At 36.7% G+C, this 226,747-nt stretch overlaps 6 protein-coding genes, 1 long non-coding RNA gene and 2 other non-coding genes across 11 annotated transcripts; 6 read left to right on the top strand and 3 right to left on the bottom strand.

Annotated features, from left to right (window-relative positions):
* The first annotated feature begins 102,576 nt into the window (after positions 1-102,576).
* Positions 102,577-104,583, top strand: LOC122140805. The gene is made up of 3 exons (XR_006157383.1): positions 102,577-102,699; positions 103,438-103,538; positions 104,351-104,583. It is a non-coding gene; the product is annotated as an uncharacterized LOC122140805 (long non-coding RNA).
* On the top strand, positions 103,215-103,347 carry LOC122140894. Its single transcript, XR_006157435.1, has one exon. It is a non-coding gene; the product is annotated as a small nucleolar RNA SNORA9 (small nucleolar RNA).
* Positions 104,136-104,268, top strand: LOC122140895. The gene has a single exon (XR_006157436.1). It is a non-coding gene; the product is annotated as a small nucleolar RNA SNORA9 (small nucleolar RNA).
* A 1,953-nt stretch (positions 104,584-106,536) lies between the features above and the next one.
* On the top strand, positions 106,537-111,760 carry LOC109104513. The gene is made up of 5 exons (XM_042745434.1): positions 106,537-106,675; positions 108,816-108,951; positions 109,258-109,445; positions 109,563-109,648; positions 110,438-111,760. Exons 2-5 carry the CDS (start codon positions 108,944-108,946, stop codon positions 111,758-111,760), a joined length of 1,605 nt encoding a protein of 534 aa, XP_042601368.1. The 5' UTR covers positions 106,537-106,675; positions 108,816-108,943.
* Positions 111,761-117,325: 5,565 nt separating this feature from the next.
* Positions 117,326-164,815, top strand: myo1g (myosin IG). The gene is made up of 22 exons (XM_042744764.1): positions 117,326-117,578; positions 119,004-119,212; positions 120,278-120,371; positions 121,195-121,360; positions 122,538-122,591; positions 122,727-122,825; positions 123,026-123,142; positions 123,296-123,502; positions 123,969-124,114; positions 124,241-124,355; positions 124,437-124,607; positions 124,902-124,972; positions 130,735-130,809; positions 132,033-132,165; positions 134,686-134,852; positions 135,746-135,953; positions 137,878-138,101; positions 138,184-138,328; positions 139,852-139,956; positions 141,473-141,586; positions 148,163-148,320; positions 163,998-164,815. The coding sequence occupies exons 1-22, from the start codon at positions 117,484-117,486 to the stop codon at positions 164,158-164,160; spliced, it is 3,036 nt and encodes a 1,011-aa protein (XP_042600698.1). The 5' UTR covers positions 117,326-117,483; the 3' UTR covers positions 164,161-164,815.
* Positions 164,816-178,317: 13,502 nt separating this feature from the next.
* Positions 178,318-184,830, bottom strand: LOC109071998 (cyclin-dependent kinase 5 activator 1-like). Its single transcript, XM_019088290.2, has 2 exons — positions 184,380-184,830; positions 178,318-182,766 (listed from the first exon to the last, which is right to left on the bottom strand). Exon 2 carries the CDS (start codon positions 182,638-182,640, stop codon positions 181,684-181,686), a length of 957 nt encoding a protein of 318 aa, XP_018943835.1. The 5' UTR covers positions 182,641-182,766; positions 184,380-184,830; the 3' UTR covers positions 178,318-181,683.
* A 2,881-nt stretch (positions 184,831-187,711) lies between these two features.
* Positions 187,712-201,153, bottom strand: thbs3b (thrombospondin 3b). Of its 3 annotated transcripts, none has more exons than XM_042745290.1 (23): positions 200,794-201,153; positions 198,504-198,710; positions 198,133-198,386; positions 195,500-195,602; positions 194,734-194,757; positions 194,541-194,623; positions 194,244-194,295; positions 193,979-194,127; positions 193,189-193,326; positions 193,028-193,102; positions 192,751-192,903; positions 192,409-192,519; positions 191,973-192,080; positions 191,647-191,806; positions 191,443-191,561; positions 190,731-190,783; positions 190,323-190,516; positions 189,804-189,982; positions 189,617-189,665; positions 189,271-189,467; positions 188,446-188,618; positions 188,184-188,323; positions 187,712-188,070 (listed from the first exon to the last, which is right to left on the bottom strand). In XM_042745290.1, the coding sequence occupies exons 1-23, from the start codon at positions 200,867-200,869 to the stop codon at positions 188,015-188,017; spliced, it is 2,853 nt and encodes a 950-aa protein (XP_042601224.1). In that variant the 5' UTR covers positions 200,870-201,153; the 3' UTR covers positions 187,712-188,014. The 3 variants fall into 3 exon arrangements, with proteins under 3 accessions (XP_042601224.1, XP_042601223.1, XP_042601226.1); XM_042745289.1 differs by having other exon boundaries at positions 194,734-194,760; positions 200,794-201,152; XM_042745292.1 differs by lacking the exon at positions 194,734-194,757.
* A 2,811-nt stretch (positions 201,154-203,964) lies between these two features.
* Positions 203,965-215,258, bottom strand: mtx1b (metaxin 1b). The gene is made up of 8 exons (XM_042745515.1): positions 215,110-215,258; positions 211,440-211,509; positions 211,057-211,136; positions 210,191-210,283; positions 207,663-207,845; positions 206,106-206,182; positions 205,844-206,001; positions 203,965-204,550 (listed from the first exon to the last, which is right to left on the bottom strand). The coding sequence occupies exons 1-8, from the start codon at positions 215,188-215,190 to the stop codon at positions 204,339-204,341; spliced, it is 954 nt and encodes a 317-aa protein (XP_042601449.1). The 5' UTR covers positions 215,191-215,258; the 3' UTR covers positions 203,965-204,338.
* Positions 215,259-218,554: 3,296 nt separating this feature from the next.
* LOC109068636 (thioredoxin-interacting protein-like) lies at positions 218,555-222,044 on the top strand. The gene is made up of 6 exons (XM_019085400.2): positions 218,555-219,033; positions 219,356-219,431; positions 219,519-219,666; positions 219,939-220,298; positions 220,390-220,704; positions 220,792-222,044. The coding sequence occupies exons 1-6, from the start codon at positions 218,778-218,780 to the stop codon at positions 220,837-220,839; spliced, it is 1,203 nt and encodes a 400-aa protein (XP_018940945.2). The 5' UTR covers positions 218,555-218,777; the 3' UTR covers positions 220,840-222,044.
* Positions 222,045-226,747: the final 4,703 nt, after the last annotated feature.

Raw genomic sequence — 226,747 nt, 5'->3', positions numbered from 1 at the left:
AACAGGTCCCACAGACTCGAACACCATACAAGGGTTAAAAAGAGTTCAATGATTCTTCCCTTATTTTATATAAATTTTTGTTACTGTATTATGTGCATCATCTAATGTTTCATAAGAGAAATGTATGTCATGGAGAGCACAATGCTTGATGTCTACTATTAGCAACATCACATGGATGCTCATCATATTAAAACTCATAAGTCAAAAAAAAAAAAAAAAAAAAAAAACTTTTTTTTGTTACTTGAAATAACAGAAATTTTAACTGAATTCAAGTAAAATATATTAATATTCATAATATGATAAATATACCAATTTAATCATATATACTATAATCAAATAATATAAAAAATCTTGTTCTTTGTTGCCAATGTAGCATTTCTTAATTTCTAACTTTCATTCATTGAAAAAAAAATAAAAATAAATGAATAAACTTTAACTAACATTTAAATGAAAACTCACAATATCAGTTGACCAATTCAAACTATTCATATAGAAGTCATAAGAGTATCTCAATGTTACTAAAATAAAAAGGATTTTTTATATTATAATGTATTATAACTTTGCTAACAATTATTTCCAGTAGTAGAGTGTTTTGATTTGGCAGACAGGTTTGCAAGACCATTTTCTCTGTGTCTCTTAAGCTTTGACCTTTAAAAATCCTGCTGATGTACTGTGTGATCCTGACATGATGGAAACTTCTTTTTAGAGATGAGCATGTCTCTGAGAAGAGATGACAGCTTAGCACTATGCCATTCAGATTAATGCTTTCATTTACTGTGTGTCGGAAGAAGAGCGCTGGGTTTAGCGCTGATCACAATGTAAAGATGACCTGACATTAAAACAGCCCGTGCCCACATGTTACTCATGCATCAGAAGTTCTCAGAAATCCAATAAATTCACTTCTCATTAATAAAGCATAACATTATCATTACATCATGGTTTTCAGATGGTCCACTCTGCAGAGGGGCTGCTGCTTTATACCCCATGAAAAATCCAAAATATCTTCTTAGTATTAAGTATTTCTTAGTACCATCCTGAATAGGCTCTGGGGTGAGTGGGGAGGGTCTAATGTAAAGCATTATGCAGTGTAATGGTCTTGAGGTTATACAACAGTCCTCCAGCTATGTGCTCATGCAGTGAATGGGATTATGGGTTTAAAGAGGGTAAGTGAGTGAGAGAGCTGTGTCATACTGATGCTAATGTCAGAACACAGCCGCTCCTCGTCAGATTTGCATGCAGTTACTGAAACGGGTGTGCTGGCGACAGTTCAGATTACAAACAAATCACTTGGTGTTATATCACACACTCTCAAAAATAAAGGTACAAAAGCTGTCAACTGGGGTGGTACCTTTTCCTAATCTAAAGTGTTACCAAAATTACATTAAAAATTATGTGAAATCATGAAACATGAGATATTATTATATATAATAAATTAAAAAAATTATATATTTCAAAAAATAATGTAAACGATCAATTAATAATATATATTATGGATGTATATGATGGTTTATGCAATAAACGGTTTTGCAATCTTATGCAATATTTTGATGTGATGTGCTGAGGTAAATATTGATTAAACATGTCTTTCTGTTGACCATTTTTCACAATGTTGTCACCTTGAGCAGCTTGCTTTCTTTGGCAGCAACACAAATGCTCCATTGAGCAGAAGCAGAAGGACATACTAAATCAAGCGTATCAGTGAGGGAGGAGATATTTAATGATTCCAATTACAGTCTGTAGCTCTACAGTCTGCCTCAATGCACTCTGGGGAAATGAGCCATCTCTCTTATGTGGCAAGCGGCAGGTTGGTGAATTACGTTGAGAAAACCTGGCACACATCCCCAGTCTGTTTTGACTTTACACTCTGCTCTTGCATAAGTTCCCATCAATGATGAACTAAAGAAAGAAAAGGTTGTGACCCCTGCATGTGCTGTGTGGACAGGGAAGACTCTATTTTGAAGATCCTTCATACATTCCACCCCTCAAATCAACTGTGAACATGTGGAATCTGACAGAGGGAGAGAAAACATTAACAACATAATCCGGTGTGCTCGCTCTGGTAGTTGAGGGGATCTAGTTTTGACAGGCTGGGGTCTGGTTCCAACCCACCGGAACTAGTCATGTGCAAACAAAGCATGCTGTTACCACAGTCCCAAGACTGAATATAAACACTATTACAAAATTGGTGGCAAAACTTCAGTTTAAAGGGGTCACTTGTGAGATGCAGTCTTCCGAAGGGCATAGTTGGTTGCAACTTAATCATTTAAAATGTGTAATCTATATTATATATATATTACAATTTAAATACACTAAAGTATTCATTAAAAATGCATGACAACAAATACAATAATACAAAAGAAAAAAATTCTGTCATCATTTACTCACCCTCAATTTGTTTCAGACATAAACAAACAACTTACTTCAGCCAAATACAAAAGAAGATATTTTGAAGAATGCTGGTAACCAAACAATTGATGGTAGCCATTAACTTTAGCCACAGTATTTTTACTATGGAAGTCAATGGCTTCCGTCCACTGTTTTGTTACTAACATTCTTCAGAATATCTTCAATAGAATATCTTCAGTAGACGCTAATTAAGTCCTACTTGAGTCAGTCAAAAAACACTAAAGTTCAGCTAATTGCGATTAATATACACTTATACTATAATACATTTTTATTCAAATGCAATTAACATGCACTTAATTGTTTGATAACATCACATTTGGTTTGCACATGAGTATATTCTTTTAAAATATTTTATTTCCATAATATGTACTAAGAAAGTGCTCAAGTGTGCTTCTTTTGTTGAATAGTTCCAATTATATGTTTGTGATATGTGATATGTTTTATATGTTTTATAGCAAATTATATGTTTGTTTTTTTTTTGCTCCTGAATAAAACATCATACAAAAACTTAACTACAAAAAAAAAAAAAAAATTTTTTTTTTGCTCCTGAATAAAACATCATACAAATACTGAACTTTGGGAAACAAAAAGACAGGGGCTGTTCTGGAACTTTCTGACAAAGAAAAGTGGAGAGCACCTCTTCATTATTCACGAAGGGAACACTGCATTGCGATACCTGAGCCGGTAGAGCGATATCTCCAGGGGTATAACTGTTTCTGCTCCTCCCTTGGCCTCCTCATGTCTTCTCACAAATAATTGCTATCGTAGTGAGGTCGTGTTTCACATTCATGTGAAATATGCAGTTGGAGTGTCCCAGCGGAGGAAGAATGTACACGTCACAAACTGACGTCACATGTACACACATATAAACATCACATGGTGACAACCCTGGGGGTTTGAAAGGAAACACAAGTGTACAGACGGGTCGTCACATGCACACCATCTGAAATGGGGCTTTCATGCGTTTATGAAAACATCTTTAATTTAAACGCCAGAACTTGACGTCACAGTGCTTGAGGTTCTGTGGATGTATCAGCTGAGCTAAACAGTATGGATACATGTCGTCACACAGTGAGTGGAGACTAAATGGAGACATCAGTGAATGGAAAGAAACCATTTGGGACATTCAGGACTTTAAGACACTTGTTTCTACACTTTCATTGAGATCCTTTCCAAAGTTTTCTCAGGAGTCACAACCACATTTAAATTTGGTAATAAATCAGAGGTCCCCAACCACAGAGTGGCAACCGAGTACTGGGCCTTGGAAGAGTTGCTTCCAGGTCGCAAGAACATTGTGTGAAAAATGTGTTTTTATATAACACTGTTATTTATTGTGCGTTAATTTTTGCTTGTTGTATGTGATTGCTATGCAGTTACAATCAGTTTCAAGTAAATTAAATACATACACTATATATACGTTCAGCATGCATGTGATTCACATATTAATTTGCCAGTTTACACATTCAAGCAATTTTAAACTTGTCAAGCGAAAGAAGAAATTTGAGAACTCAGTTTGTGCTGATTTCTGTGCACACAGCAGCCACACAAACCCAAAGCGCACACACTTACAATGTGTTTCAGACAGCACGTGAAATACCAACTTGATTCCTCTTACATCTCCTTGCGTTTGAAATACAGTATATAAACAAAATTGTCAAAATACCCATCTCAGCATTTTCATTTTCTGTACTGTAAGTATTAAATAGAAAGCAAGTTGGTATATATATATATATATATATATATAATATATATATATATATATATATATATATATAGCATACATAAATTTATACAACATTCTATGGCCAAATAAACACTGCAGTTAAAAACTCAAATCAATTAGAGTTAAAAAGCCAAAAATAAACCAATGTCAAATTGTCACTTCACCTTTAGAGGTCAATCCTGTCCTGTTGCCAGATCTTGCTAACTCAAATCCAAATGAGTTAAATTAGTGGAAATAAGCCACATTCCAAACTATGTTGAAGTGAACCTTCTACTTTATTAACTTCATAAACTGGATCATTTTATGAACTGAGCCCAAACAAGAAACCCAAAGATGCTTATTATAATAAGTGGACATGGCAACCCTCCAAGAGCGCTGCTAAGTAGCCTTATAACATAAACAAAACACAACTGCTGTTTTGACACTGGTATAGTTAAAATCTCAGAACTTAATGAGTCTTTGGTCGCTGTAAAATTGCTTTGATCAAAAACAGTGGATACCAAAGGGCAAAATGTTGCCATGGTTGCCAGGGTGTCAATAATCGCAGTTTCAAGAACGAGTTCTGTTCCGTACACACACGAGACTGCAATTTAGGGGATTTTACAGTGTGTACATGGCCATAAGCACACTAGCATATATGAACATATCCAACATTTTAAATCCCTAAAGTAGAGCATCAAAACGGTCGATTTTACTGGAGATGCCTGCAAACATGGCAAAGCATTAGTTACATTCCTCACTTCCCCTCACAGTCTTGGCTGGCACAAAAAAAGAATAACAATGTTACTGAATTGTGTGATGAATATGAAGACCTGACACCCAGCGTGCTGATAAATCATGCTTCAGTGTTGCAGGAACAAAGAGCTAGAAAATCTGCGCTGTGACATAACACTGTTTTATGTCTATTCTCTCAAATATTCAACATACCAGCTGGATTTTCTGGTTGTTTTGGGTTGTTGATATAGCATTACTATGTGGTTGATAGGGTGTTCCAAGTAATCCCTAGGATATTGCAATAAAATGACAATGATAATTGATAATAAAACTGTTATCGAAAAAACATGTGTCCTATTCTGTTGGAGATGCAGTTGCTAAGGTGTTTTGGGTTGTTGATATGGCATTAATATGTGGGGCTATGGTGTTCTAAGTAATCACTAGGGTATTGATAGACGGTAGCTAAGGTGCTTCCGGTGGTTGCTAGGCTGTTGCTAATGTGTTTTTTGGTTGTTATGGAGCTGCAGTTGCTACGGTATTTTGGGTTGTTGATATGCCGTTAACATGTGGTGCTAGACTGTTTCAAGTAATCTCTAGGATATTGATGGATGGTGGCTAAGGTGCTTTGGGTGGTTGCAAAGTTGTTTTTGTTGTTGCGAAGACAAGTTTTTATGGCTGCTAAGGTGTTTGAGATGGTTGCTAGGGCTATATTGGTTGCTTTACCATTTCTATGCAGCTTCTGAGTTGTTCTGAGTGACCATTAGGGTTGATAGATGGTAACTAGGTCACTAACATGCATTTATGTTAGGCCTTCCTTGGATGCTGTGGAGTATCTCATACAGTTGCTAAGAAGTTTGAGATGGATGTATCTTGTTATGGATGTATCTGTTATATGTATCTTATTGCCCAACACTGATCATATCATTCCCATTTCCCACATCTGTCCAGCTGTATTACAATGTGACTGTGGCTGTTTCTCTCTCGGACCCATCACATCATTCACTCACAGACAACAGCAGCTCTAAATGAAAGCTTATGTAAATTCTCAGTCCCGATTATCCCTTCCAGTAAGTTTTCATTTGAACAGATTGTCCAGCCTGCTGCTTTAGCTGGGAGAAAAGCACATTTTCCAAAACGTATTTCATTACGTTATGGTATGATGTCATCATATGTGAGGGATTACAGCTAATGCAGACTATATAGCATTCAGCAATCAGCAAAAATCAGTTTTTGCACTCTGCATGAATTCATGTGGTGTGAGTGCTGTGATTATGAGCTGTCAGTGGACAGTTGAATGTGAATGGGATATCTTTGGGTGACCTAGTCAAGGCGAAGTTTTATCGTGCACTGGCACTACAGAAATTGGGTCTCTGAGGTTTCTATTAGACTCTTAAGAGACACTCAATGTCCCCATTTATTGCTACATAATTATCTGTGGCTGTTTTTGTATAATAGTTTCAAATCTGTTTTTATTTAGTCAACTAAGTATCTTGATTATAGTTAACTTGTTAACTTAATAATTATCTCCCCATACCACTGATGTCAGTTTTCACTCTTACATAAACGTATGGCCTGGGACCGTAAGTCATTTTAACCACTGCTTTTTGCAATGCATTTTCTTCAGAATCAGCTATGTTGCCTTGAGGTCTCAGCAGCACGGTTCAGTGACTCTGTTGTTCTCTGCGTCTTCTTTTTCATTCCTGCTGTCTTCATGTCCTTCTGTCTCTGGTTGTATCCGCTCTCACTCTGGGGCCTCAGGTTAAGTTGAGTTAAACTCAGTGGTAGCGTAAGCAGGACGTGAGAGACATTGCTGTCAGTTTGCCCTAAGCTTTTTTTTTTTTTTTGGCTGTATGATGGAGACATTAGAACATCAGATCCAGTTGAGCTGATTGTGAAATCAATTATCAATAAACCCTGATGTATTGTACAGTATAAAAGCCATTAAAAAAAAAAAAAAAAATAAATAAATAAATAAATAAAAAAAAAAAAATATATATATATATATATATATAATATATATATATATATATATATATCAAGATTAATCGCATTCAAAAAAAAAGTTTTTGTGTTATATATATTATAAATATGTAAATGCAAAACACATGCATGTATATATTTAAGAAAAATATGTACGTTTATATATTAAATATATTTATATATAATATCTATAATATATATAATAATAAATATAAATACTAATATATTTTCCAAATATATACAGTATGTGTGGGTATTTATATATAAATAATAACTATACACAGTGCACACACATATATTATGTAAACAAAAAGTTTTATTTTGGATGCAATTAATCGTGATTAATCATTTGACAGCACTAATATATATATACAATTTGAATTTATTATTTAACTTAATTTTTACTTAATTTATAATGGACTTGTGATACTTCATCAAATCTGGGGATTTTGTGAGAAATATTATCCATGATAATCTGAATTGGTTATATTACATTAGATATTAGTGGATGGTTGTGAGGAAGTTCACACTTTTCCACTCATATTTCTTAACTGGTGCATATCTTTTTGTTTTGCAACTATTCAAATACTTGCTTTTGCTAGTCAAATCTTGTTTCCATTTTAAAATAAGCTGATTTTGTCCCGCATTTCTTTTTATAGGCAGAAGGAATTCCAGAAGGAATTTGACCTATTTTTGTACATTAGCTTTTTGAATCACTTTTTAGTCTTCAAGTGCGATCATAGCTTAAAGAGCTTGTGATGTAAGACGACTCTTTGCGTAACACACAAAGTTTAATGTAGGACTCATGAGGTCACTTCATCTTTCGGTGGGTGTTATCTAATAACCAACATGTCACTATTTTCTGCTTGAACTATATAGAGCATGATATGCCTTCAGGAAGAAAGCAAGAGCGAATGGGACTGTCCATTTTGATTTTTAGCAATGGAAGGTTTTTGATTGATTATATCAATGATCCAGAATATAAATACCTCTTCACCCAGAGGGCAACTTTATCCTCATGCCTCTCTGGTAATGGGAATGGTACACTTACAGTTCAGCTGTTTTGAATAGGAACTTTTGATGATTTTCGTCATGGCAAATTAGTAGATGTGTATTGATTGCTGTTAGTCACGCAGTCATGCTTCCCACTCAACATGATGTTCACATGCAGCATCAATCAATGGGGAATTGTGTGCAAATGTGCCGTACAACCGCACACACACACACACACACACACACACACACACACACACACACACACACACACACACACACACACACACCCCCACTCACCATGAACGGAGCTTTTATTTATAGGCCTCCAGACTGGGGCGATGGTGTGGCTATGGAGATGGCATCACAGCGCTCCAGCAGCCCTGCCACACGGGACCGTTCTCATGGGGTGATGAGGATATGAACCATCTGATCTCAATGCCATGGCAAAGAAGCACATGACCTTAATCGTGGAAAATCACAGCTGAATTACCCAGAATCCCACTGAGACAGCGACCAACAGAGAGATAGGGCCTATAAACAGAGAATAGAGACAACCTAAATGGTAAAAGGCACAGCTGGGTTTATGAGGGAGCTCAGCTGGGGCTGAATATTATAAATGACAATGTTCCTGCAGCACCACTCGGCTTTATTTTATTACAGTGAAAAGTGAAAAATTCAATAACAATAACAACAATAACATTAGATGGATAGGCCAATGTGTTTTCTTTCTACTTCCAGTAGCATTAACAAACACTGTTTGGATGGGATTGTTTTCAAGGGAAACACTAGAAAAAAGCGAACAATATCATTTTTAATACACTTATGTTCAAAATTTTGGGGTCAGTACTTTTTAAAAGTATTTAATACTTAAATTTAGCAAGTAAACAACACCATTTCGATAAAAAACCGATAGTAATGACTGTCAAAATTCTGTTTCAAACATTCTGTCCTTTTAAATTATCTATAAATTAGAGAATTCTGAAAAAAAGTATCAAGGTTTCTACAAAAACAAGAAGCAGCACAACTGTTATCAACATTGATAATTATAATAAATGTTTCTTGAGCATCAAATCGGCATATTAGAATAATTTCTTTAGGATCATGTAACTCTGAAGACTGGAGTAATGATTATGAAAATGTAGCTTTGATCACAGGAATAAATTACATTTTACCAAATGGAAAACAGTAATTGTAAATTGTAATAATATTTAAGAATATTTACTGTATTTTTGCTGACATAAATGCAGCCTGGGTCAGCATAACATAAAAAAGTAAAAATCCTACCGAATGGCAGTGTATAATAAATTAGCTATATTCTTCTTTTTCTTTAAGTTTATTGAGAAGTTAAAAAATATATATATTCTTGCAGTGTTTGGAGTGTTTTTTTTTTCTTTCCTACAGGCTATGCAGTGTGGTTTCTTACTGGCCCACATGGAAAATCATATCTGTATTACAAATTTATTACTGTAATGGTTTGTGTATATAAATGTATGGTGATGTTAGGCTGACCGAGCACTATTAATGACACAGAAGTTGTATGTTTGTAGTAATAGTGTTGGTATTAGCAAAAGAGATCTCATGATTTTTCACTCCAGTGCCCAAACTCCACACAAAGCCTTCAAGCCGAAAAGAGGCCACAGTAAACCTCTTCAACCAGGAGCTTAAATGAGCAATTTCTCCTCTGAGCTCAGTCTCTGAGCTTATATATGTTATATCACCAAAGGCTCTTATTCAGCAAATTTTTCCCCCTGTGCCATTTATTGTAGAAAAACTTCCTTTAAAATGAAAGAGCCAGATTAGTGTAATGCTAATATGTCTTCGCTGTAATGTTCTCATAGCATGTCCTCACGTGTGAATTTGTCTGATTTATCATTGGCTTGGAATTAGATTGCAACTAAGATGATGTCATCATTTAGCTGTCCATATGAAAGATGTGTTTGAGAATGGAAAGAGGATGGCATGCTTTTCATCAATGTTGCTATAATATTAGATTAAAGGAATAGTTCACCCAAAAGAAAACTCACCCTCAGGCCATCCAAGATGTAGATGAATTTGTTTCTTCATCAAAACAGATCTGGAGAAATGTTTAAATACATATATATATCATTAAGAGATTTTTAACTTTAAACAGACTTCTCTCTATATTATACAGCTGATAAAAAAAACATCACAGTAATCCACAAGTAATCCACTCCAGTCAATAAATTAACATCTTGTGAAGTGAAAAAAAACTGTTTGTAAAAAATATATATATATATATATATATATATTTCTCTCTATAAAAATATATATATATATCATTAAGAGATTTTTAACTTTAAACAGACTTCTCTCTATATTATTTATTTCTCCAGTGAAAAACTTGTCCAGTCCAAAACAGTTCCTATCAAACATATTGGTAGATTTTGATGTTACAGAATAACAGGAGATGGAGGAAGTGTTTTCATGGATTATAGACTAATATTTTGGCCAGAAGAGACGGTTTAAAACGCCCAAATGATGAATTATGACTATAGCAGAACACTGTATATCAACCTTGCACACCTTCTTATTCACATTTAATTAACAATTTATATTTGCATTATAATCAGAAAGAGAACAAAGAACATTTGAAAGTCAGTCTAAGTTAATTAATAACATAGAAATAAGAAAGAAAAAATAAATTAAAACAACTGAAGGGAAAGATGTATAAAAGGATAAAAAATAGTGCAGAGTGCAGTGTATTCAGTAAAATGCAGCTGGACTTTATAGAGGAAGAATGCACAGGTAAACAGATGTGTTTTCAGTCTGGATCTGAATGCTCCTGCGCACATCTAACGTCATCTGGAAGCTGCTTTCAGCTGTGGACTGTATATTAACTAAATGCTTTTATTATGTTTGGAATGACACTAGGTATTTCTTTTTCTTTCTTTTTTAAAAAATTAATTATTTGCTTGTTTGTTTCAGGGTCCTTGTATAAAAAATCTAAATAATAATCCAACATATTTCTCAGTCATTAATATCTTCAATCCTTTCTGGAAATAAAGCATGGGCATTCATCTTTATTGCCAAATGCATTGCATGCTATTTTTAAAGAGAGTGATAGAATGTTTAGTTGTCAATTTTATCATCAGTGCAAATGCATGACAACACTTTTCATGCAATCATGCATGTCACATTTACTTCAAACAAACAAAGAAACAAACATACATAAATGCATATATTTTCCAAGGTATTTCATGCTTTTATGGAGGTGATATTATTACACTCACAAGTCCTTCATGACAGATTAGCTGTACGTGAGAGAGACGCTACTGCTAGAACAGTTTGTCCCAACTCTGTCCAGTTCATTTGGGTTTCATGCCAGACCATCAGACCTCTATCAGTTTCATATTACAGTGATGCACAGATTTATAAGCACATGCTGTCAAGTATCCTGGCATCACTCTCATGAAATGAGTTATTAAGTGAGTGCACTTTATCTACAGCCATGTGTAGTGTATTCATTGCAAACACTAAGGGATAGTTTGTGCAAAAATTTAAATTCTAGATCCTCTTTCATCACTACTCACCCACATTTCATTACAACCTTTAGACTTTCCTTCAGACATTTAGGATAATATTCAAGTAATAATATTCAATATTCAAGTCATCATGCTCCAAAAGGGACAGAAAAGTAATCTTTACAAATTTTGTACCTTATTCCAAGTTGGCTGAAAAGTTAAGCTGTTATTAACTGATGTGACTGTAATTTAATTACAAATATCACTGTACAGAAAAGAGCAGTATCAACATTCTGCTAAACTTTATTTGTGTGTGCGTGTGTGTGTGTTCCCCAGAAGAAATGACATCAAGAAAGTAATCTTTTTTTAGTATAATTTTAATATATATATATATATATATATATATATATATATATATATATATATATATATATATATATATATATAATATATATATATATATATATTTTTTTTTTTTTTTTTCTTTTTTTTTTTTTTTGAGTGACCTACTCCTTTCTGTCCCATAGAAGAAATATGATCAGGGAAACTCCTCAGTTCCTGGGTGAGTCCTACTTGATACTAAACCTGCACCTAAGCCATGTGTTTGTCTGTCAGACGCCTAGTCAAGACCGGAATGAAGGGGAATTAAAGTTTGCGCAATCCCTACAGTAACTACAGAAAGAGGGCATTATAAGCCCCCCTCACCCACACATCCCTGTTTTTAGAAGCACAAACAAGTTTTCAGACGAGGGGAGAACTCTGCCTCCAGCCAGTGGGAACATTACAGGCATGTGTGAAATGTCTCCTCTGTGTAAGCAAGCAGACTGTAGGATTTGCAGACTCTGAGGTTTTGACCCCTTCGCTTGGACCTGATCTTTTCCCTATCAGGCTCGGCCAGCATGTGCAGGTGTGTTTAAACTCCCCACGAGACTGTGAGGTTAATGTTTTGTGCCAGAGAGATGTTGGAATTATGTTTTACGTGTCATTGCTGCTCTAAACGCTGTATGATTGCTGAACATTACGTCACCTTCAGCTTCAGGAGTATCTGTTAACACTCTGTCCTGAATGATTACAGGATACAGGATTACCAGAAATGCTTGTCATTTGACAATACACTTATCTAATTTTAAACAATAATTTCAAAGACAATAAATTATGAAATTACATAAAAGAGGTGTTCTTAATTTCTCCTTCCCTCAGTTGAAAAATACTCTTAAGTTCAAAAAATTACATTTAATATTAAACTATAATACTTTTTTATTAAATAAAAAATGGCATTTAATGCAAGACACCCCATGAGTAAAATAATAATAATAATAATAATAATAAAGTTAATATATATCACCATACTTACCCGGTTGATTGATTATGTTAAGAATTACCAACATTACAAAGAATTACCAAGAATTACATATTTTCTGAAATGTATAATTATGCAAATGAGCTGTTATCTAATTAAATATGCACTAATCTGCATACATTTCTAGAACAAGAATCTTAACATTGGATGAAGCCAGGTTCAAAATTATTGTTACATTTTGTTGACATATTAGTGTCAAATGATTTTTTACAGAGGGGATTTTATATCTCTTTCATCTTTCAGATGCAAATACATAAAGTGCCATAAAAGAAACACTTTAAACTGCATTTTGAATGTTTTCTTTCTACTAGGCTGCAAAAAAAAATATTTATGAAAAACCAGAAAACCCAGAATCTCAAAACTGACAAGGACATGAAAAAAAAAAAAAAAAAAAAAAAAAAAAAAAAAAAAAAGACAAAAAAAAAGAAAGAAAAACAAAAAAAAAAAAAAAAAAAAAAAAAAAAAACAAGGGCATGAAAAAAAAAAAAATGTTTTTGCCTGTAGTGTCTCACATCCAACACAAAAAAAAAAAAAAAAATGTTTTTGCCTGTAGTGTCTCACATCCAACATACAAGTGTTGCAAACATTGCATTTAGTTCACCCTGAAGTGCATTCTTTTGAAGTACTTTTTCTGTAGAAAGTACTTTTTTAAAAAGTATGCTAAAGTGTACTTCGTTTTCCACGAGAGTATATTCAATATCTTCTCTTTACTCTCTGTGACTGAGTTACCCGAGGCACTATACAGAATGTTAGTAGCATGCAAGTTGTATTTAATCTCCATTGTATGTTTCCCATAAGCACTGTTTTATATAAGTAGCATATTAAAAACTTTTGTAAATTAGTGAGAGCACTCCAAAGTCCACTCATAAATCCACTGCATGAATCTTTCATTTTTATAAGATAAATAGACACTTTGTAGATTATAACAATGTGTTTCAATAACTGCATAGCCATTATCACAAATCACAATTTTAAAATGTCATCAGTAATCAAAATTACATAAAAGATAGAGTTGGTTTTGAAGTTCAGAAGATAAATGTGAGAAAGAGAGCACTAGACAGGAGGCGGGGGAATAATGATGTGGCTCAGATTCAGTGTAGGCTGTTGGTGATGTTCTGTAGAGGCCGACATTAAAGACAACTGTTCCACCTCCAAAACACAGACCCCATCCTCCTCTCTATCTCCCCCTTCACTCATCCACCTCATCTGTTCATCACACCTCTCCCTGAATCATCTGTCACATCACTCCTCCACACCCTATGGCCTCTCAGAGCTGCTAAAACATTCACTGCTGTGTGAAGAACCGTCCTCATCTCTTTAACATTGATCTGCATCATTTTTGTCAGGGAACTTCAAAAAATCAACAGTTATTATTATTATTATTATTATTATTATTATTATTATTATTAATAATAATAATAATAATAATAATAATAATAATAATATTATTATTATAAAATAATAATAATAATATTTTGTTTTCAGGTCAGAAACATTATATAATATGACTGAATCATCTTTATTACATTAATATACACTAACAAAACTTTCAAGGGTCAAAATAGCTTGAATGTCTTCTTAAAGGGATAGATCACCCCAAACTAAAGCCTTTTACTTACACTTAAAGGTATAGTTCACCCAAAAATTAAAATTCTGTCATTTATTACTCACCCTCATATTGTTCCAAACCTGTAAGACCTTCTTTCATCTTTGTAACACAAGTGAAGATATTTGAATGAAATCTGAGAGCTTTCTGACCCTCCCATAGACAGCAATGCAATGCAATTGGCATGTTCGAGGACCAGAAAGGTAGTAAGACGTTGTTAAAATAGTCAATGTCACATCAGTGGTATAACAGTAATTGTATGAAGCTATAAGAATAATTTTCATGCGCAAATAAAACAAATATTATGACTTCAGGTTTAACTGTCAAAAAGAGAGACAGAAGATGTGAGTAGCTAAACATTTAATATCTGACAACTGTGTTACTGTCACGATCTCTAGCTGGAGTGGCTGTGAGCTTCGCTAGAGGGCACTCCATTCCAGACTCTTGCCACTTTACACCGGACTTCATTTCCCATAATCCTTTGCCCGGACTCATCATCAATTGCAATCACCTGTCTCTCAAAACATAATCTGCAACACAAAACAATAACATCACACACACGCTCACATCACTGGTGATTGAATGTTTAGCCTCCAGTCGTCTTGCGTTCTGTGTTTCCTGGTTTCCTTGATATTGTGTTTGATTATTGGACGTTACCTTGCTTTTGATTAATTGTTGCATGCCCTGACCATCGCCTGTCTTGTGGATTACTCTTTTGCTTATGCCTAGGATGTTTTTGTTTGCTGGTGTTTGACCCTGCCTTTATGTGACTATGCTCTATGAAATAAAGTCTTGCTTTTGGAGCTCCAACTTCGTCATCACAACTCCCTACATCAGTTCCGATACAAATGTTAAGCAACTTATGGTAATATCTAGGGATCTAGGGATGTAATCCAGCACTTTTAGAAAACTACAGACCGGTATACCTTCTTCCATTCATTTCAAAGACACTTGAGCGAGTTGTGTTCAACCAACTCTCTATGTTTCTTGCACAGAACAGCCTCCTGAACAGCAACCAATCTGGCTTCAAAAGCGGCCACTCAACTGAGACTGCCCTGCTCTCGGTTACTGAAGCCCTTATATAGATTTGCCTTATACAGCATTTGGAAGATCAGACCCTTCCTGTCAGAGCAAGCAACGCAACTTCTTGTCCAAGCTCTTGTTCTCTCCAGACTGGACTATTGTAATGCTCTCTTGGCGGGCTTTCCTGCATGTACTACCAAGCCTCTGCAACTGATCCAGAATACAGCAGCGAGAGTGGTCTTCAATGAGCCAAAAAAAAAGCTCACGTTACTCCTCTCCTCATCAGGTTAAACTGGCTACCAGTAGCCGCTCACATCAAATTCAAGGTACTGATGCTTGCCTACAAGACGACCGCTGGCGCGGCACCAATATACCTAAACTCACTAGTTTAAACTAATGTGCCCTCCAGAAGCTTGCATTCTTCAAGTGAATGGAGCCTTGTGGCGCCATCCCAAAGAGGTTCAAAAATCACTCTCACTGACCATTTCCTGGACTGTGCCCAGCTGGTGGAATGACCTTCCAATCTCAATTCGAACAGCTGAGTCTTTACTCATCTTCAAAAAACATCTAAAGACACATCTTTTTCGCCAGCACTTGACCAACTAATATTAGCACTTACCTTTTCTTTTCTATTCTATTATTAAAAAAAAAAAAAAAAAAACAGTTACGTAGTCTGTGCTAGACTAACTGAGACTTGTCATGGCAATTGTATACTCACATATGTAAACAACTCAACTGGAGCCATTTTCAGCATATTTGGCATAAACTAAAGAATGAATGTGTGCATATTCTGAATGAATTTAATCAACTTGGTTACGCTTTTCTGATAGCCTTTAAGTAAATTCACTTATCATTCTCTTTTGTGTGCACTAGAACAAGGTAAAACATGTGGCGTTGGTCAGGACAGTCAATTAGTCTATTCAAATAAAAATATTTGCAAATAGATCAAATGCATTATTTTACAATAAATTCTAGTTCTCTTTTTCTTTATTTGTCAACTTCTTTATTTATTTTAATTGTCTCTTTCTGACAGTAAAACAATTTTTATTGTGACAACTCTTGCAGGGATTGGCTTGGTAATGTACATGACAATATGTTAATGTATTTGGTCTTGGCGTAATAGATCTGCACCTGTAGATCTGAAGTACCGAGACTTGCTACTGCCAATACAGCCACGACATGCTGCTGGGAGCATGTAAGAAATATTGCTGCTGCACATATAACATGAATAACCCCCATATAGCATACATGAATCACCCCGTAGCAGATCTATACAGGTGGAGCTGGGGAAGGTGGAGGCTTTCTGAACCACTCTGCAAATGCTACAGCAATCACTAGCCAAGTATTTGAATGTTGAGCAGCAAGCTCATTGGCTACTGATACAAAAATAACCAATTAGCTGTGCCATGTGATAATGTCATGTCAGATTTTCACATCAGACCATCTAGAGTTTCATGACAGAACTTTGGATTTATCTTCAACCTTTGTCCATGGCTGATCTGTGCTCAAAATTTAAAGGGGTAGTTCACATAAAAAATTTAAATTCTGTTATCATTCTATTGGAATACTGTACTCATGGCCATTTGCAGGGTATTAGGACAGGGTATTAAGAACAGACAGAACATCCTGCAAACTGTCTTCTTTTCTGTTCCTGTTTTTTTTTTTTTTTTTATTTTTACCTGTGTATTTTAGAAAATGTAAAAAGCAATCACTTGTCATCACAACTTTTAAACTTGAAATTTGTCTATTTATCCATTATCAAAACCCTCTGTAGGTTTGCGGGGATAACTATCCCACTAAGTAAACTATAACAAATTTATTAATAAGACATTTGCATAATGACCATTACTTGTACTGTTTTTCTGTCTGCTGATTACTCAAATAATACACATTAATTTTGCTGTTAATAATATTTCTACTGAAATGCATATGTCGTTACTCACTGAAAAATTTTGTATGTTCAAATATGGCTTATCAAGGCCTTTTTTTTTGGTAATTTTAAGGATGTCGTAGCCTCTTAAATGTAATCCAATCAGGGTTGTTATTCACTGGACAGTTTATAAAGAGCTACAGCAGTCTGTAAACATTTCACTCTGCCCAATACTTCTAATAACAGCATAGAGACGAGTTCACTTCAGGTTCACCAGAATATCTTTTGGTTTATGTTATATAACACTGGAGGGCCATGTCAGTAATCACATTATCCTATGAAGACCAATAACAGATGCATCTTCCTGTTTACTTGTCCCAGAGCCAGTAGCAGCTCCTGACTGTGAATTTAGGTGGGGCAGATTCTGGGTCGTAGCACTAATATATGAAAAACATTTTGTAAACTTTATATTCTAATTTCTGAACATGCATAAAATGCTGTATTATAATTGCTTTAATGTAGCATTTATCACCTTCAAATGTTGGTTTAGAATGTTTCAAGTTGTGGAGCGATTCGGGTGAGGAAAGATGATCATATGTCTATTCTCAGTTCAGTTCAATTTTATTTATATAGCACATTTAAAAACAACTATGGTTGACCAAAGTGCTTAACAATGTCCGGAAAAATGCACACACAAACAAGACAAATACAGTAAAAATATCACAATGTCTCAACTCAGCTCAAAATAAAAGCCAAAGAATACAGGTGTGTCTTAAGAAATTACTTAAAAATTCTGCCCAAATAGATGAGCCGCGCCTGCCCAGAGCTTCCCATGGGCACACCGAAATACGTTATCCTGACTTTGCTGCAAAAATAGTAATTAGTTATGTGATTTTGGTCCCATTTCTTAACGTAATGTTATAAGAGAGAAACAAGTAAAGCAGTTTGTTTGTTTGTTTATTTCTTAAATGGTTAGTTCACCCAGGAATGAAAATTAGCTCATAAATTACTCACCCTCAATTCCTCCTAGGTGTATATGACTATGTCTTTGATCATTCAAGCTGTTTAATGGCACTCGGCGGGTGTTGCAGTGCATCAGTCCAAAAAAGTGGGAAAAAAAAGCGCCCATTCATTTTAAAAAGCTCCAGGGGTTGAACATAGTCCTCCTGTAGCGAATTGATGTGCTTTTGTAAGAAAAATAACCATATTTAAAATGTAATAATCAATTTAATCTAGCTTGCGCTCACTGTTGTACACAGAAGCAGTTCCGGGCGGATGACGTATCAGACCACATACGTCCACCCGCATCTCATAAGTCACAAACCCGAAAACACAGCATAAACACCAAAACAAAACAACGGTCTTTGGGTGGAAACCGGAGCACCTGGCATGAACCCGGCAGACACAGGGAGAACATGTAAACTCAACACAGAAAGGCCTCCTGTCCTTGCTGCGGCTCGAACCAGGGACCTTCTTGCTGTGAGACAACAGTGCTAACCACCCTCTCATCATACAGTAAACTACCATAGAAAATAATGATTTAAGTTGAATCTACACCATCCAGTTGATTTACATTTAATATAAAATTAATAATACAGTTCTTATTAATATGCAATAAATAGTCAAGAAACCATTATATTCAGTTCACACTTAAATATATTCTTTTAAAGAACTTTGAAAGTGTGATCAAGTATAATTTTTTCAGAAGGTTTGTTTCTTTTACAAGATTTTTAACTTGTTTGAAGTGGTGAAAGTGATAACGCTTAGTTAATGAAGTTAATTGTTATGACGCAGGTGTTGTTGACACCTCTGTTTTTGTTCTGCTTGTGATTTCTTCCACTGTCATCATTGTTCTTTTTGTTTGTTTACTATCTAACCCCATTTATCTTCTCTGCCCTCTCATTCTGAAATGTCCTTTTTTTTTCCAGACACCTACTCTTTTGCCACCGCCTAAAGATTCCTCAAATATACTAAAAACATGGAGGTTTTATTATACTCACATTAAATTATGTGTTTTTTTTATAAAATACTTATTTTACAAAATAATTACTAAAAAAAATTATTGGGCAAACTGATTTCTCAACACAAACATTAGTAGAGATGTAGGTCATTTAAAGTTAAAATTAAATCAGCTTGACCCTATTTATTGTCTGCAGTTTTGGCTTTACTGTGCACAGATCATTGGTGCATATTATTCCCTCTTCATAATTTTTCATCAAATGAATTACATCCCTTGTGAAAGAGAAGTACCCATCAGCATAGTACTTCTAAAAAGTACTTATTATGGAAATAATATATTTTAAAACAATATACGTAAGTGTGAAATGAGTGCAATGTTTTCCAACACATCAATGTTAATTGCAATTAAATAAAAATGGTTATAGATTACTTTTATATTTAATTAAATTTGTTGAACTTTAGAGTGCTTTTTTGACCAACTTGTGAAAACTTATCTTTATATGTAATTTCATTATTACCTCTATTGTCTTTGAAATATGGTTGAAGTTCACTGCTGAATGTACTGACAAGCATGATAAATGAAAATATACTTTAAAGTCATTTCTGTTGAAACTTGCACTTCATGCATTTAAATGTATTTGTAATGAAGTTTTCACATTAAACATTAAATAAATGTTTCACTTTAGTACATTTAAATGGTAAACGTTCAATCAAATGTAAAATCAAATAACAAAGTACAGTTAAAATTATAATTAAGTACTTAGCATGCTTTAATATATTCGTCAACACATCAAAATAAGCATACTTCTTTAAAGCACAACCTTAAATAAAGCATAATGATGTAGCATGTACGTTAAAGTAAAACTTTTGCCATTTTTAATTTGCCATTTAATACAATAATGTGCACTTTTTAAAAGTGTTAAGACAAAGCAAAAACTCAAACAAGGACATTTTTGCCCAATATCTTGAATTTTAGGGACATTCTAATTATGTTCTCTAGGCTCCATCACGCAGTGAATGGTTGCCCTGCCTCATATTTGTCATCAAGCTACCATATGAAATGTCAGATTACTCATGTAGGTCTGGGCCGGATCAAGTGCGTTAAATGTGTTAATAATTTTAATTGGTGTAATTAATATTTGTGTGTGTGTGTGTGTGTGTGTGTGTGTGTGTGTGTGTATACTTTTGGAGTCTCGTGGCACACACACACATATAGCCCCCAACTATATATAATATATATAATAAGATATATATATATATATATATATATATATTATATATATAATTATATATATATATATATATATATATTTAGTTATAAGACAATAACTCCAAACTGAATGGGGAAGTCTTGGCCACAATAGTGGTTAGTGAGTTTGACTCCTAGGTTGTGTTGTTGATGATAGAGGTCTCGGGCCGGCAATACAACTTTGACCAATAAACCACTCGTTACAACCGAGGTATTGCCGAACCCCCAACTGCTCCCCGGGCGCCGCAGCATAAATGGCTGCCCACTGATCCGGGTGTGTGTTCATTCAGATGGGTGTGTGGATCCATGTGTTCACTGCTACGTGTATGCACTTTGGATGGGTTTTTAATTGCAGAGCACGACCATTCTGAGTATGGGTCCTGGATGTGCATCCCACAACTTGGCTGTATGTCATGTTTTTTTATATATATATACTGTGTATACCACCCTTTTTTTCCAAGTTTTTACATACTTCTGTTTTACACAGAAATATGTAACATTCCTGACCTAAACTGGTTGGTGAATGACGCTTCATTTAAAACATGTTGTTTGATGCGTCACTATTCTCTCCCCACAGCCAAAGTGCATGTCTCTGCATAAAAGGCCCCTGGCAGGTAATGTTGCTTTAATGCTTTTCAAAGGCAGGTAAAATCGGTTTCACACACAATACCAGTTTCAAAGATAAAAATACCTTGAGGATGTTTAAAATACCACTTATTTTTACAGCTCACATTCCACTCAGCAAATTACAGTGGTGAACATTCAAACCCTTTTTAAAAATAGCCTGTTGACATTTAACTGACGTAACAGACAACTTTCACTCTCTCGGCCCAGCTGTCATTAATACCAGGGCTTTAGATGATAAAAGACCACATTTGTAAAAGGGAGTGTTTGTTTTCATGCTTCACGCTACAGCATCTCATCTTAAAGCCTCTATGTTATATAAAGACAATGTTGTTAGCACAGATACATTTTCTCAAGTGCATAGACATTGTTTTGGCCCATTCTTGCTAAATGCAATGTCTTATTTTCCCAGGACTTCAACAATAAGTGGATTCCTGTGGTGCAAAGCACAATAAAACCCTCTTCGATGTTGTTGAAACTGAATCTGCTTTCCAGGCAGAGCCAAACCAGAAACAAGCTCCGACATTGCAACCGAAGAGAGACCCCCCCTCCTGTTTCCAACAGTCTCACATGACAAGAGGAAAAAGAGGCTTGATCATTTTCGCAAGCATGTTGAACAAAGTATTTGTGTAACAGCATGCTGTTCAGACACAGCTGATATGGCCAGCCAGGCCTCTGTCGGAAAACCTCAGACCCTTTGAAGGATGTGGGACTGTCATTTAAAAAGTGTTACAGTCAGCATGAGTCTCGCTGTCTCTTCTGGCTTTGATGATCTGAGGTATATTTAGACACTTACAATATAGGTAACCTAGTCTCACCCAACCCCTGCAGCTTCACAAGATTGTCAGGTTATTGGGAGTAAGTCAATTTAGTGTTCTGGTTTACTGGTTAAAGGCCTTTACATTTACTTGCAACACAAGTAACGTCTTTGGTATGTGTTAAATAAAAAAATCAAGTTTAAAACTAGTATAACTTGTTGCATTCCAGAGAAATGTGTCATTGAATGCTTTAAAGCCTATGAAGTGCTGTATAGAATGTATTGATGAATCATACACAACAAGGCCTGCATGTTTTAAGAAAGTCAACATAAAAAAAGATGTTTTAAAGAATGTTGGTAACCAGACAGTTTTGGTTCCCATTGACTTCCATTGGATCCAAAAGTGTTTAGTTACCAACATTCTGTCACACTTTATTTTAAGTCAAGTCAAGTTAAGTCAAGTCTGCTTTATTGTCAATTCTTCCACATGTACAGTACATACATACAGAGAATCGAAATTGCGTTACTCTCAGACCCCCGGTGCATACAGATAACACTAACAGTAGAGCCTTAAAAAACTAGATCAAATATAAAATATAAGATACAACTATACAATAAGGGAATGTAAAAAAGACATATAATAAAAAATAAAAATAAAGTTAAATAAAGCAGCGCAAGGCACATGGCAGATAGAGTGCAAACCAGTGAACAAACAGTGCAGATAAAAAGATTTTTAGTGCAAAAAAAGCTTATTCAGTCTGATTAAAGTAAGGTCTGATTCTCGCCATTAACAAACTGTTAACTATGACTTTTGCCACAATAAACTCCTAATTTGCTGCTTATTAATAGTTAGTAAGGTAGTTGTTAAGTTTAGGTAGGATTAGGGATGTAGAATATGGTCATGCAGAATATGTGCATTATATAAGAATTCATAAACAGCCAATATGTAAACAATAGACATGCTAATAAGCAACTAGTTAATAGTGAGAATTGTTTCCTATACTAAAGTGTTACCCAACATGTGTGTGTGTGTGTGTGTGTGTGTGTGTGTGTGTGTGTGTGTGTGTGTGTGTGTGTGTGTGTGTGTGTGTGTGTGTGTGTGTGTACTTATGAGTAAAAGTCATTTTTAATAATCCAAATGCATCTCTGTTACACCTCTGGAACAGTCAGCAGACAGATGTCCAGTTGATGGATGGGTGAAATCCTGCCCTATGTCCATGGGTCCCGCTTCCTGAATCCTGCAAACACTATCACCTTTCACAGGCACAATTTTAGAGTCTGCACTGAAACAGAACTCAGTAAGATATGAGATGACCTCGAAGGTCACTGTCAAAAACAACTTGATACTGAAATGACATACAGTATATACCAAATTATATGAAAATAAATAATATTATTTTAAGGAATATATATTCTTGAGCAGCGAATAAGCATACTAGAATGATTTCTGAAAGATCATGTGACACTGACGACTGCAGTAATGATGCTGAAAATTGAGCTTTGATCACAGGAATAAATTACATTTTAAAACATATTTAATTAGAATTTTTTTTTTTATTGTAATAATATTTAATGTTTTTAGAGTTTATATATATATATATATATATATATATATATATAATATATATATATATATATATAAATCAAATATATGCATAAAAGCAAATAAACATTATTCTAGCCTTACATATATACAGTTTACTTCTAGATATATTTACATTATTATATATATATATACATATATTATACAGTTTATGCATATATATATATATATATATATATATATTTTTTTTTTTTTTTTTTACATGAATCATTATTGCTATATAATTATACACCAATAACCTCATTCCATGGACACATTAAACACATGAGAATAAGCATTTTACGAGCACTACATTTTCTGTGCTCACAGTCATGTGAGCTTCTTCTCAGCACATTCCTTGTGCTATTAATTATACCGACTTTAAAGAGTCACATGAGCTCTTATCCTGGTACTCACAGGAAGGGCCTTACATAATCACACAGAATAGTGCATGACTCGAGTGTACTTCAGACTGGAGTTTTCTGAACACGTGGGACCCTGTGCACAGTCATATGTCACAGGAATGTATGCATCTGTCATGTTGCATGGTTCTTTTATGTGCATATACTGTAGTTTGCGCAAATGGTTCATTTAGTGTAAATAGGAAAACGTATGTATCTTTAACCAGAGGAGTCCAAAAATGTAAGTGGTAACTAGTAAAAATACTTTTTTTCTTTAAATTCTTTAGAACAGAATATATATTTTTTTATATATATACTTCTTACTTGAGTTGCATGAACAAAAACCTGATGATCATACTGATGCATGATTTAAGAATGAGCATTTTGTGCTTCAGTCAGAACCAGAACATCTGACCATCAAGGGAGTTCACACGCTCAATGTCACAAATGAATTTGCTTAGTGACCCAGAATAGTAAAAAATAAAAGACCAGTTTCTGCATCAAGAGCATTCAGTGAACTGCAAAGGATTACAGTTTTCAATCTTACAGATTAGCTTGAGTTGCTTATGACCTGTTCTGGGTGTGTTTGTTGAACCTTAATAAGCAATAATGTTTACCAGCATGCAGTGTAGAGGTTTACATTACGGAAAGCTGTGCAGTGGCATTTGCTGTGCCAGTCAGTGGTGTCTGTGTGATATTTAAACCAGGCTACAGTAAGTGTGTTTGTGAGATGCAGCGCTGGCAGCTGGCCATGACTGTATTCCTCTACAGCAGCAGGAGATTTTCCAGCAGATTTCAGAGTGCTCTCACGCTCACACAAACACACACATTTGTGGTCAGATGATTCAGAACACACACAGCATAGAAATAATCATATGGTTAGTTATGACAATAGTTATGACAATAGTCATAATTAAAATGTCATTGCATTGTATCACACAAGAAGCTTTGATATATTGCTTGAAGGAATGGTACATCCAAATTTTGCTGAAAATGCCTCAAAGATAGACAAGTTTGTTTCTTCATGGGAAAAGATTTGGAGAAATGTAAAATGCCGTCAGAATGAAAGTCCAAGATTCATTCTCTGACACATTATAGGAAATGTTATCGGTACTGTACATTAAACACATCTCAACATAATTTTGTCCATCATTATTCAATAATTTTGGAACCAGTTTATGAATTCAACAAATGCTGGATTCTTATTCTGACCTAGTATTATAATTCTTTAAACAATCCTTTATTACACTTTAAACACCTATAATTTTTTATCCTTATAGTGAAAACTTTGCATGCTTGAAGAGTGAGTCAACTACTGCATTTTATGTAATGTAAGAATGGATGGAATATATGGTTGCCTAGCAACTAGAGGTTAAATTTGCAATATTCAAAACATCAGCTCTGCCACCTCATTTGAGCTAGACACTTAAATTTCACATGAGAGAGCCTCTCCTCATGGAGAACACATTTGAAGTCCTTGAGGACCTATATTTTGACGTTCATTTCAACATGACATGTTTGACATTTTGGGTAAAAGCATGGATGTGGATTTTATAGGGTCACAGAACACTTTTTTTTTTTCCTAAAGTCAAAGTTCTTTTTCTTCCTAAAGGTTATTTATTGGCATCTATGGTTCCATGAAGAACCTTTAACATCTTTCTATTGTACAAAAGGTTCTTTATTAGTGTAAAATCTTTAGAATATTACAATGTTTTACACACTACGAAAAAGGGCTCTTTGAAGAATTGTTACTGAAATGTTCTTTTTAGCAGCCCAAAATGGTTCTTCTGTGGAACCTCTGCAAAAACACCCTTTTGGAGTGATTATTATTAAGAGTGTATACTTGCTGCATTCTTCTATTTGCTGCTTAACTAATTTTAGTATAAAAAGGCAAAGGTCAAAAATATAATGTCATTTAGCAAAAATAATACAACAGATTTTGCTATTATGACACTCTGTGTTAGTATTTACTTTGTTAAAATAGATATCTCACTGGGGGAGCCTTTTGCGGACGTGCATTAGAAGAACCAGCCTGTTGATTCGTTTTCATTCTCTTCTACATTTAATACTAATAATAGCTTTGACACCCATGGAGGGGTCTTTAGACAGCTGGTGTTGTGAATGCTCCTCACTGCTTGTTTTTAATGGCATGTGTTGTTTCCAAAGTTCATTCTTGACACAACAGGTCAGTCTTTTCCCTTGGTGGTTTTGTGAGAACCTGTCAGTTGGAGAGCCCTTGTTCAATCCTGCTGAAACCTGAAATCAGCACTATCATGAGCTGGAGGAGTGAGGTTCACAGGTGTTCACAGTCAGCTACATCCTTCTGTCATCTCTATGACCACTTCCATCTTTAGTTCATTCACTGATTCTGAATGAGATCCGATAGTCTTACAAAGCCAGACTTCTCACCCTATAAATTTACTAATTTATTACATTATTATTAGATTAAGTATAGTCCATGTAGCTTAATCTAGCCAAGAACTGCCAGCAAGACTTTAGTACAGGGACCAATTTTCACTACACTAGTTGCCTATTAGCATGCCTATTAATAACATACTGATTTGTGAAGTGTGTTAAAATGAAGTGTGACCGAACTGCCCAGATTGGAAGGAAGTGACTCTCAGCTTCAGATGTCAATCCAATGGGTCTTCCACAGTCGATTCACTGACCGTCTGGTGCATATTGCACATGAAATAGGTAATCACATTTACGAACTGAAAGTCGCAAGCTATAATCACACTAACAGCTACGCAACTTCTTACAATGGTTTTTAACCACCTTGACTCATTGAAAAAATTTACCTTTGGCTACATTTCCGCAAAATTATATTACATCGCTTCTTGAACATTTTGCAACGTTTCCAAATTTAAATGTCCAGTGAGTGGTGCTAAAAGCTGGTTCAGTTTTATACAAAACAGATTAACATGAATCTGCCTATGTTTATTGCATTGGGTGTTATAAGTGTTGCAGTACTAAACCTAACTAACAGTGTTAACAAAAGAAAACCTATAATATAATAAAAATGCAATTGTGGAAACAAACATCGTTTCTACCTGTTTGTGAGCTCTTTTATTGTGACTTGAGTTTCACAGGACTTGAGCAATATGCATTGCAAGTGCAATGCTTTTCCAGGTGAGCTGCCAAGCAAGTTTACTATACCAGAAATAGATATGTCTCTAATTATGTGATGTACATGACAAAATGTATTAATTTACAAATCTTGCACTTTAACTATTTTCAGGTCATAACATAGTATATATATACTAAATATTTGAAGTTTATCAAAACCTTTCATCAAAGTTGGTGTAGAAGCAGGTGTTGATCTTCTTCTGTGGAGGCGCGTTCAGAGGCAGATTCTACAACCTGTCGATTTGGCAGATTGGCTTCAATATAAGCTGATTTTAGACTAATGAGAAAACTTTTTAAACTTACAGGGTGGATATACTGTATATATATATCACCCTGTGGCCCAAGATTGGTTGCCCACTAAAGCTAAGCAGGGTTGAGCCTGGTCAGTACCTGCTGCTGGAAGAGGTGTTAGTGAGGCCAGCGGGGGTGCTCACCCTGTGGGTCCTAATGCCCCAGTATAGTGATGGGGACACAATACTGTCAAAAGGCACCGTCTTTTGGATGAGATGTTAAACTGAGGTCCTGACTCTCTGTGGTCATTAAAAATCCCAGGAGATCCTTCGAAAAAGGGCTCATATGCCATAGTCCTCCTTTGTAATTAACTTTTGATAAAAAATGTCATGTTAAATGCTGCAGGTAAATGTCAAAATTAATGATTCCTGACCTTGAAAATGCATTTATCGGATCTGTTTCTCATATTACACTTTTCATGGCCTGAATATGTGCTGCCCTATACTGACAAGCTTGTATTGTTCATAAATGTCCATCTGTATACCAGGTTGGTTATAATCCATCAGGTCCAGACAATGACCCCTGCTGAATGTGCTGTAGATGTGTCTATGTATGAATGGTTTGGGCGACTGGGACTTGCAGGCAAATGGAAAGTCCCCTATTCTGGTTACCATGGTTACCAGTGGCTCACCTGCTGTCTGAAGTGGAAGGTTCCAGCAAATGGATTTAGCGTCTGTGTCTCGATCCTCACTTAACCTGAATCTCCTTTGTGCTCTTGCACAGAGGGGCAAAAGTCAACGGTGTCTCTGGACTCATTCAAACTGACAACTAAGAAGCCTTTCAGTTTGTATTCATTCAAAAACAGTCTTGGGATGCATTTTTAGAAGTAAAAATGAATCATAAAAATTGGCACTCATGGCGTGAGATTATGTGTCGCAAAGGTCAAAGACGTCCAAGGAAAAAGAAATTAGTTTACCTAGATATGGGTCATTTACTCATCCTCATCTGGAACACAAAATAAGATATATTGAGAAGGTTACCATTGACTTTCATTGAATGGAAAAAAAGAGACATTTCCTAAAATATCTTCTTTTATGTTCCACATAATAAAAGAAACTTACATACTGTAGGTTTGAAATGACATGAGGGTGAGTAATTGATGACACAATTTTCATTTTTGGCTCAACTATTATTTTGTAATACAAACCAGACCAGATATCAGCCCTGAAAGCGCTGCAAAAGAAATGCTAAGAATATTTAGCACATGCAACTGAACGCAGAGTTAGGAGCGCCGATATAATGAGATCAAATCAGATTAGTCTGTAGGGTAACTCTGATATCTGACATGCCCCTCAGTGAAAGTGACTTTGTCTGGTAGATCATGTCTAGCCATCTCAAATGTGCTGTGCGAAGTGTTTTTAATGTTAAATGCTAGTCATGTGTCTGAACCAGAAAACAGACAACAGGTTGTGTGCACTGTGTAGGGTTATTAAACTATAATTAAAACTAAAACCATGAAAAAAATTCAATACTTGAAATAAAAATGTTTTCATGTTTTTAAAAATAAAAAATAAGCCTACATTTATTTGATCAATACTACATTAAAACAGTAATACTTCTACATATTATTGCAATTAAAATATGTTTTATCTTTTTTTTAATATGTGTTACAATGTAATTTATTCATGTGATGCATGAATTTTCAGCAGCCATTACTCCAGTCTTTAGAAATTTTCTTAGCATTAGCAATGTTGAAAACTTGCATTTGAAGCAGAAATAAATTGTTTTTAACTTTGATAATAATATGAACCATTAATAATAATTAAGCACCAATAATAACCATGTGACACTAAAGACTGGAGTAATGGCTGCTGAAAATTCTGCTTTGCTTTTAAAATTACATTTTAAAAGATATTCAAATTAAAAATTTGCTAATTTGCCCTGGAGAGATAGATAGATTTAAGTACTGAGTAATATTAATTAACTACATGTATTTAGTATATGTTTAGGGTTAGGATTAGGTTTTGTTTTAGGGTTACTTGCATATAATTATGCATCATTTATTGTTACTATAGTAGTAAGTACATGTAACAAGAACACCTTAAAATAATGTGTTACATAAATCTTTTTTTTTTTTTAGCTAGTTATCTAAACATATCCTCCTTATTTTTATTTATCTTACATTTTTATATTAAAATAAATCAAACTTAAACTTAATTTAAAAACAAACAAACAAACAAACAAACAAAAAATCTGGACACGTGTAACTGGTGTTAAGATGCCACACACTGGAATTTCTCTCATCGGCTCTTTGAAGTGAGGAGTTTTGTGGGAAACAGAGCATAACGTGCCTGCAAGACTTCTGCCAAAACCCCTGTCAGAGTCACAAGCTCATGTAATGCACTCCTGGTGTTTGTCTGCACACAGGCTGCCTGACAAAAAGCAGTTGTAACTGGACTGTGCTTCAATTTCTCTGCTAAATTATAGCTTCATCCACTGTGCAGTAATTGTGATGCAGATGTGAGGAGACAGACTGGCAGGAGACTTGATACAGGTTGTACTGAACAGATACAGTCAGACAGCCACAGAAGAGACCATCTGACTGGAATTAAAACTCATGGGCTCTAAATAGACAGAAAATCAGAAGCTAAACAAGCACTTTCTTGATCCCCTCTAAATATTATATATTGTAGAATGTAATCTGAAGTATAAAGTTTACTACAAAATTAAACTCATTAAATAAAAACAAAACCCTCTCACACTCAAAAATAATTGAAACTAAAAGTGCTAATTGCATTTTTTCAAATGAGATGACACAAAACATATCTTATTTTAGTGTGTGGGTGAAAATAGGCCTGTTTTCTAACTACTCTGACTTCTACATATTGATAAAGAGCTTTAAACTAAACTAGGAAACATATCAATTTAAAAACACAACCTCCTACTATGTTTATCTAGAACAAGTTTTTGGATCATGCAGCAAATCATAAGAAGCATGAGGTGAATATTAAGAGCAAGTATAATTAGTCATATTCACTTATCAAAGCAGGGCAGAGGATTCCTGTAATGAGTGAATGTTCATCACTGATAACATGCTGACAGTCATACTTCATTAACTCTGAAAACATTCTGTCCCGAGGAGAAATACTGCAATGGCAGAATGTTCTGGAGTCAGTAGCGATTGCAACAACATCTAATGGACAGAACATTCTGATCTGTAGAAACATAGATGCTTCCATGTGAAAAAGAAGTGTGCTTAATTGAATTGTATTGAATGTGCACTACTAATGTACTTCAACACTTAAAGAATTAGTTCACTTCCAGAATGGAAATTTCCTGATAATTTACTCACCCCCATGTCATCCAAGATGACAAAAGTTAAGTTTTTTGCGGAAAACATTCCAGGATTTTTTCCTATATATTGGACTTCAACAGGGATCAGTGGGTTAAAGGCTCTGTTTCAGTGCAGCTTTAAAGGGTTCTGAATGATCCCAGCCGAGGAATAAGGGTCTTATCTAGTGAAACAATTGGTCATTTTCTAAAAAAAGACATTTTAAATATAAATTTTAACCACAAATGCTCGTCTTGCAATAGCTCTGTGATACACATGCGCATCTTCACGCACTGCGTAATCACATTGAAAATGTCATGCGTGGTTAGTTCCTCGTCTGTGTACTATAGTTAAAAAATGTAGGGTAGGGTGAGAAAATCAAAATCGTTTGACATTGTTGTTTACTATTTTTATAAAGGGCATTTGACTTTCTTTGGACGTTCTTTAACCTACGTCATGTGTGACCTTTCCAATGTGACTACGTAATGCATAGAGTCAAGCTAGTCAAATGAGCATTTGTGATTAAAAAGTACATAAATTTGTTTTTGTTTTGTTTTTTTTAGAAAATGGCCAATCATTTAGCTAGATAAGACCATTATTCCTCGGCTGGGAATGGGATCGTGTAGAGCCCTTTGTAGCTGCACTGAAACTGCAACCCATTGGCTGCCATAGAAGTCCACTATATGGAGAAAAATCCTGGAATGTTTTCCTTAAAATCCTAATTTCTATTCAACTGAAGAAAGAAAGACATGAACATCTTTGATGACATGGGGGTGAGGAAAGTACCAGGAAATTTTCATTCTTGTCATCCAAGATGTTCATGTCTTTGTCTTTAGCAACCCTCATCCAAGATGTAGATATCTTTTTTCCTCAGTAGAACAGTAAAGAAGACTTTTATCTAAACCCATAGTCCTTGGTGATTCATAAACAGCAAATCAATGGCTACCGTCACTTTGAGAGTCAAAAAAGCATATACAGCAATACAAAATTAATACCCGTCACTCCTGACAATATATTGAAGTCTTATGAAGCAAAACATTATTTACAACATTATTACCTGTAATCCAGGTAATAATATTGCCTCAGGCAAACAGAGGAGTTCTTTTCTTTCTGAAATTTTGTTTCTGATTCAAATAACTGATTCACCAGTTTGTATTTTCTATTAAACTAGTTAAATGTGCAGAACCAGAAAAAAAAAAAAAAAAAAAAAAACACCCTCTAATTAAGCTATTTCAAGGTCGCTTCCTTTCCAAAATAAATAATTAAATAAATAAATCTGACCGCCTCGACTCAGAGATATTGCCTCAACCAATGTCATAACTTTGGGGTGGGACTATCTAAAAATAAATAAAAAAAAGTGACGTGACATACAGCTAAGTATGGTGACCCATACTCAGAATTTGTGCTCGTGCTCCCATACAAAGTGCACACACAAACACACACACCGTGAACACACACCCAGAGCAGTGGGCAGCCATTTATGCTGCGGCGCCCGGGGAGCAGTTGGGTGTTCGGTGCCTTGTTCAAGCGCACTTCAGTCGTGGTATTGCCGGCCCGAGACTCGAACCCTCAACACTAGGGTTAGGAGTCAAACTCTCTAACCATTAGGCCACAACTTCCCTGCAAGATGGTGAATGTTTTAAATATTACATACTTTGAAATGCATTAAAAAAAATTGCCTCACAGTATGCTTAACTAATATTGTATTAAGACTTTAATGTTCTTGAATGATCAAAGAATGACCTATCACTGTCCATTTAACCCCATGTCATGTCTGAGAAGCCCAGACGGTCAGTTCACCTGGTTCACCACAAATAGCCTGGATTTATCCAGTCAGCTGACCTACAGACAGGGAGGAGACTAAAGGGAAGATAATAAGCCTGGGAAAGAGATGGATGAAGGAATGGAACGATAGTGCTAAGGAGCGGAAATAAGCTGGCTTGAAAAAGATGGAAGGCAGGAAGGATTAGGCCAGTGACACTGTCACACTTGAGCAGAACATCCAGCAGCCGGATGCAGTATATGAGACCTGAGTCATCAGGCTACTAGCAGGAGGAACAGAGAAGGTATTACTGTGTGACTAACAGGCTGGGGAGATGACACTGCAAATACATCTCCTCCATGACGTGCAGTCATGCAGTCCAGTGATCACCTTTAGTATATTATATTAGGCAAACCAAACATTGTTCATGCATTAACTGCACAGTACAGCTCAGCATAGCCTGATGGAAAATGTATTGCTCAGACTATGTGCTTTTTATAATTCAGGTAACTAAATTAAGTTCTAAGCTATATTTCATTGAAGAGCCCAGATTTTTATTTTAAAATTCCCCAGAGAACACAAAAAGACACAATTGTTATAGTAAGAGTATAGAGTTTTAAAAACAGCTCAGATAATATGAAAAATGTTGAATGAATTGCAGACTTTTGTGTCTTGGCAAATCTGAGCGTACAATGCATTGAATTATAATTTAGTTTACCATAAATGTATTCAGAAGTAGGCCCACACTTTACCTATAAAGACAACAGTGTCTATAAAGACAACAGTGTCTATAAAGACAACAGAAGTAATTATGAAATGACATATAAAGATGTACTTAAGTCCTGTACGTTAAGGCCCAGTTTCATAGACAGGACTTAGACAGGATTATAGTTCAAATAGGACATTTAAGTAAGTCCTCATTCCCCCCTGCTCTGCACATTTTGTATGTTTCTCTTATCGCTTCAGATGTTTGTTCTATTCGAAATTAAGAGCCTGGTTCAAAGTGCATTGAAGTTTTCGAAGAGGTATATGATATCACACTTGTACGTGTGTGAAGACATTGTGTAGCGCAAATCCGTGAATGAATGTTCCGAAGTGAGGCAAACTTCAACAGATTTCCCCTGCTCAGGGAATAGGGAGCTATGAACACTGTGTAGGGACCATGTCAATGGGAACACAGTTCATGCACGGAGGTCAATTCTAACGAGCTGATTATCTGAATCAGGTGTGTTAACAAAGAGAAACTTGTAAAATATGCAGAGCTGGGGGACGCAAGGATTGGAATTGAGAATCGCTAAAGCAAAAGCACTGATATATTTTCAGATCAGTCAGTGCAAGTTTATTTCAGTTAAAACAGCTCAGACTTTCATTTTAGTATGGGACTAGGCTTAAGCTACTTAATGTCCTACTTAAGTGGGTAAAACAACATCAACAATAACAACAACAAAGAAACACTCTAAAGTACATACAATTAACATGAATACAATTTAAAAAATAAATTTTTATTTAATTTCAACTGACATATACAGTTAAGTTTCTTCAGTTTACATAAGTATAATCTTTTAAAATATATTATTTCTTTAATAATGACTCTTTAAAGTATTCTAAAGTGTACTTCTTTTTCACAAGAGTGAAAAGAAATGAAAATTCTGTCATTTACTCACCCTTATGTCAATCCAAACCTGTATGAAATAGATATAAAAATAAATATTTTAGAAAATGTCTGTTTTTTTGTCTATACACTAAAAATCAGTCAGTTGAATAGACAAGAGCAGTTCAAAAACAGTTCAAAATATCATCTCTGTGTTCCAAGAAATTAAGTCATAAAGGTTTGGAATGACATGAGTGTGAGTAAATGATGACAGAATATTCATTTTTGTGTGAACACGGCAAACAGAACACAACACCACTGTATATCTGAAGCTGTAAAAGACAACAGTTATTATCAGCTAACAACCAGCAGGAAAGAGAAAGAGTGTGAAACTCTACTAGGGCAGGGATGAACTTGACTCAAGTTTCTCTTGTGTGTGTGGCCTGCTATGACACCAAGCTATGAGACCTGTGTTGTTGTTTTTGCCTCTTTTAATCTAATATACCAATAAGGTCAGCTGACTGGAATTTTATGAACCCTGATTATACGTAAATAAGACCTTAAACCATTGACCTGAGTGTTTCAAAATCTTCCCAATGTTCTCTTGTTACACAGGCAGCTGCACACACAACCATCACTCGATCACCTCCCTGTGCTGGAGTCTGTGCTCTCCCGGGGTATTCAGTGGAAAATTTGCATCGAGGTCAACGTATCCCAAGGTGCTATATTGAAACATTGCACTAGCCTATTTAAACAAAGTTGTGGACTCGTGCCACAGATGTATCACTATGTATTTAATGCTACTCTGTACTGTCTTGTTTTATATCATTGCTGCAGTATTTTTGTACAGAACACACTGTAAGTCAACAAAAGTCCTTTAATGAATCACTTTCCCCTAAATGAGTGTGTGAATATCCTCTTGCCCTTCATCTTCAGTAGATGAGAGTTTGCAACCCTCACACAAAGGCATCATCCAATGCTCTGCTTATGTAACACCACGCTAAAGCAACTGCATTTATTCTCAGAGGTAAATACAATTTCATGAATCTCAGTGTAGATGAGTGTAAGTTGTGCATCATATAACCTGCAGAATTAAAGCAGCATCTGTTTGGTTCTTGGAAAGTGACATCTGACCTCAAGGCCAGTGCAGGGGTCAGCAGCGTAAGTCCTACTGTTTGTGATGTGCGTCACTGCATTACAGCATTGTTAAACTGTGCAGTTTACCCAGAATTCCTTTCGGTGGATTACTGCTCTTAATGGCTGGCAGAGGGAGAGGAGACAGCTGGCCAGCCAGATCTTATCCAAGAACTATTTCAGTGCATCATCTTTTTTTGTCTACTACTGGGTCATTAGAGAAATATGTGGAGGTCTGTTAGGGCAGTGCTTCTCAACTGAAAACAATGATAAACACAACTACGCTGAAAAAAATAAAAAATAAAAAAGTGAAATGTTTAAAGTGGATTTTTATATTGGTCTAATTGAAAATCATCTTAAAACTTTTTTTAAATAAAAATATATCACAAAAACATTAAGGTTTTTCAAATTCAAAACATTAAGGTTTTTCAATTTATTTAACTTAAACAGTGACTAACAAAATGTATCTTAGTTGAAAATTCTACTTTCATATTATATTATTTTCACACTTTTTATATCATATACTTTATGTGAAATTGAGTTGTAATATTTATATATATATATATATATATATATGTGTGTGTGTGTGTGTGTGTGTGTGTGTGTGTATACATATATATATATGTGTGTGTGTGTGTGTGTATATATATATATATATATATATATATACACAGCGGGTAAAATAAGTATTGAACACGTCACCATTTTTCTCAGTAAAGATATATTTCTAAAGGTGTTGTTGACATGAAATTTTCACCAGATGTTGGTAACAACCCAAGTAATCCATAAATAAAACAAAACAAATAAGTTCAGAAATTAAGTAATGTGTAATAAAATGGAATGTCACAAGGAAAAAGTATTAAACTACTGAAATTTATTTAATACTTCGTACAAAAGCCTTTGTTGGTAATGACAGCTTCCAGACCCCTCCTGTATGGAGAAACTAGTCGCATGTATTGCTCAGGTGTGATCTGGTCCATTCTTCCAGACAGTCTTCGAATCTTGATGGTTCTGTGGGCCTCTTATAAGAACTCTGATCTTTAGTTCTTATTTTCTATTGGATTCAAGTCAGGTTATTGGCTGGGCCATTCTAGCAGTTTTATTTTCTTTCTATGAATCAAATTGAGAGTTTCCTTGGCCATGTTTGGGATCATTATCTTGCTTAAATGTCCGCCCTTGTTTCAGCTTCATCATCCTGGTACTGTAGGTGTTGGGACTGAACCAGCTAATATTAATTTCTACTGACAAGGGGAGGATTGTTTTCTAATTACAGATAGATTTCTTGGCTTTCCATGCCTTTTTGCACCTCCCTTTCTTCATGTGTTCAATACTTTTTCCATGTGTCATTCCATTTTATTACACATTTGTGGCAGGGGGGGCGTGGTTTAGCGAAGTCTGCAGCGGGAGAGAGAATCAGGAGACGATCGGTAAGTGAGTGGTTTGGGCAGAGACGAGCAACACCTGTCTCTTGTTTCAGTAATTGGCGTGGAGAGAGTATACAAACGCCAGGAGAGACAGAAGCGAGACAGAGAGAGACGGACTGCTGACGTGACCCCAAAACCGGAAGAAGTCACCCGGAAGTGTTATGTGATCGTGTCGTTGTTGATGCTAGAGTAAAAGTCACCGTTGGTGCAAAGTTTATTTGTGTTATAATAAAATATACGTCAGCAGTCCAGCCGACCCCTTTGTCCTCTTCCTTTCCTCCCACGAACTTACTACACTGGTGCCGAAACCCGGGACCCGGATCATCGTCCCCACCTCCATCACTGGACACCTGTCCACAAAATGCTCCGGGTCCCCACAACGCCAACAGGCCAGCCCAGACCTCCCCGCCGCCCCAGTGGCAGGGAGTGGATTGGAGAATTGGCGTGGAGAGAGGGGGAAACAGAAGCGCTGTCCCCTCCGGCAGCCATCAGCCCCGCCCCCCTGGGCGGGGCCCTTGGATTCCCATAATGTCCTTGAGACACCCCGCCCCGCCCCCGGGGCGGGACACGAGGAGGGCCGGGTGGACGGGACCTAGGGAGAGGGACAGGTCGAGTTTGCCGACGTCTTCTCGCCCCTACCGGGCCATACTAACCTGATTCAGCACCATATCGAGACCGAGCCGGGCGTGGTAGTTCGCAGCCGGCCGTATCGCTTACCTGAGCACAAGAAAAAGGTAGTTCAGGCTGAATTAGGTGCAATGCTTGACATGGGAGTAATAGAAGAATCCAATAGTAATTGGGCGAGCCCGATAGTTTTACTTCCGAAAACGGACGGCTCAGTCCGGTTCTGTGTGGATTACCGCAAGGTGAATGCTGTGTCGAAGTTCGACGCGTATCCAACGCCGCGGGTTGACGAGTTGCTTGATCGGCTAGGCACGGCTCGTTTTTATTCGACATTGGACTTAACAAAGGGTTATTGGCAGATCCCCTTGTCTCCATTATCCAAAGAAAAGACAGCTTTCACAACGCCGTTTGGATTACACCAGTTTGTCACCCTTCCTTTTGGGTTGTTCGGGGCGCCGGCTACCTTTCAGCGCCTCATGGATAAGATTCTGCGGCCCCAAGCTACATATGCAGCTGCCTACCTGGATGATATCATTATATTTAGTAATGATTGGCAGCGGCATATGCAGCATTTGAGGGCTGTCCTGAGATCGCTGAGGGGAGAGGGGGACTCACGGCCAACCCAAAGAAGTGTGCGATTGGGCGGGTGGAAGTAAGGTATCTGGGCTTCCACTTGGGGCATGGGCAAGTGCGTCCCCAAATTGACAAGACAGCTGCTATTGCGACCTGCCCACGTCCCAAGACCAAAAAGGAGGTAAGGCAGTTCTTGGGGCTGGCGGGATATTATAGAAGGTTTATTCCTAATTATTCGGACCTCACCAGCCCTTTGACTGACCTTACTAAAAAGGAGGTGCCAGATACGGTCCAGTGGACGGAGCCGTGTCAGCAGGCCTTTACCCAGGTAAAGGCTGCCCTGTGTGGCGGGCCGTTGTTACACTCTCCTGATTTTTCTCTCCCTTTTCTGTTGCAGACGGACGCGTCGGACAGGGGGCTGGGTGCAGTCCTGTCCCAGGAGATGGAGGGGGAGGAACGGCCGGTGCTGTACATTAGCCGGAAGCTCTCAAAGAGAGAGGCTAAGTACAGCACCATAGAGAAAGAGTGCCTTGCCATCAGATGGGCCGTCCTCACCCTCCGCTACTATCTCCTGGGACGGGAGTTCACCCTCTGTTCGGACCACGCTCCGCTGCAGTGGCTCCACCGCATGAAGGATACCAACGCGCGGATCACTTGTTGGTATCTGGCTCTACAGCCTTTTAAGTTCAAGGTGATCCACAGGCCGGGTGGTCAGATGGCGGTGGCCGACTTCCTCTCCAGGAATGGGGGGGGGGGGGGGCTTGCTGCAGGCCGGGTGGCTCCCCGGCCTGAGTCGGGCGGTGGGGGTATGTGGCAGGGGCAGGGGGGGCGTGGTTTAGCGAAGTCTGCAGCGGGAGAGAGAATCAGGAGACGATCCGTAAGTGAGTGGTTTGGGCAGAGACGAGCAACACCTGTCTCTTGTTTCAGTAATTGGCGTGGAGAGAGTATAAAATGCCAGGAGAGACAGAAGCAAGACAGAGAGAGACGGACTGCTGACGTGACCCCAAACCGGAAGAAGTCACCCGGAAGTGTTATGTGATCGTGTCGTTGTTGATGCTAGAGTAAAAGTCACCGTTGGTGCAAAGTTTATTTGTGTTATAATAAAAGAAACACCAACAAACAAAACGACCCCCATTCCCCATTACTTCCCCACAACCAACTAACTCTAACATTTATTACACAACTTAATTTCTGAACTTATTTGTTTTGTTGTCTTTTTATGTATGCATTACTTGGGTTGTTACCAACATCTGGTGAAAATTTCATGTCAACAGCACCTTTCGAAATACTTATACTTATTTTACCCACTGTATATTGTCACAAGTTAAAATTATGTGCACTGAACAAAATTATAAATGCCACACTTTTGTTTTTGCCCCCATTTTTCATGAGCTGAAGTCAAAGATCTAAGACTTTTTCTATGTACACAAAAGGCCTATTTATCTAAAATATTGTTCACAAATCTGTCTAAATCTGTGTTAGTGAGCACTTCTCCTTTGCCAAGATAATCCATCTACCTCAAGATGCTGATTAGACACCATGATTATTGTACAAGTGTGCCTTATGCTGGCCACAATAAAAGGCCACTCTAAAATGGGCAGTTTTACTGTATTGGGGGGTCCGAAAACCAGCCAGTATCTGGTGTGACCACCATTTGTCTCACACAGTGCAACACATCTCCTTGGCATAGAGTTGATCAGGTTGTTGATTGTGGCCTGTGGAATGTTAGTCCACTCCTCTTCAATGGCTGTGCGAAGTTGCTGGATATTGGCAGGAACTGGAACACACTGTTGTATACGCCAAGCCAGAGCATCCCAAACATGCTCAATGGGTGACATGTCCGGTGAGTATACTGGCCATGCAAGAACTGGGATGTTTTCAGCTTCCAGGAAATATGTACAGATCCTTGCAACAGGCGGCCGTGTATTATCATGATGCAACATGAGGTGATGGTCGTGGATGAATGGCACAACAATGCGCCTCAGGATCTCGTCACGGTATCTCTGTGCATTCAAAATGTCATCAATAAAATCCACTTGTGTTCGTTGTCCATAACATACGCCTGCCCATACCATAACCCCACCGCAACCATGGGCCACTCGGTCCACAACGTTGACATCAGCAAACCGCTCACCCACACGATGCCATACACGCTGTCTGCCATCTGCCCTGTACAGTGAAAACCGGGATTCATCCGTGAAGAGAGCACCTCTCCAAAGTGCCAGACACCATCGAATGTGAGCATTTGCCCACTCAAATCAGTTACGATGACGAACTGCAGTCCGGTAGAGATTCTGATTAGGACGACGAGCATGCAGATGAGCTTCCCTGAGACGGTTTCTGACAGTTTGTGCAGAAATTCTTTGGTTATGCAAACCGATTGTAGCAGCAGCTGTTCGGGTGGCTGGTCTCAGACGATCTTGGAGGTGAAGATGCTGGATGTGGAGGTCCTGGGCTGGTGTGGTTACACGTGGTCTGCGGTTGTGAGGCCGGTTGGATGTACTGCCAAATTCTCTGAAACGCCTTTGGAGACGGCTTATGGTTGAGAAATGAACATTCAATTCACAGACAACAGCTCTGGTGGACATTCCTGCAGTCAGCATGCCAACTGCACGCTCCCTTAAAACTTGCGACATCTGTGGCATTGTGTTGTGTGATAAAACTGCACATTTTAGAGTGGCCTTTTATTGTGGCCAGCCTAAGGCACACCTGTGCAATAATCATGCTGTCTAATCAGCATCTTGATATGCCACACCTGTGAGGTGGATGGATTATCTCGGCAAAGGAGAAGTGCTCACTAACACAGATTTAGACAGATTTGTGTACAATATTTGAGAGAAATAGGCCTTTTGTGTACGTAGAAAAAAGTCTAAGATCTTTGAGTTCAGTTCATGAAAAATGGGGGCAAAAACAAAAGTGTTGCGTTTATAGCTTTGTTCACTGTATGTATGTATGTATGTATGTATGTATGTATGTATGTATGTTTGTATTTATTTATTTAAAATTTGGAGTCATGTGTCCAGTCAAAGCAAAATAAATAAGTTAGAATATATTAAATACATGTTCACTTGCTGACCAGTAGGCTGGTTTATCACTCATCTGATGTTATGTATTTAAAATGGTCAATTTAAAAAAAAAAAAAAGGTCAATGATATTCAACTTACTGTATGTTATGTTTGTATAGTTTACATATATGCAAAAGTAAATCACTTTTGATATTAAAGGCACATTTGTTTACTTTGGTTGCAATTTAATGTCCAATATATGGATCTGGATCCTGAAGCAAAAGCAGTTGAGAACTATGTTAGACAAATTTGGACAAAGACTGGACTTCATATTGGACCAATACATCAACCAAAATGTTGTGACAAAGACAAATGAAACAGACCAAATTTCCCAAACATTAATTTAGAATGAGACTTTACTTCTATTCTCCTAAATAATGCCAAGCAGACCTGGCATTTTCTAACAGAAGAGTGATTAAATAAGGACTTAAAAAGTGAAAGTCTTTAAGCAGCACAGAGGAGTTAGTTGGTCCATCTGACCACAAGAGACTTATTTCATGACACAACACTAATGTCTGTTTGTTGGCTCAGTGTCGTCCCGTTTTAGCTGTGTTGGCACAGAGCTGTGTGCTCTCTTATTGCTGTGTCTGATTAAAGCCTCAGTGTCAAACTGAAACTCTTACTCATGTTTTAGATGCAAAAACACTAGACCATTGTGCTGCTGTCATTGATACACACTATTGAAGGGTACATTTGCATTACTATTTGTAGAATAAGTGAACAAACAGTGACAGTCAGTGTGTACAGAGACAGAAGGCACAGATTTCTCCAGGCCACCTTCTCTATAGGCAATACTGTGGCTGACCAGCATGAGTAAACCAAACGAATGGCTTTTAGGTGATTTACAAATTATTTTAGGTATTTATTGCTCACCCCCTTGTGTTAACTGTCTCAAAAATAAAGTCATAATGCTAAATAAATAAATAAATAAATAAATAAATAAATCTTCATGCAATAGTTAAATGTTACCTGGACAAATCACCCAAATATGTGAGACAGAGATATAATATACAGTATACTGTATTAATATAACCTTTGGGATCTTTGGCAAGGCATTAAACTCTAAGTCTCTCCCACTAGGACAACTTATAGTCCAGTTAGACTGTAAGATTTTGTATAAAAAAATGTAAATGTTAAATTACAGATTACTTCCATGCAGTGACTGAAATTTTTCTCTCATTTAACAAGTAAAGTTTGGTTTAATGTTTTATGAGATATCAGCATGATTAACAGTACTATTCTGCTCTCTAGTGGAAGACTGCATTACACCTGACCTATTGTTTTGCTCCACACATGCATAGTGTCCTCTTCAATTGGGAATAATTTGTAAGGGCATACAGCTCTCTTATCTGAAAATATTGAACAAATTCTATATTTTCTGGGATGAGCTAACCATTAGTATGTTTTTCTAAACATTTTTTTAGATTATAATTAGATTATAATATTATAAAATTATTATAAGATTTTAATAATAATAATAATAATAATATAATATTTAATAATATATATTAATAATAATAATAATATTATAATAATAATATTTCCTTACATTTATAAAGCACTTTTCTTATCACTCAAAGCGCTTAGACATTGTGAGGAAGATCTCCTCATCCACCACCACATGTGCAACATAGATGTGTCATGGTTTCTGCACCATCACAATCACCATAGTCACCAGCCCCAACACACACCAGATCCCAGTCACCTGATTACTGATCACCCACAACCGCACTCCACTCAGACACTCATCATCTGGTCTACAGTTCACTTACCAGACTCTCTCAAGCTACTAAACTGTATGTACCATTCCTCAGAAGCTCCAGTGCTCTTTCCATCTGGTTCCCCTTGACTCCTGCATGAATCCTGAATACCCTATCCCAGACTCAACACCCCAGTACCTCAGATAAGAACCTAGAAGCATTCCACTAGTCATTAATCATCATTTAAGTCTTTACTACCTGCAAATCATTCAATAAACCAACCTGTTATTGCACTAGCCCCTTGTCTCCGGTCTATGTTGTGACAAGATGATGCGACAGCAGCCATAGTGCGCCAGAACGCCCACCACACACCAGTTTTATTGGTGGAGAGGAGACAGTGATAAAGCCAATCAGTAGATATAGGTATTGTTAGGAGGCCATGATGGTCAGAGGCCGATGGGTAAATTTGGCCAGGATGCCGGGGTTACACCCCTACTCTTTTTCGAAAGACATCTTGGTATTTTTAATGACCACAGAGAGTCAGGACCTCGGTTTAACATCTCATCCAAAAGATGGTGCTTTTTTTGATAGTATCATCATCTGCAGTCACTCGAAATAAGTATGACTGTCCTCTCTTTTGGGTCTACTTGTAGGACGAGAGAGTGGTAATCATTGATAATGGTTGAGCCTTTTTATCTTTCTCCAAATGCTCAAAGTAAAAAAATTATTATTATTATTATTTATTTATTTTTTTTTTTCAGAATGGCCTTGATGTTGTCCTATTAACGTTTCTTTTGTCCACCTGTTGCTTGACTACCTTCCTTCAGCTGAGAGTACAGGATCTGTTTGGGGAGATGTATGACATGGCCTGTCCATTGAAGTTGGTGCTGGATTATACTAGTGGTGATGCTGGTCATGTTGGCTTCCTCCAAGATGCTGATGTTGGTGCATCTGCCCTCCCAGCTGATTCTCAGAATCTTTTGTAAGGATCTTTGATGGTATTGTTCCATGGCTCTCAGGTGCCTGCTGTAGGTGGTCCATGACTCGACTCCAAACAGCAGGGTGGGGAGGACAATAGCTCTGTAGACCAGGAGTTTTATTTGGGCTGATAAGTCTTAATCTTCAAAGACTCTTTTCCTGAGCCTGGCGTAGACTCCACTGGCACAACTCACGCGATGGTTAACCTCAGAGTCTATGTCAGCTTTTGAGGAAAGAAGGCTGCCGAGGTAAGGGAAGTGGTCCACATTTTCAAGAGTGGTGTTGTCACTTATGTTTGGCTGGATAGCTGGCTGGTTAGGTGGAGATTGATATAGGACCTGGGTCTTCTTGATGTTTAATTTTATGCTCATGTTTAATTGTGGTGCAGTTGACTTTACTCTTGGCCTTAAACCTTTTTACAGGATGTAAAATAAGTCTCTGATGTCCCCAGAGTGTGTGTGTGTGAAGTTTTAGCTCAAAATACCTTACAGATAATTTTAATAGCTTGTTAAAATTGGCACTTTTAGGGTATGGGCCAAAACGTGCCATTTTTGTAATTTCCATTAAATTCAAATGAGCTTGTGTTCGTGGAAAAGAGGGCAGAGCTTCAAGAGCTCAAGCTCTGCAGCAGACTCTATTGCAAGCTTCGGCAATACCGGTGCTAGCCTTTGCAAATAAACACTCCACTATTAGTACAAGCCTGTTATCTTTACAGAAACTTATACAAACTTTATAAGCCCCACTATGAGCTTGACTAATTCCAGCGATCGACTTCACATTGCTTTCATACGCAATTTTAACTACCACATTCCTATTCACAATCATTCTGGTAGCATGTGAAGGCAGCATCAGTGAAAACAGAGAGACAATGGTAGCTTTAGCAACATTAACCTAGCCTGCCAAGAAGCTTTTTCAGAAAGGCAATTTGGAAAACTAACACATAATACTTACTTCTACTGGAGGTGGAGGTGGAGCTGGATCACGAACAGTTGGCACTGCTCCATCCTTCAGGAGAAACTTTTGTGCAAAACCTGCTTTATACTGACCCTAATTCACAAAGCAGTCAGGTGTAAAATTATTAGTGCAGACATAAACAAAATTCGGTAGAGTTGAGGGAGCATTTTCTTAGAAAAAAAAAAAAATCCACCTTGTCTTCAGTGGTTCAGATTTTGGGAGTAAGGAGAGAGCTATGTGGATTCATACGTCCAGCTACAGAACACCTAAAACACCTGGGAGACATTCTCGTCAGTGTAGCAATGGTGGACTGTTTATAACTCACTGTGAACTCGCTCAGGGCAGTTCTATGTTATAACGGCAGTGTCTGTCAACATTCATGGGTGGGGCTTGTGGCTAATGTGACGTCACATTAGCACCAGGTCAGGAAACAGGTAGTTGGGAGCAGTGTTGGGCAGAAACACGTTACTTAGTAACGCGTTACAGTAATTTGATTACTTTTTTAGTAACGGAGTAATCTAACGAGTTATAATTTTCAAAATAGTAATTAGAGTATAATTACAAGCCGAGGTCTCTATACATTACTGCCGTGTTACATTGCTGACAGAATGCAGTGTTTTATAATCTAGAGATTTTAAAATGGATGTAGCACATGCTCTGTCAAATCAAGTGCCAGTGGTTTGGAGACCTGCTCCCGCGAGACCCGACGCAACAGACGTGGGACAAGATGGCGGTGCAAGCAGATAGACATGTGTGTGCGGGATGCGGGAGAATAAAATGGTCACGGGACTCTCGCAAAATAGATATATCTAAATATAAAATATCTAAAACAAATAAATTGTTATTCATCTATTGCACAAACGCAACATGAACTAATATAAAATATAAATGATTAACAGGTGCAAGCATATGCAGAGTTTCTAATTTTAGGCTATAACACGTGTTTGCAGCATTGAGCAATGCAGTGCTGAAATTTGCGTGCTCACGAATCCTCTCATTATAACACACGAATTGTAGACATTATGAAAGATTCATTATGCGTATATTTATTGGGTTGTAGGCTAACAGAGATTTGTGAGATTGCGATGAACTGAGATGTCTTTTAGAGATTATAAATGCAGCGCTCTTTGCTGGCATTCTGCCATGCCTAACCATGCATGCAGCAGCCGCTTGCTTTAGTTAAAAATAATGTGAATGTTGATGGTTTAATAATTTAAGAATTTATAAGGAGAGTGTATGCTGGGATTTCATAAATTTAATGGAGAAAAAAGTAACGTAACTAGTAATGTAACTAATTACTAATTACTTTTGAAATAAAGTAATCAGAACAGTAACGTTATTACTTTTAAAAGGAGTTATCAGTAATTAGTAATTTGATTACATTTTCAGAGTAACTTGCCCAACACTAGTTGGGAGACACTGCTTATGATCTATGGGGATTAAAAAAAAAAGGAGTGGGTGGATTTTTTATGAATTTTGCATAATAGGTCCCCTTTAAGGTTGAACAGTCTGCCATCAGTTCTTTACATGATTGGAATCCGCTGTGGCAGCTTTTCGCCAATGAGGTGGAGTATGGCTGCAATGAAGATGGCAAATAGGGTGGGTGCAATGATGCATCCCTGTTTGACCCCTATTTCCACTGTAAAAGGCTCAGACTTGGTGCCGCCATTACTGAGCACTGTAACTGGCATAACATCATGTAGGACCCTCAGTATTCTAATATACTTTTCATGACAGCCGTACCATGATAGTATGCTCCACATGGCCTTGCGGTCTATCATGTCAAAAGCCTTTGTCAGGTCTATAAAGGCCACGTACAAAGGCTTCCTTTAGTATCTCATCTGGGATCCCATCCGGACCGGCAGCCTTGTTGTTCTTAAGGCCTGATGGCATCTTGAACTATATTGTAGCTGGAGGTTCTCCCATGTCTTCTCTGATGGGACTCTGGGGGATATGTTTGGTAATGTCAATTTCAGATAAGCTGTCACTGCTGAGAAGTTCTTGGAAATACTCTTTCCATCAGGCATTAATGGACTCATTGTCCTTCAGCAGCTCTTGACCGTCCTTTGAGCCCAGGGAGTTTAGACCATGATAGCTTGGACCATAGAAGGTCCTTGGTAGCACTGAAAATACCCCTGGTATCAGTCTACCAGTCTCTGGATTTCAAGAGCCCTTTCTGTCCACTAAGAGTGTTTTAGCTCCCATACCCATCTCTGGAATGAGCAAGCCTTTTGGCCTTGCACATTACATTTTGCCAGGCACAGAAGGCTTTCCTTTTCTTGGAGATAAGTTGTTCTATCTGCGTCATTTTCATCAAACCAGTCCTGGTGCTTTCTTGAATGGTTTTGCAGGTACACTGTAGCAAGAATTGTAGACTTTAACAGGGTAACAGGGTCAGTCTTAGTCGGAGCTGCTTTTTTTTTTTTTAATTATCCTCTTCCTTATGAGTTTGATTGACATTGTGGAGTGGATGAGGCGATGATCTGTCCAGCAGTCATCTGCACTGACCATGGCCCTTGTGACGTTAACGTCATGGAGCTCCCTGGCTCATACAATGACATGGTCAATGAGACCCCACTGTTTGGAGCGGGGATGTCTTCTAGATGCCTTAAATTTGTATTTCTGACTAAAGAGAGTATTCGTGATGATGAGATCATGCTTAACACAATTGCTGAGAAGCATAACTCCACTAATGTTGATGTTTCCAATACCTTCCTTTCCTATAGTGCCCTTCCACAGGTGTTGATCCCTGCCAACCCGGGCATTGAAGTCTCCAAGGAAAATAATCTTATCTTTCTTGGGGATACTCGACAGTATCTTGTCTAAGCAGGCATAGAAGGTCTCTGTTGCTATCTGGTTGTTTAATATTGTCCTAATATTGTCACAATCTGTATTGTTAAAAGCACTACATAAATAAAGGACACTTGACTTGACTTGTTGGCAAACACCAGATGGATGGTCATGAGATGTTCACTAATCCCCAAAGGAAATTCATAGAGGTGGCTGATAAGCTTGTTCCTAAGGGCAGTTCCAACACCATGTATCCTGGGCTCATCAGCAGCTTTTCCTTTCCAGAAATGTGTGTAGCCACCCTTCTCCTCTTTCAGTTGTCCTTAGTCTGCTAGCCGGGTTTCTGAGAGGGCGGTTAGGTCAATCCGATATCTTCTCAGTTCTCCAGCAATGATTGTGGTTCTTCTCTCTGGTCTATCACTGGTTGCACTATCCATCAATGTGCACACATTCCAGGCTCCAAAGTTTATAGTTTTGTGTTTCTGACCGCAAATGGGGATCCCTCTGGACTCTGTAATCCAGTCAGGAGGTTTGAGACAGGCTATTTTTAGGGGACCTTTTCTGGCCCCTTCCCCTCATAGGGTGAGCAGAGTGGATCCTAAAGGACTCTTTCTGCCTTGTTCCAAGAGCCCAGCGACTTGGTCTATCACTCACTGCCTAATGTGCCAGTTTATGACTGGGGCTTCCAGATCTCACAATCCTGTCCCCGTGACCAATTTCTGGTCGCTATAGGATTTTAACAAGGATGTTAAGCTGGTTTCCAAAGAAGGACGCCTGTGCGTGAATTTGTTTACAGTTTTTTTTTAACTCTTTCCCTGCCATTGATGAGTTATCTCATCTTTTAGAAGACAACGCTTCCCCGCCAAAGACGAGTTTTTACGGCTTTTTGTGGCTTTCACTGTTATACACTCGGGGGCGCTATTACACATCTTCTGAACAAGTACAAAACCTCCCGAACAAAAACACATGTAAACAGGATGGAGAAACCAGCGATCTCTTATGTAAACAGATGCATATTAAAAATAATGTGATCATCAGCAATAGACAGCATATAAATGAAAACTGCATAATGTTATGGAGTAAAATGCTGATCCAGGAAGTGGTATATGTCTGTGCAAGCTTTGGAAGTGTTGATGGAAGCGATTTACTGGATTTATGCTTTGATAATCGTATAGAATATTATCCAGATGAAGTTTTTGATAAAAATGTGATTTTCTCACCTTTTTGCTCAAAACTATAGATTTTTATGAAACCTTCCTATATTCAAGTGTTGATAAAAAATGCTTTAAGCTAGAATAAAACAGTTTGTTGTTGTTTAAAAGTAGAGGTTCATATCTTTATTTTGGTGTATTGCATATTCAAATATTTATTCAGCAAAATATACTGGAGGCCATCAAATTTTAGTGATTTCAATTTAGTATTTTGAACAATCATTTCATTTAATAGCAATCAATGCAAGATTCATGTTTCAAATCACCTTTGTTGCTGACATAATTACAGTAATACAGGCAATAACTCTCATGATAGAAAATCTATACTCTAGCTGAACTTTTCAGATGAAGGGTGAGTTATAGTAATGTGCAGTCTTTACCATGGTTAATGCATCTACATTATATACAGTATGACATGGCATAATCTCCCTTCTTCTGATACATCTCTGATCAATCTCTGATCAGTTCCTCTCCCTTGTGTCCTGCTGTATGTTCAAAATTAGCAAAGCACATGGTTTTACAAATGAGGACGCCATCAATGGAAGGTTTTAGGTGAATTTGTGAAGTTATGTAAACATTTTTTTTTTCTTTTCACTTTGGTTCTATTTTGTAAAATAAGGTTTATATTTACCACTAGTCATTCTTTCAAAATCTGATCTCATGCTTTCATTAGTTACACATATTTTCATCCACTCAACCATTGTTTAAAAACATAAGATTATTGTAATATATATTGAGAACATTTAATTTAATTACTGAAACACAACATTGTTTGTCAATTTAGTACTTTTAACAATCAGTTCATTTAAGAGCAAACAATGCAAGATCCATTTCAAATCACCTTTGTTGCTGAAATAATTACAGAAATACAGGCAATAATTGTCAAGTTAGAAAACACACTTACATTACCTAACTTGCATAACTCACATAAAATCCATAATGCTTGTAAAAGTATTTATACAGTGTGTATTACTGTATCAAAAGGTACGATGATGAAAGCATGACATGGCCATAAAGTTTTGTGCTAGAACAGAGATTACTGTCAATGCAGTATGACATATGACTGAATCTATACTGTAAGTGAACTTTTCAGATTAAAAAAAGTGAGTTGTATTAATGTGCAGTCTCTACCATGGTAAAGACTATACAATATCACATGGCATAATGTAATGTAAAATGATGTATTTGATGCCATCTGTCTCCCTTTTTCTGATACATCTCTGATCATTTTCTCTCCCTTGTATCCTGCTGCATGTTCACAAATTGCAAAACAATTCAACAAATGAGGACACCCTAATCCTATTCCTAAACCTACCCTTACGAAAAAACCTACCCTTTTTTTTTCATAGAAAACAAATTTCTGCCACAAGGACAAGGATTTCAGATATTGCCATCTAACAGTATGTGGGGACATTTAGTTCCTGTAACATAGGTTTTACCTTAACCACACATGCACACACACACACACACACACACACACACACACACATACACAATCATCTAAGATAAATCACTTATAGTGCAAAACATAATTTATTACATTTGGTTGTCCCTGAAATGCAAACAAGCTCTTTAGAAACTATATATATTGAATCTATATATATATAGACATCTATAGATGCACCAAATAATTCACTGAATAACCATTAAGATGAGATAGATTAAATAAATTATAGACAAATGTATTAAACTGAATGAGAAGACATGCAAATGAAATGTTTGATAGTAAGAGCTTTATAAAGGTAGTAACTGTGAATGAAACATTTATATAGATGAAACACTTATTTTGTGCATTGAAAAAGACAATAGAAAATATGCTCAAATGTTTGAAAAAAGTGCACTTTTGATGATTTGTTGTGAGATTGATACTAAGAGTTTTGAAAATGTAACACTTGTTTTATAAAAATTGTACCAAAAAAAAAAAAACTGTAACGTGGGGAGACTGGTGCATAGACAGTCACCACATGGTCCTTGAAAGAAATGGGTCAGAATCCAGTGCATGGAGTCCAAGACAACTGGGGGCCCATTTCTGCTGCAGCCTTCATCCACCTTCCCAGTCATTGTGACGCTCCCGTAAGGCCATTCATCATCCTCTGCCTGCACCGCCGTTGAGGTCTTGGTTGGATTGCTCTTTGTCAGGTAACCTTCCCCTTGACCTTGGGTGACCCTACCAGGAGCATAGTTCCGGACGGCATCGCTCTTGGGATCACAGCACCACGCAAGCTGGCAATCCCTGGAGAAGTATGTATAGGTGTCTGAATTTTCTCTGTCCAGTCTGAATTTAGGTGTCTGAATTTTCCCTGTCCAGTGTCCCACAAGAACATGGTCAAATATAATACTTTATATTTCATCAGGAACAAATTTCCTTTAAAAAACTGTAATATATTGACAGTATAGTGTCCCCGTCACTATACTGAGGCGCTAGGACCCACACAGACCACAGGGTGAGCACCCCCGGCTGGCCTAACTGGCCCCTCTTATTATAAAAATTATAATAATTTTTGTTCTTCAGCAACCATAAAGGGTATCTTTTTAATATTTGGATGCAAGTAAATTGGTAGTGTTACAGTCAGTGGAGAATACAGGTATTGATTGCAAGTGACATCACTGGCAGAGGAAGTATAGGTGACAAGCACTGAAAATTTAGACACCAAAATCTCAGAATAATTCAGATATAAGTACATTTAATGTTAACGTCTTATATTCAGTATACTGATGGTAACAAGGTGCTTGATCAGTCCAAAACACTGTTACAAAAACCTTTTTTTGCAAGTTATTGTCAATACAATAAAATTAAACAAAAAAAAAAAAGAATAGTTTATTTTAATAACATTACTCTAAAAAAGATCTAGCAGTAGATAATATACACACACACACACATATATATATATTAAATAAATAATTAATATATATAAATTAAATTAATTATTTAAAAAATGCTAGAAAAAAAAGTTCAAATAAAAGGACTGAATATGAACTTAGTATGAAACACAATACAGTACATTTTTAATTATAGTAAAAAATAAATAAAGTCAGCATCCTCTGTTATATTGCATTACAATATTGGTAATAACCATATTTGCCATATAGTTGTTTTAATTGTTCCTGACAAAAGTCTACAAAAATAGTTCATGCAAGAAGTGCTTAGCTACAAATCAATTTGACAATTATGGGTTTGAGGGTATACAGCATATGCTACAGTATTTACTGTACACAAAAAAGTGACGGTTCTCTCATCTAAAGTACTGCATACTGTAATTATACTGTATGTGTAAGCAGTATAAAAACCATGTAGATGACCCTGTAAGAAACCCTGTCCAGTGTCCCACAAGAACATGGTCAAATATAGCGCTTTATATTTCATCAGGAACAAATTTCCTTTAAAAAAGGAATTTCCTTTAAAAAACTGTAATTGTATGCCTAACATGTTGGAAATTGTCACTTTAATGTTGTCTCTTCACATTCTATTATGAAATGCATTACATTAAATAATTAAAACAAATGATATATTTTCAATTCAAATTGCAATATTTGACAGTGATTTGCACAACTAGCTATTCACTGTAAAATGTCAAATATTAAATGTTAACTACATACTAACGGAGTGCCATTCTGAATTTCCTGAAAAACTTACATTTTCAATCCTATACTTATGAAAACTGGCACAGAGCATCTTCAGACTATGCTTGCAAAAAGATTTTAAAACTTTTTGATAAACTAAACATCAATGAATTTGACAGCAAACATGGCGAAGTGTACATGAGACTCTATCTCTGCATTGCTTTTGCAAGAAACTTGGCAAGAATCATCTCCAGACACTCATGATAAAAAGTTACAAAAAAGAAAGGGGGAAAAAAAGGATTCATTAAAAGTTTTGCAAAGACACTTATGCAATGCCCATTTTTACAAACTGACCTATATCTGCTGAATGTAATGCTCAAGTTTACCAGGACTTTAATACAGATCGGCAAATGGACATTCTGTACATAGTGTGCATTTCAACTAAAAAACAACTACAACAACTCTGCAAATATGTAATTAATTAAGTTGAAAGTAAGTAGGCTATGCATCTTCTTTGCTGGACGTCCTAAAATATCTTCCAATATTACTCAGATACTTCAAAAAAAAAAAAAAACCTTGGCCAAATTTCAGCAGCTAATAACTTCAAATCTAAATGGACAATAAACGTAACAATTATGGATATATTCATGCACTGTGAAAATTAATAAGTGTAACAAATTTTGTGAAAACTGACCACAATGTGGCGCTATAGTAAGCAATTTAGGTTAATTCCTTAAATCCTTGTGTTAAGTCCGGTCTGGCATTTTGATATGAAACTTCATATGCGTCTTTATAATCCTGAATGTCATCACAGGAATGATATGTTTAATCTGCATTTTTCAGTTTAGTGTGCTTGGCCCTGATCATTTTTGCTACATAATATGTTAGGGGTGTGATGAGACCATAGACTGTTAAAAAATATGGACGTAGTGTCCGTGACGTCACCCATAGACTCCTCAAGAGTGGTTTTGAAGCTCAAAGTGTGCAGAGCGGGCCGTTGCCATCTTGGCAGCGCGTCACCGCGCGACTCTCCCGGATAATCGAAAATGGGCAAAAATGCGGGAGCTGGTTGCTGAAGCCACGCCCACCTAGCGCGACGGCATTGTCAGCAGCCGCAATCCACCTGTCACTCAAGTGGCCACGCCCTTAATTATGCAGAACTTTAAGGCTTAATATAATTTAAACGGATGAGTTATAAAAAAATTCACCCCCCTCACAGTTGTCATGAAGGGCAAAATTAGCAATATAGACCAAAATCATTTTTTGCACCAGGCTGTAAACATGTTTTTTTCTGCTGTAAAGTTGGGCATTTTAACATGGGGAGTCTATGGAACTGACTACCTTTTGCAGCCAGCCTCAAGCGGCCAGTCGATGAATTACAGTTTTAGTCACTTCCTTATTGGCTTCGAGCCCAAGCGTGTACGTCTGCAGTCTGCAAGACAGGGGCGTAACTTGAAAGAGGCGTAACTTGAAGTAGGAGGCGTAACTTGAAATTGTCCAAATCACACAGAACCACGTGAGATGTTAAAACGAGATTTTGTCGGGGTGCGTTCGAAACCGCATACCCTTTAAGTAGGCACTTAATTTCAATAAGTACTAACAAGTTGTTTGTTGGCAATATGGCCGCTTTAAATAGGGCACAGAGTAGAATATTGATTACTGCATTTGTTCAGCTAGTGTATATTCATGTATAGCTATGTCACGACAGAATGTACATTTAGCTTCTTTTACTAAAATGTAATTTTAAGAAAAAAAATGTATATAATAATTGGTTGGCATTTATCGTTATTATTGCATGCAAGTGTTGGGGTGGGCAAAAGATGCAATTTATTATGGGGTAATGTTAATTTTCGAGTAGAAATACTTAAATTTTTAGACAATAAAATCAACAGTCTTCTCCAAAGGTTAGGTCTTCGAGCAGCTGATCGACGTACCCTTTGTGCAGACACTGCAGAGTCCATGAGGGAAACTGTACTGGATTGTTGAGTTAGTGATGCTGTGAGGTGTTAGTGCACCTGTCCCTCTTTTTTAGTATAATTGGCAAACTTATAATTGCATAAAAGGTCAGGGTAAGACGGTTATATCTAACAATGAACAATCATAATGCCATAAAACGGTAAATAAATGATTGAAGGATAAAACTTGATCACATTAGTTAAAGATATAAAAACTTAAATTAACAGTATTGACTATACTACAATCACAAAATAAAAAGGCAGCCGTTTCTTCAACATTCAACAAGACCACAACATTGGCAAGTTTTATCATTATCAAGAGACTTACAATTACATTAATTAAACCTGTCACTCATATCTTTTAAGTTTTTGCGCTTGTTTTAACTTCGTAGGTCACATGATCAACATAGCGGATGATGATATCCAAATCGCATTCATGCTTCATACATACATACGCTTTTAGGCTGAAGAGTACTTACTCTTTTAGCTCTCATTAAATTAGTACTTATTGAAATTAAGTGCCTACTTAAAGGGTATGCGGTTTCGAACGCACCCCGACAAAATCTCGTTTTGACATCTCGCGTGGTTCTGTGTGATTTGGACAACTTCAAGGTACGCCTCTTGCGTCAAGTTACGCCTCTTTCAAGTTACGCCCCTGTCTTGCAGTCTGCAGACAGACCCTTCTCTTCACGAGAGAGAGCGCGAGGTTGCTGCTCGGATGAGACACTTATCCCACGAGACTAGACGAGACACAAGACTAGTGTAACGGGTATATTATTTTGAAAGGAGTTTATTTTTGGGATACTTTTATTTTGGCGAGTGGTCCGTTTTTTGCGCATGTGGTAAGTGCAGCAGGATAAAACTAATAAAAGCAAAGCGTATGAGTGTGTCGCACACAGAAGTAAGTGCAGTGTTGTGATCGAGAAGCTCGTTCGATAAAGTTGCTTCAACGTAAGATTATCGAGGCTTAAGTCGAATAAAAGACAACAGCACTAAGTGAAGGTGTGGACAGTGACCCGCAGTTCCTAGAAAAAAATAGTTTTTTTTCAAGTTTTTCTCGTGATGTGTGTTGGCTGTAAGAGTGACGCAGTTACATATTGTGAAGGCCACGGAAATTGTGAGTACACTTAGAGTGAAACTTTCCTTGATTTTTGTCATCAAGAGACTTGTATGTGTTTTTGCAGCATTTTGCACTTTTCGTGTTTTGATTGAAATACAGCGCCAAGAGCTAACATTTCAACGAGATTGTGCACGTGTAATTAAGTTTCCCACACGTGTCAGTGCACGTGAGACCGAGATCGCTGTATAATGCATTTAATGCAGATACGTAACTTTTCCGCTTATCCGAGTTTGAAGATTGTGTTGCTACCCTGCCATCCAAGGGACATCTCCGTTTGATTCATCTCAGTTTGATCCTTTTTTGATACCGTTTTATCTTTGGGATATTTTTTACAAGACTGAGTGAATTTTGAACTTAAACTGTGATCTTCAGTTTATTTCAACACACCCTACGTCCAGACAACGCACTCTCATTCATCGTTCTACGAACTGGTATTTTTCTCTTTTTTTTTCCTTTTTACTCAGTGACTGAACTGATAAACAGGGAACTGTGATAATTCAAGTGGACTATGGAAATTAAGTTACTGTGAGTAAACCTTTGAAAGGACATTTCATATAAGTGCTCATTCTAAAGTGAGATTTAATTGTGTATTGGTTTATTTTTATTTTGTTGTTTTCAAATGTGGATTGTTTGAAGGTGATCATTTGAAAAAGGGTGAGATTTTGTGGGCTTACCAATTGAAAAAATTGCATGTGATCTCATTTTGAATTTCAAAAGAGATTTGTTAATCCACAAGTGAAAGGTTTTTTTTCTTCATTGATGTGTTGAAGGTGATTGTGTGCATTTGTAAAGACAGCACAATTACTGTAAACTCTTTGTATTATTTTCAGTTAATTGATTTCTTAAATAGAAAAAATAATTCATAAGAGAAAGAAATCTGAAAGAATAAATAGTTTAATTCCCTTTTTACACTTATCTACAGTGTATCTTTCTGTTGAGAGCTGTCAGGGAGTGGGGGAGTCTCACTTATTTTATTAGATCTGGGGGAGGGAGGAGCATACGACACTGTACTCTCATGTATGCAATTTCACTTCAGGAAGCCACCGTGTAACATTAACATACCCGAAGCCTACCCTTGTCAATCAGTAGTGTTCCGTCACAATAAAGTAAGAAACAACATACACGCGTTAGTGTGTAACGAGACTAAAAAGGTTGGGGAACGGGGACCAAGATCCTTTCGTTGTCCAAACTTCCAGGGCAGCCGTAATCCATTTCCCCTACACGACGGGCTTAATACCCCCCTTACAAAAGTGGCGTCACGAACAGGATCAAATTAGGCACATTTAAGTAGTCACACGTCTACAGGCTCACAAGTTGTTTGTTGTCAAGTAAGAAGATGTCTGAGCTGGAAGAACTAAAAAGAGAGATGGCAGAGATGCAGAGGAGGTTTGCTGAGCAGGCAGGGGCACTTGACCAAGCCAGGGCAGAGCAGAGAGAAGCCCTATCCTTAGCAAAGGTGGTAATTGAGTGCCAGGCCTCTGCGCAAACGACCCCAGCTGCCATTTATATCCCTAGGGACCGGAAGCTCCCTGATTTCACTGGTAGCGTGTCAAAACCCAGAGCCCTGAGTATTGAAGAATGGGTGGCATCAATGAAGTCTGCATTTCAAGTCATGAGGGTGCCCACTGAGGACCGTGTTGAGCTGGTGAAACAGCACCTAAAAGATGAGGCCAAAGCCACAGTAAAGTTCATGATGGACGGAAAAGAGGAGTCTGTTGACAACATCTTCACTGTTCTCCTTGACACTTATGGAGATAAAGTTCCCATTGGTACAAGGCTGAAGGACTTCTATGATCGTGCTCAGAATACAGGAGAAATAATACGCTCCTATGCATATGACCTCCAGGAAAGACTTAAATCGTGTTCAGCGCCGAGAGCCAGCTAGAGTGGCAGATGCAGAAAAGGTTTTGAAAGGAGAGCAACTGGTGCTAGGCCTAAAAGATGACTCCCTGCGTCGAGAGATGAAACACAGAAGTAATGCCTGAGCCAGATTTTGAGTTTCTTGGAGTTGATGCAAGCAGCAATTAACCTGGTCAGAATAGGAAGAAGCACAGCCTTCTACGTAATGTCAGGCCCAGTACCCGTGCCAGAGGGTTAGTGAATGCTGCTGCACAGCACAGGATGCTCCATCCACTCTGTCTTTAGGAAAAAGTTGCATAAAACGACCTGGCAGGGTTTTGGAAAGGTGGTTATCATGTAAGAATTTTTTTTTTTTTAATAGAGTTTTTTTTCATCAGAGGGACTCCAACCTGGAAAACTGGAGCAAAAGGGGGTTCTCAAACTTGGGTTTTTTTTTTTTTTTGGGTCCCCCTGTGACCCTATTGTTTTTTTTGGGCAATTGCTAGTTTTAGCTGGGGGTGAAGATTTTGTATGATGACAACCAGCATTCCAGCGGCCCAAGGCCCCGATATTCCGCTTGGTTTTTTACAGGGAGTAATGTCTGGAAAAAGGTTCCTAGTAAGGATTTTCGCTACACCAAGTCCCGGTTAAGAAAGAAAAATTTCTGGATCACGGTTGAAAATATCAATAAGTGCAGTCTTTTTTTCCGGGGAGGGGGGAAAAGGGGCAAGATAGTCCGCGGTTTCTCAAATGGAGGGGGCTTCTAGGTTTGGGGGAAGAGGAAATTTTCTGAGGAAGTTTTTAAATTTTTGGGGGAACAAGTGCCTTTCTCCCCCGGGGAAGGGTTTTAGGGGGGCTTGAGTGGCACCTGGGGAAGATTAGTGGGGCCGCATTGGGTGTTTTCCAAAAAAAATTTTGGTCTGTTTTTTGCAAAAAAGTGGAAGGCCCCCCTGCTTGCAACGTGGAAAAGGGGTTCTTCACCCCCAAAGTGGCCATTTTTAAGGGAAAAAAGGGTCCCCAAAAGTTTTTGAATTTAGGAAGGAAATGTCCTTAAGATTTAAGAAAAAGGGTTTGGTGAAAAATTATATTTACCCCACCTTGAAGGTTTTAAGGGTTTCCAAAAGCCCTTGGGGAAAACCCGGGTTTTGTTTTCAAAAAACGGTGCTTTTTTCTGGGAAGCCAAATTTCCCCCGTTGGGGAGTTCCCCCCGGGAACCCCCCAAAAAAAAGCTTCCGAAGTCCCCCCGAATTTCAAAGTAAAAGACCCCCCAAACCGGTTCCCAGGGGAAAAAAAAGCATTGCCCCTTGGACACCCCCCTTATGGAAAAAGGAAAAAAAAGGCAGGGGCTTTTGGGTGCATTTTGAAAACTATTTCCCAAGGAGCTTTCCCGTTCCAGGGTTGAAGAAATTTGGGGGAAAGTTGGGGACCCTTTTCCCCCTTTTTATTTTTTGGGGGTGGGGGTAAAACCCCCGGGGGCTGTTGGGTGGGAAAGGCGCTGTTTCCCCCCCATTTGGGGTGTTTATGGCCAGAGGGTTTTTGGGGGGTTTAATTTCCGCCCCCCAGGCCCAGGGGGCGGGGGAAAAAAGGCCGAGGGTTTTTCTAACTGGAGAGTTTTTTCTTCCAGAAAATTTTAAAATAGGAAAGGTTAAACTTTTTAACCGGGAAACCCCACTGAAAAAGCCCGCAGCTTTTTTAAGGCCCAATAAAAATTTTTGGGGCCCAATCCCTCAGAAAAATTTTTAAAAAATCGGGAAAAGAAGCGACCCCGGCATTCCCCCGGGGAAAAAGCGGCCCAATGCTGTTTTAAAATTTTTCCAAATTTCCCCAAGTTCGTCAAAAGGCCCCCTACATGTGGAATGAGGGGGGAGCGCCTCAGAAACAGGGGAAAGACTGGGTGCAGGAGAAAAGGGTTTTTGAATTTAAAAACCTGCTTATGAGCCCTTTATTTTAAGTGGGACAGAAAAGGGGGTCCTAAAACAAAATATTGCTTGGGCAACGCAACCCCCCGGGCTAAAGGGGTTTTGGAAAAATTACAAAAATTTGGGGGCATTCATTTGAGGTTCTTAATGGGCCACAAAAAATTGAAACCCTTTGTCAAAAACCTTGGAGAACCAAAGGGGAAGGAAATTCTTGGCTAATTTGGGCCCGTTGGAGGCGGGAGACGGGGAATGATTTAATTGCCCAAAAACCCCGACCCCAAAACCCAAAATTTTTTCCCCCCAACCCCCCAAAAACCAGGAGAAAAATTTTTATGGTGGGGGCGGGGGGGAACTGCGGGGACAAAAAACCAAAAACCTGAAGGGGTTTTCGTTGCTAAAAAGAGGGAAAAAAAAGGGGGAAAAAGGGGCCAAAAGAAGGAACGTCTGACGCCCCATTTATAAAAAGGGTTCAGAACAAAGGACCTAAAAAGAAAATTGATGGGCCAAAAAAAAAAAACTGAAAAGTTTGGGGCAAATGGCCCGGAGTTTTAGAAATCCTCCCCGGGGGGGGAAAAATCTGGCATTTTGTTCCCGATTCCAGGGGGGTTTGGAGCAAATGAAACCTTTTGGAAAAGAATCATTAAAATCGAATAGACCCGTTATTTTGGGCCTACCATGGGGGCCAAAAGGGTTCCCTCTGGAAAAGGGATAAAATGTAAATAAACCCTTTTTCCCCCCGCCACTCCTTTACAAAGTTTTAAGCCCAAAGGCCTCCCTGGATTTTTAAAGGGGCCGTCCCTGGATTAAGGCCGGGTTTTAGAATGTTTTAGATTAAGGTTTTGTAAAAAGGGGGAAAAAAACCCAAAAAAACCCAAAGGGTAACCGGGTTTTTTTTCTTCCCCTCCCGAGAAGGAGATTTTCGAGGGAATGGGGTTAAAGAGCCTTTAAACTATGGTTTGAAAACTCAAATAACCCCAAAGGGGAAAAATTCAATGGAGGTTTTTTAAACCCCCCAGAGGGTTAAAACTTGTGAAAAAGAAGAAAAATTGGGAAACCCCTTAAGGGAAAAGGGTTAAAGGCCTTCATTTTGGAAAATTTTTTTAAATTTTTTGGAAAGGGGCCTTTACCTGGGGTTTTTGGAAAGGATCAAAACAGGGGGATTTTTAAACCGGATTGGGGAAACCCCCCCGAAATTAGACCTGGGTTTTTAAAAACAAACCCCAAAAGGGTTTCCCAAAAAAGAAAGAGGTTTTTTCCGCAAAAATTTGGGGCTTTTCCAAACGGGGACTGGGGCCCACAAAGGAGAAAAAAACGAACGGGAAACAACCCCAATTGTCTCCAAAACCCCAACAACCTTGGACCTCAAAAAAAAAGGGGGTTAAAAGATACACCGGAACATTTTGACGGGGGGTTTTTATACCCCAAAAGCTACACCGGAAAGGGTAGGCAACAAAAAGAAAGCTTCACTTTTTTTTCCCTTTTAGAAACCCCCCGGGCCCCCCAAAAAAGAAAAGGGGGTCAGAGGTTTTGAGGGTTTTAAAGGGGGACACTAGAGAAAAATGTAAAGAATAGAGTTTTAGGGGCGAACCGTGATTGGTTTTCAAACGAAAAAAGTATTTTTGATACCCCAGCAAAAAAGGGGCTTTTTCCGGTCAGAAAAATATTTTTAAATTTTCCCCATGTTTTTTTGGGAAAACAAATTACATGTAAGGCGGGGGTTTTGACACGAATAAAACTGTTTGATCAGAGCTGTTGTTTGCTTTCAAGGAAATTTCGGTTTGATAAAAACAACCCCTAAAATTTACAGGCCCCCCGGCCCGAAAAATGTTTTTTTAAGTTTTTTTTTGGAGGTTTTTTTTTGTTTTAATGAATTATAATCAATAATAAACAACAATAAACAAAAAAATGCAAAGGATGTAGGTGCATTTTATACATCAACTTGTACTTTATGAAATTAAACCTCTGTTTTAATGAATTATATGCAGTAATAAACAACATGTAAGCTAGACCTGCACGATTCTGGATAAATTGAGAATCACAATTTTTTTGTTGTTGTTGTTGTTGGAGAGAGAAAAAAAAAGGTTAGAAAACTAAACAAAATAACGGAATTTACTAGAGGTTCTGACAAAATTTTCATTGCTTAAATCTTTTAAAAAATATATTAATTTGAAAAAAAAAAAAAATCAATGAAGAAGTCAGTGTCTCAATTCATAAAGGCTTGTTTCACTATTGTAGCGGTTCTCAATTGCAGTCCTCGCACCCCCCTGCTCTGCACATTTTGTATATTTCTCTTATGGCTTCAGACGTTTGTTCTACTTGAACATAAGTGCCCTGTGAAGTGGACATCACAAGATATTCCTCCATAATTCCAGTTCGAAGCGAACGTATATGTTCCATTCAAAGTGCATTGTGCATTCAAAGTGTGCGAGATGTAAAATTAAATTGTATTTATTTACAGAGGTATATTATGTCACACTTGTACGTGTGTGAAGACATTATGCAGTGCAAATCCATGAATGAATGTTCCGAAGTGAGGTAAACTTCAACAGATTTCCCCTGCTGAGGGAGTAGGGAGCAATGAGCACTGTGTAGGGACCATGTCAATGGGGACACAGTTTATGCACGGAGATCACGTCTAATGAGCTGATTATCTGAATCACAACAACAAACAAAAAAAACCGCTCAAAATATGCAGAGCTGGGGGGCGCGGGGACTGGAATTGAGAACCGCTGCTTATTGGAATCTCCTGAATGAATGGTTCAATGACAAATACTTTTTTTTTAATGGCAGTTGTCGCCACCTCCTGGCGGAAGAGGATAAACGTTACAATAAATACAAGCAGGGCCTAAAACTAACTTTTTGCCACACATGCCAATGGCCAGTGACATGATAAAATTTACGGCCAAACATTTTTTTTTTTTTTTTGCTGGCCATGAAATTCTTTTTGCAAAAACAGACAGTTATTACTATTACAATAGCAAAACATATTTACAAAGTTTTTAATTTGTCCTTCTGGTGCATTTACCCTCAATTTTACCTATTAATTATAGCCATTAAACATTACAGTATAATTGAAAGCCATTATAATTATTATTATTATTTTTTTTTTTTTACATTTAATAGGCTGTGAAATATATAACAACTTTAATTTAAAGGGATTTTAAAACAATCTTCACATATTTAATATGCATAAACTATACATATTAATCTTTATTCAAACTAAAAAAAATTCTCAGTGACTAGAACAGTCCAAGAATTTCTGTTTTTTTCTTTCTTTTTTTTTTGTTCTTTGATTTACATCAATGACAGACTTCAGCAGGTTTCACTTTAAAATCACTGCTGTCTCTTTAAAACCTGATGCATATGATGTGGATCTGACACATATCCAATTTTCTCCCAACTCTTTATGGTCATTTAAGACTTTATGACTCATTTAAAACTACGCGTACAAGGTAACTTGTCTAAACCACGCATTTTGACATAATTGTGTGTGTTTTCATCTGTTGAAGTGCTACTGGTGAGTTGTCTGAAGCGGCTCAGAATACAGCCGAATGCACACCCTTTCAAACATAAGTTATGTCCATAACTGATTGACATCATTCCTCCGCCTATCCTCAAGACCTAATAACAACAATGTCAGGTGACTGACCTTAGGGGTTGGCTTCTATATAACATCCGGATGGACCCACCACTTCCTCCTGCCTGGAACACCAGTTACAAGAGATGGTGACGGTCATCATTCGGTCTCATAGATCCATAGTTGTGGACATAACTTATGATCTATTTTGACCTCACTCAGACCGTCGACACAGTCTTATCCTGGATGACTAATACCAACAGAGTCACGAGGAACCAGTATCATTTCCCTTCTCTGGTAACTTAACAGCAGATAAAACAGCAGACCCCAGAGAATTTGGATTTGTAACATTAATCCTATAAAACCTTGTTAACATGCACGGGGTGCTCCAAGAGGCTGTGGCACATATGTCTGAAAGCGCTACCCCCTTAAGTGCCGCCCAAGGAGAAAAGCATTAACCCTCTGAGGTCTAAGGGGGTTTTGGGTGCCTGGAGAAATTTTGACATACCCTGACTTTTGTGCTTTTTTCAGTTGCTTATAAACATATACTGTACATGGCTAAAGTCTGAAAACACTGTATTCAGTACAAAATGGCCTACAATAATATGTAAATAGCATGTGTGTACATGATTGTGTTTTTGAGAAAACAACTTTTATGCGTGGTTAGTGAAAAACAAAAATTTTGAAGTCACTGAAATAAGGTCATAAAACACATACAGAACATTTGTTCACAAGACAAACCTGGATATGTGCTTCATTCTATTTTCTGAGGAAATCCAAAACTCAAATCCTGAGGTAATCCTCAGTGCATCTTCTTGGGGTGAATCATGTCTTACTCCTCTCAGCGCGAAGCAAACAGTAAAATTAAAAACAACAAAAAAAAAACTTTAAGAACAATCTCGCCGCTTTATTTGCTGTCTGGGTGTTTACACGCCGTGAGCTTCACGTTGAACATTTTAATGTCAATAGCGCGCTCGGTGCATGCGCGTGGTCGCATTAGATATAATGAAGGGAGACGTGAAAGACGGACATCGCGTTTTTTTAATGACACGTTTCTAAATGAAGATCTCTGCAGACCAAGGCTGCAGACAGCACACCTTGTTTGTTTTCTTTTTATTTTGTAAATGCACAAAGTTTTGTTGTTATTATGTGTGTATACAAATAAAAGTAGACCCTTTACAGATTCAGTTGATGTATTGCTCTTATCTGTATGATCAAAACTGAAAGTGTAATTTAAATTATTTTCGGGGTTATCAGGAGAAGATGCCTCAACACGCGTATATACGTGTGAATCGACTCCAGAGGGTTAAGCTCAATCACATGATTTATATTATCAGGCCGAAGGACCTTGGGTAGGAATGATGGATTTGGCCAAAGATAAACCCCTGCATTTACTGCGTTCCATTTCAAACAGTCCTCACTGACTAATAAAGAGCGCAATTCACCAACCCTCTTGGCTGAACATATTGCCAGGAGGAAGACTATTTTCCATGTCAGAGACTTTAGATTGGCTTGATGCAAGGTTTCAAAAGGTGCTTTGACCAATGAACGCAAAACAATAGTAAGATCCCAAGCGGGTGACCTCATAACCTTCCCTGGGCACAAACAGTGTGCACCCTTCAGGAACTGAGACAACAAAGAGTGTTTACCAACACTTACACCATCCACTAACGAATGGAAGTGTGAGATGGCTGCAATATAAACCTTTATTGTATTAACCAATTTCCCCGAATCCAACAATGACTGAAGAAACCGGAGAACAAAACTAGTGTGGCAATTAGTAGCATCTAGATCAGTGGTTCCCAAACCTGTCCTGGAGGACCCCCTGCCCAGCACATTTTGTATGTCTCCCTAATTAGACACACCCATTATAGTTTTTGCAGTCTCTACTAATGGGCTGATGAGTGGAATCAGGTGTGTTAGATAAGGGAGACATACAAAAGGTGCAGGGCAGGGGGTCCTCCATGACAGGTTTGGGAAGCACTGATCTAGATGATGGTCTTGACACCATCCTGAGAATATTCGACACTTGCTAGAATAGTTATTCCAAGTAGAGAGGGCCTTAGAACTATTTATTGTTCTCAGTACAGCTTCATCTAGCACTCTCCTTGGTAGCTGCAAAGGATGACCTTGAACCAAACATACAAGTGTCGGAAACCAGTGTTTCTTCAGCCATCTTGGGGCCACAAGCAAAATTTTGTGACGACCCAATGCTACCCTCCTGAGCACCAAGGGAAACAAAGGTAGAAGAGGAAAAGCATACAACAACTCTTCTAGCCATTCTTGAGATGCATCTATCCCCAGGGGTTCTCCCAGGTTGTTCAGGGAATACCATTGATTGCAATAAGCTGTCTCTGCCGTTGCAAACAGATTGATCTTCTCTATACTGATATGTCCCCATATAAGTCTTACCACTTCGGGATCGAGACACCACTGTCCCGGAAGAGGTCCAGTTCGAGACAGCAGGTCTGCTGCTTTGTTTGCAACTCCCGGTATGTATACTGCCCTGAGAGACAGGAATTTCTGAGACGATCACGAAAGTAGTTTCTTTGTCACCTGGATACATCATGCTGATCTGGTGTCACTCATTGTTCATTATTGACTTTCCGTTCTTATCAAAACATGTTTGTTTTGCAATAATGGGAGAAAAGTCCTCAGAGAGATGAAAAGTGCCCTGAGTTCCAGCACACTGATGTGCTCTAAGGTCCAAGGAGGTTCCCAGTAACCTCTGACACACCTGTCTTCCCAAACTGCTCCCCATCCCGTCAGAGAGGCATCTGTTGTTATCACAGACCACTTCACTGGAATGTTACCTGAAAAGAACCCCTTGTGACAGTAAATTCTTGTTCTTCCAAGGGTGTAACATTGGGATACACCTCCATGTAACCCGCATCCTTACATGTTTGTCTAATTTGGGATGTAATTTGAAGCTGTTCACCCATCTTTGTAGTGGGCGGGCTCTGAGAAGACCAAGGGGAATCCCAATCACTGCCGCTGCAATCATACCCAGCAACTACTGGAACTGAATTAGTGTCATCCTCCTGTTTAAATGAAATGGTTGGGCCAGACTGGACAATCTTATCAACCTCTGAGGAGATAAAGATGCCATCATTGGGAATCCAGCGAAATACCAACAAACAGTGTCTGTTGTCGAGGATTTAGATTGCTCTTGTCCCAGTTTACTTTGAGACTGAGAGCTTAGACATGTTGAATTACCATTTTCGTGTCCTTCATGACTTGACTGCGAAAAGGAGCACAGATTAACCAGTCATCCAGGTATGCTAGAATTTTTATTCCTGTACACTGAAGAGGAAGAAGTGCTGCTGACACAACCCTGGTGAAGACCTCTGGAGACAGTAAAAGGCCGAATGGTAGGACCCTGAACTGATAAACCTGATCTTAAAAGGCCAAGCGAAGAAACGGGTGATGATCTTGACCGATGGGCACATGGAAAATGAGTCCTTTAAGTCTATGGAAGTGAACCATTCTCCTGGTTCTATAGATTCTAGAATTTGTGTTGTTGTCAACATTTTGAAAGGCAACACCTTTATGAATCGGTTCAGTTGCCCTAAGTCCAGAATGGGCTGAAGTCCACCATCCTTCTTTGGTACCAGGATATATTTTTGAATAGAATCCAGTGAGCAGTTTGCTGGTGCCTATCTGAACAATTGCCTTTTTCTGCAAGAGAGTTGTAATTTCGCTGGCTAAAATTTGTGCCTGGACTGGGTCTTTGACTATGGTCATATGAACCCCTGAAAAATTAGGAAGATGCCACTGGAACTATATCCTGTATCCTTTCTTGATTATATCTAGGACCCATTGATCTGATGTGCACTTCTCCCAACTGTCCAGGCATAGTTGGGCGCATGCCCCGGGAACTCCAAAACCGTTATGCAGGGCCATGCAGAGTATAGGTTTGGAACAAGTTAATCTTCTGAAATACAGCAGCAAAATCTTCTCAGGTAAAAGTTATTAGAACTGTGTCTAGGGACAAGCTGGCCATCACTGCACTGACCTTTTCAATCTGTTTGTATCCTATTATTTGATTCGGTCTTGTCGCTTATGATTCGGTCTTGTCGCTTATGATATATAGACCAAGATGGCGGCGCGTACACATCGCGAGGCTCAGCGTCTCTCCAGTTTTTGCAATTTTGCAGTATTTTTCCTGCTCATCTCGGGTCTGTTCGTACTGAACAGCTTTGCTTTAACATCATACACCCGACGGGAGCTTTTGGATATCGGTGAGGACTTTTCCAACAGTTTTATCACCAATCTTCGACTCATCCCTGAGATCGCCAGAACACCCGAGGCTGCGCACTCTACCCGGCCGGGGCGGAAGTGCTCGCAGGCGGCGTCGAGATCGTAAACAAAGGCGGGGGAAGCGCGGAGGTCTAAGAGCTAAGCTAAAGCTAACACCGCTCCGGCTCTCTTTACCGAGCATTTTCCTCGCTAATGTGCGGTCACTGGTGAACAAAATGGATGAGTTACGAATTCGCATCACCCACAGTAAGAGACTTTTGGACTGCAATGTCATGGTTTTCACAGAAACATGGCTACACAACGACGTACCCGATAATGCTATTGAGCTAGCCGGACGCTACACGCTCCGGGCAGATAGAACAGCAGATGACTCCGGCAAGACAAGAGGTGGTGGATTGTGCATTTATGTTAACAAAGCTAGGTGTACGAACACTGTCATTGTTGGGAGACACTGCTCAGCTAACCTAGAGTTTCTCATGGTTAAATGTAGACCTTTTTATCTGCCGCGGGAGTTCACTTCCACCATAATAACTGCAGTCTATATTCCACCGGATGCTAATGCCAAGCTTGCTTTGAACGAACTTCACGCAGCCATTAGTAAACAACAGACTGCTCACCCGGAGGCTGCTTTTATTGTCGCGGGTGATTTTAATCACTGCAAATTAAAGACAGTGCTCCCCAAATTTCACCAGCATGTTTCCTGCCACACCAGAGGAGACAAAACTTTGGATCATGTTTACACAAACATTGATGGAGCTTACACCGCGACCCCCCTCCCCCACCTCGGACAGTCTGATCACCTTTCTTTGTTTCTCACCCCCAAGTATTTACCCCTCATCAACCGTGTGAAGCCATCAGTGAGAACTATCAAAGTGTGGCCAGCTGAAGCAGACTCTTTACTTCAGGACAGGTTTCAACACACAGACTGGAGTATGTTTGCTTCTCAGGCTGCCTGTGGCTCTCACACGGACATTGATATCTATACCTCCTCTGTACTGACTTACATCAACACCACCATTGACAGTGTTACATCAGAAAAACAGATCACAACATACCCTAATCAGAAGCCATGGATGAACAAGGAGGTGCGAATTCTGCTGAAAGCCCGCAACACTGCCTTCAGGTCAGATGACGTGCAGGCCTACAGCAAATCCAGGGCTAACCTGAAAAGGGGCATCAAAAAGGCCAAGTACTGCTACAAGCTGAAGGTAGAGGAACACTTTTACAACTCTGACCCCCGACGCATGTGGCAGGGCATCCAGGCCATCAGTGACTACAAGCCAAGCAACTCCACTCCAACGGTCACGGACGTCTCCTTCCTTAACGAGCTAAATGACTTTTATGCTCGCTTCAACAGCGACAGCAAGGAGACGGCCACCAAAACCACACATTCAGCAGATCACCAACCTCTCAAACTCACCTCCTCAGATGTCCACACTGCATTGAGCCGGATCAACGCACACAAGGCTGCCGGCCCGGACGGCATTCCTGGACGTGTGCTTAGAGCATGTGCAGAGCAGCTTGCAGGGGTCTTCACAGACATTTTCAACCTGTCCCTCACCCAAGCAACTGTGCCAACATGTTTTAAGTCCACATCCATTGTGCCAGTACCGAAACACTCCTCCCCGATGTGCTTAAATGACTACCGCCCTGTAGCACTCACACCCATCATTATGAAGTGCTTTGAGCAATTGGTCCTAGCACACCTCAAAGACTGCCTCCCACCCACACTGGACCCACATCAATTTGCCTACCGCAGAAACAGGAGCACAGAGGATGCAGTATGCACAGTGCTGCACTCTGCACTCACACACCTGGACAATAACAACACATATGTACGGATGTTGTTTGTTGACTTCAGTTCAGCATTTAACACCGTCATTCCCTCCAAGCTGACCACAAAACTTGGAGACCTGGACATTAACACCTCCCTCTGCAACTGGATCATGGACTTTCTGACCAACAGGCCTCAGCATGTTCGGTCAGGCCACACCCACTCCACCACCATCACACTTAACACCGGCGTACCACAGGGCTGTGTGCTGAGCCCATTCCTCTACTCCCTCTACACCCACGACTGCAAGCCTGTGCATGGATCCAACTCCATTATTAAGTTTGCAGACGACACCACGGTGATTGGCCTCATCAGTGACAACGATGAGACTGCCTACAGGGAGGAGGTTCAGCACCTGGCCACATGGTGCGCTAACAATAACCTGCTCCTTAACACCAGTAAGACAAAGGAGCTCATTGTGGACTTCAGGAAGAAGAAAGGAAGCACGCATGACCCCATCCACATTAACGGGTTGGTTGTTGAACGTGTCTCCAGCTTCAAGTTCCTGGGAACCACCATCACGGAGGACCTGTCCTGGACCACAAACACCTCCAGCCTGGTCAAGAAGGCTCACCAACGCCTATTCTTCCTCAGAACACTGAAGAAGAACCAGCTGTCTTCAGCCATAGTGGTGAACTTTTACCAGTGTGCGATCGAGAGCATCCTGACCAGCTGCATCACAGTCTGGTATGGGAACTGCACGGTGGCTGACCGCAAAGCACTGCAGAGGGTGGTGAAAACTGCCCAACGCATCACAGGGACACCACTTCCTGCTATTGAGGACATCCAGAGGAAACGCTGTGTACGTCGGGCTCGCAGCATTCTTAAGGACTCCTCTCACCCTGACCATGGACTGTTTAACCTCCTGCCCTCCGGGAGGCGCTTCAGGAGCCTCCGGACAAGGACCAGCAGATCCAGGAACAGCTTTTTCCCTACAGCTGTCTCCTTGCTGAACTCTGCCCTCTGACACCCCCCACACCATACACACAGACTCCTCCCCCACTTCATCACTACATCTGACTGATTTATTTATTTATTTATTTACAACAAGCAAAACAGCAAACTTGCTATTACTTGCACTACTGTCTGTTCATCCAGGAACACAGAATAACCCATTTACACACTGAAATATTTTCTATGCACTTTACTTTCCATTGCAATAGTTTAAATTGTTTATATGTTCATAGATCTGCCTATAGTGTACATACACTTCACATATTTCATCTGTATAATATGTTCATAGTACACCTATCTGTATATCATGCTGATAGTATTTAAAATCTGTAAATTTTGTCCATAATACTTATCTGTATAGTTATTGTACATATTGTAGACCTTGTATATTCTGTACTTACTGCTTATTGCACTTCTGGTTAGATGCTAACTGCATTTCGTTGCCTTGTACCTTACATGTGCAGTGACAATAAAGTTGAATCTAATCTTATGACAGAACAGCTAATCATGATGATCTTGTCTTCAGAAAATATTATTTTATTAGCTTATGTCAGAAACAGCGGATCTTTTTAAAAACTGGCTGTTGTTTTCACTTTATTGCATTGTTATAATTCATAAAAGTTGTACCCACCAACTGGTGACTGACACTGTCACAGTGTTAATTTTAGGTCCTGCATACAAGTGTTAAGATACTTTCATTTTGATCACCACTGTAGACCAGAGCTGTCCAAACTTGGTCCTGGAGGGCCGGTGTCCTGCAGAGTATAGATCCAACTTGCCTCAACACACCTGACTGGAAGTTTCTATGGCCTTGTTTACACTGCCAGTTAAATGTGACCCAATTCTGATTTTTTGCTCATATGTGACACAGATCGGATCTGTTCTATGACAGTGTAAACAGGAAAAAATCACATGCATTCAGATATTTTGAGATCAGTTTCAGTCCACATTCATATGTGGAAATAAATCGGATATAAATCAGATATGTGCCAATGCAGACAGGTAAACAGGCAAACTCGATTTTCTGAGGCATTGAGTTCTGTATGTCATCAAAACTGCGACAATTTGGTACTTCTTCACGCTTTAATGATGTCATATGTAACCCGTGCTGGCAAAATGAGTGTAAATTCACAAAGGTTATTTTGGGGCAAAAAAAAACCTGTGAAAAAAATGCTCCGGGTAGTAATCAGACATCTGAAATTCTCTTTATTTGTACATTTTCTGAGAGGATTACTGTTTCTCCACTTGCTTCTTACACTGACTGTCATCTGAAGTGTGTCCATAACAGCGCTTCTGACGGTGCACGATACCCCAATAAATACACACACAATTACAGTTTTTCAGTATTCACGCAAACATAATATGTTCTGTCTTAAGTGAATGCTTGGGGAACTGTTGGGGGAAAACATCTGATGTGTAACATTATATTAGATCCGTGCATTACAGGACGTCTGTATCATGTATAATAATGTTAATCTAACAACAAAGGAAAAGAGGGAATCACTCGCTGCACTTCATTGAACTGCTTTTGTAGTTTTAATAATCAATTTATTTGTAATGAACACACTTAAGTTATTTTTACATTTGATTATTTGTTTTTTGTACATGAATACTTTAAAGATATAAAATGATAAAGGTAATGCATTTGTATTTTTCTAGGCTATTTGTTCAACTGTTTTTGTTGTTTTTGCATCTGTTCTTATTTATAATAGCAAAGAAAATAAAAAATAGCTGTATGCATACCTTAAAAAAAAAAACCTATGTCTTCACAGAATTGTCTACTTGGAGCAAATAATTTTCATCTGAAAAAAGAGACATGTTTGACGGTAACAGAATTGACAATTGTTTTTTGCCAATTCCACTTGCTATCATAAATGCTAAGAGCACATGACACTAATAAAATCATGATTAAAATACCTTTAAATAACTCAATCTGTGATCAGTAATAAATTTAGTTTTCCTTTTGATATTGTGGTGACAGCTTTGAGATTCTTCAAAATAACTCTTGGTATAAGAACTTTTTTAGGGTGACCATACTGTACATGGCATTTTTCCAGGACACGTCCTGGCTGGGATTTCTATATTGCCTAAAATATCCATGTTTTGGCTTTGTTTGCGCTGCGCAGACCAATTGTTGTGTGACAAAGTACCGTTTGAGCTCTAGAGAGCAGATGGCGTCTTGTTCTTTTGAATCGCTCTCAGAGTACTTTGATGTCATACACTGTTCGGTATGCTCAGTGCTGTTTCAAGTCAAACACTAATATGTACACGTATTTGCATCGCTTTGACCGTTCTCTGTAGATCCCATCTTCTCACGCACCACAATTGGTCAATTAATTACAATGTCTACATGTTATTGGTCAAATGATCATTACCTTCATTAAGTATGAAAACAGGAAACCAAAACCAAAACCTGGATATTTTAGGCAATATAGAAATCCTGGCCAGGACGTGTCCTGGAAAAATAGCATGTATGGTCACCCTAACTTTTTAGAATAAAATATTTTCTCAGAGAGAGCACACAGACTTTTCAGTGAGGGAAGGTGTCATCATTTCCTGTATCTTACATAGTTGTGGGAGATAATTACACCAATTTAAAGGCAAAATATGGTACGGTAACAGAGTTGATGCAAGATTAATGGACACACATTTTCATAAGAAAAAAGTTATTTTTTAAACTATTTAATGTTGTAGAATTAAGTAAATTAGTATTTAGGGCTTTTATAAATAAAATGAAATGTTACAAAAAGAAAAGTACAATAAAATATTTTAATTACACACTGACACATGATAGAAAAAATGCACTGACTCATTCAGACAACAAGAAATCATGATTTTGATCGATATGATCCGATTCAGGAATATATCGATCGATTTATCAATATTATGATATTATGTACATTATTTTAAACCACCATCTACATTTTTATTCACTCACAAATGCAACCAAAATATATAACTTGAACATTTATCTGAAATTTCCTCATCCTGTATCTCAATTGGGACATTCACAACAAAAAAAAATAGGCATACACTTTTTTAAATAATAATGAAAAATACATAATTGGAATAATAATAAAAATAAAAAATCATTGGCACACATAAGATCAGTAATCTTATGATTTGACAACAGTCAAGAAAGTCTTTCGGGCTCCTGTGCTAAAATGTACAATGTGTAAAATAGTGTAAATCCTCATTAGGAAAAAAACAAAAATGTGGACATAGAAAAATAAATGGGCTGATATTATGGGCTCAGTGCTAAGAATCTTTTCTACAGATAACCAAATTACAAGCAATAGCAGATTATAATAAATACAATAATGTACAGATAAAATTCAAATGCAGTTTTGTATTGTAATTTAGTTATAGAAATTGTATGCCTAATCCAATCAAATGCAACGTGGTACCTGCACAAAACAACTGCTGCAGCTACAGTTTATAAAATTGATAATTTCAAGACAGGTTCTTTGTTCTTCTCCTGTACTAAAATTGTGCCGAACCACGAGCCCAAAATGTCTAAGTTACTTATATAACCCCCGTTCCCTGAAGGAGGCAATGTAGACATCATGTCCGACGTACGAGAGACCAATCTATTTAGAGTCTAAACTAAACAAGTCAATGCACACTGGCATGTGATAACTGCATCCAGCTCATCACGGCATGAGCATAAGTAGACAGCAGATGCAATGCATTTTCAGGTTTTCGCTGAGGAGCCAAGCCAGTGACTCGTCGCCCTGCAGTGGTACAGCAACTGTGGCGACGGGAACGTGATGTCTCTGTTCCCTCCTTCAGGGAACGGGGGTTACATACGTAGCTGAGACATTACTTTTCAGTCGGTCACATTCAATGTCACGTCAAGGGGACAAAATGACCCTACAAAAATGGCAATATCTGAAATCCTTGTCCTTGTGGCATACTTTTTTTCTATGAGAAAAATAAAAATAAAATTTTCATAAGGTTAGGTTTAGGAGTAGGGTTAGTGTAGGGGGATAGAATATTTGTACAATATAAAACTTGTTGCTCCTATGGAATGTCACCATAATGATAGGAATACGTGTGTGTGTGTGTGTGTGTGTGTGTGTGTGTGTGTGTGTGTGTGTGTGTGTGTGTGTGTGTGTGTGTGTGTGTGTGTGTGTGTTTAACCACATTTTGGGGAAAAATTGGAACCCAGAAGTGAGCAAAACCTGACAAAATCACCAAAAACCTCCCTTTGAGGACGACCTCATTTGTAAAACTGTGTGTTTTGCAATTTGTGAACATACAGCATGATACAAGGGAGAAAAACTGATCAGAGATGAAGAAGGGAGACAGATGGCATCAAATACAGCATATTACATTATACCATGTCATACTGTATAGTCTTTACCATGGTAGAGACTGCACTTTATTTTAACTCACTTTTCATCTGAAAAGTTCAGTTACAGTATAGATTCCATAATATGTCATACTGCATTGACAGTAATCTCTGATCTAGCACAAAACCTTATGGCCATGTCATACATTCATCATCGTACCTTTTGATACAGTTATACACACTGTATAAATACTTTTACAAACATTATGGGTTTTATGTCAAGTTAGGTAATGCAAGTGTATTTTCTAACTTGCCAATTACTGCCTGTATTACTGTTATTTCAGCAACAAAGGTGATTTGAAACATCTTGCATTGTTTGCTCTTAAATGAACTGATTGTTAAAAGTACTAACTTGAAAGAAGATCACAATGTTGTGTTTCAGTGATTAAATTATATGTTCTCATTATATATATTACAATAATCCTATGTTTTGAAACAATGATTGAGTGGATGAAAAAATGTGTAATTGTAATGAAAGCATGAGATCAGATTTTGAAAGAATGATTAGTGGTATTACAGGTGTGATCTTTTTTTTTGTACTAAGAGTTTTGAAAATATAAAACTTACTTGTGAATATAGTACCAAAGCGAATAAAAAATAAATGTAAGCAAACCTTGACAAATTCACTTAAAACCTCCCTCCTCATTTGCAAAACCGTGTGATTTGATATTTTTGAACATACAGCAGGACACAGGAGAGAGGAACTGATCAGAGATTGATCAGAGATGTATCAGAAGAAGGGAGATTATGCCATGTCATACTGTATATAGAAGCATTACTATGGTAAAGACTGCACATTACTATAACTCACCCTTCATCTGAAAAGTTTAGCTAGAATATAGATTTTCTATCATGAGAGTTATTGCCTGTATTACTTAATTATTTTAGCAACAAAGGTGATCTGAAACATGAATCTTGCATTGTTTACTCTTGAATGAACTGGGCCCGGTTCCCCGATAACGCTCACTCTTAGCGCGCTAAGAAGACTCGAAAGATATATCTTACCAAAGTTGTTTATGTTCCTAAGTGTGTTCCCCGAAGTGTCCCTTAGATAGCTTCTTTACACGCTGCCTCTTACGTTCGACGTTACAAAGGCGCTGTCCCAAGTGAAGGTGCTGAATAAGTTGGCATCGATTGCTCAGGAATCGATTTTCCACTTCAAGCGAAGGTGCATTACGGCGTTAAGAAAGACAACACGTTCTATGCAATTGAAACATTCCTCAAATTATTCCAGTAACATTTATTTTAACATAGTTTAAAGTAATCCGTAAAATATAGACTATTAATTAAATTATCAAATTGTCAGTAATATGTTCACACGATATGTTGTGACGGGTAGACGAACCGGGTATCCCTCGCTAATCATCCACCCCTCCTTATCCCGTTGTGCCACTTGTGCCGCTTCTTGACATGGGTTTAACGACTTATAAAAATTATGTAATACACTTTTATATTAATGGTAAGGTACTTTACAATCAGAATTCCCCTGCATGGCGCAGAAGGGCGTTGGTGACAGTGTGGAAGCAAAATTCCGCCGCCTTAGCCTGGCCTGGCAAGGTCTGAGAAGGTCCAGCAGCTCCATAATGAGTTGTCTTGGGAGGCGAATTTTTTTTTAATATAGCCACGTCAGGCAAAATGTCAAAAGGGCTTAAGTTTTGCCGAATAAAAAAATTGACATGGACTAAACGGCTCCGCGGCCTGCGCCGTCTTTGATTCAATACAAGGACACGTTGAATCGCTGCCTTAGTTGGTCGCTTACTGGACACCACCATGCTTACCCATTTATAGATCTTAGCCATTTAGAGCCAAATTGTTTGCCAGATTTTAATTATCAAAACTGATTGCCAATTTAAACGCTTTAATGACATTACGAAATAGCCTCGGCTAATTAACACCATATTAGTTCTGATACCAAATAAAGTCAACTTCATAAATATGCCTGTATCCATTGCTAACATATTTATTAAAAATGTCCATTACATAAAATCATTGTTGAGCCACAACATTGTCAACATATTGACTTGTACTGCGCTGCGCTGATTTCTAAAGAGTGCTACAGTGGCGGCGACTAGCGTCTCGAGCTCAAACAACGCTAAGAGAGAGCTTACGAATGGTCCAGACTAACCTTACGAAAGTGTGACTTACAGAAGATATACTTAGCGTACGAATGTGTCGGGAATCGTGCCATAAGGTTAAGAGAGAGGTTAAGGAATAGGTTAAGAACTACTTAGCGATAAGAACGTTTTGGGGAACCGGGCCCTGATTTTTAAGAGTACTAAATTGAAAGAAGATCTTACTGTTGTGTTCTGGTGATTTAACCAAATGTTCTCATTACATATCACAATTATATTTTGTTCTGAAACAATGATTATGTGGAATGAAAATATGTGCAACTACAATGAAATCATGAGATCAGGTTTTGAAAGAATGACTAGTGGTATTACAAGTGTGATCAGTATAAAGTTTTGTACTAAGAGTTTTGAAAATGTACAACTCAAATAGTACCAAACCAATTAAAAAAAAACTGTAGTATATCTGCTCTTCTGAAAGTAGTTTTTGCCCATAGAATTGCTCACTGAGTGTTTTTTATTTATTTATTTATTTATTTTTTGCACACCATCAGCTCTAGAGACTCTTGTGAATGACAATCCATAATTTCTTACTGTAATATCTTTAGTTTGCAGTGATAATCTTTCAGTCCAGTACAGAGCAGCTTCACTCCTGAATCCTGTAGACTGCTGTAACTCAGGTTCAGCTTTGTCAGACTTGACGAGTTTGAGCTGAGAGCTGAGGCCATAGCTGAACAGCTTCTCTCTGTGAGATTACAGCGACTCACACTGGGAACGATAATATTCATTTATAAAAGTTTGAACTTCAGACTCAGTCTTGCAAATGCAACATGTTTTTTTCAAGGGGGCGGTGTACTTTACGATCTGTCAAAGGCTTCGTGAGCTTTTTGCTCAATCCTTACATTTCAATAGATTTTGCTGTGTTGCAGTTTCACGAATAAAACCAGCTTGTAAATGTTGTTCAATGAATCAGTAACATGACACACCCATAGAATTGGTACAGACGAGCATGTTTATTAGAAATTAATAGATGTATGTGTTGCCATTTCAATATCGTGCATTGTGTTATAGTTCTGTGCATGAGATGAGCATGTAAATGTTGTTCTATCAACCAGTAACAAGACACACCCTTTAAAGATGGCATGTCAGACTTTGAGTATTTTTTATTTATTTATTCACATTTCTGAATATGAAACTCAAAGTCGAAGCAACTGCAATGTATTCCTCCAGGGGGCGGTGTACAGCACACTCATTTGGAAGCTTTCAGGGCTCTTCCTGTTTTTACAATTCATTGGCTTTTGTTATTTTACACTTTTGTGAATAAAACCAATAAATAAAGTCTCATTATAGGAAATAATAATTATAGTAAATGCCATTATAAAATTACAAGACACACCCCATAAAAATAAAATAAAAGAGTATTTGTATTTTTTATTAATTGATGTATGTGTACATTTCAATAGCATGTGGTGTGGTATAGTTCTGCAAAATCAAATGATGTCTAACTGTTATTCTATTAACCAGTAACAAGACACAGCCTTTGAAGATGAGATAAAATGTTGTATGTTTACAAAAATGACATGTTAATAGGTTTGAATTTGATTCAATAGCGTGTATCAGAATTTTCTTATGAAAGTAAAAGATACATAGAAATGTGGTTCTATGAACCAGCAACAAGACACACCCTTTGAGGTTTAAATGTCAGACTCTGTGTATTTTAAATTAATTTATTCACATTTCTCAATTTTAAAATCAGTCAAAACAACTGCAATGTGTTCCTCTAGGGGGCGGTGTACTGCACATCTTAATAAGCTTTTTCTTAATTTTTACATTTCAATACGTTTTTTTGTCTTATAGTTATTAATAATAATAGAATAATAACATTGAAATATTCTTTTAGGAACAAGTAACAAGACACACCCCTTGAAGTTTATGCTGCATTTCCACTGAAATTACCCGGAACAATTGTACTGGGAACTTTTTTCCCCAGGAACTATTTTCCCCCCAGACCTGTTGTTTTCTGCATTTCCACCTCGGTATAAAGTACCGTGAAGATTAGACAAATAGTCTGGTGACGTAGGTCTGTGCGAGTTTCTCAATACAAAGTATGCAAATTTCGGACTTGCATCCTCGGTAGTTTGGACTGCGAGTTCGACTCGGGAGTGTGATCTCCCGCGGACGAGATGACACAAGTTCGGTAATTCTGCAAACAGCAGAGTACTTGATAACATCAGTCAAGCTCACCTTGGCTACTTCAATTTTCCTCAGTATATTTACAATAAGACGACATAGAATATCAAATACCACTGCCCCCTTAGGTTTTCATTTAAACATAATAATAGCTGCAGAAATGTACTTAGTTCAGGGAAATGCATATATATATATATATACATATATATATATATATATATATATATATATAATATATATATACATATATAATTTCCCTGAAACTAATATATATATATATATATATATATATATATATATAACATATAGCATATATATACAGCCTACATTACAATGAAACAAAATATTATATCAATTGCCTCTTTTTATTTTCATTTTAACATATAGAGAAAATGAATAAAGACCAAAGGTCACCTGTTAGATTTACCCAAAACGAATTATATTTTGTTTAACCACTAAAGAGACATCAGAGCCAGCGGCAAATGTCAGAAGGACTAGAAATCGGTGAAACACATTTTTAAAAAGGTGCTGTCTTTATAAATAAACCGCAGATTTGAGTTTTAAACAACTACTGTACATTCTCACCTGAAATACTTTTAAATTGTGTAAACATTGTGTTATATTTTGAAAATTATCCGAATAAATGGTGGTTGAAATCACAATGCTGAGTGAACTCAACCAATCAGCATACTCAGCCCCCAAGTCCCGCCCCCGAAAGTTCCGGACATCTGAAAAAGAACTACCTCGCCAGCAGGGACTTTCTGAGGGGCATTTTTTTACCCGGAACTTTATTTAGATCCTGGTTCCTGTGGTGGACCTAGTACCAGCCCAGAGTCCTTAGTTCCTGGGTAAAGTTCCAGCGGTGGAAACACGGCTTTAGATATCAAACTGTGTACATTCTAAATTAATTTATTTAAATTTCTGAATGTCAAACTTGGTCAAGACAAGTGCAATATCTTCCTCTAGGGGGCGGTAAACTGCAAAATCTTTGTAAAGATTTGCAAGCTTTTTCTCAATTGTTCCATTTCAATAGCTTTTGATGTGCTATAGTTCTGTGAATAAAACCAACATCTAAATGTTCTTTTATGAACCATAAGACATAGGCCTACCCCTTAGATCTGAGATTTATTTTTTTATACATTTCACAAGTGAAGCATTTAGATGGGATAATTGTGCTTTTTGCTCTTGGTTTTGCACTTTGCAGATGGTCCCTATCCTGCACTTCTACATTATAAGGTCTATCAGTTACAATACCTTAAGGCAGATTAAAACAGATAAAACAAGCTGTGTGTTCTCTTCTACATTTGAAAATTACTTATAAATATTACCCGAGTAAAAAGTTTTTGAGCAGATTTTTGAACTTGAAGAATCAAGTTCACATTCATTTTGTTCTTAGTCTAAATCTTTTTTGTCAAAAATCGCCATGTTGTTATTCTCACGATTTCACAAGTACCCCCGTTGTTGCAAAAAAAAAAAAAACACCCACAAATAAGAAATAATCACCAGGCAGCCGAGAATGCAAACAAGAAGCAGCCTACCAATTTAGAATGTAGCCAACTCTCTCTTTTTCGACTCTTATGTCAACTCCTCTTACAATAACGCTCTTATATCAACTCTGGACATGCCAAGACTTGTTAATGCTTGTTAATGGTAAAACTGATACTTACAAACAATATCTATTTCTCCTTTTTTTTTGTTCTGTTGGGATTTTTGTACTTAGCATAACTAGAGCACAAATTTGTGATACAGTTTTTTTTTCTCTCTCTTACTGATTATATAGCAGTAGGCTAACTCCAGCACAGTCTGGATATTTTTAAACTCTCAAAAGGGATGTCATACCTGAACCTCAGCTGTTTTCTGCAGCACGAAGTTTTCCACTCCTTATTTGCTTAAAGTTAAAGTATTCCTTGACTTTTTTTTTTTTTTGTTCTCTGCACTCTCTGCAGTCCCCTGTCAATCCCAGGATTCACTGCGCAAGAGTGGTAGTTCACTCCCACAGGAATGAACTGAAAATGCTCGCTCTAGACCATTACATCTACTTTGGAACAAAATGTTTCTTGTCTCATTGTGCTGTCTCATTTTAGCTGTGTTGGCAGACACTCTTCCTCATGTTTGATTAAAAAAAACTGGACACGGACACAAAAAGTCTCTTTCTCTCTCTCTCTCTCTCTCTGTGTATTTTTGTCAGTGCTTATTTACTGATACCTACACCTAATGATTATGTGGGAAAGCATTTATATAATTTGTTCACTTAGAAGAAGAAAACATGTTTTGAGGAAGAAATATTATTTTCCCCTTTCCCTTCTTTCTATAGTGTAAATAAATATTAATCACTTCAGATCAAAACTCAGTGTTTTGCATTTCTCTATACAGCCCTTTGTAAATATATACTGAAGAATATGCATACAAGTCAAGTAATTTCTACACTCTAAGAAAAAAGGTACAAATGCTGTCACTGTTACAGTTATTACAGCTTTTGTACCTTCTTTTCTGAGTGTGTGTAACACTTTAAACAATACAGGTTGAGCCAAAGGAGTAGTAACAAATTCAAATTCTGATCTAAACAGCTCTAACAAGCCAATAGTGTCATTTTACAGTCAGTTCACTGTATATTTAGTTTATTAATTCAACAATTATGGCCTAAAGTTAATTACTTGTGCACACACACTGTATAGTTTATTTTTGTAGGCTACAGTACATATGTGTACGTGTGAGAGACTATGGCAAACGTGCATTGCACACTAAACAAGACTACTGAATACTGCTAAAACACAATTTTTATTGGAGCTAAAATAGTTTTGAAAAAAGTGTCTGCTTTTGCAAGCAATTTGTAAGCAATTTTTTTTAAGAGAAAATGACCCATTGTTTAAATATTAAATATAATTATAAAATTAAATATAAATAAATAAATAAATAAATAAATAAATAAGCTATAACAAGTAAAGTTTGGTTTACTGTCCCACAAGACATCAGCATGATTTACAGGCATTATACTGCCCTCTAGTGTAAGGATTGGAAATGGTAGGATTCTCAATCACGCCATTCGAAAACTACATATTTAGTTTAAAATAATAATAATAATAACTTTCACAATAAAACAAAAAAAGTTATCTAGTTCACTAATTGAATCAGCATAATTTAGTACTAAATACTCATGCCAGGTATGAAAATGTAAGCACTGAACTGATGTCCTTATAAGTCAAACTTACATTGCAAATCTTTTCAACAATGGTCCAGAATGGTATATACACTATATTATTAAGGAAATATATTATCTAAGTAACAGGTACAGTATATATAACAATACGTTACTAATATTTAATTCTTGAAATGGCTAAACTCTGGTCCACACTCCAATACAGTAGGTGGTGATAATGCATGTTCACATTGGTGATACCCGCCATAAAACAGAAGAAGAAGATATTTCATTTTTCAGTGTTTCACATCTATAGCCCTGTCCCAAATGGCACACTCCGGACTTGTGGACTTCCTCATAGTTCACACTTTGGTGACGTCATGTAGTGCAGACCTATAGGGCCCTTGGCGCGAGTCCAAGGGCGGATTGAGAGCTATTTTTGGGACAGACTCGAACGTCACGCCAGAAATAACGGTCTGGTTGTTTTTTGACAGGAGCTGCAGGTTTGGGGAATATACTGCCTATGTTCCATTTGAACTAAGATTACAATTTTAACACATAATAAACGTGTGCGTGAGTTTCAGATGAATTTACAGGTTTAAATACTAGGTTTACATATGACTCAGCAAAGCCCTGATATAATTCTATTTATTTAATGAATCATAATGCGATCGTATTATTCAACGCACTATTATTATGTTTGAGATATCAACCACTGGTCGATGACCATAATGTTTGTATAAACTGTGGGTAACAACTGGTAAAATGTACAACTAGGTCATAAAAATCGTAATGATACCTACACTTAAATATTTTCTTCTCAGCCATGTCATCAATTGCTCTTGAGTGAAATCTCCTCCCATCCGTTGTCTGATTGGCATTTCGCAAGGATTCCTGGGTAGTTAAAGTGTGCGAAGCCTGCATCTATGCGGGCTTTGTGGAAGACCGCTTCAAGGGTACATAGGGGCGCTGCTGAGCACACTTCAGAGCGTTAAAATGCTGAATGGTATGGCCTACGGACTCGTAGACTCGGCGAGCATGCGCAATGTAAGTCCACGAGACCGAAAGTCCACATGAAGTGCGCCATTTGCGACAGGGCCCAAAGCTGTGTCCCAAACTGAAGTGTGTGGACTCCGAAGTGTGCATTTGAAGTGCGATTGCGTCACAGCGTCACAACGTAAGCTGTCCCAATTCAGGATGCACCCTCCAAAGACCACTTTCCCAGGCCGATTGCGTCACTGCAGCGCAACAAACGCTGACGTATTTCGAAAGTGATGTCAAATGCGCCCTCCGTTTCCCAGAAAATGGAAGGTTGTGTCCGAAAGCCTAGGCAGCTTACTTGCTGCCTCGCCGCCTTATGAGGCAATTACTTTGCTTTTTGCATGAAGGCACCTCATTAAAGTGATTTCTGATAGGCTTCAGAGGCAGCGTAATGGTTTAATGATCTACAACAAAATAGAATGAGGTTTGGTGCTAACTAAGCAAATATTTAATTACTATAATACTGATTTCTCGCTAGAAATAACAAAAAGTTAGTCTGAAATATACATTTACACACAAACTGACCACCAAACACAACTTTCAGATGCCATCTTTATTGTTTAGCTCAACAGTCATGGAATGGAATGCACAGGATTGTGGGATATCAAAGACAGGAAAGGATACATCTATGCTGCCTTCAAAATTTGATCAGAAGAAGGTACCTCCGGAGAAAGGGAGTAAAGCAGAATTTGGATTCGAACGTGCCTTGATGCCTTCCTGCCTTGGAATGCTGCCTCCGAAGGCAGCATTTTAGAGCTTTCGGACACAGCATAAGTGTACATCTGATGGACACTTCGCACCCTACCATATCCCAGAATCACTTGGGCACAGATGACAACATACCTAGCAAAAGTGTTAAAAGCCAGGGTTTTTTTAACACAAAGCCCACAAACAATAAGACAACCACTATATAAGGCAAAAGTATTTTCCTTTGTTGTTTTTTTGTAGTGCTGTCATTCAAGATATGTCTACGAATGTTTTAACCAAACTTTAGTACTTCAATATTTTGTACGCATGTCCTGCTGTCATATTTTCTAATGTTAAGATTTTAAACCTGTCTTTATATTTTACACAAGTGTTTCCATTTTCTCTTGTTTTAGGATTATTCTGGAGAAAATGAGCCTGCTGGGGAAAGACTTAAAAAATACAAAGCGAGTTAATACACACATTTTTGCTGAAATTCATTGTGTTGTTTTTGTTAACAGGCATGGTTTATTTGTTCTGCCTTGGGATTGCAAGTGTCCTGGGACAGGTGAGGGAGTGAGTGGAAGCTAGTGGAACTACTCAGAGAGGATATCAAACTCCAGAGAGAGACAGAGGAGAGAAGAGCACAGGAGAGCAGGGAGAGAATTTCAGCAATCCCCTCTGGACTTAAAACTATTATGAAAGATTATTTATTATAGTCAATTTACACCGATTTTACAAGGACTATACCTTGGGCCAACTGATTTTAAAAGTAAGAAATATACAAACGTCTATATTTGACAAATCTTCAACAATGTCATGTTTCCCTACAGGTCTGTAAGAAATCATTTGGAACTTTTTTTGACAAACAAATGCTTAAACATATTATAACCTTATATTTAAAATTTCCAATTCACCCCAAAATTTAAGAAACTCACTTAAAAATGTTATATGATATCTACCCTTCTGGAGAGTTTTAGGGTTAGATTTAATTTTGAAATTATATTATGTAAATTTTGTAAGGCATCTCCAGATAATACGGAGCATATAAAATATTGTTAATATGTAAATATTCTAGTGTCTTCTGGGACAAAGTGTTTTGTTTAAAAGAGGGAACTGTATACCATGTTTATAGTATTTAAGAATTATTTGAGACAATACTTAAAAACTTTGTCAAAAACAAAAAAATAAAAAAGCTGAAATCTTGTTAGATTTATTTGATAAATATAATTTATTATAATGCTTTATTTTATCGCCTGTGTTTAACCAATATTTACTAATATAGATGGTTTAAAATGAATGTTTTTTTTTGTATTTTTTGTATTCTGTGTAAGTCTAATTTGTTCTGTAAACTTGTAATTTTTTGTTATATTAAAAAAAAAAAAAAAAAAAACATTCTTGCTCCACCTATACTGGCAGGATTGTCCCTTTGTCAGCTCTCCTCTCGCACCGTTGTCATGTGACAAAGTAGTAATCAGGAATTCCTAGTGGCAGAATTAGGAAATCCTGTGAAGGCGGAGCATCTCACACACTTTGGAGGGTCCTTCAAATTGATATAGATGATAGAGAATAGAGATGTCCCTGGATGGTCTACTACTTTATTCATACTCATTAACTAATTATCAATGCACACTCTAAAGCCTGTGTTATACTTTACTCATGCGTGAGTCTACTAGTGTCCGCTATGGTGCACATGACATAATAATCCTCATTGGAGAGTGTGCGCGGAGGCTCTGCGCGGACATCCGCGTGCCTCCCATTTTGACTCAGTGGGCTTCAAAAGCACCAATTACACATGTGCAGTCTGTGTGAAGAAGCCTATTGCTACTCGAACCTGTACAATCTGTCGATAAAACAATATAAAGAATAATTCTGGGCAATTGTTTGTTCGCATGTTTGTTGCAGAGCTGACCATCAGTGTACATCTTCGGTAGTATAAATACAAGCAGTCCGCGTCCATGCTGTCCATATACAGTATGTGTCTGGATTGCTCATGCGGAAAATATAACACAGGCTTAAAGAGTAACTAAACCCTAAACCAACTTTTTTTAGTTAATGATCTGTAAGAATGGGGCTTTATTAGTGCTGTTCATTGATTCGAGTCACTTTTTTGGAGTTAAGACCGCAGTTTGAGCCAGCGGCTCGAATTGATATGGCTCAGGCCCTGGCCCTGTGTCCACAGACACCTCGACATCCTCCACTTCAGGTGAAGGTGGGGGAGAAAAGTCCTCTACTTCAAATGAACGCTCTGTTGCAAAGCTACTTGCGTCACTACAATCACTATTCATTTTAGCGACTCTGACAGCAGCTGTCAATTAATCCGTTACTGCGGGTCTCAGGTTCATGCCCCACCCGCCCAGCCCCGCCCTCGGTTCGTCCCCTCTATCTCCGCTGTGCTCTGCCCACTTTTCAGCATTTTCAAATATTGCCAGTGGGTGGAGTCAGGCTCTGACCAGGGGTTTAGTTACCCTTTAATGGCTTAAATTACCCCCAATCCATTGCGCTTTAGCGAAGGATTCGGTACAGAACTATAAACACAAATAAAACACGTTAGAAAAACTACAAACATGGTGGATGCACACGGTCGATGGTTAGGTAGACAGGTTTACAAAAAGGGGTTTAAGTTACTAATAATCAACATTTACCCTGGTAAAAAAAAATAAAAAAATTATTTATTGTTATCCATGTTATATTTCATCTGCAACAGCAATCTGAACTTTTATAAACATCCATTTTGTTGTTAACTTTTAAATGCATCATTATATGAGCAGTGTTCTTGCATGAAAGACCTGCGACTGGCAGATCAACAAACTACTTCTTTTCTCTCCAGTGCGGTAGGAAGTTAAGTGAAATGCTATGTGGAGGATGTTAACTGTGACCAGATGATTGACAGGCCAGGTTACAGCGACAGGGTGCGTGTAACAGGTGCGACTGAGCAGTCCTTTAAAGAGGCAATTGTTTGATGTGATAGTTTGTCCCAAAGCTTGCCTACTCTTCTACTACACACTGAAAAGTGTGAACTTTTACTTCACCAAAAGAGTACATACTTTAAGGGCGTAGTATAAGTATGCACACTGAGACTTAGAGGGTGAACCTGGAGTGGATTTTCAAACCTTTCCCGTCCAGAAGTCTGACTCCCACCATCCCAATCCCAGAAGTCTGACTCCCACTCGTTTTTTTTTTTTTTTTTCAGAATCTGTCAGTTACAGTAAAAATACAGTCAAAATCACAGCATGCCTAGATTTCCCACCTTAGTTGAATAAAAATCCAAAATTTAGGTTGTTTTTTTTTTTTTTTCGTTATTTTATTGAACTGAAAGCCAAAAGTTTAAACTTCATTAAATTTCATTTAAATCATCCATGTAAACACACACACAGGCACGCGCACACAGGCATGCACACACACGTGCACATTATATAACCAAGTTTTCACAGAGTTTCCATTATGATGGATTCCCACTGTTGCTATGCAAGATCAAGAGAGTGTCCACAGATTCTGGACTGAGGCTGGTGCGCCTCTCCTCAATTAATTTTCTTCTGTGACGTGGTACTTGTTGCTGGGATTGCCAGCAGCTTCCCGGCACCCGGCACCAGCCAACCTGACATTTCCTGCCAGAAGTTGAGAAGGGATTGGCCACGGCCGGTCATCTTTGTAGGCTCATTCATATATTTCAGCACCAATTCGCAGCTCCATGACTCGTTAGTGTTACCACAGTCCTCCCTCTCCTCCACCTGCACACAGCTTGAGAAGAAACTGTTCACCTCTGTGCCTGTGGCCACTAGGTGTGGTGGATCTTCTTAGAAAAAAAAAACAACTGATTCTTATGGTACAATCGAGTTTGCATTGTAAGCATAATACTTTATATAGTGCAAAATACATGTCTTTATATTGATGGAGGTAATATACAACTTGTAGGTAGGTAGGTAGGTAGTGTGTGTGTGTGTGTGTGTGTGTGTGTGTGTGTGTGTGTGTGTGTGTGTGTGTGTGTGTGTGTGTGTGTGTGTGTGTGTGTGTGTGTGTGTGTGTTTGCGTGCATGTGTGTATATGTGTGTGTTTGCGCATGTGTATACACTGTGTTGCTTCCCATAAGTGAGAGAGAACATTTTGTACTTATATTAGAAATTTCCTTCGAGTGCACTGTCTGTTCTTAATACTAGCACTATGAATTACCCTGTTGGACACTGGTTCTCTCATCTATCCCTAGTCTTTCTGTGATTGCTGCCAGAGTGTTGATAACCTCTTCATATTCCTCAGAGTTTAGAGTTTTTCTAAAGAAACACCTCAGGCTAGGAGAGTGCTGTGGCGATCTTGTGGTAAAGGTGGATTTTGAATTTCATGTCCACTGCCTGGCCTAATATTCCTTTCAGCTATGAGGAGGAAAAAATCAAATTACATGATACAACATGAACAACATTGTTATTGGATAATGGCTATCTGCTGTTAGTTACCAGAATGACCAACAAAACAATTACAAATGAGGACAGTATTACAGTATATTACCTCTTTTACAATAGCACTGTCTCCATCCTGAAGCAACAAACCCCTCTGCAGGGTTGCCTTGGTTGGGAGGACAAAGTGAAGACTAGGTGTCTGATAGCCTCATCAAAAGGTTCCAGCAGGCGAATAATGACTTCAAGAAGGTCTGGGTCTATGTTGTTGACATAACAGAGTTAATTTCGGTAAAGCAGGACCTCATGCATCTTACCAGACAGCAGAGCAGCCCTTACAGATTGCAGCATTGCAAGTCTGGTATTCCACCTCGTTTCTACTGCTTGCTTAAGTGATCTGTCCAGTGCTTTTTGTAATCTGAAATTCAAGAAAGAGAGTGTACACTAAAATCTCATTATCATTTTAGAAATCTGTCAGAAAATTGACTGTTTGTTAGAAAAAGGTTAACAGCCAAATAGTTGAGTCAAAATAGCTTGCTGAACAAGAAAATTTATTAATTACAGCAGATGTTTTTATGTTGATTTTGTTATATTTTATAATAAACTGTATAAAATCATATATAAATACCTGCAAACTACACCAAACAGGCATGACAAGACTGTAAAATATCTTACCCTGCTCATTTGAAATGTGTAACCAGAGTCTTCACATCCTGAAACAGGTTAATGACTGGGCTGTGCTGTGGGTTCTCCACATCCAAATAGTCAATTGTATATTTAAGAATCAGGTTAATGTTATGGCCTGCAATGGACAGTCTGGTGTAATCCTTGAAAGCTGTGACCACATTTGAACCATTGTCGGTCACTATAGCAATATCCTTGCTCAAGATGCCAAACTCCTGTATGTTATATCGCTGGCGATTTTGTGTAGCTTGTCAGTAAACTACGGCTCTGCTCCCGGAGCAGCATTTACATTTACTGGGAGCAGATTGATTATTAAATGCTCAGAGTGCAGAGGGGAAATTGTTGCCTGATCTGAACGAACGTGCAGTAGATTACCTACTCACAGGAGCGGCGTTACTGACGAGATGCACATGAAAATCACATTCGATTTTTTGCCCAGCCCTACCATTGTATTTACTACACATATATGTAACACAGGAAGAGACTGGGGGTAAAAGATACCTGAAGGATGGACTCCACAGTCCTTCTGATATTGTCATGGGTTTTGACACCCATGATCTCCTTTGTAGCCAGGACCCGGTTCAACAATTTCCATCCAAGAATATAATGAACTGTGACTGTTATGTAGTGCGTATTTGTCCATCCTTCTGTCCAAAGGTCAGTTGTCACAGCTCAATCTGGGCACTAAAGGAATAGAGTATGACGTAAATGTTATTTCAGGCTTTTCAGGATCGTACATGAACAAATATCCACTTGACCATATGCTTTTAGATTTCAATCCATAAAAGTAGGCTCCAAAAATGGCTAAAACAAAAAAATAGAGACCATCATCAAACGTCACAAAAAAGCAGTGTAGCCAGGCCAACCTTTCATAGCTCCTCCATAAGCCGTATCATTTTCTTGTATTCGTCTTAAACATGGCGAGAAACACTCTGTAGCAGATCTTTGATCTCAATGCTGCTTCCATATTTAGCCCCGATATTACTTAGCTCTTTCGCAACTTCAGTGAAACCTGGTCCCTCAACAAAAGCGAATGGTCTTAGATCCTGGCTGCACAAACAAGCCATCATGTCTGTGAATCTCGAGCTTACAGTCGTTGGGCTGGGACCTTCCGCTTCATAAATGAAGAAATTGGCAGTTGCCTTGAGTGGGCTTTGCATACAGTGGGTACGGAAAATATTCAGACCCCCTTAAATTTTTCACTCTTTGTTATATTGCAGCCATTTGCTAAAATCATTTAAGTTATTTTTTTTCCTCATTAATGTACACACAGCACCCCATATTGACAGAAAAACACAGAATTGTTGAGATTTTTGCACATTTATTAAAAAAGAAAAACTGAAATATCACATGGTCCTAAGTATTCAGACCCTTTGCTCAGTATTTAGTAGAAGCACCCTTTTGATCTAATACAGCCATGAGTCTTTTTGGTAAAGATGCAACAAGTTTTTCACACCTGGATTTGGGGATCCTCTGCCATTCCTTCTTGCAAATCCTCCCCAGTTCTGTCAGGTTGGATGGTAAACGTTGGTGGACAGCCATTTTCAGGTCTCTCCAGAGATGCTCCATTGGGTTTAAGTCAGGGCTCTGGCTGGGCCATTCAAGAACAGTCACGAAGTTGTTGTGAAGCCACTCTTTCGTTATTTTAGCTGTGTGCTTAGGGTCATTGTCTTGTTGGAAGGTGAACCTTCGGCCCAGTCTGAGGTCCTGAGCATTCTGGAGAAGGTTTTCGTCCAGGATATCCCTGTACTTGGCCGCATTCATCTTTCCTTCGATTGCAACCAGTCGTCCTGTCTCTGTAGCTGAAAAACACCCCCACAGCATGATTCTGCCACCACCATGCTTCACTGTTGGGACTGTATTGGACAGGTGATGAGCAGTGCCTGGTTTTCTCAACACATACCGCATTGAATTAAGGCCAAAAAGTTCTACCTTGGTCTCATCAGACCAGAGAATCTTATTTCTCTGTTTTTTAGCAAACTCCATGCGGGCTTTCATCTGTCTTTTACTGAGGAGAGGCTTCCGTCGGGCCACACTGCCATAAAGCCCCGACTGGTGGTGGGCTGCAGTGATGGTTGACTTTCTACAACTTTCTCCCATCTCCCGACTGCATCTCTGGAGCTCAGCCACAGTGATCTTTGGGTTCTTCTTTACCTCTCTCACCAAGGCTCTTCTCCCCCGATAGCTCAGTTTGGCCGGACGGCCAGCTCTAGGAAGGGTTCTGGTCATCCCAAACATCTTCCATAAAAGGATTATGGAGGCCACCATGCTCTTAGGAACCTTAAGTGCAGCAGAATTTTTTTTTTAAACTTGGCCAGATCTGTGCCTTGCCACAATTCTGTCTCTGACCTCTTCAGGCAGTTCCTTTGACCTCATGATTCTCATTTGCTCTGACATGCACTGTGAGCTGTAAGGTCTTACTGTATATAGACAGGTGTGTGGCTTTCCTAATCAAGTCCAATCAGTATAATCAAACACAGCTGGACTCAAATGAAGGTGTAGAACCATCTCAAGGATGATCAGAAGAAATGGACAGCACCTGAGTTAAATATATGAGTGTCACAGCAAAGGTGAATACTTAGAATACTCTGAATACTTAGGACCATGTGATATTTCAGTTTTTCTTTTTTAATAAATCTGCAAAAATGTCAACAATTCTGTGGTTTTCTGTCAATATGGGGTGCTGTGTGTACATTAATGAGGAAAAAAAATTAACTTAAATGATTTTAGCAAATGGCTGCAATATAACAAAGAGTGAAAAATTTAAGGGGGTCTGAATACTTTCCGTACCAACTGTATGTGATGCTGAAGGCCACTCGTGCCCGAGTCGGAATGGTATTTGATAATGTGTCTACATGTATCGCAGCTGGCGTATGGTGTTTTCATGCCTTCATTCTCAACTCGTAAACATTCTTGGTTACTTCAGACCACCCAGAAATGTCGGTGAGCACAACTGAACAGTATTTATTGTATTTTTTTGGCTCGGTTCTTTTGAAATTTTTTTTTTTCTTTAATTAAACAATACAAACATTATAAAAAACAATAAAACATTAAGGCAGTACAATTAGAATCATAAAGACAAAAAAATATATAAACTCATATATTCAAATATCCTTTCGAATATACACAGATTTGTTGCCAGGGTAACAAAAACAAGGTAATAAAATTACATCTTAGGAATACTCAAAGGACAAATATATACTGTTTTCATAGCTTTCAAATTAACAGAACTTTGGATAGTTTCCACATACTTATCTAAGTTCACTTTGAATAAAGAAAAGAGAGGTTTAGAGCCAGTAAACTTTTGTTTATGAATGTGAAATTTAGCTTACATAAAACATAAATTATGTAATTTTTCCTGTATTGTCTTTTGAATAGTCAAACAATCCAAAGAAAGCATTGTTAAAACAAAAAGAGAAGTCACTTACAAAATAAGATTGAATAAACATTAAAAAGTCTGACAAAAATATTTCTGTGTAGGAGGATTGCCAAAACTAATGACTGAAGTCTTCTTCAGAAGAATGACAAAAAAAAGCAACTCACTTCAATGTCTGCCTTATATTTCCTAAGAAAGGCTTTAGTTGGGTAACATTTGTGAATCAACTTAAATGTTATTTATTTTACTTTTTTGGTAAGCAGGTAGCTAACCCTAACCCTAAACCTAACCCAAACCCTAATGAAGAAAGGTCCATACCTCTCCCAAGGTATATTCTCCACAATGCTATTCCAGTACGGTATTATGTAAGGAATTGTTATCTCTCTCTGAAAAAGAGCTCTAATTTAATAGTTATTTTTATAGCACTAACACTGAATCGAAACCAAAAACAGTACCGTAACAGCAGACATGTAGCGCGTCACACTACAGCCTAGTATATAATTACAGCACAACCGTTGTGAATTTTATGACAGCACTACCAATCTCAAATTCTCACCGTCATTCATAAAAAATCACCATGTCGAGTAACACGTTTCAACGCTGATTCTGCTCTTGTTTGCCACTTTGAATCATTTGAACGCATTTGAACTGTCCTACAGATGACACATCTAACTCCTTAAGCCAACTCATGAACAATCTCAACAATAATTCACTTACCGCAGTTTATTTAGTTAATAGCTTAAGGCTATTTGCCGATTTCAATCATCATGCAGTAACTGACCTACTGCCCCCCCCCCCCCCCCCCAAAAAAAAAAATGCGGATTTACACAAATCACATGGATCATCCCTCAGAGGTCGGAAAATACGGAAATCCAGAAAAATCACATCCCTGACCACACTAATGTTACTTAAGTTATTAGCTAGTTACTGTCATACTATTTAAACTTATTCTTCTGAGACTAATAATTTTCAGCTGTACTGTATATCCTCATAGGGCTTTAATGCTACAGACACCAAACTTGTCAGGGACATTGGACCTGATCTGTAGTTTGTTTCTATATCTTTTCTAACTGATGAGACAAAGGTTTTTTTATATAAATAATTATCAAAAATCAAAGTTTTCCCATAGACTTGCATTGGCTGAGCAAAAATGCCCTTTCTAGAGGACAACTGCAGTCCACTAGAGGGAGCCACAGGATAAGAAATCTTTCAACTCCCCTCATTTACTTTCGTTTTCAGACAGTTAATTTTACAAATAATTTATGCCACCAAGCAGAGCTAACATATTTGATCACGACCAGGTCAGGTAGTGACTATCTGATGTCCAGACTCAGAGGCCAGTGTGAAAGATTTTTGGGATAGTTGACTGATCTGTCACTGCTCTGATGTGGCCACTGGTGCGTCCTCACAAAAAGTAATCATTTGCACATTTTTAAGCCTTGCCAATTAAAACATTCAAGCGATTTGTGTCATCTGCTGCAGCTGAAGCATCAGCAGATTTAGGGACAGGCTTACGAAAACACAGAAAGAGTGTAGTTTGAATTTGCTTTTGTTTCATATCTCCTTTAGTGATTCACATTCAATTGCTGCGCAAGAGTTGCACAATAATAGCACTGGTCATGGTCATCAACAGAAACAAGGCGTGATTTTCAAAAAGTAGCTGCTTCACAACATGGACGGGGTGAATTTATGAATGAACGTGTGAAAGTAATGTTACAAAATGATGTTGTTACGTATCCTCATGCTTTTTTAAGTGGGTATACGGAAATCCTTCATTTTTCCTAGTGAACTACACCACTTACTGTAGATATAGGACAGCCTTGTCTTACTCCACATGACAAATCGAATGTTGGTGAGGTTCCGAATTTTAACTTAATAACACTGTTATTATTTCTGTATAACTCCCTGATGGCTTTACAGAATAATCTCCAAACCCAAATTTGGCAAGAGCTTGAAATATGAACTTGTGCTCAAGTGAATCAAAGGCTTTGTAGAAGTCTAAGAAAAGCAGGAAACTGTCATTAGGAATGAGATTCTCGTAATCTATCTTTGTTGGGTTTGGGTATCAGGGTGATGACTCCTTGTGTCATGGTTGGTGGAAGTGCTTCCAAATCAAGACTTTTTTTGAACACTTTTAATAAGAAAGGAGATAAATTTTTGTCAAACATCTTATAGAGCTCAGCGGTTCCACCATCACTGATGGACTTTTGTTATTTCACAAGCTTCATTATCTTCTAATGAAATAACTATTCTGATTGACAGAGTCAAAAAAAAACAAAAAACATTCGGCTGAATTATCACAATATCTTGATGTATAAGTTATTATAGAATTTGGAACAATAAGCAGCTATTTCTTTAGGATTATCAAGAACTATTTGTTTGGAGACGATCAATAGAAACATTCATAGCACTGGATCTTTCCAACCTTAAGAAATAGGCTGAGTTCTGTTCTCCTTCTTCCAGCCATTTTTTTCTGGATCTAACATGGGCTCCCTTAGCTTTGGATCTGTACAGTTCATCTAATTTATTCTGTAAATGGTTCCCTAAATGATAAAGCAGAAAGATGTGAGAGAACTTCATGTTCAATTTATCTATTTTGTTTTGCTATATTACTTACAAATTTTCTTAAGAATTTCCCTAATTCATATTTTATAAGCTTCCAATTCCGTCCATAACCTTTTTCTGATTCGGCCCTTGGATTAACTCTTCAATCCCCTGTTTGACCTTTTCATATTTAAAAAGAGAACTGTTTAGTTTCCAAAGTGATTCTTTAGAAGTATTAATTAATTGCAGTATTTTGTGGTAAATTAATTGAAATATAAATGGGATTATGGTCAGTCAGTGGACTGTTGCTAATATAAATATTAAGATTTTTCTGAGTCATTTCGTTCATTTTATCAAAATGTACTTCAAGTGTTACATTTTACTTCCTTAACACATCTACTACTTACGCAAACGTTGATCACACTACAAACAATACAAAACTATAATGCTATAAGAAACCGAAAAGATTAATTCATTATTTACCTGGGTCTTTAGCCTATGATTAGCTCACCTCACCTCTTATCTGACAAGTCTTCGGGTTTGAGTCGTTCGTTCATTACGTGACAGCCCCATAAAGCCGGGTTCACACTTACTGTGACTGACGACACAGCTTTGCTCATTGGTTCAGACAACTGTGATTCTGTTTTTTTTTTTTTTTTTTCTGGTTCCGTGTGATTATGTATTTAAATTATGCATGAATGTTCCCAAACACTATGACAGTGTGATCTATGTGTGAGATATGTGATTGTTGTCATATTTATAAAAATCTAAAATACATGTTTGTATTAAAGTAAAAATGGATAATAAATACACCTTTCGTATGGAATCAAATAGCAAGCAATGAAATGTAAGACAAAAATAATGTTTTCGGACATGAAAGCATGTTATTTTTTGTTTTGGTGTAAATTACTCACTAAATGCTAAACTGCCAATAATGTAAGCCACCGGGAGACTGTAGACAGCTGTGATTTACTGTATTGCATTAACTGAAAGCCAAATAATATAATGCTTTGTAATGCAAAGTATTTTTCCAAAACTTTTCCAAAGTTTTATTTGTACTTTCGTGCAGTGACAGTGATGGCGAGAACTTATGTGATGTAGTCACATGCACTTACTAGCTAGACCTATGGCAAGCCAAAAGGATAAGATTTACTCTATAGATAAAGATAAATTGCGTTTACATAAAAAACATTGGTTTTGACAGCTTTTAAAAAGTATTAGCACCGTCAAATACGACGTCCCGATAGCAGACGCCGTAAAACAATGTGCCCAAACTATAAAAAACACTGTATTTACCGGCACTTTAGTGCTTGTAAAAAGTTTGTATAATATTCAATTAGCCTTAGCCTTAGTAATTTAATTTCCAATACAAGAAAATGTGCATAGTATATGCCAGCAGTTCTCAATTCCAGTCCTCGCACCCCCCTGCTCTGCAAATTTTGTATGTTTCTTTTATGGCTTCAGACGTTTGTACTATTCGAATGTAAGTGCCCTGCGAAGTGGACATCACAGGATATTCCACCATGATTCCAGTTCGAAGCAAACATATATGTTCCATTCAAAGTGTATTGAAGTGTGCGAGATGTGTATTTAAATTGTATTTATTTACAGAGGTACATGATGTCACACTTGTCCATGTGTGAAGACGTTGCGCAGCGCAAATCTGTGAATGAATGTTCCGAAGTGAAGTAAACTTAAACAGATTTCCCCTGCTCAGAGAGTAGGGAGCAATGAACACTGTGTAGGGACCATGTCAATGGGAACACAGTTCATGCACAGAGCTAACATCTAATGAGCTGGTTATCTGAATCAGGTGTGTTAACAAAGAGAGACATGCAAAATATGCAGAGTTGGGGGGTGCGAGGACTGGAATTGAGAGCCGCTGGTATAGGCTAACGGAAGTCAGAGAGTGTGTAAAAGCTTTGCAGTTAGAAGTTGGAGGCAATGGTTCTATAGCCTTTTTGTTAGAGTGTTTGACCCCTATACCGCCAGGACCGCTGGTTCAAGTCCCACTCCAAACAGATTTGAGTATTCAAGGAGCGTATTAGCTTTTTAAAAAACAAATATATGGTGACGCATTACTGCCACGCACATATTACATTTTGTCAGCCACTGCCCTTTGGCCTAAATTATTTACTTGAAGTACCCCCTGAGATTTTAAGTAAATATTTCAATAATTTAATATGTGCTGGAATAAAAAAAAAAGAAAAGAAAACCTCATACACACACTGAAATCATTTCACCATGTTTTATGTCGAAATCCAATGGATTTTAAACAAATAGAAAATATTGGTTCATCTGGTCTTGCTCAAATTCACAGGTATAGACAAACACAATGTGCTTAAGATAACACACAAACAATTATAACCTTTCATGTCTTAAACATTCACTGTGCTGCAAAAATGTACGTAAACTCAGCAAGTGACTAACTTGTTGCCATTACCTGGAAAACTTACAAATGTTTTGTTCCTTTTCAGTTGGTCATGTTCAATGTTACGTCAGAAAGAGACTGACGAATAGGGTCTCACCCGAGAGCCCAATCACCTTCAAGTGGTAACAAAACGAGCCAATGGTACACAGTGTACCTTGGTCTGCGGGATTTGCATCACGAGCTCCACCCCGCTGTGTGGGTATATAAGGAGCAGCGCAAGCAACTCGTATTCGAGCTTTCGCTTTGGAGCCGAGCACATCTAGTCTGCTGGTTTCACTGGAGTGCTTTCAAAGCGAGTCAGCTGGTGTTGGTGTGATGGCTCCTCGTGATGGCCACGATCGCTGTCACGTTTCTGGGTAAAGATATAGAGTCCCCTCTGCCACACCCCAGTCTAGTTCCTCTTCTTGTAAGAGGGCTACTTTGGCTGTTGGCCAGGGTGATCTGAGGGTTACCGTGTGGGCTTCCCCGATGAGCCAGCCTCCTTGGGCCACATGCCCCTCACAAGCGCCGCAGCTGGGTTAAGCTTCCGGATGAGTTTGCTGGACCCTCTCAGCAGGATCCCAGCATCTCGTTCGGGGCACAATACGAGGACTAGATGTTGGTTTCCACATCACAATATTACTAACTCCACCTTCACTGCCCTCGATGGCGGGGCATCCAATGGGTATGCGGGGATACCCCCAGTGGAGCGCTCTGTTGCGATGCAATTGTGTCCTTAGAGCGTCTCCGCCTGGAGTGGTGGTCCCAATATCCCGTCCAAGGCCTGTAAGTTCTCATCCACACTTGTGGCCAAGGCTTACAGAGCTGCGGGTCAGGCCACTTCCGCTTTGCACACCATGGCCACCCTTTAGGTCTACCAGGCCAAGGTGCTCAAGGGGCTGCACGAGGGCAGTGCTGACTCAGAGGTCTTGCAGAATGTGCGCACTGCTACTGACCTCGCCCTCCGGGCTACGAAGGTCACTGCGCACTCCCTGGGTCAGGTGATGTCCACTGTGGTGGTCCAGGAGCACCACCTATGGCTGAACATGGCAGACATGAGGGAGTCTGATCGGACTCAGCTCCTCAACTCTCCGGTCTCCCAGCCTGGCCTCTTTGGCAACACAGTGGAGAGTTTTGCTCAGCAATTCTCTTCCGCCCAGAAGCAGTCTGAGGCTATTAAGCACATTCTGCCCCAGCGACCCGCTGCTACCTCCACACTGCCGCAGGAGATGGCCACAGAAGGGCGGCGCAGCCCATCTCTGCCCCCAAACCTGCCAAGCATCAGGCCAAGCGGCATTCCTGAGACGGGCAACCCAGACTTGGGGAAGTCAGCTCTTTGGGAGATGGTAGCAGGACCTCTCCTTCCCCCGGAGGAGGGTCGGGGGAGAATCCTTTGTTCTCCTAGATCCTGAACTTGCGTGCCTTGAACCGAGCTCTTCACAGACTTCCGTTCAAGATGTTAACGCCCAAGCGCATTTTCGAATGCATTCGTCCGGTGGATTGGTTTGCAGCGATCGACCTGAGGGACGCGTACTTTCATGTCTCCATTCTTCCTCGACACAGACCGTTTCTTCGGTTTGCTTTCGAGGGGCAGGCATATCAGTACAACGTTCTCCCTTTCAGGTTGGCCCTTACTCCCCGCGTCTTTACGAAAGCTCTGGCTCCTCTCAGGGAACGAGGTGTCCGTATCCTCAACTACCTCGATGACTGGCTGATTCTAGCTCACTCTCGAGCACGGTTGTGCGAGTACAGGGATCTGGTGCTCAGACAACATCTTAAAAACATTCAATCACTGTTGTTATGTGTTCAAATTTAGGGGATTTTTCTGAAGAACAGTTAGCAGTTTAACTGACCAGAACAAACAAGGGACTCATGAAACTCATCACAAAACTGAATAGTTGTGGATTTTCCAGGTAACAGCAACAAGGTAGTAATTTTTTTTTTTTTTTGCAAACAACCTGAATCTTTTTTATTATTTAAAAAAAACAAAACAGCACTGGTAAACAATTTGCTGCAAGATTTAAGTGTATTTCATGGCCAAATAATAAGTGTTAAGACACTTGTATGGGAACTAGGAACTTTTTATTTTAACAATGTTAAAAGTTTACATTTGTAATGACACTGAACATAAATCAAAATGACAGTATCTTACGATAATTACATAATAACACAATGCCAATCAAAAGAGTTCAATAGTTATATCTGCGGGGTGGAGTTGGGATGTGGAAACAGATTTTACTAAAAGGTTCTGTGGGTGATTTGGACAGTTGTTTTGGTATCACAAACATGAAGGGGGGAAAAACAAGAATGAAAAAAAGCATAGAAAAACAAAACAGGGCATGATTGTACAATGCTCTCTTCCACACTCAATAACCATGGCAAGGTTTCCTTGATCAAGGTACTGAACCCCAACTGCTCCCTGGGTGCTGCAGCAAAAATGGGTGCCCACTGCTCTGTTTTTGTGTGTGTGTTTTCACTACTGTGCATGCACTTGAATGGGATAAATGCAGAGCACAAACTTTGAATATGGGACACCATACTTGGCCACAAGTCACTTTAATTTTTCATCTTCCGACATAGTTGTTTAAGAAATAAAAATCTATACTCTGCATCACTTATGCCTGGTTTCGCAGACCGGGCTTAGATTAAGCCAGGATTAGGCCACAGTTAAATTAGGACATTTAGGTAGCTTTAATAAACATAAAAAACACTACTGGTGTGCATCTTGAGACAAAACGATGGCGCTAACATATTTTGAAAACAGTCAGAACAAGTTTCTTAAAACAGTTAAAACAGTTCAAACATACATTTTAGTCTGGAATAGGCTGAAGCCTTGTCTGTGAAACCAGGGGTTAGTGATAAAAAAAAGCTGTAAAAGAACATGTACCATACCAGTATTTACTTATTTTTTTACATAATGGAACAAATTAAGTGCCTGGAGGTGCATTTCATTACTGTCTACATCCAATATACTTTAACTTTCCAGGAAATGGAAGAGTTTCTAGTAAAGAGTAGTCAGTCCCCATCACATGTCACCCCAGAGCCTCTCAATTCTTTTGGTTATGAGTGCCTCTGATGGGACTGCCTCTTCCTGATCCCCTGAAGATGTTCATCATGACACAGACAGCATTGTTTTCTTCTCCATGATCCGTAGAAGGCACTCCATATCTGGACATGGCGTTTAAGAAACAATCCAATACAATAGTGATGCAGTTGTTGTTGGAAGCATGAAGGAAGACTATTAGATGGCTGTAGCCATCGATACCCCCATGAATAACAATTCTCCATCTAAACCATAACATATAAACAAACAAACAAGAAGAGAGAGTGACATTAGACAAATAAAACACAATTGTACAGTACTTGTTTTATATCAAAAATACAGTAATATTGTGGAATTTTACTATAATTAAAAAAAACTTTCTATTGTTATACTGTTTATTTTAAAGTGTTATTTATTGCTGTGATGCGTAGCTGAATATAAGCATCATTACTCCAGTCTCGTCATTACTCCAGTCTTCAGTCAGATAATCCTTCAGAAATCATTCTTATATGCTGATTTTCTGCTCCGTTATTATTGGTATCAGCATAAATGAATAATAATAATAAAAAATGTTTCTTGAGCAGCAAATCAGCACATTAGAATAAATTTTGATGGATTGGGACACTGAAGACTGGAGTAATGAAACTGAAAATTCAACAAATTGTAATACTATTTCACAAATTATTGTTTTTACAGTATTTCTGTTCAAATATATGCATCCTTATAGTGCATAGAGATGTCAAAAAATAAATAAAATTTGTATTGATCTAAACTTTTGAAAATAATAATAATAATAATAATAATAATTGTTGTCATCAAGGTGCCACAGAGAGTTCGGTAAAGCGACACTGTAGAGTCTTCTCTGTGGTCTTTGGGACATTGCCCTTAGTGCAGCTGCCCTAGGGTCAATTCGAACTAAACTCCTCCGCACTCAGTTTCTCTGGACCTGAACACCATCTTTCTGTAACTGTGCCCTCACAGCCTCAGATCCAAGCTGGTCATTCCCAGCAATGATGTCAGCAACCAGTTCATCGAGGGCAGCATCACTTGTCGGAATATGACACGTAATGACTCAAAATCAGCGGGTTGGGCACATTACACTACATGGAAAAAGCTGTAAATAATACGCTTTTGCGTAATCAGAACTATGTTTTTACAGCATCCTATGGCAAGCCGAACGGCATTAAAAGCGGTGCTTTTTACAAACACTAAAACACCGTTAAATACGGTGTTTTTTTATGGTTAGCACGCATTTTTTACGGCGTTTGATATTGGGACGTCATTATTGACGGCGCTAATACAGTTTTAAATGCCGTCAAAAATGGTGTTTTGTATGTAAACGTGATTTGTCTATAGTGTAAATCTGACCCTTTTGGCTTGCCATATAGACCGTCTCATTCTAGCGTTTAATGCTGAGGAGGACTCTAACCTACAAGCCTCTAACGGACTAAACTAGGATGGATGAAGCCTTCTGTTTAAGAAACACCCATATATACGCTGCCAACATATACTGTATAAAAACATGTACATAGTGTCCGTGACATCACCCGTAGATTCCTGAAGAGAGTTTTTGAAGCTCAAAGCCCATATTGGCAGTGCATCACCGCGCGTCACTCCCGGATAATCGAAAATGGGCAAAAAGGCGAAACTGGTTGTTGAAGCCACGCCCACCTAGCTCGATGGCAGTGTCAGCAGGCAATCCACCTGTCACTCAAGTGGCCACGCCCTTAATTATGCAGAACTTTAAGGCTTAATAAAATTTAAACAAATGAGTTATAAAAAAATTCACCCCCTCACAGTTGTCATGAAGGGCAAAATTAGCTATATAGACCAAAATAATTCTTTGAACCAGGCTGTAAACATGTTGTTTTTCTGCTGTAAAGTTGGGCATTATAACATGGGGAGTCTATGGGATTGACTCCCTTTTGCAGCCAGCCTCTAGCGGCCAGTTGACGAATTACAGTTTAAGTCACTTCCTTGTTGGCTTCACGAGAGACGGAAGAAGTAGAAGTAGAAGTAGAAGTAGAAGTAGAAGAGGGAGGTTTATCGGTAATTGACTTCTCACTCTTCAATGAGATATTAAAAATAAATTGGATTAAAAGATTTTTGAAAAATCCAAACAGTTTATTGAATATTGTGCCAAACTTTATTTTGTGAAAAACTTGGTAAAATTACATTCTTGCTTCAATGCCCATACTCCATCAACAGAATGCCAGTAAAACTATCCAACTTCCATAAACAGGCTCTAACTTATTGGTCTCTTCTATACAAACACAACTTCTCCCCTCACAAATGTTTTTATATGGAACAACATGAACATCATATATATAAAACAAGACTCTCTTCATAGAAAACTGGTTTTAAACATGATATTCTACTGGTATCCCAATTATTAAAATAACTCAAATCAAATTTAAACTTATGACGACTTCACCCATAAATTTAATTTCCAGCCTCCAAGAAAAGAATTTGATATTGTAACCAAAGCTATACCCCAAGGGATCATCACCCTACTTAGAAATGAGACAGTTTTGGATCAATTTTTAAATAAATCTCTCTCCAGCAGTGTTTCAATAAATGGTCTATCGTTTCTAGACAGAAAATTTAACAACAAAAAGTAATAAAAAAACCTTCTATGTGCAAAACCTATCCCTGCCTCCAGATACAAATGGTCCCCCTTGTATAAAAATATTAATTGGAATAGAGCATGGAATAACCCACATAAATTCTTAATTACGAACAAAGTGAAAGAAATATCATTTAAAATTCTTCACCATTATTACCCCTGCAACAAAATTATCTGTAAATTCATCCCTACTGTAGACGATAAATGCAGTTTTTGCTTTATGGAAACAGAAAACGCTAGACCATTTATTCTATAGTTGTTCATATAGCTCTTCCCTGTGGAATGGATACAAAGATTGTATTAATGGACAACTTGGCTCAAATATACATTTATCTAATTTCGATATTTTCCTTTTACTTTTCTGACTCAAACTCCTCTGTACAATATTTAGTCAACTTGATCATTTTGCTTGGAAAATTTTTTATTCATAAATCCAAGTTTATGAATAACAAACCTCTTTTCAATGTTTTTAAAATTGACTTAAAAAATTATATAGAATGTATTTCTGGATTAGAGGGTAAATCAGCATCAAAATGTATTACTTATCTGGTTTAAACTATATAATTTAACTGATATCTAATGTTTGATACTCTGGCGATGCATTTTTGTTGGTTAATTATGTTTATGTTTCATTTGTTATATGATATGTATTTTCAACTTTATCTACTGGCTGTTATGTATTTTATTTTTTTTATTCGTTATGAAGATATGATCTGACAAATTGTAATAACTGTATTTGATAATAAAAAAAAAAAAAAAAAAAAAAAAAAAAAAAAAAAAAAAAAAAAGAAGTAGAAGTAGAAGAAGAAGAAGAAGAAGAAGAAGAAGAAGAAGAAGAAGAAGAAGAAGAAGAAGACGTGGTTTCCGGATCCTTCTTACGTTCACTTGAGGACTGCAGTGCAAACGGTAGCTGTCTTCTCTCTTTTACAATAAGATTTAAATATATCATTACGCATGTCACAGCAGGTTATTTGGTTTTAATATGATATGTGAAATATTATGCAGTGGGAGCACAATGTTGTAAGGAGAGTTTTTAGGTTGCTATGTAACTTAGTACTAAGTTAACTATTGTCTGCTAGAAACGGTTTACAAAATATTATAATACCGTTTTTTTTTTTGTTGTTGTTGTTTTTTTTACTTGGCTGGTTAGTTTTAATTATAGACTGGGTTTTAATGAGTTTTGTCAAAAAAAAAAAAAAAAAAAAAAAAGCATGTAGTCACAAGGGTCCACGTGTGATACGAGCTCAGCTGTCTGTGTTAGCTCAATTCAACGTCTTGTACACTTATTTACATATAAAAGTAACTGTGCATTTTTAACTTACAAATGTTAAAAAAAATAATAAAAAAGAACAAAAAAATTAGTTTCTAGCAGTGTTGGTAATTAAATGAATATGAAGCATGTAGTGCGTTGGGAATGTAGTTTGCAGGCCGTTCAGCGAGGTTGAGTCTGAAGTGACTCTGTCCTTTCCTGTTGAGTCTGCTAGATGGACATGGGCTGGTTTGAGACCGTGCTGTTTACCCTCTACAGCATGGTTATAGAAACCCCAGACAGGCAATAATTCAGACATGTGCTTGAGGCCCTCAAACTTTGCACAATGTAATTCTTTTCTTGTGAAATGTACTGAAAGGATCTTTCTTTTGCAGCAAAATATAATTTCAGTGAAGCCTTCAGAGAGTGTTGGTCATCATGAGTTTGATGCCATCTTATCGATGAGTTTCTATCTCACATCTGCTACCTGAAGGAAGTAAGTTTGGTAAACATAATTAGTACTTTTCAAAGCAACAGTTTTATATACACACACACACACACACACAGAGTGGTGTAAAATTGTCTTAATTTATTTTTTTTATTTTTTTGCATGTCAAACTTGAATTATTCAGATCAAACAAATTTTAATGAAATAATGATTATATTTATTAATGGATAAAAGCTGTCCAAACATCAGTTCTTTCATGATTTAACAGGAGGGGGCAATTCATTTTTCACGTAGGGCCAGGCAGGTTTAGACAGCTTTTTTCCCCTTAATAAATAAAATCATCATTTAAAAACTGCATTTTGCATTTACTTGCATTATCTCTGTGTAATATTAACATTTGTTTGATTGGAATCTTTTAAGTGTGACATGGAAAAATAAAAAACCAGAAGGGGGCAAAACCCTTTTCAAGGCTCTCTCTCTCTCTCTCTCTCTCTCTCTCTCTCTCTCTCTATATATATATATATATATATATATATATATATATATATATATATATATATATATATATATATATATATATATATATATATATACACTCCTGTACACACTATTTTAGTTAAGCTTTCTCTAAAACAGAAGTCATTGTTGCAGGCTGACCAGCAAGGCTGAGTCATTGTGACTCTTGCCTCTCCTGTAATGTCTGCTAGATTGATTTTGAGGTGGTTTGAGGCCTGCTGTGGTGCCCTTCCCAGCATGGTTATATAATCTTCAAACATTTCAACTAGTTGTCTGTAATCTTGTTGGTAGGAATGGTATATCTTCAGGTAAAATGTAATTTTATTTTCTTCTGTCCTTTACAGGGAGAAACGCCTGCTTTGCTGCAGTGTTGGAACACCAAGTGTTGGTTTTGACTAAGGCAAGATATTAGGGCAGTATTGAATATTACATACTGTGAGATTGACAATAAATATTATTTTTGGTGCATTTGTTCTTGGTTCAAATGCTGAGTGTTGTTATAACCCAGAGGCTTTTGATTTGGTTTTTTGAATAATTGATCAGCGAATAAAGATTAAAGAAATCTTTAAAGACAGAAGCTATTGTCATTCTTATTTTCACATTGTTTCTTACACGCAAGTGGCAGAGAAGAATTGTCAAACATAGTGCTGTGTAAAACTAGCTGGCTGTACATTATCCTGCTTATTACGTGGTTCTTTGACTCATAAGTAATTGGACATACATTTGAGTTCATTTTAACTTGTTTGTAATAAACTCAGAGCTTCTGCTAATTAAAGCAGTATTTAGAAAGTGGCTTTTAGCCAAGATGAATAATCTAGTTCAAACAAATTAGGAAGTAATGTAGTCATCCTATATGTTATTTCTCTCCAAACAAATAATTGTGGTTTAAATTATTTTATTTGTCTTGCACGTTATCTTAAAGCATGCTGCCAAGGGGAAAAAATGTACAAAACAATTGATCTCTCACCAAGATGAACACTACAACAATGATGTCCAGGGTAACAGTGTATAACTGAAGATGCATCTGGTGAACCTATAGGTTGATTATAGCAGTGCTGGTTTAATGTTTCTCTCGTCTCTGTTAAAATTTAGCACTTCATGAAACAGTAGGCAAAATCACCAGGCAGCTTACCACTACTGGTGTCATTAAGTGTATGTTATGAAGTGCAGAGAGATAATTGACTAATTTGTAAATGACAGTGAAGCAACATAATTGATGCTGTCGAGTCACATGACACTGACAATGTTGTGAATGCAGTATGTTTGTATTACATACAGACTACACCGAATATTTAAACAAGAAATGTACAGAAGGGCTAGATGAGATATTTATACACATGCACACACAGAGACAGTGTTGGGTGTAATGCATTACTGTAATTTTATTGCTTTTTTTCTTCTGAAGAGACCATTACTTTATTTGATAAATAGATCTAGCAAAGTCAATTTAGCCTTTTATATATTTAGCATATTTATTACCATTATTCACATATGTAACATTTTATACATATATATTTTTATTTATACGCAGAGTGCACAAAATATGATAAACGACAGCTCAAACTTGTGTGTGTGACACAGTCATGGCCAAAAGTTTTGACTGTGACAAATGTTGTGTTTTGCAAAGTTTGCAGCTTAAGCTGTTGTGGTGTTCATTCGCATTGTTTATAGATTATTGTGTAGAGTGATCAGATGCATTTGAAATAATTGCTAAAAGTTTCATTGGCCAAAAAAAGAAAAGAAAAAAAATCACTTTTTTTTATCCTGACACAAAATGACCAGCTAACATTAATTGACTAATCATATCAACAGCACATGTGAAAGTGTGAATGAGTACTAGTCAGGTTAATCACTATCATACTAATTAGATTGGAAGAGCAGACTGATGAAGGGGTGAAGCGCTTCCAATTATTGAGTGCTTGTTAGCAATGGTCACCTCCAAAGAAACACGTGCAGCCATCATCCCTTTGCCTCAAAATGGCCTCACATGCAAGGAAAGTGCTACAAAGCATATTGCACCTGAAAGAACCATTTACCTGATCATCAAGAACTTCAAGGCTCAAGGCCTGCCAGAGCCAATTGCAGAGCTTATGAAGAACAAGGGTCAACACTGTAAATATTAACTCATATATATATATATATATATATATATATATATATATTATTTATTATTATTTTTTTTTTTTCCAATAAATGCTTTTAAAACTTAAGTTTATCATTGTTTTTCAGTATACCATAGAAACACGTGGAAAAATGATCTACAAATACTGAAGCAGCAAACTTTGCAAAACTGCCAAATTCTTAATCATCTAAACCAGGAGTGTCCAATCCTGCTCCTGGAAGGGAGCTCTAACCTGCCTGAAAGTTTCAAGAAATCATCCTTAATTAGTTGGTTCAGGTGTATTTAATTACATATACACATTTGGCAGACACTTTTATCCGAAGTGATTTACTCTGCACTCTAGAAATACATTTTATGAGATCATGTATTCCCTGGGAATAATGCTAGTGTTGCTAGCACCACGCTCAAGTCTTTGAACTTCAGGAATGCTATTAGAGGTGAAGCTAACTTCTACAGGAAGGTGGAGCCCTAGGAGCAGGACTGGACCACCCTGCTCTAAACGGTCCTCACCTCAGATCAAAAGGACAGTCTGTTTCATTTATTTCAGGTGGGTCACCCATTGATGCTTCGCTCTTCATGGACAAACAGCTGGGTTCAGGAGATCTTCCCTGAATTAGACTAACACAAAAACACGATTTAAAAATGTTCTTTACAAGTTCTACAGGTATAGGGAAAAAACAGGCTACGATGACATTATTTAGATAAAATTCTAACCTGAAAAATCATTGTAACTTATAAGATCATGTAATTCAATATTACTATGCAGTACATACTTGCAGCACATATGTATATATTGGCCATAATAAATCTGGATTTAAATAAACAAATATGCAAATCCCTGAAATTTTAAAACTAAATCATTATTGCAGTGATTTATGTTTCTTGCATGTTGTATGTTTGGCAACAATTCTTGTAATACTAAATGATGCTGTGTGTAGCCATTATTTCTCCAGACGTACACATGTACATATTCCAGGCAATACCAAGATTCATCAGTCTTAATTTGTGAAAGATTAGCCACCACAGAGTCCTGACCTTAATCCCACTGAAAGTCTTTGGGATATGCTGCAAAAAAGTTGCACACTCTAATATTTTGTTGGACTTTTAGCTTTGATTATACTGTGCATTCACTGTGGCATTGTAACATAATAACATTTATTTCCATCAAGAGCTGCATTAATTTTTGGCTGTGATCTTGTATTGACAATGGGAGAGTTGAACCACTCTGTAAAGTGACTCCAGCACATCTCAAAGGCCTTCAAGCTCACGGCTCTGTTGTGGCCAATTTATACAGTACATGAAAATGATTTCTCATGCTCACTGAACCACTATTTCACAAATTAAGCCTGGTGAATTTATTGGCATCCTGCAATATGTACATGGGTACATCTTTCAACATGGTTGTTTAAGAAATGCAAAGCTATTCACTGCTTCAGTTAGGGTTAAAAATTGGTTGCCAAACATGCATATGGTTCAAATTAATATGTTTTTTTATCACTGTATCTGGTTACTTCTATCTGATGCTTCAGAGGTGACTTCACACATTACTTCAGATGCTGCTGAAGGAATTAATTATTACCTGGCATTAGATTCTTCACTGCAGCTGAAGTTTATAAGCTTAATGAATGTTACCGTGTTAGAATCAACTTTAGTCTCAGTGTTGTTCTTTGACCTGACGTCTATGGTAACATTTTCATTGGCTGGGACATTAAAATGCCTCAGAATGTTCCAGACGTGACACTGCAGTTTTCAAAATACTGTTTCATGCATTTAAGCATTCACAGTAACACTCAGAGGTAAATACGTGGAGGAATGTCTGTATGTAATGTAAAGAGTTAACAGCTATATTTCTCCACAACATTTCTAACAATAAATCATTATTATCGCTTTCTCTAAACGGAATATTCAATCATTCATTCAGTATTTTCTTCATGATTCCCAGTGTCACATTTAAGTTCATTAAAATCATGAGAACCGTCCTAGTAGCAGACCTCATACGCTGCCCCATATAAGACATTAAGGAAAGGCTTAATGGGGTGTGTCCAAAAACGTTTGAGAACCACTGCTTTATTATAACACCGTCTAGTGTTGGATGGATGTGTGTCTGTCCAGCACATATTTTAGACTATACAGCCAAGTTTTGAGTCTCTGTGATTTATGGTGACTGTCGCACCACAATAATATATATATATATATACCTGTGTGTGTGTGTGTATATATACACACACACACACACACAATAAAATATATAAAGTAACATACAAAAATATATATATATATACACACACACACACAATAAAATATACAATAAAAAAGTAACTGACAACAAGGCTAGGAAGTAGCCTAGTTTAACACAGGCTACAATAAGACTGACACATAGCCTACTATACGTGGTTAATCGGTGATAGCCTAAGATTTCAATAAAAACATTATCTACACATTCATAATCTGCACATTATCTAATCCTCCCATGCTACTGGTCAGTGTACAATATCCAGCCACAGATTTTTATAACACTAAAAAAAAAATCACCTTTTGTTTGTTGTACTGATTGGCGATGATTTTTTATTTTTTTTTTAATTGTGCACTTTTTTGTGATTTTTCCCATGTGTTTTTATTTTATGTATGTTCTGAATAAATACTTACTATATATTATTTAAGAGAGATAACTCGTAATGTTTTTCAAGTGCACGCGGACACGCCCCCTTGTTTCCGTGGAAACGTGCGCACTGCGCAGTTTCACTTTCACTTAACAACGAAGAACGGTCGAGTCTTTGCAGCAGTATCTTATCCTGGCGAACGCATTTATGCAGTCATGGACAGGTAAGTGTTTGTAAACTAAGTGTAAAATACCTTAACGATTGCTGTACGTTTATCTTAAAATTACAATGCATTTCCTGTTCCTTGCGATATGTTGGAGCGCACGTTGTAAAGCAAGTCTTCTGTGTTCGGGGCTCCACTCATGCCTTGTTTCTGACCTGATATGAAAAGGAGGAGGTGTGGCTTTCGCGTTCAGGCATAGCATTCAAGCCCCTCTGCGACATTTTAGTCAGTTGTGTGATGATTCATTTTGTGTTGTAATAGCCTTACTTATTATTTGTAACTTCCCCGCACTATTTATTGTTTTAGTGTTAAGATGGACGTGAAGGAAATGGTTATTGAAGTCAATGAACTTCCAGACGACTACCCCAATAATAAAATGATTGACAAATTAACCATGCACTTTCTGAGGCCCAGAAACAACGGTGGAGAGGTTTTAATAGTGATATATCCCACCTCCAACAAAGGCCAGGCTTATGTTGTTTTTGATTCAGAAGGTATGATACTATGCATTGATGTTCTGTTCTTATACGTATATCTAAGTTTAACATCATATTTCATGACTAACATTTATTATTCTTTTTTTTTTTTTTTTTTTTTATTCAATATCTTAGTACTCCGAGTCTTGGACCATAATCATGTTTTGGAACTGGATGGTCAGTTTTACCCACTGGATGTTAAAAAGATACATCAGCCTAAGGTAAGACATTTTATTGGGGAACTTTATTCTCCTATTATCTTGTTTTTATTTGAATATTTATCTTTTGAGGGCCCCAGAGACATAAATCCACATTTTGATTTGCAGCTAAATGAATGCTTTCTGAAAGTAATGCTCTGACACCATCTAGCGGTCAGAAAAACTATAACACACTGCTGAAATGATTTTCCAGTGATAAATATAGTTTACTCAAGAAAGCTTATGTTAAAATATCAAAATACATATAATATTGAAAAATGTCCAAGTATTGAAATTTTAGACTGATGGGCAATGTTTTTTAATGCACTGATTGGATTAATCCAGTAATGCACTAATTTTGAATTAATTATTGCATGGTTTGTCAAGATTCAAAAAAGACTAAAATGACTACAATAAGAATAATAATTTAAAACAAAAATGCATGCATTAATTGCTTCACGTTCTTGAAGTTTTCTTTTCAAATCTATGCATGTCATTAACTGCCTCATGCACTGCATGATATCTGGATCTGAAACCATTAAATGCATATAAATTATTAAGTAATAAAAAAGAAATTTCCACGATTTCCCTAACGTTTAATCTGCATACCACCATCATGTTTACATTGTATAGTGATGCACTATTGAAACAATTTTTGAGAGCAAGGGGGCCCCCTGATGGCCCTACACAACTTCCATAGTTTGCATATAACAAGGACCAACACTGCACAAACTAAATAAATAATAGCCCTAAAGTGAGGCTTGACAAATGTATTTGCTTAACATGCCTATTATGTTCATACTGCTTTCTCAGTTTGACGTGCCAGCTGAAGCATTCCTTGATGTGAGCATGTTCTACAGTCAGAAAAAGATCCGAAATCTTCTTCATAGCCACGGCTTTGATGTGTCAGAGACCCGTTCAGGACAGCTGCACTTGCAGGGAACCTTTCTTAACCTAAAACGCATCCATCCCAAACTCATGCATCTCCTTGCCCAAGAAACCCACTTGCAAAGAAGCAAACCTTCGCAATGCACTAATGGCTTCTCGTCTGACTCTGTCTCCAGTGATTTTGAATCTAGATCTCATTCCACATCAAGGCACAGTCCCAATGGCCACTCAGTGTATGCTGCAGGCAGAAACCCACATTCTGGAATAAACTCAAGATCCCCAGAGTCTCCAAACGGGCAGGCACTCATGCAGGCTGCCTCTCCAATGGATGTTAGTTTAAGCACAGAGAGTTCCTTCAGCATTCCCACCAGGAGCTATGAGGATTTCAGCGTAAGCGCTCGGCAGAAAAATCCCTCATCTCACAGGAAAACTGAGGATTCCTTCCCTGTGGATCCACTCGCATTCAAATACGTAATGCACTTTAAGAAAGATTTTATCGAAAAAATAGAATCTGATCACCAAACTCATATTAGCCATGTAGACAATTCAGGAGTTGTTATGGTTAAACTTTCAGGAGTATTCTGTGAGGAAGCAGGTAAAGAATTGCGTGAATTCATGCAGAACATCAGCTCATCTTTACGCACGCAAGAAATAGACCTGCATAAACTTAACAGGAGTCAAAAAAAACACATTACTGAGAAGGCTTTCTCATTCCAAAAGATCTACAATGTTTTAATTAGGGAGGAAAATTATATTCTCAAAGTGGTGGGTTCCTCTAAAGACAGTTATGAAGCGATGGAAAGGCTTCTTGGACAGGAGGTTAATATTGCTTTGCCAAGACATTCCACAAGGAACTCTTTGCGACGGAGCAACTCTTTGCCAAGACAAAAAACAAGGTATAGCGAGGAGAACCCAGACTTGGGAGGAATTCCTGATGCTGTGTACACTACTACTGTTAGTAGCTCCTCTGCCTCTCATTCCCGGACTGACCCTCAATTACAACCAGAAGAACAACAGGAAAGAGGTCGCAAGTCCTCTAAATCCTCTGCACAATGTGGCAGGACACACAGCGCCTCTCGATTACAACACAAAAATGAAAGCAGAGTAAACCGAGAACCATCAGCTCATGATAAGCAGGATTTGACACCCCCTCATGAAGTTCAGATATTTAAAAACAGGCCCATTCCTAAAGTTATGGCTGCTCTTACTCCTAAAAGAAAGATCAATTTCAAAAAATTGAGACTGTAGAATGTTGTTCAGTAGTAGTTCAGTTTGCTTAAAAATTCTGGGTTCAGTACAAAAAGAACAATTAAAAGTGATTAAAAATTATGTTGTTCAGTAGTAGTTCAGTTTGCTTAATAACGTGTATATACATCAGAAAATTCTGGGTTCAGTACAAAAAAGAAAAAATTAAAAGTGATTGATTGATTACCATGAAAATGTATCTCCACTTATTTTAAAAGAAAAACAAAATAGGGCTCATTGGTTCAGTATAGCCACAAGACATGAAACAAAATAACATGGGCACATAAAGTTTTTCTGTGTGAAGTTATATTCAATTTTAATACACCTAACTCAACTGTAAAAATATTGAAACAACACAAATAATAAGAACCACTCAAATAATACTCAAATATTCATTTCAGTGCATGTATAAAATTATAAGCTTTACATTTCTGCTTTTAAACCCTCCATTTTCTTTTTGTGGTAATCACAATTATTCCACAAATACTGTCAGTTGAGCTTAACCCGGAATTACAGTGCCCTCCATAAGTATTGGAACAGTAAAGCAAAAAATTTTCTGTTTGCTGTGGAGTCAAGAAATCTGTAAATATGATTAAAAGATGAATATGAGACAAAACTACAGAATGTCATATTTCATTATTGGGTGATTCAACACAAAGATGTTTTACCAGCTAAGATGATCAGCACTTTCAGAGTTTCATCTCCCTATCTGATGTGAGCTTAAGTATTGAAACAGTTGCCTGACAGGTCTTTCTAAGTGTTCAGCTGTGTCCTGTTGCATTAATTCTTCAGATATTAAAAGCAGGGAATGTGTCTTATCAGTTATATCCATTGCTTCTGCATTCTAAGTCTTGAATTTGATGATGACACACACAAACCAGGATGAAGACGAGGAAGCCGATTCTGAAAGAAAAGCAAGCAATTTGGATGCTAAAAGAAAAGAGGGAGTCAATTAGAACTATAGGAAAAACAAAGGGCATGGAGAAATCAAGAGTTTGGAAACTACCGGCGACATCAGCAACCAACGATGACCTGATCGGCTGAGAAACACAACAATAGTTGATGACAAATGATAAAAGCTGTGAAAAAGAAACCCTAAAATACACGTCTGTAAAATCACCAACAACCTCCAGAAAGGTGGGGTGATGCTCTGTCAATCTACAGTCCGCAGGAGAATTTGACACAGAATTACAGAAGCTACACAGCAAGATGTAAACCTCTGATCAGCACCAAAAATACAAAGGCAAGATTCTTCACAAATGTGAGCCAGTAGAGTTTTGGAAATGAGTTGATGGACCGATGAGAAAAAGATTAACCTTTATCTAAGTGACTGGAAAGCAAAAGTGTGGAGAAAAAAGGGAACTGCAAATGATCCTAAGCACACAACCTCATCTGTAAAGCTTGGTGGAGGTGGTGTCATCTAGAGCAGGACCTCTTCATTTTAATGATGACTTAATGTATGATGGCAGTAGCAGAATGAATTTGGAAGGGTACAAAATCATCTTTGCTACCAATATTCAAGAAAATGCCACCAAACTCATTAGAAAGCACTTCATATTAGATCAGGACAATGACCCAAAATAATCTGCCAGTTCAGTCAAGGACTTTATCGGGGCAAAGAAATGTAAAGTCTTAGATTGCCCAAATCAACCTCCAGATTTAAATCCGATTAAACATTAATTTCACCAGCTGAAGAGGAGACTAAAGACAGAAACTCCCAAAAACAAGCAACAGTTGGAAATGGATGCATTAAAGGCTGGAGAAAAGCATTTCAAAGCATAAGACCAAGAGTCTGGTGATCTCTATGGGTTGCAGATAGGGGTGTAAATCGGATGGTTCATCACGATATGATATGATATCGATTCTCATACCCAGCGATACGATATTTTCCGATACCTCAAAAATTATACGATACGATTATGATTCGATTTGATACAGTAGTATATTGATCGATATATCAATATTTTGATATTTTATATCTATTTTAAACAACCATCTACATTTTTATTAACTCACAAATGCAACCAAAATATATAACAAGAACATTTATCTGAAAATTTTACATTCTGTACCTCAGCTGGGACATTCACAACAAAAAAATAGGCCTACACATTTTTTTAAATAATAAAGAAAATAAACAATTGGAAAAACAATTCTGGCTGCTACTATGGGCTCAGTGCTAAAAATATTTTCTACAGATAACCAAATCACAAGCAATAGCAGAAAATAACTACAATACAACAAAGAAACAAGTTCAGTAAACAGTGCTTTTCAGGTTTTTCAGCTCAGTCAAAAATAAATTTCCAGGTACGCTACAGAAATGTTATAGGCTAATGAAATGTAAAATAACTGCACAGTCTTCACTCTATAAATTAAATATAGATGAATCATTTCTGATGTTATAACGGTTATTTAGTCAGGAGCAGTGAGCACTTGTATTTTTCTTTGACAGCATTAGATTTATTATTAGTTTGCTTTCATTTTAAGAACGTAGCACGGATTTAATGTAGCCTACTGATACACACGCCTTTCTTTCTGAACTGTTTAGATTAAGACATATGCCTTAACGACTGTGTTTACTAGGATATTCGTCAAAATGCGCATTTTGATTTAATTTTGTCTGTATTTATTCATCCATGCACAAAAAAGCGGAAGAGAGATCGATTTAGTATTCACGCGGTCTAGACACGGCTGTCTGTGTGCATGCGCGCACTTCAGATGTGTGCGCTGAAAACTTCTCACACAGCGCTCGACTGTTCCACCAACAATCCCGAGCGTCTTTTATGCTTCACCTTGTGCCTTCGGGCAAGGGCAGTCCTTATATCGAGTCCTGATACGTGAGTTTGAGCGAGAATGCACGCGTTGGCGGTAATGCATAGACGGACATTATGTGAAAATGTGGACAGTGCCAAATAAGCGGCCTATTAATACTACAGAAATCGATATTTTACGTGTGGCAACATACATCGTATCGTCAGACATCGTATCGATGTATCGATCCATATCGATGAATCGTTACACCCAGGGGCGTCGGACTGGGGGTGAAACCAGTACTGATTACCAGGGCCCCAAAGGAAGAGAGGGCCCTTGAAAAGTCTGGAATATATATTTTTTTTTCCTGGATATTTTAATGGGGGCTCATCAGGACTGCCTATGCATAGTTCTACCTGTGTTGCTCCAAACCCCTGAATAAACCCCTAGTTGCAGACTCACTGCTCTGCATGCAAGGGATCTGCAACTAAATATTAGCTTTTAATAAATTCAACTGTTCCAATACTTATGCTCACATCAAATAGTGTGATGAACTTGTGATGTCCTTTTAGTGATGTCCTTTTTATTTGCTAAAACATGTATGTGTCGAAAGACCTAATAATAAAAATGTGACATTCTGTAGTTTTGCTGCATATTCATCTTTTAATAATATTTGCAAATGTTTTGACTCCACAGCAGAGAAAGCTATTTTGTCTTTACTGTTCCAATACTTATGGAGGGCACTGTATTGTCTCATATTGCACTACTTGCATTGTGTTCAGTTATTTTTTGTCAAGACTCTCGTTCAGTACTATGGTGACTCAATGAGGAAGTGTCTTTTTCTGCATTCTACAGGATGTGGGGCAGGCCCTGTGGTTGAATTAGGGACTAAGTACCTCCCTGTCAGAAAAAAGGAAACAAGAGTTGAGGCTCTTGTGCTGAAACTGTTAAAATGTGAGAAATACATTATACAAATACATTTTCCTTATAATTTATGAAGCACTGATTTTGATTTTATATTGTATGAATTGAGAATGTGTATATTATCGATTATTTCTATCAGATACAGTTTTCTGTTTTATTAAAAAAATAAAAATAAATAAATAAATCCCCCATGTTTTGGTCTGCTATTTAAGAATTTCGACAGTGGTCATTATGATTAACTGGTTGTCTTAACACAGTATTCTTTTTTTGGCATTTGGTTATTTTTAGACATTTTAATAATTTTTAGGCATCACTGTAATGTAATCAAATGTCATTTCTTTGATAAACCGATGATGTATGTTAATCTATATGAAATAATCTATGAAATTTGTAATAGTTATACATTAAATACTGTAAATAGTGACTTGATAGTAGCTCATTCTCCGATTTCCATTGTTCTCAAACTACTGTAATCCCAAAATAATTCCTCACAATAAACTGAATAAGGTGTTACTCATACCGAAAACATTTGTCTTTAAAGAGATAGTTCACCCAAAAATGAAAATGTTGTCATTAATTACTCGCCTTCATGTTGTTCCAAACCCGTAAGACCTTCGTTCATCTTCAGAACACAAATTAAGATATTTTTGGTGAAATCTGAGAGCTCTCTGACCCTGCGTAGACAGCCATGTAACTGACAGGTTCAAGGCCTAGAAACATCAGTGGTTCAACTGTTATAGGTTTGTAAAATTGCGATTGAACCCCTGATGTCACATGGACTATTTTACCCATTTACAGATGTACTGATGGGTCTGGGAACATTTCAGTTGCATTGCTGTCTATGGGAGGGTCAGAGAGCTCTCGGATTTCATCAAGAAAATCTTGTGTTCCGAAGATGAACGAAGCTCTTACAGGTTTGGAACGACATGAGGGTGAGTAATTAATGACAACATTTTCATTTTTGGGTGAACTATTCCCTTTAAGTCAACATACATAATGACATAACCTTTTGGCTTTAAAGCAGTAAATGTATTTTTGTTATGGACCTGAACTTTCAGCTCTCAAATGTCCTACCTTTTAAACTTGAATGCATTTCAGTTTTGGTTGCCAATTATCTACTACCATATTATTTGAGCAGAATTCGTACATGTTTTTAATAAAACGCAATTTGTAATACTGTGATTAAGAAGAAACATGTTAATTTGGATGGTTCCATAGTATTTAACTGACAAGCTCTCAGTTAAATACTATGGAACCATCCAAATGAACATGTTCAGTGATAGTATCACTGCTGATTGGTATCACAATTGCTCCCAGCACCCCTTTTTATTTCTCCATAAATGGCATGCTGTGCGCCCTTTCCTGTCTGTCTGTATCTTGTTTGGTCCTGTTGTTTATGGTTGTGAGTAGGTTTTGCAAGAATGGAACAGATCCTAGATTAGTGTGTGTGGGCAGCAAAACTTGGACTATGTGGGAGATCTAGCTCTTGACAGCAGTCTATGATCCAAACTCCCCTGTGATTGCAGGACCAGAAGAGGGTGGGCTTTTAGAAATGCCATTCATCCTCTTGTAAGATAATGATCATTTTTAGGTTATTTTATTAAATATGCGTGACTAATTGCGCATATAAAAATGACACAACAAACACGGGGAAGGTTATGAATGGCAAAGGACTGAGCAAAAAAGGTTTCGTTAACAGGACAGAGGTTTAGTTAAAGTTTCGCTGTGGCTGCTTTCAGGTCCTGTGGTAGCTCAGCAAGATCAGAAATACTTTTCTCGTGTTTAAAGATAGTTCCTTCTACCACATGCGTACAGAGATACGTTCTCTTGAACAGGATGACATGCTGAAGCCTGCAGACCGCAGTCGTCACTGACTTCACTCAGCACAGCCTCAGATCATGCAACAACCAAGATGTAGGCCACACCCACTCCACATTCGTCTCCTCTACCGGCTTCGAGAGGACGTCAGTCAGTGCTGGGTCTCTGTGTCTTTCTCGTCACCTTCCACTTTTCTCTCCATCCATTTGGCCTTCATATAGACTCCTGCAGGGATGGCGGAGCTGGAGGGCTTGGAGTTCGGAAAGTCAGACTTTGTGCTTCTAGACGAGGTGACCATGGAGCAGTTTATGGACAACTTGAAGTTAAGGTAAGAGTGAACATTTAACACTAAAGTGGTTTTGTGTAAGGAGATTCAATGGACATTATGTATTATAAAGAACCTTTCAAGACGGTAGTGAACATGGCTTTCAAAAAGGTTACTCAGTGCTTTGATAAAATAATTTTTATCTGTAAAACTTGCTTGTGAAATCTGTTTCACTTTCAAAGTGAGTATTTAAGTCTCGTTTTATGTTTTTTTAGTGCGTTTTTGATTTAGACCACTCCCTTCTTGGTAGACAATGGCGTGACGAGAAAATGACACATTTTTAGAAGAAAAAAGTGGAGGGGAAAAAATGTGTAATTTCGCTTTTGACTTTCCCGCTCATAGCTGAAATATCAATTTAAGTGGCTGACATCAACAGCTTAAGAGTCCAAAAGTGACATCTTATCATGTCTTACGACAGCTGATCATAGCCAGCCAGTAGGATCTTTTGATGATGAAATCACATAGTTCTCCTTTCCTTTAACATTCAGCATTTGCACTCAAGTCCCACATCTGTGATGTCATTTGTTAAAACGGGTTGAATCAGATGACCTTTTCACAAGACTCTTTATGACTGTGATGCTAAAGAGTGTTAGACGTTTCACTGCACACTTGTTTTGTCCGTCCTAGATTCTTACGTCTCTGAAACCTCATAAAAAATGAGCTCAGTTCTTGTCCTTTCTGTGCGTTTTATCAGCTGAGGTATGACCACGCCTCATGTGACTGTCCCGCACATTCAAACTTCAAAACACCACTAAGTTCATGATTTGCTGAAGGAAGACATCCTACAAACTGAATCATTAAATATTTGAACTATATGTCGACATTAACATGAAAGTGCTTGTTTTAAATTTTTTTGAATTTATCATCTACAATGACAAATGCATTGTAACTATGTACAGAAGTATCTTAGATGAAGATAGAGATAGCGTGTTAGTGGATATGTTTGCTTAACTAAGATTACACTATATTTTATGTTGATTTAAATTCAGAAAGTGAGTCATCTTGAGCCCCATTACACTTCCTGTTCTCACTTCCCAGCCCCGTATCACTTCCTGCTGAATACAGGCGTGTGACATTGAGAAACATACTGTGGCACATAATACCTAGATTAACGTCAAGTAAATGAATCACCAATTGTATTACGATATTTGATAGATTAAAAATTAGTTTATGATGTTTTATTATATTAATGTTGAACAAATTCAGGATGTATTCCTATCTGTAACTTCATCTTAAACCTCTGATTAATGATCCCACCTCACCTTGCAGTAATAGTCAATGCATCCATCAGTTGTTCTTTGTGTCTCTCGATTCAGTAGGAACTAAACCAAACTAGCACATACGATGAAAACAATGAGTCTTGTTATAGATGTTTCTGCTGTTCAGCTTGACATGCATATCATTCACAGTACTGTTTGTTGTTTTCAGGTTTGAGAAAGGCCGTATCTACACTTTCATTGGAGAAGTAGTGGTGTCAGTCAATCCGTATAAACATTTGGATATCTATGGGAAGGAGGTCATTGAGGACTACAGGGGAAGAGAACTGTATGAGAATCCACCTCACCTGTTTGCTGTCGCAGATGCTGCTTATAAAGCCATGAAGAGACGAGCCAAAGACACATGCATCGTCATTTCAGGTACGGCAGCTACTAAACACACAGTCACAGCTGAAAAAAATAACAACAATTGTACAATGATCAACAACACAATAATCAGATTTAATCACCAGAATGAAAATGCACAAATGCGCAATGAAAACATGGAATATTTAACCCTGACATACCAAATGATGGTCAGAAAAACCTACTGAACCTTTAGACAAAATATTTTAAAAAGGTTTTTGTAGAGTATCATATTTGATACATCAGGCTCTTATATAATGAGAATATGGAGCTCATCCTTAAGGAGTAAAAAACAATACAGTTTTATTCAGAGGCTAAAAAATATGCAGTTTGATGAAGTTGCTGATATTTTATATTTATATAATATTTACTTCCTCACAATTAAAGTGCATTAAGTACAAAATTAGTTGTACCAATTTAGCAGACTTTAAGTGTACCAGTTTAGTATACTAAAAGTACAATTACAGGGTATTTTTATATATGTAAATCTATTTAGTGTACTTAGCTATACATTTTTTTACATTTTAGTATATTTATTTTTCACTAGGGTCTCAATAATATATCTTAGTAAGATGCTTAGCTCTGTAGTTTTTTATTATGGAGGACAAAAATATATAATGCAATGGAATAAAATGATGATTTAGAGATCCTCAAAAGCCTGATGGATCATATTTGATACATGATTTTACAGATTTAAGTATGGGCAATAAAGTCAAGCTAAGCTGCTTCAGTCCAGGAAGTGTTCACCTTAAAATATTATAATTAAAGGGCCCCGGTGTACTACAAGCAGAATCCAAGAACAAACTGGTGAGACATAAATTTGATCAAAATCAAACCAAAACCTATATAAGCAAGACAAGACCTATATATAAAAGCTGGACCTATATAAAATCTTATTTTGCTTTCATTTCTTCCATACCTCTTCCTTGCTGATTTTAGCGCAACTGTAAAACTGTTCGGAGGAGCAGATTTGTGATGAACCGTGTAGAGAGTTTGTGCACTTTGCGTTTAATTAGGGAAGAATAAACTGATAAACAAAGACATTACTGTATGGATTAGACAAATCTCCTTGTGTTTCAGGTGAGAGCGGAGCAGGCAAGACTGAGGCAAGCAAGTACATTATGCAGTACATTGCAGCAATCACTAACCCCAACCAGAGGGCAGAGGTCGAGAGGTCAGTTTTCTGGGGATACTGACAGCTCTGGACTTTTTAGTTTTTTTTTTTTTTTGTAGTTAATTTATTGCTGGACAACGATTAATCGCGATTGATCACATCCAAAATAAAAGTTTTTGTTTATATATTATACAGCGGGTAAAAAAAAAAAAAAAAAAAAAATCAATTTTATTACACACAGAACTTAATTTCTGAACTTATTTGTTTTGTTTTCTTTGTTGAATTTCATGTCAATAGCACCTTTAGAAATATATTTACTGAGAAAAATTGTGATGCGCTCAGTACTTATTTTACCCACTGTATGTGTGTGTACTGTGTATATTTACTATGTATAAAGACACACACATACTATATATATATATATATATATATATATATATATATATTTAAAAAATATTTACATGTATATATTTATATTCATATAATTTATATTATATACAAAATAATTTCATATATAAACATAACATATTTTTCTTAAATATTTACATGCATATGTGTGTATTTATATGTATATACATAATAAATATACACAATACACACACATAGGCTATATTATGTACACAATAACTTTTATTTTGGATGCGATTAATCATTGCCCAGCACAAAAAACCTTTTATTGCTTTTATTGCACAATAATATAGTGAAATAGATTTGTATGAAAGATTATTCGGAAAGAAAATGGCAAATGTTCATGTTTAACGGGCTGAACATCTAACTTTTAGATGGCAGTTTGACATTGTGTTTGTTATTTACGTGTAAGCTGACAAAACACGTTTGTTTATACATTATTTTTGCCTGTTGCTGTATTTGCGTCCTACCACAGTGTGAAGAACGTGCTTCTGAAATCCAACTGTGTGTTAGAGGCCTTTGGAAATGCTAAGACCAACCGCAATGATAACTCCAGCCGCTTCGGCAAATACATGGACATCAACTTCAACTTCAACGGAGACCCCACAGGAGGACACATCAACAACTACCTGCTGGAGAAGGTGAGGCCTTCGCGTTGTAGCAGTACTCATTAAAATGCGCCAGGAACATGACATGAATATGAAACGTGATATTAGCACGTAAAATAATAATAGTTCGATTTGAATATGGTGATCAAAGTTTTTTTTTTTTTTTCAGTTAGGTCTTGCAAATAATAAGGTATTTTTACTAAATGTGCAGGGCTTTGTTTTCATGTACTGGTTATTGTTTACCTTTGCTTGGTTTGTTCAAACCGTTCGGCGCGAACCAAATAAACTATTTTTATTATTTTTTTTTTTTAAAAAAAAGGACAGTTGTGTGATATACCTGTTATTTTTAAGTCTTGTAATATTGTGCAATGACTATTCTAAGATGTTTTTGTTCCCGTCCGATATGGAACGTTCTCAAAACTTTGGCTAACATTGAAACATTGTTATTTGGTCTTTAGTAATGTTCTCAGAATTTTAGCGCTAAAGCATTATGTTTGGAATGCATGATAGAATGCTCTACTTTTGAATCGTTTTAGTTGGACGTGCGTTTAATGTTTTTTTTTTTTTTTTTTTTTTCCAGAACGTTCAAAGAACATTTAAAAGTAACAGAGAAATAACTTTTCCATAACGGAGGTTAGCAAAACGTTCCTAGAATTTTTTATTTATTTATTTATTTGCTAGATATAACAACTGAAAGCGCTCAAAGTTAATAGTTATATATATATATATATATATATATATATATATATATATATATATATATATATATATATATATATATATATATATACACTGTATACATATATACAGTGTGTGTATATATATGTATACCTATACATATCTATATATGGATACAGTGTATATATGTATGTGTGTATGTGTATTTGCATCCTACCACAGCGTGCTTCTGTGTGTGTGTGTGTGTGTGTGTGTGTGTGTGTGTGTGTGTGTGATAACTTGGCAATAAACAGCCATTGGTGCTCTGCAGAAATTTTAATAATAAAATCTTAATATAAAAATAAAAGTCAAATAAAAGAAGAAGTGGGAAATCATCAAGTGCAACTTCAACTAGGAAAATAAGTGAAAAGACAAAAAATACAGATATTTACTGAAGAGCTGTCCTCTTTTATCAAGGTGGATTGAGAGTCATGTCAAAAGGCCTACTGTTTACAGAAAAGCAATTAACACAAATACTTTGCTGTAATTACAGTCTAGAGTTGTCCAACAGCAGGATGGAGAGAGAAATTTCCACTCATTTTATCAGGTGAGATCTTCCGAACAGGTCCTGGTGAATAAAATTACGGTATTTCTTCAAGAGTGCCAAATGCTGCAAGAACTGTTATTAAATGTTTAATAAACACTTAAGATAAATCAGCATTTATATGTTCTGTTTGTGCAGGTGTTACGGGGAGGATCTGATGAATTGCTGAAGTCTTTGTATCTGCAGAGAGATCCAGCAGAATATGCCTACACCAGTCAAGGAGCCTCAGTCACACTTGTACGTACTTATCCTATGAATATATTACAGTTCATGAACACACAACCACTTCACAGACTAACTTCAAGACTGAATGGATAGCATTCTGCTCTCCGATAGAGTTTATACAGCGTATAGCAAATATTACCATTTCAAAATACACAGTGTTTCTTAGCTTCCCTTTTTTTCTGTCTCTCTGTCATTCCAAATCATCTTCACAGGCATCCAATAATGACTCCTTATGTCACAAAGCTGTGATGGCAGCACTGAAAGTGATTGGCTTCACCACCGAAGAGATCAGCTCCATCTACAAGATCCTCAGTACCATCCTACACCTGGTCAGTCCCATACTGAGTGCTCTGGAAGATTGTTTTCTGATGTTAAAATTCCTGAATGCAGTCTAATATGAAAGGCCAATGTAGTAATTATATACAATAAATTATATTAGTTGGAACCGCTGGTTTAAATGCCTTGCAATGTTATTGTTTCAGGGTAACCTTCAGTTTACTAGTGATGGTGAACATGTCGTACTTGTCGGTGAAGATACAGTGAAGCACATTTCTGAGCTGACGTCCACAGAGCCTGAGAATACCAGAAAAGCACTTCTGTACCGTACAGTGGCTACTGGGGGTGGAGAGGTCATTGAAAAGGGACACAATGAGCAGGAAGCTAGCTATGGAAGAGATGCGTTTGCCAAGGTATTATACACTTTCCTGCAAAAAAGTCTTCCTTGTTTGTGGCTCGTCCATCATCTTGTTATTCTAATTACACAAAGATTTTTAAAGGTAGCATATTAAAAATCTTATTTTTCTTTAATCCTTTAAATTATACCAGTTCAGTTTTCTATGTAAGCATCCTGTAACTTTCAGAACTCAAAAGTCGCTCTTCATTTGAAAGACTATATTTTGCCAAAACAGCTCATTAGGAAACTTTGTGACATTAGAGAATGAATACACGAAGACACAAACACTTATATTACATCACCAATGTATGTTTAACATCAGGGAAATGGGAGTGTGAAAAATTCAAAACTTGCATCTGTTTTTGGTGCACAAAAGTGAACTTTAGGAAAAAATAAAATAATAAATGTTGGTATGACCATTTAAAATATGTCTTTACTGTATTATATGTTCAGTTCTTATTTTGGCATGGCTTTCATTTTAGGCTTTATATGAGAGATTATTTGCGTGGATAGTGGGTCGTATCAATAGTGTGATTGAAGTGAAGGACTACAATCCTGCCCTGCATGGCAAAAACACTGTTATAGGTGTGCTGGACATCTATGGCTTTGAGATCTTTGATAACAACAGGTCAGTGTCATTCATGCATCGTGTAGTTATTAATATCGCTTGGCATTAAAAGTCTTCAAATGCATGGGCCTTTTTTTTTGAGTGGTTTAAGAAGTTGGTTCTATCTTACCCGTTTCATGTCCACAGCTTTGAGCAGTTTTGCATTAACTACTGCAACGAGAAGCTACAGCAGCTCTTCATTGAGCTTATTCTACGGCAGGAGCAGGACGAGTACCAGAGAGAGGGTATCACCTGGCAACATGTGAGTATGATACAAAAACTTAATCCATGCTGATTATAATCCATGCACCTTTTCTCTAAACTGGACCTTTCTTTCTTTTAGATCGAATACTTTAACAATCAGATCATAGTGGATTTAGTGGAGCAGCCTCATAAGGGCATCATCTCCATCCTGGATGAAGCCTGTCTCACTGCAGGGAAAGTCACAGATACTGTCTGCCTGGACAGCATGAACAAAAAGCTGGGCCAGCACCCTCACTACACCTCCCGGAAAGTAAGCACTCAGAAGAGTTACCATTCCTTCTTGCCTCAGCAATGCCCCGGTCACTTCACATAAGCATACATTTTTAGGCTCCTTATGAATTATGGAACAAAACTGCAACCTCATTTAACCAGACTCTAGTTGCAGAACTGCACTTCTGCAGTTTGGCAGCAGGGTCAGAAGGAGGCAGTATTCTCTTACATTACACCCACATAGAAACGAAAACATGGAGAGTCTGATACCTGTTGGTGCTATGACCATTGAAACTGATTTTTTTATTTGTATTTTTTTTTCCCTCTCTCTCAGCTCTGTCCCGGCGATAAGACCATGGAGTTCAATCGAGATTTCCGCATCCGACACTACGCGGGAGATGTTACGTGAGTGTTTTATAGTCCTGCAGGTGATGTGAACATGCTGATGGGGAGAGCTTGAAATACTACTAGTCTTTCATTTTAGAAGCAATCTGAAGCTGAAATGTTTGCATATTCACAAGGACAAGTGAAAGCTACATAAATTGCAAGCATGACAAGCTATTGACCTCATTGTACAACTGTGGTACATTTGCCATTCAGTCCTTAAACAAAATGGCACATTTAAAACAACAACAACAAAAATAACTTTCATAATGTTACAGAAACAAACTGAATATTCAGCTGTAAATAATTAAGGGCTTGATTTTATTCACATGGATTTGATTGGATCATAAAAGATGTATTCTTAAAGAGAAAAAAAAAGTTTCTAAAATGTTTACATTTTGTTGAGTATTGTTTTCTTTAGAATAAAATACACTGATAAATCCTTTACAGTAATGCTACATTTACGTCATGATATAATTAATGTACTTAAACAGAAATTGAATAACTGAATAAGTTGACATTTTAAGCTTGACCACAGATTTCTATTAGAAATAGCTCTCTAACTAGTGGAAATGCTATCATAGAGTACTTTTATCTGTCAAAACTACTTGGGCCTTATTCATAAAATGTGCGTACGATTGAATTAGATCCTAATACATTTAATGTATTTTATCTTATTTTAATAGTGAGGAACAAACTAGGATTTATAGAGGCAGAAACTAAATTTCTTATCCTTAGTACACCAACTAAAGAGAATGTGTACAAAATAGTTTGCACATCCATATACCAGTAATTAGATTAATTCAACATTGTTTATGCAGATGTAAAGATAAATAGGCAATCAGAAAAATGCATTAATATTATTATGCATAAGTAATGCACAAATAAGCAAACTGTTTGTGATAATTACATAACTGCAATTAATTAATTCATGTTGATGATTTCCTCAGAATAATAAAATATACATACACATACATTGTACAGAAACCAGACCATGCCTACTGCACATACGTTTTCTAGCATGCTTGGATTTCCTTGCACATTTATTGTTGTACTAAACCTAAAGTGATATTTATGGGCCTTCTGAAGGTGGAGTTGATTCATTTGTACACACTGATAAGATGAATTGCAATTTCTAAAGAAGGATGCATTTAGGAACATTTTTATACATTATTATACATCTGGTCCCCCAGCAGAGATTCCTGAAAGTTAGCAGGTATTAAAAAAACTTTCAATATCTCACCCTCATAAAAATATAAAATGAATTGCATGTATGCTGGCAGCTGTACTTAGCCAGGTTCCCCCTAAAAAGATGCAGGACTGAGATTCAATCATCTCCATTTGTAGATTGACCCTAAAAAGTGGAACCTTGAGGAATCATTACATTTCAACTTGAGTTGAAAAATATAAAATGTCCACATGTATAGTGCATATGAATTTGTACTAAATGTACATATAGTTGTTCTTTATATATATCCATTTTTGTTCTATGGAACTAGGATATCCTGGGCTGAGATAATGATAATGATCTTTCTATGAAAGTCTGTATAAGAAAAAATTATTGTTGACCATGACACACAGGAAGCTTCAGTGGTTAAACCACATAAAAAAAATATATATAGAGAGAGAGAGAGAGAGAATACTGGATACCAATACCAGTGCATTGGTGTAATCGCTCAAAATAAATGTTAAATATTAAAAATGTTAAAATTTAAAATGTTAAAGCAGCCAACTTTACAATTTTCAGACCACTTAAGATAGACATCAACCACTAAAGATGGACATCAACAATCAAGACTCTTTTTGGCCGTTTCTTCATGAAAAAGTCCAAAGATGTGACCAGTACAGTACAATCTATTGTTGTCATCTTGTTATTATGTTAATTTCAATATTCTAAGGACCTTGAACATAAGTTTGGATTTCATGTTGACATTATGCGTTTATCTGAAGGTGAAGTTTCTTTAAAGGTTGGAGGATGCAGCTTTATAAATGCATGAAGTTGCTGCTGGTGCAGATGTCTGCAGTTTGCTGTACCTCAGCAAAAGCTGTGTCCTCATTTAGAAAATAGCAAGACCTTTTCTCATTGAGGAAAGAGGAGCAGAGAGAAGCTACTGGAGGGCTTAGCTCTGAAAATAGATGACACATTTTTCCCATCGGTTTCCTTTTCGCTCCTTAATGAGCATGTGCTTAAGTATAACTCCGGAAGTAACTGATTAAAGCTAAATTAGTCTTGAAATAATGTTTCACCGTGCATTTTTGCAATTTCCTTTCATATTGAAACTGTTCTCAGATCTGTTCTTCACAAGTCTGAGGGAGTGAACTCTGAAAGCCAGTAGAAGTTAAGAAGAGAATGGTAAATTCAGCATTTCTTTGGCGACTGGTCCGAGAAATGGGATGAACTGTGTCTGCAGCCACGTGTCACATGCTTGATAATTAGGTCACAAGTGCAAAGGACTGTCCGTAGCACTGAATGTCACTATTGTGACAACCCTGCAGTTAAAGCACCGAGCACGCTCACAAATCTGTGACAATCACTTTGGATCTGTCTATGAATGCACGGACCATACAGATCTGCTAGACGGATGCCTGTCTCACTCTCAGCCAGACACACACACAACTAGGAAGTTCCCTTAGGATGAAGACTGTCAGAACTGGCATGTCAACCCTTCAGTCACACTTACAAAATAAAATCTGTGAGATCCCTTAGGCTCAGCTGTGTCAGTGATGGAGGAAGGTCTCGCTAAATATACACCCCTGACCGGCCCCTCCAAACCATGACCTATTTCCCTCACTCTGTCTCTTGCTTTCCCTCTCTCTTTCTTTTTTTATTTATTTTTCCCCCCGCTTCAGTTGTGTATCTCCTTTTATGTAGTCTACTTCTTGGCTATGTTCAGAATAGCATATTACCATACTGTACTAGCCTTACTATTTCTGCAGCACAGTGTAGTGTATTTTCTACTGAGCACAAAAGCAGATAACAAATTAGTGCATTGCGGCTGTGATTTGTTATCAAACAAGTTAACTAATTAGTGCAACATGACAATGATTTAACTAAAACGAGGGAACTAATTAGTGCAATGGGGCTATGATTTATGTGTCCTCTAGAAGCTTGCGTTCTGCTAGTGAACAGTACATTATAGTGCCATCACAAAGAGGCACAAACTCGCTTTCACAGACTTTCACATTAACTGTTCCCTCCTGGTGGAATGACCTGCCCAACTCAATCCAAGTAGCTTCAAGAAATGGCTAAAAACACATCTCTTCCATCTTTATTTGAACCTCTAACACTAGTGTTCTCTGTTCTTTTTCTATTCCATCTACTGTACTTGTTTTCTTTTTTTTAATTATAAAAAAAATACAAACTTGCTATGTGTACTGCATTAGACTAACCAAGACTTGTCACAGCACTTACATACAGTACATATTATTACATACACCATACATATTATTGCTCTTTTGTTGGTTTTGATCGCTTCTATTATCCTCATTTGTAAATCGCTTTGGATAAAGGTGTCTACTAAATGTAAACAGAAATGTAATGATTTAAATAAAATTAGTTAATTAATTAGTGTTAATTAATCTAATTAGTGCAATGTGACCTCGATTTAACTAAAACAAATTAGTGCAACATGGCCATGATTTAACTAAAAAACTAATTAGTGTGAAGTGGCCACAACTGAACTAAAACTAAGGGAACGAATCAGTGCAACATGGCCACAATTTAACTAAACAGAGGAAACTAATTAGTGCAATATAGCCATGATTTAACTTAAAGTGAAGGAACAAATAAGTACAATTTGGCTACAATTGTACTAAAATGCTGAACATTGAAAAATCATGTATTTTAACTGTGTGCAAAGTAGAAATAAGAAAATATCAAACTAAGTGGCCTCTGAAAACAAAAGATCTTCATCTCATTTATTGCTTATTTAAGAAATGAGGCAAAATAAAAAAATATATGTTTTATTCATGCCTCTGACATGCAACGTGATGAGCTCATGTGAAAACAATGTAGCATACAGTATTACTGAGATGTTGCGATGAATTTTGAGTGTAACTTTTGAAAAAGAAATAAAACTAGGCTGGGGACATGTTCTATGCATCGGTTGCTGATTGTTTTTTTGTTTGCAGTCAGAAGTGTACTCAGATGAACAAAAATATATACATGGATGAACTGTTCACACCAAGATAACGTGTATTTATAATTGAAATTAATTTTAACTATAACAGTAATACAGCAGTATTTAGCCTTTAGTGAGCTAGTATTCCATTCTAAACACACTTCCTCCTCCTCCTCAGTTATCATTTGTTCCACAAAGTCATCTCACATTTATCACATGACCACTCCACACTCCATAATAAGCAGCATCATACCTCACCATACAGGCGCTGAAAATGAAGCAGATGCTTTTGTAAGCCAGTATTTTTAGCTGCTATCAAATTAACTTCCTCTGTACCACAGTGACTTTGAGAATTCTCACTCTTTGGTTTGCTTTGTATGTTATACACACAGAATGCTCCCTTAGAAACCCTCAGGCTTGCTGTTACCCCTACTATCACCCTGTTTTCAGGAATTCGCCTGGCCTACTACAGAAAGGCCACGGGGCAGCATCTGTCCTCTCAGAACTGCTTTTACCCCAGTGACATTGCTGTTCCACAGCCATGTGGCCGTGCACATGTTTGACTGTGAGTGTGAACAAATGTGCGTGTGTTTGGAAATGTGTAAGCAAATAATGTGCACTTGCATGTATTATGCAGTGTTGTTTTCTACTTGATTAAATGAACACGTGTCTATGTGCGTGGGTCTGACTCTTGGTGTGGCACATCTGCGTTTGTTAATCCGGTCCACAGGGCTGTATGAGCTCAAGGCTGCTTTGATTTCATACCTGGCCAGCACATGCAATACTCCCTCTCAAGCATTTCACACTTTACGTAATCAACAAATCACAGTGAATAGCCGTTTGTTGTTTCTGTTTTCTTGGCACAGTTTCTCGTATTTAAGACTGTTGGTATGGTATTCTTGGTATTCATTGTCCAAGTTTGTTGAAGTATATGTACACTGCCATTCAAACGCTTGGGGTCAGTAATAGTTTTAGAATATTTTTTTAATACATCAAAAGTGTCATTGAAGACATTTAGAAAGAATGTTACAAAAAAAACCTCTCTTTCAAATAAATGCCATTCTTTTGAAGTTTCTATTTGTCAAAGAATAGTGAAAAAATAAATGGATCACAGCCATTGCTCATAGCAACCATCTGCATGTTTCATGAACATTACGAAATGAAAAAGGTCAATATTTTCAAATCTGTCAGGTGTTCTAACAATTTTGGCCACCACTGTATAATTCAGTATCATATTGCATTGTAATACCATCTGATGCCATCATTGCATCATGGTACCTCCAGTGCTTTTGCCTTTATTGCATTTCAGTTAAAAGTGGAGTCGTGTCCCACTCAGCCCTTCCCTCCACATAATTTCCTGTCCTTGTCTTCAGTCCCGTCTATGAAAATGGCAAAAAGAGCAAAGCAGAATGTCTAATTATCTTTTTAAGACCTTTCTTTCTGAAGTAGCTATTTGAAACATTTTGTTCATGCCATGCTGTTCAGATAATGGTGCAAGTGTAGGTTTACCTGCATGTCATGTGAGTCATCTGTACGTGTGTGAGTTGAGTCATGTAGGAAGGACTGTTCGCTGAGTGCTTTAACCACTGAGGCAGTCAATTAATGTAATTTCCTCTTTTATGACAAGCCTTGTACTGATTTCTCCTTTCACTTTCCTCTCAGGTACTCAGTTGAGGGCTTTCTTGATAAGAACAAGGACCCGCTTTTCCAGGATTTCAAGCGGCTGATGTACAACAGGTAGTAGTTTGGAGACGTCGACATTCCTTTCATTTAAATAATCAATGTAATCCAAAAAAATATAAAAATTCAGTCCTCAATTTTTTTCACCCTTGTGTCTTTTAAAACCTGTATGACTTTTTTGGGGACAAAAATGCACCATAAAATAGTCTGTATTATGACTTGTTGCAGTATAGTACAGTGGCTTTCTTTGAGAAATAGGCCAAAATTTAAGGTATAACTGAAAATCTTGCCAATGGTCATACAGTAGTTGTCATATCTATTCAGACTTCTGACAACAATGATGTTAAACGCCATTGATTTTCACTTTTGTAACTGATCACAGTCATTTGGAATGACCTAGGAACGTATGAATTAAAGGGATACTCCACCCCAAAATGAAATTTTTGTCATTAATCACTAACCCCCATGTCGTTTCAAACCCATAAAAGCTTTGTTTGTCTTCGGAACACAATTTAAGATATTTTGGATGAAAACCGGGAGGCCTGTGACTGTCCCATAGACTGCCAAATAAATAACAGTGTCAAGGTCCATAAAAGGTATGAATACTCCAACTGCCATCAGACGTGCAATCTGGGTTATATGAAGTGACGGGAACACTTTTTGTAAGCGAAGAAAACTAAAATAATGACTTTATTCAATAATTCCTTTGTCAACAGTCTCCTTTGTGTCTCTTCATATCATCGCATGCTGCATATCCTCTTCTTTATCATCCGCGCCACAAGGATGCGCTGTTTCTACATATATCTAGCTTTGATTTGAAGTAAAACAGCGCATACTTGTGGCATGGATGATACATTTTATGGACCTTGACACTGCTATTTACTTGGCAATCTATGGGAGAGTCACAGGCCTCCCAGTTTTCATCCAAAATATCTTAAATTGTGTTCCGAAGACGAACAGAGCTTTGATGGGTTTGGAACTACATGGAGGTAAGTGATTAATGACAAAATTTTCATTTTGAGGTGGAGTATCCCTTTAATGATGACACCCTTGATCACTGATAACGTTTTTATTTTGTGTTGAGCTGTTCCTTTAAAATAATGCATTAAGACTTTGTATATTCAAGGACTTATTAAAGTAGGGCACTTGTTTTGAATATTCCTCATTATATTCCTGTTCTGTTCTGTTTTTTTTTTCTTTTCACTGCCATGTTCTTGCTGCTTTTTCCACTTAATATTTTTGTCGTGTTTATCACTCTCTTTTCTAAACTTTTCTTGTAGTTCTGACCATGTCCTTAAAGAAATGTGGCCTGATGGGAAAATGAGTATTACAGAGGTGACCAAACGACCTCTAACTGCAGCTACACTCTTCAAAAACTCTATTATTGCTCTAGTGGACAAACTGGCTTGTAAGGTAAGAAATGACTACTTCAAATGTCATACAATGACCCCAAAAAACATTTGTACACTTAAGCCACACTTAAATATGTATAAATGTCATTTCAATAAATAAAATGTCAAACCAGATGGCATCTGCACACAAATGCTGCTGGAGCTTTTCTTCAAACTAATTTCACTTTCTGAGGCATTATACAACAACTTTTAAGCAACTAGTGTCAGGGTATTTTTAGTGGATGTTAGAGCTCAGAAAAATCTCTTTCTTTTCAATAAATGCCACTTGGTTTGATAAATGTTATATAATGATCCCTTGTGTGTGTGTGTCTGTGTGTGTGTAAGTACACTTTAAGTTTCTGAAAGAATTTAGAGATCACTTTTTTTTAGGTTTTAACCCCTTGATTCATCTTATTTTAACGTAATCCATACCAATTATTTTTCATGCACATTCTTACCTTATGAATTTTGTTCATTTATATAAAAAAGTCAGCTGAGCACATTATGTTCAAATTTTTATATTAAATACAAATTGGTGTGATGGGACCATTGTGGAACATTATGTCTGCACGAGCATATGTTTTCTGTAGAATTAAGCATGAATTTAATCTGGGCTTAATCTACACAGCTACCCCTTTAATACTCTTTACTGTGAAAAGATGAAACAGGGGTCTTTCAGAATAGCTCAGGTAATCTCTTATGTAGATGTGCTGAAAAATGTAATCCCTCTAATGGAGACTGTCTGTATTTGATAAAGCAGTTAACAGTAGAGGAACACCTGCTAAATCCTGCTTTAGTCATGGAGTCATGGGTGGCTCTCCTCTCCTCTCCTCTCCTCTCCTCTCCTCTCCTCTCCTCTCCTCTCCTCTCCTCTCCTCTCCTCTGCTCTGCTCTGCTCTGCTCTGCTCTGCTCTGCTATTAAAGAATATGTGACATTTGGTGCTGTTATTTTGGGCTGACCCAATGCATTCATGATAGTTTCTGTGTCTGCCGGGCTGCACGTGTGTGTATGCACACGTGTGTTTGTGTGGTAAAGTGGGGCTGCATCCGGGGCAGCTTGTGCTTTTTTAGGTCACAGTAAAGGACTGGCTGCCCTCCCTCTGGTCCTGTGGGGACACCTGTACCTCATCTGACCACTCACCCCATACATCCTGACTTCACATGCTCTCTACACTGTAAAAAAAATAATAATATTAGTGGTTGTTACCTCAAAGAGCTTCTACCTGATATGAACCTCAAAATTACTTTTGTTCTTAAAGGGATAGTTCACCCCAAAATGAAAATTAGTTATTAAGATATTTTTAATGGAATCTGAGAGCTCTCTGACCACAACTCCACAACACGAAGCTACGAGAATACTTTTTGTGGGCAAAGGAAACTAAAATAACATAATTTATTTTTAAATATATAAATATATATATATATTTTTTTTACGAGTTACGTTTTCCGCCATTTTGGAGAGTACCTAAGACTGTTATCGGCATAATCAGCGTTGTTTACGCTTAGGGTAAATGTGTTGTGATACTCTCCAAAATGGTGGAAGACGGTAGCTCGGGGGGCTAAAGTCGTTATTTTTGTTTTCTTTGCACACAAAAAAATATTCTCATTGCTTTGCAAAACTGAAGTTGAGCCACTGATTTTATCCAAAATATCTTAATTTGTGTTCCAAAGATGAATGAAGATCTTACCGGTTTGGAACGACATGAGGGTGAGAAATTAATGACAGAATTTTCATTTTGGGGTGAAAATCCCCTAATGTCATCATCGACATAACTCAAAGTGACCGACAGATTAATGCAGACAGCTTGATTTAGTAATTTAACAAGTTAAGTTTAGTTGTTATCACATGAAACACATTTTGGGTTACCTACTATAACAATATCTCTGAATCACTTGACAAATCAGTTCAGTCACCATTGTTAAGACATTATGGATGGATGATGTATAGATAGATTGATAGATAGACGGATACAGCAGATAGATGGATTGATGGATGTTGGATAGATTAATAAGTAGACATAAATAAACAGACATAGTAGATGGATAAGTGGATGATAGACAGACAGACAGGAAGTCAGGCAGATGGACGGATGGAAGGATAAACAAAATGTTGAGATAATGACATGAGGAGGTTGTTGTGTAGTAGAGAAGGGGAACGGTGAGCTCTCTATTCATGTGGAAACTCACAGTTCTGGGAATTGTCATAATCAGTGTAACACGGTGCAGTCTTGATGAAGTGAGCTTTACGCTTCCAGGAAAGGCCATGGGAGAAAAAGTCTCTTTAATTCTTTGCAAATTGTGTAGCTTTTACATAATGATACTTTCTATTATTGCAGCAGTTGGCTTTCTGTTATTATTAGTACAACTAACAGCTTTGAACCATAACCATGTAATTTCATGTTGCCTTCATTAAATCATTGTTATTGGCTACTAAGCTAACTTCTTGGTCAGCTGCAGTTCAATCGCATACCTTTGAGGCTTTTGGTAAATGCTTTTATTTAGCAGTTTCTGCAAATGATATGAAATTACATTTTTCATACAGGAGCCATACTATGTGCGGTGTATAAAGCCAAATGAGGTGAAGTCCCCCCTGCTGTTTGATGATGGTCGCTGCCAGCACCAAGTGGCATACCTGGGACTGCTGGAGAATGTGCGTGTGCGTCGAGCTGGATTTGCCTACAGACAGCCTTATGCACGCTTTCTGCAGAGGTGAGACGTTACAGTTTAGTTCAGTGGTTCTCAACCATTTCGATTCCAAGGGTCTTCACTGTCCAAGACAATATTTAGAGGCCCCCATAATATTTCTGGTTCTTCTGCTGTAATGACAACAATGTATGTACTTTAGTATCAATGAAATATTATTATAGTTTGTGTTATATTTTGAGTCAGTTTTTAATTTTATATATTTCAGTTTTCATTTTAATTTAAGTTTTAGTAATTTAGACACTTTTTGTAGTTTTTTATGTTTATATAGTTTTTGTTTTTAGTTATTGTAGTACATGAAGTTAAACTAAATCAAAATCAGAAACGTTGCCTTGGCAAACAGTTTTTCTGTTTTTTTTTAGTTAACGTTTATTTTATGGAAAATGGTTTTTAAGGTTATAGTTTCAGTTTTAGTTAACTATGATAACTCTGATAGAAGTTGCTTTATTTGGGAGTAAAAAATTATTTTAAAAATCTTTCACAAACTGCTAAAAATTCAGTTCTCGAAACCTCTAAGATGAATTTAACTATAATCTGTAAATCAGTTTAATTAATCATTTTAAGATCTTTACATATCTAGAAAAAATTATATTTTTTAGTTCTTAAATATCCATGAGTTCTTAAAGCTTCTTAATGTTACTTTCCATGACTCCAAGTCAACACTTTTAAAATTCCCTCATTAATGCAGGGAATTTAGTATTAAATTAGTATTTCTATAAAAATTCACTATACAATGGTACTACATAGGATGTGCTATTTCAGTCAAAAGTGCATATTGTTCACTAGGCACCTACAATAAAAAGTGGGTGCGAAATGCACTGAAACATCTGACAAATGCATAATGTGATAAATATAAATAAAATTCTGAAATAAATTCTGACTTTTATCTTCATGCTCAGGTACAAGATGACCTGTGAATACACCTGGCCTAATCACCTGATGAGCACTGACCAGGAGGCTGTGGAGGCCATCGTGAACCAGCACGGCTTTGAGGACGATGTAGCTTACGGCCACACCAAGCTCTTCGTGAGAACACCTCGCACGCTCTTTACACTGGAGCAAGAGAGAGCCGCACTCATCCCCATACTAGTGCTCTTCTTACAGAAGGTGACAGACACTCTCTTTTCACTTTTCCCTCTCTATCTGTCAGTTTCCTGGGGCACTTTAGGTCTCTGTCTATCAACATTGTTTATTGTTGTCCCTGAGACTGTACCTCTGCTGCTTCCTGTCTTTCTCCTTCCTGTTTTCTTGCTCTTTGTAGCTGTCTCGCTTAATCATTCTTGACTCCTTAAGTTTTTTTTTTTAATGTGTTCAGAGGTGACATGACAGTGGAGTGGGATCATAACAACTAGACAGCAGCTCCCTCTGCACCTCCACTTCAGTCGATCTTTATAACCTCATACATTTGATCTTGCAGAGCAGAAATCTATATTTATGTTCTCGTCTACATGTTTAATTGTTTATGGGAACCATTCCTACTCAAAGCCGATATAAATATATCTGCATATGTGTAAAGCAATGCTTATTTGCACTTAGGAATGTTATAAACCCATATTTATTTGTATGGGATGTGCATTTTGATTCAAATCTGCTTTGAACAATCATAGTTGGCTCATACATGAGGATATGGATATAAATAAATCTGCTCATTATCGCTAGGTTTTCCCACTCATTCATCCGGAGTGTAGGCTGTATGTGACTCTAATAACAGTGATTGTGATAATGATCATGACTGGTGGATTATTCTTGTTGCATTCAATTATTCATCTGCATTGCGAGTTGCCCTGATTTCGCTTCTGTCCCACTTAATGCTGCCTGACTTAAACTAAAGGACAACTTAGTCAAAACTCAGCAGGGAAACTCAGTCCTGCACAGCAGACCCAGCAGGTGCCATGTTTCTGTCCACTTACTCACTCACCCATTTATTCACCGAATCATTCACTTACTCAACAGTTTATTCATGAATCATATGATCACTCACTAATTTATTTACTGAATTATTCAATCCTTCACACACACACACACACACACACACACACACACACACACTCACTCACTCAATTATTCAGTAAATCATCCGATCATTCACTAACTCTGTCATTTATTTATTGAATCATCTGATCATTCACTCACTCATTTATTCAGTAAATCATTCTATCACTTACTCGCTTATTCACTGAATCTTTTAATCATTCACTCACTCGTTTGCTCGATTATTTACTGAATCATTCAATCTTTCACTTATTTATTCACTAAATCATTAGATCACTTATTCACTGAATCATTTGTTCATTCACTCACACATTTATTCACTGAATCATTTGATCCTTCACTTGCTCACACATTTATTCACTGAATCATTCGATCGTTCACTCACTCATTCATTTATTCATTGAATCAGTTTAACATTCACTCAATTGTTCATTAAATCATTTGATCATTCACTCACTCATTCACCGAATCATTTGATCATTCACTCACTCACTGGCTCACCAAATCACTCACTCTCTCATTTATTCAATAAATCATTCTGTCATTCATTCATTATACTCATGTATTCAGTCAATTGTGAATAAGCAGATCTTTATCTTTATCACTCTGCCATATAACTCATTGCACTTTGTAAACTTCACTCTATCAGCTGTCATAACTTTCATAGTTTGAGTTTTCATTTGAGTTACTGTACATTAGTCACACTTCAATACTCTTAAACCCAATTTGCAATCTTTTTTTCCTTTTATTTCCTTATGAAGGCTAAATATTACGTGCGATATAATAAAAATCTTTCCATCAACATATAGCTACCTCTGTGCCCACTGCCTGCATCATTCTATCCAAAATAAATGACTAATTTGGTTGCTCACACAATATTATTGGGTGAAATTGAATATTTTTGTATTTTAAGTCATCAGTCAAATACTGAATAAAATGGGCATATTTTTCATTAATGTATGAATTACACTTTTAAATTACAGTATCTTCAAAGTGTTTCGCTTACATTTATTCAACCTGTATATATGTTTTTCTGCAGGTTTGGAGAGGTGCATTAGCACGTATGCGATGTAGGAAAATAAGGGCTATATATACCATAATGGCACATTATAAATGCTATAAGGTGAAGGCTCACTTCTGGGAAGTGGAGAGACGTTTTGCCAACGTTCGAAACATGGCCGACTATGGGAAGAGTGTGGAGTGGCCGACACCGCCTGCGGCCCTCATGCAGTTCCACCGAATCACACAGCACCTTCACCGCCGGTATTACCATGACTTAATGATTTTATGTTTTTTTTCTTAATCGTTTGGCCTTCCTCTCATGCTTTCACTGCCTCTCTCTTAGATGGTGGGCCCGGCAGCTGATTAAAAACATCCCCCCGTCTGACATGGCGGAGGTGAGGGCAAAAGTAGCTGCTCTGTCAGCTCTGAGCGGGGAGAGAGTGGACTGGGGCTATAGCCGTGCCTGGGAGAGAGACTACTTGGCCAATGTGAGTTTTTCATTAGGTTACTCATTTAGAACTCTCACTTTACATATTTTTACATTGATTAGGCATATTAAAGTTTGCAGTTTAATAAAGCTTTTAGCCCAGTGCTATATGCAGGAATGTTTGACGGTCTTAAAGGAACAGTTCACCCAAAAATGAAAATATTTGATATAACAGCATATCAAACCATATGACTTTCTTTTTCTTTTGCGGAACACAGAAGATGTTTAGAAGAATGTTTATGCTGCGGTTTTCCATTTATCAAAAGTGAGCTTTCAAGCTCCAAAAATGATGACAAGCATGAAAAAAATTCCATAAAATTCCAAAAAATGTGCTATATTCTAATCTGAATTCATGTTCGTGTGTATTCAAATGTGAACAAAATCTGTTTGCTCCAATTGAATGAAATGAATGTATAATGTAAATCCATGTAATTTATAAATTAGTTTTTGCTGATGTACAATTACTTTTTACATTAAAAAAACTTTCTCTGTGAGAAAGCAGTCATTTTTAATATGTTCCTTATGTAACATAAATAAATAAAAATAATAATAATAATAATTATTAAAGATTAAAGATTTGTTCCCACATTTCAGTAATTTGTGGTCATGTTTTATTAATTAGTTTGCTTGTTTCAATTAAATCATGGTCATGTTAATTTGGCAGTCATGGCAATGAGGGAACAGCTTAGTACAATGTGACCACAGTTTACATAAAATAGGGAACAAATTAAGTCATGGGCAAAATTTCTTAATTTGTGGCCATGGTATCTTGTATTTATTTTCCCCTGCATGTCTCTGTACTATATATAATTATCCTGGGTATCCCACTTTATTGTTTAGTCATCATCTTGTCCAAAACTGGTTGACCAAAGGGTTAACCAAAAAATTTACTCATGCTCATGTTGTTCCAAAGCTTAATTTTTTTCTGGAGAACTTTTTTTTTTTTTAAACTGTCTTTTTTTTTTGCATATTCTTTGTCATTTTCAAGGACGAGCAAAAAAAAACTAAAATCGAAAGCCTGTGGTTCCAACTATTCAACTAACAATTCTCACTCCAGGGTTGTGAAATAAAGTCCATGTGCTCTATACAGTATCTGAAGAAGAGCTTTCTTTATCTTTCCCAGAATTCTGTAGGATTCTTTCTCAGCAACATTTATTGTGACTTCTGTATTTCACAACACATGTTTTTAGAGCTCACAAAAAGCATGAATGCTCGTTCTTGTCGTCACAGTTTATTCCGGCTATAACAGATGAGCTTTCAAAGACCTTTGAAGTTTTCAGATCATCTAAATGAGTCAAAAGCTTATTTATGAAGCACTGTTGAGAATCTGTTGTTGCAGATAAGGTGTCATGTCTGTTTGACGCATTAGTGGAGTGGGCTGGTGACGATGATGACAGGGTTTTTAAATTCGTTATGCATTGATTTGAATTGATATCAAGGAAGCATAAGTGTGCTTGTTGTTTGTGTGACTAAGCTTCTCAGAATTCAGTGTCATTAATCCAGTAATGTGTGTCTCCACTGCAGGCAAAAGACTCTCCTCTGATGAGCACCAACTTTGTGCGCATCACTAAAGAGCTGAAGAACAAAGACCAGTACAGCCAGGTCCTCTTTTCATGCTCTGTCAGGATGGTAGGCTTTTTACATTTCAATTTCACTGTTATTAAATGACAAAAACTGTGAATTTGTATTGCTAAAGCATTTGCAAGGTATAGCTGAACTAAGAAATAATGTACAATAACAATGGCGAAAAAGGAATAAACTGTGAAAAAGCAAACAGAAATAAAGTAAAATAACTGAGCAAAGTATATAACTAATATTGACAAAGTAAAATAACAATAGTGCAACTGGAGTAAATAAGCAATATTATTTAAAAAATAAAATAATAATAGTGCGAATGGAGTAAACAAGCAATATTATAAAATAAAATAAAAAACAATAGTGTGACTGGAGTAAATAAGCAATATTATCAAATAAAATAAAATAACAATAGTGTGATTGAAGTAAACTAGTAATGTTAACAAATAAAGTAGAGATTATACAAGCAATGTTATAAATTAAATTAAATTAAATTAAATTAAATTAAATTAAATTAAATTAAATTAAATTAAATTAAATTAAAAAATCTTCAATTAAAAAATGTGTAATAGTGTGGATTATATAATCGAGCATTATTAGCAAATAAAACAAAATAACAATAGTGCAAATGGAATAAAGAAGCAATATTATGAAATAAAATAATAGTTGGATTGAGTTAACAACCAGTGTTAACAAATAAAATAAAATTCCAACAGTGAGATTAGAGTATCGAAGCAATGCTATAAAATAAAATAAAATAAAATAAAATAAAATAAAATAAACGATTAATAGTGTGAATGAAACAATCAAGCGATATTAGCAAATGAAACAAAATAACAATAGTGCAAATGGAGTAAACAAGCAATATTATCAAATAAAATAACAATGTGAAGGAGTGAGCAAACAATAATAAAAAAGTAAAATAAGAGGATAAATGAAGTAAAAAACTACTATTAACAGAAAAACATTAATAGAAATGCAAAATAAAATAAGATTATATTATGAGGAGGGAACCAAGAAAGAAAAGTAACATACAGTTAATATGTAGGATAAACCTGACAAAACTACTGTATAGTCTCTCTCTCTCTCTCTCTCTCTCTCTCTCCTTCCCCCCCTCTCTCTCTCTCTCTCTCTCTCTCTCTCTCTCTCTCTCTCTCTCTCTCTCACACACACACACACACACACACACACACACACACACACACACACACACCCCCACTTTCACCAAAAGTTTGTAAAGTCTTATTCACTTTCTCATTTTCTCACTCATGTCATGAGCGCCTCTGATCATAGCCAACATAGAGATCACAAGCACAGCCGAGTGCTCAGTGTTTGACTGCCTTGAGCAAAGACTGTAACACACACTCTCTCATCATACCACTGCAGCTAAAGGCAGGAACATGCAGTACAATAGGGGAGAAGTACATAAACATACCAACAGTGCTGATGCAAAGGTTGCTCATAAATTTCAATAAGCCCTGAATATCATTGTATCTTACAATTGTAGTCAAGCTCAGACAGAAGAAGCTAGTTCACCTAATTTCTCTCTCCTGATCTCTCTTTTCTCCAGCTCAACTGGTTCAACAACACAAAGGACAGAGCTCTGCTCATCACAGACAAGCATATCTACAGGCTGGAGCCCAAGAAACACTTTAAAGTGCAAAAACGAATATCACTTGATACAGTAAGTATTTCATGCATATGAACACCCAATCACACACACTTTAACATGCATATCACTCTTAGAAATAAAGGGTCCAAAAAGGGGGGTTTCAGAGATTTTTTATGCAAGAACCATTTTTTGGTTTCCCATAAAACCTTTCAGTGATCTGTTCTTAAAGCAATAGTACACCCAAAAATGAAAACTTGCTTAAAATTGACTCACCCTCAGACCATCCAAGATGTAGATGGGTTTGTTTGTTAATGGGATCAGATTTGGAGAAATGTAGCATTACATCACTTGTTCACCAATGGATCCTCTGCACTGAATGGGTGCCGTCAGAATGAGAGTCCAAACAACTGATAAAAACATTACAATAACTCACAAGTAATCCACACTACTCCAGTCCATCAGTTAACATCTTGTGAAGTGAAAAATTGTGTTTGTAAGAAACAAATCCATCAAGACGTCAAACTTCAAACTGTTGCTTCCGGCTAAAAACGTCTATAATAATATTGCTTTCTCTGGTAAAACACTTGTTGTAGAAATGGCAGTTTTAGATTAAAACTCCTTGATGGATTTGTTTCTTGGAAACATGCAGTTTTTCACTTCACAAGACGTTAACTGATGGACTGGAGTAGTGTGGATTACTTGTGGATTATTGTGAGGTTTTTATCAGATGTTTGACTCTCATTCTGACGGCACCCATTCACTGCAGAGGATCCACTGGTGAGCAAGTGATGTAATGCTACATTTCTCCAAATTTTTTCCTATTAAGAAACAAACTCATCTACATCTTGGAGAGACTGAGGGTGAGTACATTTTCAGCAAATTAGAATTTCTGGACAAAGTGTTACTTTAAATGAACCATATCTTAGTGTGAAGAACATTTTAAAGATCTAAAGAACCCTTTTCTACTATAAAGAACCTTTTGTATAATAGAACGGTTCTATGGATGTTAAAAGTTCTTCATGGAACATCAGTTCCAGTTAAGAACCTCTATTCGTAAGAGTGTGAAATTAAGCCACAAAAACAAAGCAGACATGTCTTGGTATCTGTCATTGTCTGGGTTTTGTTTTTGTTTTATGTAACTTTGCAATGTGGGTCAATGCATCTGTCTGCTGCAGTCTCGCTGTCTCGCTGTCTCCTGACTCTCCATAGCGCGTGTCCTTTGTCTTTAGCTTATGGATTTTTGTCTCCAACTACCAACTGGTCTCTCTTATTAGATGACAGCACTAATGCTCCATATGACCAGCCACGTCATATGGTTTAACAGGGTCATTCACAAACTTCTGGCTGCGTCGGAGTAAATTCAGTGACCAGAACAGTCTGTGTGTGAGGTGTCTGACCTACATTCTGTCTACATTCTCAGATGCGATACAGTGAGAGAGGGATTTGGACACACACTTCAGCACTGGAGTCAGATCCCCCCCACAAAAACACACACACACACAAAAAACCCAAAATTTACAACATATCTATATTTCACACACCTCTATAGAAAAAAGCACCACAAGACTCATAAAACAACAGAACACAGAGATAAGCGATTGGGCAGTTCAGAAAAAGCTGCAGTAGCACTGAATCATGCCAGTTATGCACACATACTCTTTAACACATAATTTCCCTGTTACAGCTGTCATTATGATGTGTACTGATTTGAATATTCAAAACATACCAGAATAGCACAAGAAAAAAAAAATTGTTTCACAAAAATTGTAAGTCACAAAAATCCTATTTCACCCTAAATTCTAAGAAAGATAGTGCATAAGAATGCACAAAGAAAATAAAGCTTATTTTAAGGAGCATCATGATTATTTGCAATTTATACATTATTTCTGATGACATTATGCACATTTTTCCTTATAATTCTCATTAGTGTAATGCAAATCTGGACATTTCACTTTTTTAATTATTTTGTAATTTTCATTGTTCTCAGTGGTGATTCTCAAATAATGTGTTGTATTAATCAACTAACCATATGAAATTTAGTATATGGATGTAACTGTGGTAGTTTTTAGTATTATTATTATTATTATTACTATTATAGTTTTTGTTAATATTTTGAATTAAATTATATTTAATATGTTATATATATATATATATATATATATATATATATTTCTTTGTCATTTAAATTTTTAAGTAAGTTTTTTTTTTTTTAATATGTCTATATTTTTTACGTTTTTTATTTTTAGTTTAATTTTTGTCATTTTAGTACTTAATAAATAAAAGTGAGAAATGTTGAGAAACTAGATAAAATATTTAAATGTTATATATATTATACATTTTATTAATTTATTTTAGGAATATTTATAAAATGTGTTGTTGATTTATATAAATATTTTTATTTTATACATTTATTTTATTTCAATCAATGTTTATTTTATTTGAAGAAATTACCTTTTTTTATATATATATAGTTTTAGTTTTAGTTCATTTTAATAACCATAGTACTACCATAAAGTATAAATGCTTTACAGTTTAAATATAATTTAAATAATGAAAATAAGGATGGGATTGTGCTTGATTGTCATGAAAATAATGTCACAATGCAAAAGACATCTTAATGGTCGTAAAATAGGCTACAGTTTTTCAAAGCAAAATTTTGCTCTGCAGTATGACCTGAACATTTCCTGACAGATTTTATGAGATTTGCTCTATTATAATCTCACAGCCTCGCCAGCAGCCCTGCACCTAATGGGTCACAATCCAAGAGCATATTATGAACTTTCACAAGCCTCTCTGGTCAAGCCAGACCACACTGGATGGGTTCAGGCAGTCCCAGACAAGGATATTGTTTTGTGACAGCCCAGTACATTGTGGTTTTAATCTCATTTCAACACAGACTGACGCACTACGCTCTGCGTGGCACGGGGGGCTGATCATGTCAGCTGATATTCTAGAGCAGCAGACACAGACAGGGCAACCCTACAGCCCGTTCACAATTATTATGATAAATATAACCATAACTATATTAGTGTCTGCTGTACACCAACAGACCTTAATGTTCAGGGCTACATTTCCCAAAAGCATCGTAAACCTATGTTAGGCTTACGATCCACTTTTAAAAAAAACACACGTTCAATATAATTAAAACATCACACTTATAAAAACATCATACTTATACACTACCATTCAAATGTTTGCAGTAAGTAATGTCAATGTTGTTTTACAGAAAGGATGCATTAAATTGATCTGTTTATTAAATAAATCAATCCTGAAAAAAAAAATATGTATAACATTTCAAAAATAAATATATATATATATAATATATTATATATATATATATATATATATATATATATATATATATATATATATATATATATATATATATACTGTATGAAGCAACTGTTATCAACATTGATAATAATAATACATGTTTTTTGAGCAGTAAATCACCATATCAGAATGATTTCTGAAGGGTCGTGACACTGAAGACTGAAGTAATGATGCTGAAAATTCAACTTTGATATCACAGGAATAAATTATGTTATTTTTTATTATGATTATTATTATTATTTTTCGAGAATTAAGTTGAAATGTTTCGAGAATAAAGCCGTAATATTACAAGAATAAAGTCAAAATGTTTTGAGAATAAAGTCGAAATGTTTCAAGAATTTAAACCGTTGAAATTAAAGTTATAATATTTTGAGAGTATATCTGCGCATGCTAATGTCCCAGATTGAGAGAACAGGGAGAAGTTGCCAGGCCACCGGAATTTATTTGAATATTGTTGCGTCCGAGCGGCCGCATCATCTTACTGGCCCTTTTGTGTCGGATGTCAGGGCATCATCTTACTGGGAACATGAGGAAGAGTCCATTTTTAAGGGACTCGCGGGATCGGTGTCGCAACAGCTTAATATCAAGAATATTATATTTATCAACAGACTGAACAGGAACAATTTTTTATCTTGACATCAGCTCACACACCCAATCGACATTCCTTTGGAGGGCACTGTAGCTCTCTTATTTAAGGCTTTTTAATAGGCATGAAAGAACAGTAGCCTATAGCTTAATTAAGAATGAAAGTAATGTCTCATTATTGTAATCGGAAAGACTCACATGCCGCTTAAACTGAAGCAAATTTGATCAGATTTTAAAAAGCTGAGACTTTGGAATATCTCCCGGTGCCCCCAATCCGGGCCATTTGCATGTGCAAAAGGCTAGAATATACTCTCAAAATAATATAACTTTAATCTTTATTCTCAAAACATTTCAACATTATTCTCGTAATATTTCAACTCTCGTAGTATTTCCAATTTATTCTCAAAATATTACGACTTTTCTCGAAACATTATTCTACTATAATTCCCTAACTTATTTCGTCTTTATTCTCGAAACATTTGACTGTATTCTCGTAGTATTTCCAATTTAATCTCAAAATACTACTACTTTAATATTTTAATCTAAAATTTTTTTTTTACAAATTTCACTAAATAAATTATGTGGCACTAAAACAGCTTTGTATCTATCATTTATCCCAGTTAATCATGTGTTACATTTTTTTACATCCACAGCATTTCATACTGTTTAAAATGAACTGCAGAAATGCTATTTAGGTCTTTGTGTGTATGTGTGTGTGTGTTTGACTGGAACACGGTGCAGGAAGACCACCCTCATTTCTCAAAATCTCAGACAGCAAGGTCAGCCGCATGTACTGCAGGGCACAGAGCGATTAACCTGTGTGTGTGTGTGTGTGTGTGTGTGTGTGTATGCCTGCAAGTTTGTGTGTGCTAATGTGTGTCCATCCAAGTGGCAGTAAAGAGGCTTAACGCTGCCTGATCACTCTGTTTCTTTCAGGCACAGTGGTGACGCACCTACTGCTGTTAATGTACACTCAGAACAACACACTCGCCTTTAATGAACCTCAAAAGACCCCTTGAACATAAAGAGGGCCTGTTTTTTAAATAGCCAAAAGGCTCTAGTTTTGTCAAAGCTATAATGTGCACATACAATGCACAATATGCAAGTATTATTTTATGTAGGCATATATAATGCAGTGAGCTCAAACTGATGTTTTGACTAAACATCTATTATTTTTTAAATCTCCTTACTTTCTCCTTTGTTTGATTGGACTGCCAAATATCAAGACATTTTACAAATAACTGGGTAAAAAAAAAAATTTATTGTGGAATAATACCTGCTATTTCACATACTATTTTAAAAAAGTAATATACTGTGCAGTATGAAAACAATAGTAAGCTACAGTAGTATTGCATTCTGAACATAGTTTTTTACCTGCAGTGTTCTTATTGTTAACTAAAATTAAAACTATTAAAAATAGTCTTTGGTAATTTAAATAAAGCTTAAATATAAATATAAATATAAATATAAATATAAATATAAATATAAATATAAATATAAATATTAGATGAAACTTGAACTTTAAAAAAAACTTGAAAATTAAAAATGAAAATGAAAATTAGAAATGCTGCCTTGTTGAATTACTAAAACTGAAATAAAAATAAATTCAAGCTATATTTAAAAGGCTAATAAAATGACAAAAACACAACTTAAGTTAAAAATGAAACTGATAATATAAAAATAAACATTAAATTGCGGTATTAAAAAATGCTGTAATAGTATATGCTGTGGTGAGAAAAAGTATATGAACCCATTGGAATTGGTTGGTTTTCTGCATTAATTGGTCATAAAATGTCATACCGTCATTGCTGTAAAAGGTTCAGATATGCAGAATATGCTGGAAAACCAAAGAATGAGCAGGACCTGGATGATTTTTTTCTGAAGAATAGTGACAAGCAAGGGACATATAAACAACTAGGTAGGCAACTAGTTAAACTTCACTTACTTTCTCCACAGTACTGTGAATGTTTAATGTTCAATAAAGACATAAAATATTTTAATTGTTTGTGTTTGATGAAGATCAGATGAAATTATTGAATTTATTACTAATTAATGCAGAAAAACAACCAATACCAATAGGTTCACATAATTTATCTGACCTCTGCAACTAATAAAATGACACTCGTAAATTGGCTGCTGGCAATATTACTGGGAATCTTTTTTCTTAGGGACCGTTTAATTGGACAAAACTATGTGCAGTGTAGGATGAAGCATCAATATTTTTCCTACAAGAGACTGTATATTCAAAAGTGTATCTGCCACAGTTAGGGCATGATTTTATGGGATTTTAAAGCATACATAGACATAACGCACATGGGTGTGCATGCTCATGCAGGACCGTTTCTAATCTCAGAGTCATGCGTACCAGCCAGGCACACATTTCACTGACGCACAACGTCGATTGGTCACACTCTTTGAGTAATTGCAACAATCAAGTCATTCATTCACGATTATTTCCAGCGTATTACTCATTCTCAAGGTTACTGAGTCAAGCATGTGCTGAAGCGCAGGAAGTGATTGTGTTGTGAATGAGCTTTTAGTTTGATTGCAAAGCCAGAGGTTGACTGAATGCCAGTGGTTGGTGGAAAAATGGATCTGTCGGGCTCAGGAAAGATGGATCTATTGGACGCACATGCTTTGACTTCATTGTGCAGCAACACATGCTATGCAATGTGTTAATATGTTTTCATGTGTTTGCATTGCTGTTTTACGCTCTCTTCAATCCCACAGGTGGTTGGTGTGAGTGTAACTAGTGGCAGTGACCAGATGGTGGCGCTACATACTGCCTCTCAGGATGACATTCTAGTGCACCTACAGAGGGGTCAACTCAACCCAAATCAGGACCGTGTAGGGGAGCTGGTGGGCAGCCTCACAGACCACTTTACACGGTAAGAGTCCATGCCAATAACCTCCATCTTCAACATTTCAACAAGAATTCCAGCTACTAAGGCAAGCATCACTATTACTTTTGTTGAGGATTTAAGCAGGCCTGTAGCCCATAGTATTAGGATCTAATCATTTTTTCAAAACATACAGATTCATACAGTGGATTGACTGAATATACAGTTTCCATGATTAACATATCTATGAATTAAAATTCATTTTAGCATTTTTTTTGGGTGGCATGAGGAAAAAAATGTCTAGTCACCTTTATTTCTGTAGCACTTTTTGTAATACAGATTGCATCAACACAATTTCAGAGAGATAAACAGGGAAGTAGCAGAATCTCAACTATGGAGACCGTTCTGCTGTTAAGCAGCTCCAAAGGCAGAATGTGAGTCTGATACTGCTCCATTGCACTTGAATTATGGGGCGTGTCTTAACCGAACCAGTAAAAAAAAAAAAAAACTCTGCACTCAATTGGATAGACCTACAACCAATCAGAGCAACGCAGTAAGTGACGACGTATGTTGAGCAACGCATAGTTGTCAACAGAGTTCAACTGCCACGCACGCACGCTGGAACTGGAAGAAGTAGGAAAGTAATGAGTGTAAATGATCTTTGCCGCTGTTGTAAAAAGAATTTAAGAATTCGCGGAATACTTACAAGCACGAATAACATTTTTGAGAGAAAAACACAAAAGGTGCATGTATATACGAACAAGTTCTCTGTTTAGGATTAGATCTCGACAATAATGAAAATAAATCTTATCGTATTTGTCGTCCGGCCCTGTCTCAACTTTATTACACGGTTGCAACGTGACTTGAATAACTTTTCCAAAAAAATGGAAAGAACGACGAAAGAGAGACAAGGCTGAAGAAGCATGCTCATCTGAGGCTTCAGAGAAAAGAGATCGTGAGCCTACCCCTTCCAAGACGCCCCTATCTTACGTAACGCAGATAGCCTGTCCATCATCGATTAAAGCCCGCCCTGGCAATTTGATTGGCTCGGCCTTCTGGGACCCGAGCATAATTACTCCTCAATGGATCGAGTCCAGACCGAACTTCCCGTCCAAAAAATGTTGTGGGCGGGGTTCGGGCTGGCACCCAGGCTAGAATCATTCCTCAAATCGGCTTGTTTTTGATCAATTTAAGTGATCAGACCTAAGATTTTGCCTGGCGAACAATGAAACATTTCGTTTGGATTGATTAATTGGCTTCTAATTCAAAGATTTTCATAAGTTTAAAGGTTTAATGTTTCATAGATTAAAAGGTTATTGTCAGAGGCCAGGAAATGTGTTGCTTTATTGGAATGAGGTATAATACCTGCCAAAAGTTTGTGGTCCTTAAGATTGTTTTTTTTTGTTGTTGCTGTTTTTGTTTTTTTGAAAGAAACTGATACCGTTTTATTTTATTTATTTTATTTTAAATTTATTACTATTTATATAGCTCCAAAATAAAGTTACAAAGTGCTTTACAATAAAAATATATAATTTAAATAATTACAATTTTAACCAAATTTTATTCATCAAGGAGTGATGAATTCCTCCTTGTTAAATACATTTATAATGTTACAAAATATTTTTATTTCAAACAATTGCTGTTCTTTTGAACATTATATTAATTAAAGAATGTATCATGGTTTCCACAAAAATATGAAACAGCACAACTGTTTTCGACATTGATAATGTAAGAAATGTTTCTTGAGCAGAAAATCAGCATATTATACTGATTTCTAAAGGATCATGTTATGCTGAAGACTGGAGTAATGATGCTGAAAATTCAGCTTTGACCACAGAAATAAATTACATTTGACGATTAAAACAAATAGAAAACAATTATTTTAAATTCTAGTAATATTTTATAATATTACCATGTTTTGATCAAATAAAACGTAACCTCATGGTGATTTAAAAATCTTACCGACCCTAAATTTTGAATGGTGGTGTACAAAGAGTCTCTGACACACGTCACTCGGACATTAATAAGTATACATCATGATTTGATTTTAAAGATACCCACTTATTCCATCATAACGTTTTGGTATATAGAAGCCTGAAGGGACTGTTTTGTTGTAATCGCATCCACACATATGCATCTATGTTCATGCGATGGCATTTCCATGTTCCTCACATAACCGGACCCAAGGGAGGCAATATATGGTCCAGCAGCTCAGTTGTGTATACATTGCTTGTGTGTGTGTGGCAGGTGTAGGGTGTGTGTGTCTGTAATCACTGCTCCTGCACGTCTGCTTTAAAGCCATTGTGCTGCCATCTGCGAGTCAATGCGTGGGGTCATGCCCCCTTTACGACATCATCAAAAGGAGACGTCACAGAAGCCTGAGGAAGTGTGGAGGAAGGCAAATAGTGTGTGAGCATGTGTGTGTGTCTGTGGGGGTGGGGAGAACAGATGACAAAGCACACACGTGCAGTTCACTCGATCCCCACAGCGGAGATGCAGCACCACTTTCATTGCTTTAAAAACTAGATTAATTTTTTCCTTTTTCATAAAGGTCATATTGAAAAGGAGAACGTTAAACACAAAAACGAGACAAGATGGACTATTTTGAAGCATATGTGAGGTATTTATTTCAGTTAAACTGATGTAAAAATAACCCTTCGCCAACTCTAAAACCAGAAGGTGACTGTAGTTTGCCAAGTAGGGCATGTTCCTGGATCAGAAAGTCTTGTTGGTCCTGAAACAACATTCTTCCAAACTAAAAGAGTCTTAACCCAGTATCTAACCAGATTTCCCTTAAAATCAGGACAGACACGGCATAAAAGTCTGCAGGTTGCATTTGAGAATTAATTTGCCTATGGTTCGAATTTACTGTAATAGCAATCTGTTTTTGGATTGCAACAGTAAGAATGTTATACAAATGATTAACTGAGAAGAACTTAAGATCATTGACATTGTGTCTACACTGTAAAAAATATCCTGTGCTGTATATTGTAAAAAACAAGCTGAGGTTGCCAGAGAAAGTTTTTCAGGTATTATGGGATATATAGTTTACAAATTATAATCATATATTTCTGTAAGTGATATAATGTTAATATTACCAGTCTACTTGAATCTACTTCTACATAGCCACTTTGATAATACAAGAAATCCAGAACAGAAATCCATATGATGAATCGTAAGTGGCCTGTCCATAAACATAATTACTACTATAAATATATTATTTATATATAACCATCAGGGTAACACACACAGTAATAAAATAATGCAATAAGCATTCACTAAAGAACAGATAATGTAACACTAAACACCCTAATGTACATTACTGATATCAATAATACAAACAAACAACTATTAAAAATACTATACATAGTATATTAATGTCACGCAGGGGCTATAAATGTCCGAAACGTTTTTGTTTTTACTTCCAGAAACCATACATTTTACAGTTACATTACAAATAATGCACATCACCATTTACAATTTGTCACCATATAGTAAGAGAAGTTAACCACTTAACAGGTTTTTCTGTAGAATTTTCCTTTTTCTGTATAATTACAAATATTTTCTCAATTTTATAGTGATTTTATTATTTCACAGTGTTTCAGACCAGCGTCTCTGTAATCGCAGTGGGTTTAGGTACTTAATTCTGTTGTACATTTGAATCATTTGTGAAACTGACAAACAAACATAAAGTCTTTAAACAATAGTAATGCACATTGAGTAACCATTTTTGTAAAAACATAGACATCTCTTGGTTAGCTAAATTTCACATTAGTGTAATCATTGCGTGAGATGAGATTCAACTCATGCTCCAGATCTTCCCCCAGACTGTTTAATAATGATTAAACGTTATTTAATGTATTATTGAAATAAAAAAAGATGAAGGTTGAGATGGGGTATTGGAGAAATCATGGATGAGTTGTCACAAGAGTGATGATTAATGTGATTGTCTGGGTTAGATGAACATGTTTCTCATGATCTTTCATCTCCAACTCGATTTTAAGACTACAGAAAAATTTGCTATGACCTGTAGGACTTATATAGGTGAATTGGTGCATAGAATATGACTTGTAGCAAAGCTTTTTAACCAGCTGGTCTCAGGGTGATTTTAGTGGATGTATGAATATGAAGTCAAGTTCACACTGGTGTCCTAGCAGAGGAACCACAAGTGTAAAGAATCCCATTAACTGTCAGCATCATCCACTAACGTTTGACAGCCACAAAGTATTAATACGTTTTTTTTTATCATTTCTTGCATGTATCATCTAAAACAGGGGTGTCAAACTCAATTCCTGGAGGGCTGGAGCCCTGCAGAGTTTTGTTCCAACCCAGCTTCAACACATATACCACGTAGCTTTCAAATAAGCCTGAAAGACTTGATTAGTTGGATCAGGTGTGTTTAGTTAGGGTTGAATCTAAACTATGCAGGGCTCCGGCCCTCCAGGAATTGAGTTTGACACCCCTGATCTAAAATAACAAATTCCTTTTAATGAAATGTTATATTCAGAAAGTGTGCTTATATGTTATTCAGGCACATAACAGTATTCTTCTCATTATCTCAATCTGATCAAACCGCTCTTATGATCTGGGATGTAGTTTTTTAAATATTTAATGACTTAAGATTGCACATTCTCCTTTGCATGCATGCTGAGAGCTCCTGTTCATCTGAAATGTCTGTATCTCAATTCAAACGGTGATTCGTTTCTGTTATCATGCCTGTCTTTAAACTCAGTGACCTTTCCCGTGGGTCATGCACCTTCACCTGACTCACACAGACATTATGACTGGGTCATGTGTGTGTGTTTGTTTGTGGAAAGACATTGACAGCCTGAGTGAGTGTGTGTGTGTGTGCGTGCGTGTGTGTGTGTTGGGTAGCTTAAATCCATCTTTGGCCATCTGTTGAGACAGCTGTGTGTGTGTGTGTGTGTGTGTGTGTGTGTGTGTGTGTGTGTGTGTGTGTGTGTGTGTGTGTGTGTGTGTGTGTGTGTGTGTGTGTGTGTGTGTGTGTGTGTGTGTGTGTGTGTGTGTGCGCGCGTGCTGTGGACAGTTTGGCCAAAGCTCTAGTGTGTGAGACTGTGAGAGCTTCTGGAGCCAAAAGGTTAGCAGAGCTTGTTTGTCTACTTAACTGTTCCCCAAAAATGACCAGTTGTGTATTTTCTTTCACCTAAATAGATCAACTTTAACAAGCAATATAGCATAGTTACGGAATTGGATGCCAGAAATTGAAGTAATAGTATGATCAGAATGCAGAGATGATGAGGTATAGTCTCTGCTAGAGGAGCATCATAAATGTTTTTAATATATGTTCACCGTTTTGCGGTGGCTGGGTTTAATACAAATATTAACAAATCAGACTGGATGTTGCTTATATACATACAGTAATTCAGTTTAAGGAAGGTAAATATGACGTACACAAAATTGCTGAAATTCAAGTCTATACATAGATTTTGGAAATAACATTAATCTGCCTGACCAATATCAGTAGTAATCAATACTTCTAGTGCACACTGAAATACACATTATAATAATGGCCTGGTTATTCCTTTACATTTCCGAATGTGTTCTGTAATAAGGTATAACCATGAATATTTAAGCGTAATAATATATATAACATTTAACAGAACTGTCGGCAGGAAGTGATAATGGTTTAGAGGCTTATCTCAGGTTAAAACAATCCAGTCTAGGGCAAATTATGGGAGAAATGATTCCATTGACAGGTCAATGTGACTTCCATTAGATATACATTAGTAACACTTTACAGGAAGCTCCTATTATGCACTAACTAACTTTAACCAACAATAAGCAATATGTTTTTTACAGTATTTAGTCTTCTTTGTTAATGTTAGTTAGTAAAAATACAACTGTAAAACTGTTAGTTAATGTTAGCTCAGGTCAATTAAATAATATTAACAGATACAACTTTTGATTTTAACAATATGTTAGTAAATGCTAAAATTAAAATTATTAAAACCTTTAGAGGTATTTTTCTTTGTTTGTCTATGTTAGCTAGTAAATTAATGTTAACAAATGAAACCTTATTTTAAAGTGTTACTGATACTTTCTGTAATAGAAAAAAAATATTTAATGTTATCAGAACATTTATGTATTTTATGCATCTACTGAATTTCAAGAAAATCACTAATGCAGTTAAATGTTTTTTTTTTCTTATTAGTATTTCATCATATTAGGTTATTGTTGATTAAAATGGAATTGCAGGTGACATGTCTTTTTTCTATTTTTTATTTTTTTGTTAAAACTTCCCCAATAATTCTGTTTGTAAACTAAACCATTTAAAAAAAAATCATTATCAATAAAATCATTAAAAATCATTATTTTTGCAATTTTGAAATGAAATTACACACTTCAACTTTAAATGGAAACCTACCATTCAAAATTTTGGGGTAATCTTTTTTTTGAAAAAAAAAAAAAAATTAAATAAATAAATAATAATAAAAAAATAATGCTTTTGAAAGAAGTCTCTTATGCTCACCAGGCTAAACTGATTTATATTTAAATATGTTTTAAAGCTGAATTTTCAGCATCATTACTCCAGTTTTCAGTGTCACATGATCCTTCAGAAATCTAATATTCAACATTTTAAAATGTTGATTTGTTGCTCAAAAAAACATTCCTGATTTTTATTAATGTTGATAACCGTTGTTCTGCTTCATATTTTTGATGAAAGTCTGATACATTTTCATTCTCAGTATTTTTTACTGAATATAAAGTCTTGACTCTCACTTCAGATCAATTTTGCATCTAAAAGTATTAATTAAAATGAAAAACTGCCCCAAACCTTTGAATGATAGTGTAGATTTTGTTGCGTGAACTGTCCTCTAAACACCAATCATTGTATCTGTGTATGTACGTGTGTGTATGTATCACTCTGGTTAACCGAGTTTGTTTGTGCTTGTGTCATCTGCAGACATTATGACCAGAATAATCAGCTCTATTGTTGCCATGTGTGACATCATTCCTGTTGTGTGTGTGTGTGTGTGTGTGTGTGTGTGTGTGTGTGTGTGTGTGTGTGTGTGTGTGTGTGTGTGTTGTCATCCCATAGGAAGGAAGAGCCTGTTGCATAATCCCACACTGGTGTGATGCTGTGTATCAATAAGTGAACTATCTTCCCAGGCTCAGTTGATGAGCAGCTTATCTCATACTACCTTCCCAAGATGTACAATTAGTGTCACTGAGGATTAACCAGTCTAGATGTAATCTATATGATTACATAACAGTTACACAAGGTGTTATTGATAAAATCATTAAAAATCATTATTTTTGCAATTTTGAAATGAAATTACACACTTCAACTTTAAATGGAAACCTACCATTCAAAATTTTGGGGTAATCTTTTTTTGAAAAAAAAAAAAAATTAAATAAATAAATAATAATAAAAAAATAATGCTTTTGAAAGAAGTCTCTTATGCTCACCAGGCTAAACTGATTTATATTTAAATATGTTTTAAAGCTGAATTTTCAGCATCATTACTCCAGTTTTCAGTGTCACATGATCCTTCAGAAATCTAATATTCAACATTTTAAAATGTTGATTTGTTGCTCAAAAAAAAACATTCCTGATTTTTATTAATGTTGATAACCGTTGTTCTGCTTCATATTTTTGATTGAAAAGTCTGATACATTTTCATTCTCAGTATTTTTTACTGAATATAAAGTCTTGACTCTCACTTCAGATCAATTTTGCATCTAAAAGTATTAATTAAAATGAAAAACTGCCCCAAACCTTTGAATGATAGTGTAGATTTTGTTGCGTGAACTGTCCTCTAAACACCAATCATTGTATCTGTGTATGTACGTGTGTGTATGTATCACTCTGGGTTAACCGAGTTTGTTTGTGCTTGTGTCATCTGCAGACATTATGACCAGAATAATCAGCTCTATTGTTGCCATGTGTGACATCATTCCTGTTGTGTGTGTGTGTGTGTGTGTGTGTGTGTGTGTGTGTGTGTGTGTGTGTGTGTGTGTTGTCATCCCATAGGAAGGAAGAGCCTGTTGCATAATCCCACACTGGTGTGATGCTGTGTATCAATAAGTGAACTATCTTCCCAGGCTCAGTTGATGAGCAGCTTATCTCATACTACCTTCCCAAGATGTACAATTAGTGTCACTGAGGATTAACCAGTCTAGATGTAATCTATATGATTACATAACAGTTACACAAGGTGTTATTGCCTTCATCAAGTCCCTCAGCCTCTAAGATTTATTCATTCATTCCAGAATAAAATCATTCCTGAAGTTTAGTCAGTAGATTTCATTAGTGTAGGACTATAGTTCCAAATAGAAACAAAGCATTGCACATAATGCTAATGAGAGACATTGTAGGGCAGCAATGGCTTAAATGAAATATAGTGGGAAAAAAACTGAAAATGGTCATTTTTAACTCTCCCTCTTGATGTTCTGTGTGACTTGAATGCAGCTTTTTTCTGTACAATGAAGCATACTTTGACCAGGAGTTGTTAATCTTTAAAAAAGTACCATAAGAGAAGTCCATGGAAGACCTTTTTTGCTACATAATAATAATAATAGTCATAATTACCTTTTTTATTTTTATTCTGTGGTGGAAACACAAAACAGAATTATGAGATATAAACTCAGAATTGAGATATAAACTCAGAATTGAGCTATAAACTCAGAATTATGCGATATAAACTCAGAATTGCGATGTTAACTCAGAATTGTGAGATATAAACTCAGAATTGCGATGTTAACTCAGAATTGTGAGATATAAACTCAGAATTATGAGATATAAACTCAGAATTATGAAGTATAAACTCAGAATTATGAAGTATAAACTCAGAATTATGAGATATAAGCTCAGAATTGTGATATGTAAATTCAGAATTTTGAGATATAAACTCTCTATTATGAGATAAAATAAAATTACCTGGCAGAATTGTAAAGAAACCAGTCTGAATTGTGAGTGAAAAAGTCAAAATTACCTTTATTTTTTTATTCTGTGGTGGAAATAGAAGTCGTGACTTCTGCATTACTGTATAAGCCATATGATATGTTTTATATCATGAACAGACTGAAATTTAAGTACTTCTGCACTGGAAACCTTCCTCTCTGCTGGAACTCTCAAATTTCATTCTCATGTACGCAAATTCAAATTCTCAGCATGTTTTCCACCAGGTTTGACGTCAGTAACACCGAAATATTGTCTCATGATGCAAGAAGTATGAATATGCAAAAGTGTGCATATTTGTGTGTGCAATTTTCACTGAATTGTGACTTGCATTGAGTCTGTTATGTGCAAAATCAAATGATGATAAAATGTTCTATTCCTTTCATTCTTTCTGTTGATGGTGAAGTTGTCATTTGTCACATCACATGGAGGATCATCATGTGTTTTGGCCCAGCAGTTTACCCCGATTTCCCCCTACTCACACTCAGTGAAGCAGCCCGTTCCTCCACACCTCTGTGGGACGCAGATGCTGCTGTTGCCCCGACGATAGTTGCCAAGCAGCTGAAGAAGTGCTAATTAGGATTGCAGGAGAGATGATGGGGAGTAGTGGAGGTGGAGGTGTGTGTGTGTGTGTGTGTGTGTGTGTGTGTGTGTGTGTGTGTGTGTGTGTGTGTGGCTGAGTGTATTTTAAATGGACTCTTAATGGTCCCTCCTGGAGTCTTAGGACTGCTGTGGTTTGTTTTAGGGCCCAGAAGGCTTTTAGTTTGTTCATAAAGAGCTGTATTACAGCAAAAAACACACGCCTGTGTATGTGACTGTTTGGTATTCTCTCCCTACAATAATTATGCTTACAGAGCAGGTGCCATTGTTAGTAGAATTGCATGTAGTCGACACAAACTACGCAAGTTTCATGATTACATAAATTGTATGCACTGTACTGTAGATTTCAGGTTGTATTTGACTTTGATAGATTACTAAAAAATACATATATAAATTTTGTGTCATGATCTGTTTAGTGTATACTACTGTGTTTTTGTTTTGTTTTGTTTTTTAATTAATACTTATTCAACAGAGATACATTAAATTGATAGAAATTGATAGTTAATACTAGAAAAAATCTAATTTCAAGTAATTGTTCTTTAGAACTATCTATTTATTAAAGAATTTTAAAAAGCATCACGATTTCCACCTATTATGCCCCTTTTTATAATATGGGATATAAGTAGGGATGCACCGAAATTAAAATTCTGGGCTGAAACCCATAATTCTGGATGCAATTGGCTAAAACCGAAACAGAAAATGCTTTGTAATAATTATTTATTTTATTAAATAATATTAAGCAATTTTGTAAGACTTTTAAATTTAAATCAATAATTTTAATGATACTGAATTTAAAATACACAAGCCAAAAAAATAACCAGTTTTAATGAAAGTAACAGAATAAAATTGGACAGAAAATGTATTAATATTAAATAACACTATATTTTTGTTATCGTGTTTGATGCAAAAATCATTTTACCAGCGTTGCCATGTAACAACAGGAACAAGTATACTACATAGAACTTTCCTGTTGATGCGTTATTTGAGCAGACTTATCTATTCCGGTGAGCATGAGCTTCTAGAGGGAGAGTGAAACCAGCACGCTGCAAACTGCTGTTGGTGGGGCGCACCTAATTTTTTAGGATCGTATTTTCAGCTGTTTTATTATTTTTTTTCTTTTTGGCCCGAAAACCGAAAATGCCTTTTTTTAGTCGATAATGCAAATGAGCTGCATGATTAATCCAGTGCTTGTCAGTAAAGATGGTTCTGTAATCAGTAGTAAATCTCCATCACATGCTTTCAGATGGAGCAGCATTTACTACGCAGAGCCGTAGTTCACTGACAAGCTATGTAAAAAAGTTGCAGAAGATATAATCGCGCGATAATAAAATCAAAGATATCCATATATTCCAGATAAACCATATATTGTCATAGTCCTGTGTTTATTAGTCACGATGCATTAATAATAGCAGTTAAATCTTCTGTTTATTCAGCTACTGCTATAGGGACTTCCATTTTTTAAATGCTCTAGTGTGATGATAAACATGGAGGATTGTGTGTGGTTCACTCAGGGCGGGGTTTCTGCTAATACAGCAATGTATATCAACAGTTGTGGGCGGGGCTTGTTCTGATGATTTATGAGGATTAAAAAAAGGAGTAGATGTAAAAGTGAATTTAGGATAATAGGTGCCCTTTAAGTGATGATTTCTGAAGGATTGGTGTAATGATGCTGAAAATTCAGCTTTGATGACAGGAATAAATTACATTTTTTGATATATATTACAATAGAAAATATTATTAATAGAAATATTAATATTTTAATAGAGAAAATTATTAATAATATGTCAGAATATTGCTGTTTTTAATGTAGTTTTGATCAAATAAATGCAGACTTGGTGAGCATATAAGACGTCGCTAAAAATCAAGCTAATCTTACATTTTCCTTCATTTGAATAGGATGTGTCACTGTTATTAAAGAAACATGCATTTCTTATTTCTGCACTTTCTGCCAGCTGTAATTATTTCCTGTTCTTTCATTATCTCTATCAATCTCATATCATCTCCTGTAGTGTTTTTGTATCTATTCTTCCACCTTTTGTCTCTCTGGTTGTTGACAGATGTGCATTCTCAGCTTCTGTCCTGAGAGAATTTCCCTTCAGGGAAACAGCTGACAGTTTTAGAGAGGGCCAAAAAAGTGATGTGTGACAGTTATGGATGAATGCCTGAGGTGAGAATGATTTTAAAAGCAGCAGAGATGCAGAAGTCTGTTTAGTTCAGAATGGATCTGAGTGAAAGTGGCAGAGGGGAATGTGGAACAGAGACCTCAGATGACTTAGTGTTATTAATAATCTGTAAGAGTGATAGTAGCAGTAGCTACCTTAAACTACTTTAAAAAAAAAAAAAACTAGCTTACAAATTAACAAGTCAGTTGTTAGTCTACCTATAAAAAAAATTAATTAAAAAAAGTATCTTCTACAATAAAAACAGTAATATTGTGAAGTATAATTCTAATTTAAAATAGTCTTTCTATTCTATTAAAATTTTATTTATTTCTGGGGTCAAAGCTGAATTTTCAGCATTATTACTCCAGTCTTCAGTGACACATGATCCTTCAGAATTCTTTACTGTCAATTTTGATCTATTTACTTTAATATTATACTGAGGGGTTCATTCAAATCATGAACCCTATATATAAGCAGTAGTAGCAGTAATAGTGATGTTTGCCTTAGCAGAATATAAAAAATAAAAATACACAATTTTATCTACTTGGCAAAAAAAAATACTATAAGAACAATATTCTGACACTTGCTGATGTAAGTGATGCTTGTGATTATCCAAAAGTTTTTATCGTCATGAAAAAATTAGCATCAGAATTTATCTAGTGTGCCTTTTTCTTCAAAACTTCATGCTTGCACCATATATATTAAATATTTCTCACATCAAGCCACCAAAAAACGAAGATGCACTTTAAAAAAGGATTTATTTTGAAACTGTTTTCACTCAGAAATTGCTAGTGAATTTCACAAAACAAACAAAATCGTAACACTGATTTGTGTGAAATTCAAATAGCATTTTCTTGTAAAATGTACTTCAGTAATCTATTTATGACTTTAACAAATATATTTTTATTGTGTATGAGAAACAAAGTGAGACTCTTATCTCTTTATATAATGCTGCTAATTTTACTCAATTTCATCATCATAAAGTAAAAATATTTTTAATAGAGTAATGCAACATTTAGCATGATATCTTTATGGGGACACTGTTAGAAGAAGTGCTCTCGCCTCTTTTACTGGTGATGAACTCAACAGGCCATTAGGAGGAGACTGCAAACAAACACACACAGCCCACAGGGGCCCAAACTCAGGGTGTGATGGTAAACAAAAAGTATATGCAGTGACAGCCAGGCCCCGGGGACGCAGCCTACCGTGTTTGCGTGTGTTTTCTTGAGTCAGTTTCCACTCTTAGGAACGGGCTTGCAGGAATAGCAGATCTGGAATATGTAATGAAGTGTGTTTTTCAGGAATGGCCCAAAACAGAGTCGTCAGTGATTCACTGTAACAGACATGGAGATGTGCACTCACATGTGCTTATAGCTGCCGTAGAAGCGCTGAATGAATGAACAGAGATTCGTTCTCCAGGGCACGCAAGAAGTGTGCGAAGTTGCTGCCGCGTCCCAGTTCTGTCGTATGGTTTCCATAGCAATAAATAATGCAGCCGACTGCAGCCTGTTCTCATTGGTTGGGGCGCCATGTCCCTGGAAAAGCAGGTCAACTCAACCGCAAGCCTGCACCGTTGAGGAATCGCAGGCCTCCAGAAGTTCTTTGAGGAGTTGCGAAAACCACTGTGCCACCGATCTATGCGAATCGCTCAGGGATAGTTCCTGAAGATGTCAATCCTGTCATCATTTACTTAACCTCATGTCATGTTCCAACTTTTGCAACACAAAAGTTTAATTTTTGGAAACTCTTTGTGCAGCTTTTTGAATGCAAAGGTTAAACTGTTTATTTAACCTTAAATCTTAATCAGGAGCGGTTAATGTCCTCCAGTGTCTGGTTTCTCTGGCCTTCTTCTTAAGTTGGTGAATCAGAAGAAGGTCAGTGGGTTGGTGGCTTGGAGCCCTGTTGGGAACAGCTGAGTGGAAAGGGAACAGGAGAACTGTGGAGTTGCGTGACCCGCGGCCATCCACCTGTTGGAGGGCTTATGAGGAAAGCATGGTTTGGGGTGGGATGGAAAGAGAATCCAGTTTTAGTATAGTTGATGCAACCCAGAGAACTTTTGAAATAAAAGCAAACAAAAATGTAGGAAAATTTTCAAAAATCACCATGATTATGGTACACTACATGATCCAAATGTTGAGATATTTTTTTTTTTTTTTTTTTTTAACAATTAGTATTTTAATTCAAAAAGATGAATTAAAGTGATCAGACGTAACATTAAAAATTCGACATTAAAAATGTTATAAAGTTTTCAGTTTCAAAAAACTGCTATTTTGGACTTCCTGTTAATCACAAAATCTTGAGAAGATTTAATGTATCACAGTTTTTACAAAAGTATGAAGCAGCAAAATTGTTTTCATTGATAATATTCATGTTTGTTGAACAGTAAATCAGCATATCAGAATGATTTCTGAAGGATCATGTGACACTGAAGACTGGAGTAATGATGCTGAAAATTCAGCTGTACATCACAGGAATAAATTACATTTTAAAACCTATTCAAATAGAAAACATTTTAAATTGTAATAATATTTCACAATTTAGCTATTTTACTGTATTTTTATCAATTACATGTAGCCTTGGTGAGCAGAAGAGACTTTCAAAAACTTTCAAAAGCATTTAAAAAATGAATGGAATGCACCCAGCTGTGTCCGTATTCACAATATATAATTGCCTCTCCTACCTCTTAGATTAATAAAATAACTTGGCAGAAATTTTCAGGAAATTGAACAACGTTTCGAAGTACAGCATTACATAAAGGTTTTTAGAGGTCAGTTAGAAACCTGTAAACTTCTGACTTTGTGTGCCATCATGCTTGTCCTCTCACTCTGAGAGTTGGTGATCATGTCGAAAGGCTCTAAGGAAGTGAGAGGACTTTGCATTTAGGGAACAGGGACAAGATCAGACAGCAGAGGTGTCCCTTCTCCTCTGTTCTGTTCTACATAAAACATTCTTTTTGACTCCATCAAACGGGACTTTCTGAGCCCCACTTTACCATCTCTGGACCACTTACAATATATAATAGGCTAAAAAATCCTGAATGTGCTTAAAACAACATTTTAGGTATAATTGGATACCATACAGACACTTTAGCCTTGTCTTTTTATTTGTATCACATAAATTATTTAGTCAGTTTTATTATAGAGCAAAATACAGTCAAAAAACAACCAGCATGGCTTAAAGAATGAATTAAAATGTTATTTTTTCTGCAGGAATTTACAGTGGACTATTGTTACAGTATAATGCTATAAAAGATTTGTGTTTTAAATAAATGCTGTTCTTTTGAACATTCTATTCATCAAAGAATCCTGAAAAAAAAGAATGATTAGAATGATTTCTGAAGGATCATGTGACACTGAAGACTGGAGTAATGATGCTGAAAATTCAGCTTTGCATCACAGAAATAAATATAATTTAAAAATATATCCAAACAGAAAACAGTTATTTCAAATTGTAATAATATTTCTCAATATTATTGTTTTATTGTACTTTTGATCAAATTAGTACAGCTTTGGTAAGCATAAGAGACGTCTTTCAAAAACTAAAATAGAATTAACGACCTCAAGCTTTTCTACATCTTAAATATATATTCAAACAGTAGACAGTTATTTCAAATTGTAGTAATATTTAAAATTATTACTGTATTTTGCAGCTTTGGTGAGCACAAGAAAAAAATCCTACCTACATTTTGAACAGTAGTGCACATGAAGTTTAATCCTTGATATGAGCAATAGTCTACTACAACAAGTACTACTGATTAGACAGAAGCCATTTATGAAGGCATCTGGAGTGATGAGTTGGTTTATTGTTTCATGTGGCAGGGCTGAGTCACCATCTCTCTGCAGCTGTGTGACAGGACATGTGTCTCCTTCATTGGATTCTCATCATGAACCACTACAAAACAGCAAAAATCACAATTGAATGCACAGCTTTGACTGCTTTTTATAGGCCACAGGGAGCTGAGAGAGCTGTCGCAAGCTATTTTTGGGATGCATTCAGCGCTGGCTAGGATCTGGAGTAATTATGTCATTTGTTTATTCCAGAGTGAAGAACACTCCACTGCCGGTCAAAGTGTGCTCTACAGCGTTCCAGGTACACATGAGCGGGAAACCTAAGAGTATCACCGTCGAGACCAAACCCAGCCAGACCGCTGCAGACTTCAAGAAGAGTCGAACTGGATTCACCTTACTGCTGCCCCATCAGTAAAGCCAAGGCTTCGGACATAAAACAGTATTCACCCATTCAGTCAGAGATGGGACCAGAACTAGAGATTTCTCTTCATGCAGGATTGGATATGTCTGTACATAAGTGGAACAAAATTTCTGATTTTCCAAATCTTAAGCAATGCACTTTGTTGTTATTAAATAGTGTGTTGAAGTGATGAAGTGTTTTTGTAGGCCAACCAGAAGTTAGTATGACACTGGTTCCCTCAAATAGGATTTTTCCATTGGTTTTTAGATTATTGCTGAAAATAAGCACTGTGACTAACAAAAGTTCATGATTCTTATATGCTTTGTTCATCACGATTAAACACAGCTTTGAATTTTGAAGCCGAAATACAATCGTCAGAAGTAGAAAAATAAACATAGGCTATAAATGAATTCAGTGTTATTCACAACTCTTTTTAGTATTTATTTAAAAACATTTTTCCCTAAAGTTTGAGTTAGAATGGTTTGTAAGAGTGCAGTTATAAATACAGTGAGGCTGTGAAAGCGACCAATGAGTAGATGAGTTTATCTGTTTGGTGTGATGATATTTAATGTCCCGACAACCTCTGTTGTCCCATTTAAACACTTGTTGGCAGGACTAGTAAAAGCTTTACTGATGTATTTAATGCTGTGGAATAAAACATGAAAATATCCTTAAACCAAAAACAACACACACCAAGATAAAGCAATCTAAACAATAATGTATGGAACTGGAAGAGCTAAAATACAAGTAACTTACAGGTTTTGGCCTACAAAAATGTCATCTCTGCAGCACTCTGTAGTAGTTATTGTTAGCAGGCTTGAAAAGAAGATACGCAGCATAAATGATTGTGCTGGTTCGCTGATATTCTGCCGTCCCTCCTCTATTTTTAATTTTGCACATGAAATAGCCGAAGTGTTGTGTCATGTCTTTTGAATTGTAGGGGATCATGTATTGATGCTATTTTATTATTTATGAGGGAATGTTCTATTGATATGGCCTTTGCACTTTTTATAAAATAAGTAGAGTCTATTTTTATGTTCTTTATGATTGTATTTTTTCTCAGGGTTTACATTTGAACTGCGGAGATGTAACCAAGAGTTTTTTCATGTGTTTGTGCCATGACTGGACCAGTACTTAAAAAAAAAAAAAGATACTGTGTACTTTTAAAGCGCTTAAATGTACTTTTACATATGTACTAATATGCTAATATGTACCTTTTAGGAGGTTCAAAAATTTACCTTTTAGCTTTTGTACCTTTTTTGTACCACCCAAGTGACAACTTTGTACCTCTTTTCTGAGAGTACAGGAATATTTAACCAAGATTTATAACACCTTGGGTTACACCTAACAATATTGATACTGCTCTGTAGTAGTAATATATAAACAGAGGAGTGATTTTAATGCTTATTAATATCTGTCAAATGTATTTAAAAACAGCAGCTAAACTGTATTCAGATCATATGAGGACCTTGTGATATTGTTTTATTAAATGCTACATGCAGTAATTGTGTGGTTGTTGTATATACTGTATGGTTTATGAGGACACAGTTGTATTAATGACTTTAGTATTACAGTGGCCTCATAAACCAATGTGAGGGTTTTGTTTAAGGTTAGAGGATGATTAGGTTTAGGAGAGTATAAAAACCGTTATGCATGTGAAGAGCCCCTGTTAAACCACATTTGCAAGTGTGTGTGTATGTGTCTGAAGATTCTCAGTAGTGACAGGTTGCCTACTGTCACTGTTTTCTATTTCCTGCTTCCACTCCCCTGCTGTGAGCATCTTTCATCTATTCTGACACCCTTGTGTTTTCTTTTTTTTTTTTTTGTCTTTGTGATTTGACTATTTTTTTTTTGACACTTCTTTGCATGCACCTGTCTGTCTGCTGACGTTGAACTCTGTTTCTGTCTCAACATGTCATAAGCATCATTGGTTATTGAATATCTAAGAATGTGTTTGTTCTTTTTCACACCTTTTACTCTGGTTGTCAGTTTACTTTTGGGTATTTGACATGAAATGTCAAGACATGACATTCTGTTCTACATCATATGATTTCAGTTGACAGTGTTCTAGTTCTTGTATAATTAGTATACATGCAATTACAGTATGACTTCATTTAGTTTAGAGATTGTCTGGAATAATTGTACTGTAAAGAAACTGTTAAATTAAATGAAGAGTGTGTCTCAAGAACCATTTATTTAAAGTGGGCATGAACTGAGAAATCAAAATTCCCTTGATCGTTTAGCATATAAGAGGTCATTGTACTATAAAAACGTCCTGTAAGTTTCAGAACTCAAAACTTTCTCGTTAGTCTAAAAACAGCTTATATTGAAGGCAGTCTGCCAAAACGACAGCTTGTGGAATGTTCTGCTCTATGACATAATAGTGTGGATAAGCACCGCCTCCGCAAAAAAGATCAACACCTGCTTCTATATCGCTTCCTGTTAAGCCCCGCCCACAGATGCTACATCGCTGCCTGTTCAGCCCCGCCCACAGATTCTACATCGCTTCCTGTTTAGCCCCACCCACAGATTCTAAATCGCTGCCTGTTCAGCCCCGTTCACAGATTCTACATCGCTGCCTGTTCAGCCCCGTCCACAGATTCTACGTTGCTGCCTGTTCAGCCCCGTTCACAGATTCTACATCGCTGCCTGTTCAGCCCCGTCCACAGATTCTACGTTGCTGCCTGTTCAGCCCCGTTCACAGATTCTACATCGCTGCCTGTTCAGCCCCGTTCACAGATTCTACTTCGTGCCTGTTCAGCCCCGTCCACAGATTCTACATCGCTGCCTGTTCAGCCCCGTCCACAGATTCTACATCGCTGCCTGTTCAGCCCCGTTCACAGATTCTACATCGCTGCCTGTTCAGCCCCGTTCACAGATTCTACTTCGTGCCTGTTCAGCCCCGTTCACAGATTCTACATCGCTGCCTGTTCAGCCCCGTTCACAGATTCTACATCGCTGCCTGTTCAGCCCCGTCCACAGATTCTACATCGCTGCCTGTTCAGCCCCGTTCACAGATTCTACATCGCTGCCTGTTCAGCCCCGTCCACAGATTCTACATCGCTGCCTGTTCAGCCCCGTCCACAGATTCTACGTTGCTGCCTGTTCAGCCCCGTTCACAGATTCTACATCGCTGCCTGTTCAGCCCCGTCCACAGATTCTACATCGCTGCCTGTTCAGCCCCGTTCACAGATTCTACATCGCTGCCTGTTCAGCCCCGTCCACAGATTCTACGTTGCTGCCTGTTTAGCCCCGCCCACAGATTTGTGCATGTAGTGTAAATGACTATTGGTGAACGCAGATGTATGCAGAAACCAACTGATAAAGATGATGTAGCGGGTTAAAAACAGGACAGAAAAAAAAGGCTGTTACTTCTAAATTATGTTTTTGACGTAAAATATTTTGATAACACTATAAGTGGACCTCAGAGAACAGTACAAAATAAAAAACAAAGGCAGTTCATGACCCCTTTAAAATAAAAAAAAGGGTGACCGTTATTACAACACTATATATATATATATATACAGTACAGGTCAAAAGTTTGGAAACATTACTATTTTTAATGTTTTTGAAAGAAGTCTCTTCTGCTCATCAAGCCTGCATTTATTTGATCAAAAATACAGAAAAAAACAGTAATATTGTGAAATATTATTACAACTTAAAATAATATACTTTAAAAAAATAATTTATTCCTGTGATGCAAAGCTGAATTTTCAGCATCATTACTCCAGCCTTCAGTGTCACATGTAACATCCAGTCTATCACATGATCATTTAGAAATCATTCTAATATTCTGATTTATTATGAGTGCTGGAAACAGTTCTGCTGTCTAATATATTTGATGAATAAAAGGTTAAAAAAGAACTGCATTTATTCAAAAAAAAAAAAAAAATTCTAATAATATATATTCTAATAATATATTTTCTTTACTATCACTTTTTATCAATTTAACACATCCTTGCTGAATAAAAGTATTGATTTTATTTAAAAAAAGAAAGAAAAAAAATTACCGACCCCAAATTACTGACCAGTAGTGTATATTGTTATTACAAAATATTTATATTTTAAAAAACATAGCTTCTTTTTTTTTTTTTTTTTTTTTTTTTTTTTTTTTTATTCATCAAAGTATCCTAAAAAAGTATCACATGTTCTGAAAAAATATTAAGCAGCAGAACTGTTTCCAACTTTGATAATGAATCATCATATTAGAATGATTTCTAAAGGATCATGTGATAATGATCTAAAAATTCAGCTTTGCATCACAGAAATGAATGATAATTTAAAGTATAATAAATTTAAAAACAATTATTTTAAATTGTAATAATATATCACAATATTAAATTTTTTTTCTGTATTTTTGATCAAATAAATGCAGGCTTGATGAGCAGAAGAAAACTTCTTTCAAAAACATTAAAAATAGTAATGTTTCCAAACTTTTGACCTGTACTGTATATATATATATATATATATATATATATAAAGATTCTTCAATAGCATTGATGATTCCGTTAACAACATTTAACATCTTTTATAAATCTCAAATGGAATCGCTACAGAAACAACCTTTTAGAACCTTTGTTTTCAGGAATGTAGATGCACTTTTAATTATGAATATTTTATCTACAGTATTTTGTGTTTCAGGCAGCAACTTGTATGTTCGTATATGCACTCCAAAATTAAAAAGCTGGAAACACAAGCCTTGATGTCAAAGAAGAACTTCAACTTTTTTTCTTTTTTGGGAAAACAAGATAAACAACCCAATGATCAATACATTTTAGTTTTTTTTTTTTTAGTTTTTTTTTTTTTTTTAAATACCAAAACCAATGCCCATCAGGAAATATCAAAGTCTGAAAATAAAGCGAAGGGACTTGAAGCTTTTTTAGGTCAGTAAGCTCTGCACCAAAGCCAGTTTGTGACCAAGTTTGTTTTCCTCAATCTCATTAGTCATGTTTCTAGAGCAAATTGAGTCACAGGCAAAAATAACTATTCCCCCGGCAACAACACCCACCTTCAACCCCTCCACATGGCAACAAACTGAGTTTCTCTGATAGCTAATGTAATTATGAATCAGGTTTGAAGCTGAGTGGGTTAGCAGCTTCATCTGGCACGTGGGGCTTGTTTTTGAAGTTCGCCATCATGACCTAGTGCATGTATCCCATTCACAAATGTCAACGCAAACAACAGAATTTCATGAAAAGATAGAAGCCAGAACTTACTGCTTCCATATAGGCTTGTCCTTTCTAAAAAGGAGTTTTTAAAGTTGTAAACAAAACAAAGATTATTGGAGTATGTTTTACAAAAGAAAATACTATTTCAATCTCTCTACTTTAAAAATATCAAGTTTACTAGTTTATGTTACTAATTTACTAGCAGCTTCTGAGCGAAAATGTTCAAATTTACCATTTTACACCATTTACACTTTTTACAATTTACAATTTTAATTTGCTTTTTATAAGATGAAGTGTGTCATTTTTGTTTGTGTTATAATATACATTTTGCATTACAGCTTAATATGCATTCTTAATATTTCTGGATATTCTTTAAAAAATTAGGAAATTATGACAATTTTCATTTTGGGTGAAATACACTGCTGAAAAATGTTACTAAATTCTATTTCAGTCTTACTACTTTAAAATGTCACATTTAATTAAATGTGTAACTTGCTGTTTCTTTGTTTCTTTTCTTTGTTTGTGAAATTTAGATATTTGTATATACACAATTATTCTCTCTCTCTCTCTCTCTCTCTCAGGTAGGATTTCTAATCTTCTTTCCATTTTATTTCTTTTGCACATGTAACCGGCAGACTGGGGATCAAGGCTCATCCAGTCACAGTGCAGCTGTGGAGATAAAGTCTCTGATCACTCGTTGATCAAAACTTCCAACAATCATTCTTTTTCAACAGTGACCCTTCCTCCAATCAGCCATTTGTCTCTGTGACAGCTCGTCCAATCATAGGGCTCGCTGAATGACAGGGCTCCGTTCTAATTGATAAAAGAGCCCTTGTTCTCCTTGTGGACTGACATGGAGATTTACACCCAGCTGTGAGACTCAGAATCGCTTATTGCAAGAAGTCTGTTCTGTTATACACGATCCTTGTCCTTGTTTTAAAGGGAAAATACACCCAAATGTAATGGTTTTGGTTTAGGCACCCTGAGATTTGCACAGCAGAGCACCCATTCACATTTTCTCTGAAAGCTGTACATATCATGTGTTTTTACATTACTGAAAAAGACTGAATATAATAAAATAGTATAATATGGCAACAGTTTCTCCTTTAAATCTCTGTGTGCTGTTGGCTATCATACACAGCAGGTCACATGTAGCAGATTACTGCGGTGGGAGGGTGTCACATGCATGTTCACTTTGACTGAACAAGTCATTAGGACAAATGTTGACTTATCAGGAGCTGCACGGCAACACGGAAACACTTTACTGTACTTTCACATGAAGAGGGCACTTGACAGCATTTCTTTTAATGCCACCTCAGCTAATGTGTGCGAATTACAACAAAGACAAAGAATGGAAGTACATACTAGCATTCAGCAACATAAGTTTCTTGAGCAGCAAATCAGCATATTAGAATGATTTCTGGAGGATCATGACACTGAAGATCCATAGAAAACAGATGTTTTACATTGTAATAATATTACACAATATTACTGTTTTTAAGGTGTTTTTTTTTTTTTTTTTTTACCATTAGAGACTTCTTTCAAAAACATTAAAACTCCAAACTGTTGAACATTGGTGAATATTGCACTGACACAATTTTTGCACTTTTGTCACAGTTTTGCAGCAAGGGCAAACTTGACTGGATGTTTCACATGAACTTAAAAAACCTTTTGATCTAAAGACCTTTATAATGTGCAATATTGAAATTATATTTGTAGACTATAACGTTTTTACCCAAACTAAAATCATATTATCATTTTAACTGATGAATTGGAGCAGTGAAGCCAAGCAGCCAGAATCAGTTCCTTCTCTCCAATTATCAGATGTTTGTGACTAAACGTGAGGTAGACAGAGTTATCCAGTTAGATGTTGTTTGTTCACTTATAGATCATTGCTGTTCATTGAACCTGAAATCAGTTCGGATAATGACCGGTGTTGCTGAATATACAAATAAAGGTGCTTCACAATGCCATATAAGAACCTTTTTTGTCTGAATGATTCCATAAAGAACCTTAAACATCTGAAGAACCTTTCTGTGTCACAAAAGGTTCTTTGTGTTGAAAGAAGGTTCTTCAGATTATAAAAAGGTAAAAAAAAAGAGATGGTTCTTTAAAGAACCTTTGACTGAATGGTTCTTTGAGGAACCATAAATGGTTTTTCTATGGAATCACTGTGAAGAACCTTTTAAGCACCTTTATTTTTAAGAGTCTACAGCTTGACAGCACAGCAATTCACATTCCATCTGCTCCAAACTAAAAAACAGCATCCTGTGTTGTCTTTGTGTGGCAGATCCTATGCTTTCATGATCTGCTGAACAAAGTGAAAAATGAAAATGAGAGACACATATATTTTATTAAAACAGTTTAGATGTGTTTATGAGTTATGCATGGATTTGCACGCATAATGTGATGTATTTCTGACTAAAAAAGGATGTTTCCAAAGAAAACAACTGCTTATCTGGAAAGGAAAGTTTTTTCTCTTACTCTATTTTGATGGCCAACTTAATTTTCTTTGAAGTAACTGATAAATCTGATAGATGCACTGATCACTAATTCACAATAAGATAAGGAATGTCTATTCAGAAAGCTAACAGTCTATTTTGGTTTCACATTGACATGAAAATAGTGTTTTTTAGAACGTCTTTGGGTTTAAAATTAATTAAAAAATACTTCTCTAGTTTCTCACCTTCAGCATTTTGTGAAAATACAAAGAGTCATCATTTTCTTTCACAACATCAAGCGCTAGAGCAAAACCTAAAACAAAACACAAAGACGTGTTAACAGATGTCTAGCAGGAGAGTATCGTCTGTTTAGAGGCCTCAAGGACTATAAAAATCTGTAAGATTTATCTGTGGGTGGATCAAAAGAAAGATCAGAAGATGCCAAGTGTCCAGGCATCCATAGACCATCGCACAAAAGATGACACTGACATTGCATGACAGGGAGGTTTGTGTTAGTAGATGCAAAAGAACAACCATCTGCACCAAATCCTCATTCCCTGTTTCAATTCCACCTCAGTCCTGTTCACATCACCGCCGCCTCCTCTGCTGTGTCCTTTATGAACCCAGACAGAATTCCCGATCTCCATCAGAGCCATAACCCCGCGTCCTGATCTCCCATGTGATGACTAGAGGAGGCAGGGTAATTTAGAAACATATGATAAATATCACAAAACCTAAAATCCATAAGTAGAGTTCTCACAAAGCATGTTAGAATTATGCACACACTCTAAAGTATCAGGAGTGACGACAGCATTTAAATACAGGAGTGAATCCTCTAAATTACAGTCTAGTGTGTGTAAGGAACAGAACTGCGATGATTTACACCATAGTAACCATAGCAACGACCTTGCATGTTTGGTATTCGCCATTTTTGGCCAAAATAATAATACAGCGGCCGCAGGCATGTTTCTAGCCTTTCATCAGAAGCCCCATCAAAAAGTGTGCCAATGATACTCCTTTTAAACCCTAATTTGGATATAAATGGACATAAATCGTCCTCTTTAGGCGGATATATTAACGCATATCTTTTTTCAGTCAAGTATCAGATATGGGTGCCATAAGATATTTTTATTAATATGTCTGGATTTGTATTGACGTATTGATTGACTTGATCACAATGTAATAAAAACACTGTAAGTTAAAAATTATAATGCTTTAATTTCTACTGTTGATTAAACAGCAAATAAATTTCAGGAAAAATGAGCAAAGAACATTTACTTTATCAAAGAGCATCATCACCGACTTAAATAGTGTGATTTTAATCAATCTCAAAAAAAGTATTACTTATAATGATATAATATTCTATATTAACACTGTGATATTATAATATTAATTATAATGAAGCTGTCTACACTTTATGATGGATGAATTTCTTACATCATTTGTACATCTGTAAGTTACTTTGTTGTTTATAATGAGAGAATTTGCGAGAGTGCAGAATTCAGAGCACGCACTGAACAAAACTCCAGCGTTTCAGCATTGACTAATCTTTCTCCTACTGGTCATGCATTCAAAAGCTCAACGGAATTGTGTGTGATTGGTTATAATTTGCAATACTGTAAAAATGTGTATGAAAAAATAATAACGCAATATTAGAAGATCTAAATTTAATGCCACAATAGACACTTTTCATTTAATTTTCATTTTATTCGCGACAGCCATAACAGATTTTATTAATTGTGCAGGGGCTTGAGTGAACTGTCACAAAGAATCAATCTGAATTGCGAACAATTTCAGACTTTATTGCAAACCTGTTTGACGATTAAAGAATTACTTCTTAAAGGGAAATTTCACCCAAAAATGAAAATTCTGTCATTAATTACTAACCCTTGTGTTGTTCCAAACCTGTAAGACCTTCGTTCATCTTGGGAACACAAATGAAGATATTTTTGATGCATTCCGAGAGCTCTCTGACCCTCCCACAGACAACAAGGATCCTTACACGATCAAGACTCAGAAACGAAGCAAAGACATCGTTAAAATAATGTGACATCAGTGGTTCGATCGTAACTTTACAAAGCTATGAGAATACTTTTTGTGTGCAAAGAAAACAAAAAAAAAAAACGAATTTATTCAACAATTCATCTCCTCCACATCACCCTATAGAGCCATTGTGGAGAGTATCACATGTAAACAACGTATGCTGTTCTGTGTCAGACTCAGCAGCATCATACGCAGATACGCTGTTTACATTGTTTGCACTTTGATCTAAACGAAAACAACGTATCCGCGCACATACGTTGCATACGTATGGGTTTTGTTGGATTCTGTTTTAATCAAATTCAAAATAACTCTTATTCTCAGAAGTGATGTAATAATTCTTAAATTACAATTACTGTTATGATTTTCATTTCATTACACTCATTTATTCTGGTATGTTAGGATCTTTATGAAAATAAAGCAGTTAAATACATGGCCTTGTCTGTTTTGTGACCACCATAGACAAAGTTCTGTTTTTAGTGCTGTAATCTCGACTTCGAAGTGTGAATGCTTTTATTTGTTTAAAAATCAAGCACATAACTCATATGAAATACTCATGAGTTAAAAAAATGCTACATTAAAGAGAGTCAAGTTAAAAGCCAGGTAGAAGAAGACTCATGATTTGAGGATTTCTTCATGTGTGTATCGCAGTTTAATATTCAGAATCAGGGGTTTGCTCAAATGCACTACTCTGAATGAGCAGTAATAGACTGCACTAATGCTGCTGTCCAGTCCACTTTCAGTCTCATCAGAAGGCATTGGGCCTCTGCAGCATCACAGTATGTGAACGATTAGCTGATTGCTGCAAGACATGATTTGATTTAGGGCAGCTCTCCGTGACTCTGGGTCAGCTGTGCTCCTGTGAACGGAGGGCGTTTCTTTCTCAGACGAGATTTACGGCAGCACACGCTCACTGCACAGACGGCTGGGCTGGGCTCTGTATATCATATGTAGCAGGAGCACAATAGTGCTGTGTATCTCTCACATGCTGAGGACAGTGAAGTTAAAGACAATAAACAAACCCAACAGGTGCACACAAAATCCCCTATGAACCAACAAAAAAACAAAAAAAATCATCATCAACAAAAAAACAACATTTTGCATGAAGAAAACAGGGCATATGTTTATTTATTTATTTATTTCATTAGTTAATGTTGTGACATTTTCACAGTGATTTAGCACATTATAACCCCAGATTCTCATTACCACATTTATTTGTCTGTCTGTCTGTCTATCTATCTATCTATTACTTTAAATGATTCTTATTACTATAATACAAATATTTTGTTATTTAATTGGTTATAGTGATACAATCCTTTAATTAAAATAAGCATAAATTAATAAATATAAGCTATGCCAAGCTGTAAATACGCAAGCTATATATACTATACAGAGACATTAACCTTAATGTATATTTTATTTACTATTTAATATTTATGATTTATTATTTTTAATTTTTTACATCATTTTTTCACATGATGTAGTAATAAGAATTTGGAGAAGAAATTAGCTTTATTTTCATTACAATAATGTCATGATTTTAAAAAAAAGTTTTAATAGTCCTAAAAATAGCTTATTCTTTTTGCAAAACACAATTTTTTTTTTTTTTTGATAAATCTTTATTTCATCAAAGAATTTGTTTCATTATTTACTCAGTAACAAAGCACAGATATAATTTAAATACTTTATTAAATAATTATAATCAAAACAAAAAAGGAAATTCCACCATCAAAAGTCACATTTAATTTTTTTTTTTTTACATTTAAATGTTTCAAGTTTCCCAAACAACAACAGCATCACTCTGTGAGCTACAATATATGCATGTGTATTATTTACTTCCAGAGGGAAAAGCTCAAAACTCCCTGAACCCTGTTGTGATCACAAGAGCACAGGAGGTTTCAGAAACTACACCAAGGCTGATGGTGATTTAAGAAGGAGAGATCAGGAGCTACAAGACCACAGTCAAGAGAGGTTTTGTGCCCAATTCATGAGCTCAGTCCAAAATAATCCAGATTGGCTTGTTCTCTGAAAGGCCTCCACCAAAGGCCTATGTGGCACAGCGTATTGTTCGTAAAGTTGATAGATAGTAGAAAAGAACTGATGTCTGGCAAAACCAGAATACCATTTGTGCTGAATTAGAGTTACCATCTTTCTGACAAATTGACATATCTTAGTTTTTTTGTCAGTGTTTAAATGTCTCAAATTCAGGTTTAAGTGTTTGTTTGAACTTTCTTATAACACTGAATCGAATTTCGGTTGAACTAAATGCTGACCAATGGCAGAGTGTTTGGGAAATCCAGTTTGAAAATATTTGCAATTTCACTGGTGCAGATTGGTTTAGAAATCACACATAACAGCTTTAAAGAGTGTATGATGCCTTAACACTATCAACTCAATTTTCATAAACTCTGGTATTCAGAGCAGAGGTACCCAGTATAATTGCCAAAGTGCACAGAAGAAGCTGTCACTGAAACATCAAAAACCACAATGCAAACAGAAGTCTGAAATTAAGATTCTTATACTGCTGACATAAGATTTCCCGAACCTGGGATGAGCTGATAGGAACTTTTTCAGTAGAAATAATAATTATAATTACAATTACAATAAAAACACAAACAAAACATTCTGGAATTTCCTTTTAACCTTAAACTGAAATACAAACCGAAAAAAAAAAAAAAAACACAATCTAAATAAGTATCAAGTTGACATGTACACCACCACAGTAGCAATTCCTGAATGATATACATGCATTTTTTTCAGTCATTACACATTGATACAAGCAACTTATTTACACCACACTGGATATGTTTCTGAATCCAGACTCTACACTGCATTCATTTTGTATTCTACATACATTTAGCAGCATTGAAAACATTGATAAATCTTAGTAGCCGTAACATCCAGATCCTGAGTGTCCATCTACATGCTGTAATGTCTTCATTTAGACTTGAAAATCACATGCCAGTCACATGTCTGTTAAGGACAAGTTTTCTTCGTTGGAAAATCCATAGGGATTTGAGGTCTTTGTGTGCTAGTTTTGTCACATTAAAAATCTCCACGTACAGCAATCGATGAAGCGTTTGAGGTGTAACAAGGACATTTGTGCAAGTGCATCCTTCAAAGGTGTTTGCACATGGTTTCAGGTCCAGTTGATTGACTGGCAACAGAAGAAATGATCAAAACAGTATCATCGATGGGAGTGGAAAATGGCTCATGATGAGTTGTGATTATTCTAGCCTGAGAAAATCAAAGTCTCTATCATCAATCCCTTTCTGAGTCATGGCTTTCCTTAGGTTGCTGTCTTGCATTTAGCTGTGTGTCTTTGTTACCAAAGCGATATTCAATACATTTAGGGAGACAGTTTATATCCAGATCAAGGCACAAACGTTTCACATCTGAAATATTTATCACCATTCATCACAAGTTCAGAGCAAGTATGGAAACTAGAATACTTGCTGCCTTCAAAACATATATTTATGAGATAAGCTCAGGAGTGCCACTACAGTATCATAATTATGAGTTTAAACCCTTGCTTTCTGAATAGAGGCTGTGTCAATGAATTTATCATTTATAATCTGTATACAATTTAGTTTGTATACATTTTGTATAAATTGATGGGGATTTGTAATAAAGCTGACGAGTTTTACACCTTACACCTCCTTTACATTGTCAGCTTCATTCCAACCAAAATCACTTGAACGTACATCATGTCATAATTATGATTTATAAACTCATAAATAGGAACTTCCCATATGAATTGAAGGCAGTAAATATTCCAGAGAAATCCCAGAGCTTCAGTACACATGGGTGAGAAACAATGGAGGAACAGTTTGAGCAGCAGTGCACGATGGCGAGCCAGACAGGAGGTGCAAACAGAAAAACAGCAGACTAGTTTTCGCCGCACAAGACCATTGCTAAAGCTGCGCACACTGGCTATGCAACAAGGGCACTCTGTCAGCGCTCTCTGTACACAATAAGGGCAAACTAAATCACTTTTACCGAGGCGAGGAAAACAAGTGATGTGTTTGTGAAAGGCGAGAGGGATGGGGGAATCACAGTGGATCAGGAGGGATATTTACACCCTATAGTATGCCAATCGCTTGTCTGTGACCACAAGTTCCTGTAAATAACATCCTCCCCTGAGGCTGAAATGGAAACAACTAGAGGTTGAAATGGAGATCTGTAGACACATCGACTCTTTTTATATGTACTTCCTATATGCAACGGTCTTCCCTGTTGTTTAGCAAGGGAACATTTTTGAGTACAAATCAGCCTGTGCCTGGGTCAGAAATTAAATCTGCTACAAATTGAGTACAACTCAATGCTAAGAGTGTTTGTGATCATATTTCAAATTGTGTTCTCTTGATATCTGTATCTACCTGTAGTATTACACCATTCAAATATGCCAAAGATACCATAAAAAGTTTAGACAATTGTCATTTTATTTTTTGTTTTGACATATCCTGTTGAAGCAGGAAGTTGGGGCAGGACATATCAAAGGGCTTGTTCTTTTTTTTAAAAAAAAATTGCCATTTGGTTTAAATCATAACTTTCGATCGCTAGTCAGAAGTATGTGGTTTTAGCAGGGACTTTCTCATTATAGAGAGCGTTTGATTGGGGAAAAAATAGACAGTGAGTCATCAATATCTATTTTTTGTTTTTGTTTTTTGTAAGGGAAAGACTGTGAATTTTAAAGTTGTATATTTGATAAAAGCTATTTTGTCAGTTTATTAGGAACATTAGCATATATATGCTTCAAAGCTTAAAAAAAAAAAAAATGAACCAAAAGCCTTTCGAATCTGGATTTCATGGAGTCTCTACCCACTTGAATAGAAGTACACTTTATCATACTAAATTAAACTGTATTATAGTTTAGTGTAACATATATATATTTAAATACACGAGTTTCATAAATGCTTGTCAGCCCGTTTTGCAGTACATTTACACTAATGCAAATTATACTGACAAGATTATGAAAATTGTATTTCATATATTTAAATGTATATATTTACATAATATTTACATTTATATTTGTAATTTACACATTTGTAATGATGAAGTTGCAATTTAGTACATTTAAAATATATTAACTTTAAATGTAATATTGAATAACAGACTACAGTCACATTTATAATCAAGTTCTTTCCATGTGCCTTAGTATGTTAGTCAAACATCAAAAATAAGTGTACTTGAACACACAAAACACAACAAAAGTTAAGCATGATTAAAACTTTACTTTAAAGTAAAACTTCTAACTTGACATTATTACAAAGTGGAACTTTAAACATATACTTAAGTGTAATAGGAAACAGTCATGAACGTGATGTCTTTTTAAGTACACTTAAGTGGCATTTATATATGTTAAAAAACATACTTTTAAGATTTGAAGTACACTACATGTGCACATTCAATACAATTCAACACTTCTTTTTCACAAGGGTACATGCTTTAAGTGAAAGACTGGTTTTACCTTCAATCCCTCACAATTATTTTATTTAAAAAAAACTATTAGGCAAGTACTTGTTTAAAGTTCACAGTTCTGTTTTCCTGTGTTTGTTATGTAACATCTGCTTAGTGCACAGTCAAAACACAAGATGTGCTTTTTCTGCTTATTTCAGCAAGAGAAATCTCATCTGATCTGAATGGCATTTTGTTATTGTGGCATTTTCAGCTCACTCTACCAAACTGCTGGCAAGGATCAAAAGCGGATTATCACTTCAGCGTGTGGGAGAAGGTGCATGCGTATGCACGTGCATATCAGTGCATTTGAAATTACTAGCCTGAAAATTTATCTGTGGTTACAGATCATTTGAGCGAGCGTGTGTACTCATATACGAGAGTGTGTGTGGGCTGAAGTATGCATTTAAAGTCAGCTTTTGCTGAGGAGCTGGAGTATGGCACCCCATGGCCCTGCCTTAAAACGCCACAATAAGATTAACGAGTGCTTGCCATGCCACATGCTGCTGTCCCTGCTCTTCTGTCTGAGCGCTGACACCTGAAACCCTGACCCAGAGAAGAGGGCATCTGTTGTATATGCATGTGCATCCGTGACTGTCAGTATGCGTGTTTTATCTATTACTCGCTTTATCATTTTTGCAAGAGGCAGAGTAGGTTATGATGGATGATTACATACTACAAACTTGGGAGCAATGTGCGCTGATAAAGTGCACAATATAACTAGGTGGGTGTTTTAGGAAAGGTCGATTTTGATTGACTTTAAAGGACATAAATATGACATTTATGTCAAATATGACTGAGTAACACATGAATAACAGTGATCTGAGAGCAATAAGAGAATCAGGCCTCTTTGTTCATTTCCATCACACTCTAAAGGGAAAGGATGCATTCTTATAGACACATTCAAATATGACACATATTTTCAATAACACTCTATTGTTATACAGACACCAAGATATGCAAGACAGAACATGTGTATACGTGTATATGGCCTACATCATGTATTAGCCTTTCAACCTATAGAGCCGGATAGCAGGCAGAAGCATTGAGAACACTGTGTGTGTGTGTGTGTGTGTGTGTGTGTGTGTGTGTGTGTGTGTGTGTGTGTGTGTGTGTGTGTGTGTGTGTGTGTGTGTGTGTGACACTAATCTGTTAATCTTGTTAATGCCATTGCAGCTGGTGCCCCAACGTCCAGCACATGAAATAAAGGACAACACGATAACCAACAGCTGTTAACGCTCACTGTTTGCTGCCCATCACACACATGCACTCCCACTAAAATGCTCTTTGTCAGATGGTTTCTGTTGCAGTTTCTCTCACAGTAGATGTCATAAAGGTAGAGGAACTGAAATATTTAGTAAAGGAATCGTAACTACTTTTGAAAAACAGTGGGTTGACAACAGGATAACTACTAAACTTCTATGCAGATGGACAAGTTCTCCCTTCCTTTTGATGTGCATCCCTAAATTATGACTATATTTAATTTTTAAGATAGGGGAATTGAATGAGAAAGAAAAAGGTGGGAATGCCCACTTCCAAAAAGAGGGTTTTTGTAGTGACTATAGAAGAATCATTTTTGGTTCAACCAAGGGTTCAACAAAGAACCTTTTAGTGAACAGCTTAAAATTAAGAACCTTTTTTTCTTAGTATGAAGAACATTTTTGAAATCTTAAGAACCTTTAACCAAAAGGGTGTTTTTGCAGCAGAACCATAGATCCAAACCTGTTCCTGGAGGGCTTAGTTTAGTTTAGGCCTATTTTAGCTCCAACCCTAAATAAACACTCCTGAAAGCTAATCAAGGTCTTCAGACTCACTAAAAATTTTCAGGCAAGTGTGTTGGAGCTAAATTCTGCCCTCCAGGAGCAGGCATGAATACCCCTTACATACAGTTGAAGAACCATTTTTTGGTTCCTAGAACCTTTGAGCGAACAGCTCCTTAAAGAGACATTATTCTTTAGTATGAAGAACATTTTAAAAATCTAAAGAAGCTTACTTTACAATAAAGAATGTTTTGTGGAATGGAAAGATTCCATGGATGTTAAAGGTTATTCATGGAATCATTAATGCCAATAAAGAACATTTTTAAGAGCGTATTTTATGTTTCTGTATCCAAAAGCTCACTATACTTTCTTCTCCTGCTGAAAAGACCATCACAGATGCTCATCAGCATGATTCTTAACTAACATAACAACCAAAAAGACTGTGTAGTTCAACAGTTAGACCAGCACCAACCAACATACACCTGGATATTCTCACAGGTCTAAGCTGGTCTTTTCACCAGGAATATGTTTCTTCTGTTTCTTGAAGACTGGTCAGTAGAAACAAGACTCATAATGTTAAGTGACAAGGCATATGGGGGCCAGAATGATGGAATGAAGGTGCTAGATGTTGACGGTGTCACATTTACAGAGACAATCCGCCTCGTCCTCTTTTCACCGATCCACAACTCTAGCGTAGTCCTGCAAAGCGCAGCCTCCTTCGCTCTTCAGATCGGCGAAGACCTGCGTGAAGAAATGCGGGTCTGCGTTGATGCGCAGCATCTTGGCACTGGTGATGTTGATAATGGCCAGGCAACGGTCCCAGAATGCCTCTTTAGCCGCCTCCACCAGGAAGGGCTTGAGCGGGTACGAGATCTCGTTCCCCATGTAGGAGTACGATAGGTACAAGCAGGTAAGGAGAATTGCTTGGAGCTCATGCTCTGAAGACACCACATCACCATCCACCACATCGCGGCACAGCATGTACACAAACACCACATTGGCTGGCGTCACGAAGGCCTGGTCCTGCCAGCCCTGGAGCAAGAGTGAGCGGTCCACAGCACGGAGCCACAAGACCGGATCGGCGGGGGAAAGGTGCTTGAGCCGATAGCAGCGTCCACACAGAAACTCGCCCAGGCAGCGGAGCAGCTCGCTGGTCGAGGCCTGGACGATCACGCGCTTGGGTGAGGAGGTGCATGTGGGCGCAGTCTTCTTTACGGAGGAAATCTGCTGCGGTTTGTTGTATCCCACACCCAGCCCTACGCCCAGGCCCAGACCTGCAGGACCATCGTAGCTAGTGAGGTTTGCGCAGGAGAGAGACTTCTTCACATTTTCTCGGTTGAGGTGCAAGACTGGATCCTTCTGGTAGATGTTATTGTTGTTGAGAGGAGCCCCGACGGCCCCTTGACCTCCAGGATAGGCTTTTTTGGATTCGCCCCGCTTCTTGGTGGAGGCCACCAGGCGTTTCCAGGTGAGAGCGGGGAGGAATATGGAGTGGCGTTTGTGGTGAGGGTCTTTTTGAGTGTTCAGCGAGCGACTGCTCAGGCTCGGGTAATGACTTAGAGAACCAGGCCGGTCGTCATAATAACCGGGTTTTCGAGGACCCGGGGAGAGGGACAGTACGGTACCCATGAGTCCACTGAGGTGCTGAAGACACCAGCTGTGTGGGTTGATGTGGCTCAGAAATAAAGTGCTTGTGCCTCACTGTTCAAAATCTGGAAGGTCAAGACTGGGCTGATGAGGGGCACGGATGAGTTCCTGAGAAGATTATATGTAGAGCATTATAATAAATAAATAACGACTTTAAATGGTCTAGTAAATGATCTTTAACCAACCATAACCAATAAATTTTTTACAGTATTATTATTCTCTTTTAATGTCAGTTAATAAAAACATAATTGTTCTCTATTAGTTAATCTTAGTTTAGCTCCATTAAACAATATTAACAGATAAAACGTATGATTTTAACAAAGCAATAAATTTTGAAATTAACAATAACTAAAATTAATAAATGTTTTAGAAGTATTTTTCATTTTTAGTTCATGTTCACTAATGCAGTTACCTAATGTTAACAAATGGAATGTAAAGTGTTACCAAATTCTGTCGTCATTTTATTTCAAACCTTTCTTTTTATCTCTGGAACATAAAAATGTTTAAATTTAGACATTTAGAATCTTAAAGAAATGTCATTCTTGATACTTGTCCTTGACCTCCTCAGTGTTTTTATAACAGTTTACGGTAAAGTAATATTTGAGTTGTGAATAAATCACTCTTGAGACTCTGTTCATTCAACGAATTAATTAATTCAAAGACCAGTTCTGGTCTGAATGATATGTTCACAAATCTAACTGATCCGTTTGACTCACTGATAACTCCCTGATCCAGATGTAGCAGTTACAGCTCATTGCAGGTGAATATAATCATTATATAATGACTTAAATTTTGATCAGTACAAATAGCTATATTTTTTAAGAAGTTGTATATAAACTAGATTTGTTCATGTTTGCTACTAGATCATTTTTTAGTGTTTTTTGTGTCAGTTTTGAATCTTGAAATACTGGGAGTCCACATTCACATTTTAAAAAAAAAAAGTAAAATTTTTTTTTTAAAAAGCATAAACTGCACATTACTAAAATTTCTCCACAGAAGAAAGGCATACGGTTTGGAACAACATGAGAGTGATAAACCAAATACTATGAAATGTTCATCTTCTCACTGAAATTGTGTAATTTGTAATGAAAATTCCAGTAAACTGTGACCCTGGACCACAAAACCAGTCATAATTTGCACAAGTATATTTGTAGCAATAGCCAAAAATACACTGTATGGGTCATAATTATCATTAGGATATTAAGTAAAGATCATGTTCCATGAACATATTTTGTAAATTTCCTACCTTAAATATATCAAAACATAATTTTTGATTGCTAAGAGCATCATTTTGACGACTTTAAAGGCGATTTTCTCAATTGTTTTTATTTTTTTTATTTTTTTTTTGCACCCTCAGATTCCAGATTTTCAAATAGTTGCTTCTCAGCCAAATATTGTCCTATCCTAGCAAACCATATAGTCTACATAAATGGAGAACTTATTTATTCAGCTTTCAGATTATCTATAAATCTCAATTTAAAAAAAATGACCCTTATGACTGGTTTTGTGGTCCAAGGTCACAAATAGCCAGTTTTATTGCAGTGACAACTTTACTAACTACAAAACTCAGTTTCAAGTATGCATGTACATTAAATGAGTGTCTTTTTTTTTTACATTATTTATTAATTATTACTATTATTTTAGAATGGTGAGTGTACGGTAGCTACTCTTTAGTTTACCACGGTCGGACTCGTTTCCCATGAGGGGAGTGTTTTGCTCACCTGTTCGTCCCGCACATCACATTCACGCGCACTGCATTAATGTTTGCATTAAATCCTTCCTTTACGAAAAACAACAGAGTTCACTTAAGCGCATCCACTTCTCTGTGTTCAACAGCGGATCACTTCTCTGTATCTGCTCGAGTTACAAACAAAGTCCTTCAAGTCGTTTCTGTTTTATTGCGTCCATTATCCAGAAATGGTGCTCGCGAAGTGTCCTCATTTGAACGGGATTTACACCAAATCAAACTTTTAATGGCAGTGCAGTTCCGTACCTCATGATCCGCTTTCTGCACTTTGAACAAACAGCTCATGAAGTCCGAGCATTTTTGAGCTAGTTCAAGAAAACCCGTCAAAAATAGTATATAGGCTGTGCAAAGACGCACTTGAACACATAAGTCTCCAGCCTGTGTGCTGACAGCGAGAGGAGTTTGTGCTCTGGTCCTCTGTTCTGCACATCACACTGTGTTCAGCTCAAGCTCCTCCTCAAGACATGTGACGTAGCCTACTGCTCATATCATCCTATTCCCTGCATACACCAGCTCTGTACACACACATCAATAATAAGTAATAATAATAATAAGAAGAAATGTTTCTTGAGCAGCAAACCAGCATATTCAAATGATTTCTGGAGGATCATGTGACACTGAAGACTGGAGTAGGCATAAGGATGCTGAAAATTCAGCTTTGCGTCACAGAAATAATATTTTCTTTTTTTTCTTTTTTTTTCAAATTACAAAACAATTATTTTGAATATTGTATTTTTGATCAAATAAATGCAGCCTTTGTGAGCACTTACCGTAACATGGTTAATTTGATCACACTAGCACAAGAACTGTTACTGATTACAAAATGGCTCAGCAAATGCAACAAGAAAAGAGTGATTTGGAGGCATATGAGAGTGATGTTTTTGTTTTCACCATTTAGCAAAGCAGTAATTCTGTATGGTGGCAGGCAGTATACGTTTCCTTCAGTGTAATAAGGATTTATGACCTGGGGATCAACACATAGAAATGAATATTTGTGCAGTGTGTTAAAAACTGAAATATGCAATTTGCAATGATAAAGGGGCTGTGAATAAACCTGACCCTCTACTGTCTTTTTGGTCCACGGACCGAATTTCATGCTTAATTTCACCTCCTGATGGTGATGGATAGACAGGATGGAAGGGAGAAAAGAACACAAGTGAAGCTTGCATGCTATCTTTATATTTTAAACAATACAACTTTTGTTGAAAAGAAGTGTGCTTAATTTTATTAAATATGCACTTTTAGTGTACTTCAAAGTCAGTGATGTTCAGGGGGCCAGGAAACCATAGTGGCACCCCTGATGGTGGATATAAATAGTGACAGACACGCTGAAAGACTTGTTTTCTGCCGTGTTGTATTTCGCATTCAGTTGTACGCTGCCCTCTAGTGGAAGTGCCAGGAAGTCTAAACATCTATGGACTGACTTAGATTTGAACTGGCTGGTAGCAGGCATTGCTCTCTCTGCTCTACAGAACGAGAGAAATTACAGCTAACATCCGAAAGCATGACCTCTTATTATTGAAACTGTTTGAGAAAACATTGTAGTTTATGTTCCCGAAAATCTGAAGTTTCGAGTTCAGGTTTCAGGTTCCTCTCTGTTTGAAATTTATTTTTGTTCTGCTGTTTTTGGCCCTTGCTCTTTGTCCAGACATTTGGATGATTTCTTTCTCTTGGCAAATATGTAAAAGAAAAAGATTTCACCACTTACAAACCAGTACAACAGAACTTGTATTTTTCATGGGACTTAGTTCTAGGATGAATTAGTGCAATAAACACATCTTATTAAGTAATAAGTTTATTTTGAAATCTGGGACACTCATTTAGAGAAGCTTCTATCACTTTAATTTATGCAATTGAAGCTATACATAAATAAAAACACATAAGTAATATAAAACTTAATTTTTATGAATGCTAGTACTGAATAACTATGTATTTATGAGACAACCTAGATGCTTTTTTATTTGAAACATTTAGACGACAGTCTCAAAATAGCCAACACGTGCTCTCCCACTTTTTGTTGAATTTGTATTTCATCATAGCCATACGTACTGTTACGGCCTTTGGCCTGTTTTTGCTTGTTTTCTTGCCCCTCCTTTATTTCAGACGTAATTGCTGTCACCTGAGAAGAATGGTGTTTAAATAGGAGCTTCGCTGTTGGATTGCTCTCTCTCTTCCTGCTGGGTTCTGGTGGCTAGGAGCTTGAACGCTGCTCGGTCGACCTGTTCAGGCCCATGCCTCGCTCGGGACGCCCGCATTCCTCACAGATGCACATTTGACTTTATTTAAGTTTGTCTTTTATGTTACACTCAACACTTGCACTCATACACCTCATACATCCATACATTTGCCTTACATTACTGATATTGACATTCACACACCCCATATTTGGGTTTTGTTGTTTAAACTTGTGTTGGATACACAATAAATTCATAAATAACAAACATTACTTCCCACAAACCCTACTATCTCTCTTTATTCCTCTCACATAGACGTAACACGTACATAATCAGAAATAAGAAACATTACGTCCCATTAACCTTATTATTTCTCTGGTTTCCTGTCTCAGTGACATCAGACCCATGAAACCATGAGATCTCAGTCAAATAGCAACCCAGCTGTAAAGCAGTTATGTTCAAATAGAGTAGTTGGAGCAAAAATGGTCCTCATGACCCAATATCATAGACTGACCTCATTCAACTACTGTGATCATTTTGACATTTTGTGATGGCATCGATTCATGAACCAGACATGAAGCCTGTGCCAGCTAACCTCCATCAATCACATTATATGAAAACACTGGATAGCCTAAGAGTGCATAAATCATAACAGTACATTCAATACAGATCAGTCTGAATTACTCATTATATATATATATATATATATATATATATATATGTGTGTGTGTGTGTGTAAATTCTATTTTAGTTTGTTGCTGGCTTTCTCTCATCTTGCTTATACTGCTCTGGCTCCTAATCTCACACCATGTCTAACCACCAAATTGTTTATGTCTGGGCTAAATCATACGAATACACCTGTTTTGCATTTTACTAAATTCCCCTTATTTATTTTCTTCAGTAAATTTTTGTGCCACACTGTGGCAAATATGTAGTAGAGCACTGTCCATGGTACTGAAATGACCAAAACAACCTCACAATCATAGTCTTTTTGGATGAAAGAGGCTTTATGAGGACCTGGATGGGAAAACCATGAGAAAATCGCTGAATCAACACGACTGTGCACATTTGTCATGGACAAATGTCTATGGACACTTTTTTTATTAACATATTTGCAAGCCACCAAATTCACAGTCAACTTATTATTGCCTGCATTATTTTTACAACCTTATTAATTGCTTTTAAATCTTTAGAACGTTTTATTCCATTAGCTTTATATTTTAGGGTTTGTTGATTCTCACCCAAATAGCACAGTAAAACATTTTTCTTATATCACACTCATGGTGCACAATGCAAACGTGTGCTGTGTAGTGTATCATTTTGATACTCTTCAGAATTTCAAAAGATAACAAACTAATTTCAATCGCTATCTCATCCTACCTCTCTGAACACACATATACATAAACACTCATAGCTTCTTGAGATGAGGGGATGCTTATGTCCTCACATTCATCTGCTTCTGGTACAGCATAAAGTCATCTGGAATAGAATCTGTGCAATATACAAAAAGTGAGACACTCAAACACTGTATTGAGCTGCATGTTCAAACAGCTGTCAAATTGGCCCTAAGATGCTCAGAATGCATCTCAAATCATGCTACTTACCATTGCATCTATAGCCGAGATTAGACCATATGACGTTCTCCTGAGAGAAGCAGAAGACGCCCAGCCGCCCTCCTCTCATAGTTGTGTCTATCACGACTCCTGAATCTGCTACCAGTGCTGTACCTTCATACAATCTTAATCTACACCATAGATATAGAGAATCCAGTCAAACTCTATAAAATCTTTCCAAGTTTTAGTAGTAACAGATATGCAGTACTTGTTTTGTGTATCTCTTAAAGATTAATGTTAGATTAGCTCTCACCGTATGTAGCCCACCTGTGGGCGGTGAGTGAGGTGCCAGCGATAGGACGTTCTGTCCTTCCAACCCACATTCCTTGGGTCCTTCCAGAGCAAAGTAACTTCCCCTGGTGTGTCTCCTGTGTGCCACAGGGCATTACGCAGATACTCACCAGGACCTGTACGAGACTTCACTGCCTGGAAGAGGGAGGTAAAAAGAGAGACTGGGTGATGTTAGTAAAAAGTTTAAACATGAATATCTACATGTATCACTACTTTTATATACTATACTTTTAAAAATAGCAAGATTTGCTTTTAAGGGGAAATTAATACTTTTGTTCATCAAGGATGCTGAATAAATTGTTAAAATGTGACAGTTAAGATTTTAAAATATTTTAAACTTTCCAGTACATCAAAGAATCCTAAAAAAAATTGTATCATGGTTTCCACAAAAATATGAAGCAGCACAACTGGTTTCAACATTGATGCTAATAATAAGAAATGTTTCTTGAGCAGCAAAACAGCTTATTAGAATGATATCTGAAGGATCATGTGACACTGAAGACTGGATGCTTAAAAAAAATCAGCTTTGATCACAGTAATAAATGACATCTTAAATATACTATGTCCCAATACCATTTTTTCTCCACATTCCTGTCTCACATTCTTAAAAATGCAACACTTTTGACATTTCTGAAATCCAATACTTTATTTATCTGCCACAATAATATACTTTCCTTGCTTTGCTTTTTTCTCAGCATGTATTCACATTTAATTGAGATTACACTGCATATCAAGTGCATAGTTTGATTACAAACTATTTTAATGTGCATTTTGCATTTCCTCTCACCTTAAGCTGTAGGCCAGGCTGAGCTGAAGCTTTGAAAGGTAAATTCTGCCAATACGTCTGTTCTGTCTGTTTCCACATCACCACATAGAAGCTGGAAGAGTCCTGATAGCCAAAGACGAAGCCCACGTAATCATCATCAGTGGCCGTGTTCACATGGATTGTTCCCTCAAAATCAACACCATTAAATGCTGTGTAGCCTGAATGGAGAATAAAGAGGTTAATACAGCCGTTGAGACACAGAGATGTACTGTATATATCAACCTCTTGAAAGAGAAGTAAATGTAAAAATCACAAATGCCAATTTTGAATTTATGGAGTCTCTATGAAAATGTGTTTATGTACGTACCCACAGCTAAACCAGGGTCACTGTTCATGGTCTGCACAATCTCCATTCCCTGAAAAAACACCAAAGCTGTTTAACAATACTTCACAGACTTTGTCAACAATGTGCACAACAGTGTAGTAAAAGCTCAGAGACTAGCTGATAAAATAAAAGCCCAAAATTAAAAAGTAAATGATAATTTAATGATCACCTTATTCAGCACCACCCAGCTGGGGTCGATCTGAGCATCTCCTTCCGGGTCGAGAATGACTGTCTGAAATGCCCTGAAATCTGTCATAGTGACCTCTGCACTTTCAGGGCATGCATCCAACAAGTCAGTCACCTTATCATTGTCAAAGTCTGTCTCACACATGTCACCAACCCCATTAGCTGATGGAAGAGAAGGTACGAAAAACAAACATGTTCATTTCTAGATTGGATCAGTAAGACAGTAAATATATATGTTACAGATGTAAGGTGTGTTTGGAAAAGAATAATAGTATACTGGTTACTGCATACTATTATTTATTTTTTTTTTAATTAAAAGTCTGTGAAACCACACTCATTATGTATGGTCCAGATATCATCTCAGAAAAAAAAAGTTGTCATTCGTTTTAATCAAATTTTGTGTGTTAACTCCAGTCAAACTTAATTAACTCCAGAAGTCAAAGATATTACTTTTAGCAGTATGCTAGTATGCTTTTCCAAAATGCAGAATTAAGAATCAGACCATCAGTATCTTTTTGACTGGGGTTGGGAATAAGTCTGCAGTTATCTGGGCCGGGAGGAAGGATATCTGGAATCCCATCATTGTCATCATCATCGTCACACTCGTCCCCAATGCCATCATTATCTGAGTCCAGCTGAGAACTGTTGGGTACTTCAGGGCAGTTATCCCTCGTGTCCTGATATCCATCACCATCCCTACACACAGAGAATCATTTTCACTACAGCTTTAAAGAATGAATGACAAGCGAATTTTGCTGAGCAATGAATCTCACCGCAAAAAGAACATTGAAACGGACATACACCAAAAGAAAACTAACTTAAATCAAGTATACTGTAGCACTTTGAGAACAGTAAGAATCACTATACCTGTTCTTGGATAAAATAAGTATTTATTTACACAGGTACTTACATGTCCTTGTTTGTATCACATACATCTCCCACCAAATCGTTGTCCATATCTGACTGCAAAAACAGCAAAATATGGAAATTAATCATTGAATTTGAAAAGCAGGGTGGTTGGAGTACCTGTCCCTTTGCTTTCACTGACTCAAGTTCAACTACTTGTTCAAAATCCAATCAACTTCATTTTACTTATCATTTATGTGCCTCTTAATAATAATTATGGAAGAAATGTTGTTCTTGGTACATTTAACTTGATGTCATTCAAGTGCTCACCTCTTGTTAGCTGAAAAACAGCAGTTAACCCCAGCATGAACTACTGTATCTGTAGTTATAAAATCTAGTGATGGGTCAATCATGAATGATTTGTCTTGTGAAATATGATCAAAGTTAGCTTACGTAGACGTGTTGTTTAACTTGTCCTTCATGTGACAACATCTAGATTATTGGGGTGCTGCAAGGTTCAGTGCTTGGACCTCTGCTTTTCTCAATATACACAGCCTCACTGGGCACTATCATAAAAGCTTCTTCTACTATGACTGCTACACAGATGACACAGTTTTACATCATTCCAACCTGATAACCCCACTAGTTCAGCATGTTTCTCTTCCTGCCTTTTTTTAGACATCTCAACCTACATGATGGACCTTCCACTTTGTCCTTAGAGGCACCCCATTTTCCCTTACCTTCTCTTAAGCATTAAGTAGTTCTCTTTGTCTAACCTGCAATGGATCGTTGACCTCGGGACAGCTGTCGCATGCGTCTCCCACACCATCTGCATCTCGATCTGTCTGCATGGGGTTGGGTATCTTAGGACAGTTATCCAACACGTTAGGGATGCCTGTAAAAACACCAAAGTGGTGAAAACAGATGATGTGTTACAATGCTGTAAAACCACAGAACAGATGAGCGTAAATGGGACTGACCATCTCCATCAATATCATTGTCACAGATGTCTCCCTTGCCATTGCCATCAGTATCAAGCTGATCTCCATTGGGAGCACTGGGGCAGTTATCACAAGCGTCGCCATAGGAGTCTGTGTCAGAGTTCTGCTGGTCCTTATTGGGCACCAGACGACAGTTGTCCTGCAAAATTAAAACAACTACTGCTTAAGAATATGTCATATGAAAAACTTGTTTCTAAATAAATTTTAAAAAGACATTTTGAAGGACATCAGCCCAAGTAAAAACAGTTTGGTATCCCATGAATGTTCAAATATTTTTTACAATTCTTTGCAACTTGATCAGCAACCTCAACATTTTTAATTCCATCTCCATCTGCATCCTCGTCACATTGATCACCAATCCCATCTCTATCTGTGTCCTCTTGCCCAGAGTTTGGGGTATTTGCACAGTTGTCCTGCACAGGAATATTCAATTTATTATTATTATTATTATTCAAGGGATATTCAATTTTATATGTATGTTATACCAAAATTGTTAAGAAATCACAACAGAAATTAAAGTATATGTGTTTTGCTGAAGGAAGACTGTCATCAGTTAAGCAAAAGACCATTCAAAGCAATTAATTTGACAAAATTCAATTAACAGTCATGTTACTTTTTTAACGCATAAACCCTACTTGCAATCCAATTTAACATGTGCTATTTGGACTGCTATTACACTGCAACATGCAAATTCATTCTTAGTGAATTCCCTCCTAAAATCCCTGTAAAATGAGTATGTACCGCTCTGCAGTGTTCGTCGTTGTCAATGCATGGAAGAGGCCCATCAGGGTAACCATCAATGTCTGAGTCTGGACCACAGGTGTTCCCATTACCTGCCCAGCCGACGTTACACTGCAAGACACAAATTGATTTTGTCCAAAATCAGCCACTTGGACAAATCTGGGTTGTTCTTTTTGAGCTTTTTTTTTTTTTTAAAAAGAAGCAAATAAGTAATGCAAAACATTACAGATTTTTTTGTCTCACATAAGAGCTGCATGTACTTGTACACAATGAAAGATTTTGGATTCAACATTTCCAAGTAGGAATTATCTGGCTTTGTTTTTAGAGTTTTTAGATTCTCACCACACAGGAAATGTCACTGTTGCGGCCCATCACACAGTGAGCATTCACATCACAGGGGTTATAGCCTAGAGTTTCACACGTCCTCCTTGCAAAACAGCCTGCAGTCTGATTACCCACAAATCCAGCTTTACACTGCCCACACTTGAACGATCCCTATAAAAAGAGAGCAGTCAATTTGGTAGTAGTACATTCACGTTTCTTCCTTTATGGCTGCTCTGCTTGACTTGCCGATTCTAGTGCTTTTTAATTTATATGCAAATTTAGACAGTTTACTCACCGCTGTATTTATACAGACTGAGTTGGGCACACAGGCACCAGAGTGCTCAGCACACTCATCAATATCAACACATTCCTGAAAAAATAAACAACATTCACACAGTAAAAGCCTATTCAATTCGATGTAAAATTCTGTTGTAATTGAATTTTGATACTTTTTACCTGCTTGTGGCTCTTGGCAAACTCAAAACCAACCCCCTTGAGTGTTGGACCGGTGAATCCTATAGGACAGGACTCACAGGTGAAGCCTTTAGCTGTGTTCACACACAACTCTGCAGAGAAACAGGGCTGAGCAGTACACTAGGATAGAGAGAGATATTGAGAGAAAAAAGAAAAGTGAAATAAATGTTTTGAATTGTATTGAATGTGCACTTGTAGTGTATTTCAAATCTTAAAAATCTTAAAAACTTACTTAGATTATATTAATGAAATAAAAGGCCGCTTACAGAGAGGACACTTTTATGTTTCTTAACACACCTAAAAGTGCACTTTGTAAGTTTTACTTTAAAGTACATTTTACATGTTTACCAAAGCACATGTTAAGTACTTGATTATAATTTCAATGGTAATATTCAGTATTACATTTAAAGTTAACATATTTTGAATGCACTAAAATGCATAAAAAGTTTTTTCTAAACTTTTTCATTCAGCAGTAGACTGTATCCATATTTCAAAGAAAATAGAAGTTATTATGAAATTACACATAAAGATGTATTTAAGTCATACTTAAGTCTGTAAAAAATGCACACTTAAATTCAGCTAACTGTATTTAATATAATGTAATAGTATAATTTAATTGCAATTAACAGGCAATACAGTGTCAAAACACATTAAACTAAATTTGCATATAAGTATACTATAAACTCCATTAATTCTGTAATAAGTACTCTTTTTAAAAGTACTTTTTCACAGGGTCATGACTCAGGTATAATAATAAGCTCTCTGCAGGAACCTCATCAATGTCCTGGCAGTGTGTTCCGTTTCCAGTCATGCCCTCTGGACAGGGGCCACACTGATATCCTGGGAACATCATGCTCTCCATGCAGCTCACAGCGTTATAGCAGGGGTTAGGATGACATCGGGACTGAGGCTCATGGAATCCTGATAAACAGAGAGAGAGACACATACAGATTACCCCTATATCACAACAACCTTCAGCCATGTTTATCAAAACATGATCTGCCATCTCCTGTTCAAGCTCTTTCTCCATCCCTTACCACACACTTGACATTCAAGAATGGTGTTTCTGATGAGAGACATCTCTTTTGTCTGAAAACACATCAAAGTAGAAAGAATTTATGTCCAAATGTCCCAATTAAAAACAGTATGTATGTAATAAACTATAAATCCTCCAATCAAAGCGTAATATGCAGAGACAACTATAGTTAAGTGATTCGTCAAAACTATTCCTGTAAGCCACATATTCTAATATTCAATTATAGGGCTGATGAAGACATCTAAGCCTGTTCCTATATTCATCCTCATTCATTTATTCCTCTTTGGTTTTCTGTTACCTGTTCTCTGATATCCTCTCTCAGCTCTCCCATGATCTGGTTAAAGATGATCAACTGTCCGATCAGAGCTTTGGTGTGATCACCTGGCCATATGAGAGGCTCTTTTTATTATCACAGAAAAGCATTACAGGCATGAAAATAATTCAGCTGTAATAATACATTCACATATGATCGAATCTTTGTTGATATTTACCGAGGATGGCATTAATGTCACTGCCTACTGTAAAGAAACAACAGTCACATTTTATCGAAAGTTTCTAGTTCAAAAACAAATACATATATTTATACTTCTGATCAAATGTTTGGGGTTGGTAAGATTTCTTTGAATGTTTTTGAAAGAATTCTTTCATGTTCATGTTCAAAGTGGCATTTATTTGATCAAAAATACAGTACAAACAGCAATATTTTCAAATATTGTTAAGTGAATATGCTGTAAAATGTAATTTATTTCTGTTGTGCTAAAGATGAATTTTCAGCATCATTACTCCAGTGTCACATGATCCTTCAGAAATCATTCTAATATGATGATCTGCTACTCAAGAAACATGTTTATTATCAGTGTTGAAAACAGTTGTTATGCTGCTTCATATTTTTGTGGTAACTGTGCCACTTTTTTCCAGGATTCTTTGATAAACTGAAAGTTCAAAAGAACATTATTTATTTGAAAATGAAATATTTTGTAACAATAAATATCTTTACTGTCAATTTGATCCATTTTAAAGCATGCTTGCTTAATAAAAGTATTCAAAAATCCTACTGACCCCAATCTTTTTTCTACATATTTCTACAGTTTTTCAAAATGTAGGAATTGTTGGTAGGAATAATATCTGTGGAATTTCTGCATTGCCACAAGAGGGCAGTATGATGACGTGACACTGTTTGTAATGGACTATTATACTGAGCAGAATGTATTTTTAAAACGTTACAAGTTCTCCTTATGATGTCATAATAGTGCTTACCTGCATTGTTTATAGCTGAATCTCCTTGAAATGGACAGTCAATGAGAAGACCAGCTGTAGCCAGAGAGCCTCCGAGAGCCAGTTTAACAGACTCTACTGAACCCTAAAATATGTACATAGAACATAAAACATACTAGCACATTTACATGCTTCCTCATCCCTCTTCTTACACACGTCACTGTTTAACACACTGACCTTTCATTTAAACAGAGCATAGTCAGGTGATGCCAAATCAGACATGCATGGTCTGTTACAACAACGGTTGTGCTAAACACATTTATTAGGATGTCTGCACAACTTTGCATATGTATATTGAAGACAATGCTAATAAGATATTGACATTGTCACTTAAAAAGCACAATTTGAAATATCATTTATGAGGTGTGCAGCTACTGTAAAGGGACAGTTCACCAACAAATTAAAATTCTGTCATTTGCTCACCCTCGTGTTGTTTCTAACCCCACTTTTTATCCATATTCAAAACACATAGATATTTTTGATATCTCCTCATTCTTTATGTACATCCACTGAAATTCCACATAACCAAAATTGTCACAAGTGAAAAAGTAGAAAAAGATGTTTTAGCGTACAGCATAATCCACATAAAGCGTAATCCATATTAGTGGCCTCTGGAGATGTATGAATAAAAGTCTAAATTAGATCTGTTCTTCGTATAAAATGATCTCTTTAGACTTGGATCAAACTGCTCGGTTCTTATGGATTGCAGGTGCATCTCAATAAATTAGAATGTCGTGGAAAAGTTCATTTCAGTAATTCAACTCAAATTGTGAAACTTGTGTATTAAATAAATTCAGTGCACACAGACTGAAGTAGTTTAAGTCTTTGGTTCTTTTAATTGTGATGATTTTGGCTCACATAAAAAAAAAACACAACATCACCACCACAACAAAAAATAATAATACATAATAACAAAAAAAAAAAAAAAAAAAAAAACATTTTTAGTGAATTGTTGGCCTGCTGGAACGTATGTTTATTTACTGTACATGTACTCAATACTTGGTAGGGGCTCCTTTTGCTTTAATTACTGCCTCAATTCGGCGTGTCATGGAGGTGATCAGTTTGTGGCACTGCTGAGGTGGTATGGAAGCCCAGGTTTCTTTGACAGTGGCCTTCAGCTCATCTGCATTTTTTGGTCTCTTGTTTCTCATTTTCCTCTTGACAACACCTCATAGATTCTCTCTGGGGTTCAGGTCTGGTGAGTTTGCTGGCCAGTGAAGCACACCAACACCATGGTCATTTAACCAACTTTTGTTGCTTTTGGCAGTGTGGGCAGGTGCCAAATCCTGCTGGAAAATGAAATCAGCATCTTCAAAAAGCTAGTCAACAGAAGAAAGCATGAAGTGCTCCAAAATGTCTTGGTAAATGGGTGCAGTGACTTTCAAAAAAACACAATGGACCAATACCAGCATATGACATTGCACCCCGAATCATCACAGACTGTGGAAACTTAACATTGGACTTCAAGCAACTTGGGCTATGAGCTTCTCCACCCTTCCTTTAGACTCTAGGACCTTGGTTTGCAAATGAAATACAAAACTTGCTCTCATCTGAAAAGAGGACTTTGGACCACTGGGCAACAGTCCAGTTCTTCTTCTCTTTAGCCCAGGTAAGACACCTCTGACGTTGTCTGTGGTTCAGGAGCGGCTTAACAAGAGGAATACGACAACTGTAGCCAAATTTCTTGACACGCCTGTGTGTGGTGGCTCTTGATGCCTTGACACCAGCCTCAGTCCATTCCTTGTGAAGTTCACTCAAATTCTTGAATCGATTTTGCTTGACAATCCTCTTAAGGCTGCGGTTCTCTCAGTTGGTTGTGCATCTTTTTCTTTTACATTTTTTCCTTCCACTCAACTTTCTATTAACACGCTTGGATACAGCACTCTGTGAACAGCCAGCTTCTTTGGCAATGAATGTTTGTGGCTTACCCTCCCTGTGAAGGATGTCAATGATTGTCTTCTGGACAACTGTCAGGTCAGCAGTCTTCCCCATCATTGTGTAGCCTAATGAACCAAACTGAGAGACCATTTTGAAGGCTCAGGAAACCTTTGCAGGTGTTTTGAGTTGATAAGCTGATTGGCATGTCTCCATATTCTAATTTGCTGAGATTGTTGAGTGGGTTTTTGTTAAATGTGAGCCAAAATCATCACAATTAAAATAACCAAAGACTTAAACTACTTCAGTCTGTGTGCACTGAATTTATATAATAGAGTTGAATTACTGAAATAAATGAACTTTTTCACAACACTGCTGACACACTGTTTTCCTAATTAATGTTGTTCAGTTGCTTTGACGCAATTTTTTTTGTTTAAAGCGCTATATAAATAAAGGTGACTTGACTTGACTTGACAACATTCTAATTTATTGAGATGCACCTGTATGTTAACAATGCCTTTATAATATCAATAAACATTTTAAGCTTTAGTTGTGTGGACTTTCAATTGAAGGACAGAAATCTTTCAGGTTTCACTAAAAATATCTTAATTTGTGTTTTTCGAAAAGATGAACAAAGTCTGGTAGTTTTGGAACATAAAGTATCATGACATGAACTACCCCTTTAAATCATAGACTGCATGACAAAAAACGATCTTTAATTGTTGACCTAAATGAATCACCTGCATCCTGGCATAAGATTTCTGTCCGGTGCGAACATCCACAGATTCCGCCTTTGATGGAAGCCCGACAAATGAAGGGAGGCCCTGAGGAGAGTCCACCAAACGGCAGTTTACGTAAAGCTCTAGGTTTATGTGACTGCGTCTCAGTCCACTCATTCTGAGTATAAGTGACTGGGTGCGTCCCTCAGCGAGGACTGGGTTTTGTAAATTGACAGCATGAGCTTTTCCATCAGAGCGCAAGTATCGCACCAGTACTAAGTAGAGAAAAGAGTAGTGAACTTTCCAAAGACATAAATCGTAAGCAAATGTTGACTTATTGAGCACCTAATGACATTCGGTGAAATGTTTGCAAATGACCAAAAAGAGCTTACATTTGTTGATCTTGCCTACAGCAGCAATCTCCAGGTATTTCTTGTTGTCCTCTTTATCATAGAGACCAAACAAAACGCCGCCGAGTTTGGGTGGCAGCATGAAGGTGGAGGTGATGTACAGATCTCCTACTGTCTGCAGAGCTCCAGACAGATTCTCTATAGCTGCAGCTGTCTGACGTGCATCATGGAGCTCCAATACATTAATCACTGGAAGAAAGAGTATTTTAAGGCTAAATCACATGCGCAGTAAGACGTATAATTTTATGAACGAGAAACTTTTGGAGAATGCTTGAAAACACAAATGTGGATGGAGAGTGTTTTGAAAACAGGCTTCAAATCCAGACTAATGTTAATTACTGTATTTAGATTAATACAGACAAAAGAGATTTGTTTGCTTCAGGCCGGTATTACTATATAGACTAGGGCTGCACAATTAATCAAATTTCTAATCGCGATTACAATTATGGATGCCACAATTACGTAATCGTTCAAAGCTGCAATTAATCGTTTAAAGTCCACTTACGTTATTCTGCGTGCTTAAGATGCGTTTTTTTTTTTTCTTTCTGCATGTTATCTTAAGGGTTTTACCTCATTATTTTAATTTTAGAATAACATTATAATACCATTAAAATTTTTACTTTTTTATCATTTAAAGAAGAAACCAATCTGATGTAGAAAAGCACTAAAAGTTTTTCAGTTAGAGTGTTTACAGCTTGTTTATTTACATATAAAATATAGCATGCAGTTGTATCAAACAATGGTATAAACATCATTCAATGTAAATTGTGATAATCATAATTAATAATCACAATTACAATTTCAAGGGAATAATCGACAATTATGATTTTTGTCATAATCGTGCAGTTCTAATATAGACAAATAGTCTAAATAGTAATGGTCTACTTTTTTCAAGTAACTAGTAAAGTAACACATTATTTTTTAATCTACAAGGAAATATATGAGTTACTTTTTCAAAGTTACTTTGTTTTCCTGTTTGACTAACAGCTCTGCTGTCCCATGTTGAGAGAAATTGGGAGTAAGTACAGAGGCGTTGTGTGCACTATGTGAACACGAAAACTCATAGTGAAATGCAAACTCAGAATGACACAAACCTGCCATAACTAAATATGTTAAATAACACAAATATCCTTTATGTATTGAATCCCATTTGTCTTTGCTGCTGACTTTCGATTATCCAATTCTACCACATGAATAAGCAAAATATGTGATTTTTAAGACTTTACATAAACGTAACATTTGTGTTTCACTTTTGTATTGCTGAAGAGTGTTGAACTTTTTTCTCCTGTGTCCTATTATTATATAACATAACATGGTGATGTTTGGCTTCTCTCTAAACCTTTTTCAAGTTACGGGAAATAATAATTAGAAAATTACTCTATTATATTCATGCTGCAATGCATGCCGGGAACTCACAAACTCTTAACATTTCAGTATATTGTTCAGTTTGAAATTCTTTGTTCAGAAACCTTTGACTAGTTGGGATAACTTTTGGGGGATTCTGTTGGTGAAACATGGGGTCTTAGTTAATTTCATGTTCTTAGTATTTATGACTTAAAAGGTCCCATAAACTGGAAAATATGTAGCCTAGTTATTTTTACAGTGCAAGCCACAAATTAAACTGAAGCTGGCTCTATTCCTCCAGATAAAGGACATTTTACTTAGTCCTTTATTTCTTGCCCCAATTCTACTGGTAGGCTATCAAAGCTTGTTAATGGAAGGAGGCACTTTCTTATTTTTACTTAAAAAATTTTAAATAAACATTTCTCTATATAAACGTGATTGCCAATTTTATATATATATATATATATATATATATATATATATATATATATATATATATATATATATAACATTTTAAATTTTTATGCACTTTCATCCGAGGAAAGATGTGCAATAAAGAAATTAACCAGAGTTACATGCCATAATAACAAACGCCCATTCTGACAATAACTGTTTGTGTGGATAACAGCGTCCATTTGCATGTTATTATCTCATTGTTCGAGCACTGAATGGGTCGCTGGGGGAAGCATGAGACAATAAAGGACAATTTGGGTTAGGAATTAACGGTTTAAAAGCACAACAATTAACCAGATGACCACTTTGTCACCAAGAATGTGAGAGCACTGAATTTAGCCTACACCATATAATTGTCACAATGAACTTAAGAAATGCAGCGTTACAGTCCAATGCAAACAACAACAACAACATTCAAATCATGTTACGTTTTAATATGTAGCCTACTGTATGATTTAAAAAAAAAAAAGCCCACCTTTAAATTCCGACGATTCGGAGAAGTGTCCAAACGCAACATACAGGACAAGCACAACTTTCCTCAGCTCCATCATCTTGAACCAAGTCCAGCAGATACTGTTTAATAACCCGATTAGAATATAATCCAGTTAAATTCCCGTTTCCCAAAGACAAGAACAGCTTCCAAGAGCCTCATAACATCACATAACCCCGCTGAGTGTCTGTGACCTGAACGGCCCGGGGTCCAGAGTGTCTAGAGGCTCCTGCGGGGCTCTGCAGAGCTCCACACTTTCTGTCCTAAATGAGAAACAGAAGTTGAGCTGCAGAGACCGCAGGGGAGAGATACAGAGTCTTGTCAATCAACTTACAACTATTTACTGAGGCTCTCTCCCGCTGCGCCTTCATACCGCACTCAGATCCTCTCAGATTGAATTTCACCGCGCAAATGAAAATATCTTTCAAAGTTTTTGTTTCTGAGACTAAGAATAAATCTACTGACTTTGGGTTTTGTGAATGAAGCATATAGACTACGCCCAGAGTAGAAGTTCTTGAGATAATTCGCTTGTCATACTTGGCCTATTTATTAATTATATATAATGTGCTTCCTTGCTTGTGTTTTAAATCGGTTAATGAAACTAAACTTATTTTAATATTTTGTCAATGTTTTGTAGCGTCTGGTAAACGCTTACCTTCAGCATTCAAATTGAGAAAATCGCTTTAAAAGTTGTCCAAATTAAGTTCTTAGCAATGCATAGCCTATTACTAACCAAAAAACAAGATTTTGATATATTTATAGTAGGAAATACAATTTTAAAAAAATATTAATAATGGAACATGACCTTTACTTGATTTTTTGCATAAATGAACTTGTTGCTACAAATATACCTGTGCTACTTATGACCAGGGTCCAGGGTCACAAATATAGGCCATGCAAGCGAATGAATGAAAACACAATTTAGTGGTTAGCAGAGCTGGGTATAACTGATTACATGTAATCTGGATTACATAATCAGATTCCAAAAATTAAGCACTTGTTATAAGATTAAATTAAATTTTAAAATACTGGTAATCGCAATACAGTTACTTTTTTTTATGGATTGCATGATTACATATTATTTACACAATAGCAATAAATTATTCCCAATTTATTGATTCTCCTTAATTCCTCTGTTTCACCTTTTAAATGTTCCTTTCTCAAATAGCCTACTGCTTATATGCACTCAGAAAGTCTTCCAGTTTTGTGGACATCCACACAGAGGTCAGTCACTAGTCAGGTGGCTACACAGCATTTAACCGCTGATTTATAAAAATGATTTCAGGTTTAAGAAGTGTTTCAGCTACTGATGGACACATTATTTTTTCTCCGTATGTATGTATTACCTCGTCTTTGGAAGGCTCTTGTCTTTCAGACACATTAAAATGCACAAATTCATTTCAAATTCACAAACTTTTTGTCATCTGTTCCTCTTTCAGCTAATATATTTCTTTGAAGCACACCTGAGATTTTAAATAAATATTTGAAAAATTAAGCATCACATTTGCATGTTCATTGGTTCTCTGACGCTGGTTACGGTCATATGACAGGTAGGTAAACAAATACAATATTTAATTTTCTCAGTAAGTTTTTTATTTTGATTGATTTTAATATTATTTAATTTAACATTTATATAATTTAACTAAACCCCCTTCAGTTCCTTCATAAACCCGTTTGGGACACTTTGACCTATGTAATGTTTAATGCACTTAATGTTGTGGAATATATTTTCCTACTTTCTTTCTTTATATTTTTATATCAATACAGTACAAGATTGTTCTATTTAAATCAATGTGATAAATGAGTTAGGTCAAAAGTAATCTAATTATATTACCTAAAACGTATAATAGTTACTAACTTCAATTTTTGTCATGTAATTTGGAATCAGTAACGGATTACAATTTGTAAGTAATCTGCCCAGCTCTAGTGGTTAGCCATCATTAAAACCTTGTAGTATTTTAACAGGGATGTTGCTAGCTAGGAGGCCCAATGCAATAAACTGTACAAGGGGACCAGAAAACCTAGCAACTGCATTTAAAGACTTTTCTTTCTCGGGACAGGGCAGAGACAAGTGTGTGTATATTCTTGACTTGACCAATGTGGAAATGACTAAATGTAATTAAATGCTGTATAGACATATGAACGTACGTGTCCTATTAGTCTAGTTCATTTACATTAACATCCACTAAACATACACGTTACATACAAAACAGACATCTCAAAACTCAAACTAAATGTTGAACTTGACACTAAACAGCAGCATAATCGGAACAAGTCTACTAGAAAGAATTTTTATCAAGATACATCCCAAGATTATCGACCAATAATAAAGTTAAACACATGCAAGCTGTGTAAACAACCCTCTTATCCTATGATATTGAACACACTGATGACCTGATTCGTGTTCTTAATGCTGAAAGAATGCAGAAAAACTGAGTACTTTGTTGTTATAACTGTTAAATTCTGCTATGGTACAGTCATGTTGACTCCTTTTTATTATTTATAGACTGGCAAAATACAAAATGCACCACATGTACCAAACCAAACATTGCTTAATAAATGTGGAATCCTGCCATGATTTAACAGTCGCGCCAGTGACTGACAGTAAAGTTGTTTTGTGGAAAGCTCTTCGAGAAGGTTCAACCCAGTGAGACATAGGGCAGGTCTGGCCTCAGAGAAACACAATGGACGACCCCAGTGTGCCTTGGGTTTCCAGCAGTATAATGGCCACAGACTCCGACTTAACTGCAATGTTTGGCATGAAATAATAAAGTTCTCCTCAGCAGTTCTCAGGAGAGTTTTAAAATCGGTCTGATTTATAAGGCTTGAGTGGTCAAAGAGCTCATAGATGGTTGGTTTAAGATAAGAAGTCTGACAAGTTTACTCTGCGTGACTTCTGCAATGCGCTGGAAACGTTAATATATCTTGACAGCATGTTTAGTCTGCAGGACAGAATATCAGGTCACTGCACCAAATTACTGTAATATTTACAGCTTGTCTAAATGTGATAAAGCCTAATGGTGCAGCTGGTAATGTTTCTTCTGTATTCCTAATTTCCCCTTTGTTTTACTACAAATAAAACCAAAAAACATGTTTTTTGTAGTTAAACCATGGTAACCACAAAAAGTAGTACTGTAAAATAGAGCATAGACCCAATTTTCTCATGTAAGTGTTTGTCTTTTTAATATGGAAGATAAATGTTACCCAGTTTACTTGAATGCTGTCCAGAAGATAAAACATTAAAACTGTGATGATACATCTTTTAATGACCTGAAGTCAAAATTCCTGCCTTGCAAGACCTGACAAAATTACAGATCACAACTATTATAGTAACAATTATATTAACAATTATTAAAAGCACCAGTACGGACTCGCTTGAGGCTACATCAAGTGAGTGATTCTGTTATAGCGCACACGTGCATGATGGGAGATTATAAAGAACTGAGGTAATAGTGTGCCCAGCTTCACTCTGAATTGCAGGTGAGTGATAATGTGTGCATGTGGCTCCCATCCCATGTTTTCTTCTTTATTTAGTCCTCATCTTCTTCATCTCCATCATCATGACCTGAGTTCTTCAGCTGTGGCCGCTCACGCTTGATCGTAACGATCCCGGTGAGGATGGCGTAACCCAGCATGGCTCCCACAGCGAACAGAACAGACAGAATCTGATTACGCCGTTTGTGGGGCTCGTTGTCCAAGTCACTGCTATCAGGCTGAGCATGAATCTTGCGACCTGGTGTCTCTGAAAAAGAGAAGGCACATTTAAATTTGGTTTGTTTCAGTGAAAAGGTTTAGGGTTAGTGGAGTCCACTTTAAATGAACCAAGCTCAGACCGCTTTAAGCGGACCAAAATGTTAACAGAATGAAAACAACCTGGTTGTTTTTGCGTTCCCATTATACCAGGTCCAAAAAGATGTCTCAGATATCATTTGTTAATTTAGTTAATATTTATACTTCTACTAATAACAACAATAACAATAATAAGTATTATTATTTATATTACTATTGTTATTATTTTAATTATAATTATTATTATCATTGTTATTATTTATTAATATAATTATTATATTTATTAATTAATTATTCATTAATATTAAAATTTATTATTCATTAATATTATTATTATTTTATATTATATTAAATAAATTAAGTAATGTTTTAGCATTATTATTTGTATAATAATAATAATAATTATTATTATTATTATTATTATTATTATTATTATTAGTAGTAGTAGTAGTAGTAGTATATAAATAATATTAATAATAATAATAATATTAGTAATACTTAATAAACTAACCTTAATTATAATAATAATAATAATAATAATAATAATAATAATAATAGTTATTATTTTAAATTAACCATATTATATTAAATAAAATAAGTAATGTTTTGGCATTATTATTTGTATTATATTAAAAATAATAATAATAAATAATAGTAATAATATTAGTATTAAAATCACTATAAGTATCAAAACAACTATTTGTAGTATATAAATAATAATAATAATAATAATAATAATAATAATACTTAATAAACTAACCTTAATTATAATAATTATTATTATTATTTTAAATTAACCATATTATATTAAATAAAATAAGTAACGTTTTGCCATTATTATTTGTATTATATTATTATTATTATTAAAATATTATTTAAATTAACCATATTATAATAAGTAAATTAAATAATGTCTTACAAATAATAATAACAATAATAATACTGAATAAACTAACCTTAATTATAATAATAATAATAATAATAATAATAATAATAATAATAATAATAATAACAACAACAACTATTATTATTATTATTATTGTTATTATTATTATTATCATCATTCTTTTAAATTAACCATATTATATTAAATAAAAATTAAGTAATTTTTTTTGTATTATTTGTATTATATTAATAATATAATTAATATATTAATAATAAAAATATTAATAATAATAATAATAATAATAATAATAATAATAATAATAATAATAATAATAATAATAATAATAATAATAATATGCACCTCGTGCATCAGAGGGGAAGTAGAGTGCTAGGATGTTGGTGCAGTACTGCTGCAGGTTGTTCAGAGAGTTGAGGTGCTGCTGGAGCTTTCCATTGGGCAGTTTGATCTTCAACAGAGGAGCCAGGTGTGCAAACACATACGCGTCCAGCGATGAGGGACTGCAAGCACATGAAACATCACAGTCACAGATGCGCATGATTTCACACACTAACACACATACATAACACAAATTACGCAATTACACACAACTGGTGTTGCTTACGAGTCTCCGAAGAAGAATTTCTGTGACCCCAGTCTCTGCGATAGGAGGGTCATACATTCAAATGCATCACGACAAAGCTACAAAGCAGAAACACAAAAACACAGATTATGTCTAAATTTCCAAAAACAATCCATCATAACTGCTGGCAGTATCTGTACAAAGGACATGCATATCTGTCTTCGCTCATAACTGTCTCTTCCATAGCCTTGCTCTAAACCCACCAAAGCAGTGATAACACAAAGACATGTTGCTATGGCAATCAGACATCTGACCCAATTCTTTCTATGTTGTGTAAACATATGATGGAGATCCAGCAGAACAATCCAGGAGTGTCTTTGAAACAAATGTAGACCACCAACAGACTGTTAAAAACAAAGACTACATATGGAAATGGCCTTCTAATTTTTTTTCATGGTTTGAATGTAACAGGTTTTGTTAAAAGAAACCAAAATAATCTACTGATGATAATTTTGGATAAGCTAATAATGTGATAATGTTGCAAAAAATGTTCAGTTTCTTGCACAGACTGACTTTTTTTCTTCATAAGACCTCAATGTGTCATCAGGAGTCACAGGTATTAATTTTGTCTTGGCTGTATTTGCTTTTTTTTTTACTCTCAAAGTGACAGTAGCCATTGTCTTGCATTTTATGAATCACTATGGATCACCGTTTCAGCTAAAAATCGTCTTTACTGTTCTACTGAACAAAAAAGGACACCTACAGTAGAGGTGTGCAATATTTATCTTCAACGATAATACTGTAACTGTTGTTTTAACGATTTGTGAGCTGACATTAGAGTATGTATGAGTATTGAGAGTCCTAAAGCGTTCACTGCGTGATGAAGCCTACGATAACGCAGTTACAATGCCCCTATAATTCGAGTTACGAAAGCAAAAAATATCCCTGTATGGGTCTTTGTTTTTATAGTTAAGAAAATATGATATAGTTAAGCAATATCACAGAAGCAAGAGTGCCGTGATTGCGTGTGTTGCATTGATTTTACACAACAGTTCAACAAACAAGAAATTAATATAGAGCGAGTTACATTATGGACACAATATTGTCTGCTTTTTCTGTTTCGCCAATAAAAACAGTTCAAAAATAAAGCCGGAGCAGAACATTTGTGCGTTTCAGAGCAACAATGCAGTGTTTCGTTCCTGAATGAATGTGTTTTTGAACAAATCATTTGTGTTAACAATTCAATGATCTATTCATAAAGACAGTCACTTACTTAGTTTCTAAATGAATCAGCCGTTTTGAACAAATCATTTGAATGAATGATTCAATGAAGACAGGGACTTGTCGCCACCTACTGGTGGCATTTATTTATTCATGAAAGGCCTAAACCAGTTAAGGTACCACCACAATAACACACTTAGCAAAACATTGTTTATTTATTGTTATCGAAAACATAAAAAAATATTGAGATACAATTTTTTTAATTATTGCACACCCCTAGCTTACAGTATTTCTTTGATAGCCTGAGGGTGAGTAAATTAACTGCAAATTTTCATTTTGGGTGAACAATTTAACTAAAATCTTTAGTTCCCAGCTCACCTCTTTCTCCAGCTGTTCACCAGGCTCCAGGACTGGGTCTCCCCTCATGAGCCTCAACTTCTCCAGCTGCTGGCAATGCATGCGGTTGGGTAGCAGGAAGTTGAGAGGGAAGGAGATGTTTTCTGCATACCAGCAGCGGGTAACATCCACATAGTTTTTAGAGTCTATCCACAGTGTGTAGATCTACACAGAAAGAAGAGTTCAGAAACATGGGGTTTTTCAGAACTCCACTAAGACTGTTAATGCCTCGGTTTTACAGTTTTAAAGAGGAAAACAAACTGTGCGACACTGTCCCAGATGTCCTCAGGGGGACAGTGAAAGATCAAACATCAACATTCGACTGTGTCATCATGCAAAGTTCAGCTCAAGGAAAAAGAGCTTTGCACTGAGCCATATGAACTGTAACATTTTTAAAGGTGTGTGTATATTGGATTCAGTATTATGCCTATAAATATGTATTATTCAGTCAGAGGTACACTGTATGAACAAAAGTATTGGGACACCCTGTGTATTACACCAACAAGGACATTGCATTCTAATCACACAGATAGACATCTATATAGATTTCGTTCCTGCCTTTGCAGCTATTACAGCTTCCGCTCTTCTGGCAAGGCTTTCCACAAGGTTTAAGAGCATCTCTGTAGTCATTTTTGCTCGTTCATCCAGTAGAGCATTTGTGAGGTCAGGCACTGATGTTGGATGAGAAGACTTGACTCGCAGTCTCTGTTCCAGTTCATCTCAAAAGTGTTTGATGGGTTTGAGGTCAGGGTTCTGTGCGGGCCAGTGAAGTTCTTCCACATCAAACTCATCCAACCATGTCTTTACAGACCTGGATTTGAACACTGGGGCACTGGAATAGAAAAGGGCCTTCCCTGAACTGTTCCCACAGAGTTGAAAACAAGTTGGAAGGGGCATAGCCCAGCCCCTAAAAAAAAGCCTGGTACCATTATTCCTCCTCCACCAGACTTTACAGCTGGTGCAATGCAGTCAGTCTGGTAACATTCTCCTTGCATCTGATAAACCCAGACTTGCATCAGACTGCCAAACAGAGAAGCGTGATTCATCACTCCACAGAACAGGTTTCAACTGCTCCAGAGTCCAGTATCTGCATGCTTCACTCCACTCAATCTGACGTTTGCCATTGTTCTTGGTGATGTGAGGCTTGCATGCATCTGCTTGGCCATGGAAGCCCATTTCATGAAGCTCCACGATTCCAATAATACCACTTACAGTTGACCTGAGAATATCTAGCAGGGATGAAACTAGACTTATTGCAAAGCTGGCATCCTATAACACTACCACGCTTGAATTCACTGAGCTCTTTAGGGGTGTGTTTCCCAAAATCATCGTTAGCCAACTATGGTCACAAATTCCATTGTTAGCATTATTTCAACAATTCGCTGTTTCCCAAATCCATAGTTTAAAAAAATCATTCGCAAACAGCGTCACAAACTTTCATGGTTGGAATTATAGCTCTCAACCTGCGGTTCGAAGCGTGACCTTTGGTTTTTTGCTCGTATGATATGTGGACTTCAAGAGATTATGCTCTTGGGCACAGCTAGCAAGCTAACATGCAATACATTCTGTATCTTTCATTCCAGTCAAATATATACAGTATGTTTCAATCTATATATTTTAGCATGTAAACAGCCTTGGAGTATGACGTAAAAGGGAAACCACGATGAATCAAACATCAAATAAAACAAAAAGACAAGGAAAAAAAATAGTAAAGTAGTCATCAGGTGCCATTCAATACAGCAGCATCTCAGAGATCTCGAATCAATTAATTAGCAGAAATTATTACATCACGATATGAGTGTGATGTCATTAATGCCGACCATATATTGTTAAACCAATATGCAGCATTGGTGGTAACACATTACAAGTAACACGAGTTATGTAATCAGATTACTTTTTAATTAACTAGTAAAGTAACACTTTACTAAATTTTAAATTTAAAAGAAAATAACTGAGTTACTTCTGAATATCTGAGTAACGCAAAAATAACATAATGCATTATTTTTCAAAAAAAGTAACCAAGTAATGCAATTAGTTACTTTTTATGAAGCACTGCAATATTGTAATGCATTAATTTTAAAAGTGTGGTACAAACGATGGTCTTTACTAGCTAGGTAGTTTCCACAGTGATGCATCGTACTATGGTAGTTAATAAGAGAGTTGCATCGCTGTATGCAAAACACACTTCAGAATGACCCATTTTTTCGCTAATGTTTGTAAATGCAGACAGCTTGGCTAGGTGTTTGATTTTTTATACCTGTGGCAATAAGTCTGAAATGCATGAAATGATTTTCTTCCTTAGTATTTTAGCAGGGGTGCACGATAAACAATACAAAATATATTAAGTCATTTTACTTTTATTTTTCATTTTAAGATATAAGTACTAGAAAACAAGACAAAAATACTAAGGATGAAAATATTTTTTGCAGTGTATAAGAGGTGTGTCCCAATAGTTTTGTCCATATAGTGATATATATCTATTTTATTGTCTTCTGCTGCTCACTCCTCACCAGTGCAGGTAGCAGTTTCTCCTCCAGCAGGGAGACAAAGGCAAGCGTATCTGCGCCCTCCTTTGCTGATAGGTCATAGTCTGCATTGTACTTCTGAAACACAAGAGACACTATTTAATGGCAACTGTCAAAAGCACTCATCACATTTGTACTGAATTGTACTATATTGTTCGTCTACTGAAAAAGCAGTGACTAACAATCAAAGCAGCAGCTGTAGTATGACAGCAGTTGTTAATGTAACTATAAGCAGTGAATGTAACTGACCATGATGTGTTTAGACATGATGCATTTAAACATTTCTGGATGTCAAAGCCAAAAACCCTCTTAAGGACTAAATGGACACAACAACGGAAGGTTTCAAGCAATAAAATTAGTCGATTTCCATGTCTCTTTCACGATCATGCTGTGCACACTCTCAGTTCACCACTAACAAGCTATAAAAGGTCATGCCATACCCACCGCCTTTAAAACAAACCAGAAGCTGTTACTGAGAAACCGCTCTCCTCACAGCTACGACAACTTACATCACCAACAATGTCAAGAGTAATCGGAATTATTTTCTTTATAAAATAATAAAAGGTGACATAACCTGACAGCTACTCTCTTAAAATGCAAGTATTTGGCACATTTGTATATTTGTATAATTTAAGTTAACTTTCTACTTCGGGTTTCATATGCATTCAGTTTTTAAAAATGTGGCAGACTTTTCCGTAATCATTTTACTGAGATCCCTGGATGGGGTGACAGTCTTTTGAATTTTACTTATTATTAACATAGAAATGTAATCAGCAGTGTAGAAAAATATATCAAACAAAACCATCAATAAACTGACTCATGTCACTGTGTTAGAGAGGGAGGTTGTTCACCTGTTTCCTGAGATGAATGATGATCTTACTGGGTTGGGAGATGCTTCCTTCTTCCCTGGTCTTCAGAGCAGGCAGAGTACCTTTGGAGGAGAAAACAACTCGCATGTTAACTCGAGAAAATTTGAGAACAAATACAACACAGTTCCTTAAAAACAAGTGTATTCGAACCTAACGCTCTCCTCAAAGGGTTCCAGAAGTCAGTGGATGCTTGACCCATTAACCTATGACCTTTTGAACCTGAAAGAGGGTGTAATGACCAGTCTAAGGTTCCCTCGTGCAGCACACATACAAGCTGTCATTCAGTCTTTGGCAGTAGCTCACTCTAACAGCTTCATGTATCAGATGACCAGTGCATCCTGACGAGATTCTGGCAGAAAACTCACCTGTAGGGCTTCTCCATGGGTTGGTGATTTTGTGAACTTTAAGAGGAGCACCAGCAAACTTGGCATAGGCCTAAGAGAACAAAAAACCAAGAGAAAACACAGCATTAACTCATTCATGCCAAGCTACAAATTAAAAAACAACAAAGTGTAACAGTTGATTTCTGGGAGTAAAATTCCGATTTTATCCCAAGTACAGGTAAAAACGATTCATAAACAAATTTAAACACTATTTTCTTTTAAAATGCACTCCATTAATACGTTTAATTTATGTATTTGTTTTACTTGAAAAATCATATTTTTAGCGTATAGGAACCATTTGTAAATAATCAGGACCCAGACCTTGTGAACACAGTCTTTTTAGTGATTTTTGGCCTGTAAACATTTTGCTTGCAGTTTTATGAAATTTGTAAGAACTAATCATTATACTCCTTGGCATAAAAAAATACTTATTTTTTTCTCCCTTTTCATTCTTATAAAGAAGCAATTTTCCCATCATTTTAATATTAGAAAAATTGTATCACTGTGACTTTTTTTTTTTTGGTTTAAAGATGTATTCAAGTCATTGTATGTGTGAATCAATGTTATTTTAGTATCACTGAAAATACTCTAGTATTTGTTGATTTTTAATATTTTCCTATTTTATTTTAATTTTAGCTAAACTTTTATTAATTTTGTGCACTTTTATTAGTTTTTATGTCTGTATAAATAGGGTTTTTTAGATTTAGCTTTAGTTATTTTCAGTAAAAATTTAAATTTTGCTTTGACAACTAGCTGTCTTTTCTGTTAAAATTTTTAAACTATTAAACAATGTGCATAAAATGAATGTCATATTTATTTATTGATTTATTTATTTATTTAATTAAAAAAAAAACCATTCACACACACAGCATTGCTACACTGCTATTGAGACATCGAGGGGCTAATTGTGCCATTCAAAAATGTGCTGACTTGAGTTAGTGTCTGGGAGGGTCTCATGTTTGCCAGCGGGGGGAAATGAAATCCTGGACTCACTCCAAGCCCTGTTAGTAAACAACATTTTGCAGTCAGCTGCATTAAATTGAGCACGGAGACGTCAATCATCTCTCACACTGAGAGGAATTTCTGTAAGTCACATCTCTGAGCGAAGACGAAGCTGGAGGAGGAAAAATCCGATCAGACCTGAGATCTCATTTCCAGCCAGTCTCGACAGTACCATTAAAGAAGATCAAACGGCAGCGCCGCCGCTCTGTAAATTCCAGTGTGGTTTGCGGTTTCTGACTGCCGTGCTGAGAAGGCATTTAGCAGGAAAAGAATTCATCCTCGTTTATCTTTTCTTTGTTTATGTAAAACTGAGAGAGTACAAGAGTAATGGCATGTCTGGAACAGAAATAAATCATGCATCCCAAAATTAAAGATGACATGGGACAATAAAGAACTGAAACCAGTAATAAAACAGACATAAACACGAGATGATTAAGGTTGAGATGCATGGCTTAATCTGGTAACCTGAAAAGGGCCTGAGAAAGAGTCTGGCTGCAGTTAAAGTAATGCTCACCTCGTTGAGTAAAGCCCACTGGCCCTTTTATTCATCCGCTACTGCAGTCTGAAACGTACAGACGCTCTTAGAAAAACATGAATGAAGGTTTTATGTTACAGCCCTTTGGCACTAAACCCACAACTTGATTATCTTGTTAAATACTTTATAACCAGTATTATAACCAGACAGGCAAATATCCAGACTTAAGTTGCAGTTAGACGTACTTTTCCCATTTAAAGAGCTGATTCAGGTGCCTTCACCACATAATCACATCTCACTCAAAACAAACTGTATTCAGCACCAGTTTTGTGACCGCACTGCATTTGTGCCATTACCTGATTTAATTCCCTAGTTACTGTAGAAGTGAAAACTAATAATGCATTTTATTACATGCAATTCATTAGTGAAAGCCTTCTATTAAAGTTTCAAAGAATCGAAGTAATTCTAACGTTACGCCAGCCATCAGAAAGAAACCGCAGAATGATTAAATCATAGCAGGATGGCTGCGTGGCCATTCATGCGGAAAATAAATTTGGATTCAGTCGTTCATCCTGAGGTTTCGTTTTTCTTCCCGTCATTGTTGGGAAACCCGAGAAGCTCTCGTTACTGTTTGTTTTTGTGTTTGGGGGGTTTGGATCTCTTCACTCCCAGCACACACAAACCGCTGGCTGTTTAGACAGCTGTGTGGGACGAGCAGATAATCCTGTCTTTCTCTACCATCATCCACACTGAGTGTACACAAAGACAAATGATAACAGACACACATGGCCACTGCACATTATTTCTGACTAACAAATAAATAAATAGGTATTTTATATTAGATGTGAACACTCATCATCTCTGTTTTTAAGGGGGTGGAGGGTCCGTGTAACAATAAGACATTTGCTTGAGCCCTCCTTAGAGCAGTAGTTCAACCAAAACTGAAAATTTGATGATCCGAGATGTACACGAGTTTGTTTATTCATCAGAACAGATTTGGGGAAATTTAGCATTATTTCATTTGCTCACCAATAGATCCACTGCAGTGAATGGGTGCCGTCAGAATAAGAGTCCAAACTGTTGTTTGTTTTTGTTTTTTTAAAGAAACAAATCCACCACTAAGATGTTTTCAACTTCTTAGCCATCACTTTTGGCCAAAATATGAGTCCATTATCCATAATAATGCTTCCTCCAGTGAAAAATGCATCAAAATCCACCATCATATTTGTTTAGAACAGTTTTCACTTGTAAACAGAAATTACTTTTTCACTGTAGAAAGCAATATAGAGAGCTCAAGAGAGAGGATTTGTATTTTAGACTAAATTTGTTTTTTACAAACACACAACTTTTCACTTCACAAGACATTAACTGATGAACTGGAGAGGTTTGGATTATTGTGATGTTTTTATCAGCTGTTTAGACTCTCATTCTGACGGCACCCATTCACTGCAGAGCATCCATTGCTGAGCAAGTGATGTAATGCTACATTTCTCAAAATCTGTTCCAATGAAGAAACAAACTCTACATTTGGATGACCTGAGGATGAGGACTATTCCTTTAAGATGCTCTGTAGTCAAACATACAGTCTTTGTCAAAAAAAGAAAAAAGGTATGCTAATGGTTTTACCGTCAAAATTAAGAAATTAATAAATAATCTTAAGGGGAACTGAAATATCAGTCATTCTCATTAACAATGACAAACAACATCACACTATTATACATTTGAATGTCGCAATAATATAATAATTGTAAAAAAAAAAAAAATATATAAAAAAAAAAAATACAAACAACAAACAATTAAATATTAGTAGCTGAATGAGAAAATGTAAGATTCTGTATTACTAGGACACTGATCATGAAACACGAACAGCTAATGCAGTGCAGCTGACCTAGTGTTGTTCATTCATGATCCTTAAACTTACTGTAATTGCTGTAACCCATCCACTGAACCAAGAGGATCGTTCGATATTTTATCAGATACGCGAGTGTTTAACATATGAGAGTTCTAAGCACGAGCCCATTCTGACCCCGTCAGTCACGCGCGCTGTAAGTCACCTCCCATCTCTCCTGACAACCGACGCACAACTACAACACGTTCACCGCGGATCCCGAAAAACACCACACACACAGACGAAACTACTGCGATATACAGCCAACCGGCGAGTGTCTCTCTTACCAGCACAGCTAAACAGTCGACATCTACTGAAGGTAATCCATAGTCGCCTTTCCAACAGAACAGCTCCAAGGGGGCAGCCATATTTGAGAGGCTTTTAAGTGACTTTTCACCTGGAAGTACTGCGCTCTACGGTTGCTACTAGCAACTGTCAGTCATGTTTACATTTCGTTGTACAGTTGGATAATGACAATAAAGGTATTCATTCATTCATTAAACGGCAATATGATACAGAAATAATAATAATATTAATAAGAAGAAGACGACGACGAACAAAAAGAAAGCTTAATGTTTAAGTTAATGTTTTCATTGATCCAAAAATTATTTATTTATTTATTAATCAATTAATTAATCAAATCGGTTTAATAAATACTACTGCAATAAAATCGTATAGGCTAATCGTCTTATAGTAAACCTTAAAGTCATTTAAATCGCACATACGGCAGTTTATATCACTGTTTAAGTGATATTGTGATAAAGTAGCATAATTATCTTTCACAGGTGTGAGAAGCGACAGCTGACTTTCCAAGAAAATCGCCGCTTCTTACTGTTAGTCCCTTCTCTAAAATGTTTACTGTCGTGAGATATGTGATCATGATATGTGGGCTGTGTACTTACGTTTAACATTTAAATTTAGATGAACTGCATGCCATAGTTTCAGTTTCAGTCAAGTGTCAAGGTAACATTTGCGGCTTACAGTGCAGAGAAATATCTGTGAAATGAATACAGTATACCTATTTCATTCAATTTTAAAATGTATTTTTTTATATGTATATCAAAATATTTTTAAGTGATTTTGACTGATTTTTTTTCTATTTATAGGCATGGTTCTGTTGATTGTGCTATACGCGGGTGTGACCAGCAGAGGGAGCCAATGTCACATTCATCCCGGCCCTCTGTCTTCCAGTGGGAGGCGCTGTTTAATTGCTCCTAAGCCTACTCTTTAATTGTTCACAAATTATCATCAAATTCACGTCAATGGAGAGTTTTGCTCTCCAGTAAACAGCACTTGTGTGTGGAGTAGAAACACTTTCCCGTGATATGGGTCTTTGCCATCAGAGTGAGGCAGAGAGGCTTTCTTCAGCCTAAAAGAGCCGTCTGGAAAGGGTCGATTACTAAATTATTATTTATTATTATTATAATTATTAAATATTTATTGTGTAGACTGTTTAAGGTCAGCTCACTAGCACAATATGAGTTTAGATACATTTTTCTACAATACAATGTTTTTAGTATGATTTATGTGTATGTATAGATATATATTTGTGTGTGTGTGTGTGTGTGTGTGTGTGTGTGTGTGTGTGTGTGTATCTCTGTGTGTGTGTGTTATCCCCTATTTTTTTTATAAGATGCTATGTTTGCTTTTTTTAAGGGTAGGCTTGAGTCTACAGATGAAAATTAGATTTAAACTTAAACCATATGCAACTATAAACCTGCATTATTGTAGTTAATGTATGATAAGATGTTCACCAAGTTTATTTAAGTTCAAATACACTTTCTGGAGAAAAAAAAATTACAAGAATATACCATATTCATTATCTGAGAAATAACTAAAATAATTTGTGCTACTCATAAATTCTAACAAATGTAAGAATGGTTGTATTTTTCTTGAAATATTAGATGGAGTCAGAGCAATGCCGGTGTTTCTGGAGATCCGGACACCACAGAGACTATTCGTATTCATATTTACATATTTGCCTTTTGTGATCTCAAGATCTCCCCACATTTTTAATTATTATTCTCAACAATTTAGAGAAACATATCTCGAGAAATAAGTCTGTACTAGAGTGTTAAAGGGATTATTTCGCACAAAATAACAATTTTGTCATCTTTTACTTGCCCACATTCTTCAGAATATCTTCTTTTATGTTCACCAGAAGAAAGAAACTCATCCAGGTTTGAAACAACACGAGGGCAAGTAAATCATAACAGAATTTTCATTTTCTTTTCAAAGGCCACATGATGATAAAGATGTTTTCATATCATATCATATCCATACAGTATCAGATACCAGAGTCCCAAAAATAACAATTTACATACGAACAAATGCATCATAAATCATACAAATCTATGCTGAACCGCACACTGTTACTATTACTACTGCTGCCATATAAAGATAAACAGCAAGAGTGTGTATACAGTCACAGTGATGGTCAAACTATTAATAGAGCACTAGTATTCTCACCAGCTAAAAATGGTTTTAATTCAAGTCATTTCTATCTTTTGCTGTCGTGTGTCTGTAGGAAATATCAGTTTACATTTCCAAACATTCATTTAGCCATTAATTGTAATAACACAGTGAGATGTTTGTTTGCTGCACACAGAGATCTGATCTGATCATCTTCACTCTGTCTGAGATTACATAAAGAAACAGAGCAAACTGAAACAGACTCAATCCAGAAGAACTGTGGCAAGAAACCAGCGTGACACACTCAGCAAAAAGAGACCCAACCACATGATTGTAAAGTGCTTTGGGTGTACAGCAATACACAATGAAGCACTATATAAAAGCATCATTCATTCATCATGCACTGTTATCCCACCATTAACAATATAGTGACCATCAAGAATTTACTCATTCGATGACCACACACAACAAAAACATGAATTCATATATTTATACTAGACACCTTAAAGATAACGTGTAGCAAAAATCTTTGCCATTTCTTTATTTGGTTTTGGATTTGATGCAGCCATCATCTTCTCATTAAACTGCTGTGGTCTTGTGATAATTTGCACTAACCATGTGAAACTGCACATGTTTAATTGAGACCCTTTAATATTTCCATATTTGCAGGAAGTGCACTAAAACATCAGTCAGTAAGGCTTTTTAGAGCTTTATAAATGAAAACCCTTTTAAGGGAAATTAACGTTTGGAAACGCTCTTATAATTTTGGCCACCTCGGTATGCATAGTATGCGTTTCCGAACTCGGCACTAATCTTGTAAACACAGTCCAGTGTTGTTTTATTAGTCGGCGGATGTTGTTAACCTAGTTTGTTTCTTTTTTTACACTCTGTGGCTTTCTTCTGGGGGATACCGCCTTTCTCCGCCTCAGCTGTGTTCTAGTACATCAGAAGGGTGCACGTAGCACACAATTGAAGTTTTCGGTTGAATTTCTCATTGGCTTTCTAAATTGTTGGGCATGCCTTTGCAACATCGCGCTCCTTTGTTCAGACTTCATGAGAAGAGCCACTCCTCCATCCAGCGCCTCCTCCCTTCTTCTTCCTGCAGCTGCTGTGCACTCGCTCGGCGCTCTCGGCCACGAGGTGTCCACGCGCCGCTTCTGGCCGCTGATTGGCTGGTGACTCCACGAACAGCGAATTTCGACCAATGGGAGCGCTGTGCATGCGCTGAGCCATGCCGTGCATACCACTTCCACATGAACAGCTGAAGTGGTAAACAAGCCTAGTGAGTCACTGGCAGAAGCGTCTGGGTATAAAACCCTAGCCTAGCCCAGCGAGCACAAAGCTTCTAAACTGACCATGCGAGAGACGAGTGTGTGATTTGTGAATCTGCATATAAAGCACTGGTTTTGCTGCATTTAATAGCAGGTCAAGCTTTTTGGACGCACTTTTGAAGGACTAACGTTACTTAATATCTGGTTGATTTAGCGACTTTTAGACGCGTATCTTCATTTCGTTGCGACTTGGAAGTTTATAAGACAACACGATGGTGGCGATGACAAAACGAGTCAAGGTCTTCGAGATCGTCTTCAACGATCCGTCCAAGACCTTTTACTGCAGTGGAGATAAAGTGGCCGGGAAGATCTTGGTGGAGGTGCTGGAGGTGACCAGAGTCATGTCTATGAAGGTCCTGGGAGTCGGATGCGCTAAAGTGGAGTACGCCAAAGGCAAACAGAAATGCCGTGAAGAGATTGACTATCTGAAGTATGAAGACCTTGTGCACCTGGATGACCATCCAGCAGGTGAGTTTAAACTGGTTAAGTGTGTGTTTAAAGCTGACTTTTGGGGTTGTTGAGATGATGCTGATGTTGGAATGCGACTAACGTTCTGTGAAGAAAGAATACATACTGGGTATTCTAAATAAATGTGTTACAGTAATGTGTTCTATATATATGAAAATAGTTCTAATTTAAAAACATCTCAACAAAAGGTGTTAACTGATAGTGAAGTCATACTCGTAGTATGTAAGGGGGTTTCGTTTTTTGTTTTTAATGGGTTTGTTTCATTTGTTTGTATCATGATCTGTTAGGAACTCTTCTAAACTTGTATGGTCTCTTCTCACAGATACAGATGGTTCGGTCATCCTCCGTCCTGGCAACAAGTATGAATATTCCTTTGGCTTTGAGCTTCCTCAACAAGGGTGAGCATTTCAGTTGACAAGCTCCTGGCATGCATTTCCTGCTAAGTCCTATGTTGGTTAATTAATACAAGTGTTATTTCTCAACAGACAGCTGGTGTCTTCCTACAAGGGCAAGTTTGGGTTCGTTCAATACTTCGTGAAGGCTATGATGGAAAGCCCCGCTCAGCCCACCCTGGAGTGCAGGAAGCACTTTGAGGTTGAGGAGCCCTTGGATGTCAATACTCCAGACTTGCTGGTGAGTTCCTCAAATCACCAGTTCACTTGATCTGTAGGCCACAAATCATGTCTTCACTTCTGATTGGGGTTTTCAATATTCTGATTCTTGGTGATTCCTTGAACATCACCTGTGGTGAAAACAGAAATATTTGTGTACATTTGGAGCTGTGGCTTGAGCACCCACATTGAACTTTTGGCCTGTTGGATATGCACACTTTGATTGCAATCTTTGTGGTTCCTTGAGCATAGCAATTAACTATATCCTCATCATTTCTTTTTTCTATCCAACAGTCGCCTACCGGAGGCATGAAGGAGAAGAAAGTCACCTGCATGTTCATCCCAGACGGCCAGGTCTCTCTGAATGCCAAAATCGACAGGCGTGGCTTCTGCGAGGGTGAAGAGATCTGCATCGATGCTAAATTTGAGAACACCTGCTCTCGCATCGTGGTACCCAAAGCGGCCATCATCGCCAAGCACACCTACCAGGCCAACGGCCGCACCAAGGTCTTCAGGCAAAAACTCTCCTCAGTACGAGGCAACCACATCATCTCCGGCATGTGTGACGCCTGGCAGGGCAAGAGCATCCGTGTGCCCAAGATCAAGCCCTCCATATTGGGTTGCAACATCATCCGAGTGGAATATGCGCTGATGGTGAGTGCCACCTTTCACAAACACTTTAATATCATAGTGTTACATCTACAAACTATTAGGCGCTTACTTACAGCTCTTTTGTTCTCTACAGATTTACATGCACATCCCTGGCAGTGATAAGTTGGTTCTGGAGCTGCCCTTGGTCATTGGGACGGTTCCCTACAATGGTTTTGGTAGCCGCACCAACAGCATGAGCAGCCAGGATGGTTCCGTCAGCAATGCATCGAATAGCTGGGTGTCCCTGCGGATGCCGTCGTCCGTGCCACCAAGCTACTGCGACCTTACACACAACTGCAGCCTGGACCAACCTCTGACACCTCTGTTGGATGACTATGATGGCGGAGACAGCCCCATCTTCATGAACGCACCCCAATTCCAGTTCCCTCCACTCCCTACTTATTCTGAGGTGAGTGTAAAGTATATCCACTTAGTGTATAATGATCACTGGATATCAATAGAAAATCAATCTAATTTTTGTTCTACTATCGTTCAGGTGGAGGAGGAATACAACGGCAACGCCCGCATGCTTCCTGTCTGCTGAACCAAGCTGGCAGAGCACCAGAACTGAACTGTTGCCCATCATAAATGGGCTTCTTTTCCACTCTAAGCACATCAGGGTTTCCCCATGCGGATCAGAGCTGGTTTGAGAAGTGTCGTATGGATGTGTGAAAGTGACGATGAAGCGGAGGATTTTGGGGCCCGAGTGGCCCCTCTGCAGGATGAGCTAGTCGAAGTTCAGAGGAAGAAGAAGTGAAGTCTGAGCTCTCTTGTGCCTGCATTGCTGACAGCCATCTTATATCATGCATCAGTCAAGTTAAACATGTTTCTGTCATATTATTGATGCTGTTTCGGGGCCTGAAAGAGGGTGCTCGGGCTGTTTGGCGTGCTGTATTTCATTGTATTCGAGCTGCTCTTTCTTGAGATTACTGCTGATTAACTTTCCCAAATGGTGGTCATGTACTTTCCAGTAATCCCTAGTATAATATTCATTAGCATTTAGCTCATCATTTTCATTATCATTCTGTAATGTTTTTTTTTTTCTTCTGTGGGGATGGAAGATTTCATTTATAGAAACATTCAATACATTTGTTTGATTTTATGTTGGTTAATGTGCTGCCCAGAGATATATTATTCTAAGTTACTGAAATATAAAGAAGAAATGTAGTATATTGAGTTTTTCAACATTGAAAAATCATGCAGTTTCAGTGTATATAATGTACCAGTGTTTTGTTTTTCATTTGAATGCACTTTTTATGGAGGCAAGTTGCTGTAGAACTACTTGCAGGGAGATTTCCTGTTTTCATTTTGTTTTTCTCTTGTCTTCCAAAATTGTTCATTGAGGGATCAAGCATTGCATGCACTTAAGACCCTGTACTGTTATGCGTTCAAAACCTCGTCCTAACAAAGGGCTCCACTGATGATGCTTCTTCCACTGTGGACTTGAACATTAGGCCAAAAAAGAACTTAATACTTCAAGTGCCAAAATCGGGGTTTATTTGGACCCCGTTCATTTGCGAGACCAAAGCTGCACTGTGTGTGGACATATCCTGAAGACATTTTGATGAACATTTCACTCGTGGAGCTCTTCCTGAACATTGTGTGTGTTTTGTTTTGTTTCTTATTGAATGTAAAATGACTGTTATTATAAACAGTGCAAATTTGCAATGTGCAAAGTATCATTTTTGTATCTAAATTAAAGTGTTTTTTTAATGAGAATTCATTTTCAATAAAAACTTAATATTATCATTTATGCATCTTATTGTTTATTTGAAGTATTCTTGAATGATAACCACAAATTGAAACTTCTGTCTGTTAAGTGCATTATTAATTAATACGAAAGATTGAATGCTTATTATTGCAACAGACATAATTGTGTCTTTAACTTCAGTACTGTGATAATTAATTAGTGGTGTTTTATTAGATAAAGAATCACTATTAGGATTTTGATGAAGTATTATAAACTTTGGACATTAATCATAGCTCAAATCATGCGACTTATTTCTAAGCAATCAGACTTCCACCTTAGCTCATAAAATGAACCAAACATTCCCATATTAATTTGTTAAAGATATTAGAAATTATAGGTGAGCTCTTGACTTGGGCCAGTAACTTGAACATCCAACTATCTATTTGACATTGGTGGCAAGTTTTGCACATGCAAGGATGCTAATATTTTCTAAAAAAAAAAAAAAATAAAAAAAAATTTTTTAGACTGTCACATGGAAAGGACCAGGTAACACATTACAAAATGCCTTTAAAGATCTCTTTCTCCGATGCAACAAAGCTGATTGGAAAAATCTGATGGAAAATCCATAGTTTCGACAGTTTCACAAGTTAAGTGTTTATTTTCAGTCATTGGCTACAGATAAGATTTAAATGTGGTGACTGCAGACCAAAAGTGAGCTGAGAATCAATGTAAGATAAACAGACATGGATGTTCATATTTGCTCAAGACAAACAGTGATCTGTTCACTGGCATACAAAAAGGCTCTGTCAATAAAACCAGGGTTGGTGTTAGGGTTCCAGTGTCCTGTTACTGGGAAAACAAATCCGGATGATCTTTTGGTCCTAATATTAGAAATTTTGAATTTGATTCCAAATAGACATCCTATTCAAACTTTATCACATGAAACTTAATAGCTTTTTTTCCACTTAAGCCGTTTTCCCAACAGTAGTCTTGTAGAGTTGGAGAGGGGTCAAGTCATTTACGTCATTTTTGTGCTGCTCACTTTCTTGTGCGCATGAAGCATCTGTTGAGACGTGCTCTTCTCCTGCAGAGCAGTTACTGATAAGGGCAAAACTGTTTATCTTGTCCAAAGCACTTGTTTCGTGAGCCCCGTCTCTCTTCACTCTGTCTTGCCCTCGCACTCAAGCTCTTTCTGGTGTCCCGTCTCAGGAAACCCTCATGTATTTGAAGCTCTAGCCCATTCTCTTCCTCTCTTTTATGTCTGTATGAAAAATTTGATTCCCAAGAGACCAATCCAGTCCATATTGCACATCGTTTATGATTAGATGAGAAAACTCTTGTCAGGACATGGTGAGACTCACAAACCCAACATTTCTTGTGTTTTGGTACAATCCAGAATGCACACAATGGTGTGTTTTCTCCAGATTGTGTAACTGACAAAACTGCATGTGCTTGTTTATTTCAGAGATGTGTAATTGTTATTTTCTAAATTGCATAAAACAATCTTGTATTGTAGTGTTATATGACACGAGTGAATGTCCCCGATAGTCTTTTCACAGAAGTGTATTAGGAGCTGGTGTTCTTTCATAGAAAATACAGTGAGGAAGAAATATTTAAAGTAGCTGGTGAAGCTAGTCAGTCATGGTTGTCTTGTTGGTTAAGCTAGTTAATGTGGGAAAACCAGCATAATAGCATTCAAAACACATCAAAGACTGCATCTAAGCAGATATCTATGATATGTGACCCTGGACCACAAAACCAGTCTTAAGTCACACGGTTATGTAGCAATAGCCAACATTTTATGGGTCAAATTTATCGATTTTTCTTTTATGCCAAAAATCATTTGGATATTAAGTAAAGATCATGTTCCATGAAGATATTTAGTAAATATTCTAGTGTATATATAACAAAACGTAATTTTTGATTAGTGAAATGCATTGCTAAGGACACAATTTGGACAAATTTAAAGTACATTTTTCTCAGTATTTATATTTTTTTTTTTTTGCACTCTCAGATTCCACATTTTCAAATAGCTGTATTTCAGACAAATATTGTCCTATCCTAACAAACAATAAATCAATGGGAAGCTTATTTATTCTCCTTTCAGATGATGTATAAATGTCAATTTAAAAAAATGTACCCTTATGACTGGTTTTGTGGTCCAGGGTCACATATGTACAGTATATTTCTGATATCATAACAAGTCAGAGTCAAGAGCCTAATGGTTTAAAAGTATATTGATTATTGTCCCAGTTTCTATTATCTGTTTGAAAAAGATTTGAGAACACAGTTATGCAATTATAGTATATGTCAATTAGTGATCATGCTGGGCCTTTATGAGCTCAGATATTGTACAGTTAAGCAGTTTCTGAATTATTTTTAGAAAATGAGAAAGACTTTGTCACTTGTACTGCTTCACCACTGATGTGCAGAGGAGAATAAATTTCTATGTGCTGTCTGAAGTCAACGGTCAAATTTCCTTGTTTTGCAGATGTTAAAAGAGTTGTACTCGTCAAACTAGGCCTTGTGTTCAAGCAGTCATATCATTGCTGCTGATGAGTCCTTGAACTGTAGTAACATCAGCAATCTTAATGATGTGATTGTCAATCTTTGCTAGCACAGTCATGGGTCAGTAGGGTTTATGGCAGCGGGCTCAGTACAAAGCCCTGCAGTACACCACTGTAAAATATGATGTCCCAAAATGTCCAGGTGTAGATTTTGACTGCTTTTGCTCAGGAAGGCCAGAACCAAGTTGCAGAGAGATGGTGGACATGGAATCCTTTCTGCAATGGTTATACAAGTTATAATAGTATTGATTAAAACTACCCTTGTGAAAAAGAAACCTGCTTAATTGCTTAATTGTATTAAATGTGCACTTGTAGCAAACTTCAATTTTTAAAAGTATATTTAAAAAACTCTGTTTGCAGATAATATTAACAAAATTAAAGGTCACTTAAGTGTACAAAGAGAGCACACACAATGTTAATTACACTTTTTCAAAGTCCTACCTAAGTGGGTCAAAAAGTAAACTAAAGTTAATTGGATTTAATATAAATTGAAACTATAATACATTTTCATTTAATTGCAGTGGTCTTGTTAGGTACTATAACCAGCAGCCCATAGCACTTCACAGAAGCGAGTGCCACGTGTCAGCACTATAATTGGAGACTTTGTTGGAACTGGTTTGATAATGGTTGATTAAATGATAAGTATGTTCCTTCTGCACATGTACATGGATGCCTTTCAGGCTTCACAAAGATTTATTTTTAGTGGGATCCATGCACAAAGAGTTTCTGACAACACCTAATCTGGAAGCAGATCAGATTTTGTAGCTTGTGTGGTATTGGATGTCTCTAAATGTGCGTAAACACACGGGTAGGAAGGAGTCATTGACCATTGCCCAGGCAGCGTGACCAGGTGACCATCAGGCAGACTAGACAAGGCACATCTTGTGGTCAATGATATGCTGGATCCCTTTCACAGTGAGCCTAGTGAGAAATGCTTAGCCTTATTTCCTAAAACTACAACTCTGAAACAGCTTCAAGAGCACAGAGGTTTATGTGCTATGTGTTCAAAGGCCGGCAGCCTACATTATACACACTCAAGAACTGCCTTTCTGACACTGAAGATTCATTGTTTCTATACTGTAGACTTGCATGTAACTATCATGCAACCTTGTTAGTAGCATTATCTTATTTTTTTCAGATGTCATGCCAATTACAACATTTAATTGTGATTGAAAATTCAAAACTAAGGATAATGTTATGCTTTATCCCTGACGGAAAAAGAAGTACACTTTAGCATACTTAAAAAAAGATTACTTTTTAAAGAAAAAAATATACTTTAAAATAGAATACTAAACAAATAGATAGATAAAATAGATACTAAAGTGGGTTGTTTTTGGGCACTCAACTGCATGTTATTTACGATTAATTTTTAATGTATTATAGTTTAAATTTAAATTAAATGGAATTAGCTGAATTTTAGAGTGTTTTTGTCCCATTTAAGTAGGACTTATGTATGTATTTACATTTATTTGTTATAACACATTTGTTATGATGAAGTTGAAATTTCTTGAAACGTAATATCGAATAACAGACTGCAGTTACAATTATAATCAAGTACTTTTCAAGTGCTTTAGTCTGTTAGTCAACATCAAAATAAAGTGTACTTTTCTAAAAGCATGACAGTAGATTATTAAAGCATAATTATTTCAAATGTACTTTAAAGTAAAACTGAGGTTCAATAAAAAGTGTACATAGTGTATATGTGGCCTTTTAGTTCATAACCTGCAAAGTGTACATTCAATGCAAGTAGGCTACACTTTTCTTTTTCAGAAGGGGATTAAGTAGATTAAGATCACCTTTAGTATAGCCAAAAAGCAAAAAGATGAATTGTTTTATGACTGCAATCTAGTTCAGTGGGAATATTTAGACAGACAGGTCAGGCACTCTTGACCTTTGACTTCAAACAAATATTTTCTTGACCACTGAGAGGAAACAAGCCCTTTCTTGCCATTTAAAGTTCTTTTAAAGCTCCATTCAAAACTTTTTTCAGAATTTTTTAAACCAGCATTTTAATATCATGAAATTTCTAAATAAAAGATATTTTGGTGTTGCATGGAAATTGTGTTTTTTTATTTATTTATTTTTTAATATTATTATTTTAGATTAACATTATCAGCATGGATGAGTGAATTTTATTTTTAAACTGAGTTTAATGAAACTGTTGTGCCGTGAGCCAATTTCAGTACAGGATTACA

The sequence above is a fragment of the Cyprinus carpio genome, chromosome B19, assembly GCF_018340385.1.
Source record: "Cyprinus carpio isolate SPL01 chromosome B19, ASM1834038v1, whole genome shotgun sequence".
NCBI classification, from domain to species: domain Eukaryota; kingdom Metazoa; phylum Chordata; class Actinopteri; order Cypriniformes; family Cyprinidae; genus Cyprinus; species Cyprinus carpio.
The sequence above is the reverse complement of the archived record's forward strand: the minus strand, read 5'-3'. Positions and strand labels throughout refer to the sequence as shown.

Bases quoted from the DNA above. Each gene is read 5' to 3' on its own strand.
- LOC109104513 (XM_042745434.1), top strand. The intron at 109,446-109,562 runs GTATGATACTAT...TCAATATCTTAG, and splicing joins TGTTGTTTTTGATTCAGAAG to TACTCCGAGTCTTGGACCAT. The intron at 109,649-110,437 runs GTAAGACATTTT...CTGCTTTCTCAG, and splicing joins AAAAGATACATCAGCCTAAG to TTTGACGTGCCAGCTGAAGC.
- myo1g (XM_042744764.1), top strand. From the start codon at position 117,484: ATGGCGGAGCTGGAGGGCTTGGAGTTCGGAAAGTCAGACTTTGTGCTT. The intron at 124,608-124,901 runs GTAAGCACTCAG...CCTCTCTCTCAG, and splicing joins CTCACTACACCTCCCGGAAA to CTCTGTCCCGGCGATAAGAC. The intron at 130,810-132,032 runs GTAGTAGTTTGG...CTTTTCTTGTAG, and splicing joins AAGCGGCTGATGTACAACAG to TTCTGACCATGTCCTTAAAG.
- LOC109071998 (XM_019088290.2), bottom strand. From the start codon at position 182,640: ATGGGTACCGTACTGTCCCTCTCCCCGGGTCCTCGAAAACCCGGTTAT.
- thbs3b (XM_042745289.1), bottom strand. From the start codon at position 200,869: ATGATGGAGCTGAGGAAAGTTGTGCTTGTCCTGTATGTTGCGTTTGGA. The intron at 193,103-193,188 runs GTAAAAAGTATC...TTATTTTTTCAG, and splicing joins TTGCCAAGAGCCACAAGCAG to GAATGTGTTGATATTGATGA. The intron at 191,562-191,646 runs GTCAGTCCCATT...GTGTTTTTACAG, and splicing joins CAATGATATTGATGGAGATG to GCATCCCTAACGTGTTGGAT.
- mtx1b (XM_042745515.1), bottom strand. From the start codon at position 215,190: ATGGCTGCCCCCTTGGAGCTGTTCTGTTGGAAAGGCGACTATGGATTA. The intron at 210,284-211,056 runs GTGAACAACCTC...CTTGTGTTTCAG, and splicing joins TCATTCATCTCAGGAAACAG to AAGTACAATGCAGACTATGA. The intron at 206,002-206,105 runs GTAAGCAACACC...ATGTGCTTGCAG, and splicing joins AAATTCTTCTTCGGAGACTC to TCCCTCATCGCTGGACGCGT.
- LOC109068636 (XM_019085400.2), top strand. From the start codon at position 218,778: ATGGTGGCGATGACAAAACGAGTCAAGGTCTTCGAGATCGTCTTCAAC. The intron at 219,432-219,518 runs GTGAGCATTTCA...ATTTCTCAACAG, and splicing joins TTTGAGCTTCCTCAACAAGG to ACAGCTGGTGTCTTCCTACA. The intron at 220,299-220,389 runs GTGAGTGCCACC...TGTTCTCTACAG, and splicing joins GAGTGGAATATGCGCTGATG to ATTTACATGCACATCCCTGG.